The 288,358-nt window shown below is 45.2% G+C and overlaps 1 protein-coding gene across 2 annotated transcripts; it reads left to right on the forward strand.

The window, feature by feature from the left end:
- Positions 1 to 28,471: 28,471 nt before the first annotated feature.
- LOC138511037 (uncharacterized) lies at positions 28,472 to 211,511 on the forward strand. 2 transcript variants are annotated; one of them, XM_069626557.1, is made up of 6 exons: positions 28,472 to 28,708; positions 113,796 to 113,954; positions 139,357 to 139,659; positions 153,993 to 154,125; positions 204,434 to 204,541; positions 211,203 to 211,511. In XM_069626557.1, the coding sequence occupies exons 1-6, from the start codon at positions 28,645 to 28,647 to the stop codon at positions 211,321 to 211,323; spliced, it is 888 nt and encodes a 295-aa protein (XP_069482658.1). In that variant the 5' UTR covers positions 28,472 to 28,644; the 3' UTR covers positions 211,324 to 211,511. The 2 variants fall into 2 exon arrangements, with proteins under 2 accessions (XP_069482658.1, XP_069482657.1); XM_069626556.1 differs by lacking the exon at positions 28,472 to 28,708 and adding an exon at positions 31,055 to 31,160.
- Positions 211,512 to 288,358: the final 76,847 nt, after the last annotated feature.

Below are 288,358 nucleotides of genomic sequence, written 5' to 3' on the forward strand. Positions count from 1 at the left end.
ATTGCCCAGAGTGTCACGCTACCAGGTGCTTTTCCACTGTTTTCCAAACTCTTGTTGTTCGGGTTGAGTCCGAATTTAAGCAATAGTCCCAGAACGAGTCTGATCTAATTGAATCGGAACCATGCACCCTTGTGCCCAGGAGACACATCTGTACAGGCCCAAGGGCACCACATTCTATCATTACATGCCTTGCAGATGGGATTTGCACACCCAACATAACCTCTTTTATTTTGGGATGCCCATTTGTGGACCTTTCATTGTTTGTAATGGGAGTAGATTCATTCTCAGTCTCAGCATAAAATGCAACACTGCAGGGCTAGCACTTAAAGGCTGATAACGCTTAGGTTTCAGGTATCTATGTGTTACCTGTCCAACTGCACTATAATTGCTAAGGTTTGTCAAGCGGTTATAATTTTTTGATCCAATCCCAGTTATTACCCTTTGTAAATAGGGATGTTTTTATACAATCAAAATTATACCAGAACTTTGGACAGGACGTTGAGCTCACATTGTCAAATAAATCCAAATATAGGGATTTGAAATTCTTCCCACTGACTATACCTTCGTTTGTTTGTTTGAATATTTGTAATGCGCACCAGACCCGAAGTTATCAGGGCGCAATAGGCATCAAGATGGTTTTGCAGCTTTGGTTACATTGCTGTGTGGTCACATATGCATGCTATAAATACAGGAAACGTACATAGCTGTGTCACACGTGCATGCAGTATATACATGATATGTACAGTCAATAGGTACAATGTAAGACAAATACAGAAAAGTCGTATAAAGGATATACAATGTATTGAGGAGGTAGGGCTGAGGGGTTAGGTGGGGAGGTGAGAAGCAAGGTGTGTGCTAGCAGGTTAGTGGTCATTTTCCTTGATCCAGTTGATGAGGTTGGATCTGAAGCGAGGGTATGGTAGGTCTTCCCTCAAAGGAGGGGGAAGGGAGTTTGAGTATTGGACGGCTTTGACCAGGAACTACTTACTACGGTTTTAGTGCGTTTGAATCTGGGTACTGTTAGGAGATTAGGCAAACAGGGAAGTAAGTGGGCACCACTTTGTAGGGTGAAATGTTTCATCAAAGGTTGAATATACTTATTAATTCATCCAAAATAAAAGAGGAGCTGGCTGCAACAAGTCTGGAGACACCCCGACTTCAAAACAGAACAACAAGCAGGAGACCGAGTAAAAATACTAGGTCACGCAGCCGCTCTCAAAAAATGCCCAGAGGAGGGCGTAAAGTTATATAGTTCAAAAGGTTTAGTTGTATCCATAGTAATTAAGGTTCTTAATAGAATAAATGCAATGAGTCATCTGTTGGTTTTTCAAAAGTTTTTGGTTTATCCAGAAGATAAATATAGCTGTCACTAATATTTTCTTAGTGAGAGGAGAGTGAACCGCAACACATATGCACAATAGATGTGTACAATAGACTAGGGCCAATGCATTTCGCAAAGGTTTCCTTCTTCAGGGCAAGTCTATGCAATTACAGACAACAAAAGGCATAATACACAAATAATGTCATTGCATATGCATGATGTAGAGTAACAAAATATACACATACCAGTTGGTGGATAATCCAATAGAAGATGCAGAATGTAAAAAAGAAAGGAACAACAGGATGATAAATATGAGAAAATTGAAAATAAAATGCAGAAAAAATGAATAAAGGAAAAAAGGTATGATTACCTTAATTGTGTTGCTTAGGTTCAAAAAAACGTTGGGTGCCCACACGCAAAATGGGTCGCCACGTTTAAGCGTGCATGCAGCAGCAGATTGAAGTGTCAATAATCTCGTAATCTAATAGGGAAACGTGGATAAGGGTAAGTATGGTAGAGGGAGGTAAAAGACCTCAGTACGATGTAAATTGACGCGAGCGCGTCTCTTACCAGGATCCACTCGGAACGAGTGGGTACTGCTGCAGGGAGTATCCGACAGCGAAACGCCGTGTTAGGCGGTCGCCTTGGAAACCCGGGGTTTTATGCGTACGTGACCATCGCCTCGCGCTCGAGTGTCCGATGGTCGTGTAACAAGGTGACAAGCAGAAGTGTGGCTGTGAGTTAAGGGCTAAAAAGTAATTATGGGGCATGTACTCACTAAATCCTATCCAAAAAAGGAATTTAGACACCATTTAAAAAATGACCTAAATGAGGCATGAAAATAGAAGAAATACTCCGTGAGGTAGCCCAGTAAAATAAAAATAAAAAATAAAAAATGAGACAAAGCACAATTGTTATAAGAACCGGAAAAGTGCCAATATACATAGAATATGCTGATAACATAACTCAAAATGGTAAAAGAATGTAACATATTGCTCAGATGAAAGTGTAATGTAAAAACAAACGGTTAACACATGAGAAAATAAATTGCATACAATATAGAAACCACAATGTAATACAAACAAGAGATTTGCTTCAGAATGACCTCGTCGAGGAAGGTGCCGCCCAAATGAGCGTACACCTTGGGTCCCAGACCTCAGTCCGGGATATGCAACGAGGTTACAGTTAAGATAGATTAGGGTCAGAATCGAAAAAGCCTGAATATTGGTAGGTTAGTCACAGGAAACCCCAATGTTAACAGCAATAGAACTAAGTATGCTGATACAGGGCATGCATCTAAATATAACAACAAGCAGGAGACTGAGTAAAAATACTAGGGCACGCAGCCGGTCGGAGAACCACGTGGAAACCAAACAATACAATAGGCGTGCACTTCACAGAACATATTTTTTAGACATAGCAGTGGTAATTAATTTCCTCATTTAATCCATTAGGGACCAGACTGCCCAGTTTGTCGATCCAGAATGTTTCTCTCCGGTTTAATCGTAAACTGAGATCTTCATGAGGATTGTTTCTCGTTAGCACTTCCAACACCAGAAACTTAATCTGTGACAAATTGTGATTGTTCGTGGCCCAATGGCGGGCCACGGCTGAATTTGGATTGGAATTCCGGATACAGGAGCGGTGTTCATTCCACCTGATTTTTGCCGCTCTTGTGGACTGGCCCACGTAGTATTTTCCACAGGGGCATTTAATGCCATATATGATGTTGATACTATCGCAGGTACCATATGTTTTCAGAGTAATCTTTTGACCTGTCTGTGGGTGAAAAACAATGTTGCCTTTGATTACAGAATTACAATTCACACAATGCAAACATGGGAATGTCCCAGTACGTTGTGTGGACAATTTTGTGTTATGTACTTTAGTTTGTACAAGTTCGTCCCTTAGATTCCTACTTCTTTGGAAGGCGAACACAGGTGGTTCTTTAAATAGGTCTTGCACTCTTGTGTCATTTTTGAAAATATTCCAATGTTTTTTAATAGTCTTCATGATTTTATTGCTTTGTGTGGAAAATTTAGACACATAAACGGGTGATTTCAACTCTCTAGCTGGTTTCTTTGGTGCAGAGAGTAGAGTATCACGATCGAGGATATTAATTCTGCTGGCAGCAAGGTCCAATTCTTCTTGGTGGTAACCTCGTTGTAGGAATTTTTCTTTCATCAAAAGTTGTTGTGCTATGCAATCTTCCGGATCGCTGACGATTCTCTTAACCCGTAAGAGTTGACTATATGGCAAGTTCCTGAGTAAGCTAGGCTGGTGGAAGCTCAAGCGGTGAAGCAGATTGTTGCGATCTGTAGGTTTTCGAAATAGGGTTGTTTTATAGCCTGTGTCTTTCATTGTTATCTGTACATCAAGGAAAGTGATCTCATCCTTTGAGAATTCTCTGGTAAATTGTACTCTGGGGTCAATACTGTTGATGTATCCGAAGAAGTCCTCAAATCGTTGTTCTGTACCTATCCACACACCAAAAATATCATCGATATACCTAGTCCACATGTGGATGTCCCTTTTCCATTCGTTCTTGGTCAGTATATGGTCCATCTCAAATTTAAACATAAAACAATTGGCATATGAGGGTGCCATGGTGGCACCCATAGAGGTTCCAGAAGTTTGTAGGTAGAATTGATTGCAATACTGGAAATAGGAGTTCTCAGAGATGAATTGTAACAGGGTCAAGATGAATTCCTTTTGTGCGCGCACCTCAGGTGCTTGCAGTAGCAACCATTCGACAGCTTCAATACCGAGATCATGTTGTATGGAAGTATACAGACTTCTGACGTCTATGGTAAACATCAATTGATTTGGCTGTAGACTGGTGGATTTGAGTTTCTGCAGGAAGTGAGTAGTGTCTCTGGTGTAGGTCATAGTTTGTTGTATGAGTGGTTGAAGGAAAAAATCGATGTAAACACCCAGAGGTTGATTCAGACTATCTATCCCTGCGACTATGGGCTGGGCAGGGGGTTTGTTGAGGTCTTTGTGGATCTTCGGAAGTGTATAGAAATTGGGGATCCTTGGGTGGTTGTTAAGAAGAAATTTGCGAGTGTGCTCATTGATCAATTCAAGTTCTAATGCTTTATAAAGTAGAATAGCCAGGTTGTTTTTGATGGAGATTGTAGGATCTTGATCTAATCTGGCATATGTGGTATCATCCTGTAATTGTCTGAGACATTTTGTGTCATAGTCCACGGTGTTGATAATAACAAGGGCACCACCTTTGTCTGCAGGTCGAATGGTTATTTTCGTGTCACTGTACAGGTCTTTGATCAGTCTTATCTCATGTGGTTTGAAGTTCTTGTGTGGTGGAGTTCTATAATTGATCCGTTCAAGATCTCTAGTGACCAATCGCTGGAAAATCTCTATGGAGGGGACGTTGATCGGTGGAACAAATCCGCTCTTTACCCTGAATTCTTGGAACTCCGGCATTTGTGTGGGTATATCAGTAACTTCAAGTTCTTCAAAGAACACTTTGAGTTTCAGGGAGGAGGAAACCCCAGACCAAGACCGCAGACGCGCCAGCAACTAAAGAGAATTTAGTCATTAACATCTCGGGTAGAATTCTCAACAAAATGGAAGAGAACACATTACAAAAAGGCCTTAGTTTCGTTCCAACCTACAGTACCACCCTATTTAACAGCAAGTTCGAACTGTACAAATTCGTTAAGAAGCTGAAACTCAAAGTGTTCTTTGAAGAACTTGAAGTTACTGATATACCCACACAAATGGCGCAGTTCCAAGAATTCAGGGCAAAGAGCGGATTTGTTCCACCGATCAACGTCCCCTCCATAGAGATTTTCCAGAGATTGGTCACTAGAGATCTTGAACGGATCAATTATAGAACTCCACCACACAAGAACTTCAAACCACATGAGATAAGACTGATCAAAGACCTATACAGTGACACGAAAATAACCATTCGACCTGCAGACAAAGGTGGTGCCCTTGTTATTCTCAACACCGTGGACTATGACACAGAATGTCTCAGTCAATTACAGGATGATACCACATATGCCAGATTAGATCAAGATCCTACGATCTCCATCAAAAACAACCTGGCTATTCTACTTGATAAAGCATTAGAACTTGAATGGATCAATGAGCACACTCGCAAATTTCTTCTTAACGACCACCCAAGGATCCCCAATTTCTATACACTTCCGAAGATCCACAAAGACCTCAACAAACCCCCTGGCCGGCCCATAGTCGCAGGGATGGATAGTCTGAATCATCCTCTGGGTGTTTACATCGATTTTTTCCTTCAACCACTCATACAACAAACTATGACCTACACCAGAGACACTACTCACTTCCTGCAGAAACTCAAATCCACCAGTCTACAGCCAAATCAATTGATGTTTACCATAGAGGTCAGAAGTCTGTATACTTCCATACCACATGATCTCGGTATTGAAGCTGTCGAATGGTTGCTACTGCAAGCACCTGAGGTGCGCGCACAAAAGGAATTCATCTTGACCCTGTTACAATTCATATTTGAGAACTCCTATTTCCAGTATTGCAATCAATTCTACCTACAAACTTCTGGAACCTCTATGGGTGCCACCATAGCACCCTTGTTAGGAAAGATTTCGTAATGGTGGGTAATTTTCCTTCCATGTGGCAACCCCTAAACTTTTTGCTGTTGTTTTTCACCTTGATCTCGACTTTGCCAGAGAAGTGCAGCCTTCTGCCGCACTCCTCTGGGCTTTCGCTCCATTCTTACGGGGAAACTGACATGCCCTTAAGACAGTCAGTACCGGGAAACGCTGTTTTCCGTAGTTTCTTTTATCATGTTGCGGCTTTCGTGCAACATGACACAAGAGGGCACTGTAAGCTAAGTTACTGCTCTCTTGGGTCTCTAGCCTTCTACAGGCCCTCGATACTCTTTTTGGATTGTAACTGATCGGTGCAAGTGCATCACGGACAGGAATGATGGCAGCGATCGTTTCTTGTGTTTTGAGCTCCTTTTGGCGTTTTAAGCGCGTTTTTCGCGCTTAGCCCAAAATGGTGGCCTGGCTCCCAAAATGGCCAGACCACGAGGCTCCTTTGTCCTGTCCGCTGACCGTCTTGCTCCCTTCACCTTCCCCAGGTCGAGCCGACCCGGGGCCTTCCTTATTTGGGCATGTACTTTCCCACGAAACACGGATGCTTTCGCGGGCTTCTACAGGCCTTGTGTGTGCCTCCAGGATGTGGGCTGGGATGTCTGGTCCCAATACACATCCTAGGTGCCAGAGAGTCTAGGGTGGTGTGAATGCCTGGGACCACTGGGGTCCGTGATAGGTCCACGAATGGTGTGAGTGTTGATGAGCGGATCTCCCATTGGGTCCCCTCTGTTTTGGCGCGAAGGGAACCGTGGATAAGAGGGGGCTGGAAACACCACTACCATGTCGATCTCCTGAGTTCTCACGAACGAAGGAATATAGGAGCCAAGTATCCTGCAACCAAGAGGCTGAACCGAGGAATCGCTGGTGACCCGCTGAAGGACTGCTCCTCTGCACTGCTGTCGCCTTGTGAAACCCTTTTTACCTCCGATCGAACCAGAAGGCCTGTACTGGTATTTCGACCCTTGGAATAGCGGGGACAGCTATTCTCGGCATCTTCACCATCTCCTGCACGTAAGCCTTCGGAAGTGTCTCTGGGCCATCCAGCAGACTGACCAGCCTACACAGGAGTCTTGCTCTGTAACCGCTGCCAGGTTGTGTTGTATTTCTAGTCCTTGTCACTCTCACACGATTTGTACACTTGGCGTTCCCAGGTCTGAAGTGAGTAGTGTACATTTGGCTGAGATACACACGGCCGCTCCGTTGCCCTGCTGTGGTAACAAACTGTGCGGGTTCACTTCGTTTGGGACATCTTTGACTCAACTCTGCTGCTGCAGAATCAACACGACGACGAGACGTCCCCTGCTCTCCTGAACCTGCCAGCGACTGAAACTGACGCGGAGAAGCCTGGGTCTGCTTGCATCGGGGACCGGTGAGTAGCATAGCTAGGAACTGGTCGCCCTCCTGCAGGAGCCCATAGCTTTTCCCTGCTGTGTCAAAACAGCATGCCTTTCCGTACTCGCGCTCTGCTTCTGTCCACAGTGGAGGCTGCTCTTGAGTCGCGGAACTCTGTTCTTCTTCATTTGTGCACTAAACTGAACTGCCTGATTCCCTCGAAGAGACTCCCCTTTTTGCCCGTTGGCACCAGCGTGTGCAGGTACTTTTGAGCACAAGGCTCCACTCTTCGTAGGGCTCGAACTTCCTCTTAGTTAGGTGCCTCTGAAGGCGGACTGGGTCTAAGCATTATTTCACACTGCCTGTTTTCCTTCCCTTTTAGGTGGACTACAGATTTCGTGCATCTAACGCTTGAGACTTGTTTGTATTTGTATATATATTGCATTGGTATGGTATGTATTGGTTTACTAGAGTTGTATTGTGATTTCTCGCTACGGTCATTGTTTTAAAGGCCTTGGAATAAATGTGTATATATTTTTAATATAACACCTGTTTTGAGTAGTTTGTAAGTTTCCTTGCTTTGTGTGCTCATTGCGGGCTTTCAGTCACCCTCACCCCTCTTGAGACCTAGTCTTGACCGCCGCGATCGCTACCCTGATTGGTCTGGCTTGTCCAGAGGTTACCCTGTTCCAAGTAATTAGGTTGGCCTTCTGAACTTCTGCGCCACCAGGACAGAGTTCAGAAATCCGTCTTAACAATTTGGTATACAGCGGTGGGATACGACTGAAGGTATCCAGTGTTGCGCACAAACTAAGGCATTTCAAGTTATTCCTACCAGGACACGTAGTGAATTGTTGTAGTATAACTTTAAAAAGGCCATAGTCCTATCTAACAGTATGGAAACAAATACCTTGTTAACTTTAAATGCTTCCAAATCAGAAACATTGAAAAAGATGTGTGCGGAGAGAGGTGTTTCCTCTCAAGGCACGAAATTGGATATGATCCAAAGAATCGTGGTGTGGCAAGAAGCGCAGCTTGACGCTATAACTTCTGAGGACAGTGCGGAAGGAGGTGGGGCTACTCTCACTGGTAGAACCGACGGTTCTGCCGCTGCACTGATCCACCGCGACCACGAAGACAGGAAGGATGAGATGTCTAATGTTTCCTCTGCCAGTGCTGATGGGGAGGCTATGCTTGAATTCAAGAAGCAAGAGCTGCGGTTTAGGCAGAAGGAGCTTGAATTCAGCATAGCCAAACTAAAAATCGAACAAGCAGAAAAACAGAAAGACAGGGATCACCAGTTGGAACTGGCCAAGCCTCATGTTGCAAATGGGTCCAAGGGTCCTGGACATGGGTCTGGGGCCTCCTCTCATCCACGGTTTCCGAAAGATCTGCTCAGTGTATACGAGGAAAGGAATGACATTATTGCCTGGCTGAATGCGTTTGAGTATGCATGCGAAGTTCAACAAGTTGACAATGCTGAGAAGATTGCCTGGTTACTCAGCAGACTCCCCCATTCTGGCTGTAGTGCCATTATGGAAATGTCGAAGGCTGAGCGAGCTGATTTTGCAATGTTAAAGCAAACTCTCATTTTAAAGTTTGGAAAGACTCCGGCCCAATATTTAAAACGATTCAGAGAGTATAAGAAAAAAGAAGGTGGTACTTGGGTATCTTATGTAACTGAATCCTTAAAAAAAACTTAACTGGCTGGGTCGAAGGTTATAAGGTTTCTACCTTCGAAGGCATGATAAATCTTGTCATGCTGGAACACATTTTTGCATCTTCTTCCCCGGAGCTTAAGCAGCATTTGGCCGATTCTAAGGAGATAGATCCTAAGAAGCTGGCCATTGCAGCAGACTTATGGGTGTCACATCGAGTGTCCCATAAGGACAAAACTCATCCTGGTAAGCAGGAGGAAGGGAAAAAGTCCAAAGATAAGGAGGGTGGAGAATCTGATAAATCTTCTTCTCAAAAGGGCCACAAAAAGAAAAATAAGGGTAAGACACAAGAGAACTCACAGGGTAGTGGAGGTCAGCCTCCGAAACAGAACTCTGGTTACAATAAGCCTCCCTATGTAAACAGACCCAATGGATCTTGTTTTGCTTGTGGAGTAACTGACCACGTGAAGGGGGATCCCCGGTGTAAGGTTAGACCTTTGGGGGTCCACTCCGCTAATTTGGCCTTCTCCTCCTACGAGGAAGAAGAGATTACAGGAGCATCCTTCTCCTCAGACTCATTTCCCAGCGCGGGATAGAAGCTGAGGTAGTTTTAGTTTCCCTGGGTTCCTGGGAGCCTAAAGTCGCAGAGGCTTAAGCTAGGATTCCAGATAATACCAAGCACTACTTTAAAGACAGTCTGCTGATCAATGGAGTAGATACTCCAGCTCTTAGGGATAGTGGGTGCAGTCGAACTGTAGTGGATTCTACCTTGGTAGACTCAGAGGAAGTTGCCAGAGCTACTCTGATGCCCACTAAGTTGGCTGACGGCCCACTCTGTATGTTCCCAGTAATACCTGTAAATCTTACTTTAAATGGTACAGCAGTCAGGATTCCAGTGAGCATTCAGAGAAACGTCCCAGGAAAGGTCTTGTTAGGTAATGATCTCAGAGCTTTAGGGCTCGTAGGAGACACTGCCGAAAGACCCTACACACGGTCTCAAGCACGGGCAGCATTGGCCAAGACCAATACGCCGCCCCAGCCGAAGGGGAAACCCAAGGCGAAAGGAGTAAACAAGTCAAGACGAGGGAAAGAGAATATTCCCCTGAGCTCGCCTACCACTGCGGTGGAGGAAGTTGGTCAATCGCCCGGATCTGACGAGGAGGTGGCGATGCCTGAAGTATTTGACCCCAACGACCATCCTGAACTAAAAGACTTGTTAGTAGAAGGTGGTCCTGATAGGGACGAATTCAGTAAAGGCCAACATGAGTGCCCATCTCTGGAAGGCCTAAGGAGACAGGCCTGCTCCCAGCTTGAGGGTGAACCTCCTGGGACGCATCGGATTTATTGGGAAGGTGGACTCCTGTATAGTGAGCCCACAGAGTCTACAGAAGGAGACCATATGAGGTTGGTGGTTCCCCTTGCTGTTAGGCCCTTCCTCCTGCAGTTGGCGCATGAAGTGCCCCTTGCTGGTCACCTTGGTATTAAGAGGACCAAGCAAAGGTTATCCATGCACTTCTACTGGCCCAAGATGGGGGTGCAAGTAGAAAGTCACTGCAGGAGTTGTGCCTCCTGCCAGTTATCTGGGAAGGTTGGCTCGACAATCCAAGCTCCATTGGTACCACTCCCAGTTGTGGGAATACCATTCGAAAGGGTAGGGATCGACATCGTTGGTCCCCTTGACCCGCAAACATCCTCAGGCAATAGGTTTATCCTGGTGCTGGTTGACCATGCAACCAGATATCCTGAGGCCATCCCATTGAAAACTGTAACTGCCAAGTCAGTTGCAAAAGCGTTACTTGGCATATTTACTAGGGTTGGCTTCCCTAAAGAAGTTGTGTCGGATCGTGGCAGCAACTTTATGTCGAAGTATATGCAGGCTATGTGGAAAGAATGTGGGGTCACCTACAAGTTCTCTTCTGCATACCACCCCCAGACCAATGGTCTGGTGGAACGTTTCAACAGAACGTTAAAGAGCATGATTGGGGCTCTGGAAGAACCTCAGAGAAGAAAATGGGATCTTCTTTTACCATGCTTACTGTTTGCCTACCGAGAGGTACCACAGGAGGGTGTTGGCTTCAGCCCCTTCGAACTTCTGTTCGGTCATCCCGTACGGGGACCCTTAGCCATAGTCAAAGAGGGATGGGAGATGCCCACTCCCCCTGTTACTACCAACGTAGTAGATTATGTGCTAGGGCTCAGAAAACGGATGGTACTTCTGATGGGCTTGGCTAGTGATAAATTGAAGGCAGGACAAGCGCTGGTGAAACATTGGTACGACCAGAAAGCTTCCTCATCAACTTTACACCTGGTCAGCAAGTCCTGATCATGAATCCCATAAGGCCTCGAGCTGTACAGGACAAATGGTCAGGCCCTTACACAGTGGTGGAGCCCCTGGGTGAGGTTAACTATTTAGTGGACCTTGGAAGGCCTGGACAGGCTCCAAAAGTGTTTCACGTGAATAGGCTGAAGGCTTTCGTCCCAAGAGTCAAAATCGCAGCACTGCTACTGGCTTCAGATGTTGAGGAAGAGGAGTCTGAACCTCTCCCCTACCTGTTCCAAAGCGGTCCTTCAGATAGCTCCTTTGAGGGTGTCCAAATGGCCCCTCACCTGACTTCTGATCAGCAGGCTGAGGTGAAAAGTTTGCTTAGGCAGCTTTCCCCCTTGTTTTCACAGTCGCCTGGTTTGACACCTTGGTGCAAACATAACATAGACACAGGAGACAGTGTACCTACCAAAAGTAGAGGATACAGGATGTCAGACAAAGTACGGTCTGATATTAAGACCGAGGTCAACAAGATGTTAGACCTTGGGGTGATTGAACCCTCTAGTAGACCTTGGTCCAGCCCTGTGGTTTTGGTTCCAAAGGCAGGCACTTCTGAATTGAGGTTCTGCGTGGATTACAGGGCTCTGAATGCTGTCACCAAGACAGATGCACACCCCTTGCCTCGAACAGATGAGCTGGTGGATACTTTGGGTGCCTCCAAGTACCTCAGCACGTTTGACCTCACTGCTGGCTATTGGCAAATAGCTTTAGCAGAACATGCCAAGGAGAAGACAGCGTTTTCTACTCCAGACGGCCTTTACCAAATCAGGGTAATGCCGTTCGGGTTGAAAAATGCACCTGCCACTTTCCAGAGGCTTGTGAATCATGTTTTGAATGGGTTGGACGAATTCTGTCTTGCATATCTGGACGATATAGCTGTTTTCAGTGCCACCTGGGAAGACCATGTGAAACACCTCGGGATTGTGCTCCAGGCTCTTCAGAAAGCACACTTGACCATAAAGGCTAGTAAATGCCAGATTGGACAAGGCTCAGTGGTTTACCTTGGACATGAAGTAGGTGGAGGGAGGATACAGCCTATTCCCAGTAAAGTACAAGCAGTACAAGACTGGCCTACCCCCACTACACAGACCCAAGTGAGAGCCTTCTTAGGACTCACGGGGTATTACCGAACTTCGTGGCAGACTATGGCACCATAGCTGCCCTTCTGACTGCCCTCACCACTCAGAAGAAACCCAAGAAGGTAACTTGGACCGACGAGTGTGAGAAGGCCTTCAACGGCTTAAAAGACTCCTTGTGCCAGGCCCCTGTCCTCAGGGCCCCTGATTATCAAAGATCTTTTATCGTGCAGACGGACGCCTCTGACACTGGGATAGGAGCTGTACTATCGCAAGTAGATGAGAAGGGTAAGGAACACCCTATTGGTTTTATTAGTCGCCAGCTTAAGGACAGAGAGCTCAGATGGTCCACGGTAGAGAAAGAATGTTTCTCTGTTTTGTGGGCCCTACGGAAGCTGAGGCCCTACCTCTATGGGACCCACTTCACTGTGCAAACTGACCATAAGCCCTTAAAGTGGCTAATGAACATGAAGGGGGAGAATCCAAAGTTGCTTAGGTGGTCCATAAGTCTACAAGGCTTCGACTTCACTATTGAGCATAGGCCAGGTGTCCAACATAGCAATGCTGATGGGTTGTCCAGAATGTTTAACCGACCTGAACAAGAGACTCATCCAGGGGTGGATTAGTTCCCCCTGTCCATAGTCTTGGAGGGGCGAGTGTTAGGAAAGATTTCGTAATGGTGGGTAATTTTCCTTCCATGTGGCAACCCCTAAACTTTTTGCTGTTGTTTTTCACCTTGATCTCGACTTTGCCAGAGAAGTGCAGCCTTCTGCCGCACTCCTCTGGGCTTTCGCTCCATTCTTACGGGGAAACTGACATGCCCTTAAGACAGTCAGTACCGGGAAACGCTGTTTTCCGTAGTTTCTTTTATCATGTTGCGGCTTTCGTGCAACATGACACAAGAGGGCACTGTAAGCTAAGTTACTGCTCTCTTGGGTCTCTAGCCTTCTACAGGCCCTAGATACTCTTTTTGGATTGTAACTGACCGGTGCAAGTGAATCACGGACGGGAATGGTGGCAGCGATCGTTTCTTGTGTTTTGAGCTCCTTTTGGCGTTTTAAGTGCGTTTCTCGCTCTTAGCCCAAAATGGTGGCCTGGCTCCCAAAATGGCCAGACCACGAGGCTCCTTTGTCCTGTCTGCTGACCGTCTTGCTCCCTTCACCTTCCCCAGGTCGAGCCGACCCGGGGCCTTCCTTATTTGGGCATGTACTTTCCCGCGAAACACGGATGCTTTCGCGGGCTTCTACAGGCCTTGTGTGTGCCTCCAGGATCTGGGCTGGGATGTCTGGTCCCAATACACATCCTGGGTGCCAGAGAGTCTAGGGTGGTGTGAATGCCTGGGACCACCGTGGTCCGTGATAGGTCCACGAATGGTGTGAGTGTTGATGAGCGGATCTCCCATTGGGTCCCCTCCGTTTTGGCGTGAAGGGAATCGTGGATAAGAGGGGGCAGGAAACACCACTACCATGTCGATCTCCTGAGTTCTCACGAACGAAGGAATACAGGAGCCAAGTATCCTGCAACCAAGAGGCTGAACCGAAGAATCGCTGGTGACCCGCTGAAGGACTGCTCCTCTGCACTGCTGTCGCCTTGTGAAACCCTTTTACTTCCGATCGAACCAGAAGGCCTGTACTGGTACTTCGACCCTTGGAATAGCGGGGACAGCTATTCTCGGCATCTTCACCATCTCCTGCACGTAAGCCTTTGGAAGTGTCTCTGGGCCATCCAGCAGACTGACCAGCCTACACAGGAGTCTTGCTCTGTAACCGCCGCCAGGTTGTGTTGTATTTCTAGTCCTTGTCACTCTCACACGATTCGTACACTTGGCATTCCCAGGTCTGAAGTGAGTAGTGTACATTTGGCTGAGAAACACACGGCCGCTCCGTTGCCCTGCTGTGGTAACAAACTGTGCGGGTTCACTTCGTTTGGGACATCTTTAACTCAACTCTGCTGCTGCAGAATCAACACGACGACGAGATGTCCCCTGCTCTCCTGTACCTGCCAGCGACTGAAACTGACACGGAGAAGCCTGGGTCTGTTTGCATCGGGGACCGGTGAGTAGCATAGCTAGGAACTGGTCGCCCTCCCGCAGGAGCCCATAGCTTTTCCCCGCTGTGTCAAAACAGCACGCCTTTCCGTACTCGCGCTCTGCTTCTGCCCACAGTGGAGGCTGCGCTTGAGTCGCGGAACTCTGTTTTTCTTCATTTGTGCACTAAACTGAACTGCCTGATTCCCTCGAAGAAACTCCCCTTTTTGCCCTTTGGCACCAGCGTATGCAGGTACTTTTGAGCACAAGGCTCCACTCTTCGTAGGGCTCGGACTTCCTCTTAGTTAGGTGCCTCTGAAGCCGGACTGGGTCTAAGCATTATTTCGCACTGCCTGTTTTCCTTCCCTTTTAGGTGGACTACACATTTTGTGCATCTAACGCTTGAGACTTGTTTGTATTTGTATATGTATTGTATTGGTATGGTATGTATTGGTTTACTAGAGTTGTATTGTGATTTCTCGCTACGGTCATTGTTTTAAAGGCCTTGGAATAAATGTGTATATATTTTTAATATAACACCTGTTTGGAGTAGTTTGTAAGTGTCCTTGCTTTGTGTGCTCATTGCGGGCTCTAAGTCACCCTCACCCCTCTTGAGACCTAGTCTTGACCGCCGCGATCGCTACCCTTATTGGTCTGGCTTGTCCAGAGGTTACCCTGTTCCAAGTAATTAGGTTGGCCTTCTGAACTTCTGCACCACCAGGACAGAGTTCAGAAATCCGTCTTAACAACCCTCATATGCCAATTGTTTTATGTTTAAATTTGAGATGGACCATATATTGACCAAGAACGAATGGAAAAGGGACATCCACATGTGGACTAGGTATATCAATTATATTTTTGGTGTGTGGATAGGTACAGAACAACGATTTGAGGACTTGTTCGGATACATCAACAGTATTGACCCCAGAGTACAATTTACCAGAGAATTCTCAAAGGATGAGATCACTTTCCTTGATGTACAGATAACAATGAAAGACACAGGCTATAAAACAACCCTAATCCGAAAACCTACAGATCGCAACAATCTGCTTCACCGCTTGAGCTTCCACCAGCCTAGCTTACTCAGGAACTTGCCATATAGTCAACTCTTACGGGTTAAGAGAATCGTCAGCGATCCGGAAGATTGCATAGCACAACAACTTTTGATGAAAGAAAAATTCCTACAACAAGGTTACCACCAAGAAGAATTGGACCTTGCTGCCAGCAGAATTAATATCCTCGATCGTGATACTCTACTCTCTGCACCAAAGAAACCAGCTAGAGAGTTGAAATCACCCGTTTATGTGTCTACATTTTCCACACAAAGCAATAAAATCATGAAGACTATTAAAAAACATTGGAATATTTTCAAAAATGACACAAGAGTGCAAGACTTATTTATTTAAAGAACCACCTGTGTTCGCCTTCCAAAGAAGTAGGAATCTAAGCGACGAACTTGTACGAACTAGAGTAGCTAACACAAAATTGTCCACACAACGTACTGGGACATTCCCATGTTTGCATTGTGTGAATTGTAATTCTGTAATCAAAGGCAACATTGTTTTTCACCCACGGACAGGTCAAAAGATTACTCTGAAAACATATGGTACCTGCGATAGTATCAACATCATGTATGGCATTAAATGCCCCTGTGGAAAATACTACGTGGGCCAGACCACAAGAGCGGCAAAGATCAGGTGGAATGAACACCGCTCCTGTATCCGGAATTCCAATCCAAATTCAGCCGTGGCCCGCCATTGGGCCACGAACAATCACAATTTGTCACAGATTAAGTTTCTGGTGTTGGAAGTGCTAACGAGAAACAATCCTCATGAAGATCTCAGTTTACGATTAAACCGGAGAGAAACATTCTGGATCGACAAACTGGGCAGTCTGGTCCCTAACGGATTAAATGAGGAAATTAATGACCACTGCTATGTCTAAAAAATATGTTCTGTGAAGTGCATGCCTATTCTATTGTTTGGTTTCCACGAGGTTCTCCTGCGTGCCCTAGTATTTTTACTCGGTCTCCTGCTTGTTGTTATATTTAGATGCATGCCCTGTATCAGCATACTCAGTTCTATTGCTGTTAACATTGGGGTTTCCTGTGACTAACCTACCAATATTCAGGCTTTTTCTATTCTGACCCTAATCTATCTTAACTGCAACCTCGTTGCATATCCCGGACTGAGGTCTGGGACCCAAGGTGTACGCACATTTGGGTGGCACCTTCCTCGACGAGGTCATTCTGAAGCAAATCTCTTGTTTGTATTACATTGTGGTTTCTATATTGTATGCAATTTATTTTCTCATGTGTTAACCGTTTGTTTTTACATTACACTTTCATCTGAGCAATATGTTACATTCTTTTACCATTTTGAGTTATGTTATCAGCATATTTTATGTATATTGGCACTTTTCCAGTTCTTCTAACAATTGTGCTTTGTCTCATTTTTTTTTTTTTTTTTTTTTACTGGGCTCCCTCACGGAGTATTTCTTCTATTTTTATGCCTCATTTAGGTCATTTTTTAAATGGTGTCTAAATTCCTTTTTTGGATAGGATTTAGTGAGTACATGCCCCATAATTACTTATTAGCCCTTAACTCACAGCCACACTTCTGCTTGTCACCTTGTTACGCGACCATCGGACACTCGAGCGCGAGGCGATGGTCACGTGCGCCTAAAACCCCGGGTTTCCAAGGCGACCGCCTAACACAGCGTTTCGCTGTCGGATACTCCCTGCAGCAGTACCCACTTGTTCCGAGCGGATCCTGGTAAGAGACGCGCTCGCGTCAATTTACATCGTACTGAGGTCTTTTACCTCCCTCTACCATACTTACCCTTATCCACGTTTCCCTATTAGATTACGAGATTACTGACACTTCAATCTGCTGCTGCATGCACGCTTAAACGTGGCGACCCATCTTGCGTGTGGGCACCCAACGTTTTTTTGAACCTTAGCAACACAATTAAGGTAATCATACCTTTTTTCCTTTATTCATGTTTTCTGCGTTTTATTTTCAATTTTCTCATGTTTATCATCCTGTTGTTCCTTTCTTTTTTACATTCTGCATCTTCTATTGGATTATCCACCAACTGGTATGTGTATATTTTGTTACTCTACATCATGCATATGCAATGACATTATTTGTGTATTATTCCTTTTGTTGTCTGTAATTGCATAGACTTGCCCTGAAGAAGGAAACCTTTCCGAAATGCATTGTCCCTAGTCTATTGTACACATCTATTGTACATATGTGTTGCGGTTCACTATCCTCTCACTAAGAAAATATTAGTGACAGCTATATTTATCTTCTGGATAAACCAAAAACTTTTGAAAAACCAACGGATGACTCATTGCATTTATTCTATTGAGAACCTTAATTACTATGGATACAACTAAACCTTTTGAACTATATAACTTTACGCCCTCCTCTGGGCATTCTTTGAGAGCGGCTGCGTGACCTAGTATTTTTACTCGGTCTCCTGCTTGTTGTACTGTTAGGAGATTGTCATTAGCAGTTCTTGTGGGGCTGTTGGAGGACTGTCTTGTGAATCTAGCTGTGAGGTATTGTGGGGTAGTATTATGAAGGCATTTCTGTGTCAGAGAGGCTAATTTTACTGAGATTTTTTCTTTTGTGGTAGGCCAGTTATTATTTCTTCTGATGTTGGAAATGTGGGCCTTTTTAGGGATGCTCAGTGCTGCTGTAAGAGCGTTATTTTGTAGAATCTGGATTTTGTTTGTGATGTATTTGTTACTCCCTAAATATAGGTTGTTGCAATAGTCCAGTTTAAACAAAATGAGGGCTCTTGCAAGGGTAATACAGCTATTGGTGGAGAGGAAGGGTTTAGCTGCTCTGATTATCTTACAGGTGTAGGAAGTGGATGATGCCATGGGGTTAACTTGTTTGTTAAAGGTAAGGGTGGCGTCTAGGTAGAAGCTAAGAGTTTTGACTTCCTTGGCTACTTTGATATTATTACCATCTATTGTGAAATTGGTATAGCTGTGGCCCAGTTTGTTGAAGTTGGCAGGTGTGCCGAGGATTAGGAGTTCTGTCTTGTCATCATTCAGGCATAGACAATGAGAGGCCATCCATGCCTGGATGATGAGGTACACTCTATTCACCAAGGCCAAATCCTTGTTGTAATCTCCCGTCAGCGGGATGAGGATCTCGGTATCATCGGCATAGTTCATGTAGGTGATACCAAGACCGTCAAGATCATCAAAAAGGGGCTTTGTGAATATATTGTACAAGGTTGGGGACATGCAGGATCCCTGGGGCACTCCGCAGGTTATGGGTATGGGGTCAGCAGAGGCTGATGATGAGAACAGGCGCATTGTCCTGTTGTCAAGGAATGATTGGATCCAGCCTATAGCTTCTTGTGAAAAGTGGGCAGCAGAATCCAGGTGGTTGCATAAGATATTGTGGTCCACTAAGTCGAACGCCGCTGAGAGGTCAAGCAAGAGCAGTAGAGCTGCCTTTCCACTGTCTCTAAGTGCCTCAATGTGTGCCTTTAAGTCAATCAGTGCCTTTAAGTCAATCAGTGCTGTTTCAGTCCCGTGTTGGGGTCTGAAACCAGACTGGCGTACTCCGAAACGATGGTTTAGTTCTAGGTATTGTTGAATTTGAAGGTATGCTACATGGTCTAGGATTTTAAGAAGGAAGGGGACTGTGGTAATGGGTCTGTAGTTGGTGGGTATAGAGGGGTCCAGTGTTTGCTTTTTGAGTAGTGTAAGAACCCAAGACTCTTTTAGATTGCTGGGGATGGTACCAGAGGAAAAGGAGGCATTGATGAGTTTAGTGATAAGTGGTGAGAGGTCTCTGGCTGCATCCTTTATGATTTGTGTTGGGCAAGGGTCACCTTTGCAATTTGATGGTTTGAGGGTAAGTATAACTTTTTCGACCTCTAAAATGGTTACTTTGGCGAAGTTGAAACAGGGGGGAGGTTGTTTGGAAGGTGACAGTGTGAGTTTGGGAGGTGGCAGAGTGGGTTTAGTAGCCTTGGGGGCAGAAAGGTGGAGGGTTTCTTTTTTGTTGGCAATCTTAGCTTGGAGGGACGCTACCTTATTGGATAAGGTGTTTCGGATGCTGGTGCACCATGTTTTGTCCTTCACGCAGGTGTCAGGGGCCTGGATGGGAGTTTCCATCTCTTTGAGGATGGTGAACAATTCTTTTATGCTGGAGTTATCTTGGGAAATTCTTAGATTGAAGGAATTTTGTTTGGCAAGTATAATTTCTTTCTTGTAAAAAGAGGCTAATTTACTGAGGTTGTTCTTATTAGTTTCAGAGGGATCTTGTCTCCATATTTGTTCTCTTTTGCGTTTTTCTAGTCTTGAGTGATTTCAAGTGCAGAGAGGACCATGAACTCACATGCTTTTTAGGTTTATTCTTTCTAAGTTTTAGCGGTGCTATAGCGTCTAAGGAAGAGATCATTATTTTATTATATTCATCTACCATAGTGAAGGGATCAATATAGTCAGGAACTGAGTTAAGGGTAGGTAGGATGAGGGGGGTACGTTTTTCCGCTGTAATACTTCTTTTGTTTCTGGTGAGAATGGCAGGTGCTGGGTTATTATTTGGAAGTACGGTGGAGGGGCCTCTAAGGTGAAGATTATCAGGTGGTGATCGGACCACGGTTGTTGTGCTATGCTTTCCACAACTTGTGTCCAATCTATCCAATAATGGGCATAAAGGTGACATTTTAGATTTTACATATAAAGCCCCTCTCCTTTTAAGCAGTTGAGTAGTTAACAATACTATGCCCCATTCGAGCCGTAAAACTCCATCGGGCAGAAAGTTGGTAAATTAAGTGCCCTGTGCTAAAACATTCCCTCCAGATGATCCAGCCATCTAAGATCGCTCATCGTTATAGTCTCCAACCCATATAATATCATAGGTCAATAACATTGCTTATAAAGAGTCAATATACCCTGGATCGAATATCCTGCGGTTTTGTTAACGAATTTCCATAAGAGGAGCGTCAACTGACGTGCTTTCCTTGTTTTAGACTTTGCGATCTCTTTGTAATTATTTTTCTTATTCAATTCAAGTCCCAGATACACGTAACTTCCCACATATTCGATCTCCCCCATAGTTGTTTTATGCCGTTTTTTTTTAGATTAGCATGCATTTAGTCTTGGAGATATTGGGCCTCATTACACGGATGGCGGTAAGGATTTACTGGTACCGGTAAAATACTGGTACCGGTAAATCCTTACCGCCTTACTACGAGGTCCCTTTGCGGGTTGGGGGATTTAACGCCTGCTTTTTGCAGGCATTAAAATCCAACCCGCAAAAGGACCTCAGAGCTAATTACGGCACCGCAAAATTGCGGTGCCGTAATTAGCGCCTTCCCCATTCCCATAGAGCCCTATGGGGCAGAAATGGGAATGGGGAAGGGCAATGGTGGAAGGGGGATTTACCGGCCCCCCAACCTTGGAATGGGGCGGTAAATCCCCTTTCCACCAAGGCGGTGTCGGTATTTTACCGGCATGAGCCATGGCGCTGTTAGCACCATGGCTCACCGCCTACCGTGTAATGAGGCCCATTGACTATGAGAGAATTTTCATGTGTGTATTCATAGAATTAATTCATCATATTTTTCATCTCACTTAGCATGTGGTCAAATAAAACCAAGTCATCAGCGTATAGCGTGCACCCTATTCTTTCTGTCCCTATTTTAGGTGGACAGTTGGAGCTCTTTAGAAGGCAAGCAGGCAGATCAGCAATACACCAATGAAACAATAGGGGAGCCAACACGCATCCTTGATTGACACCCCTATTTAGACCTATTAGGCCAGACATGCTTCCCTCGCTATCCAGGCACACTCTTATGAAGTTATTATCATGAAAATGCCTGATAGCATATATTATAAAGCCTGCTAGAATATGTTGATATTCACAATGCCTCTCATTGCTCTTGATGTCTCTCTCACGTTGTCTTTGTGCATGTATCTCTCTCTCTCTCTCTCTCTCTCTCTCGCCATGCCTCTCTTTGTCTCTGTGTGCCTCTTTTGTGCTCTCCCTGCACTTGCTGGGGTTCTTTCCAGGGACTGGGTTAGTGGGTGGGTCACTTCCTTTTTTAGCATGCCTGGGGACTCTCTTAACAGTCCTTTGCTCTCTTCCTCTTCTGCAACCGTTGTGTGTGGCTGCAAGAGTTGACAATTGGTGATGGGCGTCCATGAAGAACTGACAATGATGCAATTGACAGATCCTCATCTCTGACACCATGCTGGGGGCAGGGAAAGAAAGCTGGAGCATCAGCATTGCATGCCCATTCATCACAAACCACATGTGAGAGGAATCATAGGAGAGCAATGCAAACCATACAGCAAGAATCGCTGGCTCTGTATCACTCCCACCTTAACCCTGTCCTGGGTTTCCACTCCTTGCACTGCAGTGCTGCAGCAATGCATTGGCCCTGCCCAACATCATGCCCAAGTATTGCAGTCCTTTTGTATGTGAAATGATGAGTGGGTAGTGGTTGAGCAAGTAAGTGGATGGGGAATGTGGTGGAAGGATGGGTGACTGAGTGGGTGGGAAATATGGTGGATGGATGAGCGAGTGAGTGTATAGGTCAGTGGATGGATGGATAGGTGAGGAATGCATGGCTGAGTGAATGAATGAGTGGGTGTTTGGGTTAGTTGAATCAGCAAGTACGTGGATGGGTTCATTACTAAATTGATGGATATGTGCGTGGGTGGATAAATGAGTGAATTAATTGGATTGGTGTGTCAGTTATATTGTGTGCATGAATAAGTGGATGCGAGTATATGGCATAGTGACTGCATGTTTGAGTGGAATGATTGGTCGGTATATGGATGGGTAAGTGGTTCATTGGTGGATTCAATGCTATTTTACTGTCATGCCGCTGTCTATGTTAAAAGGCTGCTCAACAAAGGACTGGCTGGCATTGGTTTCAGTTTTCTTGCACGTGGGCAGCTTGAACTGGAGATGGCTGATAGAGATGTCCTCTAGTAAAACGGATGCCAAGCTTAGGGAGGCGGCGGGAAGGAGATCATCTCTGCGTAGGTCTGTGCCAAATGCCTCCCAAGTCGTCGTATTATGGGCCTTCAGCACTTCTAAAGTACGCCATGACTGTTCAAGTAAGGGAGACAGTATCAAAGGCGACCTCGGCATTATGTATATCCGTACACCAGAGCTCCTAATGCCACAGCAGGAGAGTCACCACAGCTGCTGTATTCATGGAAACAACTCACTCTCATCGTGTGCTGTTACTTCTCAGTCGGTGAATTCAAGATAAAGCAGGCATTGGAGCAGTCCCAGCTTTGCTCCAGCAGGTAACTGGAATACAACTCCAGGGCTCCTGGAAACGCCATGAAGACCAGGACAAATACTTCATAGAAGCACGCAAATACAAATACAAATCTCACATAACCTTTAAATCGCGGCCAATTCTCTCTATTGAATTCATGTTCATATTTGGAAGGAGCACAGGGCTATTTATTCAAACAAACAACGTAAGGACCACAAACTCAACACTACTGCATATTATCAGCCTGGCATCACGGCGGAAAAGTGCAAATGCTTTAAGGGAAATGCAAGTGCAAATCACTTTGATAAACATGACATTCTTTAAAGTGCTTCACGTCGGTGTGTGCAAATAGTGAAAATGCACATGAATGCAAACACCTATTTAGAATACATTAAAGAAAAAAAGCCTGGAGTGTCTACTATGGAGGTGCAATCATGGATGGCACAATCCATCTAACCACTGTATGCCTAGAAGTCGTCAAGGCTCCATCAGGTATGCACACAGCAGGATCTTGCCCATTGCTTCGACCCACTCTGTCCTCAGCAGCTGCATCTATGCTGAGGTTGGGGGAGCAATATAAACATGTACCCAACTTCCATGTATACACGGCCTGAAGGATTGCATGGTGTATCACATATTTGCAGGGACCGTGCACAGCTTCAGGCGACAAAGGACTCACACTGCAATATCAAATGACAAAAAAACGACATCAAATATATGTCATATACGTAAAGAAACACTACCAGACTATAATATTTATTTGGACTCTACTAGTCTACTGTACTGCATTGTTGGGCACTACCAGCCTATTATTTACATTTTGAACATTAGTGTACTATATTGCATCATTGAACACTGCTGACCTTTAATTGTTTTGGTCTCTAACGCCAGCGTGCATTATTGTGTTGGTATCGTTAAAGCCCTCGCTTAGCTCTGGCTTCTAACTGTCCTGGGGCATCACCAGGTCCTGTAATGCCCCCCCTGCTCCGGTAATATTGCTTAATTATAGGTTGTGCCTTTCAGACATGCTCTCTGACTTGACCTTCTTCCTAGCACGTCCACATGTACCTCTCCCTTCCTCTGTCTGATGTTCTCCTCTCACTAGTCTTCTTCGTCCACCTCCACCCAACTTCTTCCCTTTTACTCCCTATGTCTTACCCTTCCTCTGTCACTCCAGTGTCTTTCTCTCTCTCCTGCCTCCACCATTCCATATAACAATTCCCTCCGACACACTACTGCTCTCTACTCTACACGACTACTCCCTCCTACACTCTGCTAATCCCTCCCCAAAATACTACAAAATACTACTACCTCCTACACAGTATTACTACTTACTCCACACTAAAATTCACTCCTCCACACAACTATCCTCAACACTACTACTCCCTCATCCTCACTACTACTACCACTCCTCACACCTTCTCCCCAGTCACACGCCTTTCCCTTTTACAATCACTCCCCATTCACTTACTAAAATCCCTCTAACACTCTCACGCCCTGTCGTTGCAACACTCACCATTAGGTACCACTTGCTCTCATCCACCAATACCTCAGCTTGTTCACAAATCACCTCAATATTCCAATCCACCATATTTCCTCCTGCTGGTCTCCTAGTCTTCCAAATCCTGCTCCTCTGACTACACCCAAACAACCCACAACTTACTGATTCCTGTTCCCTCTCTCATCTTCCCCTCTCTCTCTGATTGGATTACTGTCCCTGACCAATCTAGCCCTCTCTTCACTACCTGGGAGGTGTTAGAATAACAGGAAGTTAAAAAAAAAATTAAGCCCCACCCCTTTACTCTGCACAGGGACTTTGTGCCACAACAATGGTGCCTGATGCTTTAAAGTGTCTGAGTTCATCGTAGGAACCGTGGTCCAGTTACCGCCAAGATAAGTGCAGTCCTGCTGAGCAATGGCAGTTCCACATTATGTATCAAGTTCTCTAGGACGGCCATAGTGGTGCTGCTTCCATCTGCGCTGGTGCTGGGAAGCAGTGTGCGGCACCTTGGAAAGCTGTGTAGAATCTCTGCTTCGTCTTTTGTTTGTTCTCTCTCGCTCAGTGTTGAAACTGATTTTCAGGTAGATGTAAGTGGATTGGCAGAAGTGCCGATGGGTTGCTGTTCTGCGGGTGGTTTATCCATATTCTTGTCGATCACAATGTCCTTTGCAACCAACTTAACTCCACAGTGAACTTCTCACAAAATGCAACTGCTTCGATCACATCCTTCTTACAAGGGAGGTCCATGCAAGTTTTCTCCGACCTAGCATCCGCCTGCCCTACCATCATTTCATGCGGTGTACCGCAAGGGTCATGCATTCCACCCACACGCTACAATATTTTTACAAGGCCCCTCTTTTACATCCTTGACTCACTAGGTGTCTCCTACACAAACTATGAGGACGACACACATATACTCCTCACACTGACAGGTGACTATGAGTCAGACGCCAAAACCCTTAACACCATTTACTCGACTATCCAAGCCTGGATGACCCTCAGCAGCTTTTGTCTCAACAGTAACAAAACTGAGCTCCTCATAATTGGGTCATCTGAAACCCTAAAGAACGTCGACTCCCAATTCAGTCATTTCTCCATTGATAATAACATAATCCCAGTCTCTGATTCAGTTAAAACACTAGGAGTATACCCAGGGCTTTAAGTGGGGTAAGAAATCGAGGGGGGGGGACCTCATTTGGGGGCGTGGCTTGTGGGAGGGGCGTGGCCTAGAAGGTACGCAAATCATAAGGTATGCACACAAATATATATATACATGTTATATATGTGTATGCGTACCATACTATGGTTTGTGTACTGTGCAAGCCATCTTTTCTAAACATAGAAATATCTAACATATTTCTATGTTTAGAAAAGATGGCTTGCAAAGTACACAAACCATAGTAAGGTACGCACACAGATATATAACATGTATATCTAATTGTGGGCATACCTTACGGTTTGCCTAGTTTTCAGGCCATCTTTTTAAACATTTCGGGTTTATAAAATATGGCTTTGAAAGTACACAATTCAAGCCATCTTTTATAAAGCTTTGACTACGGCCAAAATTGTCCGTCAGCAAAGCTTTATAAAAGATGGCTTGAATTGTGTTCTTTTCAAGCCGTCTTTTATAAACCTCAAAAAATGTCGAGGAATCCCCAGGTTCACCGAGGGTTAAAGACGCCTCGGCGACCTGGGGAAAAAAATGGACAGTAACTGCCTCTGGTGACCTCTCGCGCGAGGGGTCACCAGAGGCAGTTACTATGACTGACAGAAGTGGCAGCGAGTCACAGCGTCGCTGTGGCTGGCTGGCACTTCTGTCAGCTGGCCTGACTTCATGGCAGGAGCATCTCCGCGACGGGATAATGCATCCCACCAATGTTGCGGTGGGACTGGAGGGGCCCCGGCAGGGCCCCGGCTCAGCCCCACTTTTTGCAGACTGCCGGGGCCCAGCCCGAGCAGGCCCCAGCCCACTTAAAGCACTGAGTATACCTAGACTCAAAGCTATCTATGACTAGGCAAGTCAATGCCATAGCATCGGCCGCCGCATACCATGCTAAACTTCTGAATACAGTCAGACCGTTTTTATCCAGGGAAACAGCCTGATCATCACCAGAGCCATTACAGGGTCAAGACTTGATTACTTCAATGCCCTATTTCTGGGCACGTCAGCTAAAAACATTGAGAACCTGCAGGTTTTTCAAAACAGCGCTCTACATGCAGCACTACGCATCCCCATAAGGGAACACATCACTGCAGCCAGTAAACAGGCAGATTGGTTACCTATTAAAGAGTACATCCTCTTCAAGGCCTTCGCACTGACACACAAATGTGTCTTCCAAACTGCCCCTCTTTAACTGCACCAGAAAATGCACCAACCCACGACCACCAGACCTACCAGAACTGCATATTCCGAAATGCTAACGGTGCCCAGAATCAAGAGAGTCAGAGCAGGTAGAGCCAGCTTCCCTTACCTTGCAGCCCAGCATTGGAACGCCCCCCACCCTGGACCAAGGGAAGAAAACTCACACATTGCCTTCCGCAAAGCAGTTAAAACCCTGCTCTTCACCTAAACTCACCAGCACCCACCGAGTTGCTACATATACTCTTTGACAAAATGTAGTATGTATGTATGCAACTAACCTGTATTGATTCCATCAGCGTCTCTGACGCCCTCTGTAACTAAGCCTTCACATGTAACAGCGCCTCGATGCCCCCGGGGCTGTTTGTGCGCTATATAAATCTAAATAAATGAATAAATCAACAAATATTGTTGCTGCTTAGAGTTTGAGAACAGGGAGAACTTGACCAGCACTTTTGTCAGGAGTTATGGAGAGATGCAAGTTGGTACTGCACATATATAGACATGCACATAAGAAGGGGACAGGAAAGGTGGTCATCACAACTGCCACAGTCCCCCTCTGGGGTAGGACAAGCTCTGGCTTCCACCCAGCTAGACTTTCCACCCTGGGTTGAGAGGGTTTCCTATTCTTTCGTGGTGAGAAGGTTTTGCTTTTGAGAGTTTTACCATGAACAAAACAAGAGGCACCATGTACACATGCAAATGTTAAATGTTAAATGTTATAGGTATTTGTACCGTTCACCGACACCAGCGGAGTTGTTCCCCAGGCGCTCTGGCGGATCTGCAAACGAGAAGGTGGGATTGGTTAGTAAGATGAAGCAGGAGTAGGATAGTGAGAGGAGTGGTGTTCTGTTGGCAGCTTCAACTCGGCATACACCAGGTGCTGAGCTTTGGTGCGAGTATTGGATCGATGTCAGTCCTCGTGTGCTGTTGGTGAGGCTTATGTGTTGTTGTCCCTTTGTAAAATCACAATCACCTATATGTGCAGATTGTTTCCATTTGCTCTTGCTCAGAGTTTATGTGTAGATGGAAACACATTTTGTGACGTTCCACCACTTTTTCAGCTGCCCTAGAGAAAGTGTAATTGCCAGTTGCTGCATATTTTTAATCAACCACTCATATACCCTTAAAAAGGAAATCTCCCTCATTACGAGTGAGCCAGTCCAGAATTGAGGTGCCCGTAACAACGTTAACGCCACCTTTTCCGGACCGGCTCACGCCGTGTCTCCCAATAGGGGCTGTGAACTACCAGCAGGACATGCCTATTCAACAAAACAGAGGCTCAGTGGAGCCTGAGAGCAGATAAGCTGTGAGGATTGGAGTTACCTAGATTTTGGGGTATCACGCTAACACTGAAAAAGCGGCAACAGACATAATAATGTATTGAAACTATTCCTTTTAACCCCTCCCACTAACATTACAAAACAACTTTAATTCGTGAAGCGTCCTAGGTTTCTCTTTGCGTGCCACATTTCTGTTGAGCAGGCTGTGGAAGACGTCTGGGGGTGCAGAATCTGGGGGTGGTGTGCGTGACTGGAGTTGCAGCAAGCCTACTGCAGAGGGGACTCCCCTTTCTTTCCCATAGCACGGGCTATGTTAGTGGTTCACGGTTGTCAAACACATTCGAAAAGGGGTCGGAAAAAACACAGCCAAAAATATGCCTCGGCCCACTAACTGTATAATCTCTGAAAGACCCTGGGTAATTTCTTTTTTCACACCATATTGGATCAATAATGTAAATGGAGGTTGCAAGTTAGCTAACGGAATATTAAACCCACATCGTGGAACCTCCACATTCTCTAAATATTACCACCGAGGTACCAAGCGAACCCTTTATTGCCATGCCATGATTAAGGAGTGATTGCGACATGCCAACGGCCTGGCTGCAGTCGGCAAACTCTGCTTCCCCAGGCATTTGGAGGCAAGCTGTGAATTTTCAGGGTTGCTGGTGGCCAATATGCAGAATGCTGTGGGGTAGTATTTGCAGTGGGGTCGAGTTGCGATGCTCCTTGCGTGCTAAATACTGTGACCAGGTCGCGTTTGTACTCTTTCCCAGTGGCAACCGTGGAGCGTTCGCCAGAGGCAGCTGCCTGCCCGGAAGAGAACTTGCCTTCGACCCGGACGTCAAGCGGATACCTTCTGTAGCATAATGGCAATTACTGTATTAAAGTGGTGCATTGTTGTTGCCGGAGTCATGAGCTGCGAAGCACAAGGTGAGTGCAGGGGATTGTTTTGCATATTTCAGAAATGGAAAAAAAGTGCTATGTGACAAGGGTAGGTGCACGCTGATATGCTGACATCATACTGCCGTGCGGTTTAGAACAACGATTTGATTTGTGTACAGAATCGGCTGACTTGCAGAATTGCAGTTGAATAAATTGTTCAAACACAATAATCCGCGCAATATGTTATCCTCGCCCTCTGAAACACGTGTACGAGCGCGATATAAATAAATTCTGAGAGTCACTGTTAGTTTCGGTTCATGGGCAGAGCATCCACCTGTTGTTCTGCCCTGGGAAGAGGGCTGGGGGAATCCACTGGACTAAGCATTGTATATCCCGTTACTGCTCAGCCCCTACATGCGTCGTCACATCCACGTCCTCCCGTACTCCGCCTGACCACCTTGCTTCTCTGGACTTTCTGGAGTAAAGCTGGCGATTTGGGTGGAGCCACAGGCCCAGGGTGAGTACCCGGGCAGTTGAAGGTGAGGCTGAAGTCCCTAGGTGTGCTGTGAGTACCTCAGCTTTTGGTGATAATACTTGACTGTGATGTAGGTGTCTGGGCATTGTGCTGGTAGGGAGAGAAGGTAACCCTTGTTGTTGTCGGCCACCCCCTCCTCTTGGAATAACCTATATATAAATGAATAGCAAACACACTCAGGAACTGAAGACAGGAAATACAATACTCTCAGGCAAAAAAGAGGACACGCATTGGCTTCGGTTAACCAAGGCTGCAACCTTATTTATTGGTAAGAGGGCCAACTGTTCCGGGCAAAGTCTCTTTGATTGCTCGCCTTTTTTCACCCATCACCAAAGTGGTGACCACCAGTGCTTAATTTGTGCGTGTGTGTGCCAGGGCTCAGCCCGACACTTATTTTTGAGCCCAAGCACTTACTGTCTCAGACTCATATTGATGATGAAGTGATGATAGCCCGAGCAGTAGTTTGAGCGCAAATGTGTCGACACTGTGGGCAACAGCTGTGGGTGGTGGCATCAATGGTGAGGAACTGCCCGACCGCAGCATCTCAGGCATGCTAGAAATTATTTGGGCGCTGGCACTTATTTTATTACAAATTAAGCACTGACCACTTCCAGGAATGCCCAGGAGGCTACATTCTGGGTGCCAGAGATGCCCACCCCCATTCTGCCCAGGCTAACCGAGCCCTGGGCTCTACTGGCTGCTCGTCCTGGAAATACAAGCTGACAAGAACTACATGTCAGCCCCTGCAAAGTTGAACCCTTGCCAGAGTTCCCTGCCTGACTCCCCCATACGACGAGTAGACTACACACCAGAGCTGTAGAAATTGGTGTAACTAGGTAACCCATCTGGTACCGGCCCAATTCTACCTGGCTGTGACACCTAAATTCCTATATACCAGTGAGCACAGCTCTGCTAGGCGCAGCGGGCGGTGGGTGGTGGCTATTCAGATACTCATCTGTTAGGTAAGGGAGCTGAAAGAACACTGAGAGACGGGCAAGCAACTTATAGAACGTCGCGCCATCAGCCCCTGTCATGTAAGCCATGGAGGGAGGCAGCCAACCCCTCCTCCTCGGGTTACCTTCCCCCCACCAACCAAACACTCACATGGACCAGAAGCCCTAGCCATGGGATATTGTGCTGGAAGGGGGGGAAGACAAGCCTTTTGTGTGGTCAGCCACCAATCTCCTCTTGGATTTACCCATGCATACACCTTGTTCTCTGATCTGCTTGACCCTGTGAACAGGGTCTTAATAATAATTTAAAAAAAGAGTATGGCAGTTTGTTTCTCTCTGTGCCTAAGAAATAAAAGAAATGGCATACACCCTGATTGCTGCCCTTGGCATTCTCTTTTACTGCGTTCTGGTCACACAAACACATATCTGCACTGACTCCTCAGCCAACCAGTGTTTGCCTCCTATAAAGGACGACCTGTACCACCACCTGTAATCACAAATGCTGGTAGCATACTTCCCTTTTGTTTCTTTGGAGAGTGACAGCAATTACCTTGTTGTGTAGTCTTGGACACCAATGCTCCAGAGGGTTTGCAGATATGGCAACATCTCTTTTACTGTTCATGGAATTATCTGCGCAGAAAATAGGGTTCTTCAGCGCACAACTGTGCGCAAATCTGCCTTCCTCGATTCATGGAATCTAATGAGTACTTTTCCTGGACTTCTGTGGAGTTCACGCTGGCTCGGCACGCCTGTGCAAGCTGTCGAGGGCCTTGCACGACACTCCATGCAGAGCGTAGGCATGGCTTGTGCGGAGGGCTGGGAAGGTGGCAGAAAACCAAAATTGGGGAAGCACTTGTGAAAAAGAGGGCGTTCCGAGGGACACCCTGCAGGAAGTCCCTCGCATGCCCACAATTGCGCGGCATGAGACTTATTCATGGATTCGATCGTGCCTCTTCTCGACTGGGAACTGGCGACGCAAGTCTTTCATATGATCCGACACCCGAAGGCAGGCGTAAGTACACTTGCACAGAGGATTTGCAGCGTGCAAGTGGGGGTTGCAAGTTGGATTTTGGGGTGCATGTACTTAATCAGAGTTCCGATGTAACTTAGAAGAGCGCGTAAGGAGGGTAGCAGTGTGCAGGAATGTTTTACAGGGTTTCATATGCTGATTTCCCGAGATATTGCAGATTTACGATTTGTTATACGCATGTTGTCGGGGTTCTGGATACTGTTGCAGGGGACTCTGCGCAGGGTCCCTGAGTTGCAGGCCTGCTTTCAGGGGACCCCACGCACTGTTTGAAGGATGCGTGTATTCATGCCCGGAGAAGCGTGCAAAGGTTGCTGTTCTGGCTTTTTATGCTTTGTGTGTCTGCGTGTCAGGGGCGTTCCCGACGTGACTTGTGAATACGGTTACTTTGCACTGTCATTTCCATGAATACGCGGGGCACATTTTTCTTTCTGCGCGCAGACTTCCTTGAATCGTGTCCCTAGTGAGCCAAAAACGAATGGTATGTGTGTAAAACGATGAGCACTGTTAATGGATACATCTATGCAAGTGTGTTCGTTGTCTATGCCCCCATCCTTTCAGATTCATGCTGTGCAGAGATTTGTGTCCCAAGTCACAACAAATCATGGGCACGACTTTACCTGATGCCTTGTCCCATTAAACAGATTTATGCCAAGCTAATGTCATGTTGTTATTTTAAACTTTTTTGTATAGGACTAAGAACACAAGGGCATTACATTGCCGAATCAGTTTTAAAAACACTTGAAAGTGTGCCTTCCAGATTTGTACCCTCTGAATAGACAGATTTATTCCACCAGGCGCCAGATTTAGAGAGGTTAAATCTTGGGATCACTAAATATATCACTGACTAAATTATCAAAAGAGTCTTGTTGAGTGTATAGACTTTGATCCTTCTCAAAGTATATTTGGGAGCTTTTCCTTATATACTGCATTGCATTTAAGTGTCCATCTTGAAATATATTCTGGCCTAAATAAGAAGACAGTAGTAGAGCCTCTGAAATATAGTGGTGACATGGGATGCATAAGGAGTGTTTATCATTATGTTGCCACATTATTCTGCAACATTTGAAATCTGTGACTTAAGTCTTTGTAGCAGCCATGTACATAGATTTGCCATGATCCAATATGACACCCACAATTCCTCTAGAAATGACTCCACAATGATATTCTCCCAAATATGGGGGTGTTCCTTTGCAAACTAAGATCTAGTAGCTAGTATTGCTCACTAAGGAGATGAACTGAGTGAACATATCTAGCTGAGAATTACATATTATGCCAGGGGTTTTGACAATGGGCAGAATGGCAATAGCAGGGACGTCATTTAGGGGTCGACAGGGGTCGCAATTACGACCCCTGTGGTCTCCCTTGCTACCCATGTGGTCTCCTTTGCTAACCCTAAAAAATAAATACAAAAACAACGTTTTTGTTTTTGATTCTTTTTTTTTTTTTTTTACAAAGAGAAGCTCCTGAGCTGTGACTTGCACCACGTAGCTCTTTGTTTCTGGAGTGGCCTCTTTGATTTAGTCTGTTCTTAAACACCTCAAATTCACAATGCTGACAAAACTTCCAAAAAGCATTTGGAGTAGAAAAAGCATCCAATTCAGACTATGTATTTTGCTTCTCACAGGTTGCATTTATAGCCAGTGTTTTTCTGCCGTTGTCTCTGTTACGACCATCTCAAGACATTCCATCTAGGTGTCCTCGGTCACTGGACAAAATCCTTGTGCCTAAAAGCTTGTGTACAGTGTAGAAAGGTTTGACCATAGCAAATAAAGTGGCCTTTGATTCCATTGTGACACAATAAATGCTCTGTTACAATGTGTCTATCTTTCCTATCTCCATGCCATGCTGTTCAGGATGTTTGCATGTATGAGGTAACGAGGGCCCAGAGAATGAGATGCTGTGTGAGTGCGCTGGTTTCCCTGCGCTAATCCACATTCTTTTATACACAGTTATGAACACTCCCAATGGTATGTATTTTGCCACCCTATAAAGCCTGAAAAGTAGACCCACACAAGCTTGACATGTGGCCAAATGTGCACCAGACCTGCAGATGAACTGGCCTGCTGTTCAGTTACCAGTTTAATTGTATCCACTGCAGAGTGTAATTTGCTTTCTGACTTTGAGAACATACAGGCATATAATTGCTAATCTTATTATAACCGGTGAGATAGCTCAGTAAGTTGAGCGTTGAATGCTGCTATGTTTGTGTGATCTGCAGGTTGCAGGTTCGAATCCTAGCAAAGCCAACTCACCCTTTCATCCTTCTGAGGTCGATACATGAGTACCAACACAGGTTGTGTGATATTGTATGTACATTTGTTCTGAGTACTAGGCAGTAGCACATCATTATCATTTGATCTTGGACGTCTGCTTGTATTCTTGGTAATATGGGCCTATAGAAACTGACATTAACAATACATATGGTGATCCTTTCTTGTATGAAATGTATATCACATTACAGTGATATCGTAACCGTATTTTTCGTAGTGTACTTAGGAACAATGCTATGTGATGCCAGTTCCTGTTTTGTCACGGGGTGAAAGGTCGTGTGCATCACATCCCATGATGTCACTTCATCCTGTGATGTCATCGGAGGTCAAGGGTTGTGTGATGTCACTTTTGCTACCGCAGGCATTTTGGTGAAATGATGTCCCTGGGGAATAGCCCGAGGGTCAATCCTTAGAAGGGTTAGATTGGGTGATATGTCTCTGGGCACTTCTTTATGTTTACATTTTCAGCAACACTTATTGTAATGTATATTTTATTATAATTGTGTAACATAACAGAGCAGCAGACACGTGAATATGTATCATAGCAGTGTTGCTGCAGGATGCCCCTCTCCACTCCCCCTTGCATTAAGACCTGTGTCGTACTACTGAGAGATCAAGATTAAAAAGCAATCTGGAGGAAAGGAAACCATATGTCATTGTATAATTTATTTTCCTCTGTCCTCTCAATATAACTCTCTCAATTAAAGATATTCTATGTATTTCCCACAGCCATTCCTTCCTCAATGGTGGTTTTAGAATGTTCCAATTCGTCAGTATCATTTTCTTGGCAACAATAGCTGCTGTAAACAACCAACATTTCTCAGGGAATTACAAGTCATCAATAGCAGGGTCTCCACCCAAAGTGAATGTTTCAAAATCATTCCTCTATGAGTGGGTGGACCTCTCCTCTTTCCTCATGGTCTTGACCACTCAACTCCTCCTTCTTGGAGACTTCAACATCCACCTGGATGCTTCCCGTCCTTCCTCTGGACTCATTCACGACCTCTGCGACTCTCTCTCACTCTCTATTCTCCCCTCTGGCCCGACTCACTCTGCAGTGCACACTCTGGATGTTTTTGATCTCCTCAGACCTTCCCCTTTCTATCCCTTTCACCACTCCTCTCTTCTGGAGTGATCACTTTCTCCTTTCCTCCCAGCTCACCCTCCCTACCCCTCAGGCCAAGCCAACTCCAGCACTGCCACCCACCTTCTCGGTCATCTGACCCATGAAGTGCGTGTCAGTTGAGGATTTTGCCGCCACTTTCTCATCTCCCCCTCCCCCTTTGGCTGACTCACACCCTGTCACAGCCCTTTCCATGCTCCACTCTGCTATATCTGATACTCTCAATGTTCTTGCCCCTGTCATGAGGATCTGCCTGAAGCCCAAAGCCAAGTGCAACTCCTGGTACGACTCAGACCTCGTCACCCTCAAATGCAAGTGCAGGGTGGGTGAAAGGAAATGGTGTGCTTCTGGTACATCCTCTGACAAACTGGTCTGCCGCCTGCTCCAAAGGCAATACCGGCTCTCTATCCTCACCAAGAAGAGAGCTCACATCCAAGCCCGCCTCTCTGCGGCTGAACTTTTTAAAATCTGCAAGGAACTGGCCAATCCTGCTGCAGTCTCTACCTCTCCTTTCCCTTCCGAGGCCCTATGCATGACACTGGCTTCTCATTTCATCTCTAAAACTCAGGACATCCTGTCCTCTCTCTCCTCCTCTCCCCTTTCGCCCTCTACTCCCTGCTCTTCCTCTGGCTCTTCTTCGGCCACCTCTCCTCCCTCCTTCTCTGCCTTTCCCCTTTTCTCTCCAGAAGAGGTTTCCAGACGAGTCTGATCTATGAAAGTCTCGTCAAAACAGGTTCATCCATGTTCCTCCAAAACTATCAAGGACCACATTGACTCTGTGGCTCCTGCTCTGGTCGAGTTCTGCAACCTCTCCTTCACCACTGGAGTCTTCCCTTGCCCCCTGAAGCACTCCCTTGTGCACCCTCTTCTTAGGGTGCACATCTGCTCGGCTATCTCCATCACTCCTTTCCTGGGCAAACTCCTTGAAAAGCTGGCCATCTCTCAGCTCAATCTTCACACTAAGTCTGTTGGTTGTCTCCATGATCATCAGTCTGGCTTCAGAGCAGCCAGAAGCATGGAAAGTGCTCTCCTGAACATCTGTGAAGACCTGCTCTCCAACCATGATTCCAACACCCCCTGTGTCCTCATCTTACTTGATCACTCTTCTGCCTTTGACACAGTCAACCATTCCATCCTGCTCAACCGTCACTGTGATAACCTGGGTATCAACGGTCAGGCCCTGGTGTGGATGACTTCTTTCCTCTATGATCGACCCTCCTAGGTTCAACTTATGTCCTTCCTCTCCTCTATCTCCATCTCCACCTGTGGCGTTCCCCAGGGGTCTAACCTCTCTCCCTGGCTGTTCAACTAATACCTGGCACTTCTTGCCCACCCAATTGCCGCTCTCTGCCCCAACTTCCAGTGCTATGCGGATGACACTCATTTTCAGGCTAACTTCAGCAACCTCTTATCCCTCTCTCATCTCTGACTGTCCGCCATCCAGGAGTGGTGTGCCGCCAATGATCTCTGCCTTAATGCCAGTAAGACTGAGATTCTCCTCATCTGCACTCCTGCTCCCTCCTTTCCTGTCACCCTCTGGTCAGCCTCTTTTGGCCCTCTTCCTGCCCCTACCTGTGAGGCTAAAAACCTCAGGGTCATCTTCGACTCCACAATCTCCTTCTCTCCTCACATCTCAGACGTCTCGAAGAAGTCACACTACCAGCTGCACCTCCTCACAGGTATTCTTCCTTTCCTCTCCTTCCTCCAGAAGCTCACTGTCTCCATAGCTCTGGTTCTCTCTAGGCTGGACTATTGCAACAGCCTCTTTCTAAATCTACCTGCTTCTACTCTCTGCCCTCTGCAACTCATCTAGAACAGGACTACAAGACTTGTACTTGGCTTCAAGCCCAGGGATCGTATCTCTCCAGGACTGAAATCTCTGCACTGGCTCCCAGTGGCTGTGAGGATTAAGTTTAAAACAATCTGCATTGTCCACAAGTCCTTCTGGGGCCTGGGGCCTCAATACCTTCAACTCTCTCTTCCTAAATATCTTCCTTCTCAAACTCTTTGCTCATCTGCCTCAAACTCTCTCAGGGTCAGTTGCTTCTCCATGCAATGAGTTGGTGGTAGATCTCTTTCTTCAGCTGGGGCCTTCCCCTGAAACAGCCTCCCTGTCTCCCTGAAAACTTGAGGAGAACCATCTCCGGTTCCGGTAGCACCTGAAAACCGTTCTCTTTGCTTCTGCTTTCTCTCCTCCTCACCCCTGCTGAATTTCCTGGCTGAAACTGAAACTGCACTGGTTACCTGGCCACCCACAGATCTCGGGCTCAGGGCCCCTCCCCAGCCAGTCGCACACCTGCACTGCCTCTTGGGAATCCCCAAACTTGGGGACTTTTTTTCTGTATCCCTACAGTACCGCTACCAGCACTTGCCCCCAGCTGGCCGCATTTTTTACTTATTGTTTATTTATTCTATTAACCCATGTGATACACTGACCACTCCCCCTTACCACCGGACTTTCCCTCTTCCCCCTTCCCATGCACGTGCGCGATCTGAATTACACCTGACTTAGTAGGATCGTTGTCACTGTCTTCCCTCTGTTCCCCCTCCCTTTGCTTCATCGTGCCTTGAATTATTTGTGTATTGGCGCGTTATTAATGCCATATCATATCATATCATTCCAAATCTGTTCTTAGCATTGTGTATGCTGTTTCTGCAATTTCCTCCCAAAATGTACAGACCCGACTACACCCCCATATTTTGTGTTCCAGTGTCTCTTTCCTGAGTTTACAACCCCAAAAAACATCAAATGCGTGAGATGCTGGAAATACATTGGAGGGACAGGGCCTCCATGTCTTTGTTCGACACTCCCTTATGATGTGTGTCTGTGTTGTTTTCTGCACAGGAGTCCAAGTGGGACTCCAGGCAGTGCAGCTCTTCCTCTTTTTGGTTGTGGTGAACAGAGACACTTGGTATACCCTTATTGCACCCATGGGTGGAGGTACAACCCTGTAAACCTTGTGTATGTTTTGGGCATCTGTGTGTGTCCCACAGAGCAGGGTATGAGCTGGTGGCAGCTCCATGCTGAATTTGACAGGTGCTCTGAGTATCCTCCATTTTGGGATACCCAGGCCCTGCCATAGGAATCAGTGGATTCCTGGTAGAAGGCAAGTTGGCCCCTGTGGCCTCTTTTTTCTATTACCTGTTATCTTGTTTTCCCAAAGTCCTGCGAAGCCCTGACTCTGTCCCTTCCCCTGATTGGCTGATGGGAGGAAGAACCATATATGGTATTGTGGGGAAGCCCAGGCCAGACTGCCTGGAGCCTTGCCAGTGACTGTATGTTGTGGGTACACCCTTGGGGTGGGACCTGTGAGAATGGAGTGTTTGACCAATGTGCATTCCATGATATGGGTGGCTGGTATCTGTGTGTTTGACATAAAGAATGAGACAGTCCTGCCTGAAACTGAGATGAATGCATTGTGGTGTGCTGAAAGGCTGGGTGCTTGCCCCAATCCACATTCCTTGTTATGGGTGTCTGGGTAGAGGTGAACATCCTAAATGCACTGTGAACCTGATTGGCTGCCTGCCTGCATGAATGCCCTTCTGACTGATTGGCTGACTGAGCATGGCTCAGCAGTGTGAATGAGGGACAGATGTGTATATATGGGGACCTCTCACTTACTAATTTGTTCAGAAGCTGAAGCTGAAACATGAAGCTGCTTATCCTTGAAGCCCAGTTGGAAGAAGAAGAATTGCTGCTGCTTTTCTTCCACGAAATCCGAAAGCTGTAGTGTCTTTCGAGGACTGATCCAAGAGAGGACCTGGCTAGGAGGCCTCTCCCTGAGCTATGAGGGAACATCGTGCAGCAGCTGATTTTCGCCAAGGCAGCCTGGTAGCCAGTCCTGAAAGGCTGTCGACTGGAGACTGGGTCCGCCGAGGAATCTCGAAGTAAAGCACCCGGACATCGAGGCCATCAAAGTCCTTTGTCGTTGAGCGGGGTTCAGGTGATTTACCTAGTTGCTGGAAGCCAGTCGAGTCATGTGTTGCCCAAAAGCGGGGACAGCTTGACGCCTTGCTGCTCGACGACTGGAACCTCAACACTCCACCTTTGCCTAAGAACATTGAAAGAAGGGCTCCCTTGCCATGATCATCGGCCGCTTTGTCCTGCCAGAGAAAGTCGAGGTCGTCAACGACCAAGGAGAATCTGCCGGAGGGTTTCCCACCACCCGAAGTCCACATAGATGCCAACAACTGATGTTCCGATGTCCAGACATGGTCGAGTCCTGACCATCGACGCAAACATCTGACGCTGACACTTGACGCTCACTGCCGGGCCTACGTTCTTCATCGAGTCTTCTTTGCGGCACCAAACTCTTTTCTTTGAGGACTCTCAATGCTGAGGTTCACATTTCTTTTAGGATTCTCAATGCCCTGTGGCTCCTGCTTTAAAGGGAGTCCACCCTCGAGGGGTCCGTCGACGAACCATAGAAGAAACTCTGCTAAACTCAGGTACATTGGGGTAGTGGAACATTTTTGACCAGGAAACAAGACTATTTTAACATTAATGGACTGGGCTTGTTAATACACTTTATTACAGGTTGCCCAGGTGGGGGGATCCTCACACAGAACTGTGTCTTGGTAGCTGGACAAAATATTCTGCCATTGTTTAAACTAACTTGTCTTCCTTCCTATGTCTTATGCTGATACACATTACTGTTTGATCTGTATGCCATTAGAACTGTCAGCAGTTGATGCATTTTAAAGGAGTCAATAGCCAAGTGTAGTACCACATGACAGTGTATATATTTGCCATATTAGAATTGACAGAGTACAAAGTGTGTTATTGATTGATGTATATATCCTGAACCTTATTTATAGCACATACAATAGTATGTGGACATACCTTTGTGGGGGTCCTGGCGACTACACTGTACTTAAGAACCAGACTGCATCTCCGCCCGAGAGCATAAGCCTCGATTGCTCATCCATACTACCATATAGAGAATCTTGGCTGGGTGCTCTGTGCTTCTACTCTGCCATATAGAGTGCAGGAGTACAGATACCACCCCCAGTCTTTACAAGGTGCACATACCCCTCCCCGCCATCCTTGCAGGTCACCAATATACCCGATTGTGAAGCTTAATCTGCTTGGCTCTGTCTCCCCAGTTTAGCAACATCAGCTTGATGTTTGCAAAACATTACTCCTACTTTCCCTCAGGGTTTCATGGCCTAACTCTTCAGACTGTTGAGCAAAAAGTGTAGGATTGCCTGATTTCATGCTTTGAAGGAGCGAGTAGACCGCTAAAGCCATATGATGTTGACATCCTAATTGTAATAGGAGGTTGCCTAAATCCTTCGGCAGATTTCAGGGATTTTAAGCAACTGGCTGACCTCATAATTACAATTTTCAATGTGCTACACCGTTCATAAGAACATCCATCCCTATATTCTTCTGTAGTATGCCAAAGGGGACTCATTTTCCCTCCAACATCAAGTCATCAAACCAAAGTATCTGAGACAAATGCAATGCTGGCCAGTAGAGCAGTTTCCTATCCTGAGTGAATTTCAGGTTGAGCCAAATGGATGGCTTTCTATTAATATACGGGTCTTGTCCTTATAACTGAGACAGCTCTTTCCAACATTTCCTCATACATTCCGTCTGACTTTTCTGCTCATGTTTCTTTCCTGTTACTAATGTCAACAAGGCATGTGATTACAATGGTCTCCTCAAATTTTCCTCAGCCCTTGTCCATGTGTCTGGTTCCTCTTTCAAAAACGCCACAACATTTCATGCTGAAAAAGCCAGAAGATATATTGCAATATTGTGACACACTTCAGCCATCCTTGTGGGATGGTTGATGTAACTTTTTAAGAGTCAAGCTTTGCGGTTTCGCCTCCCACAAGAAGATCAGTATAGCCCTATTCAATTCCAGGTACATCCTCATCCTTTTATCAAGAGATAGTGGTACCATTGTAAGCAATTTTTTGTGCATTCACCTTCCCTCAAAGGAAACATTTATGGAAGACCATTTCACCAAATCTGTCTTCAATCATGATATTACAAAGTCTTTGTTTATCCTCATCATTTTATCTCGGGCACCTGTGAGCCAAATACCTAGATATTATATCTTAACAAGGTACCGATTGAAGCCCAAATTATCATCCTCCTGGTAGTGATTTTGATTCTGGCAAGGTAGCAGTCTTCAACCAATGAATATTGTATCCTGACACTTTACCTAATTCAGGGACGTTTTTATGGGAGGGCAAAAGGGGCACTTGCCCAGGCCTCCCACCTTGGAGGGGGCCCCACAAGCCTAGCTGATCTGAAGAAGTAAGATTCCATTGTTCACCAGTCTTAAATAGCACACATCATGATATGCTATGGGGTGCTGCTGAGGCTCTAAACCCTTGCCTTTCTATTTTGGCAAGTGCATTCTGACTTGAGGAATACATCATGTACTGCTTTCTGTGTTCACAGTGGCATACATAGTTTTTGTGTTCCTTATGGCACAACTCTGTAGCATTCTTTCCTTCCTGTGGGAATTATGTTGATCATGTGCAATAGGCAATGGTGATAAATTGAGTGCCACAATGGTTCAGAAGTTAGCTCAGTGTGTGAACCAATTGGAAAGAAATGTGTTCATATGCAAAATTAGAATATCACATTCCAGCAAGGCTGAGCCTTTCCTATGTCTGAAGTTTATAAACCTGCCTGCATATGTACTTAGTTTTGCAGAACAACATCAGCTATTATCAGCAATGTACCTGTACCAGCTAGGGGTTGCTATAAAAACTAGCCTATCATCTTTATGGTGAAGGTCTAGAAATTGGTTTGTTCAGATGGGGTTTTGTAAAACCTAGGCAATCGCTTCCAATGATGGGATAAACTGTTAGTCGAAGAGGTGAATAAGCATCCAAATTCAAACCATGGAACGACAGCGTTCATGTTTGTATCCTGGATTTACCACCAGACAATACAGTGATACTGGTCAAATGATCTAATATATTTTACATTACTGTGCTGCCATCTGTGAGGTTTGCCTTCTTGTGTGCTGCTGGTATCGTTTAGCCCATTACGTGATCTTTCTTCTTATGTAGGCTATTTGGGTGGAAAGGTTGTTAGACAGAAGAGAGTGGACCATATGTTGCAGGCCTCAGGCAAGCATGTTTTAAGGTCTGCTTGTTTGATACAAAAAAACGGTTTGCTTTTTGGTAAAAGTCATTGTTTTGGAAGTATTTAAAGCTTTAAAATACAAAAAACAAACCCAGATGAAATGTGTTAAATCACATCGATTGGAGTGCTATTTCTTATATACTTCCCTTGATGATGGAGAGAACCAAGCTATAGTCATTCCCATTAAGCATAACACCATTCTATAATATTTTGTTTAAAAATAGTCATGTTTGGTCATGTGATTTGTTTACTTTCCAAGTCTGTTTTTTAATAAAATCAGATTGTTTTAGTTCATGGTAAGAAGTGGAAAAGAAAGTGTTCAAATGCAGAAATTGCAGAGTTGGCACAAATCCCAGCTTCACCCTTTCACCCCTTAACCAATGTGTGATCCTGGGCATCTAATTTAATCTTGTATTGCCTAACCTCTCAATATTGCCAGTCCCTAAACCTTTCAAAATTGTCAGCCCTTCCGAGTGATTTCCTTCTCGTGGTATGATCTTCATAAAAGCCTTATTCATGGTTTTGCTGTGTTAATAGTGAGCCTATTTATATTGCACACCACAGGCATTTGTTCCTTTGATATCTAATGGCAACACTATTTGAAAACCATATCCCATTTCTAATCTCAGTCTGTCTGTATAGAGACACCTTCCTGGTAGCTTGTAATCTGCCTCCAATATCCATACTACAGTATGTGTAGCGGTCTCCGTCCTTCCAATTGCTGGTCTCTATCCATGCATGAGCACTTTTACATTTTGTGAGGCAGCTAATGTGAGTTCTGTCTATTATGGGTTACATGTTCCTTTTACATATGGCCCTGCATTAATACTACATCTACCTTCCTGGATGTTATTGATAAAAAGTATCCTGTATCTACTAGAACAAATAACCCCTTTGTAGACTGCTAATGTTGGTCTTCAAATGCTACGTTTTTCTCATTCTGATTAGAGCAAGAATGAAGAGGCAAGGGGACTTAAAGGGAGTAAACATGTTTATTATGCTGCGAGACAGCATATCATCCTATAGGTTGTGAGCGCGACGGGTGGGCTGTGGGGGGCTCAATCAGTATTCTTGATTCCTTAATTCCTTTGGTTTGGTGGAGGGGGCCCCAAAGATGTCTGTGCCCAGGGCCCCAAAAGTGCTTAAGATGGCCCTGACCTAAGTGGTTGATCATCTCCATCAGAACTGGCATTGAAGATTCTAAATTCTGAAGTAATAGTAACAGGTCCTAAAACATAGTTTGTGCTCAATCCTGTCATATGTAAGGCTTTGGATCTGCTCTTCATCTCTAATCCATATTGTCAGCGCTTCTAGTGCCTGCACAAAAAGTATTGGTGAGAGAAAGCATCCTTTCCTTCTTTTCCGGGTCAAGGTAATAATCCGGGAGCATAGGCCGTTCATATCGATCAAGGCAATTGGGCCATTGTATAGCACTTTCATTCGTTTCATGAACTCTTGGCAAAAAACCCTTTCATCTGGTCTCTTGAAGAGGATTCTTCACTGTATTTCGTCAAATGCCTTTTCAGCATTGAGTGATACCACTGGTACTGCCTTATTTCGGGTACTTGATAGCAATTCTTATCCACAACATTATGAAAAAGCAAAAGAAATATGGTTGTGAAGGGTTGGTATTTACAGTCAAACGGAGGATGGCATTGGTCACATTGTCCGAGGGATTTAGAACCTGCAGCCAAAGCAATTCTCGACCTTGACATCTCTACTCGAGGTCTCAGTTGACCCTTGTCTTGAGTGGGGCTATGTTTGGAGAGAGGCCTTGAATGTCCTCACAGTGACTATGTCCTAATTATTGGGGGAGGGAGTTCCAATGGCAAGGCGATAGAAGGTGTGGAAGCTTGAGGCCTCAAATGCGGACAAGAGGACAAATAGACTTAGCAGAGTATGTAAACAAATGGTGCGAGGGTGGGAGAAAACAGAAACTGAGTACGAAGGGGTGGCGGCAGTCCATTAATTGATTCACATAAAAGATTGAGGAATCTGAAAGGAATCAAAGTTGCAAGCATAGCTATTTGCATCAAGGCAGTGGGTACCAATGGTAGGGGGATATGCAAAGTTGTAATAGTATGAGTCAGAAAGTTTAGATTCATTTGTGAGGCAACATAGTGGCTAAGAATGCCTAGAAGAAGGCTAGAACAGTGGTGAATTGTCTGAGAAGAAGAGAGGGAATCATGGTTTTATTAGAGTGGTAGTTGAGGTGGGGATACATTTTGTGCTTGTTTTGTAGATTGATCTGGGCAGTTGTAGAAGTAGTGCCAATCCATTTAAGATGTAGGTCACTCTCAAAGAGAAACACTAGGTTGTGAGTGCTGGTGGGTGGGTTGAGGAGGGTGAGATGAAGGATACTCTTGGGAGCTTTTGGGAGCTTTAGGGAGCTGTGAAAAATTACTTCGGTCTGAGATGAGTTGAGCATTAGGCACCGGACTGCCATCCAGCGATGAATGGCAGTTAGACATTTGGATGGATATTTCAGGAGTAAAGTATGAGAAGGGGAAGAAGGCGTGGGTGTTGTTGGTGACTAGTTGGTAGGAGAAGTGATAAAACGAGATGGGTTTGCTGAGGGGGGGTCGTGCATAGTGTGAAGAGGTTTGGGCTAAAAACAGATTCCACAGGCACACCCACTGCAAGAGGAATTGGGGGGCGGATGCTCTAATGTTGCATGAGATGGACCGATCCAAATAGTTGGGAGGCGTGGATGCTGTGTCAGAGAGGGTGTGTTAGAGGGAGGGGTGACGGGCAGTGTCAAAGTCAACAGAGAGCAAGAAGGCTTTGAATCAAGGAGATTTTGGAGTGTTGAGCAGTTGTGAGAATGATGGAGATGTGAGAGCTGTTCCCATGTAGTGTCCCCACCACAACTCCAGATTGGTGGGGATCACAGAGTCTTCTAGATCTACAGGCTGATGATAATGAAGTAAAAACTGCACATTCTGGGCTAATAGTTGGTAGAATTATTGGGGTAATCAGAGGGTTTTCTTTGAGGAGGGGTTGAATGGTAGCTACATTTTAGCAGGTAGGGAAAATTGCAGAAGCAAGAGAGGGTACCAAGGAGAGCCAGGAGGTACGGGTAAGTTAATAGTGTGAGGGTCTTGGTTTTCTGTGGGGCATATGGGTCCATGCTGAACAAGACAAGTTGGTAGCCTGAGCGACCAAGCCTCCAGGAGCTCCTGCTCTGCTCCTGAAGTTGTTAGCCTGGCGACCAAACTTCCAGGAGCTCCTGCTCTGCTCCTGGCATCCCCATGGCCCTACTTGTTTGCATGCAGCACTCCTCCTCCTGTTCCCATGGCCTCTCAGGCTCTGCCGGATACACTGGTGTGCTTCGCGTTCAGGAGCCGCGGTGTGAATGGCAACATCCTCTTCTGCTGCACTGCCTGCTGGACCTTTCTTATCCATAGTGCGGTTACCATTTTTAAATGTCCCACTCATTGCATGTTTGGAAAAACAACTAGTCTGCATGTTACACTTTGTGAAGAGTGACAGGAACTCAAACTCCCTTGTCCTCTTCTTCATCTCAGTACATGAGTGGTTATGGGAGTTGAAGTCCATAACTTTCTTGGACTTTTAACTCCTAGATGGTTTCCCTCATGGTTTTCACAAAAAGGCACAAAAGGTGTTATGTGTGAGTTGTGAGTGTTTGGGTGAAAGGTGGGACCTGACTAGAATGACGATAGGACGTTAAGCCATTAAAAACTCTGGTATCAGAGGGTCTACCTCATGGGGAGGGGGCAACACTGCGACTCCTCCAATGAAGTCATCACATCTCCCTAGTAGTCGTCTTCTACCTTGTGATCCTCCCTCACGAAACCGCCCCAAGTGTTAGGATCAGGTAGCGGCTGCCATCTGCTGGCCACATTGGAGGAGGTCACCGCCGGGAAATCTGTGATGGTTCCATTGGATTCATCACAACTCTCTCAGCCATTTTTACATGCAGGCCTCGAGATTCATGGTGTCCACTTTCTCAGCCATTCTTACAGACATGACTGGAGAATCCTGGTGTCCACTTTGTCACACATTTTTACAGGCAGAATTTTGTTTTCCTGGTGTCAACTTTCACAGCCATTATTAGAGGCAGGACTATGCGGGTGTCCACTCTCTTAGGCATTATTAAAGGCAATACTGATGATTCCTGGTGTCCACTCTCAGCCATTCTCAGAGGCCAGACTGAGAATTCCTGGTGTCCACTTTCACAGCCATTCTTAGAGGTAGGACTAATAATTCCTGGTGTCCACTTTCTCAGGCATTTTTTCAGGCAGGATTAAGAATGCCTTGTGTCCACTCTCTTGGCCATTCTCAGAAGAAGGACTAAGGATTCCTGGTGTCCAGTCTCTATGTCATTCTTATATGAAGGACTGCAGATTCCTGGTGTCCACTTTCTCAGCCATTCTAAAACACGGGACTGGGGAATCCTGGTGTCCACTTTCTCAGGCATACTTACAGACAGGACTGGATATCCCTGGTGTCAGCTCCCTCAGCCATTCTTAGAAACATGACTGATGACTCCTGGTGTCCACTCTCTGAGGCATTCTTACAGACAGCACTGATGACTCCTGGTGTCACCTCTCAAGCTATTCTTAGAGGCAGGACTGAGGATTTCTGGTGTCCACTCGCACAGCTAATCCTAGAGGCAGGACTGAGGATTCTTGGTGTCCACTTTCTCAGCACTTCTTAGAAGCAGGACTAAGGATTCCTGGTGTCCACTCTCACAGCTATTCTCAGAGGCAGGACTGAAGATTCCTGGTGTCCACTCTCTCAGCCATTCTCAGAGGCTAGACAGAGTATTCCTAGTGTCCACTTTCTCAGCCATTCTCAGAGGCAGGACCAAGGATATCTGGTGTCCACTTTCTCAGCCTTTCTTACAAGCAGGACTAAGAATTCCTGGTGTCCATTATCTTGGCCATTCTCAGAAGCAGGTCTAAGTATTCCTGGGGTACACTTTCTCTACCATTGTCAGGGGTAAGACTGAGGACTTCTGGTGTCCACTTTCAGCTATTTTCAGATACGAGACCGAGGATTTCTGTTGTCCATTCTCTCAACCATTCTCAGAGGTAGGACTGTTCATTTCTGGTTTCTATTTTCTCCGCCATTCTTAGAGAAAGGATTAAGGATTCCTGGTATCCACTTTATCTGGGATTCTTGTATGCAAGACTTGGAATTTCTAGTGTCCATTCTCTTGGCCATTCTTACTGGGGACTCCTGGTTTCCACTCTCAAAGCTATTTTTAGAGGCAGAACTTGTAGTGTCCACTCTCTCAGCCAGACTGAGGATTCTTACAGGCAGGACTGGGGACTCCTGGTGTCCACTCTCAAATCTATTTTTAGAGGCAGGACTGAATATTCCTGGTGTCCACTCTATCGCTGCCATTCTCAGAGGCCAGACTGAGGATACCAGGTGACTACTCTCTCAGCCATTCTTACAGGCAGTATTTAGGATTCCTGATGTCCGATCTCTCTGCCATTCTTACACTCCGGACTGGGGAATCCTGGTGTCCACTTTCTCAGGCATTCTTACAGGCAGGAACGAATGTTTGTGGTGTACACTCTCTAAGCCATTCTTAGAGGCAGGACTGAGGACTCCTGGTGTTTATTTAGGCATTATTACAGGCTGGACTCCGAGATCCTGGTGTTCACTCTGACAGCTATTGTTAAAGGCAGGACTGGGCAGTCCTGGTGCCCACTTTCTCAGCCATTTGCAGAGGTGGGACTGAGGATTCCTAGTGTCCACTCACTCAGCCATTCTCAGAGTAGGGGTGTAACAGTATAACGGTATACTGTTATAGATACCGTGAACAGCTTAATTAAACTATAATGACCGTCACTTTTTTATGCCGGTATACCATTTTAGGCCCTGCAGCTATTAAGTGAGCTTTTCAATCTGATTTGGAAAGGTTGCAGTAAGCAAGTGCTGAACAATCTGGATCTTGCACTGTGGGATGTGGCGTTTGGCAGACAAGAGCATAGGGAAAGTGAGGCCACATTAGTAAATTCAGCTTTGATGCTGTGACTGCTCTTTCTCTGTGATCAGTGGAGTCGGGTTAAAGATCAGCCGATTAGTAGTTTTCCCACCAATTTCAAAGATGGGGAACTACACATCCCAGAATTCAAAGGGGGGAATGAACTGGATGCCCTTCTGATGCATGTCCACAATAAATGTAAGCTCTGTAGACTGTATGAACACTGGTCCTATAAGTGCTTTGTGCGAGTATATAAACTGCACCCCACTGTCCTCCATGTAGATTTACACATTGGCACTAGAGTTGTTGCTTCACTCAATCCTTCACCTGCCTTCTGCATATGGAACTGGACTCAATCAGGCAGGAAAAATTCTATATTCAATATGAAGTATCCAGAACAATGGGGTGAGATATTTCTCAGGTCTATCCTCGATTTGTGATACCAACCATAAAAAGCATTCCTCCGTCTCAACTCAGATGACAGGGGTCCTAATGCGCTCAGACCTGGGGAAAATGGTAAGGATGGAGCTGTGGTGATGTGGTGGTCTAGGCAGTATTTGTGTCGATATGTATTTTAATTTTGTCATTTTCTAAAAGTGTTTGTGCCACTATCTTTAAGAAGGAAAATGAACATGTATTGCAAGAATCAAGAAAGAAATTAGCTGCGCCCACCGAACGCTGTCCTGTTAGGATTACATGGTCAGTGCTGACTCCAACATCAGACCTTTATAAAACACCAGGCAGATGGTAAACGAGCTATAGTGATTTGATCAATATGCAACCTTTCAGTGAGTGTGTGTTGGCTATGACATTTTTACAGAAGAAACATAACGACATGGGCTTTCAGACCTCACATGAGTGACTTTTCTCCCTTTAATGGGATAAAGCGTTATCAAAACAAAATGTTATGACTGATCACAGTGAGGGGTCATGATGCCCATGCCATGTGGTTCCAAAATAATGCAGGTCGAGGCCGATTTACAAAACGATGACATGTGACTGATCAGCAAGGTCATTGCTCAAAATGTGCATTTTAACACTTCCACTGGTCACTCTTTCATTCAAGGCTATCAACGAGTGAGCGCCATGAAAGACCAAATTTGCAGCCGCCTTAGATTGCTGGAGGATCAGCTAAAAATGTGCAGAGACAAGTTTCAAAATGCTGACAATTTATGACCTTTAAGAAAATATTTGTTAAGATTAGTTAACTCCACCTTCTATACCACGATAACCATGATAAACTGTCATTTGGTAAGAAGGTTATCATACCGCCATAAACCAATACCGTGACACCCCTATCTCATAGGCAGGGCTGATGATTCCTGGTGTCAATTCTCTCAGCTATTCTTATAGGCAGGACTGAGGATTCCTAGTTTCCACATCATCAGCCATTCTCAGAGGCAGGACTGATGATTTCTGGCATCCACTATTTCAGCCATTCTCACAGGCAGGACCAAGGATTCTTGGTGTTTACTCACTTGGCCATTTTCAGAGGCACAACTAGATATTCTTGGTGTCCATTGTCACAGCTATTCTTATAGGGAGGATTGAAGACTCCTGGTGTCCACTTTCATCGCCATTCTTAGAGGCAAGACTAAGGATTCTGGTTGTCCACTTTCTGCCATTCTCAGAAGCAGGACAAAGGATTCCTAGTATCCACTCTAACAGCTATTCTTAGAGGCAGGTCTAAGGATTCCTGGTGTCCACTCTCTCACCCATTCTTAGAAGCAGGACTGACGACTCTTGGTGTCCACTCTCTGAGGCATTTTTATAGGCAGGAATGAGTACTCCTGGTGTGCACGCTCACAGCTATTCTTAGAGGCAGGATTGAGGACTGCTGGTATCCACTCTCTCAGCCATCACATAATCAGGGTTGAGGATTCCTGGTGTCCACCTTCTCAGGCATTCCTACAGGCAGGACTGAATATTCCTGGTGTCCACTCTCTCGGCCATTCTTAGAAGCAGGACTGAGGACTCTTGGTGTCCACTCTCTGAGGCATTCTTATATTCAGGACTGAGTACGCCTGGTGTGCACTCTCCCAGCTATTCTTAGATGCAGGATGGGGGACTTCTGGTATCCACTCTCTCAGCCATCACAGAGACAGGACTAAGGATTTTTGGTGTCCACTCTCTTGGCCATTCTCAGATGCAGGACTCAGGATTCCTGGTGTCTACTCTCTCAACTATTCTTACAGGCAGGACCGAAGATTCCTGATGTCCACTCTTTAAGCCATACCTACAGGCAGGACTGAGGATTCCTGGTATCCACACTCTCAGCCTTTCTCAGAGGCCAGACTGAGGATTCCTGCTGTCCACTTTTATTGGGCAATAGGCCCTACTTTATTTACAGGCAGGACTGAGGATTCCTGGTATCCACACTCTCAGCCTTTCTCAGAGGCCAGACTGAGGATTCCTGCTGTCCACTTTTATTGGGCAAAAGGCCCTACTTTACTTTTCCTCCCAGGGCAGCCCCACTGCCCGTAGCACCCCCCTGTGACAAAGGGCCCCAAGTCAAAGGACAGCTCCTACAGAAGCAGCTTCAGATGGTGTCTGACAGTGTCTGCTGGAGATGCAGGAGGCCTGCAGCCATTACCCAGCAGCGACAGACAAATTAAGTGTGGTGTGGACAGGGGTACAGCAACCAGTGTACCCACTAAACTGACCCACCTCTCTCATATCCTATCTTCCCCACCACCCGATAGCTTGCAGCCTGCATGTACCCATTTCCATATAGCAAATGCTCTCCCATATAGACCCACAGAGACAGCACCCCACATCTAGGTGAACTGTGTTGTCTAGCCATGTATCACATCTAGGAGAACTGTTAGTTATCAATATCTCACATCTAGATGAATTGTACTCTGTGTGAGTTAGTCTAGACAGAAATGTGATTATTAGCTTGTGCCACATCTAGACAGAAATGTGAATATTAACTTGCTTCAAACCTAGACAGAAATGTGAATATTAGCTTGTGTCACACCTAGGCGGAAATATGAATCTTAGCTTGTGTCACATCTAGAGAGAAATGTGAATATTCGCCTGTGCCAAATCTAGACAGAAATGTGAATATAAACTTGTAACACACCTAGACAGACATGTGAATATTAGCTTGCATCACACCTAGACAGAAATGTAAAGATCAGCCTGTGTCATATCTGGACAGAAATATGAATATTAGCTTGCATCACACTTAGAATGAAATGTAAATATTAGCCGTGTCACCCCTAGAGAGAAGTGTGAATATTGGCTTGGGTCAGATCTAGACTGAAATATGAATATTAGCTGGTGTCACATCTAGACAGAAGTGTGAATATTAGCTTGTGTCACATCTAGACATAAATGTGAATATTAGCCTGCATCCCAACTACACAGACCTGTCAAGATGAGCCTGCATCATATCCAGACAGAATTGTTAAGATTAGCTTGTGTCACATCTAGACAGACCTGTGAAGATCAGCCTGTATAATATCTAGACATAATTGTGAAGATTAGCTTGCGTCACATCTGGACAGAGTGGTGAATATTAGCATGCATCACATCTAGAGGGAACAGTGCAGATTGGTCAATATCACATCTAGATGAAATTGTGAATATTGGCTTGCGTCACATCTAGATGGAGTCATGGATGTCATTATGCATCCCATCTCGATAATAATGCATGAACCAACCCTATGAATAAGAAGAACTTATCCCTCTGCGTACACCTCTCTGATTCTGTACTGAACACAGCAATATACATGTCCTTTAGCATAACATAACATAATATAAGCCATGCAGCATTTTATATACATTTATGAGGTTTAGCCAATGTGTCACACTAAAATAGATTTGTGAAGATTAGCCATGTGTCACACTTAAATTGTGAAGTTTACTCATGCAACAGATTTTAGATAGAACTGTGAAGAACAGCCATGCAGGACTTTTAGATACATTTGTTGAAGATTAGCCACGAGTCATACTTACATTGTGAAGCTTAGCCATGCAGCACATTTTAGATATAACTGTGAAGAACAGCCATGTAGCACTTTTAGTTACATTTGTTGCAGATTAGCCATGTGTCACACTTAGTTAGATTGTGAAATTAACTATGCATATCACTATATATAAATGTGTAGATTAACCACATAGAAGAACTCAGAGAGTAGCCAATGTGCTAATCACCTGGCTCCTGCTTACCCCAACACACCACCAAACACTGTACCCGGCCATTGGGCTATGCAACCTATACACTAACAAACACCCAACACAAGTAACACACACTTATAACAAACAAATCCGAACACTGGACCTTATCCATACAGATACAAGTCAGTGCACACAAACTAAATACCAGCCAATCTGCACTTAAAACACACAGACACAGTCCAACATAACAGTCACATTGAAACAACCCAGGCATTGGACCATACCTGTACGGATACAAGCCAGTGCACGCAACCAACCATCTGCAAGACAACACATACAGATGCCAGTTTCTCCTGGTTCTGGACCTATCCTATCACTCTACCCTCACTAACCAATCCTGTTCTCTTTCTTGAAGAGCCATATGAGTGTCTGGAGACTGCCCTTGGTATCGGTGCGCGCTATAAATCAACATAATATAACATCACATAACCACCCTGGTAGGTGAGTTACATGCCCAGCAGACCTCCCTCCCATCACGTGGGGCATAATTTACACCCCTAAATTCAAAAGGGGGAGACCTTCATTTAACATCAGCATGCTCGCTGTTGATCCCATTCAAGTAATTACCATAAATACTGTCCCATTAACCCTGCTAGAATGTTTCCTAGGGCTACCATTGAACTATGCTTCATCTATGCACCAATTTAAACTACACTTCCTGTGTCGCCCAACTGCATTCCTGAAGACCAGTACCAAAGTAGGCTTTATCCCATCCTATTTAGGGAATCATGGACCCAATCAGTCGATTCACCTAGTATAAAAGGGTGGCCCTGTTCTGTAGGACTTTAAGGGGTTCCAGGAGGAAATTGCGAAATTATCTGCATGAAAGGACCATGCCCAGGCCCTCAACAATGAACTACTGACTTAGCATCAGAGATCACAGGGCTTGCTAACCTATGTTCTTTTGGTAGAGACCAACTGACCTGAAAACAAACACATGCCACTATTTTATCACAGGCTATGAAACAAGTTCTTAAACCTGTTTTGATTCAGATGATTTACCCTCCAACTGTGTGTGCTGAGTGTGTACCCTTTGTTGTACATCTTGGCATCCACTGTTCAGAAAGAAAGAAAGATAAAGACTTGGTAGAAAAAAGGCCAATTTACCTATGATAAAGCAGGGCAAACAACCACTCTGAGTGATTAATCCTCCTCTGAACCACTGCATATTGGGTTATTGAGTGGACCCCTAACTAAGGAAAGTAGAGGAGCGAAGATGCCAGGAACAATACTCTCTGTACTGCAAAAAACAGCAGACCATTTCCTACATGAATGCACAGTGTGATAGGGTCTTTTGTCACAAAGAAGCACGCTGACTCTTATGAAAACCCCAAAGGCTTTTATTTGAAAGCTTAATTGTCAGAATGGCTGCTTCTGTTCTTGATTCTTTGTGGTCTAAGGGACTGGGTGGGGAGGATTTGAGCTAGGGCTGTCCCTTTCCTCTGGCCTTCAAACCCACCTCTCAGCCCCAGATGAGCCTAGCGGGCTGTTAATCACTACAGATCGGTAACACCTATCTGTTCTTCTAACTACGACTATAGGTGCTTTCCCTAAGACGCTGAATACCTGTCTCCCTAGGGAACGTCTAACTTTCCCTCTCCTATCATTGGTTAATCTCTCGGCGAATAGAGGATGGTGTCTTATTTCACCCAGCGTCACATACACTCATTTCACAATCTCCCACATTTAACCCTTTCCTGTACTGATCCCTTATTCTATTCTCCTCCCACCACGTTACTCTCCCTCCAATCTCCCACTCTTCTTTTACACCTCCACCCTTTGATCTCACTTCCATTCCCACTCCTATTCTTTACTGCCGCATGTACTTCCAGCTATACCTCTATCTTGGTTCCTTTTGTCTCCTTCCTCTCACTCTACTTCCCCACCTCTTGCTATTCCCATCCTTATAATTTGTATCTCACTTAATGCCAATAGCTCCTCCAACTCGCCCACTCACTATCATTATTCCTGCTCTACTACTGTTCCTATTTCCCTACTACCATTACCTCTCTACTACCTTTTCTGCTTCAAGACACTCAGGGATATGGTGCCCTACACACTGCCCGCTCTCACTGTTACAGAACCTGGGTATATGGTGCCCTGCTCACCCCTGTACTACAGACTACCACTCTAACACTTTTATTCTTCCCTCACTACTCCTGCCACCTAGTACCTTTACTCCCAACAACTACTACTGATATCTCTGCTCTCTTACTACTATCCCACTCTGCCACTACTCCTATTCTACCTCTAATACACTCTCCTCTCTCTCACACAGACACTCCACAGACCTCCTCCTTAACAATAGCCTCTGTAGTAGAGTCGCTCTCACCTCCTCTGGTCTCTTGGACGTCCTACTCCATCTCCTGTCCTCACCCAACACACCCACACCTAAACACTCTCACACACATCCTTAAATACCCCACACTGTCCTAGGATTGGCCACTCACCCTGTCCAATCACTTCCTTGGCTCAAGTGGAAGAGGCAGGGGAGTGTTTAGGGAGGCCTCAAAAAGGGCATGCAAGACCCGCCCCCTTTTCTGGAAGCATCTCCGACAAGGAAAGTGGAAGACTTTCGGAGGAACTAGAGTCCCTGTTCCATAAGGCCCTCTAATGGACTTTTACAATCTTAATATCTCTGGTGAGCTGGTGGGAGCCTCATTAATAAGGCCTTTTTTCCTGAATGGTGTGTAGATTTCTGTAGACTTTGCTACACCGCTTTATTGCGTGGCCGATGTTAGGCTGCCAGCTGTGTGCTGCGAGAAGTGCAAACTGCTGCTGCGTGGTGGCTTCCCTTTGCTGCCTCCCGCTGCAGCTTTCCCCGATCAGTGTTCGCCATCATCATAGGTAAGGTGGGGATGGGAGGGGGTCTGTACACACTTGTGTGGGCACTACGGAATGTTTGGGGTGGACTTCCTCCCTCCCTTCCCTGACACGGCCTGTAAGCAGGCCTTGTCACAACAGTCCAAGCAAAAGCAGGCCAGAAACAGCAAGGGGTAGTGTCAATCTCAGGAGAAAATGGTGATCAATGTCAGAACAGGGAAGTTTGCAAGTCGAACAGTAAAGGAGGTTGGCCTGTCAGATGCGATTCCCGCTCAGACCTCACATCTGATCCTTTCAGTGTATCTCGACTTCGGCCAAAAGAGCATGAAAGCAATCACGTGCACACATTGTGGAGCTACATGAAACTACTTAAACAGCTTGTATGGCTCATCCCTACAAATATCAACCCTACCCAAATAGAACCCGTCCAAGTGAGAGGTGTTGATGGAACAAGAGTGACCCCAAGGCCCATGACCACCTGCACACAAGAAATCCATCTTCTCTGCCAAGACAGCCACCACAAGAGGATGCAATTTGAGCTGATTGATGCTCTATAATTCAAGAGGATTTTGGGTATGCCATGACGTCACAAGCATATCCCACACGTAGTCTGTGAGAGTTGGAACCAAACGTTTACTTCCCCTCAGTGGGAGTATAACTGTCACCCAGATCATGCGCAGCCAGTTCTCATGTACATTTTTTGTTGACCTGGAAAGAAAATCCAGACCTCCTTGCGATGGTGGGAAAACTGCCTAAGGAAGTATACAGGAACTTTGAAGAAGATTTTCAGAAAGAGAAGGCCGATGCCTTGCTGTCAGATGACTCCTACATTTGCTAAAATGACGTCATCCCCAATGTTACCATACCCTGCAGTAGAATATACTACTTGACAACCCAGAAAAACAAAACCAACATAGCTGTCCGAATAGGTAACCTTGCAAAAAGCTTCATAAAACTGTCATGATCACTCGTGGCATTGCTGATTTCTTGGTGCCCAAAAAGAAGGAACTCTTTAAACTTTCATTGGCAATCAGGCCCTGAATAATAAAGTGTCAAACAAAAAACTTTATCCGCTGCCTCTCAGCCCACGTCTTCTGGTACACTTAAAGGACGCCAAAATCGATACAAAACTAAACCTATTTAGAGCCTATCACGTGGTACTTGTCAAAGAAGGGGATGAATGGAATACTGTATTCCAAACCAAGTTCAGCAGAACAGTAAAATGTATATGACAGTCTCTCTCATGTTAGCACGATGTAGACATAAGTCTGTCTCATTGACCCCCATCCTTGATTACATTCAACAGGGATTACTTGAGTGGCAGAAACAGTAGCCTTGGCCAATACATTTCGGACGCCTGTCCTTCATCAGAGTGATCACTATAAATAACATAAAAAGCATAAAAGATATTCCTATTTAAGGCCCTTATCTAACTGGAGAATGCAAATGCCATATCTGTCTAATTCAAAACAAAAATCTACCTCTTTGGGAAATTACTAATTCCTGATGCCAACTGGAACTATTCGATGACAGTGCCTATTGGAAAAGAAACATGTACAGGCATTAGAATACTTTAAAGATTATGTATGTCATGAAAATAGATACTATAGGCTTAATAAAAGATTAATAAGTGCCTCAATATAAATTAGCGTAGAAATAATTACCTTCTTTACATGATCAATAGATCCACTTGCATGACACATGCTGCAAAGTAGCTGCACATGCTGCAAAGTAGCTTTTATATATAAACAGTGATTATCAGGGGTAAACACAGAATATACATCTTTAAAGTAAATTGGAACATATCTCATGCTTGCCTTCAAGACAAGCCCAGTGCACTGGTATAGTCAAGACGAGATGGGAAGCCCTCTCAGCCGGGGGAGAGAGGCCTACCATGGAGCCATCTAGAGCTAGTCCTACCCTGGAGGTGGGTGCTGGACAGTGATAGTCCCAATTCATGTCATCCCCTTGTGACAGAATTCTTGCATGCAGACCCTTAGCTCCTACCATGCTCCTGGAAGGAATGACTCGACAGTCTTTCTTTTACTTTCATAGATCATCAGCAATGCGAGAAAGTCAGCCAAATCCATATGACACAACAGAAGTGACAAGACAACAGACAACACCCGTGGAAATCTCGCAGCAATGACAAGTGACCCACACTTTACCAAGAGTCAGTGCAGAGCTGCTATAAGAACAAGATTGAAAGAGAAAGCCACAGGGGGAATCTGCTGACATATGCAGCTATGACAAAGTCGCTCGGCCCCACCACAGACCACTGATGGGAGTCCACCCACCCATAATCAACCGCTAAAGCACCATGGACACTCGAGAAAACTTACAGATGCTGGCAGTATGATCAGCTCCAAGAACACAAACTGCTGCCAAGAACTTGGTACACCACCATTCAGTGGGTGGGACTCAAAGCTTTACCATGCACATACACAGTGGTCCTCAGAAGGCTAACTGTGTGCACATGTGGACATGGAAGGGTGGTTGTACATGTTGTGGATCATAGTGCGAGTGTGTGTGTCAGTAGGGACATGCACTCAATACATGCATGTGCAATCAAGTGACCATCAGTATCCTCATCACATGTGAAAATTGCCCATGTCTACACCCCAGCATGTCAAACCACAACTATACCCTCACACCTGAAAGGTAAACACAACACATGAACAGCCATTGATCAGCAGAATACATCATGTACATAGGATACCACAATTACAATGTCAGGGTGCCCATCACACTGTGGGGCAAGGCAACTGTCCAACAACAAAATACCCCCCTCCCTCACATATCACCATGACCCACTGAACAACTGCGCATGGGGTATGTAGCCTTCATCCTTGAAGTTCACCTGGCCACAGGATCACCCTTCCCCTTTGTCTCCATCTTCCACCTTGCGTGTAAAAAGTGTCCAGCACCCTCAGAGGCCACCTTGACTTGCAAAAACAACAAATCAAAGAGAACCCAAAGCAGGCCAACACATAAGCCAAGCAAAAAGCCTGCAGGCAGCAAAACAAACCAGAAGAGCCTCCAGCAGATGACTTGAAGTAGCAGTACGTCACAAAGCCCAAGTACTAGCACAATGATGGAACAACCAAGGTAGCACAGTAAAACAATGTCACAACAGGATGTGTACCATGTGTGGTACATAATATCGAATGATGCACCACGAACTGATCTGTGCTGTCACAGCTCCTGTGTGCAGGCGCAGGAGTGGCACGAACCAACCACCCCCACCGTGGTCTGGGTGCCTGTAAGGTCAAACTCACACAGGCCTCTGAGACCCTGGTGGGGAAGGAGGGTCAGGGATATGTAGCTGGGACAGGCATTGGTATACTGGATAACCGGAATGAGGGGCAGGAGAGGGAAGTAGGATTGACAAGGGAAAGTAGGGAATGTACAAAAACATAATAATCACATTAACACATACACAATCAGACCAAACGTGTACATCATGCACATAGTACCAAATTACTCAAATTGAAGTCAAAGAGAAACTTATCTCTGGGGTGAGTGCTGGCCTCCTGCCTGCGCACTCTCAGGTCCGGTAACATGACCAGTTCAATGCTGCAAAGAGAGCCAGAGTCACTAATCTGTGCATGCCCATAACACACACACCACCACCATGCATGCCCCAAAGTAACAAGATTCTCTACAAACTATCTGGTGTGGTGCTTCGTACCAATACGTAAGATTCCCCCTGTGATAGTACATACACAGTCAATGCAGTAAGTAAAGCGCCGGTGGGTGCGTGGCAAATGTAAGACCAATGTGTCAAGATTCACACAACATCCAATGCACCCTGGGTAAGCATCCAGATGCATTTAGCAAGGTACGACTTCAGTACAAGTCGTATTCCAGCATAATCTAAATAAAGTAGGTAGTGCATGTGGCAATTCAAACCTGTAAATGAAATGCACTGCACACAAGTCTGTCCCTCACTGTCTGTCCCTGTGAGCTGCTTCTTTCCCTGTCTTGGAACGCTACATGGCTAATACAACTGCCTCAATGGACCATGTTGGACCGGAGGATATGTGCCACTGCCCCTCCATGTGCCCCTGACAACTTTCCCATCAACTACCCATTACTCCACCAATGCATCTTAGCTGTACTGTGCGCTTCAACACCAATATCTGTCCAAGCTCACCATCAGTGGTGCTACTTAGCATGCATGTGCAACTGTCCTGGTGGACGGTTGGCTGCGGTGTGGCACCCTTGTGCTGCTCACCTTTCCTGGAGTTCCTTGAAACACGTCAGCTTCTGAATGATGTATGAGTGCAATCCCTGTGGCTCTGCCTGCGAACAAATGTGCATGTCTGCACCACCGAACGTGGCCAGCTTCCCTACATCCAATGGGCCATGTCTGCTGGGAAAGGTGGTCTGGAGGCTCATCCCCCTGCAGAAAGGGCAGAAAACACATGATTAATGCATGAAATTTCCCTGTGTGTTTCTCCTCAGGCATGTTATGAGTGGACCATGTCAGAGACATACATCTGAAATCACTCCATCAGTGCAACTTTCCCAGCCAAAGTGTGTCAGCCACTGTCTACAACATGAATTGCATGAAGCACATGTACAGCAAATATAAGAAACACACTACACAATGTATAGCAATGAATGCACACATGAATCATGAAACCACCTATCTAGCATAGGAAGAACTGCGGTCAAAATCACCCCTATCATCCCCACTAGGGGTGTCAACACAAGTAGTACAGAAGCAGACCTGCCACAGACATGACAGTCCAAAGCCCTTGCGTAATAGGCTGTTACACCAAACCATCCTTGCAAGCCCATGGATAAGGGAAGCAGGAGTGGCATATGTGAGTCAGGACCCCAAGCTGCAAACACATACACGTGACAAGCTTGAAGGGACCAGCTGGAACAGACAGTGGATGCTTTCAAAAGCCACAAAGCACCACACCATCACATGAAAGCAAACTATATTAACTAATTACACTAACTATCAAAAACCTACATTACCTAATTAAACTCACTATCACATAGAAACTTAACTAACTAAGCCAAAAGAAAAATCATAAATGGCCACATACGACCCGGGTGGGGGGCACACAGGAGGGGGGAGGTACAGGGTGCTGCTCAACACCCACATGAGATGATGTTGAGGAAAAAAAAAACTCCATGGGCTCAACGCCTGCACTGCCCGACCTATGTAGGAGATACCTCGTTGTCTGAGTCTGGCTCTTCCTGGAGAGGAGGACGTGTCACAGGAGCGTGACCACGCCTAGCCGCAACTTGCCCCTCATCGGCAGCAAGTCTGCCGGACGGGTGAGCCTGGTTCTGTGCGGCGATGACACGTAGGTCTGCATGCAGAACCTCACGTGATACGCGTGCTTCCTCTTGCAAGGTAACACGTGTAACACAGAGTTCCTCCTGCAAGGCCTGGCTGGACAACTGATGCACCTCCCGGCAAGCTTGTAGCTCAGCCGAGATGGTACGCTCAAGCTGCGCAAACCTCTCCTCTGACCGCTCCCTCTGGGACATCAGAAGGACACCCAGAGTGGATCTGAGGGAAGCATACTCCTCCCTCAGGGCCTCCGTGTGTGCCTCTGCATGAGCAGCAATTGCTTCACGCAGAGACAACATTTCCGCCTGGCGTGCCCTGTCTGAGGCCTGAGCGAGCGGGCCATGGACCTGCCGCCTGCTGCTGGAGAAGCACCTGCCTAGGAGGGGGGAGCACGGATTGGGCCACACGCTCCATGCTCACAGCGATGTTCTCCATTGCTGCCCCCTGGTGTTCACAAATTGGCAGTCATGTCTTTCTCCCACTCAGTATACAGTGGTTGTGCGCGGCGACCGCATAGCTATGCTTGACACCTGCTGGACCCAAGGACCGGGTGCCCTCGTTGTGTTGGCACCGCCCGTGGCTGCACGACTACATGCCCCCGTCGACGTGATGGCCCAGGCACATCAGTGACTGGTGTGGAGGGTGACCCTGTGTCCCGATCCACCACAGGCGGAGGTTCCAAGACTGTCTGACCCCTCAGTGCAGGTGTCACGGACAGAGGAGTGCCCACATCAGAATCACTCACTCCTGACATATGGACCTGATGCACATCCAACTCGACATGGACGTCAGAGTGGTCATCAGGGCTGGACTCATTGCCAGCCAAAGACAAGATGAACTGTAGCACATGTGGGTTTTTCGTGGCCTACCACCCCACTACCCCCACTTGTGCCGGGTTGCTGTAGTGATAACAACCCTGTGCCTGGCATGACAACACCATCCCCTGGCTCCATTGCGTCATCATCTGAAAAGTAGAGAGAAAAAAGGTCAATACACATGTTAGAAGCACTCAACACACACACACATAGACATCACACAGACACCAAAGACATGAAGCAGACATGTCACAAATAAAAGAGAACCTGCTATGCATGCTGGGTCAACTTGACATTGCTTCTGTGATTAGGCATGTAGAAGGGTGTTATATCGCTCTGAAGTGGGTCGATGCAGTGCAGTACATTTGTACGTTACTCACTATCCACATGTACAAGTACTTCATGATGTGTATCAGAAAATGTGAAGGCAGTTCAAGGTCAACTTCAGCCATCATGTGCAATGTGCATGCAATGGGTAGCATGGCTACAAGCAAACCACCCCTGCCCCCAAGTGCAAATGCAGGGGTGCCTTGCATGGCATCAAAAGTATGACCATAGACCTGTGTATTGACAGACAGTGTTGACTAGCATCAATTGCATCATGTGAGTCAAGTGACAACACAGCAGATGATGATGATGCGACAGTAAGCAGGACACATGATGAAACCTCAGGAGTACACCCACGTGTGAAGAAGACACTACACCAGTTGGACAGAGTCATTGGCCATGAAACAGGCTGAGGCCTGTGACCCACACAGACTGTCACACCCTAAACATGTGTGCGATGCAGGACTGAGCCACAGTGGCCATGGGAACGCTGATGAAATGCCATGCAATGTAGGTCACCCTGGACATGTACTACAATGATCTTCCAGTCAAGGACACATAGGGGAATGCATGGAATCCACATAGAGCATGAATGGGCACTCATATCCCTGCGGGGCATCTGACCTCTGCACAGTCCAAGTGAGACACCCTGCATCAAGTACAAAGGATGCACCCCCACAACATATGTCTGGCAGATTGGCTGGTGGAAATTAGCATGTACACAGGACGCATGAACAGGCAAGTACTCAACGGCAAAATTGAAGCACACCAGTGCAAAGTTGAAATTGGTGTGCAGAGGGGGGGTGGAGCTGCAATGGAGCATGCCTACGTGGAGTACCCGCATGCAGGCAGAGGACACATGCACGTCAGTCATGCTATGACATAGTCCCAGGGCTGAGAGGAAGGTCACCCCAGGCTACATGCAGAAGAGCTGCAACATGGACCGGAGGGGCATCCTGGTGACTAGCATGTGAGTAGGGTGCAATAGTGGTGATGCAGACAGTCCCCGTCCGCTCCACATGTCCACCATCCTGCAGAGCAGCCATGCATCAGTGAAGCATTGCATTACTTGCACATCAGAACCATGTACACATGACATGTAGTGGCAGTCATGCACAACAGATCACACAAGTAAAACACACATGTCCTCAACAAACACGCAGCAACACTCACTGGTCAGGGCATCAAAGTCCGGCATCTCTCCCACTCCTTCGACCGATTCTGGTGGTATGAACTCCGCAACGAGTGACTTGTGCAGAATGAGGTCTTCCTCCTCAGGTGCAGGCCCACTGACAATCACCAGAGTCAAGTTGTAATTTGAGGCACGCTTAGCCTTAGCGCTGGGTTTGAGGTCATTCCAACCCTTTTTACACTCTTGCGCCGTGCGCACTTCATGGCCGAATGCACTCACATGTTCCGCAACTTGCTTCCAGTGGGTATCACGGTGGGCAGCCGTAGTCTGACAATTAGGCCCCACTAGCATGTCACGACTGTGGTCCCGCACGTAGTCCACGAGGAAGTCCAGTTCCTGGTTGCAGAAAGGCTTCTTCCTCGACATGCAGGAGGTCGTGGCTGTGTGTGGGGTCCCAGCCTGTGCTGCAGGTGTAACCTTCCCCCTCTTGGATTGTGGCGCAGACCCTGGCTGGCAAATGCCGCCCTGATCAGTATGGCCAGTGGCACCGGTGGATTGAGCCAAGGGAGTGACAGGTGGAGGGACGACCAAAGGCCTGACTTGCGTCAGTGGCAGCTGGGTGCCCTCTAATGGACCCTGCGCAGCAACATCCGCTGTGGCAGGGTCATTGACCGTGACTGTCCTGGTTGGCAGACTCAAAACCGGGGTGTTGTTGGCTGCATCTGCCCCTGCACTTGCCAACACCTGGCTGGTCGGGGCAGCAGATGACATTACTGCCCCAGGGACATGTGTCTCGGTCAGGGCAGCCCTGCGTGCACCTACGGTTTCCCCCCTGCCCTGTTGGAAATCTTCCAAGGACTCCCCACGTGCCAATGCAGCCTGCGCTGGCAGACTCTGAGCCTGGGTGGTGGTGTCCACAGCTGCACCTGCAGCTACCACTACCCTTGGGCCCGTGGCAGTCGATGAAACGGACTGCCGGGTCACACGGGCGCTGTTGGCATGACTGCACCGACACATGGCACAACATCGTGCACAAGTGGCGCACCCCTGCCTGCCCCTTCCCCCTCTGTGGCCACCCTGGACACCCTGGAGTCCCCCTACTCCCTGGTCACCCCGGCCACGTCCCTGACCACGCCCGCCATGAGGAGGATGCCCAGCTGAGGCGCCCCTCACCTTTGGTGGCCTCTCAACCATGGCACAGATGGAGTAGTGCCGGCACAGATGGAGGAGTGCCAGTGGGAGGTGTACAGCACAATTGTCCTGGGCAATTGGAGTGAAGGGGGTGGGATGCAAGATGTTAACAGCACCCCTGCACCTGCAAGGCTGTATGTGACCCCGGTGATGTAGTGATGGGTCATGCAACGCTCAGGCACCCCAAAACTGCAGCAAAACCGTGCATGCAACCCCTGCAGCCTAAGTGCGTGGAATTAACCTCCCGCAGTATGCGGCGGCACTCAGTAACACGAAAAACATGTACGCGTGGGACACACAGGCTACTATGACCTCGAAAACGGGTACGCGATACACAGGGGCACCCGCAGTGGGAAAAATAGCGTGCGCGACTCACCGTCAAACTAGCGTGATGATGAAAAACACGCGTAGCCAATACCCCTGCCAAAAGAAGAGATACGTCCTTGATCCGCTGTGAAGTTGTGATGGCGCGCGAAACAACACGAAGTAGCAACACACGTTGGTCTCCACGAAAGGCACGTACAGCGAACTGCTGGCCCTGCTCACCTTTAACCCATGCTGAGGGAAACGCCCATGCGCGTCGCATCACTTACGCACGTAGGCCCTTTCCTCAGATTACACGCATTCACACACGGACGTGCAGTTTTTTCACACGCTGAACCACTATGCACACGTCACGAGGGAAACGCCCGCGCACGTAACGTCACAGACGTGCTTACGCGCTAAGGGCCTTTCCTCAGATTTCACGCTGACGTGCACCATTTTCATGTGCCAAATCACTCTGTATCAAGCTGGCCACGCGAAAACACACGGAAGACCACGCTCTGACCCAGAAGGCCATATTCCTGCCCCCCAGAGCCCCGAGCACGCTCCCACCTGCCATCTGCTGCTGCCTGCCTGCCTGCTGCCCACGTGCCCTGCTATTTGGTGCCTGCACGTCAGCCAAGGGTGCAGTTGCTGTGACCACCCCTGCTGGAACTGAAGACTCCCAACTGGGATACCATCGCTCCACAGCCCAGCCCCAGGACCCAGTTGCCCACCCACACCTGCCTCTGGGGTTGCCATGTCGGACACTACACCATCTGGCACCACTGGCAACCCCCAGGCAGAGAGGCAGAGGGCCACCAGCTTCAGTGCTAGTGAAGTTGGTGTCCTGGTGGAGCAAGTCCTGGGGCAGTATGATGCCCTCTTTGGAAGTTTGTGCGCTGACAATGAAGGACGGAAGAGGATCTGGATGGACATCTTTTATGCCATCAATGAGGAGGGGCTGGCAGTCTGCGAGATCAAACATGTTCGGAAGCGCTGGGAGGACTTCAGGTCCAGGACTCTCAACAAGGCCCGGCGCCTCTTGAAGGCAGCGGATGCCAAGGGGTGCCGGGTCCAGCTGACCGACAACTGGATGAGGGTCCTGGAACGCATACGCCCAGCGCTCCACATCCAGGTCCTTGAGGAGCAGACCCGTCTGGAGTCGAGCGGTAAGTGTACATGCATACTGATCGGACGCTGTGTGTGTTGTGGTGTGCCAGGAATGTGCAGGTTGCACATATGTCTTTGTCGGGCCATGTATGGCTGCATATGTACAGGGTCGTGAACCTGCCACATGTGATTCCTATCAAGTGTGAGACACATCGATGGTGTATGCGTTGGTAAGCATGCTCTGCAAATGTATGTGTGGGTGCACAAATGTAATGAATTATGTGTATGTACTGTGGCATGGTTGTGGTGTCACACATGGATGCTGGTTCATGCTGCATGTATCTGCACTATGCACATGTGCATGCGGGTGTACTTGACAAGTGTGCAACTGTGATGCAACATGGATGCATGTGACACTGACATGTAGAAGGCTGAATGCGAGATGTGACATGGCTGACAATCTCATCACCGCGACAGTTGGTGGAGATGTACACATTTATGTAAGTCTGGTGGCGTGTGTGCATGTGTTATGCACTCCCTGTGTTTCATGTGACGTCAGGCTCCCCTTCGGCTGCTTGTGCTGTTGTTTGTGTATGGACGGTGCTGCCTGGTGCAATATTCCTGTTGATTTGCTCATTTGTGTGAGTTGAAATGACATGTGTGTTGGGGAGTGTGATGCCATGTCTGTAGTTTTACACTGCCACTCATGTGCAACTGTCATGTGTGTATCAGTCCATTGTACAGTGCCCTGATGCCTGTGTTCTATCTTTCCCTGTCTGCAGCGCCAACTGATGAAGAGGGCGGAGAGGGTGCTGTGGAGCAAAGTGGCAGGGATCGCACCACCAGCCGGAGACGCAAGGCCCAGCTCCCCTTCCAGGTTGTCATCTCGTCGGGGAGTGAGAAGTCTGGTGCCGTGTCCCAGGCCGCAGCTGCCGAGGGTATGTCCAAGAGGTGGAGGTTGGAGGTGGACTCCTCGGCAGCAGAAGGGGCAGCTGAGACCCCACAGGGTCCGACAGAGGAAGATGGCATGGAGTCATCCAGATTGGTGGGGGGTTTGGTGGAGGAGGAGGCCGTGGAAGGGACACACACGGGGTCTGGAGGTGGGGATTCCACTGGTGCTAATGGTGCAGTGCAGGGGCAGGGACAGTAGGCAGCACAGGCCGCCGCGGAGGTGCCTGTGTGTAATCCTGTCCCTGATCTAGTGACTGCATCATCCTGCACCAGCAGGGATGCCTACGTCCAGACCCGTTTTCAGGGAGGGGATGAGCGCACAACAACTGGCCTTCCTCTCCCTGCGGACGTGGCAATCCGGGACCGGGTTGAGCCTGTCCTGGCTGGGATGGCATTGCGTCAACGGGGCATGTGAGGTGACCTGCAGTGTTTTCGGGAAGACACTGCACGTCATCTCGGATGCCTTGTTGACCGCATTGACCTACTGGGACGGGTCACCAGGGATGGATTCCTCCGTATGCTGGACATTATTCCGACCCCCTCCGCACCTGATACCCCTATGCGCCAGTCATCCTCCATGCCATCTTCCCACCCATGTATCACCTGGGTACCCTGTGGAGCTGCCTCTGACCCAGCGGCCAGGCTGGTGGAGGACACATCCCTGCCACAGTCGGGAGTCGGAGGTCCAGCAGGGGTAGCCACCACGACAACTGCACCCCAGCCGGAGGAGGACGTGCAGGCAGCAAGAGCCAGGGCACAGGCACAGCAGCAGCAGCAACAAGGTGGGAGCGATGATGGCTCGGGGCCATCAACATCGGAGGGGCAGGCATCAGCCACAGGGCAGGAGGACCCAGGATTGGAAGTGTCTTTCGTGTGGCAGCGGTTGGGCCAGGCCATAGATGCAGAGCGGCGGCGGGCGGAAGAGGCACGGCTCACAATGGTCAGGGCGGAGAACTCCATGCGGAGGGCACTGAGGCGGGCCGAGTGCCTCTAGGCAATTCGCAGGGAGTTGGAGGTCAACATGGCATCGTCCCTGCGAACCCTATGGGCCATTGAAGAGGACCGCCTCCAGGACATTGAGCAGGAGTTCGATGAAGCCCTGGCCTGGGAAATCGCAAAGTGAGCCGTCGGACTAGCCCGCCGCCATTGTATATAGTTTTTAGTGTTAGGTTTCATTTTCATTTTCCTTTGATTTGGGGTGTTTGGACTATGCCCCACACATTTGTATATAGTTCTTTTCTTAGGTAGTTTTTTGGATAGGTTTCATTTCTTTTGTTGGGCTCTGTGTACATAGTTGAATAGTGGATCATGTGGGGATTTTATTTTATTTTATCACCATGGATCAATGGATTTTTCAATTTACATTTCCTTTGGATTTCATTTGGTGGACTGTGAGATTGGACACGTTTTTTTTTCATCACTTTGGATTGGTTCTTCATATGTTTTTTTTATTCTGTTTCGGACATACATTTCATTTCATGGTTTGAAATATGTTTTATGCTTTCATTTCATTTCATTCATTTTGTTCATAATACCCCTATAAGCCCATCCTACTCTTCATTCTTTATTAAAAACACCCAGATTCTAACATCAGAAAAAGTGAAGACCCTAGGATTGTATCTCCAAGCCTCACTAGGCGCTGAAGCACACACAGCCTATCTTAAGGAAAACTGTCAGTACCACCAAATTCTCCTAAAAAAAAAATCAGACCATTGTTAGATCAAAAAAATAGCACGATCATCACTAGAGCCACTATACTGTCTAGATTGGACTCTGGTAACTCCCTACTCTTAGGAGCCAGCAGTAAATGTTTGAAAAGATGCCAAACAATCCAAAACAATGCCATCAGAACGATCACAGGAAGAACTTGGAGAGAACACATCACCAGAGAAAGGAAGGCTCTCCATTGGTTGGCTATGAAAGAGAGAATCTCCTTCAAGTCTCTCACCATGGTTCATCGCTGTTTATATGGCAAAGCCCCGGTTTACCTCAAGAAACAATTCAAGTGGTACGAGCCACCTAGGCGCCTTAGATCCTCCAACACAGGTAAACTGCAAACCACCAAAACGAAAAAGCAGCACAGCCTTGGCAAGGCCTTCCCGACCTTAAGTATCGAAAAATAGAATGAACTTCCCACCTCATTGAAGCTCGAACCCAACTACCTCCTGTGCTGAGGGACATGAGTCGGGGCCTGCTGGCAGGTGCCCCTCAATGCTGGGTGGGTGGGGGTGCTGAGGGACATGAGTCGGGGCCTGCTGGCAGGTGCCCCTCAATGCTGGTTGGGTGGGGGTGCTGAGGGACATGAGTAAGGTCCTGCTGGAAGGTGCCCCTCAATGCTGGGTGGGTGGGGGTGCTGAGGGACATGAGTCAGGGCCTGCTGGCAGGTGCCCCTCAATGCTGGGTGGGTGGGGGTGCTGAGAGACATGAGTCAGGACCTGCTGGCAGGTGCCCCTCAATGCTGGGTGGGTGGGGGTGCTGAGGGACATGAGTCGGGCCCTGCTGGCAGGTGCCCCTCAATGCTGGGTGGGTGGGGGTGCTGAGGGACATGAGTCGGGGCCTGCTGGCAGGTGCCCCACAATGCTGGGTGGGTGGGGGTACTGAGGGACATGAGTCGGTGATCACTAGTGCAAGGTGACATGTGGGCTGGCTGGGGGGCATGCCCATGGTGGATGGGCTACCTGCGGGACATGACCAGGGGTGCAGGGTAGTCCCCTGTGGTGTGGGCTGTCTGCACGGGCTGGGGAGGGGGTCGAGGGCACACCTGGGAGGACCCACACTGGCAATTCACATGTGTAACACCCCGCAGACCCCACTGGATACACGTACCCCGCTCTGCAAGCGAATTCACGTGTGAAAGTTCCCGCGCACCCCTCGGAATAAACGTACCCCGCTCAGACAGCGAAATCGCATATGAAAGTTCCCGCGCACCCAAGGAATACACGTACCCCGCTCGCACAGGGCCAATCGGGTGTAAAACTCCCCGCACACCCCAGAAATACATGTACCCCGTTCGCAAACTTCCCGCGCACCCCCGAAATACACGTACCCCGCTCGCAAACTTCCCACGCACCCCCGAAATACACGTACCCCGCTCGCAAACTTCCTGCGCACCCCCAAAATACACGTACCCCGCTCGCAAACTTCCCGCACACCCCAGAAATGCACGTACCCCGCTCGCCCAAGGCCAATCGCATGTAGAACTTCCCGTGCACCCCCGAAATACACATACCCCGCTCGCAAACTTCCCGCACACCCCGGAAATACACGTACCCCGCTCACAAACTTCCCACGCACCCCAGAAATACACGTACCCCCTCGCAAACTTCCCACGCACCCCAGAAATACACATACCCCGCTCACCCAAGGCCAATCGCGTGTAGAACTTCCCGCGCACCCCCGAAATACACGTACCCCGCTCGAACAGGGCCAATCGTGTGTAACACTTCCCACGCAGTGGGGTACGTGTATTCAGAGGGGTGCACAGGGATTTTTACGGACGTTTTTGTGGTTGGGGCTCTGTATGCTGGTCCACTGGCCTGTGCGCCATGTACGGGATTTGTGCGCTGTTCATGGCGCACGGGGAGGGGTTGGGGGTGTAACTGGCACAGCTGCAGGGTCGCTGCGCCACTCTGCACCACGGCTGGTTATGGATGTTAAAATCCATGAATACACTGTGCGCAGAAATGGATTTTGGCGCACATGGCTCACGCAGACTGCCGCACGTGCACACTGTGCACCAGCCGCGTTCGCCACTTGTGCGCTGAATTCTATGAATTACCCCCCAAATGTCATTGGTAAGCAGGACATTAAAACTAAACTGTATGAAATTATTTCTCATCGCCCTATTTTGGAAACGCTTTAGGTATGGTTGCAGCATGCCTAATAATTTTTGTCCTGAGATAATCTGAGCATAGAGACAAGATCTTAAGACAATGGCCCTCATTACGACCCTGGCGGAAAGTGACTGACCGGACCGCCACAGCGTAAATAGCGTTTCCGCCATTGTACGAAGGAGCAAAGTGCGGCCCATTCCGACCCATCGGGCACGAGCACCACGGCATGGCGGAAGTGCAAAGTCCGCGATGGCGGAAAAGACCCCAAAACGGCCCACACCGCCGCCGTACGGCGCCCTAGGTGCAATACCGCCACCCATCACAGCGGACACCGCAGTGTGCGCCTACCGGAAAGTACGGTGACCGGAAATATACGGAAACGGAAGTTAAAACAAGGGCCCGGAACGGGAAACATCCCGCGTACACCTATAAAACCACTAAAACCACACAACCACTAAAAACACTACCCTGAGAAACACCCCAACCCGTCATCCACCCTAGCGAAACCAAGAAAAATGGGAAAAGTAGCGAAGAAAGCGTGCGACCGCAAGCGGCAGGTCCACTTCTCCCGTGAGGAACTCACCGTGCTAACAGAGACCCTCCAGGAGAATGCTGCCGTCGTCTTCTGCACACAAATGACCAGGACGGCACTTGCAAACAAGAAGGCCATATGGGCTCTGGTGGCACAGCGGGTAAGTGCGGTGGGGACCGCACCCCGCACCCCACAGCTATGCCGAAAGCGATGGGACGACCTGCGGATACGCGTCCGCAGCATACTCTCTGCCAACCGCAACATTGCCACAGCCACCGGGGGAGGTCCTGAATCACCCATCAAGTTGACCCCCTGGGAAGAAATCTGTGCCTCCACCATCGGAATGGAGAGCATAGAGGGAGTCGGAGGGATGGAGAAAGGAGTGCAGACATCCGAAGATTCAGGTAGGTGGGCCAGATAAAACAATGCCAAATCCACAAAGTCCAACCATGTGAAGTACCATGTGTCCACATAGTGCAACAGAAACACATGTCCAGGAGAACGTCCACACACATCGGCCTGATAGCGCACGTTAAAACCCACAATAAATACATAAATAATTAAAAACCCCTAAAACACGCACTACACGTGCAGCAGGCACACCCTAACTGCAGGCTGCCAAACAACTGCACCCTCACTCCACACACAAATGAAAGCACCTCCAAGGCCCCGACCCAAATCACCCTCAGGTACCACCCCAATGCATGTGATACAATGCCATTCCAATTCCCACAGACCCATCAATAACCCTCGCCCTCCTTTACTCCACCACAGGGTCCGATCCAAACGACGAGCTTCAGGACACCCCTACCAGCACACCTGCAAAGAGGGCCAAGACCAACGGCCAAAGACCCTCCACCTCAGCTGCACGCATCAAGACACGGCAGCAGCACAAATCAGGTGGCAGCACAGAGGAGGGAACATCAACAGGCACCCCAGCAGCCAGCATGCCCACACCACCACCACCACAGGTCCCCCCAACGGATGCCACAGAAGGCACTGCCTCTGGTGGCAGCAGCACCATAGGTGACACCCCATTGATGGCAGCATGCTCCGACACAGAAGACGGGGATGTCGAAGACAGATCCATCCATGACCTGTCCCAATCCCCCTGTCTGTCCCATCCCGTACAACATGAGGATACCACGCAGGGGCACCCACAAGACGACGACTGGCCATCCCCCACAAGCCCTGTGGCAAGGCAACATGAGGTCAACAGCCCCTCTGTGACACCCCCGCAAATGGCCATGGCCCAGCAGAGGCAACAGTCCCTCGACCAGTTAATCGTGCAACAGCAGCAACTGGCCACGCTCCTCAAGGACCATGCCGATGAATGTGGGGGCACTAAGGCAGACATAGAAACATCAACTGAGACACTTAGGGCAGAAATGGAGAGAGGTACAGAGACACTAAGGGCACAAATGGAGAGTAGCACCGAGAGCCTGGGAGTCCAAATGGAGAGAAGCACCGAGAGCCTGAGGGGGGAACTGCATGCGACGTCCAAGGACGTATGTGCCGAACTTGCCGCAGTGCGCCGTGTGCTCACTGAGCTCTCGCAAACCCTTAGGGACATGCATGGACGTGAGCAGGCAGAGACATCATCCGTTGCAAGTTCCGTCCAGGGCAGCCCCCAACGTAGATCTGGGAGGAACCTGCGCTCCACAGGCAGGGGTGCCCCTGATACCCGCAGAGGGGGCTTGCAATAGCGACTGCCCACTGACAATGAGCATCTTTGGACACTGGTGTTCGGGGGGGAGGTAGGAGGGTGTAGGGGGTGTGTTGGGCTCACTTGGGTGGCGGGTCGATAGGGTGTTCAACATGATATCACATATGCCATAAACAGTGCACGATCAACCAATGAGATGTGTGGACATTGATCTTTGTGTACTAGGCCATCATAGGCGTACAGTCCATATTGTGCATGTCCCAGACACACACAGTGCCACGAGTCCCATGTCCATGTATCAGCCACCAGGCGTGAGTGCTAGAAGCATACATCAATGAGATGCTGACGAATGTCACGGCCCTCCGGTGCCTCGCAGACTCCTTGAGGTGCTGCCACATCCCCGCCCTCATCATGACCATCATCAGGTGCTTGCAGTTCTGCGTCAGGGGGCATGGGCACATTTCTACGTACGCACATGTTGTGGAGCATGACACATGCCATCACCATCTTTGCAACCTTCTCATGGCGGTACAGGAGTGCCCCGCCAGACCTGCTGAGGCAGCGGAAACGACCCTTCAGTAGGCCGAATGCCTGTTCTATGACTACACGGGTACGTGAGTGGGCATGGTTGTAGTCCTCCTCATGCTGGTCCCGTGGGTTCCGGACTGGTGTGAGGAGCCATCTCTTCAGTGGATATCCAGCATCACCTGTATGTGGACGAGAAACGTATGATGTGGAATGCCATTGCTACGTACGCACACCCCCCCCCCCCCTTCCTGCCAGGTCATTGCCGAATCACATACCCCACATTATCATGCATGTAATGAGACTCACCGAGTAGCCAGGATCTGTTCCCTGCGTGTCGCTCCATGTAGCGTGGTATTGTAGAGTTCCTCAAGACCATAGAATCATGGGTTGATCCAGGGAATCGGGCACAACAATGTGTAATGATCCTGTTGGAGTCACACACCATTTGTACATTCAGAGAATGAAATTGTTTTCGGTTGCGGTACTGGGCCTCCATGGCATGTGGGACGACCAATTCCACATGGGTGCAGTCGATGGCACCAATGCAACCCGGTATGCCGGCAAGTGCATGGAATCCCACTTTTGTGTTGGTAATTTCCTGCTCCGAGCGTGGTAGGGAGATGTAGTCGTCTGCGTGCTGCAGGAGGGCATCGAGCACTTGCAATAGTGTTCGTGAGAACAGTGGCTGAGAAATGCCATGCAACTGTCCGACTGTGTGCTGGTAGGTGCCTGTGGCCAAGAAGTGGAGTACAGACACCACCTTCAGTAGGGGTGGGATGGCGGTTGGGCTGTCTATCATGCTGACAAGGTCAGCCTGTGTCATGTCCACAATGGCGGCTATGGTGTCCCGGTCCAGACGGTAGAGGGTGTGGATCTGCTCATCAGTGAGGTTGAACGGATGTGCTCGGAGGCGTGAGATTGCGGGCTGCCTGCGTGGTGGTAGTGGCTGTGCTGGCGGCCCTTGCTGGCCCTGCCTTGCCCTCCTCCTCCTCCTGCGTCTCCTCCGTGCGGCCGGTTGTAGTTGGTGTTCGTCTTCTTCCTGGAGTTGGAGTACTTGCAGTGCTATCAGGTCCCCCAGGGCCAACATCGCGAGTCCTGCCGGTAGCATTTCGGTGTGGTTGTGGGAGGAGACTGGCTGTGCAATTTATGTGTTTTCAGGCTGTATGGCCTCCACCTGTGGTGATTCATTCCACCTGTGCAAACTGCTCTCCCCTTTGGCCGAGCACGTCCCGCACACAACGCTGCAATTCGGGGAATGGCATCTTGCTATTGCAATCATGTATTTGTACCCGATGGCCGTGTAACATTGGTTGATATGTTCATTCTGCTATGGTCCCATTGTTTCACATACTATCTGTGCAGTCGCGAACAGACTTGTGAAGGGTCAGTGGTACGTAGTACTCGAGTAACGGTGGGCCCTCATGCATCACTGTACCGAGTTGCAACGACGGGCGGGGCGTCCCATTTGTGGGTGAAGGCAGTTGCCATTTTCACACACAGCCGCACTAGATGGATTAATTAGTGATTTCAAACGGCCACATATGCTTCTTCGACGTGATGTTGCAAATGAGGAATTCGAAGGGCGGCGCTTTCGGTTTTCAGCTAGCGGCGGGGAAATGCCCACAGGTCTGACTGCAAATATAACGTACTATTGTTCAATGTCCTTGGGACAGGGGCCATGGCGAGGATGCAATGATTGATATGAATGGTTTGGGATGCGCAATAGCGACGTGGGCGATGAGGCCGGACGTTCCCAAATACATGTTACTTCACAACACTGGCATTACGGGCTGGGGCACTGTGGATTTTGCAGGCTGCATAACGCACAGACTCGATGGATATTTCTAATGTTATGTGAGTAAATATTCAGGCGTTTTAATCCCGGGATGAGGGAATGATGAATGGATGCATGGGCAGGTGATTTGATACAGAGTTTGCCATGTGCAGGGCTTCTTGGAATCTATACGCCTCCCCTACGCTATGTGATGCAGGGCTGCCATAGTGGGACCATCGTCTATCTGGCCTTGTTGAGCCCTCCCTGTCTCGACGCGCCCTCAGACACTTGTGTCCATGCACGTTACCAATCCCATCAGATGGATTCTGTTTTGACAGACGCATGCACAGGTACACTCGTTTGTGATGGTGTTTACACCTCGATATAGATAGTTATGAGTCGCAAGTGGTTTTTGGGTGGTGATGAACCTTTGGAGTGGGCTAGCATGCATATGGCTGTGGATTTAGTGTGATCATTGAAGTGAGTTGTTCGAATGTAGTTCTGATGGCCATTCTGTTCTTTTTCTTTTCTTTTGGTTGACAGGTATCTCCTCCCCTTTTGCCACTGCCATCTGTATGCCACTCCTGCAGATGGGTTTTACTCCCGACACCTGCTGCTTCGTGTTAATCAGTGGAGCAGCATTACGATCTTATGGGACGATCGCCAATGGGCCACATGCCCTTACGCAGTACTGGTGGCTCGGAGCAACATTTCGGCCTTTCAGCTGGACTAGTGCCTCCCCATTGGGACGGCCCTGCGGTTCTGTGCGCTTCCATGTTGCCTTTTCGTATGTGAATGTGGCTCTGTGTACCATGATGGAACAGGGCGTCACACAAGTAGTGGCTGGTCATTTCTTGCGGATGCAGCCCACAATGGTGAAATGTGTTTTGGAGTTCATGGCCTGATGGCTGTATGGGCTTGGTGATTTTGTTGTGCATTAAATTTCTATTCTGATTTGGCCCATGTAGCGTTCTTCTTTGCAAGTGATGTGGCTTATTCCTATTTGGGGAGCGATGTATTGTGAGGAGATCTGCATTGGGTTCCAGCTTCGGAGTTTAGTTGCGTGGTACTGTACTGGACGCGTTTGCCTACGAAGCCCGTGAGGTCAGGGATGGGGGCTGCCAATATGACTGTTTGAATGTTGTCATGCTCAGGGGCGGGGGATTGGGTTTTGTGTAACAGATGCCGGTCAGCCAGGTGGACTGGTGGAATGATGTGATTTTCGGAATATTGCTGGTCACAGGTGCCTGTGTTTGCGTGCGTTTCTTGGTGGGGGACTGTGGTCATGTCCATTGGGATGGCTTCTGTATTCGTGCCATCTGTGCCCTGCAGCTCCCATTGGCCCCTCTTGTGTTTCATTTGTTCGTTGGCATGCATGGGTGACTTGTACATTTCAATGGTTGCATTGTGACTTCATTGCACCTACGGGGAGTTGTACTTTGTGGGCAGGGAGCGGTGTACAGGCACTCAGTGGGGCCGTTTACGGTTGATTCGCGATGCCGTACTTCTCACCATGGCGGAATGGTTCATTCCGCCATGCTTGATGGCGTTAGGTACATGTCCGCTAGGGTCGGAATTAGCGTACCCTTGCGCCATGGTGGTGTTTACGGTTTGGCATGGCGCGCGCGCGCGTGCTTGGTGCAGTTAGCGTTGGCGTTCACTACGGTGTCGCTAATGGCTTCGTACTTTGCGGTGACGGGTCATAGTCGCACCGAGCGCTATTCGATGGCGGTATTGCATTTCCGCCATCGTTTTCCGAATTCCGCCAGGGTCGTAATGAGGGCCAATATCATGAGTATGAGCCCAATCGTTTTCTTGAATCAGCTTTTTCACTTTAATGGGGTTATACAGAAAGGTTTCCAGTGCAATTGCCAATTTATCCATTAAACCTATACAGTCAGAGTAAAAGGTATAAACAAAACTGTCCTGCAATCTTCCTTTCCTAACTTATTTACGTTTACTTATTAAGAAATATAAGCTTTTACCGGAACAAACATACAATTTTCTAAAGAATGAGAGCCTCCTCCATTCTACCAAACTTTGGAGTGACTGAAGTCCCAGTTCATAACATAGAGCACCAAAAATAACACATTCAGGGATATAATGTAGTACTGATTGCCAAATCAGGGCTTCATATGTGTTCAATTCTGATATTGCCCAAACTGGAAAACGTTCCAGTCCATAACACAGCAGTGGAATCACTTTGGTTGAATAATATTTTAGGACAGAAAGTAAAGAAAATGTGCCATACTGATTATCATTTTTTTTTCATTTGAGCAACTAACTTGAACGTTTTTTCTTTAAGATAGTTCCTGTAAAAGCACTTCATAGGATGAGTAATTACTGGAAAACCTAGATAGATCCTACCACTTTTCACTTCAAGTTTCGATTTATTAAGATACCATGAAGATTTATTCAAGCTTTTTCATTTGCTCATCCTTAGGATTATAGACTTTTGCGGGTACATTCACAAATTATCTGCCACAGTATATTGATTGAATGCCTCTATTAGTCTTTGAAGTCCTATAGGTGTATGGGTGAACAAAATAAAATCATCTGCACACACGGCCCATGATATTTTCAAATCCCCGATTTTAGGTGGAACAAAAGCAGCTCTTGAAAGAGTGTTCCCCACATCTGAGATGTATAAATTGAATAGGCATGGTGGCAATATACAGCCTTGCCTAAGCCCGTTAAAAGTCAAAATAGGTTTTGACAATGAACCATCTTGGTTTAGTCTGACTTATATCTTGGAACCCTCAGGAAGATTAATCAGTATACTTAATAGTACACTTGGAATGCCCAACTTATCAAGTTTGTACCATAACATGTTCCAGTCCACCAAACCGAAAGCCATAGATAGATCCATTGAGGCCACGTATATGGGTGGAGATTTATCTTTCCTGGCTAATTGCTGCATAGAGCAAAAGACATCCACAGTCAGTGCCCATGCTTTTCCTAAAACCAATTTGATACATATCAAGGATATTATTGCGGACACACCATTGTTCAATATGTTTCAGTACCAAAGCTGCAAACATTTTAGAATCTGCGTCCATCAAGGTAATTGGGCAATAATTCAAAGGTGATAACTTATTTCCCTTTTTATAAATGGGAATTGCATAAGAAGTGTTCCATGTAATGAGGATGGAACAATAGGACCCAATGTCAATGAACAATATCCACAAGACTTTTGACCACAATTCACTGTTCTTTTTGAACATTATATTCGTCAATTGGTTTGGACCAATAGCCCTAGAGGTACTAGCTTTCTGGATTATCCTCTCTTTGTCTTCACCTGAGGTTTTCAAGGTCCACGCAGAAGACTTAAAAGCGGACAAATCACTACAGGGGACTCCCCCTGACCTATACAGATCTGAAAAATGATGACACCAGATAGTTTCCGAATGGGGATTGGTTTTGACCACTATTTGACTTGTCTCCAGTCCATTCATAAAGGTCCAAAATGTTCTAGAGTTACAATCTCTCAATACTGACATCATCGCCTCCCCATCCCTTTGATACATTTGATGGCGATGGAGTTTAATCCTGTTTTTTAAACCTTGTCTCATTTTCTGTATTGCCATGAACTTATATCTCACAGTACTAGATGCTTTAGTTCACTGACGTATCTGTGGTATCCAGTTATTATACCGGGGCAAAAAAAAAATGCTATAACGAAAAATAAATATATAGGGGTAAGAGGTACAAACGTGTGTGGGGTAGTTCTGGGTGCTGTTAAAGGCATGGGGAAATGGGAGGATTGTGGGGGGTGGCCCCAATTTAAATAAAATGATTCAATATTTTTTTTTGTTAGTTATTATTTCATTATTTATTATTATTTGTTTAAGTCACATATAACCGTATCTGTTTGTGAGAACACTTTTTCATAGTTTGTACTTGCAGATCGACCTTGTGTGCATACAGGTGTACCTCTCTTGGCATTGTAATCCTTTTTGCTAAATTTTCAATTACAGATTGCAAGTAAGGATTAATGTTCTGGAGGTGTATTTAATTAATTTAATCTCCAGAGGCGAATTCTTAAAATTCTTCAGCAAAACCATATTAAGTTTTAAAACATTGCCATAATTCCAGCTTATTCGGCTACATTTCTAATTGGTAATCAGAGGAGTAGGATAAACCTGACTGTCATGTACCACCTTAATCCCGTCCAATAGCAGTGTTAGCATACTATGATCACTGAAACTGCTGGGCAGAATTGTGAACTTAGTAACAAGGTCAAACAGTGTTTTGGATACAAAAATAAAGTCTATAGTCGAGGAGACACCCCTTCTGAACCAAGTTGGCATATTCACAGTTCAGCCTTCATTAATGTCATTCAACAGGTATAGATGATTATAAAGAAATGTCCCCCACGGCTCCTTGAAGCTTTAAATATATTCATAAACACATCTTTGAAGGAAAATAGCGTCCCTGATGAGATTAAATCTACCATGGTCACTCCTATTCTCAAAAAACCGGGCCTGCCAACGGACAATCCGCTTAATTTTCGACCTATATCTAATAATCCTTTCCTACTGAAAATCTTAGCTAGAGTGGCATATGGCCAACTGGCAGAACACTTGGAGAAATACCCCATTCTTCATCCTAAGCAGTCAGGTTTTTGGAAAAAATTTGGCACGGAAACAGCACTCTTAGAGCTTAAAACTAAACTCTTGGGAGATATGGATAAAAAGGGTTTATCATTAATAATCTCCTTAGATCAGTCAGCAGCTTTTGATCTGATTGAACATTCCATTCTGATTCAAAGATTGCAAGACGTGGCTAATCTCTCGGCCTCGGCAGCACAGTGGGTTCAGTCTTTCCTGGAGCATAGAAGCAGTAGAGTCTGCTCTGCTTCGGCAGAAGCTATTCCTATATCGGTGCTATATGGAGTCCCCCAAGGGGCAAGCATGTCACCTTGTTTATATAACCTCTTTATGGCACCTTTCTTCTTTATGTTAGAAGAGGAGGGGGTCATTTTTTCAAACTATGCTGATGACACTCAATGTTTCATCTCATTAACAGGACACCACGAGAGGGATGAATTAGAGGTAAATAGAATTTTTTCCTTAATCGAACGGTGGATGTTGGAAAATTTCCTTGCTCTTAACCGTAGCAAGAAAGAGGTACTGATTGTCGGTAGCCCAAGGGCTCTAACAAATCTTGATATAGCTTATAGCTCTTTCAAGTTAGGAGATGATATCATCTCTCCACTACCGAAAACTAAAATCTTAGGAGTCACCTTGGATTCTACGTTAAGTAGGAAGGCTCATGTGACCACGGTAGTGACGGGAGTAACTTATTATGTTAAACTTCTTTCCCAACTAAGGCCTATGATTTCACAGGAGTGTGTGGAGACTATTGCCAGAGCAATAATCGGGGCAAAGTTGGATTACTGATGTAGTCTTCTTTTAGGCATTAGTCAACTAGAATTACGCAGAATACAGGTTGCTCAGAATTGGGCAGTCAGAGTAGTTCTTAGACTCCCCGAGTACAGTCACATAACTGAGGCTAGAAGATCTCTTCACTGGCTTCGATAGAAGCCCGGATAGAGTTCAGAGTCCTGGTCATCACCTTTAAGTGTAGGCAACAAGCTGTGCCCACCTATTTAGAGAATCACATAATAGAGAAATCTAACCTGCGCTCCCTTAGATCAGGAACACAAAATTTGATTATCCAGCCCAGATGCAGGACTGCTAAGGCAGAAAACGGGGCTTTCAATGTTAGGGCTCCTTCCCTCTGGAATAAACTTCGGGACCGATTAAGGCACCAGAAGTCTTTGCAAGTTTTTAAGAAAGAACTCAAAACACATCTCTTTGCCTAATCTAATATAAGAAATCTACTCGCTATGACCGAATGTGGATAGCTGGTTTACCAAGTGGCATATGTCAGTCTGCCCCCCTTTTTTTCTTGTGAGGATGAATTGTCTGGTGTCCTATTTGTTGTAAAATACTTGTTGTTTGATCTGCGCCTTTATGCCTGAGGGTCAATAGCGCGCACTATAAATGTAATGTAATGTAATGTAATGTAATAGACCCCAACCCTCTAAATTCTTACGCCATGATTGACCCTGTATTCCTTTCCTCCTCAAGTCACAGACCCTCCCTTTCAAGGCTTGGGTATCTAATGAAGAATCTGTTGGATTATCAAGACTGACAAGCTGGACGTGGTCAAAGTCTGATGGACTAGCCGCATTACATTCTGAGTTAAAGTCCCATGTATTAATGACCTGTTCCCCTGGAGTCGTGATAAACCACTCTTCCAATATCACATTAAGTTCTTTCATGGTTTGGCCCAGGTTATATAGTTTATGAGTACAATATGCCTAATATTATTCAGTTCCTCTGAGTCAATCACCATAGTTAAGATGCCTTATTTCACTCTACAATATTCAATTTCACTTAAACCCCAACCGCTCCGGATTCCAATAAGCAACCCTCCTGCCGGGCGACTCCTTAATCCCTGAATAGAGGGTTTCACCCTTATTTCCTACCCATCAAACATATGAGGGGCTACTAACTAAGTCTCTTGTAAGAATATGATTGAGAAAGATCGTAGATGCCAACAGAGGTCATGATCCTTACTCAACTGAGAAGAGCCTCTTACATTCAATGACACGAAGGTTAAATCAGTGTCAGTGCTAAATTTGACCTTTGAGCTCTTTCAATTGCATTATGGATTCTCACATTGACAACGCAAGCCCACCACAATTAATAACTTCCTTTTCCATTGCATAACCATCTGATCTGGATTCAACTTCCAAACTTGAATCAGGTTTTATTTTGTGTGGCACCTTATCTTGGATATCTTGGAACAATTTATTCTGGACCTTCCCTTTATCAAAGGGAAATAGATAATAGTCTAGTTTGTGGAAGTTTTACAGTTCATTGAGGAGCGCCTCATATACTATTCTGGATGGGATTACTAGCCGCAAATAGTCATATCTTAATTGATGAATAATGTCGACTAGCTTTTAGTCTTTCGATGTTATTAATCTAATGGCTGGAATCTCATTAAACAAGGCCAACACTCGTAGTCTATTTAATGAGTCACAAAGACCATGGCCGAACATATAGTGTAGCATTAAGCTGGAAACGTGGGAACACCGGATCTCACAGTCGTGCTTCCCTCATCCCTGCATGATGAGCCATAGATGATTGATTTCCCAAGGGGGAAGCATTGGAGCTACATTAATACAGGGGGAGATATGCACAACCATTTATTGTGAGATGTACCGAGTTGTGTTACTAGAGCTGTCGTTTATTTCAGATATATCTTTTAGCCTCTCTGACAAATAATCACAGACCTCCATGATGAAGGCCAAATGAGATGGTCCATCCGAAGCTCCAAATCCATCCAGTGATTTCGGATTTTCCGGCTGGCATAGTGCTACTTTCAGGATAGTGGACAAAATGTTTGTTGCAGCACCACTCCCAATGTTGGTATTTCCCAGATGGACTTCCTGTTCTTCGTTAATTGCCATGTGGACAGTCCTTTCTTGGGAATTCTTCACTAAATTAAGACCCCATTCAGCACAATGCAGGAGGCCTTGTAGTGGAGCCTTCCTCAGTGTAAATCCTCTCAATTGATTTTGCATTTGTATGTTCTTTACTGTTTCTCTTATATCTATCCCCTTCAGAGAGAACAGGGGTAGTTATCTCTTCCTCCAAACATATCGCGGTCAACAGCTTTGTAGGTATTTCACTGGCAAGTCCTACATGATTGATGCTGGGGACAGTAAGTTTGGACTTCTCGCCACCTTGATAGGGTCCATCTGTTTCTGATTGATCCACCACCTTATGCGTCTCCCCACCACCCACAGAACTTTGAGAATTAACAGGTGTTTCTTCACCCTTCTGGGCAGATTACTTGTTATGTATTGTTATCTTTTTTGGAGCAAGGTCTTCAGATGTTCAAATATGTCAAAAACAGCCCCTTCCACCTGTGGACTGTTTTGGTTTCTCCCTCCTTATTCTGGCCTTTATGCTTCATAGCATCTATTAGTCTCACATCCAGCGCCCCCTGAAATTCCACTTGAGCCAACTCCACTGCTTCCTCCACAGCCCCCAATTCAATCTCCATGTTTATCAACAATACTGAAAAACTGTTTCCTATAGATTTAAGCCCATCATATAATTCGCCATCCTCCTCTTCCATGGTGCTGTCGGGGAGTACCCAATCCTGACACCCATTTACTTCTACCTGGAGAAAAGGGCGTAGGAATTTGCAGGAATTTTTATTTGAAAATCCTAAAATGTTTAAGTGGTTATTATTTTTGATTTCTTATCTTCTTCCTTTGCTTTGATATTTTGTAAAACTTGTCCTCCCACCTGGTCAGCAGGCTATCCCCCTCATCTCTAGAATCCAAACCCCTATTCCACTCCGATCCACCAGGAGCCAGTTCTTAACTTTTGAGCAATATAGACTCAATAGTAGATAATATGGTATTACTTTCATGTTGGACTGCCGTTTCAGAGGAACATTCCTTAAACTTATCCAAAGCCGGGTTAGTTATGATATGATATGATATAACATGGCGTTTATAACTTGGCTGTACATAAGTGTTTCTAGGCGTGACACGACAAGGAGGGGGAAACATAGGGAGGGGGAAACAATGATTTTACTACGCCCTGTATCATTAAGATCGCGCAAGAGCAGGGAAGTGGAATGGGAGAAGTGCTGGGCGGACGGTGGGTCAAGGGAGAAGGGCAGGTAACACAAAAAGTGCAGCCAACGTGTGGCTAATAATTACAGGGGGGACTGTAGGATTGCAGATACAGACCACAAGTGCTAGGGGAGCCGGGAGGCAGTGCAAAGTGCAACTGGACAAGCAGGAGCCTGGGCCCAAGTTCAGAGGGTAACCAGGTGACCAGTGCATGGACTGTTGGTACATGAGCAGGGTAGAGGAAGAGAGAAAGTGGAAGCAAAGAGGAAGGCCTTGAGTTGCTTCCGGAAGCGGAGGTGGTTCTATTCAAGTTTGAGAGAGGCACAGAGGCAGGCTCCAGCCAAAGATAGAGATCTGCCCTCCACTCGACTGACCCTCAGAGAGTTGGAAGTGGATGAGCAGAGAGCTCGAGAGGGGAGAATTTAGGAAGAGAGAGTTGGAGGTAATGCGGTCCCAGGCTCCAGAAAGACTTGTGGAAGATGCAGTGGGTCTTGAACTTGATCCATAACACCACTTGGAGCCAATGAAGCGATTTCAAAGTTTGAGAGATATGATCCCTGGGCTTGAGGCCAGGGAAAAGTCTCACCGTCCTGTTCTGGATAAGATGTAGAGGTCAGAGAGTAGAGGCAGGAAGATTTAGAAAGAGGCTGTTGCAGTAGTCCACCCTAGAGAGCACCTGAGCTCTGGAAATGTGAGCTTCTGGGGGAAGTGAGAAAAGTAAGAATACCTCTGAGGAGGTGCAGCTGATAGTTTGACTTCTTAGAGACGTCAGAGATGTGAGGAGAGAAGGAGACGGTGGAGCCGAAAGTGACCCCAAGGTTCTTAGCCGTACAGGTAGGAGCAGGAAGAGGAACCAGAGTGGGCGGGCAGAGAGAGAGAGAGGAAAGGAGAGAGCTGGTGTTCTGATGAGGAGAATCTCAGTCTTACTGGTATTAAGGCAGAGATCATTAGCGGCACACCATTCCTGAATTGCGGTCAGATAGTCTGGAATGAGAGAAGGAGAAGAGGTGACTGAGGAAATCCTGAAGGAAATCTGGGTGTCATCTGCATAACACTGAATGTTGGAGCAGAAGGAAGCAATGTGGTGAGCAAGAGGTGCCAGGTATTGGTAGAAAAGCCAGGAAGACAAGTTAGACCCCTGGGGAGCACCACAAGGGGAGAGAGAGATAGAAGAGAGGAAATACCCCAGTTAGCTCTGGAAGGGTTGGTCAGTGAGAAAGGAGGTCAGCCAGGCCAGTGTCTGATCAGTGATACCCAGGTTATCACAGGGGTGATTGAGCAGGATGGCATGGTTGACCATATCAAAGACAGAAGAAAGATCGAGGAGAATGAGGACAGAGGGAGGATTAGAATCAAGGTTAGAAAGCAGAACTTCACATGTGTTCAGAAGAGCAATTTTTGTGTTTCTGCCAGCTCTGAAGCCAGACTGGTGGTCGAGGAGACAACCAACAGATTCAGTGTGCTGATTAAGCTGGGAGATGGCTAGCTTTTCTAAGAGTTTGCCCACAAAGGGGGTGATAGAGATCAGGCGATAGTTAGCCAGAGAGGACGGGACAGCAGAGGGTGCACAAGGGAGTGCTTAAGGGAGGAAGGGAAGTTTCCAGTGGTGGCAAAGGAGCGATTGCAGAAATCGGCCAAGGTTGGAGCAAGGGTGTGAATGTAATCCTTGATGGTTCTGGATGAACAGGTGAGAGCCTTCGGATTTTTCTAGCAACCTCGTCATGGGTGAACAAGGGAAAGGAAGAGAAGGGAGGAGCAGAGACTGCCACAGGCGGGACAGGCGTGGAGAAGGAAGAGGAGGAGAGGGTGGACAGGATGTCCTGAGTTCTAGTGATGAAATGAGAAACCGAGGCCACACAGAGGGCCTGGGAGGGAATGGGCGAGGTAGAGACTGCAGCAGGCTTGGACAGCTCTTTGCAGATTTTCAAGAGTTCAGCCAAGTTGTTAGATGCCACAGAGACATGGGCTTGGGTGTGGGCTCTCTTTTTGGTGAGGATAGAGAGTCTGTATTGCCTTTGAAAGCAGGCAGCAAGCCAGTTTGTCAGAGGGTCCACCTGATGCCCTCCACTTCCTCTCAGCCACCCTGCCTTTGCGGTTAAGAGTGATGAGATCGGAGTCGTACCAAGAGTTGCACTTGGAGTCGGGCTTCAAGCGGATCCTCATGACAGAGGCATGTACATCAAGGGTGTTAGAGATAGAAAGATGCAGGTCAGAAAGGGCTGTGTCAGGGTGTGAGTCAGCCAAATGTGCAGATGGAGGAGAGAAGGCAGCAGCGAAAGCCTCAACTGACTCACACTTCATGGGTCGGATGGCCGAGAAGGTGGGTGTCAGTGCTGGAGTCGGATTGGCCTGAGCAGTATAGAGAGAGAGGTGGGAGGAAAAGAGAAAGTGAACACTCCAGGACAGAGGAGTGGTGAGAGAGTTGGAGAGGAGGAGGTATGAGGAGATCAGAACATCCAGGGTGTAACCTGCACAGTGAATCAGAAAGATAGAGAGAGAGAGTCGCAGATGTTGCGAAAGAGTCCTGAAGAAGGACAGGTAGCATCCAAGTGGATGTTAAGGTCTCTGAGGAGAAGTTGAGAGGTAGAGGTGAGGAGAGAGGAGGAGAGGTCCACACACTCAGAGAGGAAGGGGGTGACCTGGCCAGGTGGCGTGTAGATAGTGGCCACAGTGACAGAAAGGCAAGGAGAGATAGAGAACCTGCAGACCAGGCATTCAAAAGAGGAGTAGTCCTGCATAGGAATGACCGAAGCAGGGATCCACTCTGGGAAGATCAAGGCTACACCCCCACTGGGACTGTTGAGTCTGGGTTCGGAAAGGATCTTGTAGCCATCAGGAAGGAGAGTGTCAAAGCTCGTGACAGAGCTGGCCATGAGCCAAGTCTCGGTCAGACCAAGTAGATCCAAATCAAATTCTTCCAGGAGATGGCAGATGTGAGAGGCGTGTTTGACAGCTGAGCAAGAGTTGAGAGTAGCAATGTGGAGCAGGTTTCCCCCTTTGAATGAAGTCCATGGAGGGGTACAGTTCAGAGTTATGCCCTGTGGAAGTGTTGCAAGTGCTTGAGGATGGGCAGATGAGGAAGAAGGAGAAGGCAAGGTAGCCAGGGAGGAGGAAGTGGATGCCAGAGGGGTGGCGGAGGAAGAAGGCAAAAGGGTGGCTGGATAGGAAGCATAGGCAGCCGTAGAGGTGGAAGAGGATGGAGGCAGCAGAGGAGCAAGAGAGGGGAAAGAAGGAACAGCAGGAGAATAAAGGAAGTTGAAAAGGCGCGGGAAGCGTCTATCAAAAAGGAGGAGGTTGGCCTGTGGACCTTGGACTAAGACGGTGCTATTTAGGTAAATATTAATGATGATCTTGGAGGACTGGAAGGGGGCCAGGAGGGCCTTCCTCCGGGTGCCATAATTAATAGGCGAAGAAGAAAAAGGAGTGAGAACAGAGACCATATGGGGGGAACATAGGCCTGGAGAGTGAACGACAAAGAGCATGTCGATAAAGGTCTGTCTGAAGGAAGCACTGGTATCAGCGATAGGGAGGCCTGGGTTGGAGACCAGGATGTCCCTTTTGAGTTTCTTCCTGACAGACTTAGTGAGAGGGATAGGATAGTCGATAGAAAAGCAGTTAGAGAAGGTAGGTGAGACAGAGCGAACCATAGTGGGTGCAAAGAGGAAGAGGGGGGAGAAGTGAAGAGGAGGGGGAGCCAAAGCAGGGAGGTGGGGATAGCATGGGGAAATGTGAGGAGGGGCACAGAAGGAGGGTGGCATATAGAGGACAGAACACAGACGGAAAATCAGATGCAATTCAAAGACAAAGTCAGTCACCAAAGGAACCTAGAAGTAAGGAATGAACACAACAGGAATGTAGGCAAAACAATTTAAGCAAACAACCCTGGAGAAGCAAAAATGACAAGGAACAGAGCAATCAACAAAGGAACATAGAAGTAAAGGATGAACACAGCAGGAATGCCGGCAGTACAATGTAAGCAAACAACCCTGGAGAAACAGAAAATGACAAGGAACAGAACAATCAACAAATGAACCTAGAAGTAAAGGAAGAACACAGCAGGAATACAGCCAATGCAATGCAAGCCAACAACCGTGGAGGACAAAATCGTTAAGAACAGTACACAAAATATATGGGGAAGGGGCTAGGAAGAGGGGAGGCAAAGGCTTGCGGGGAAGGCAGGGAGCACAGCGGCAGAGCGAAGGAGGGGCGTGCATGCAGCCAAGTAAGGGGGAGTGCATGCGGTTTAGCGCTGATAGGGGGTGCACACTGCCTAAGTTCTGAGGGAGTGAATGTAACCTACGTTGTGAGGGAGTGAACGCAACGTAAAGTAAGAGGGGGCGCACGTGACCTACAGTTGCGCGGGAGCACATGCAGCCTAAGTTGCGGGCGAGTGAGCGCAACCTAAATTGAGAGATGGCGCAAGCGGCCTAGGTTTTCGCAGGCGTGCATGCAGCCTAAGTTGTGAGGGACTGGACGCAACCTAAAGTACGAGGGGGCGCACGCTGCCTAGGGTGCTGCGGGTGCGCACACGGCATAAAATGTGAGAGAGCGCAATTAAACGGGGCAGGGGTGGTGCGAGGACAGAACTTGGGGAGAAAAACTATGCATGTGCAAGAGTGAGAAGGGGCACCAGGTCAGGGGGGATGCATGGAGTGTAGCAAGCTTACTCTCCCTGCATCTTCTTACCTGGTGGCCACAAACAGGAGGGTGAGGTCATCCACACTCACTGTCTATTCCGCTACCCCATCGCTGCAAAACACCTACATCACTCAACACTGCAACCTTGTCCTGCAAGGGCTTTGCAGCAGAGGGTCCGTACCTCGGTTCATACAGGCATGGAAGCATGGACGTAGCATAACGCGCTATGTATGGTCGGGCAGCATCTCCTGCGCACATGTGTCACTGAACAGTGCAGCCTTATCATGCGAGGGCTTTGCCACAGAGGCTCCATACCTCAGTTCTTATAGGCACGGAAGCGTGGACGTAGTGAAGTGTGCTACATATAGTCAGGCAGCGTCTCCTGCACACCTGTGTAGCTCATCACTGCAGTCTGACATAAGTAATTACCAGGTGATGGATTTGATTATGGGAGGGGACTTTAACTCACCATGTATGGATGATCCTATAAATGTGAAGAGAGTGTTGTTCACAACATTGAAGGATGATAAACGCCCCAAAAAAGTGGTTTCGGCTCCCCTGTGGAAATCTTTTTTTTTATTTGGTGTTGCAAATGTTTAAAGGAACAATGGAAGGCGAGTACCAGCAGCTAAAACTTGGCACAATGGTGTCTCAGAATCAGCCATTGACTATTTCTTTGGAAGCTTAGCCCTCTACAATAAGGCAGAGGAATTATCATTGAACCTTACAAATTATAGTGACCATGAGCTAAGGATTCTTAAGCTAAAGGTACCCCCAATCAAGTTACCAGAAAGAGAAAACACAGGGGAGGTGGCTTTGAATAACACTTTCAATAAAGTAGGCTGGTCTGATAGAAGCATTGTGGCTGTTCCGAGTTACATGAGAGCTTTGGATGTAGTTTATACAAATGTTGCAGACCCTAACCAAATAATAGAGTGGGTAAAATCAATTCCTGATTGTTTTCTATATAGAGGGGGCAAAGCACTTTCTCTGGACAAGTAGGTGTCCATATTCATCGTTATGATGAATTCATTACTGCTAACAAATGATTGCTGCGACACGAAATTACATATGTAAAAATAAACTTGATGTTGAAGAGGATATTAGATATGTAAAAATCAGGAAGCTTAAAACCTCCTATCGCTCTTGGTTAAAGCACCATTGCCTCTCACGTAGAACCTCTCAGTGGAGAGATCTTTGGGAAGTCATTAGTAAACATGATACGAAAAGCATGTGGCAGCTATTAAGGAATAATGGACCACCGACTCAAGTGGCTCTAGCTAATCCTATAGCTCATACCATCTGGGAAATATTTTTGAGGGACAATTACCCTGCTTAACCCGCGTACATTAAACCTATGTTTTGATAGGGATACCTTGGTAAGATTGGTAAGAAGGCTAACAAAAATCTACCAGGACCCATTGGCGTGTGTAATATTATCATGCAAGCCAACTCGGAACTTTGGGCTGGCATACTTTTAAGTCTTTTTAAGCAGATTGTGGAGGCTGGCCAGATTCCAAAATCTTGGACATAATCTCATTTTATCTTAATATTTAAAACGGGTAAACTGGATGATTGTGCTCATTATAGAAAAATGTCACTCTTAGATGGCCCTAGCAAAATCTTTGCCAAGTAAATACTTTCAAAGATCAAAATATGGATTGGTGAAAACTCCATTCTCAGTACCTTTCAGATGGGATGTAGTACATAACTTGCCTCTGGTTTTCCAATTAACAGGTGCTCCACGAACCTGTTCCGTACATAATCTGAGTCTGTGATTATGACCAGTTCGTGGAGTTGATGTTGGACAGCAGTGAGGATGGCTTGATAAACAGCCATCAATTCTGCCACCTGACTACTTCGGGGACCAATTTTCTATCCAGCGGAGGGTTCTGAGGACTCATTCCCCCATGCATTCCCTACGCCGGCCACAAGTTCTTTTTCCCCCGTTGTTGTCAACATGGTAAGAACATCCATCCACATACACAGTGGGCATTCCCTCACACTTGTCTTCTTCAAAGACTTTGTTTGGGGAATTAAGGTATGCCTCCATGTTGTCCTTGATTTTTAGACTTTCGTCCTCGAGACAGTTTTCTCTGGCACAATCATGCAAGTCAGCCAGACCTTGCGCGAGGGGACTCTTCTTGTTTTGGCCATATCTGACCTCCACAGGAAAGCCTTGCATTGACAGAATCCAGGAAGTAATTCGGGAATTACTCACATTTCCGGCCCAGATTCTGTCACTTTGGAGATATTGCAGAGGCTGGTGTGGAGTCTCCACTATGATGTGTTCTCCCTGGATGAACGGGTGGCAATTCTTCAATGCCCACACCGTTGCCAGGAGTGCCTTCTCACAATCGTTGAATTTTTCCTCCACAGAGGATAAAGTTTTGCTCGCATAGGAGATTACTTTATTGACCTTGTCATGCTTTTGGTATAATACTGCCGTCAAGCACGTATTAGAGAACCCTGTCTCCAGGAAAAACTCCTTGTTTCTGACAGGGTAAGCTAGGCAGGGCGCTTGTGAGGGGTTTCTTTTGAGCTGTCTTACTGCCTCGGATTGTTCTGGACCCCATTCCCACTTGACCCCCCCCTTCAAGAGATGAATCAGGGGGCTGGTGATCTTTGCGTAGCCTTCAATGAACTTTCTGCTGTAATTAGTCAGTCCAAGGAGGCTCCTTAGTTCCCGCAGAGTTGTGGAGTCTTTCAGTTTCTGAAGTGCTTCCACTTTCTTTTCTTGGGGACAGAGACCCTGGGGAGTAATCCCATGCCCCAAGAAATTAACACGGGTTCTACACCACTGTGCTTTCTGAAAGGAAAGTTTTGCTCCGGCAGCCCTCAACTGTGTCTCCGCTATGTTTTCTTCCACAGATGAACTTTTGATGAGGAATCATCTACATAAGCCAGGTTACCCCTCGCACCCAGGTCGGGCATGGCCTTTGTAGGAAAATGTTGAATTCATTGCCGGAGTTGAGGTATCCGAAGGGAGTTCGGGTCCATGTGTACTGCTGGCCCCCAAAGGTAAAAGCCAGTTTGTATTGGTCCTCCCTACTGACAGGCATGGTCCAGTATCCATTGGTCAGGTCTATTGCAGTGAATACCTGTGACCCCTGAATCTGGGCCAGCCCTTGGTCAATGTAGGGCAGAGGCCATCAGGAAGTATGGACCCGTTTGTTGAGCTCCATAAGGTTGGCGCAGAGTCTCCACTGGCCGTTTGGCTTCAATATTCTCAGCACCGGATTATTGAAGGTGCTGTGGACTGGACGGATTATTCCCCGGGACTCAAGGTTCTTAATTATTTCAGTAAGGGACTCCATGGATGCGAGAGGCAAGCGATATTGCTTCACAAACACTGGAGTCATGCCAGTGTCCGTGGGAATTGTTATTTTGTGGATGTTGGTGCGACCACAGTCATATGAGTCTACCGCAAAGAGATCTTGGAAATCCAAGAAAACTTGTTTCAACTTTTGCTTCTGTTCCAGAGTCACACAGGCATCAGATAGGTTGACTCTCTCTTCCACCATCTGCCTGAAGCCTGGGAAGACTTCTGGTTTTGCTATCTCAGCGTCTCCTCCAGCTGGGTGGAGAAGTCTCTGGTCAGAGAGCTGATTTGGACTGGAGGCTTCAGGTGGGAAAGGCAGCCCTCATGGACCTAGAAAATCACCTCATCCCTCCTGAAGTCACAAGTCACATCTTCCTTACCATAAGGGCAGGAAGTGTACACCAGGAAGTTCCCCCCATGCCGGGTAAAGATCCTGTCTGGTGTCGTATTGTCATCACTGTCACTGTCAAAACAGTCCTTGGGGATTGGTCCTAACAGTTCATTTCCGAAATCAATGGAGAAATGTCGGTCATCAACCGCCATTCCAATAATGGTGCCTGCGGCTAGAGTGATACTCTTTAAGTCGCTGTTATCCACCTCTATTGGAATGGTGTCATGTTCTATGTTGACTAATGGTGTTGTGTTTACCCCCAACCCTTGCTGTTGGAGAGAAGCATTTAGATGAATATAAGCATCAGGCTTTTTCAATTTTTGTCCTCTTTTAACTTTCACTTCCAGGGAAAATTGTTGGGTCCTTTCTGAGATGGTGACTTCCTCTTTAATCTGAATTTCAACTGCATAAGGTAGCAATTGAGCTGACCTAAATGCTTTTTCTGGATCATCAAAGCCCATGGGATTATCCGCTAATCGGGACCAAGCTTTGAAGCTTATTAGGTCCAAACTAATGGCAAAGCGATTGAGAATGTCACTGCCTAAGTAAAAGGCGGCAGTGACATCTCGCACGACCCAACAATTATGGACTATGCTCTTGTTGCCAATGGAGATTTTGAGGATAAACCTTCTTGGCAGGAGACGTTTCGAATTGGGTGTTTCCAGATCCATTTCCCATTTGTCTATCAGTTTGAATTTGGGAATGGCAGGATCTTTTGGGAGTTGGCGGAACATGGCTTCGCTGATGAAGCTCTTACCGTTGTTCACACACACTCGGGCGAGAACAGAGTCCTTCCCATCATTTAACTGAACAGGGATGAACAACTGCTCTCCAATTTGCTGAACATCAGCCAGGCTCTGAGCTGATTTCACATCTTTCTGGACTATAGGAGTGGGAGTTTCTGATTGTGGATTAGTAAAGAATGTCAGAGTAGTTCCTTCCAGTGTGGAATACCACCTTAAACTGGAGTGAAGGTTGATTTTCAGAAATAGAGAGGACCCCCCATCACCAGTCTGTTGTCCTACTGCTGTTACTGTCACATCTGGAATTTGGTTGTTCTGGAAATGAAATTCTCTTGGTCAGATTTTTGTTCAACCATGTGGCAGGTGCCGTTTAAAGTAACATGGTTGACGCTCTGTTTTAGTTTTCGGCTAGTCTGGGTCCAGAGGACCTTGTTATTAGGGGTGACAACCTTCTCAGGAGGTCATTCCCTAGTAAACAAGGGGTGCCCTCTGGAGTCACTACTATGACCGGGTGTTTCACCTTGTGTTGCCCAATTTTGATGTCCAAATCCGCAGTCCCCTCGGGAATCTGAAAGAAAAAGTTGGCAACTGGATATGGTTTTGGGTTCCCCTGGTTCCGGTTCTGGGCCGCCCCCCCCTTTTTGGAGGCAGTCACCAGGATGGATTTGGACCAGGGGTTTTTGGTATTGTTGGTTCTGGGATAGGATGATGGGCGGCGACAGCTCGATCCCCACATCTACCCAGTCTATTGATTCGGTTTTAGGTTCCCCTGGTTCCGGTTCTGGGCCGCCCCCCCCTTTTGGAGGCAGTCACCAGGATGGGTTTGAACCAGGGGTTTTCGGTATTGTTGGTTCTGGGATAGAATGATGGGCAGCGACAGCTCAATCCCCACATCTACCCAGTCTATGGATGCGGTTTTGGGTTCCCCTGGTTCCGGTTCTGGGCCGCCCCCCCCCCCCTTTTTGGAGGCAGTCACCGGGATGTGTTTGAACCAGGGGTTTTCAGTATTGTTGGTTCTGGGATAAAATGATGGGCGGTGACAGCTCAATCCCCACCTCTACCCAGTCTGGGTTGGAATCCCTTGGGACCCATTTTTCCTTGGGAGGAGTTCCCCCATCTCTGAAGGAGAAGATCCTTTTCCCAGGATCCTCCGAGGATCCCTCTCCCTCAAATTGGAAGACCTGTACCTCCTCCACAAAATGGGTCTGTTTGGGTCCTTTGTTTCTCCTAGCTCCTCTCTGCTCCTTGGGTGGCAGACTTTCAGGGGTAGGAGATTTTGTTTCCGGTTCCTGGGTTAACAGGGACTGTTTACAAGTGGGGAAGGAAGCTTCCTCCAAGGCTTTATACCCCCCTTCCCCTTGTGCCTCCTCCCTGGGAACCGGTGGGTTATCGGGGTGCTGCCCCCGTCATTGTTCTGGAGCACCAGGCCTTGGGTTTGGTGCATTCTGTGCCGGCATGCCCATCTGAGGCTTATGCTGAGCCCTTAGCACGCGACCCAGCTCCTGTGCCATATTTTGGACCTGGCGCTCAAGTTGGGAAACCCGCTTAGGCTGATACGGGTTCTATTTTCTCCCCTTGGCTGATCCCGGGAAGGGTAGCTATCCCTTCTCTGGTAGTACCCCGGGTTGGGAAGATTTGGGTACCCCTCCACCCTTGGCCTCCCCTCTCCTGGATTAGGTTGTCTGGGCTCAGGGAATTGGGGAAAGAAGGATGGATGATTTTGGGGCTGGAAATTGGGTGGATACCTGGGAAAAAAGTTCTGCCCAGGGTTTGGTGAAATTCTGCCTTCCTGTGGGAAGTTAGGAGGGAGGTTCCCTGGGTTGGGTGCCTGGTTGGATCCCCCCCTTGGGCTGGAGGAGTCCACACATACCCCAGGATGGGTGTGTTTCCCTTGTAGCGGGGACTTACATAGTCAGGGGAACGAGGGACCCCATTTGTGGGACTACCTCCTTGACTCCCTGTCTGTGACTGGCCAGAGGGTCGTCTGGGCTGAGAATTATTCGGTGCTGGCAGGATTTTAGGCCCCCCATCTCCAAATCTAAAATGGGGGCAACCTTTACCCCTGCCACCTTGGCAGCAGCAGGGGTGCTGGTCGATTTGGGGCTTTTCTGAGCGTTCTTTTTATTTTCTATGGGCTTCTGCACCTCATAGATCCGGGTAGCCTGTTCAATGACCCAGTCTAGTGACCTTTTCTCATGAAAATCTCTCACTAGCTGGGTCATGATATATTTGGGCAAGGCATGGAAAAACGTATTTACAAACTCTTTACTTTCCATGCGCACCCTTCTGGTAGTCTGCGCAAAGGAACGCTTCAATTCCTGCACAAATTCTTGTGGGGCCTGATCCTCCCCACATTGCAAATTATAGGCTGCCTTGATAGCCTCTTGGGGATTTCTGTGAACAGAAAAATGTTTCAAGATGGCCGCCCTATATGTGGACCATCTTGAATGGTTTTGGTCCTCCAGCCCAGCAAAGAAACTGGAGTATTCTGGGGAGAATGTCCACTTTACATATTGAATGCAGCTACTGCTGTCTTTCAAATGGAAAGTCTCCATTGTTTGCTCATAAAGCTCCAAGTGTTCCCAAACAGAATACTTGGCGTTCTTGTGATAAGGCGTGATGACACTCCTTATTGCCTTAATCTGTTTTAAGGGGTCCTTAAGCAAAGCCCTTTTTGCCTTATTGGCCTTTTTGGTTCGGGTAACCCTGGTCCATTCCTCCTCTGACTCAGAAGCACTGCTCCCAGAGGTGCCCTTCTGATCTTCCAGGTTTTCCCAGATTCTGCGAGCCTGGGAATCACTGGCAGAATGTGGGGACCTGGTCTCCTGTGTCCTGTGACGTTCAGAGGAGTCTTCAGATTCCTCCTTGCTGCCAGGATTTGATGGGTACCCCCCCACTGACTTAACTGGGCAGAGGTTTTCAGGATGCCCTTAGTGGGCATACTCTCCTGGGGTTCCCCACTAAATTGCACTGTACTTGGGAGCCCATACCCGGATGCCTGCCCATCCATTCCTGGGTGGTACTGGCCTATGAGCCCCATACTTTTAGCTGGATAGTAATCTGCCATCCCTGTGGCCCTGTGCTCATGTGCGCCAGGGGACATGGATGTGGCAGGGTCCAAGGACTGGGAGAGATGAAGGCCTCTGGTACTAGGGCTCCTGAGGTTATGCTCAGGTGTTTCCCTTTCCCAGCGAACTTCATCTCTGTCAGCCCCTGCTCCCTGTTGCAATGCAAGAGCCTGCGCTTTCAGTTCCTCAGTTAAGGCCTTACTAGACTTGATCAGTCTCTCCTGCATGGCTACCTGTTGCTGGAGCCTATCATTGTGCTGACAGAGAGCCTCATTTTCTCTCTGCGCTTCCTGGTTGGTCCTGGAGTACTGGGCTAGTCTTTGCTGCAGGAGGGTTACCTCCTGAGTCCCATCCCTACTGGCCTGCTCCTTTCTTGCCAGAGCATCTTCGACCCTCCTTGTGTGCTCTAACAAGTTCTGATGCTCTTTTTGGAGGTCACACAGTCCCTGGAGGGCCAAGTGATTTTCTTCAATTTTTCCTTTTAATTGGCAGACTTCCTGGCCTAAGGTGTCCCTTTCCTGACTAAGAGCCTGCATCTGTGCCGCCAGGTCGTCCCTCTGCCTTTGAAGGGCACCAGCTTTCTGTCGCTCTTCCTCAAACTCTGCCTGGGTGTCCAGGTCTTTCAGAAATAATGTGCTGCTCTCTGCCTTCTCCCTATCTAGGTGGCTTTGCAGGGTGACTACCTGCTCAGCACATACCCTATTGAAGTCCAGTTGTTGCTCCAGCTTTTTCTGGCTCTGCAGTAGGGAGTCCAAGCCTTCTTGGTACTCCTTCTGCAAGGCCAGAAATCTGGTATCCTGGTCAGACTTTTCCTGTTGCAGGATACCCATATCCTCTTTTATTTTAATGATATGCTGCCTATTATCATTTTCTGACTCCTGGCTCCTCTGCAACCTCTGCTCAGAAGAGACCAGGTCAGATTGGGCCTTCTCTAATGCCATCAGTTGCCTATTTGCCAGATCTTGGCCTTCAGCACATTTGTCCTGTATGGCTCCCATATATAAATATAAATATGCCGCTATCCTAACAATCTTGTCCTGCTCATCATTGGCTTTAGGGGTCATATATAGTTCACTCAGGTCCACATGTAATGGACCCTGATCTCTTCATATGTCTGACCCTGTTTCAGTGATCTGGGTTGTGATTGCCTGCAACCAGACCGCCTGGTCCTGATGAGCCCACTCACCTCTCACAAATAGCTTATGTAAGAGGTGTTCTCTGGCTATTTTGATATCTACCAAGGTCGTCATTCTGGAAATTGATTTCCTTCCTGACTTACAGAAGTTTGTATTTTATTTTGCAAAACAGACCGTTTCCTTAGAGCGTTCCTTTGAGGGGTGTTTTTACAGTGTAACACGGCATGGTGATCCAACAGGATTATGTATCCTGTCAGTTAGCACACCATATTAATCTGCACAAGTGATCGATCTAATCCAGAAACCCCGGCTCGAGCCCCCAATCTGTTAAGTGACTTCAATTCAGCAATCCCACTAAGTCAGTGCCTCGTCTGGGACGCCCAAGGGAAGCCCTTATTTATATATGTTTATGAAAAGTTATACTCTGGATGATAAACCCTTATATAACATCCCTCTCTTTGAATCCCCCTGACCTCACTGAGCCAAGAAGTAGGTTTGTTTTGCAATTTTAAAAGGTTTATTGAGAAAGTAAACAATATATATATATCACACTTTTATGAATCAGGGGGCTGGTGATCTTTGCGTAGCCTTCAATGAACTTTCTGCTGTAATTAGTCAGTCCAAGGAGGCTCCTTAGTTCCCGCAGAGTTGTGGAGTCTTTCAGTTTCTGAAGTGCTTCCACTTTCTTTTCTTGGGGACAGAGACCCTGGGGAGTAATCCCATGCCCCAAGAAATTAACACGGGTTCTACACCACTGTGCTTTCTGAAAGGAAAGTTTTGCTCCGGCAGCCCTCAACTGTGTCTCCGCTATGTTTTCTTCCACAGATGAACTTTTGATGAGGAATCATCTACATAAGCCAGGTTACCCCTCGCACCCAGGTCGGGCATGGCCTTATGTAGGAAAATGTTGAATTCATTGCCGGAGTTGAGGTATCCGAAGGGAGTTCGGGTCCATGTGTACTGCTGGCCCCCAAAGGTAAAAGCCAGTTTGTATTGGTCCTCCCTACTGACAGGCATGGTCCAGTATCCATTGGTCAGGTCTATTGCAGTGAATACCTGTGACCCCTGAATCTGGGCCAGCCCTTGGTCAATGTAGGGCAGAGGCCATCAGGAAGTATGGACCCGTTTGTTGAGCTCCATAAGGTTGGCGCAGAGTCTCCACTGGCCGTTTGGCTTCAATATTCTCAGCACCGGATTATTGAAGGTGCTGTGGACTGGACGGATTATTCCCCGGGACTCAAGGTTCTTAATTATTTCAGTAAGGGACTCCATGGATGCGAGAGGCAAGCGATATTGCTTCACAAACACTGGAGTCATGCCAGTGTCCGTGGGAATTGTTATTTTGTGGATGTTGGTGCGACCACAGTCATATGAGTCTACCGCAAAGAGATCTTGGAAATCCAAGAAAACTTGTTTCAACTTTTGCTTCTGTTCCAGAGTCACACAGGCATCAGATAGGTTGACTCTCTCTTCCACCATCTGCCTGAAGCCTGGGAAGACTTCTGGTTTTGCTATCTCAGCGTCTCCTCCAGCTGGGTGGAGAAGTCTCTGGTCAGAGAGCTGATTTGGACTGGAGGCTTCAGGTGGGAAAGGCAGCCCTCATGGACCTAGAAAATCACCTCATCCCTCCTGAAGTCACAAGTCACATCTTCCTTACCATAAGGGCAGGAAGTGTACACCAGGAAGTTCCCCCCATGCCGGGTAAAGATCCTGTCTGGTGTCGTATTGTCATCACTGTCACTGTCAAAACAGTCCTTGGGGATTGGTCCTAACAGTTCATTTCCGAAATCAATGGAGAAATGTCGGTCATCAACCGCCATTCCAATAATGGTGCCTGCGGCTAGAGTGATACTCTTTAAGTCGCTGTTATCCACCTCTATTGGAATGGTGTCATGTTCTATGTTGACTAATGGTGTTGTGTTTACCCCCAACCCTTGCTGTTGGAGAGAAGCATTTAGATGAATATAAGCATCAGGCTTTTTCAATTTTTGTCCTCTTTTAACTTTCACTTCCAGGGAAAATTGTTGGGTCCTTTCTGAGATGGTGACTTCCTCTTTAATCTGAATTTCAACTGCATAAGGTAGCAATTGAGCTGACCTAAATGCTTTTTCTGGATCATCAAAGCCCATGGGATTATCCGCTAATCGGGACCAAGCTTTGAAGCTTATTAGGTCCAAACTAATGGCAAAGCGATTGAGAATGTCACTGCCTAAGTAAAAGGCGGCAGTGACATCTCGCACGACCCAACAATTATGGACTATGCTCTTGTTGCCAATGGAGATTTTGAGGATAAACCTTCTTGGCAGGAGACGTTTCGAATTGGGTGTTTCCAGATCCATTTCCCATTTGTCTATCAGTTTGAATTTGGGAATGGCAGGATCTTTTGGGAGTTGGCGGAACATGGCTTCGCTGATGAAGCTCTTACCGTTGTTCACACACACTCGGGCGAGAACAGAGTCCTTCCCATCATTTAACTGAACAGGGATGAACAACTGCTCTCCAATTTGCTGAACATCAGCCAGGCTCTGAGCTGATTTCACATCTTTCTGGACTATAGGAGTGGGAGTTTCTGATTGTGGATTAGTAAAGAATGTCAGAGTAGTTCCTTCCAGTGTGGAATACCACCTTAAACTGGAGTGAAGGTTGATTTTCAGAAATAGAGAGGACCCCCCATCACCAGTCTGTTGTCCTACTGCTGTTACTGTCACATCTGGAATTTGGTTGTTCTGGAAATGAAATTCTCTTGGTCAGATTTTTGTTCAACCATGTGGCAGGTGCCGTTTAAAGTAACATGGTTGACGCTCTGTTTTAGTTTTCGGCTAGTCTGGGTCCAGAGGACCTTGTTATTAGGGGTGACAACCTTCTCAGGAGGTCATTCCCTAGTAAACAAGGGGTGCCCTCTGGAGTCACTACTATGACCGGGTGTTTCACCTTGTGTTGCCCAATTTTGATGTCCAAATCCGCAGTCCCCTCGGGAATCTGAAAGAAAAAGTTGGCAACTGGATATGGTTTTGGGTTCCCCTGGTTCCGGTTCTGGGCCGCCCCCCCCTTTTTGGAGGCAGTCACCAGGATGGATTTGGACCAGGGGTTTTTGGTATTGTTGGTTCTGGGATAGGATGATGGGCGGCGACAGCTCGATCCCCACATCTACCCAGTCTATTGATTCGGTTTTAGGTTCCCCTGGTTCCGGTTCTGGGCCGCCCCCCCCTTTTGGAGGCAGTCACCAGGATGGGTTTGAACCAGGGGTTTTCGGTATTGTTGGTTCTGGGATAGAATGATGGGCAGCGACAGCTCAATCCCCACATCTACCCAGTCTATGGATGCGGTTTTGGGTTCCCCTGGTTCCGGTTCTGGGCCGCCCCCCCCCCCCTTTTTGGAGGCAGTCACCGGGATGTGTTTGAACCAGGGGTTTTCAGTATTGTTGGTTCTGGGATAAAATGATGGGCGGTGACAGCTCAATCCCCACCTCTACCCAGTCTGGGTTGGAATCCCTTGGGACCCATTTTTCCTTGGGAGGAGTTCCCCCATCTCTGAAGGAGAAGATCCTTTTCCCAGGATCCTCCGAGGATCCCTCTCCCTCAAATTGGAAGACCTGTACCTCCTCCACAAAATGGGTCTGTTTGGGTCCTTTGTTTCTCCTAGCTCCTCTCTGCTCCTTGGGTGGCAGACTTTCAGGGGTAGGAGATTTTGTTTCCGGTTCCTGGGTTAACAGGGACTGTTTACAAGTGGGGAAGGAAGCTTCCTCCAAGGCTTTATACCCCCCTTCCCCTTGTGCCTCCTCCCTGGGAACCGGTGGGTTATCGGGGTGCTGCCCCCGTCATTGTTCTGGAGCACCAGGCCTTGGGTTTGGTGCATTCTGTGCCGGCATGCCCATCTGAGGCTTATGCTGAGCCCTTAGCACGCGACCCAGCTCCTGTGCCATATTTTGGACCTGGCGCTCAAGTTGGGAAACCCGCTTAGGCTGATACGGGTTCTATTTTCTCCCCTTGGCTGATCCCGGGAAGGGTAGCTATCCCTTCTCTGGTAGTACCCCGGGTTGGGAAGATTTGGGTACCCCTCCACCCTTGGCCTCCCCTCTCCTGGATTAGGTTGTCTGGGCTCAGGGAATTGGGGAAAGAAGGATGGATGATTTTGGGGCTGGAAATTGGGTGGATACCTGGGAAAAAAGTTCTGCCCAGGGTTTGGTGAAATTCTGCCTTCCTGTGGGAAGTTAGGAGGGAGGTTCCCTGGGTTGGGTGCCTGGTTGGATCCCCCCCTTGGGCTGGAGGAGTCCACACATACCCCAGGATGGGTGTGTTTCCCTTGTAGCGGGGACTTACATAGTCAGGGGAACGAGGGACCCCATTTGTGGGACTACCTCCTTGACTCCCTGTCTGTGACTGGCCAGAGGGTCGTCTGGGCTGAGAATTATTCGGTGCTGGCAGGATTTTAGGCCCCCCATCTCCAAATCTAAAATGGGGGCAACCTTTACCCCTGCCACCTTGGCAGCAGCAGGGGTGCTGGTCGATTTGGGGCTTTTCTGAGCGTTCTTTTTATTTTCTATGGGCTTCTGCACCTCATAGATCCGGGTAGCCTGTTCAATGACCCAGTCTAGTGACCTTTTCTCATGAAAATCTCTCACTAGCTGGGTCATGATATATTTGGGCAAGGCATGGAAAAACGTATTTACAAACTCTTTACTTTCCATGCGCACCCTTCTGGTAGTCTGCGCAAAGGAACGCTTCAATTCCTGCACAAATTCTTGTGGGGCCTGATCCTCCCCACATTGCAAATTATAGGCTGCCTTGATAGCCTCTTGGGGATTTCTGTGAACAGAAAAATGTTTCAAGATGGCCGCCCTATATGTGGACCATCTTGAATGGTTTTGGTCCTCCAGCCCAGCAAAGAAACTGGAGTATTCTGGGGAGAATGTCCACTTTACATATTGAATGCAGCTACTGCTGTCTTTCAAATGGAAAGTCTCCATTGTTTGCTCATAAAGCTCCAAGTGTTCCCAAACAGAATACTTGGCGTTCTTGTGATAAGGCGTGATGACACTCCTTATTGCCTTAATCTGTTTTAAGGGGTCCTTAAGCAAAGCCCTTTTTGCCTTATTGGCCTTTTTGGTTCGGGTAACCCTGGTCCATTCCTCCTCTGACTCAGAAGCACTGCTCCCAGAGGTGCCCTTCTGATCTTCCAGGTTTTCCCAGATTCTGCGAGCCTGGGAATCACTGGCAGAATGTGGGGACCTGGTCTCCTGTGTCCTGTGACGTTCAGAGGAGTCTTCAGATTCCTCCTTGCTGCCAGGATTTGATGGGTACCCCCCCACTGACTTAACTGGGCAGAGGTTTTCAGGATGCCCTTAGTGGGCATACTCTCCTGGGGTTCCCCACTAAATTGCACTGTACTTGGGAGCCCATACCCGGATGCCTGCCCATCCATTCCTGGGTGGTACTGGCCTATGAGCCCCATACTTTTAGCTGGATAGTAATCTGCCATCCCTGTGGCCCTGTGCTCATGTGCGCCAGGGGACATGGATGTGGCAGGGTCCAAGGACTGGGAGAGATGAAGGCCTCTGGTACTAGGGCTCCTGAGGTTATGCTCAGGTGTTTCCCTTTCCCAGCGAACTTCATCTCTGTCAGCCCCTGCTCCCTGTTGCAATGCAAGAGCCTGCGCTTTCAGTTCCTCAGTTAAGGCCTTACTAGACTTGATCAGTCTCTCCTGCATGGCTACCTGTTGCTGGAGCCTATCATTGTGCTGACAGAGAGCCTCATTTTCTCTCTGCGCTTCCTGGTTGGTCCTGGAGTACTGGGCTAGTCTTTGCTGCAGGAGGGTTACCTCCTGAGTCCCATCCCTACTGGCCTGCTCCTTTCTTGCCAGAGCATCTTCGACCCTCCTTGTGTGCTCTAACAAGTTCTGATGCTCTTTTTGGAGGTCACACAGTCCCTGGAGGGCCAAGTGATTTTCTTCAATTTTTCCTTTTAATTGGCAGACTTCCTGGCCTAAGGTGTCCCTTTCCTGACTAAGAGCCTGCATCTGTGCCGCCAGGTCGTCCCTCTGCCTTTGAAGGGCACCAGCTTTCTGTCGCTCTTCCTCAAACTCTGCCTGGGTGTCCAGGTCTTTCAGAAATAATGTGCTGCTCTCTGCCTTCTCCCTATCTAGGTGGCTTTGCAAGGTGACTACCTGCTCAGCACATACCCTATTGAAGTCCAGTTGTTGCTCCAGCTTTTTCTGGCTCTGCAGTAGGGAGTCCAAGCCTTCTTGGTACTCCTTCTGCAAGGCCAGAAATCTGGTATCCTGGTCAGACTTTTCCTGTTGCAGGATACCCATATCCTCTTTTATTTTAATGATATGCTGCCTATTATCATTTTCTGACTCCTGGCTCCTCTGCAACCTCTGCTCAGAAGAGACCAGGTCAGATTGGGCCTTCTCTAATGCCATCAGTTGCCTATTTGCCAGATCTTGGCCTTCAGCACATTTGTCCTGTATGGCTCCCATATATAAATATAAATATGCCGCTATCCTAACAATCTTGTCCTGCTCATCATTGGCTTTAGGGGTCATATATAGTTCACTCAGGTCCACATGTAATGGACCCTGATCTCTTCATATGTCTGACCCTGTTTCAGTGATCTGGGTTGTGATTGCCTGCAACCAGACCGCCTGGTCCTGATGAGCCCACTCACCTCTCACAAATAGCTTATGTAAGAGGTGTTCTCTGGCTATTTTGATATCTACCAAGGTCGTCATTCTGGAAATTGATTTCCTTCCTGACTTACAGAAGTTTGTATTTTATTTTGCAAAACAGACCGTTTCCTTAGAGCGTTCCTTTGAGGGGTGTTTTTACAGTGTAACACGGCATGGTGATCCAACAGGATTATGTATCCTGTCAGTTAGCACACCATATTAATCTGCACAAGTGATCGATCTAATCCAGAAACCCCGGCTCGAGCCCCCAATCTGTTAAGTGACTTCAATTCAGCAATCCCACTAAGTCAGTGCCTCGTCTGGGACGCCCAAGGGAAGCCCTTATTTATATATGTTTATGAAAAGTTATACTCTGGATGATAAACCCTTATATAACATCCCTCTCTTTGAATCCCCCTGACCTCACTGAGCCAAGAAGTAGGTTTGTTTTGCAATTTTAAAAGGTTTATTGAGAAAGTAAACAATATATATATATCACACTTTTATGAATACATTAATATTTGATAGCACACTTAGGCATATGACAGTGATCAACAATGGATGATGTTACACTAGCACACTGATTTAATTACTTAAGAGTTAGTATAGGGAGGATAAGGTAGCTGAGAATACTTTTATGATTTCAAGGAAATGCAATGATGAATAAAATGCAGTACAGAAATAACTGATAGGGTTTCACGAGATATAATATGTTCACTTTTCCCCTTGTGGCAATTCACTCCCCCCTTATGCAATATAAGGAGATGGAAGTAAAGCACACAGTTTTCAGGAATACAATCACAATACCATACGAATTTCAGTTCCCCCCTAGCAAGCTTAGAGAAACAGGGATGGTTTAAACACAGGCAAAAGTACTTTTAAATGTGGCATGCAAAGAAGGGAAAAATATGCTAAAAATTATTTTAATTCCCTGTAGGAGGTTCAGGGTAGGTGATAGCTATTTAAGATTAGTTCAAATCACACTTGCGATGCTCAATGAGGGATTAGCAGGTTGAAAACGAATTTTAGCAGTTCAAGCAAAAGCGGCTATTTTGACAGGAGCTAATTGAACCAAATTGCAAATCGCTGCACTTTTTCCGAGTGCATCGAGCGCGATAACGGAACAACTTTAATGAATAGAGAGTCGGTCTTAGGCTTGTTGGGAAGCTTAGAACGTTAGCTTTAAAAAGAAAGTTAAATCTCGTTCCTAGCACACGCGGTTCCAGAGATACGGACGATTTTGTGGAGATTGTTTCTCGAAATGAAAGTAAACTTCAGAATGACAAAATTACACTTTTACAGCTTTGAAATTACAGAATGAACACACAATTCCTATGATGCTGTTCTGGACAGGTTCAAATGTTTTGAATCAGATTATTTTAGACTAAGAGATTGGTTCTGGCACAGTTCTAGCTGAGTACTCACACTATAAATTTGAAATAGGCTATCAAGGTCTGGTCAGGTTTGGACTGGACTCCGGGCGGTTTCTGGTACTGGTTCTGCTCACAGCGATCTGGTCTGGGTCTGCTAGCGGCACTTCACAGTGGTCTGGTCTCTCTGGTTCTGGTCTATCTGGATACAGCACTGCTTTCTGGGTCTGCTACTGGTTCTGGCAAAAGTTGTTGGCAAAGAATCCAACAGCTCGCCCGGCTGTTGAATAGTTTGGTTGCAAAAGATTTGGAGGCCTGCTGAAGAGGATTCAGCTTGTGGATTGGCCCCTGCTTTAAGTTCTGGCTTGTTTCTGGATCTATCTGGAGTTGAGTTCTGGATTTTGAAGTCGTCCGGCAAAATGCTTCGCAAGAAAGTGGAAAGTGAGTGTCTTGCCTGTCCAAAGCAGTCTCTTTTTATGTGTTTTGAAAATGGGTGTGTGCGTGGGCATAACTAAGCCTGCTCCTCAAAACTTATCATTGGCCAAGTCCTCCTCTCTCCCTTGTTTGGGGGAAGGAATCGAGTGTTATCGTGATGAGGCATGTTTTATGAGTCAGAGGATCCTCCCCTTTGCATTTACTTAGAAAAATCAATTTTACCCAAAACACATATTTATTGCTTCGGGTAGGTCTCTGTTCCAACTCTGATGTTTCTAAGAGCTTGGGTTAAGAAATGACAACATTTTGCACTTTTTGGTTGGTTTTCCAATATTGGACTTTTACCGAAATTTACACAGAGGTACACCCCACTTCTGGGCAGATTACAGTAATTTACTATGTCTCTAGCATAAACCCTGTGTCTGCAATAATAATAAATAGCGGGGTTCGGTCCCAGAACACCGTACAAAGTGGAGTTTGGTCTCAAATCGTGAGGGCATTTTCCATATTAAAGGGTCCCAAATTGTACATTTCTGTGAGCTGAATACAATATTTCAGAAGCATTTAACTTAAATATATATTTGCTGCAATATGAATCTGCAAACCAGTCTGGTCCCCCCCCCGGAACTTGGTGAGTCAGAGATCACAGGCCTCTCCTTCCTGGCAGGGCAGCTGTTGACAGTTACAACCTAATCTGCATTTCTAGTCAATTGAAAGGGTCTATTGTGTTGTGTCCTGCAGGCTGCAGGGGAAACTCCTCCCTCTCAATCAACAGGGCCATGTGATATCCTGGGCTGTTGTGTGGTTCTCTGGGGTGTTAAGGGTTCTCAGGAAAAGCAAGTCTTTTGAACTTTTAATTACATAAGACCACCTTCTGTTCACTGCACAGTTCTGCAAGAGAGCTCTCCTGTCAGGATTTATAGAGCACCAGCGCCGGTCAGTGGCTTGCAATGGTACTGCACCCATTTTTGGGGGCTGTCTTGAATTAATACATTTCAAAAAGGGGATTTTACTTGATAGCATATGATCCGTGTATGAACAGTGTATTAAGGTACATTCTGCAGTAGAGTTTTGAAATATGCATTTTGAGCTTGTATTCAGAGAAACAAAGGTGATTTCAAAGCGCTTTTGGAGCTAACAGGCACTGCTGTTTTTCCTTGGCACCACGTTTCACTCATGGCGCTTCTGTTCCATCAAGCTCGCACTGGTGGGTGGCAGGTCAGGCGACCATTTTGGTGTGCGCAAAAACTGCGCGGTTTTCCTGGATTCTGGCGCAATGTGGGCTTTTTCGGCCATCTTGGATTTTCTGAGCCCATAGCCCCAAATGTTGCAGCATAACAACTCGAACATGGGTCAAAACCCCTGACAAGACAAGTTAGACCCCCGGGGAGCACCACAAGTGGAGAGAGAGATGGAAGAGAGGAAATACCCCAGTTAGCCCTGGAAGGGTTGGTCAGTGAGAAAGGAGGTCAGCCAGGCCAGGGTCTGATCAGTGATACCCAGGTTATCACAGGGCTGATTGAGCAGGATGGCATGGTTGACCATATCAAAGGCAGAAGAAAGATCGAGGAGAATGAGGACAGAGGGAGGATTAGAATCAAGGTTAGAAAGCAGATCTTCACAGGTGTTCAGGAGAGCAGATTTTGTATTTCTGCCAGCTCTGAAGCCAGACTGTTGGTCGAGGAGACAACCAACAGATTCAGTGTGTTTGCCCACAAAGGGGGTGATGGAGATCAGGCGATAGTTAGCCAGAGAGGCCGGGACAGCAGAGGGCTTCTTTAGCAGAGGGTGCACAAGGGAGTGCTTAAGGGAGGAAGGGAAGTTTCCAGCGGTGGCAAAGGAGCGATTGCAGAAATCGGCCAAGGTTGGAGCAAGGGTGTCAATGTAGTCCTTGATGGTTCTGGATGAACAGGTGAGAGCCTTCAGATTTTTTTAGCAACCTCATCATTGGTGAACAAGGGAAAGGAAGAGAAGGGAGGAGCAGAGACTGCCACAGGCGGGCCAGGCGTGGAGAAGGAAGAGGAGGCGAGGGTGGACAGGATGTCCTGATTTCTAGTGATGAAATGAGAAACCAAGGCCACACAGAGGGCCTGGGAGGGAATAGGCGAGGTAGAGACTGCGGTATTACCCAAATTGACTGAATACAATTGACCGAATGACCTAATTGGTCAAATTTTAATGGTCCTAATTGACCTTTTGCACAATTGACCTTTTATTTTTTTATATATTTAATGGGTTGGTTTAGTATTATAAATAATACAAGGGGTTTGGGTGGGGGGTTGCAGGGGTTTTGGATTGGGTGGGGGTTTGCAGGGGGTTTCCCCCCGCATATATGTACTAATTGACCTTTAAAATTTGGTCAATTGTGCAAAAGGTCAATTGTCATTCGGACAATTGTAACTCGGTAAATTCCTATACAACCGAGACTGCAGCAGGCTTGGACAGCTCTTTGCAGATTTTCAAGAGTTCAGCCGAGTTGTTAGATGCCACAGACACATGGGCTTGGGTGTCGGCTCTCTTTTTGGTGAGGATAGAGAGTCTGTATTGCCTATGAAGCAGGCGGCAAGCCAGTTTGTCAGAGGGTCCACCTGATGCCCTCCCCTTCCTCTCAGCCACCCTGCCTTTGCGGTTAAGAGTGATGAGATCGGAGTCATACCAAGAGTCGCACTTGGAGTTGGGCTTCAAGCAGATCCTCATGACAGGGGCATGTACATCAAGGGTGTTAGAGATAGAAAGATGCAGGTCAGAAAGGGCTGTGTCAGGGTGTGAGTCAGCCAAATGTGCAGATGGAGGAGAAAAGGTAGCAGCAAAAGCCTCAACTGACTCACACTTCATGGGTCGGATGGCCGAGAAGGTGGGTGTCAGTGCTGGAGTCGGATTGGCCTGAGGAGTATAGAGAGAGAGGTGGGAGGAAAAGAGAAAGTGAACACTCCAGGACAGATGAGAGGTGAGAGAGTTGGAGAGGAGGAGGTATGAAGAGATCAGAACATCCAGGGTGTAACCTGCACAGTGAATCAGAGAGAGAGAGAGAGAGTCGCAGATGTTGCGAAAGAGTCCTGAAGAAGGACAGGTAGCATCGAAGTGGATGTTAAGGTCTCTGAGGAGAAGTTGAGAGGTAGAGGTGAGGAGAGAGGAGGAGAGGTCCACACACTCAGAGAGGAAGGGGGTGACCTGGCCAGGTGGCCTGTAGATAGTGGCCACAGTGACAGAAAGGCAAGGAGAGATAGAGAACCTGCAGACCAGGCATTCAAAAGAGGAGTAGTCCTGCATAGGAATGACAGAAGCAGGGATCCACTCCGGGAAGATCAAGGCTACACCCCCACTGGGACTGTTGAGTCTGGGTTCGGAAAGGATCTTGTAGCCATCAGGAAGGAGAGTGTCAAAGCTCGTGACAGAGCTGGCCATGAACCAAGTCTCGGTCAGACCAAGTAGATCCAAATCAAATTCTTCCAGGAGATGGCAGATGTGAGAGGCGTGTTTGACAGCTGAGCAAGAGTTGAGAGTAGCAATGTGGAGCAGGTTTCCCCCTTTGAATGACGTCCATGGAGGGGTACAGTTCAGAGTTATGCCCTGTGGAAGTGTTGCAAGTGCCTGAGGATGGGCAGATGAGTAAGAAGGAGAAGGCAAGGTACCCAGGGAGGAGGAGGTGGGTGCCAGAGGGGTGGCGGAGAAAGAAGGCAAAAGAGTGGCTGGATAGGAAGCATAGGCAGCCGTAGAGGTGGAAGAGGATGGAGGCAGCAGAGGAGCCCGAGAGGGGAAAAAAGGAACAGCAGGAGAAGAAAGGAAGTTGATAAGGCGCGGGAAGCGTCTATCAAAAAGGAGGAGGTTGGCCTGTGGGCCTTGGACCAAGACGGTGCTATTTAGGTAAATATTAATGATGATCTTGGAGGACTGGAAGGGGGCCAGGAGGGCCTTCCTCCGGGTGCCACAATTAATAGGCAAAGAAGAAAAAGGAGTGAGAACAGAGACCATATGGGGGGTCCATAGGCTTGGAGAGAGAACGACAAAGAGCATGTCGATAAAGGTCTGTCTGGAGGAAGCACTGGTATCAGCGATAGGGAGGCCTGGGTTGGAGACTAGGATGTCCCTTTTGAGTTTCTTCCTGACAGACTTAGTGAGAGGGATACGATAGTCGATAGAAAAGCAGTTAGAGAAGGTAGGTGAGACAGAGCGAACCATAGTGGGGGCAGAGAGGAAGAGGGGGAGAAGTGAAGAGGAGGGGGAGCCAAAGCAGGGAGGGGGGATAGCATGGGGAAATATGAGGGGGGGCACAGAAGGAGGGTGGCACATAGAGGACAGAACACGGACAGAAAATCAGATGCAATGCAAAGACAAAGTCAGTCACCAAAGGAACCTAGAAGTAAGGAATAAACACATAGGAATGCAGGCAGTACAATGTAGGCAAACCACCCTGGGGAAACAAAAATGCCAAGGAACATGCCAATCACCAAAGGAACTTAGAAGTAAGGAATGAACACAACAGGAATGCAGGCAGAACAATTTAAGCAAACAACTCGGTAGAAGCAAAAATGACAAGGAACAGAACAATCAACAAAGGAACATAGAAGTAAAGGAAGAACACAGCAGGAATGCAGCCAATGCAATGCAAGCCAACAACCGTGGAGGACAAAATCGTTAAAAACAGTACACAAATATATGGGGAAGGGGCTAGGAAGAGGGGAGGCAAAGGCCTGCGGGGAAGGCAGGGAGCACAGCGGCAGAGGGAAGGAGGGGCGTGCATACAGCCAAGTAAGAAGGAGTGCATGCGGTTTAGTGCTGAGAGTGGGTGCACACTGCCTAAGTTCTGAGGGAGTGAATGTAACCTAAGTTGTGAGGGAGTGAATGCAACATAAAGTAAGAGGGGTGCACATGACTTACAGTTGCGCGGGAGCACATGCAGCCTAAGTTGCGGGCGAGTGAGCGCAACCTAAATTGCGAGAGGGCGCAAGCGGCCTAGATTTTCGCAGGAGTGCATGCAGCCTAAGTTGCGAGGGATTGGACACAACCTAAAGTACGAGGGGGCGCACACTGCCTAGGGTTGTGCGGGTGCGCACACGGCATAAAATGTGTGAGAGAGCAATTAAACGGGGTAGGGGTGGTGCGAGGACAGATCTTGGGGAGAAAAACTATGCATGTGCAAGAGTGATAAGGGGCACCAGGTCAGGGGGGATGAATGGAGTGTAGCAAGCTTACTCTCCCTGCATCTTCTTACCTTGTGGCCACAAACAGGAGGGTGAGGTCATCCACACTCACTGTCTATTCCGCTACCCCATCACTGTGAAACACCTGCATCACTCAACACTGCGACCTTGTCCTGCAAGGGCTTTGCAGCAGAGAGTCCGTACCTCGGTTCATACAGGCATGGAAGCATGGACGTAGCATAACGTTCTATGTATGGTCGGGCAGCGTCTCCTGCGCACATGTGTTTCTGAACAGTGCAGCCTTGTCATGCGAGGGCTTTGCCACAGAGGCTCCATACCTCTGTTCTTATAGGCACGGAAGCGTGGACGTAGTGAAGTGTGCTACATATAGTCAGGCAGCGTCTCCTGCGCACCTGTGTAGCTCAACACTGCAGTCTGACATAAGTAATTACCAGGTGATGGATTTGATTATGGGAGGGGACTTTAACTCACCATGTATAGATGATCCCATAAATGTGAAGAGAGTGTTGTTGACAACATTGAAGGATGATAAACGCCCCAAAAAAGTGGTTTGGCTCCCCTGTGGAAATCCTTTTTTTTTATTTGGTGTTGCAAATGTTTAAAGGAACAATGGAAGGCGAGTACCAGCAGCTAAGACTTGGCACAATGGTGTCTCAGAATCAACCATTGACTATTTCTTTGGAAGCTTAGCCCTCTACAATAAGGCAGAGGAATTATCATTGAACCTTACAAATTATAGTGACCATGAGCTAAGGATTCTTAAGCTAAAGGTACCCCCAATCAAGTTACCAGAAAGAGAAAACACAGGGGAGGTGGCTCTGAATAACACTTTCAATAAAGTAGGCTGGTCTGATAGAAGCATTGAGGCTGTTCCGAGTTACATGAGAGCTTTGGATGTAGTTTACACAAATGTTGCAGACCCTAACCAAATAATAGAGTGGGTAAAATCAATTCCTGATTGTTTTCTATATAGAGGGGGCAAAGCACTTTCTCTGGACAAGTAGGTGTCCATATTCATCGTTATGATGAATTCATTACTGCTAACAAATGATTGCTGAGACACGAAATTACAAATGTAAAAATAAACTTGATGTTGAAGAGGATATTAGATATGTAAAAATCAGGAAGCTTAAAACCTCCTATCGCTCTTGGTTAAAGCACCATTGCCTCTCACGTAGAACCTCTCAGTGGAGAGATCTTTGGGAAGTCATTAGTAAACATGATACGAAAAGCATGTGGCAGCTATTAAGGAATAATGGACCACCGACTCAAGTGGCTCTAGCTAATCCTATAGCTCATACCATCTGGGAAATATTTTTGAGGGACAATTACCCTGCTTAACCTGAGTACATTAAACCTATGTTTTGATAGGGATACTTTGGTAAGAATGGTAAGAAGGCTAACAAAAATCTACCAGGACCCAATGGCGTGTGTAATATTATCATGCAAGCCAACTCGGAACTTTGGGCTGGCATACTTTTTAGTCTTTTTAAGCAGATTGTGGAGGCTGGCCAGATTCCAAAATCTTGGACATAATCTCATTTTATCCCAATGTTTAAAATGGGTAAACTTGATGATTGTGCTCATTATAGAAAAATGTCACTCTTAGATGGCCCTAGCAAAATCTTTGCCAAGTAAATACTTTCAAAGATCAAAATATGGATTGGTGAAACTCCATTCTCAGTACCTTTCAGATGGGATGTAGTACGGGTCTTTAAGCGAATTATAACGTATTCACACTGAACTCCTTGATTATTCGAGCCCATGGTGAGGGGTCAGCTCTGCTTTACGAATTATTCATAGACTTTGCCTCTGCGTTTGATATGATCGTTCAGCCTCTTCTATGGGATAACGTAAAGAAGATGATACCAGAAGAACAATTAGCTGTATGTCAATTACTCCACGAAAACAATTTAGCAAGAGTGATGTTCAACAGTAGAGGAGAGGGGAGTAAAGCAGGGGTGCATATTAGCCCCTGTTTTGTTTAACTTGTTTATGTCAAATATAGGGGATGCATTAAATCATACTCATAATTTTCCTCTGAAACTGGGTAATCTAAAGGTGCTTTACCTGGCCTATGCTGATGACCTGGCAATTTGTGATACAACATATGTGGATACAACATATGTGGTGATATCCAGAAGAGAACATGTGGTAATTGAATATGCTAAACTTAATAAACTGGTGGTCAACTCAGATAACTCAACATATATGCGTCTTGGTAAGGTTAATAAAGACAATCATCACATCGGGACATCAGCGGGGAGTTTGCAGTGAGTGTTTCATCATCCTTACCTAGGAAACAGAGTTGAATCGCATCCAAACAAATTACTTGCCCTAAAGAAACGATATACCAAAGCAACAGCAACATTGCTAATGATAAAGAAATGTGTCATCTCTAGTGCTGGGTTAAGCTTGACTGGAATAGTAACACTCTATCACCAAAAAACTATTAACAAGTATTTCCTATGCCTTGGAATGCTTGTATAATAATCACGAGCAATGGGCTAATCATTTGGAGAGCCATATTTATTGCTGTATCCAAGGGCCCTCTAGAGCCGCTCCTATACAGGCCAGAAGAATCGAGTTAAGACTGAGTACATTTTTAAAAACAAACAGAGGGAACATGTTATAAAAATAATGTGTGGTGAATCATCATCTCTGTTGGGTCTGCTTAGGTTAGAATTGCTTACAGGTTCTAGCAGTGCCCTATTGAAGTTTAGGGGCATGAATAAAGAATTCTTTGCACAACCTGCGTGGTGCCCAGATTGGATGGATGGTGTGGGCGCACTGTTGGTGAAAAGGAAAGCCCTAAAATGGGACTGGGTGTGTTTGCATGATCATATAGGAAGGCTACCCTCTCTTGGTACATATTCCAAATAATTTTTTTCCGTATTAAAAGGCCAACAAATACATATATCATTTTCCCAGCCCATAAGCAAGGTGGATCTTTATGCAGATGAGGTTTAATACACTTCCTGTGATGGAGATCAAGGGTGCATGGCTGAATCTGCCAATGGAAAAACGGGGCTGTAGGCTTTGCAAAAGATAGGAATGTATTGAATCTCTTTGGAATATATTGACATCATGTGGCACTATGGCTATGCATTATGTTAAATACTGTATGCACTTTGCTAAAGGATTGCAGGATCTACAAGGAGAGCTGTTTTGGTTAAGCAGTCTCTATGCTTGTAATCTGACTAGCTCACTAGCCTTGGTCAATGTTTGGTGGGAATTCCAGTCTGAACTGAATGGTCTGGGGTGGAGTGTTCATAATAAGAACTATAGAAGTATTCAGGCCTTCTGATATTATTGGTTAGGATGAGTTCTATGAGGCTGACAGCTCAGTGCAATTTTATCTAATATTCCGCAATTGATATCCTGTTGGGGGTGAGGGGTGCTCCTATTCCTTCTATTGAGTGATATTGGAGGTTTTATGTGTGTCAAGATATGCCCTTAAGAAATAATTGAAGGTGTTTGTTTGTTGTTTTTTTCTTTTGAACTTTCATGAAATTTGAAAGTAAGGAACTGTTCTTATGTATTTTGCTTTAATATTTTTATTGTGTACTCTTTTATGTATTTTGTGAGGAAAAAAAGTTCATAATGATTTATAACAAAATAAACAAATACAAATTGAAATATTAACACTTTTGAATGTTTTGGAATAAAAGTGTTGCTATGGGCGTACAACCTGTCGCTGACTTTATCAACATCGGCCTTAGGCTGGTTTGTCTCTCATAAGCATAGCATGCTCACTTAGGCCAGACATAACAATTCACCAAATTGTAGACTTTTTCTAAACACAGACCATTTCAGCAGTTTGGTAGTAGTCTTGATCCTAATTGTAATTTTGGAAAGAAAAACAAAAGGGACTTGGAAAAGAATATGTTAAGCAAGAAGTAATGTGATAAATGTCAACATTCATAAACCAAACATTATACATGGGGCCCATGACTAACCCAAATGTTCAGTTATGACTATAACTCATTATCAATACGCAAATATAGTCTGAAAATTAGAATAAATGCAATATTAATGCAACATTTTGTTAATTAACAGGAAACATTTCATTATCAGAAATGATACCAACAGAAGCAACAACAACAATTTCTGTTTTGGCAACTAAAAACACTACTGTATCCATTCCGATCGTAAGTAATGAGAATGTAACTGCAGCAGAACCAACAATTCCACAGCCAACAAATCAATCTACATCAGGTACAGTGTATGAGATGTTGGCATGTGTATCATATATCTCAAATTAAATATTGGCATTTTGTATTAATGTTTTGTGATTTTTACAACAGCAAACATGCAATGGATCACTTCAAGGCGACGGGTAATGGAACGTGGCAGGGTAGGGGATCATTAAATGGAGAGGAGGCTAGTAAAGAAAACAGATGACCCTTTTGCAGCCATGTAGCAGGTCTCAGTGTAATTGGTAGGGCCTTTTACCAGAAGCTGTGTTTGAGGAGTTCACATTTCAGTGCCTTTTTGAATCTTCAAAAGCATTGTTGTCTCAATTTGATTGATAGCTTTTTCCAGAGCGGTGAGTCTTGTGTAGACTGTGGCCTTGCATCCATTTTTTATTTTATTCAGTTTTAGCTTTGCATCAGAAGATGATCTGAATGTTTCTGTACACTGTTATTGCAAAATTAATTTAGTAAGATAATTGTGACCATTGTTCCGTCCGGAATATCTGTGCTGCATATTATGCACAGGTTTTTCAAATGCATCTTTATTCCAATTGATATAATTCCAAGGGTTTTTAAGCTTGGAGTGCTTGGGTCTCTTCTGTTCAATCCAAATATAAGGCCAATTATGTACACTTGCTATGCTTTTAGTGCTTTAGTTTGTTAATCTGAAGGACAGACCGCGGAAGTAGTCTAGTTTGCTGAGTGCTATGGATTAGATCTGGTTTATTCCACAGGTGAAATTAGTGCATGCAGGAATTCATCCCAAACCTGCAGGGATACTTATCAACTGCAAGTACAGGGACTAAAACTACCATACCACCACTTGCAATTTTCCATACATTTGGTGGACTGAGTGGTTGTATCTCTGATGGACTTTTGCAGTTATTCTAACATCATTCCCACCAAACTTGTCTCTTTAAAGGACTTTTTACGACACCGAGAGACCTGGTTTGATTTGGTGAATTTGTACTTCGCGGAACCAAGCAGATTTAACTGCATTTCAATGCAGATGCTTATTAAGCAGAATGATCAAAGGGACTAGAACAAATTTAAAGAAATGCATCTTTGGAGCATTGTGGAAGGAAAATAAAGGATTGAGCCTTCCAAGATTAAAGGGCAAGGAGTTCCATAAGCGAGGACCCAGGACTGAGGAATTCCTTATCTCCTCTAATCTAACATCAAGTTTAGGAATATTCACCAAAAGGTTATTTTGTGAATGAAGACTTCTGGCAGGTTCATGGAACTATTTTCCCTTATAGGTAATTAGGGGCAGTCTGTGGATACACTTGAAAACCAGGCACAGCAATTTAAAATTAATTTACTGGCTTATAGGGAACCAATTGATGGATTGTCTAAAAGTGGAGACAGAAAGAAGTTTGGGGAGTCCATGTATCCTTCAGACTGCAGCATTTTGAACAGCTTGCAGGCGGCTTTGTTTCCAATAAGAAATGCCTGCACATAGTGGATTCACATAGACAAGTTTTTATTTGATCAATACTCTGAAAAACACTGCTTATTCAGTTCTCAGAAGATAGAGGTTGATCCAACTAAGTTAGCATTATCTAAATTAAGGGGACTTGAACCCTCTCCCACTTGATATATGAACATATTATTCAGACAGGCCAAAAACATTCCCATACTAAGCTTTCTCAGAATAGATGGTTCACTTTCGGAATATTTCAGGGGCGAGGGGATTGCTGGTGGAGTCCTTCAGCATCAGATGTTTGGATCCAAAATGTACAACTTAAGTCTTAAAGGGTTTTCATTTTAGACCATGGTAAAGCTTCCACACATGTTCCTCCTTTAAATTATAATAAAGACAGTGTAAATCTTCACTAGGCCCAGAAACATTAAAATACACCTCTGACTCAATAACATAAGAATGAAATATGTATCTGAATTTATCAATAAGGGGCATCCAAGGCTGAATGTAGATGTTAAATTGCAGGGTAGAAGAGTGGCGAACAAAGGCTATTACTCAGTGTTCATAAATTGACTTGGAAAGAAACAGGCACAGTTTTACAATTTGAGATCTTGTAGATAGAAAAATCAATTATGCATGTGCTGATTCAAATACTACATGCATAAGACAAAGAGGAGTAAGCATAATGTGTTGATCTTTTTTGTTATCACAATCCTGTTTGCTAAGTTTCAATGCTTTTTAACATTCTTTCTGACATCAGGCCTGTAAAGAAATATTATATTTACTGTGTTGCTCAATTGGAATTAAAAATTGTTCTCCAATGCCCATTTGTCTTATAATCTTCACATGAACTGTGTGCCTATGTCTTGACTTTTTAGACTTGTAGATTGTGGCGTGTCAGAAGAAGAACAGAGACGCTTATAAGACATTTTGAACATATGTTTATTAAAGGAAATGATAATGCCTATCTCTCCCTATTTCTATGAGGTGTTCCCTACCTAAAATAATTAGCAACCTTACTCGTCAGCCGTCCCTGAATGTCTTAAAAGAATCTGTTCACAATCCGAACTAACCCTAACTGAACCTACCACTACTTTTAACAACTAAAGACAGGAGAATGACTCCCTTCTTCTGGATTTTGCTTCGCACAAACCTCTGTTCAATAGGAGATTTTCAAATAGTCTCTTTATTGATGAGTTCATACCGTTCTTTCAGTGCTGTTATATGCTTTGGCTTCTTCTCAAAATGAGGTTACTTTGTCCTTCAACTGATTTCTTCTCTCTTGTTGAGGGTTTCCATTTGTTTGTTCCTCACCCCATCACTTTTGCTACAAAGAGTATTCTTCTCTTGTCCCAGGGCAAGGTTATCCAACCTGTATGACTCTCTCTCTTGAGATTCTCGTCCTTTCTACATAATTCACAAAGTTTGTTCTCTTTGTTGTTTCTTTTTTGGACATACATATCAGTTCATCCCTCTGTTGACAGGCAGATGAATACGGCATTCATAGCTACTGTTCCTTACCTACCCCAATAACGCATAGGTGAAAAAACGTTGCTCACTAAGTCGACCATACCAGCGATATCGCAGGCAGAGATAGCCGGAAATGGACCTAATGCACTAAACCAGAAATGTCGTCAGGCCTATTACGGTAGTCGCCTGTCTGTTTCCATTTCCTTCCCACTCTCCCCCTCCCTTCCTTATCTTTGTCTTAGCTCTTGCACTATCTGAAATGTCGTCAGGACGAGTACGATAGTTAATTTCATATCCTTACTGTTCATGGCCTGTAAGAATGTCATTGTATTTTCCCTTGTTCCCTCCCTTGCCTTGAAGCGCTTTGAAGCACATTGTGTGCAGGTGCTTTATAAATAAACTTTCATATCATATCATATAATCTCCCTGTTGTATCTTTTTTCAGTGTGTAACAAGGGGTATCTTTCATTTTTCAGTCTGAGTGCCCTGAAATGTTTGTACATTTGTGTCATAAATTGGTGTTTCATGCTGCCAATGTACAATATAGTACAGATACAGACAATTGCATGACATAAATACTTTTTAGAAATTATTATTTATTTATTTGTGCATAGTTTGAAAACGTTTACAAATTAGAAACGTCAAAACTTAAATATAAAAGCATAAAATCAATTAATACAAGTTATTAACATCGCATTTTACACGTTACGAACAGGACGTTATATGGTCCTTCCAAGTCAAAGAATCCACCCATTCGCACTTATAGACACACGACTAACCAGATATCACCAGGTTGTATAACAGTGGTTAGACGTTCAGATGTGCTGGTCATCCCAGGCAAAATTGTCATATTGAGTGTTGAGTGAGATTAAAATCTTTAAGATTATAAATACTAAAATGTACTGGTCATCAATAACAGTGAAATTAAAATAGAGTAAAAATGACTACAATACAAGGAATCTATGACATCAATAGCATTCATTATGAAAACACACTGTGGCTAATCTCTTAATTATCCTTGGGTATTAATTTCTTAATAATACACCACAGTCTATTTAAGGCCAACTGTACCATTTCACTCTCAGTGTTAAGGCAAAAGTTCCAGAATGCATCCAGGTTTATAGACTCATAATTGTGCACAAAACCACCCATTGTGGTCATAATAGCTGGCCCCAAGTTGTACACTGTGTGAATGGATGTTCAGCAGTTTCAAGAAAATCCCGGCTATTACAGATGTGAGAAGTCCTATACTGCAACTGGATATTAAGGTAAACCCCACAAGTTACCAAAAGTGGGAGTTGGTTTATCCTTACTCTTAATATAAAACACTGAACAGCAGGACTAGGGCACTGTCTCAAATATCTTTGAGCCGTTAAATACAAGAGTGTGACATTTGAAAATTGTGCATATGAGCTCAATGTGGAGAGGTGCGTATAGTTGTTAGCCCAGTCCCATTGATTCTGTTTACTTTTGAGTAGATGTTGCAAGGTAAAGAGGCTGGTGCCTCGTTTGAAGTCGGGTGACCAACCAATGTTCTCATAGAGCTTAGCTATTAAACTTAAACTAATTTCCCGTGGACTTCGTACACAAACCCAGTGTAGTCCCCAACAAAGAAAGCAGTTGGCATTTAGGCCTGGCATTGATTTTTACGTGCAACATCCCCTGCTTAATCATTGCCTGGCCTTTCAAAGATACAAGTCCCAATTCCAGTCTAAGGAACTTAGCAGGGGTATAGGAACATAGTTTTCCAAAAATAACCCTCAATTTTGTCAAGCCAAAGTATATTGGACATGGCAAGGGCATCAAGGCCACAAAGTACCGTAGGGCAGAGGCACTGGCTTTATGGGGTTACTATACCCTTGAGTGAATAGCCTGTGCTTTGGTTAGCAAATCTTCCAATCAAGTGGGTCAAGCGTATTGTCTTTGTACCTTTGGCTTCTTTTATATGGGAATACAATCTGGAGGTGCTCATTTCCAGTCCTAAATAAGGATACTTTCCCACACTTTCAAGTAAATACTTTTACAAACAAACATTGCTGAATTTTAATTATATTACCATATGCAGATTTGTACTAATCTGTGTTAACCGGTGCATTTTGGAGATATTACACATCTCTCACTTGTGAGAAAAGTGCTTTGGTGCCCCTAACCATGTATGCTCCTTCCCTTCAAGTAGGGACAAGTTAGTAGCTGACTGAATATTCTATATGCTCCATGTTTTTCAATAGCCTAGCCTTGGTTTTTCTGCTATTATACTGTGTAGTACTTTGTCAAACAATAATATTTTCCAATGCTTATTCAACAATGTATATACTATAAAACTTTGTGAGATATGCCTTGTAATGACACATACCTATTATTTGACTTTATCTTTACTATTCTAATCTGCTTTGACGAGATCTGTTAATGTTCTTTTCTCTGCCTTATTTATTTATCCAGTTCTTGCATGAGTCTTGATGTGCTTAACTTCAGACCTGCCTCTAATCTCACGAGCAATTGCAAATGTTCTAAATCTGTTAAGGAATGTTCAGAAATCTTTCCTCTTGTATGTCTTTGCTGAAAAAGTACTTTTTATATTTTAAATTCCTACACTATGTATTGCGAACAGTGTATGTCTCCTCTACATTCAAGAATGTATTTGGAGCAAAGGAAAACCCCTTCCCTAGTACCTGTATTTCTGCTTGCATTAATTGTACTAAGGATAGGTTGATGAAGGATGTGTCATCCCCTGTCAGTGCTTTCTCAGCTTGTGCTGTGACGTTATTTTCTCCCCTATTTATTATTGTTCTTTTTGCTCTTCTCTCCTTCTGTATACAACCTTATTCATTGTGTCCTGTGTCCTGGAGCCTACTGATGTTCCTTTCTGGAAAACAACCTTTTTTGTTGCTCTTGGTACTCTGTCCACCTCATGTACATTTGATCTCTACTAAAATCACTTTTCAGTGGAATTTCCTTACTTGCTTTTATTGCTGCTACTAACTCACCTTGCGCTTGACTGTCTAGTTCCTGTTAGATATATTTTGGGGTTATATCTATTATTTTGTGTTTTTTTTTGGTATGGTGGTATATGGTGGTATTTTTATAGTCCTTGGCAATATATTGTGATAAACTTGTTGGGGTATTTTTTATAGTTTTGTGACTGATTTCAGAATACTGCCTCATAATTATTTTGACCAGGGTCACTAACAACAAACAAATGATGGACTTAATACACTCTGAATCGATGGCTCACACCCTCCTGCGGTATACTATGTACAATACGACAGTATGCCCTTTTGGCTGAGTTTCAACAAATGCAAAGAATGCAATTGAAATACAACACATTCATTCAGCCTCTCTAAATAAAACAATTCACTGCGGCTACTTTGCTTTGAAATATTTCTTACTGTACGTCTGCATCTTTCTATGCATGTCAAATCAAAGGGACTGAATGCAGATAAATATAATGAGACTAAATTACTTTTTGAATTTGTTCTTTATAGTAAAATAGAATTATGCAAGTTACACAGAGTGACACTTATGCCCACATTGTACTTCACAGTGCAAGTACGTTTTCTCTTGCAATGGCTTTCAGCGCTGTGCAAAGCTCTGCCAAATGACCTTGGCTTCGTAAAACTTGGCAGGAAAATTCCCTTTAAAAACAGCAAGACTTTGAGAAATATGAACACAGAATGACAAGTACATTTAAATTCAAATCTCTAATGCAGCACCTAACACGAACTGAACTATTAAACGTGTGCTACATAGTATCATTCACATAACCAGCACCTCAATTAACCTCATATTTACCTAAAACTGTTGGTGATATACCCGTCTCAATTTGGCAGTGAAATCTTCCCCCAGCCTTTCTGCTTGCTCGCACAGGGTCAACCCAGATAAGGATCTCGAGATTGCAGTTTTTCTAAGGATCGTCAACCCAGGCGAGACAGCCTCAGCTTTAGTCAGCTTGCAAGGACTGAACTCTGTCTGCCCAGCAACCAGCACTTCTGCCTCCTTCGTCTGTCAGTGTCAGAAGAGGAATTCCTCTCTACTCTGCCTCAAAACCCTTTTTTATGACATGACACCCCTTGTCATTCACAAGCCCCTCCCTTGTCCAGACCTACCCATATCATGCCATTTTTCACATTGTGCTTCCTGCATTGCTGAAGAGACATTTGTTTTTATTTTTCTCTTGCGCTTCCTGCTCCAACACAAAGCCATGTTTTTAGCAGAACAGATCTTCACATGTTTCAGCTACTTCACAGCGCACATCCAGCCTACACGTTTAGAGTTCATTTTTATTTCCCATTTCCAAAGCATTATGACTTTTCATCTGTCTGCACCCAGCTTATTTCATGAGCTAATTTGCACTAAATGTTATTATGGGAATATGTTACATGTTAAATGGGATTGGGTTAATTAGTATGTTAGATTTAGGTTAGCATTATATTTAGTGCAGTTCAGTTCATTGAAATAGCATCCTGAAGCAAAGAGAAATTTCAAGCATGTGCTCTGTGCATTGGCATCTATTTAATTATGCCTGAGACTCACACTCTTGAGTCCAGCAATGAGTTTCACACCCTTGGCCCTAGCTAAAGTTCAAACCTTCGCTAACATGTGAATGCTGAAATGCTGAGTCTAAATGTTGAAATGCAGAGTCCATAATCCTACAGTCCAGGCTCACTGATGTACCTCCTGGTCCTTGGAGCACCCTTTCTGTGCCACTCTTTCCTATTTGGGCTGATAAGTACATACACAATCCTCCCTGTAGTCCCTTTCATCATGAAAAAAGCCTTTTTTAACTTGATTGGATTTTGAACATGTTTTAGAATATGCACCACTGTGTTATAATGATTATTTATGGAATCTGGACAGTTGAAGGTTTCTTTCCCTCCTTTTAAATCTATTTCTTCCTCTGTTATTTTGGGCCTTAGCTGCTAGATGTCCAAGTAATAATGTAATCATATAAAGCAAAGACTGTGTAAGATTTTCTCACAGAGCCCTCTTAATTCATCATCGTTATCTCAAACCTCTAGGTCTCTTTTATTCTTCAAGATACTACTTTAATGTGGCAATCGCCAAGAATTGTGTGATGTCTTTATTGAACCATTTAACAAGTTGGGCTGTTGTCAGATCGGACGGACTCTGGTAAACCATGTTGTGAACACATTTCTGTGAGGTGTAAAATAATTACAGGCTACTAGTTGAATTCATGCATGGTAGAAGCCAAGTGACTCAGCACTTTGGGGATCTTGTGTTAGACGTCAGACACCTCACAAGAATGTTGATCAAATTAATGATTTCTTTTTTTCATTCGATCAGTATGTGCCAGCCCATATTCAAAGAACCACTCCTCTCATTTCTTATGGATTAAAAAGCCAAAGCATCTCTGCCAGATAGCTACTCCTCATTTTTGTTCAGGGAAGAAAGCATCAGCTTTGCGTCCAATTGGCCACTCTTCTTCTTTAATCTGTCAAGAAGGCACCAGCATCTTGCAACTGGAAGAGGATCCCAGATGGAAAGTATTGCAAATGGAACTCTGAAAGTCAGTTTCACAGAAGCACTAGGTCAATCGATTTTTGTATGGGAAATAGCTTTCTGTGAGCTTATATCAAGGTCAACTAGTTTCATAAATTATTAAAATAACCATGAGATGAAATGAGGGACTTGGAAAATGCATTCAGCAAAATTGAATATGTACCATGTTTAATGTGACCAGTTCCGAAGGACCTATGTGTATCACAGGGCTGTAGATTTGGGGCCCTTTTGTGTGGGTACCCTGGTTTCTGCTCTGTTTATCCTCTCCCCCATGCACCCTGCTATATTCCTACCATCTCTCCTCATTCCCCACATCTCTTTGCAGTAAATACTTTGTTATGAAGCTTTCAGTATGTTATTCTTACCTCTTAACAAATGTTATACGTCATGTTGTTTGCTATGTATAACTATGGTTTAATTCCTATGTAAGGACAACTGTGCTTTAATAATGTATTTATTTTATTTATTTATTCGTTATTTGTAATGCGCACTATGCAGAAAATGTGTTTCAAGGTGCATAAAGACGGGGTAATATGGATGAGTACAGGGTAAAAACAATAACAAAAACGTTCTTAAAATGTCTAAACATTCGGAACGGGCAATTGCTATAGCAAGAGCACATGGGTGAGGGGGAGGAGGTAAGTAGAGGAAGGTGAGGAGGGGTTGATAAACAACAAAAAGGAAAAAGTGTTCGTACAAGACAGTAACACTATTCAGATTGTGCAAGTGCTAACAAGGAAAAAGGGGAGGAAGGCGACGAAGGGAAGTGTAAGAGGGGAAAGGAGATGAAGGACAGACAAAACAATTTCCTTACTAGACTTTGATCTGATTCAGGTTGTGCAAGTGCTATAAAGTGAGGAGGCGAGGAGGTGGATGAAGGGAGGAGCAAAGAGGGGGTGGAGGGTAAGGCATATTAGGTGCAGAGACAGAAACAACAAAGGCCGACTTGAGGCATGGCATGGCTTCAGAGTACAAATAAAGGGTAGCAGTAGGAAAATAGAAGTAGGTAAGTAAGAAGAATGGACTGCCTCAGCTTCAGGTGCATGGCCCAACAGTAAAGGGTATAAAGCAAGGTGTAACAATTATGGAATAAGCAGGTCAAGAGGGCATGCAAGGGAGACAAGGGAGAGGGAAGGTTAGAAGCTGGCTCATGATGCAAGGTGCTGGTAAGCAAGAGACAATAGTAGATAGCAAAGAATAAGTATATGCCCAGGCATAGTGATAAATTAATCATGCTTAAAGGGAATTACACAGGAGCTCAGCGCTCGAGCGAGGGAAGGTCATGAGATCCCTGATGGTATGGCAAAGCAAGGCCAGAAAAACAAGCGACAAAACAGGCTAGAGAGGGTACAAGATAAAGCAAAACTGCTGGAACTGCAGGCAGCAAGGGGATGCAGGGTAGATTAGCAGGCAGTATGAGGAGACGAAAGTGAAACAGATGCATTAAGAAAGTCAAATGCACACGGTGTGAATGTCAAGAACCAAAGTTCCAGGAAAATGGCTGCAGGTCAGTGCGGCAGGAGTTAAAGGCAGGGTCCAAGTGTCGGAAGAGGCGGCAAAGTCAAAGAACTAAAATAGTAGATAGGGAAGCAGATATGGAGGGCGTGGAAAGAGAAAAACTTAACTCCAACTGGGCTGTGAACAACAAACAGAGATGCAGCAATCCAAGGCAAGATTCAGGGCTGTGTCCAGAAAAACAGAACAGCAAACGGATATGCATAGGGAGAATCAAGGAGGAAGTGGGGGAAGCAGGATTGGCCAGACAGGAGCAAGGCCTTGGTGTTGGCCTTAGTGGGTGGCCGGCTTCTGCCGGATTGGCCGATAAGATGTTGCAGGTGGCTAATCTGCCTTAGGAAAGGCTGGCACGAAGGTGCATCAGAGGAAGATCAGCCTGATATTTGAAATGGCAGCAGCCATTTCTAAGAGGGAACAGAGCCACTGTTTCAATTGCTTCAGCCGGACGGGCTCTCCACGGGTTCTTTCAAGTTCATCTGCAGTGATTCCAAAGTACTCGTCCAGGCAACTTCCGAATATTGAAACATCCTCCGCTTCAGTCGTACTGCCACATTTGTGGCAATTAAACCTTTGTGACACCTGAGTGAACCTGGAAAAGCAGTTTTGACAAACAGGATACAGAAAAGAGGGATTGTGGATGGCAATTATAGAAGCATAGAGAAACCATCTCCTTCCATTCATAGGGTCAGGAAAGCTCCGGAAAAGTTCTCCTCTGATGTGCCAAGGATAGCAAAATGCCAAACTCTTGTTTTGGCCAGTCCTCAGCAGCTGCTGGCTCTTGCTTTCAATTCAACGTTGAATATTCTTCAAAGTTAAATATCCTCCCACCCATCCCAGCATTAATTAAACCTATTTTGTCCACATATATTTCTCTGAGGACCCTGGAAACCCCTCCACAGGGGCACGCATGTTTATATGGTGCAATATAGTGCTATGCAGATAAACATTTCTAAGGACATACTGTTGTTCCCGGTCCAGCTCTAGATATAGTGTGTATTAAAAACAAGCAAAAACAAGCAACATAAATCAGACCATACACCTTATGGCGATTTTGCGATTTGCAAAAAAATCGCAAAATTTGCCATTTCCCGCAATTGCCGCTATAAATCATTAAATGAGCGCGAAAAAGACACGTTAGCTTAGTGTGTCTTTTTTCGCACTCATTTAATGATTTAGAGCGAACACAGCTGACTGCTGATTGCAGCAGCTTGAGGGTTAACACCTCCGGCTCTGCGTTGCAGGCCCAGGATTGGGGGAGGGTCACGCAGGCCTGGGAGCTGCACAGCATTTGGCTGTGACCCCAGGCACCTCCAAGGCTCTTTGAGTGCCCGCCCTGCCGAGCTGACAGAGTTGGTGAAGCGTAGCCAGGTAAGCACTGGCCTGTTCGCTCATCTGCCCCCAACTCAGAGCACCCAATTATTGTAAAGCAGTTTGAAACGAATACAGCTACGAGAGTCTTCAATTGGTATCATGGGCTGCATGATGCCAATTGTAAAGCAATTTGAAAACAAATACAGCTATGAGCGTTTGTATCATGCAGCCCAGCCTTGAATCAAGGCTGGGCTGCATGATTCCAATTGAAGACTCTCGTAGCTGTATTCATTTCAAATTGCTTTACAATAATTGTAAAGCAATTTGAAACGAATACAGCTACAAGCGTTTGTATCATGCAGCCCAGCCTTCAATCAAGGCTGGGCTGTATGACACCAATTACGCACAAAATTGGGTGTTTAAATTTATGAAAGGCAAATGCCATTCGTCCTGTGCAATTTTGGTGGTTATGCAAAGCCAATTTAATGATATATGCTTATTTCACCTTGATATGCTAGTTTCTGATGACATCACATGCCATTGCATTTGTTGATGAGTCCCCCCGCTTTAATTTGTAGGACTTGACCCCTGGTAGTGTTGTGATGTCATTTCTGTTTGTGGGTGTGTTAAGTCACCATGTGTGGGTGGCATAACCAAGGAATGATGACCACCCAAGAGAGTTCATTGTTTGGCTAGGTATTATGGGCTTGCAGTTACTGCCACTGCATTGCCCCTGTGTCTTGGGCCTCACGGATTCCTTCCATGGAGAAGTGTAGAGTTGTTCCCCCTCTCTCCTGGGGTCATAGGACGAGCGAAAAGCAAACCTATGGGCTTCAACCAGGGTTACACTTTTGAATTCAAGCCTATCTGTTTATTTGCTTTCCACTTGTCTGCTGGAAGTAGTGGCGCAGCACCATTTCCATGGAGCTGATCAGGCAATATCCCCCCTCCCCCACCACAATCCAAAATGTTAGGCTGTGTTGACTCGACCTGGCTGTCCTACAGAGCGTGGCCAGACAGAACACAACATTTTGTTCCTCACTAACAAAAGCCTTGCAATTACTTGGTTTTAGGCTAAAAAAGATGTTAAATGATATATTTTTCAACATTAGAAAATGCCGCAAAAAACGCAGTTGTGTGCCGCAATTTTTTTATTTTTTGTGTCGCAAAATTTTCCATTTTATGCTGCAATTTTCTGGAGGGTCTGATAAATGAGAGGGCATTGTTGAGCATCCAGTAACTGGAAGGTTGACACAATCCTTAGCAAGGTACACATGATCTAGGTGATTAGTCCACGCTGATGGAAAATGAAAGCATTGACATTTTTAACTTAAAAGCTCATGCAAAGAGGCTGAGTGAAGGGCACTGTGAAAGGTCAGAAATGTGAGGTGGACAACTTTGTAAATAGTTTTCAACATTATCCATTTTAATTAAATTAAAAGGTTGGATGAGCACCTCACTGTCCTTACACTGATGAAGATGTCCCTGCCTAAAATAAACAAAAGGAACCCCGTTAACAAAAGAATATCTGTCCATCTCACTTGTACGTTCACTAAAGTAACAAGGAAATGCATGGCAGTTCAATTCAACAAATATATATATAGCATACAATTGAATTCCCATAACCTGGGTGAATTCCCCTTCCTCAGGTCTGAGCAAGGTTCTGATTCACAGTTCAAAACAAATAAGGAAATCCTGGTTTGCCACGAAGTTGCTTCAGTTCTTGAGGATGTAAACTTGATAAAATGTTCTGTTGTCTCAATAATGTACCAAAAGAAATAGAATATGCCCACTCCCCGTGGAGCAAGAACACGTTTCACCTTTGTTTTCTTCAAGTAAACAACAACAATTTTCTTTGTCAGCATTATTTGCCACAAACTTCAATTTCTGAGATTCTGCTGGCTCAATAATGCACCAAAAGAAATAGTATGTTCCAGCTCTTACTGGAGCAAGAACATATTACACATTTATCTTCTTCAAGTAAACAACAACATTTGTCTTTGTCAGGATGATTTGACTTCCGGCCTATGCAGTTGCAGGCAGCATGAACCTAGCTCAACTGCCAAAGCATAGCTGGTGTTATATGATCAAAAGAGGCGGCCCCTCCTTGCCTAGGAATAGGAACCTGGAAACCCTGTGCCTGAGGCACAGAAGCAACTATGCTTGGCTAAACTCTGTGGAAAATCATGCAATAACCCAAGACGCACCCAGCAAGCCAACATAAAACTGCTTGAGGGACCCGGCAAATGGGCCCTACGAGTCTCTCCACAGAACGCCTGAAAAGCACTGGCCGACCGAGATAACACAATATATCTATACAGGCCAGTTTAACTCTCTCAGGAATCTAATACCACAGACCACCAGGGAAGACACGGCCAGCGCACTGAGCTCTGAAAGAATCTCAAGTAAGGGGCTTCCCACCGATAACCACAGACACTCATTCCTACCAATATGCTCACTCTCCACTTTACATCAACAAGCAATAGAATGCAGCTACACCCCTCAACAAATTTGGCCAGCTGCACGCATACCTACATTGCTCATAGAACACCTGAACAGCTTGGTTGAACGTAGCTGTACCCCATGAAGAAAATGGGCATAGCGACACACATAATCTCTTACACATGCCCCATGGCAGCCAGAATGCAGACTCAGAGACCACCCTCCTTGCTGCTCATATTATACTAATCTCTTACATCCTCTGCACTTAGCTTTAGTATGCAGTGAAGCCGCAAAAACCACTCTGGCTGCTTACATACCAAGTGCACCCAAGCACTATATGTACACTACTCTCTCAACTGATATGGACCACGGTCCCAAAGGGTGTTCAATGCACATTGCTTTGAGATCATAACAATGGTACAAATGGGGATATACACATTTACTATAACATAACAAATGTTGGTTTCTGCTAAATTGTAAATCCTCCTCAGCAGGTTTACACAATTCCTCTTTTAATGTTAAAATTAACATGAGTTGTCTGTGTTAGAAACACAGCTCGGCACTTTTATCAACTACTACCTCGTTTATTCCCATACCAGGCCATCTATGGCAACAATTGGCTATACGGGTATACTCTCCTGCCCACTCAATACTTCCCCAAAAGAACAGAGTGTGCTTCAGTTATAACTTCCACCTTAGAACAACAACTTCACTAGGGTCTTTTGGCATCAAACTTTAAACCGATTTTGGGGAAACAAGGAATCACATAAGTGCTCTTTAGGACTCCTTGGCAATTATGCTCCTCTCCCTCTGGATAAACCTGTTTGCCACCTTTCTTTCTCCTCTACACCAACAACCAAATAGTGATCAGGATATGGTCTTATTCTTCTTCTATTTTGGCTTTGGCAATGTTTGTTTAGATCTCCTAATGATCTGTATTTCACAACACATGAGCAGCAAGTCTTACAACTGTTGGGTTTCCCAATATTCCCCTCTCGCCTTGAGCAATGTTGGTTATATTGATACTGCTGAGTTTTTAAATACTCTTTGCTTGGGTATTGCGTGGGGTTTTTGGGCGTCTCACAAACTCACACACTTGCTTGCATAGTCATTTTGACTCAAAAAGTATAACTTTCGAATAGTTTGGTGTTCATAATTACTATTACTGCTTTTTTCACTCACACACGAGTGAAATTGCCTGCTGTGAACACGTGAACAGCTTCCGAGCGCTCCGGAATCACTTGCAAGCTGTGAACTCACTAGGTTAGTCGCTCGCTCACGCTCTGCTTGGTGTTTGCATATCTTCTGTTGTTGTGGCTCCTCACGATCGGGCAAACAGCCTCCTCTGGTCCACCTCTGCTCCTGCCACTGGAAAATGGAGCTCCTGCTGCCCAGCCACTTGAAACCTCTAAAGAGGGCACACATACCTTGCTACTGCTACTTCCCACTGCGTAAACTCTGCACAATGAGCTTTCACTGAGCAAGCGTCCTTTTCTCAAGCTTTCAACTCTGTGCCCTGTGCAACAGGGAGAACTTGAGGCAAAGACCCTCTCAGGACCTGCCACCACTTTTGCGTTATAGTTGTCCCTGCGCCTCCTCTCGCCTCCAGTTTCACTTTCAGCTGCATACGCGGCTCGAGCTGCTTTCTCCTCTCCTGCTGCTCTTCTCCTACTGGCTGCACCTGAGGGGGATTTATAAGCCTTTCAGTATCCCTCAGGTGTAGGTGTAGGTGTTCTACACTAATTAGCTGACCGCTCCTACAGCAGTGTTCCTCTGCATCCCTCTTCCTCATCTCAGTACTGAGGGAATTATGGAACTTCAGGTCCCTGCCAACAAAGTTAGTTTTTCTAAGCTTTTCCACTATGAAATAAGTCATTAAGGTACTAAGGATTTGGGGGAAATAAAAAACGGGGGTTACCCCTTCCTCCTGACTTGCCCCCCGCCCATGTGATCCTCGCGCAGAACACCACTGCCAAGTTCGAGATCAGGAAGCGTCTGCCTTCCCCTGGCCACATGAGGAAGGTCCCAGGCCATGGTTTGGATGGGAATCGCTACTGATTCATCACAGCACGCAATGGAGAAGCAACAAACTGGATCCAATAATAGACCACAGCATGAATGAAGTCTTCCACATATTGGTGGCCTCAATTCCATTGTTTGCTGCCATCCTTTCAATATAGAATCATTTAGCAATGGCCACATTATGTGCAGACTCCATCTAAATCTTCTACCACATTTTAACATGTTATTCATAATCCATACTTTTAGTTAGGCAGGGCAGACACAAAAGATAAAAGACAAAGGGAGAATGTGTACTTTGGTTGGGACTATATAGAACTAATACTGCGTCACACAAACGCATACCTAATTAAAAGAGGGCTGATAATAAAGATCATTAAATTAACAGGAGGCTGGCTGTTCTGGTGCACTGATGTGTACCTATTGATAGATTTTTGAGTGCCCGATTCATGGTATAATCCGGTTCTAAATCGTGCCACTTTAGGTCAAGACTTAGTTTCAAAAGTCCCAAACATCAAGTTCAGCATGAGCTTTAGTCATACTAGAATCTGTTTCCTAAATGTGATAATACAATGCCAAAATGCTAACCTTTAGAGCAACCCAACAAATCACAAATCCCACCTTAACCACCAGTGGAGCCTTCTCTCTCCACACAACTATTACATACAACCTGACGAGGGAGACTAAGATACACGATGCGTCGGAGGCGGCTGACGCTCTAGGTACCACCGCGGCCTAACGCGCTTCACTTCTCCCATTGTTTGGGTTCTTTCCTCTAATCCTTGGTGAGCACAGTGGCAATGGGTGTGGCTGCTGGGCTGTGTGGTAGGAGGCGGCGGTGTGCGCCTCACCCTAGGTGTCGAGTCCGGGGGGCCTCATGGATCAGGCAGAAATTAGTGATGGGTGCAGAGAGGGATCCTGCATCAAACGGCGTGCCGACATTCTGCCACTTGTTCTCCCGCCTGACTCCCGTTGACAGTCCTTTTTTAAGTAACGGAGCACTTCCATCAAAGCATTTCCTTTCCCTTCAATATAACATACATGGGTGGAAGAAAAATGGAAAAAGGGCATTGCCAAAAAGCCAGCACCCCCCCTGATTAATGGTATACACACTATGACCCCCCCCCCCCAGGCAAGTCTTGGTAAACCCACCTCCAACCACTACTCCCATTATCCTCTCTACTCCCGCAATTGCGAACGGGGTTCAGGCTATGGAGACTATAGCGGCCACTACCAGGACCTCTTCCATGATTCTGAAAGGGGATAGCCTATCCGAGGTTCGGCACTAAGCCTATGCAGGAGGCAAAGGCTGTGCTCTCAGAGGGTGGATTTTCCCTGAATGCCAGGGTTACTAATGCCTCTAATAATGATAAAAATGAGCCGTCCTGTGGCATGGTTAACCGGACAACAGACGAGGTCGCCAACTTTGTTAATTCATCAACTAATACAGGGGAGACACTTGTGCCTCCCCTGTCCATAATAGCCATCTCAGACACAGAGGGGTTCTAGATCAACCCATAGCTTCAAATTACCTCTGCAGTTGTAGCAGTGGCCATCCCGGATGATAATTCCCAAAAGCAGACCACCCCTGAGCAATGGGTACTGGTAAAGGACAACATAATTAAACTATTAAACTTGTGTCCATTTGTTTTGTAATTGGTTGGATTCCTTGGACAACTTTGTGGGGAACTATCACACTTTGAAAGTGGATAAACTATGGCAAACATATTTCTTAATCCCCCAGTTGATGCAACATCATCCGGCCAATTTGAACATTCCTGTCTGGTCTGCCTCCCCATCAATGGATGGGGACCCGACTCCACTAATTACACAGCCAACGCCCAATGATCTGGATCCTATCAATGGTTCTGACCCTGTAGCTGGGCCTTTCGCTCCTCCCCCTGGAGTAGATGAGAGGTTGAGAGGTCTACACCCCCCTACTATTGTTGGATCCTAGGAAGTCCATGTCAGGACCCGTTGGTGCAGGTTGTCATGTGAAAGGCAGCAATTGTTCACCCATCTCTAAAAAACCTTTGAGTGAGGAAGTCTTCAATGCCAGGGCTTAGGGACAAGAATGTATGAGACTTTGTCATGGATGATAGGAACTTCATCATCACCAACATTGAGAAGCCAGTTTGGAAAGCACCCAGAGATGCATTAAAGAACAACGTTTTGGCCTGGCTCTGTCAACAAACTGGGCCAGAGGTGGTTAGATGCATAGACCTGAACATTTTACATAGGCTGGAAATTGATGAGTGGTGTACCCAGAAAAACAGGGAATGTGTCTTGGTTGGATGTGGGGCTAGTAACTTATCAAGGTACCTTAGTAACTGCAAATATTTGCCCAGAGGCTCATCAAACTTGAGACTCATAGTGGGCTTGCCTGAGGGCTTTAAACCTCCAGTTGAGAAGAGCTACATTAAGATGATTTTAGTATGTTATACCAATTGTGTTGAGGTGTGTTGGTTCCTTTTTTGTATTTCATGTTGTAAGTTGTGTTATTGTCATGGTACTCTGAGGCCTGCTGGCATTCAACGCCTTATAAACAAACAAATAAATAAATAAAGATAGAAGTCAGTGCTAGGAAATATTTTAATTTTGCTGCGATCCTCCAATAGAATTCTATGGGACACCCATTCTTTATGCTTGTTTTGAACCTGATTTTGCAGAGGTAAGTAAAGCCTTTGTTACTTCTCTTGCCCTTTTGCTCATTCATATGGAGAAACTGATCAGTCCCTAAGAATATTGGTACTCAGACTTTGTGAATTTGTGAATTTCTTGTATTTTTACAATTGCACACATCACCTTACAGTGACATACATTTAGGATACTTTGTATCCTTATATTTCTTTATATAATGGCTTTTTGGTTACTTTTACAATATGCCTAAGACAAGCTGGTGGTAACAGTGATGGTTTTACAATATTTGAAGCATTTTACTCATGCACTTTTGCATTTACTGCAAATGACTACTAAAGGTGGCAGTCACCCTAAAATGGCTGTGCCACAATCTTTTAGCTGGTTCTTTGGCCATATTGTTCTTTTGTCTTTTGCCTGCCTTCTCAGATCAGGAAGTAACTTACATGGAATTACCTTTCCTGGTAAATCTGTGGTTTGTGTGTGTATGGGCAGAGGAAGTGGATGGAACTGTCTAGTCCCAATCCTCATTCCCAGTGCCCGAATGTCTGTTGTTGGGCAGATGTTGTGGCTAGTAGCTATCCACGATTGGATCGCCACTGCCTATTTGAATGGTTCAGATCATTATTTTGTGGGCTTGTGCATGCTCCCAAACCCAAATCCTCGAATGAAAGATGGGCTCCAACAGCTATTTGACAGATCATCGTTGGAGCCAAGACTTCTATGAAGAGGGGCAGTCTGCTGATGACCCAAGGATGACCCCTGAAGCTGACCAACATCGCCTCCAGTGCTGTCCCAATGAATCCTAACCCCTCTGTCCTGATCCCAAGAAGACCATCACAGGTGGTTTGGGCCCTTAACTAGTAGAAAGAAGCAGTCTTGACCATTGCTCGAGGATTCATGCCTTCTGAGCCTTCGGAAGTGTCCCTGGACCACAGGTTGACTGACCAGCACTCTCCTGGGCTACCTCGCTGCAGCCATCACCGTTCTGAGTACATCCATGGAACGTGGAGGATGTTCAACTTGTGTACCAAGATCATTGCTCCTACAATTTCAGCCTGCTTGCATGAATGGAAGCTATGCTAGGCCTGTTCCTTTGTTTGTCAATTGAGGATCACCTCGCTGGAGGTTTCCTGAGGTGGATGAAGACTTCAGCCCTGCAGAAATCTTCATCTTTCCTCATTTGGTTCTTCTACTGGAAGCTGTTCTCGAACTGACTCCCAAGCACCGAGACCACCAGAAACCAAATCCTTTGTCTGAAAGTGACCTCTGCACCCGTGACCTTTGGGCCTTCCTTGACAGGACCAAGCACAGAAGATTGTGTTTCCCAACAGATTCCGGCAAACCAGCAGTAATCTCTGGAGTAATCAGAGTCAGGGGGTAAGTTAGCCAACCTGTTTCTGCCCCCCTATTCTCCATAGTGTTACATGGGCATAAAAGCTTATAAATCTATTCCGACTTTGGTCAGTGGAGGCCTGGTTAAGGATCCCTTCCTCGTAATATCCGAATGACTGGGATTGAGTGAGTGTACATTCCTGAACTGTGTCTAACTTTTTGACTCTATTGATCATAACCACTGGCATCGCCAATCCCTTCATAGTCCTGCTCATGATGTTGGGGGCTATATATATATATTTTTTATTACTTGTTTGAATTGCAATTAAAAACAATTTTTACAAGGCTTATCCTAAAAGATTAATTATTTCGCTAATTAATTGGGTCAAGTTCCTAACCGACTTGTCTTCAGCTTTTAGTGTTGCGTTGGATTTCCCATTGTTTCTAAATTAGCTGCTGCCTCGTCTGTTGCTGAACTTGTCTGCCTGTTAAATAGTTCAAGGCTTTCAAAGAATCCAACTACCGCTATCAGCCAGGTAGTTTTTTTTCCGCGCTCATCAGTCTACTCCACCATTCTTCTTCATCATAATGTTGTAAGTTTCTGAGTAGGTGACGCAGGTGAAGTGAACGTGTTGCGATCACCCGCCGACAAATTAGCAGGAGGTATTTGATGGTTTCTTTCATTTCTGGTTGTAAACAATAGCGGCATGAGGTTGTGTCACTCTGTTTCCTTCTTGCCAGAGTTTTTTTAGTGTGCAAGATGTTTAAACGAATTCTCATGAAGTTTTCGCGTAGTTTCCTGTCCAGGCATTTTGCCAGGTAAGCTCTTATTACGTTTACTTTCATTATTTTTGCAGGAAGGTCTAAAGTCAACTTAGAGTAACTTGCTTCTTCTACGGTTTGTATCCAATCTCTTTCAAGCATATGTTTTTTTTTACTTTTTCTGGGTTGTTAATCAACTCTTCTTCGGAGTTACCTACCCAGTCTAGAAGAGATTTGTTCTTGGACGCCCAGGTTTGTAACATTGTGCATGATCCTGCTCGTATTTCTTTGTTGATAGCCCTTAGAATATACGGAGGTGAAGTCAGCAGTATTTTTCTGTAAAGCATTACTTCGTTCCGAGCCATGTTGGAACTTAGTGATTGGAGAGTTAGTTCTCTCCTTATCAAGGATATTGGCAGTGATTGTGGGAGATTTAAGACATTCCTCTAGTATATCCCTTCAATCTTGGGCCAGAGCTTCGTTGGTAGATAGGGCATAGATTCTGTGCTGTAGGTAAGACTAGGGATAACTAAGTTTTGTAAAATGTCAAAGTGGCAGACAGTGTGAAGAACCCATATTTTTTTGCGATGGCTCTGGTCTGAGTAAACCAAAGGCGTGCTTTTGTCACTAGGCACTCTTGCATTGCGACTTCTTTGCTGTTTTTGTTCAGTATAATTCCCAGGTACCTGAAATTATTCACGAATTCAAGCGGCTGACTGTCAATTGTCCAGATGAAGATCTCAGCTTTCCTCATGTTTTTGCAAGCGCCATTATTTTCGTTTTCTCCCGTTTCATTTGGAGGTTGTTATCTTTCATGTATGCAGCAAGGTTGGTGATTTGTCCCTGCAAACCTATCTTGTTTGGTCCATTAGAATTATATCGTCTGTGAAAAGCAGTCTTGATATTTTTGCCTCACCAGGGCTGGTGGAAAGGATCGGACTCTGTTCTCATAATCCATGAAATCGGCTATGTAGGCATTATACAGAGCCGGAGCCAGAGGGCATCCTTGTTTCACTCCCCGTCCTGTTTTAATTCATGAGGATAGCAGGCCTGTTTGGTTGAGGTGGACACACATCGAGGTTCCTGAATATAGAGGCTTTAAGGGGTTCAAGATCTCGGGTGGACATGCACGATGTTCTAGTTTTTCCCTTAACAGGGCTCTGTTAACCTATTGAAAGCCTGTACCAGGTTGATGAATTTTAGGTCGGCCGTCAAAGACTTTGGCTTTCAGTGAGCTCAGCGCCAGTATATTCGCTGTCCTCCCCAGGTTTTTCACAAAACCCACTTGGAGGGGATCCGCAGTTTTCGAGGTTAGTGTACATTCCTGCAGGTTATCCAAAATCAGTGAACCAAAGAGTTTCTATATTGAATCAAGGAGGGCTATTGGCCGGTAGTGGTTAGGGTTGTCCCTTGCGCCCTTCTTAAAAATCAGGACCACTATCGCCCTTTTCCATGAGGGCAGAATTGATGCAGACCTTACACAGTTTTTAAACACTTCCATGAAGAAAATTGACCAGGGTTCTGCATGCTTTTTAAATCAGAATTGGTGATACCATCGGGGCCGGCGGCCCAGGATCCGTTAAGTTTTTTTTATTTTCATTAGGATTGTGTCCTGGTCTGTTGGTATATGCCATTTGTCACTGGTATAGGTGGTGTTCAGGTTCATCATTCTCATGGGCTGGCTATAAAGCTCCTTTTACCCACTTTTGGTCGCCCACTGAGTTCTGCAGGGACGAGTTTTCTCCTTTAGCATTTCCCCTGATTAACGACCAGAAATCCCTGTCTTCTTTCTGCATATTGCACGGAGCATTGACTCAGCGTCTTCCTGGTATCATTGATGTTTGCTGTTCCTCAACCAGGCTCGATAGCTTTTCAGGGCATTCTTGGCCACCTCCATTTTTAATTTGGATGGGGATTTGTTCGCTGCGCGTCTCAACTTTCTAATTAGCTTTCTTCTCTCCACAAGTTGTTCACTGAATATGTGTAAAGTAGATTTTGAATGTTTGGGAATCATTGGGCCTCATTACAACCCAGGCGGTAAGTTCCCTACTTTACCACCATGGTGTAAACTTTGTTTACACCATGGTGGATGGCGGATTTACCGCCCCATTCCAAGATGAGTGGGGCGGTAAATCCCCATTCCCCATTTACCCTTCCCCATTCCCATTTTTGCCCCATAGGGCATAATGGGAGTGGGGAAGGCGCTAATTACGGCACCGTGAATTACGGTGCCGTAATTAGCACCAAGGCGGGTTAGCGCCTTGCATTTTAACAGCTGCTAAAAGCAGGTGTTAAAATGGTAATCAGGCATTAAGGGTCAACGGCGCTGACGGCGCCGTTAAACCCTTAACGCCTGGGTTGTAATGAGGCCCATTGTCTTTTTTGGTTTGAAGACTGAAAGGACTGAACAATAGTCAGCTGTGTTTGTTTTATTTACGTTGTCAGCTGCCTTTTGGTAAAGGTAGTTCTTTGTAAATTGGTCGATAGCCCTTTCCGTTAGTCTTAGCCTGGTGCCGCTTGTATTGGCTTCTAGATTTGCGTTCATAAAGCGTTCTTTAGGTTTTTGGCTGTACCAGGCTGAGATCAAGATATTATGATCACTATGTTTTGTCTTGATCACTTTAAATGATTCTGTTATAATCAGGAGGCTTTGTGAGATGTGGATATAATCAATTGTTGATGCTTGTCCATTTCTTTCCCATATCAGGATCTTAGGGATGTTAGTCTAATGCCTGGTGATGGTTGTGTAGATCTCTGGTTTCCATGACTTTGGTCCATAAGTGGGCTCTCTCTTTTAGGTTATCCAGGCAGATGGACAAGTATACATTCAAGTCACCAGCTATGATGATATGAGTGGCCTTCTGGTTAATCAGGGTCGTATCAATTAAGGATTCCATTTGTTCTAGGAAGTTCTCATTGGTCCCTCGTTTTGGATTCCAGTAGGTGTTAATCAATAGGATCTCCTCCTGCATTTTGCGATCACTGTGGTTTGATAGCCCAGACCATTCAATAATGGTGGCCAGGAGGAATTCCGTTGCCTTTATGATTTTTTTCAGATGTAATCCGCTGCCCATTCTAATTGCAGTTATATGGCCGGATCTAGGTCTTCCCTTAGGGCCCCTTTGTGCTGGTGAATGGGCTAATTCAAATCCATCTAGTGAAGGTTTTGTGATAAACCAGGTTTCCTGCAGGCAGAGTGCGTCAAATTTTGCCAGATTTACATCGGACTTCATGGTCAAGTGAGTGAAGCCCCTGGTGTTTCAAGAGCCAATTTTAAGCTTGGGGGGCTATATGGATGTGTTACCGTCCATTCCACCCACCGCCTTGGTTCAATCCTGATTCAATTAATTGTGCTATGCCCATGTTTCAATTAGGCTATAAGGGCATCCTTCCTCTCACCCGAAAAAATCCTGTTAGGATGCCACAGTCAAGCATCCAACTGCTTCAACATGCACCATGTTTTCAAAAATCATACTGGATCAGCAGGTCCTTTGTGCTCAAGCCCTCAGCCTCCTGAATAGTCTCCCTCTAGAGCTCCAGAAGATATAGGCACTTGCACGAGAAACTGAAAACCCTGCCTTCTTCCTCTTAATATTCCCCAACCACCTTCTGCTGTATAACCTCAGCTCCAGGGGGCCTTCTCAGGGGTGAATGTTCATCTAAACAAATACAATGAATACATTTGGCAAATCATTTTTCACCACGGTCCCTTTTATTCCCAACCCTGTAGCTACAGTGTTTACTGAGGTATATATCAGTTTGAGTTGCAGAATAGGCCAGTAGCTTGGATAGACGGCATGCACCGTAAAGTCCAGGCATAGGTTTCATCAGTCACTAGAAAAATTACCTCCTCATAGTATATAGAAAACTAAATGCGTATGCAGGGGTCAAGTCCTAAAAAAATAAAGTGGGGGGACTCATCAACAAACGCAGCGTGGTGTGACGTCGCCAGAAATTAGCATGTCAGCATATCCACCCAAATTGAACAGGACGAATGGCATTTGCCTTTCATAAAATCAACACACACACACAAAACCAAGACAAGATATTTTCTTCTAATAGTGTTTTTGAAAAACATTAAAAGGTGTGCATGTTTTAAACTCCAAAAACCAATATGGATGTTTTCCCTCGGTCTTGCAGTACCGAAATGGGGCATTTCAACTTTAGTTGTTTGTTATTTTTCATCAGTTTATATAGTGCAGTGGTGAAGTGTCCGGTCCACAAACCTGACGACTGTGGTTTGATCTCTGAGGTCGGCTTCAATTCAAAAATTCGAAGAAGACATCCAATGTTTCTCTGTTAGTTGGGGGCACCGAGTCCACCCTCTGAATAAAGTGGGTGGACTCCGTTCCCCGCGGGTACCCTCGACTTGAGCCCTGCGAATTAGATAATTTCCAATTCAGGAGTCCCCACATGGTCAGTATTCGACAGAACAATGTTTAAACTGGCAAATAATAATGACCACTCGGTACAAAAAGAAAACTTATTTAAATAAATATAAAGCAATGTGTACCCAGTAATGCACTAACAATTAATGTTAATTTCGGTTATTACAAAATTGGTACGAGTCCGGCTACTTTACTGGAACAGCTGTACATCCAAACGGAAACACACAGTATGCACACAATCTTGCTGAACTATCATCGATGCAGTGCAGTATACGCACACACACATCTTTCAGCATCGCCGCACATCGCTTGTATTGCATGCATATTCCCTGTGATTTGGGAGGCACAGGGGTATCTATCACGTTGCCTCACACTTTGAAGCTTTTCTCACAGTGTTAAGCGTTTGAAAATGAAGCTTTCTGGAAAAACCCCGCCTCGCCCCTTTAAATAACTGAGTGTAAACATTGTCTGCTGAGGTGGGAGAGCAGAAGGGGCAGAGAGCAGGGAAGGGCGCGTTCATGAGTTTTGATGTAGAACCTATAGATTCTTGTATAAGCGTGCGAGATTGAAGTTGCAATTTACACCTCTGTGCCACTTGCTTTCAGGTCTCCTCCAGGACCAAGCAGATTCCCATTTCTCACCTCGGTCGCATCAGTCTGAAACCTCGCACCTGCCTTCGGAGAGCAACATGGCGGCTGAAGGCGCAAACAAAGAGAGCAATGACTTGAATGACATATTTACTGGAGAAGATGAACTTTTGAACCTCAAGGAGGGAACAGAGACCCCGGCACAAGTGCACGCTGACTTTGGGGCAACTCTCTTGCTGGGTCATAGCCAGTCCCACGACACGCACCTTGATGGGATAGAAAATAACATGTTCACTGACGCCAGCGAAGCAGAAATAACAGGTATTCTCCAAAAGACAATCACATATTTCTTGCTCCTTTTCTCCTTCCTGCCCCTCCACGGGGCTCTCTTTGCCAGGCTGGAGAGTTTAGTAGTAGTGTGTGCCGAGTAGATGTTTTAGCCACTACCCATCCCTGTACTCCTGCTGCAAAGTAGTCGTTTTTTCGTCACCCCCAAGACCAAAAATTGTAAAAGATTCATAGTAGATGAAATATAACTGACAACAGCGTGAAATAAATTACATGGATACTAAATTATTTTAAATCATTCAGAAATGTTTATGGCTCGCATTATGTACACTCAACAGCCTAGGACACACTATGGATTTACAATTTGCTGACCAAAGTTTACTTCACATTCTCAAACCATAAATTAACCTATTCAGACTTTAAACTTCTCTTCTGACATGTTGATGTACACAATGAAACGGAATGGAGATCAGGGAGCTACTCCATCTCACTTGCAACAGCGTATGTATTGCCTCCTGAAGACAGGACGTGTCATGTCGCGTGCATGCACAGCACACAAAGCGGTGACAGTTCTTTGCCAGCTTTAGTATTGCATTATTCGTTTTCGAAGTACTTACTAGAGCCAAGACCAAAGTGACTTTGGCAGCACTCTACACTATCCACTAAAATTACCAAATATACATATCGCTCAACATCTCTCCACTAACAATAGGAAATGTACACATCGCTGCAAAATGTTCATGCAAACAGAATGTGTGACATCACATTCGTTGCAAAAGGTAAAACGAATATCAAAAAGATGCCCAAAAGTGCATTGTGGGGAGAAAATTGAAACATTTCAAGGGAACAGCTTGTAACAGAAATGTTTTAGTTCCCAATCAAATGCTATTAATGTATGTTTTTTCGTGTGTTCATTTGGTGCTTTGTGACGTGCCGCATGATGTCAAATGTTTCTGAGCAACGAGGATGAAGGTGGGTCTGGAAGCGGTCGGTGAGGGATAGGGGAATGGCAATGATTGGCCACTATCTCACAGAGAGGGCGGAACTTAAGAATTCTTAGCTAATTTTTCTTCTCTCATAAAACATCACTACCATGCTTCCACCTTTTCCCCTACTCGCAAACCTCCTCATCCATGGCTTGCACCCCAGTCTGACTCTTTGTGGCGTACTCTCTGCCGTGCTGAGCGTCGATGGCATAAGTCCTATTTAGACTCCTCTATTCTTTCTGCCCTTCATTCCTCGTTCAACACTGTTCCTTTCTGCTAAACAATCGTATTATTCTGACCTTCTTAATTCCTATTCGTCCCATCCTCCCCGTCTCCTTCAGACTTTAACTCATATTATTTTCCTGCCCCCCCTCTGACCGTACACTTGTCTTGTCTCTTTCAACCACTAACCTGGCCTCCTACCGTTCCTCCAAGATCACCCTCCTGCCTTCTGCTATCACTCCTCCATCTTGTACTTCAGTCTCTGCTCCTTCTTCTCCCTCTGCTTCTATGTCCTCATTCCATACTATCGCTGATGCTGACGCTGCGTTTCCTCTCTCTAGAGCCCATTCTACCTCTGAACCGTCTGGCCTTTTACTTTCCTTTCTCATCACTCAAATCTACCATTTTCTATTGCCTTATCCTGCTGCATTGTTTAATGCCTCACTGATAACCTCATCCCTTCCTCATTTAAGCATGCCACCATTCTCTGTATCCTCAAAAAATCTGCTCTGTCTTGGGACTCCTCCTTTCTCCCTCTATACCTTTCCTCCTGCCTCTATTATTTCTATTTCTTCCTTTGGTTTGTCTCACCATCTTTATGGCAATGACACTCAGCTTTTTCTATCCTTTTCTGCATTCTCCCCCTCTATCCATGCTTCTCTGAGTTCTTGCCTTCTGGCCATCCAATCTTGGATGTCAGACCGCTACCTCATTCTTAACTCCTCTAAAACGGAGGTTCTTTTCTTTCCTGCCTCAACAGTCCCTCCTCCACAGTCTCCTGCCACCATTTCTTTTCCTCCCTCCTTGCTTCCCATCTCTCTTTCAGCCTGCAATCTATGTGTCTACTGTGATTCTTCTCTTTCCTTCTCCTCCCATATCTCATCTCTGTCTCTCGCTCCTGCAGGTTTCATGTGTTTAACATGTGTAAGGCCCAGCCTTTTCTCACCTTTCATGCCTCTATGCTCTTAACTTTGTCCCTTAGCTTTTGTTGTCTTTTCTATTGCTCCTGTCTTCTCTTCTGACTTCCTATCTCTCGCCTAAGCCCTCTTAAATCTCTTTATAACTCCTCTATTCATCTTCTCTTTTCCCTTTCCCCTCGTGACTCGCTCTCTCAAACACGTTCTTCCCGTCATTGGCTACCTTCTCATTCTCGCCTCAAGTTCAACTCCCTCTATCTTGTCTTTAAGTCTCTCCATAATCTTGCCCTCCCTCACCTCTTTTCCTTGCTGTCATATTCCCCCGCACGAGCTCTGTGTTGCCAGTCTCAATTCCTTCTATCAGTTCCCATCCACCTTGTGCTCAATCCCGCTTTAGTTCCTCCTCTCTCTTAGCCCCTTTATCCCTGCGCTCTCTTTCCTCCTATTCTCTCTTTCATTCTGGCCTTAAGGGCCATTTACTTTCTCTGTAATTTGGGGGGTTTTCTGATAATTTCACCATTTAAATTGTACTGCTCTGTGATTTTGTTGCTAGGCGCTTTGGCGCTCTATACATCTAAATAACACACAAATAAATAAATAAATAAATAGCGAGCTTCATCAATTGGCACGAGTTCTATTCCACTCCAAACACTCTCTCCAATCCTCCCTTTGGGCTCTGCCATCCCTCGTAACCAGCCTAACCTTTCTTTGTCGTGCTTTGAATTAGTTTCAAGGCACTATTACTTGCATCCTATGCAACCTAACTATCCCCATTCAGAAACCCCAAGTGTATGTTGGCACAAGTCAAGAGGTGCGCTATAGCATCTTTGCACTTACTTCAAAAGGAGTTTGGGGAATTGGCCCCATACATGTCATATGGCCCTAAGAAAAAAAGACACTTTTCTCCATTCTAACGTTTCAGCAAAAATCTCATTGCAGGCTGTGACATGCACTTTCACTGTTTTCATGGAAGTATGTTCTGGCAAGCCCCAGCACAGGAAGTGTTGCTAGCTAAATGCTGTGTTAATTATGGAATGCCCTTCCAGTGGCAATGCAGTTTGAGCAAGAGACACAAACACAAATGCAGAGTGCTTCACAAGTCTAGCTCGCAATATGGTCTGCAACAAGCTAGAATAGCGGCCAGCTGGTCGCATCTGGAACAACAAATCCCAAACGGCTCGTCAGTCATAGGCAGATTGTTTTTAAGCGGTGTTTGCAAAAATAACAAATACAAGGATATTCTTTTGAGCGCTGCCTAAAATCGCCCTACCAAAGTTCGCCCGTATAATATTTAATGCACAGCGTGCAACAATGTTTTCAAAGTCCAAAAAGCCCCACCTAAAATGAAAGCAAAATGCTATAAGTCTCAAGCAACAAAAGGGACCTAAAGCATCCGTTTTGTTTTAAACGTTCCTTCTTTCCGCATCTGTATGTGAAATGTGCAACTTAATAATCCCTTCCTATAAAGCAACGTGAAATGCAGTTTTGTTATTCAAGAACGGCATGGTGAGATGAGAAGGGGTCAGGCACCAAAAGCCAGCCACAACACGGGGAGGAACGGGTGGAGGCTGATGTTACGGCTTAACTGCTTAAAAGGTTATTTGCAGGTCACACTTTTTGAATTCCACTCCGTTCTGTGCTCAGCCAGTCATGTAAGGCAGCTAGAATAATATAACTCCAGTACTCGCAGGGTTTTCACTTTTCCGGGTGAGCTGAAAGGGAGTCAAGCACTAGAATGTAGCAACGACAATAAGGGCTTGCCACTGCTCCATTGCCCACCGAGCAGTTCTAGAGTTAACCTTCAAGCTAAAAGAAGATAATTACAATACAGAGGTGCCCACAATTGAGAAGGAACGTTCATTGCAGTGTAATGGATTGTTTATAACGCGCTTAATACCCAGACATTTCCAAGCGCGGACACGAGGATCGAACCTTCGTTGTTCCGCCTCATTTTACGAGCACGTTGCCCCTGACCTATCCGCTCGAGACTATTTGTGTGTCTGAGTTTTCTGAGCTTTCTGAATTTACAACATGAGAGTCAATTAAGTTAGACTTGATGACCTACCCGCTGCAATTCTATGCACCATCTTGTGGACCAAGCAGCACATCTTCAATACAGTTCTGGATTTGAGGGGCAGCCAATGAAGTGAGACCAAGGTCCTGTCCTGTGTTCAAATTGCCTGGCACAACATGCCAGCCATGGAATGAAAGGCACACTTTAATGAATGAAGGGCAGTCTTGGGATATCTCCAATCACCAGAGCATTGTCCCTGTCAATTTTAGACATGACTAAAGCCTGGACCATTGATCAAAAGAGTCCAAGCAGAGAAATAATATTTTTTCAAATAATCAATAGGGCAGCTTTAAAATATGCTACCACAAAGAGAACCTGATATCTGATACTGTATTGTGGATTTTTTAATTGTATGTGTAAAAAGCCATATTTATGGCTAAATTATAAATAAATGTGTTTTAAAAACTGATATCTAAAAGTTATTGAGCAGACCCAGTGGCGCACATTTAACCATTTATAACTATGGCTCCAAGTGTTTTTCACTTTTAATGTCTGTCATAGTTTAAATATTCCTGTATTTTCCCTACATGCCTAGTAATATCTAATATCAGTTTTAACATGGACAGTCACAGACAATGCTAGTCTTCACATGCCCAGTAACATCATTGCCTGTCTCAACATGCATAACAAGATGTATGGTCAGTCCCCACATATATATAACAAGCATAACTAGTTCATGTATCCGACTCCAGCGACGAAGGAAGGAAGGGCTGGAGCCCTATCCTCTCTGAGGGACAGCCTGTACCTGGCTGTGATCACCAACTCCACTCCTATGCAGGAGTACGGTGAGAAATGCGAATTCTGCTCTGATATTTACGAGGCTTCACTTTAAAAAGCCTGCAATCGCCTGATCAGCTTCCTACAAGAAGCAAATCCTTATATTTCATTTGATTTCACCGAAGCCGACTTCGAAATTGCCAATCCAAAATGGCCGCCGTTTTCTCACACCTATGCTAGGTGCAACTTGGCCTTCTGTTTGTGTCCTGATTGGCCACTCCCCCTACTACAGCCAATCGTGGTGGCCAGTAGGCGGAAGCCGGCACAATCTCACAAAGGCACCATCCACTAAGGCACTGCACTGTCTGTGCCTGCCTTCATCCGACTCCAGCGACGAAGGAAGGAAGGGCTGGAGCCCTATCCTCTCTGAGGGGCAGCCTGTACCTGGCTGTGATCACCAACTCCACTCCTATGCAGGAGTACGGTGAGAAATGCGAATTCTGCGCTGATATTTACGATGCTTCACTTCAAAAAGCCGGCAATAGCCTGATCAGCTTCCTACAAGAAGCAAATCCTTATATTTCATCTGATTTCACCGAAGCCGACTTCGAAATCGCCATTCCAAAATGGCCACCGTTTTCTCATACCTATGCTAGGTGCAACTTGGCCTTCTGTTCGTGCCCTGATTGGCCAGCTCCCCCTACTACAGCCAATCGTGGTGGCCGGTAGGCGGAAGCCGGCACAATCTCACAAAGGCACTGCACTGTCTGTGCCTGTCCGTGCCGCTGATGCCCCGGGCCCAGTTACGCTGCTCATCGCCATCATTGCTGCCGTTATCACCACAGCATAGTCATCAATGCTGACCTGTGGCCATCTACATCATGCAAGTAAGACACTGTTTCTCGCACGCAATGCTGAAATGTACTCGCCAAGTTTCAGCAAGTTGCTGATTATCTGTCCTTCCAGATACATCCCGCTATCGGCTGTCAGCCCAAATAACTTTTGACTTTAGTAACCAACTCCAAAACACAAACTTCTATTCTTTCATGCTATTGCCAGTTCACCGTTACTTACTGTAACTATTGCTTGCCAGATATTGCTCCCATCTCGATCCCACGCTCCCGATTACTACCTGAGACTGCCTCAACGCCTTGACAGTCCTAGTGCATTCCGTTCAGCGCTAACACACTATTGTTCCTTGCAACACTTACATCGCTCAGTTAAAATCAATGCGCTGCCCGAACACGCCCACCCCACTACTGCACTAAAACCTATCACTGTGCTCCCCCTATAACGATCATAACCTACTGCTGCATTCATTCGCCATGCCTAACAATGCAAAGGACTAATATTTACATTGTGCTGCATCTATAGCTGCCTACTTATTTGATCTTTCGATTTTGAAACACTTCACAATTAGCGAGTCAGCTGGACATCGCTTTAGAACGCCATCGTATTTCACTCTTTGACCATATTTCTGAGCCATCTCAGACAGACGTTTGCATTTTTTATTAGTCAGACAGACTAAATCTGTCTATTAGACAGACGTCTCAGACAGATGTTAGTATTTTGTATTAGTGTACAATGCACCGTATCCACCACCACCACACCTAGCTTGCTATATACCCACTCTATAGACACTACACCTATCCTGCTACTCACCATTTCGACCGATAGAGACTAAACTACTACTCTTACTCTGCGGCCTGCCTACCACCATCGCTCGCATCATAAAGCAGCCTGACAAGAGAATGACATTTCTTGCCTTGTGTTTTTTTTACCGCTTTCTGTGCTATACCCCTCGACCACACAACCCCCAGCACGCTTTATACCCGCAACCTACACAGTGGAAGTCATCACATCACCATTCTCATCACCATGCCCAACCTCTTACTCTCCGACAACATAGCCCCAACTCGATTTTTACCAGCAAACATCCTTCCTAACCTAGGTCACTGGATCATTACAAGTATTACATTGCCAAACCCCATACTCCCCGACAACATAGCCCCAACCTGGTTTCTACAACCCTGCCTTCAAATCAGCATAACCTGGCCCATGAACACCCATCCCGACAACTACTCACACCACCCAAGCCACATGCGATCAGTCTGCCCACCACCCTATCTAGCACAACCATGAACAGAAACTGTAGACTAGACTCTAGGACGGACCAAATTCACACTCTAACAATGCACAGCGGGAACCTAACCCCGCCACTCCCTCCACACACACCGCATTATCTCCAGACAACAAGCATAACCCCACCCCACCACCACACACAAGCAAACCACAGCCCATCACCCAAACCAGCAAAGGTGCTCTCATTAATGCAAGATCCTGTAAGTGACTTCAATGCAGCACTCCAACTAAGTCAATGCCTAGTCTGGGATGCCCAATGGAAGCCCTTATTTATATGTTTTTATGCCAAAGTTCTTAAATCTGGATGATGAACCCTTATATAACACCCCTCTCTATGGATCTCCCCGACCTCACTGAGCCAAGAAGTAGGTTTGTTTTGCAAATTAAAAGGTTTATTTGAAGAATTAAACAATATATATATGTCACACATTTATGAATAAAATAATATTTGAATAGCACACTTATGAATATAACAGGGATCAACAATGGGTAATATTACAACAGCACAATGGGCCTCATTCCGACTCAGGCGTTAAGGGGTTTACGGCGCCGTAAACGGTGCCGACCCTTAACGCCTGATTACAAGGTTCCCTTTGCGGGATGGCTTTAACGCCTGCTTTTTGCAGGCGTTAAAAGCCATGCCGCAAAGGGACCTTGGCGATAATTACGGCACCGTAATTTACGGTGCCGTAATTATCGCCTTTCCCCATTCCCATTATGCCCTATGGGGCAAAAATGGGAATGGGGAAGGGGCCATTGGTGAATGGGGAATTACCGCCCCACTCACCTTGGAATGGGGCGGTAATTCCACCATCCACCATGGCGGAATTGCAACCTTAGCGGCATGGACCATGGTGCTAATAGCACCATGGTCCTCCGCCAAGGTTGTAATGAGGCCCAATCTCTTTAATCTGAAAGGAGTAGGCAGAGGAAGGATTAGGTAGCAGAGAATACTTTTATGGTTCAAGGAAATGCAAGATGGGAAAGAATGCAGTACAGAAATAAACTTGATATGAATTCAATCAGAAGATAATATAGTCACTTTTTCCCCTGTGACTACTCACTCCCCCCACTATGCAGTATGAAGAGATGGAAAGGAGGGTATACAGGTTTCAAGAATACAATCAATAATGCAGTTCAATTCCAGTTCCCCCCAGCAAGCTTACAGAAAACCGGTATGATTTTAAAACACAGGTCAAATTGCTTTTGAATGTGATTGCAAGGAATGTAAAAATATGCTAAAATGATTTTAATTCACTAAAGGATATTCAGAATAAGTGATAGTTACTTTAGATTGGTTCAGGTCAACACTAGCAATGATTCATGAATGATTATCAGATTGAAAATGAAATTCAGCAGTGGAAAGCAAGAAGCAGCTATTTTTAACATGTGGTGAAATTGAGCTAAATTGCAATTTGCGGCACTTTTTCCGCGTGCGTAAATCGCAATTACGGAAAAACTATAAGGAATCGGAATGTTGGTGTGTTGGCAAGCTTAGTATTTTAGCTTTAAAATGACAGTTACATTTCGCTTCTAGGACGTACGGTTCAAAAGATACGGATGTTTTTGTGAAGGTAGATTTTCAGAAATAAAGTCCAGATTTCAAAATGACAGGTGGGCTTTACAGATTTGCCAACAACAGGATGGACACAACATTCTAAATGCAGTTCTGGACAGGTTGAAATGGATGGGATAAGATTACTTTAGACTAAGAGATGACTATGTGCAGTTCTAGACTAGATACTCACTCCTAGTTTTTGGAAGGGAATGCGCCTCGTCAAAGATCTGGTCAAGGGTTTAACTTTGCTCGCCACCGGACAGGTCTCAGGCACTGAGTCTGCGTTCAGCACTGCACGGCGGTCTGGTCTGGCCTCTTGGACTGGGTCTGATGGGTTCTGGATCAGCTCTGCTTTCTGGGTCTGGACCTTGGTTCTAGCCCAGGGTTCCTGCCTAGAATAGAACAGCTCAGCCCAGCTGTTGAATTTCAGGTTGCAAAAGATTCTGAGGCCTGCTGAAGAGAATTCAGCTTGTGGATTAGGCCTCTCTACTTCAGGTTCTAGAGCTTGGTTCTATAGTCTGGTCTCTGGATCTATCTGGAGTCTCTGTCTGGATATTATCTGGATCTGGAGTCTCTGTCTGGATATGATCTGGATCTGGAGTCTTCTGGCAAGGTGCTGCGCGGGAATCGTTGAAGTGGAAAAGTGAGTGTCCTCTAGCCTGTCCTAAACAGTCTCTTTTTATGTGTTTTCAAAGTGGGTGTGGAGGCTGACTCTACATGCCCAACCCCCTAAGGATTTGATAGGTTAGAGATTCTCCTGTCGCCTGACAGGAGAATGGAGTAGTGTGTCCAAATGAGTCAAAGTGATGCTGTGTTTATGGTTTAGCTGTAATCCCTCCCTTCTGCTTTCTCATAGAAAATCAATTTTTGATAACAAACATGTTTCCCAGATACACAAGTTGTTCATAATACATATACACCTCACAGATTACTTAAGGTGCATTCTGTTCCAACTCTGATTTTCCTAAGAGCTTTAGTTCAGAAATGACAACTTATTCGCGATTTTGGTGGGTTTGCCAAGATTGGTTCTGAACCAAATTTCACACAGACATGCACACCCTCTCTGAGCATATTACTGTAAGTTTTTATGTTGCTAGCATAAACACTGCAGCTACAATATTAATAATTACAGGGTTTGACCTCAGAACATCAAACGCCGTCCAGCTTAGTCTTGAACTGTGAGTACATTTTCCATTTTAAGAGTCTCCAAGTTGTACATTTTTGTTAGCTTGGAACACTTTGTAAATTGCAATTTTATAAAACATATATTTGCTCTCAATTGAATTCACATCTCAGTCTGGTCCGCCCCCCCAGAGCTGGGTGAGTCAGATGTCACATGGCCTGTCTCTCCCAGAGCAGTTGTTTGACCAGTCACACCCAAATCAGCATATTCCATTCAGTTGAAAGACTCTATTGTCTCTTTCCTCCTGGCTGCAGGGAAAATCACCTCCCTCCGATTAACATGTCCATGCGATCTCCTGTCCTGTTGGCAGGGAGGCCCCAGGTGTGAAGGGTTCTCATGGAAGCAAGCCTTTTGGAGTTATATTTAAATCAGATTGCCTCTAGTCAATTTCAACAGAGTTCCTTGTGAAAAAATGTATCTTATAACTTAAATAAGCAATATATCTTTAAATCAAGTCTTCTGACTCAGAATATAGCTTTAAATTGTATCCACCTCTTAGCAAGTCTTTCTTTGGCATAGTTTGAGTTCAATTGTTCACTTTACAAAGAAACTGGTGGTTTTAAAACGCCGGCTTTCTGGTAGAGGTGAGTAACGGTACTGCACCCATTTTTGACAGCTGTCTTTACATCAATATCTTTAAAAAGGGGATTTTACTTTGATAGCATAGGATTCTTGCTGATATTGTGTTGATGTGGATTCTTGCTGTAGAATTATGTGAAACACCCAACAAGAAGGTTGGATCTTTTTGGTGATCTGTGAGCCATGATTTTAGCACATTTTTGACAATCAAGAAAATGAATTCCCAAACAGCTCTAGGTTGCTTTTGGCAATCAGTATTGCTATTTCCAAGTGGTTTCAGGCTACTGTGTGTGTAGCCCAATGGTGGTTTTAGGCAGTGACCTCCTGTGCTCACTAATATAGGCAAAAGTGGGAGGCAACCTATTTTTCTGGATTTTACTGCACATTTTTGGATGGTTTTGAGTGAGCAGCATGCTTTCCAGTGGCCATTCTGATGTTTCTGCTGCCAGCAATGCACAGTACTGTTGTAGGGCTTGGATGCGTGGGGTAAAACATCCCACAATCCTTAACCGCACATGCACTCGACATAGCTGACATGATCACATCCAATGACCTTGACTTCATAGCTATCACAGAGGAATTCATAGCTATCACAGAGACATGGCTCCACGCGGCATCACGACCAGCCCTTGCTTTAGCCATCCCTAAGGAATACTCCATATTCCGCCAGGACAGACAAACAACTAAAGGCGGAGGCACACATAGTCAACCAAACATTCCCTTCTGCTGAACTGATAACCATCGAACTAGCCCCAACCAACACAAACACCACCACCATCCATCTCCTCTACACACCACCTGGTCCCATCTCCACCTTCAACGATGACATCGCCTTGCTGCTCTCCAACAATACCAAACCCAATTCACATTTACTCATACTAGGCAACTTCATTCTTGGCTATAACACCAAAGACAACAAAGCCAACCTGATCGCCAACACCATCTCAGAGCTAGGATTCTCCCATCACATCCTACAACCCACGCACAACAAAGGGAGAACCCTTGACTGGTTAGCAGACCTTAACTGTGACACCACCATCCTATTCAACACACCCTGTGCCTGGACTGACCACCATCTAATCACATTTACTATCAACAAAAACAAACATGCATCACCACCCACACCTAATGCCCCACCTGCATTTACTAGAAACAGTAAACATATCACAGCTGAGAAACTTATCCCACTACTACAACCTATCATTGACGTCACACCAACCATTGCCAATGCCACAGATCTAGTTGATCTTTACAACTCAACTATTCTCAAAGCCATCAACACCATTGCGCCACTCAAACTAGGCAAAGCCAAACCACGCGCTCACCTCAACTCTTGGTTCACCCCTGAATTAAAAACGCTTCGAAAAATCAAGAGACATGCCAAATCAGTATGGAGACATTCCCCCTCAATCCACAACAAGTTGTCATATACCTCAGCCTCCAACAACTATAAGCAAGCCATCATCAAAACTAAAAATAATATGTACAACGAAAGAATCAGTAAGGCCAAATCCAACACAAAAGAGCTCTTCAATATCCTAAGAGAACTTGAATCCCCATCTCCCATGCCTGACACATGCACCAAAGATACCTTGTGGTGTACAAATATACAAGAAGCCCTCCTTGGCAAAATTGCCATGCTCCAAGCTAAAATTGAAGTTAAGAAAGCGAGCCTCATGACTGCTAACAACATCACACCTTCCCCTCCCATCAAACAAACAGACCACAGCATCCCTTTCGAATTCCCTACCATCACCACAAAGAGGTCGAAGACATCATATCCACCCTGAAACCATCCAAATGCCAAGGCGACACCTGCCCAGCCCCAGTAATCAAAGACACGGCCAAACAGTTAGCCCCATTCATTACCTCACTCATAAACTCCTCATTCACTTCAAGCATAGCACCTGACAACCTTAAAGACTCTTGGGACTTACCACTGATCAAGAAACCTACATTGGACCCCAGCATTCCCACCAACTACAGACCCATCACAACAGTGCCTTTTCTTCTAAAAATCCTAGACAGGGCAGCCTACTTGCAGATCCAACGCCACCTACAAAACAATAAACTAAACTAAACTAAACTAAACTATATATGGCCAGTAATAGATATGGCCAATTTTCAAATGTCAACTAAAAGGTATTGCCAGTCACAAGACACCCAGTATTGTGTATAGCCAGTCCCCATGTTGCCCCGTAACAGTATGGCCAGAGACCAACTCTCTGGTGGCAGACATGGTCATGTGCCCAGTAACAAGTATGGTCAATCAACACTAGCTCAGTCACAGTATTGCCAGTCTCATCCTTCTTTATAAAAGTCCAGGCCAGTCTGCACATTCCCAGTAAGAAATAAGGCCAGGCTCCACATGCCCATTAGCAAGTGTTATTAGGTCATACATGCACAGTCAGAGATATGATGCCTAATGACACATATGATCACTCGCCAAATGCCAAGTAACAGATATTTCTTGTCCCGCTTTCCACAGTAACATGTATAGCCAACCTCCACGTTGCCCAGTAAGAGTTACGTCCACCCTTGACATGCAATGTCAGAAATGTTCACATGCCCAGTAACAGGTATGACCAGTTGCCACATGTTAAATGAGGTGAATGACCAGAAAGCCCAAGTAACAGAGAAGGCCAGTACCAACATAAGCAGTAACATATATGATCGTTAACCACACTGCTAAGCAACAGATCTGGCCAGTTCCCACATGAACATGAATAAATATGTGGAGCCCTCTGATGGAAAGTAACAGGTATGTCCCTCTCACACAGCCCCTCCCATTGACTAACTATTTAGGCGGTAGGCTAGCCAAGCCTGATGCTGTTACGGTCAAGGATTGATATAATATGATTGGTTATTCATAACGCGCTTAATACCCAGAGGTTTCGAAGCACGGACCTGGGGATCGAACCTGTGTTGCTCCGTGTCGTCTTGCTTTCAAGGCGAGCACGTTGCCCCTGAGCTATCCTCAGCCACATGCTTAAGGCAGATATGTCAGGTTCCGCAGAAGACTGAAGGAGCAGTCAGCACCCCTTGAACTAAAGGAAGCACAAAAACAGCAATTCATGTCTACCACTTTCCTAAGGTGGCATGCACAGGGACCCTGCTACCACCGGCCAACTTCAGAGCAGCTGAGTCAAGAAGACTGGGAGAGCACTCCAGTGAGGGTTGTTCTTGTTGGGTGGCTCATTCACCGGGCCAACGCAACCCATGCAGTCCATCACTTACTGTTATCTTGACCACCTTGCCTGCTTTGTAACCCCACCCTCTACGGTGAGATGTCCTTGCCTACAGATGTTCAATGTCTTCCTATATTTTACTTAAAATACAAGAAGGAACCTAATGCTTAATATGGAAAGCAGAGATCCCTATGGATACGCAAAATGTATTCCAAAACAAGCCTAAAATATGTTGCCTAATTAATTACTTTCCAGTTTCAAGCACAGCCGAAACCACTCCCTTTACCGAAGAAGCAATGTTGGTGACTGCTTTTAGAAATAATGAATAAACGAATACAATCAGCGTAGTGAAACACATGAGCACTTTGATACACTTGCATGTGTATAGGCGCTATATAAATAAACATTACCATACCATACCATTATAGTTGGGACGTATAGATAAAAAGCGGATAAAGGTTAAAAAATAATTTGAAGATTCATAATATGGGCACAAAAAAGCATAATTATAATAGGTTATTTATAACGTGCTTAATATACAGAGGTTTCTAAGCACGGAACCGTGGAAACCTGTGTTGCTCTGCGGCCTGTTGCTTCCAAAGGCGAGCACGTTGACCCTGATCTATCCTCTCGGGACATGACATCACAACCACCCTTTACCTGTTGCTGTGCACTTGAGTTACTAATGATAGGCACCAGCAAGAATGTAACTCTGAAAATGGACGCAGAGATATTGCAAGTGTCCTCCATGCCAAACCTTTGAGGCAGCCAGTCATTGTCTTTCCTATTTATATTTACAGGTTCCAATACGGAAAGTCCAGTGCTTGGTCTAGAATCATGGAAAATAGGTGTCATTTCTGCAGCAGTGTTTCTGGTTCTGGAGGCCATTGTGCTGGTAATCTACTGCAGAGTTTGCCGCCATCGAAAGAAAAGGTAGGATATATGATTTGCCTATAAGTGTGTAGATTGCCATTGGTATAGTCTCATAACGCTATGGGCTTGTCTAGGAAGAGGCATGGGAGTTGTGGGGGTGCATTACACCACGATTCTGGATCCCCAGTGGCCATAGACTGAGATCATCAGTGAAAGGGTGTGTGGGTGGAGTATGATGCATGCATAAGTGGAAATGTCGGTTGTGCGTGACTTGCAGAGATGTACTTCGATCGTAGAGCACTCTTCTTTTCTCAGGGCCGAATGAGCATGTGTGTAGTAATAGAGATCCCAGCATAGTGCAAGTGATACTTAAAGTCAAGCAGGATACTTCTGGCAAGTAGATGCACGGGTGGAAGGGTGTGTGTGTGTGGTCCCTGGGTGAATGCCATCAGGTGTCATTCATGCATGTGAGAGACAAGAGGGATGTGCTCTGACCACTGTGCTGCGAGAAGTGAAGTACCTCTGAAGAGAAGAGCACTGGGAATCCTCCAACCTGTTTGGACTCGGGTTTCCATTTAAGGTTATAAGTGGAAGCTCTAGCCCTATTTCCATGGGACTAAACCTCAGATTTACACAGATTGATGCACGCCCTTTCCCTGACAGTCAGCCCAGCGTTTCTATGTACACAGTTTGCAAATCCAGCCATGATTCTACAACTTGTTGTGTCCAAGTTAAGTGAATTTCTTACCGTTCTTAATCAGAGGAACTGATGCAACATTCACAAAACTGTATTGTAGGTAAGATGGAAATTGCAGTGAAGCATGCCTTCCTTATGTACTCTGATAGCTACTGATAGTTTAATGGAGATCAATGTTACTACGGTGGTGAGGAATATGGTTACGTACACATATTTAGATCCCCTATGTTTATTGTGTTCTTGTTTTTTCAGATGTTATTTATATTAAAATCAAACTTCAGTTCATATTTTGCTTTTGATATGCCTGCCTACAATAACAATATTTTCCATTGATGAGAAGTATCTCCACATTTTAATGGTCTTTTTAATTGCCCTCAGGAAATACAAAATAAGACAAGTTAACATAGACAGTACATATAATATGCAGACAATGGTCCTGTAAATGTTCCCCTCTGAAAACATGAATAACTGCGCAAATTTACTTGAAATTGGCACCACGACAATATTGAGCAATAGGAGAGGTTCATAGGTGGATATTTTTAGGATACAGGAAACACCACTAGGCTTAATTATCTTGTGGCCTTCAAGCCAATACCCACTTGTAAGGTTCAAAAGTTTAAAAAGGGCACTGATCTTCTGGTTCCATTCCTGTGCTGATTCAGACCAGCTAAGGGGCCATCTGTGGCTATTCCATTGACGGAGCATCTCTGCAGACCGTCTAGCAGGCAAACATGGTATGCTGGCCTTTGCATTTTATATCAATCCGTGGAACTTAGACTCAACATTCATGACAGTCTGATCAGCTTTCTGGAGGAATCTGGGCTCTGAGGCATAGCTCTGACATGGATGTCCTCCTTTCTGCTGAATAGTTCCCTGTGCATTGTCATTTTGCATCTCACCTCCCAAATGTTTGTGTTGTGTTGTCCCTCAAGGTACATTAATCCTTTCATGTTTCAAGATGTATGCCAATCTTTTGTGAAACATGTATATTTCCTTCATCTTCAGTATTTCACTTAAGTGGATGCTACGCAGTGGTATTTGAGACTCGAGGGCTATCCCAGGCGTCTAAATCTATTTAATTATTTTGCAGCTGTACATAATTCGATTCAGTCAAATTTCCTCAAATTGAATAGCAAAACAACCAAGATTATGATCTGTGAAGAAGATGGTGATCTGTTGTACTAAGAATTTTGTTCAGATATTCTGGGCCCATGCCCTCCGCAGTCCCCTTACCTACGAGGTTTGGAATCCGATAAATGGCAATTATTCCTAAACCTTCAGGCAGTGTAGAGGCATTTTCAAATGTATGCTATTTTCAACTTTGTTGTTTATGTCACCCGTCCTCTATCTCTGACTCAAAATCTGGATAAAATATGTGATAGCTCCTTAAATTCCCTGAAGACTTAATGACTGCAAAGGTCTGTACCTTCAACATTCACAATATTCATTCAATTGGTTGCTCCTTCCCCAAAAGGTGTTTCTGATTGAAGGAGCACTTTACTGCCCATCCATCTCATCAGTACTAGCTGATTGTCTTCTGTACAAAGAATTGCATCCAAAGCCTTGTGTATAGATTACAGGGTCTCACTTGACACACATTGTATTTATTTTATTTGAATTTTTGTTCAGTGCCGGCCCTACCCAGAGGGTTACAGAGCACCGTCCAAGGTTCAAAGGTTGAAAAGATTGGAAGTGAAAGAGAAGTTACACAATATTTTCAGGAGAAGATTAGAATAGACAAGTGATAGCAAAAGTCTGAGGGTCAGGGATATATGTGGGGAAATGGGTATGTCTTGATGCTCTTTCTGAAGGTGGTGGTGGAGGGTGTGGTGCCGATGTGAAGAGACAGAGTGTTCCAGGATCTGGGCTCCCACTGGGTATGTGTTTGGTTTTGTGTGCATGTTCGTTGGAAGAGTGAAATGTGTAGGAGATGCTAGCTTGATTTTCTTGATTTTCTGGTGTTTGTTGTGGTGATGGTATTCAGTTTGTAGTGAAGGTAAGATGGGGGCTAGTGGTGGAGGACTTTGAAAACAATTAAACGTCCTTTGGGGTACGGTGAGCCAGTGGAGCTGTGTGAGATATGAGGTAAATGTGTGAAAGTTTGGGTAGGTGGAGGATGAGTCTGACTGCTGTTTCTTTTTTGTGGCTTGCAGTGGGGCAAGGGTGCTGTTGAGAAGTCCAGTGAGGAGCATTGCTGTATTCCAGTTTGGAGAGAACCAGTGCTTACACTGCAGTGCAGAACTCATCAGGCAGGACGTGTCTGATGTTCGGTAGGAGGTGCAGTTGTAGGTTGCATGTTTTAGCGACAGCAGCTATATGGTATGTGAATGAAAGGTGTGTGTTGATGTTGAAGCCAAGGGGTTTGTCAGGTTTGCAGAGGGATATGTGTGGCTTGCCGATGGTGTTACTTGATTCAGCGTTTGTGTTTAAGGGGGCAGTTGAGTTGGTATTATGTTTTGGAAAGTTTGAGCTTGAGGAAGTGGTTGGCCACCCAGGTGGTGATGGTGGAGAGACAGCTTTTAAGGCAGCGAGTTTGTGAGGGGAATGAGATATGGAAATACATTTCTGTGTCATCTATGTATTGGTGGAAATGGGCGATGTGTTTATTAAGGGTCTGTCCATGTGATTCAACATATAGGTTGAAGAGGAGTGGAGATAGGGAGGAGCTTTGCAGGATGCCGTACTTGACCGGGGTAGGGATGGATAGAAAAGGGGCATGCAGACAAATTGTATCCTGTCAATAAGGAAGGAGATCAACCAGTCAAGGACTTGCATGACAGTTTCATCCTATGGGCTAGGATGTGGAATTATAATTGTGTGGTTGGCGGTGTTGAAGGCTGCAGAGAGATTGGGGAGTAAGAGTAGCACTGTGTGCCCTTTGTCAGTGATGTTGTGGAGGTCATCAAGCATCTGAAGTGTAGCAGTCACTGTGCTGTGTCCTGGTTGAAAGTCATATTGGAAGGGTATAAGTAGGTTGTTTGCGGTGATGTGCTGTTGCAGTTGGGCAGTAACAAAGCAATCCATGTTTCTGGCAATGTATGGCAGTATAGGGATTTTTTTTGTTTTTGTTTCAGGGATCATGGGTTGGGAGATTTGTTTTTAGGCGAGGTGAGATTTGTCCTGTTTTGAGTGCAGAGGGGATAGCGCCAGGAGTTTATGATGTTGAGCCATTGGGGAGCGAGAGTGGTGATGCAATTGGATGTGGCTCGAGGTGGGCATTCATCATCTAGGAAGTGTACAGGTTTTCTTTTGGCAGTTGCGGTAATCAGGGTGTCTATAGTGATGGGTTCTGTTGGGAGAGCAGTGGGGGGCTTGCCTGGTGTTGTATATTTTGGAGTTGAAGTAGTCCATGAGGAAGTTGCATCCGCAGTGGATGGGGGTGTGGAAGGTGTTGATGGTTGTTTGGAGAGGGATTTGACAATGTTGAAAAGTTTCTGTGTACAATATGTGGTGAATTGGGCCCTCATTACGACTCAGGCGGTAAGTGATTGAAATTACCGCCATGGCGTAATGAGAGTTAACGCCATGGTCCGATGGCGATAAGAGCGCCACATTACGACCCATCGCGCACGAGCATTACGCCATGGCGGTAACGTAAACTACGCCATGCCGTAAACAGCCCTTACCGCCCTCGTTAACAGCGCAGGGTGACCTACCGCCACCCATCATTGCGCCGACCGTAGTCAGCGGTCACCGTAATTAGCGGTGACCGCAATTAGGCGGAACCGGAAATAGCGTAATCGCAGCGGAACGGGAAACAGCACAGCGGCCATCTTAAAAAACACAATCCATTGCCATCCTACCAAACCACACCACAACCAACCCTCAAACCCTGACATTCCCATAACCCACCCATTTCCACAGCCAACCATGCCTAAAGTTGTCAAGAAGGCATGTGACAGGCAGCGGCAGGAGCGCTTCAGTCGAGAGGAACTGCAAATGCTTGCAGACACGCTCCAGGAGAAGGCTGATGTTGTCTTCTCCAATGAGATGACCCGAACAGCCATAGGCCGCAAAAAGGAGGTGTGGGAACTTGTGGCACAACGTGTCAGTGCTGTTGGAACCACCCCACGCACCTCCAAACAGTGCCGCAAGAGATGGGACGACCTGCGGATCAGGGTCCGGGGCATTATGTCTGCCAACCGTAACCTGGCCCTGGGAACTGGCGGGGGAGCAGACTCCCCACTGAAGATGCAGCCATGGGAGGAGACATGTGCCTCTCTGATTGGCATTGAGTGCATCGAAGGTGTCGGCGAGATGGAGAGAGGGGCCCCGAGATCTGGAGACACAGGTAGGTGCCTCATATCCAGCCTTGCAAGACACCCTGATACACTTGCACGTGACAATCACAATGTGGCAGACGCAACACATCAGCAGATGAGCCACACCCTGCGCACATGCAGCATGTACACTGTACAGTAGGCAGACACACACCTGCATGCAAAACCGAACCTAAAGGGAGGCAACCTGTATGTCACGGGCTACTAACTCCACCATCTATCCATTTCACTCTTCACAATGCCTGCTCAATGTCGGCTGAACCATCAATAACAGTCACCCTCCTCTGCTCCACCACAGGCTCGCAATCGGACACTGGCAGGGACGACAGCACCAGCACCCCAGCCAAGAAGGCCAGGAAAGTGGGAGAGGGGAACCATGCATCCACCTCTGCTGGACCCAGGCAGAATCCACGCCAGGCTGAAGAGCCCAGGGCAGCAAAGTCCCCCGAGGAAGGGGTCGTGACAGCACCTGCAGCCCAACCACACCCACTGTTGCCCACTGAGGGCAATGCGTCAGCAGGGAGCAGTACTGTTGGGGAGACTGCAGCCATCGCTGCCTGCTCCGACAGTGATGTGGAGGATGACACCGGACTTCACCACAACACACAACTGCACTCACCACACCTATCCCCAATCAGCCATCATGGAGATGACACCCTGGGCCCATCGCCAGCTAATTCATGGCCAGCAACTCCAAGCCCAGTGGGAGTTGTGGAAGATGGGAGTAGTCCCATTGGTCCCCCATTGGCACCCCCCATTGGGCCAGAATTCCAGCTGTCGCTGGAGCAGATTGCCAACAGGCAGGAAGCACTGGGCACACTCCTCACGCAGCATGTAGCAGAATGTGTAAGTACCAGTGCAGCCATGGAGAGGAGTGCTGATGGCATCAGGGCTGCCATCCAAACTGCCAGCAGGGACATTTGCACCGAACTTGCTGCAGGGCGGCAGATGATGAGCCAGCTCATCCAGACAATTCTGGACACATGCCGTACTGAGCAGCCCGGTACATCCTCGGCTGCAAGTTCAGCACAAGCCTCTCCCGTCCGCAGGTCATCCAGGACCCTGAGGAGCACAGGCAGGGGGGCCCCAGGTTCCGGGAGAGGGGGCAGTCAATAGTGTGCTGAACTATACTCACTTCACTACGGGCACTGTCACATGTTTGCAGGGTGTTCAGGGGGGAGGGGGAGGGGGGTATTGGGTGTGTTGGAGTGTTCAGGGGGGAGGGGGAGGGGGGTATTGGGTGTGTTGGAGTGTTCAGGGGGGAGGGGGAGGGGGGTATTGGGTGTGTTGGAGTGTTCAGGGGGGAGGGGGAGGGGGGTATTGGGTGTGTTGGAGTATGCAGGGGGGAGGGGGAGGGGGGTATTGGGTGTGTTGGAGTGTTCAGGGGGGAGGGGGAGGGGGGTATTGGGTGTGTTGGAGTGTGCAGGGGGGAGGGGGAGGGGGGTATTGGGTGTGTTGGAGTGTTCGAGGGGGAGGGGGGTATTGGGTGTGTTGGAGTGTGCAGGGGGGAGGGGGAGGGGTACTGTTATACCTATTCAGTAGTACAATACACTTTTCCTTTTCTCACAAACTAAAAGTGTGGACATTGCTCATTGCGTATGTGTGCTTTATTGTTACAGTCCACAGTGTTGACATACCAGACACACACAGTGCCCCAAGTGCCATCCATATGTCACACACTCGCTGTGTGTGCTAGAAGTATCGGTCAATGACATTCTGACGCATAATATGGCCCTCCTGTGCATCGCTGCCTCCCTGAGGTGCTGCCCCATCCCCATCATCATCATCCCCATCATCAGGTGGTTGTGGTTCTGCGTCAGGGGGCAGAGGCACGTTTCGTCTGATGCACATATTGTGTAGCATGACACATGCCATGACGATCTTTGCAACCTTCTCATGGCGGTACAGGAGTGCCCCGCCAGACCTGCTGAGGCAGCGGAAACGTGCCTTCAGTAGGCCAAAAGCATGCTCTATCACCACACGGGTACGTGCATGGTTATGGTTGTAGTCCTCCTCATGCTGGTTCGATGGGTTCCGGACTGGTGTGAGGAGCCACCTCTTCAGGGGATAGCCCGCATCACCTGTAAAATGTGAGAAAAGAATGTGTCAGGAACGAGATTGATATGTGAACATGACGCACAACCATGCCTTGATTCTGACTGTTACTGTGCACCAATTGGAGTTGTGGTTATGGATTTACACTGTGCAACCAGTATGTGTTCATGGCTCTCATGTACTGTTTTGCGTGCTAAAACACAATGCAGGGGGGACGATTGCCTTGTGAGTGGCCATCCACTGTGTCCGTTCAGGCCGTCATTCATGTGACCTTGCACGTGTCCTGTGAGCTTGAAGCTCACATGATAGCAACATCGATGTCTGGCTCATTATGACCCCAGTGAGCATTACTGGTGTCAATGGGGACAGTTTGTGGGTCTTGTAGTGGTGCATTGATGTCCCTGTCTGTCATGTGCTTCCTTTGTGCGCAGTTGTGGGGGACAGGCCTTTCAGTAGTTGGTGCATGGTGACGTGCATGTTGGTGTTATTCTTTAGGGTCAATGCGGCCACAATTTGCACAATGCACTTGCAAATGGTTGTGTCGTTTTTGGGATGCACTTTCATTCACATGTTGGGATGATTAGGTCAGGCATGATGTGTACACTTCTCTGTTGACGTCAGTGCTGCCACAGGGAATGATCTGGCTACTGCTAGTTGCACCCACCCCCCTGTATCTGCCAGATGTAATGTGCATTGGTACGTCATTCAACACCCACTTTGCATTTCTATGCTCATGTCATTAGACTCACCGAGTAGGTAGGATCTTGGGCCTGCATGTCGCTCCATGTAGCGTGGTATTGTTGAGTTCCGAAGGATCATAGAATCATGGGTTGATCCGGGGAATCTGGCACAACAATGTGTGATGATCCTGTTGGAGTCACAGACCATTTGCACGTTGATTGAGTGGAAATGTTTACGGTTGCGGTACGGTACCTCCATGGCATGTGGGACCACCAATTCAACATGGGTGCAGTCAATGGCACCAATGCAACCAGGTATGCCGGCCAGTGCATGGAAACCCACTTTGGTGTTGGCAATCTCCTGGGCAGACCGTGGTAATGAGATGTGGTCATCTGTGTGCTTGAGGAGGGCATCGAGCACTTGCATCAGTGTACGCGAGAATAATGGTTGTGATATGCCATGCAAGTGCCCCACTGTGTGCTGGTAGGTGCCTGTGGCCAGGAAGTGGAGCACGGACACTACCTTCAGTAGGGGGGGGGTGGCAGTGGGTGTATCAATCATGCTGACGATGTCGTTGTGTATCATGTCCACAATGGTGGTGATGGTGTCCCGGTCCAGTCGGTACAGGGTGTGGATCTGCTCAGCGGTGAGGTTGAATGGGCTGGGTCTGATGCGTGGGATTGGGGGCTGCCTGCGTGGTGGCACTGGCTGTGCTGGTGGGGCTTGCTGGGCCTGCCTTGCCCTCCTTCTCCTCCTGCGTCTCCTCTGTGCAGCCTGTTGTTGTTGTTGTTGTTGTTGTTGTAGTTGTGGTTGTTGTAGTTGCTGTTGTAGCACTCGCATTGCTATCAGGTCCTCCAGCCCCAACATTGCTAGTCCTATTGGTATCATTGTGGAGTGTGACTGGGTGTGGGAAGGCGTGGGGTGTGCTCTTTTTGTACTTCCTGTGTCTGTATTGCCTTCACCTGTGCTGTTTCTGTGCACCTGTGGCAGCTGCATTCACTTTACATGGCCCTTTACGGTTGGTTCGCGATGGCGTAATTTGCACCATGGCGGTAAGGTACTTAACGGCCTGGGTGATGGCGTTAGGGGCATGTCCGCTTGGGTCGGCATTCCCGCACCTTTCCGCCATGGCGCTAAGTACGGTGTGGATGTTCGCGTGCGCGCGCCCTTGGCGCAGTCAGCGGCAGCGTTAGCTACGATGCCGCTAGTGACATCGTAGTTTACGGTCACGGGTCGTAATCGGCCCGAGCGGAAGACGATGGCGGTAATCGTTTACCGCCATCGTTTTTCGCTTTGCGCCAGGGTCGTAATGAGGGCCTTGGTGTTGTTGGAGGTAATGGGTGTCTTGGGCATTGCATGTGACTGTCTGAATTTGTTGAAGCAGTGTTTGAGTGGTGGTCTCTTAGCGGAGTATGGGTTATTTTGCCTGACTCTATCTAGGCATCTGGTTCCTGCTTGGTAGAGAGGATGGACCTGTTGAATCGTGGTGGATGGTGGTGGCTGAACGGTTCTAACCAGGAGTTAGAGAAATTAAGGTGGAACATCATAAGGCAGGAGTGTAGACTAGAGTAACAATAGTTGAAAAGTTTTCACACTTGCATGAGAGGTAAAGGAAACCACAAAAAAGAGGGGCATCAGTGGAGATGGGGTATAATGCTGAAGAAGTAGGCAATGAAAGAGATTCAGAGTTCCACTAAAGAGGAAACAGGGGGGGGATCTAGCCAAGGAGACAATCAAAGATAACATTGAAAAGATAAGGAAAAAGAAGAGGGCAACAGGGAATAAGGAAGATGAAGGAAGAGAGAAAGTAGGTTAAGACACAGGCCCTGATATACTTATCTAAAAGGCTGTGAATGAAGGGGTATATGATTGAGAATTGGTAGAGGATTGAAAAGGCACAGGCCAAGTTAGTGAAAGGAAGCCATACGGAAGAACCAGTATTGAGAGCCTTAAGGTACAATCGTGTGGTGAAGTTTTGAATTGGTAGGTAAGGAAACTTAGGTGGAGACTAGAATTAGGAACCTTAGACAGAATGGAAAATTAGATGCTGGAAACCAGCCTTCAAGCCTAGACAGGTGGTCTACCACCTAGTGGCAGCTCTATGGGTGAACCTGGAGATATAAGACCATGCCTGCCATTTGCAGCGGCCTAGGCTTAACAAGCATGATGCTTGTGGGGCTCTGAGACAAGAAGATGAGGTGCTCTCTAGACCAATGGGAGCAAGAGAGGGAGTGGAGCCATTGATTCTGAAATCCAACAAGTCAAGAAGGAAGGCTTGGGAAGCCTTGGGCACTGCAGGTCTGTCAGTGGCTGTATCTTGCGAACTATCTCTGAGGAAACCTTGTTATAAGGGTGGTGTAACCCAGAGACTTGATTTGAACCCAATGCAACTTGTTCAATATTTGTTTTGTCTCTATTTTGGTAACCACGAACTGGAATCACCCGTGTCAGGGGTTGCCTCGAAACTCACCCAAAAATTACTAAAGTAGTCAAAATGGAGTGTACCCCGGTGCAAGAAGTAACACAGTTTTATTTAGGGCTGAGATGTAGCTGGGACATCTATATTCAAACAGATCGCGGAACAGAACTGCATGAAAAGGCCCTGTCAAAGAAATGCCCCTAAATCTAGAACTTTTATACAATGCAATGCAAAGTAATTAGCATTCACAATTGCGCAACATGAAAAAATCTCCCCACACAAAGCTGTTTGGTGTTTGTACTTTGAACCTTTATAGAAAATACAATATGTGATGTCCCAGTCCACCCCCAATAACCACAGCACAAAGTTAGTTCATTTAAACATTTGAGACGACCAGCGGAACTTTAATCATCTGCCCTGGTCACCTCATCTCCATTCACATGAGAAGCACTTACCACCATGTCACCATCAGAGCCTTCAACCACAGACGTACTGCTACACAAGTGTTGCATATCGAGGCTCTCTAACCCTTTTTCCAGAGCAAATGTACTACGGGGCAATTTGAAACTGCCGTGGTTCTTTTTGGTTCCATTAGAAAATCATATTTTACAAGTGATTTTTGAATTATAAAATGGTCATGCATTCATTACTTGTTTGCAGAACCTGCAAGCTCTGATCTATGACCTTGAAAAATAACACCCATTGTATACTTCTTCCAGTAATGGCCTGGGATAGTCACCAGCCACAGCGGCTTTTTCCGCACACGAAAGGCTAACACATGTTTTCTGCAAAAGCAAGCTTTTAAGGCCTATTTACCACGTTTCGTCCTACCAGTGAGTTTAATTATACTTACCTGTGCACCTGTATTTCTGAATTTGTTTTATTATGGATTTTATTTCACAATATCAGGAGCCCCCACCCATTTTACAGTGCTACTCTCGCAGCTGATAAATGCATTCCTTTATGCCTCATTGAACTTGCATCTTTATTACCCACCCATGCAGCAGTGTTCGATGTAGATCGCTTTTCCTATCCTGACATATTTTGGGAAGTTACCAGAGTGCGATAGCATTCAGGGGAATTGGGGAAATGTTTTGTTTTCTGCTATACCCACTTCCTCACTTGTCTGAATAAAAGAACAGATTAAAATAACCTAGCGTGTCTTACTAGTGGTTTTATTTGACTCACCTTCATGACAATAGATTGATATGGAACTCAGTTGAGAATATCTCAAGTAGATTCACTGTCTGCAGAGCATGGCTAAAGGCTAACCCTGGTCGGAGTGCCAATTATGAATGGTCGTAAATTGGGCACAATGTACAGTGGGCATAGCAAGGCACCATAATCACTGGACACTGTAGGTGTGTTGACAGTACCAGGCCATAGTGGAAAACAGTTTTCAAAAGGCATGGCCACCTGTCCCACCAAGCACTATGGGTATATTTACAGTACCAGGCTTCTTGATGAATGCCATGCCCTGTGCATAATGGGTGCATTGACATTTCTCAGGTCAGTGATGCAGGCCATGCACTGCGTGCATTGTTACTGTGTTCACTGTGCTCTGGGCATGTCTAAAGGCTTTATCCCTGGCACACTATCCTCTGGGTATGGCCAAAGGACATTCCAAGTCAACACACGGGGGCACGTCAAGGTGCCTCGGGCTTGGCTATAAACATTGCCCTGGTCACAGTGGGCATACACTGTTAGCATGTTGGGTCTCTTTGAGGTGACTCGAGCATAAAGATCACTGTGTATGGCACGAGACCTTTGGCACTTTGGTATTGTTTGCTGTGCATGACAGATGACTGAGGCACATTGCACATTGAGACATGCCCACAGCACAGTATCATCAGGGCATATTGGTGTGTATTATTAACAGAAAGTACTCTTATGGTTACCCTTCTGTAATGAAAACCTCAAGAACCCACTGAAAAACCTTTAGTGTAGGGATGTTAGGTTTGCAGCTCAAAACATAAAGAACACAGAAATATGCCACTTATGATTCTGGAAGCAGCCATAACTCAAGACGCAACTCATAAATGAACAGATTGCATGCGCATTCGCTCATTCCCCATAGGAAATGTGGAATAAAAACACGAGTACCACCAGACAGCTTAGGTTGAGTTTTACTTTTGATTTGAGGTCCAATGCAAAACAAAACCTAAATGGACCATTAAGATCATTTTAAGAGACTATTTTCCATGTGACATCATGAGCAGTGCTTTGCAGTGGCCGAGTTATCTTTACTCTGGAAGCCATAACTGGTGAATTTCTGTAGGTTTTATGTTTTGCACTACATCCATAGCGCACCTTTAATTGAAGCTTTTTTCAGTGATTTTCTAAGGTTTTGTTACAAAAACCTTTTAAAAAAAGTTTCCTAGAGTTAATATAAAAACACATCATTTGCACTATTATCACTGATTCAGACTCAAAATGTGCACTCTGTGAGTGTCTGCACAAGTTCCTTTGTTGCGCACTGCAGCCAACAATTATAGCCTTAAGTCCATAAGGTGAAAGTCAGGTCCTGCAACAAACTGTGAATAGAACATTGGAGATCTATTTTGACTCTGATCAAGGTGATGCCCCCCTGGCCTGCATGGCTGGTAGCTGAGGAATAATGGGCTTCCACAAAATATTTGAAGAGTTAGCAGCATCCACCTTTGGAGGAGGTTTTTCGTGAGATTTGACATGTACGCTACATGAAAATTGACCTCATTTCCAGGTGATTGAAAGTGTCCAGGTTCAGTAGTCTAGGCACACACCAATATAACACACGGCAAGGCAAACTAAATACAGGAGGGAGCCAAAAGAGCATTATTGTAAACACATTCTGCAACCCGAAATACTTGTAGCCAAGGCCTGAACGTTTTAGTTAACAAACAATTGGTACATGGTTCAATTGACTTGTAAAAGCAAGAGGAAATATCGAGGCTGAGTACCACAAAAGGAAATACACCAAACACGGGCTTATAAAGATTCACAGATCTTTAATACTGCACAGTTTACAAAGAACAAATCAGATAGCTATCTGGCCCTCAGTACATCACAGCGAATACCAGCCCTTCAGTGTGAGAAGTGAGAGGTACTGGACATCTGGACATTCGTACATTTATACAATTTCAGTAATAATGTCCAGCACCTCTGCAAGTTAATAATCAGTGGTCTAGAGTTCGTGCCGAGTTCACTTATGGCTTATACAGCAATATGCACACAGATGATCTTTGGTTTACATTCAAACAAGTTACAATGGCAACAGTGTATTCCAGGATTTAGCAGTAAGCCTTGGCACATATCCCTTCACAATGCAGTACAGCCAGTGTCCATGTTCGATATTTGTATTACATTGTTTTCGATGTATGTTCGTGGATGAGGCTTATTGGTGCAGACAATCCTAAAACCACAAGTCAGGCATGGGACAAGGTCTCTTTACCCAGTCTAAACATCTGGCCCGCAGACAGTCTAAACATTAACTAGGCGCAAGGGTCGGGAAGGCTCGGTTACAAGTTGGAAACACAGTCCACCATTTTAGAACACAGAATTACATTTGATCAGAAATCAAAATGGCAGATGATCCTAAAATGGCTGCGAAGTCGATCCAAAATCGGAACTTTTAAAACACGGTTTTCTTCGCAGAGCGACTGGGTTTATGCCAATATGTATAAGAAAGGAGGCACAATATGATTTCCCGTTTAACAGACTGGTTTAGTCTCTCCATTTGGTCCACTGTTTATGGATGGAAACTTTTTCAAAAGTTGCAAGTAATTCCTGGCATCTTGAAGAAGCCATTCAAAATCCTGGAGCTAAACTGAGAAACTCTATTGGATATCATGGAAGTGGCCATCCGTGTAGCCATGCAACGTGTTGGAGTAGTTTGGCTACACATCCAACACTCGAGATTCAAAACCAACGCATGACGTCGGCTAACTTGGTGAATTAATCAACCACTTCTAAAATGGTGCTAGATCCTTGATTCCATGCAGAGGTCAGTAATAAATCCATGGATAGCTGTGACCAGGGTTTTGTAGGTTTTAGGAGAGGCTGTCAAATCCCTGCTGGCTTTTGATATTCTGATTTATTTTGTGAATTGGTCTCGCAAGCCGGAATGTATTTATACACCTGTTGTACCATTACTGGCCACCAACAACTGTGTGATAGTAATTTGCATGTTCTGCATTCTTCTGGATGACTGGGTAACAAGGCATTATGGCACCACAACAACACTTTCCTTTGCAGGGTCTGGGTCTGAAGCTAGGAGCAGGTTACCCGATAGAGAAGACCCTGATGTAAAGATCATGTTGGATACTAGTTCATCTATATTTCTAACCTTTTGGTAGTAGGCTAAGCCAAACCTGTTCCAGAAAGTGTGAGGTACTCGCTCATAGTACCCATTCTGGTGGAAATATTGTTATTTAGTTCTGTTGCTTGATGTTTATGACCTGGTACCTGGAGATTGCATTGCCCTACCTGTTTCTTTGTCCAGGATGGTAGGTGATAACAAAGTCATATTCACTGAAGTATTGTGACCCCCAAGATCGCCTTGAGATCAGGGGTTTAGCAGTTTTTAGATATTGTAGATTAATATGGTCTTTGATAACATTTATGGTGTGCCTAGTCCCCATAGGTTAGTGTCACAATTCATAAAATGCAACCTTAATTGTGAATCCTCCTTTGCCTGCAATTGAATAATTCTGCTCATAGTCTGTGTGTTTTTGGAATACAATAGTCTGCCAGAGGTCTCGGAGAGACCCGAATCTGTAATGCTGAGAAGCAAAAGTCTGTGAGAAACCTGACCAAGTGAATTCCAAATAATGCCATTGTCTATGGGAGACCTGAAAAAAATAATGCTGGGAAACCCTGAGATCATTGAGAAACCTGAACAAGTGAATGCTGAGAAACCCTGAGAACTATGCTAGACCTGAACACAGGAGAGTTGAGAAATCTGAGATCTATGGGAGAGCTGAGCAAGTTAATTCTGAGAAACCAGAGGTCTGGGAGAGAATGCCTTCAATGGTAAATGTTATGAGGTCCGTAAAAGACCTACCTGGTATTGTGGAGCACCAGAAACTGGGTAGAGACCAAACAGTACACCAAGTGCAATGCGGAGTGCTGAAGGAAGCCCAGTACAAGCTGGAAGGCAGGCAGCTAAGGAGAAGCCTGAACATGAAGCCTGTGAACCCTAAGAGTTGGGAGAGGTCTAAGAGGCATTGTGAAAGCAAGGAGGCCAAAGGAGGGTCCAGACTGTGGCTAACACCTGTAAGAGCCTTCGCTGGAGGCACTTTTCTTCATTTTGTATTTAGACACAGGAGGAACTTTAAGAATAGGATTTGTGAACTCTTCGTTCACAAAGCCTTAGAACGGTTCACATTTTATCCTAGGGATAGCCAGGAAGTAAAGGACTTGCTAATAATAGTTTTTGGATTGTTCTTTGGATATTGATTTGCATAATACGATGTCCCTGAAGGTATATGGACTTTTTAATTAAGAACTTTAAAATAATTACTTAAGCAATCCTTATGTTGGCCCTTGCGATTCATCTCCCAGAGTATCTGGGGATACTTGCTTAGGTTCTTCTCAAGGTTCTACCAAAGAGGCAGTCATCCTAAGAACTGATAGACGGAAAGAGTGGTAAGCACCACTCGGCAAGAGAGTTCTAAATGGTAGGATGCCCGCTAGGAACAGAAGGCCGGAGGTGCTTAAAATTCTTGTGTGGAACATCGTAGGGCAGCTGACAGTCTCATTAGATACCTTCAGGTATTGATGATTCAGGAAACCTGGACTATGAAGCAAATCCAGATACAGGGGTTTAGACTGTATTTTATTCCAGCTGTCAGTCATTCGGTAAGAGGGAGACATTCGGTGGCCTTGCCAGCTACATATCAATCATTCGCAACTTCTCTGACTCCAGGTTATTAAAACAGACCCTCATCTTTTTTCAATCTACCTAAAGTGGAAAGTGAGTCAAGTGAGTCAAGAACTCAGGCTGATAAATATTTACAATAATAAAGTAGGTAAAGTAATTAATGTAGTCTTTCAGCTACATAAGGAGGCCATGGTGTTCGAGCAAGGTAAGGGGCATGGTGCACCCGTAATTGTGGGAAGCGATTTTAATATTAAACTTGGAATGGGGGGAGATTTGCTAACAAGAAATGAAGAAGAACAGGTCCTGTGTCTTTGGGGACCAATTTACTGATGTATCGTGATTGGGGCCAAATTGATTGGTTAGTGCACATTAAGTCCCTACTTACTAGGCTGGGGTTGGAAGCACTTTTCAAGGACCATCTACATCCACTGGATATTGCTAAAATAATTTTTAAATTCAGAATGGAACAGCTTCTAGAAGATAACTGGGTGGCATGTTAACCAGAACACAGGTTCTGAACTATTTACTGTTAAGCCTCTCTCAGGGCCTGCCCAGCTACATGACCTTTGTGAGTTATCAGCCTCACAGGGCCATATTAGCTAGAGCTAGTATGGATGTCTTGCCCCTAGCAGTTTTAACTTGTAGATGGAAGGGAGGAGGTAGTAGTATGTCCCTATGTGGGGCGACAGAGGATTGGGTTCATTTTATTCTGTGTGGCCCCATCTGTGCGGCTCTCAAGAAGACCTCGCTGAGAAGTATACTTAGGGACAGCGGTCTTAGACACCATAGACCTGCTATTATATTTGTAATGATGTGCATTTAGGTGAAGGTAGCATTTTCCCTGTATTCTTATATTAACCGGGCCTGGTCAGGCAGAACATGGGTAATCAAAGTGGTGGAGAACTGGCCATCTATTCTGATATTAGATGTAAGAACACCCGCTTTGTTTCTGCTACTATTTTGTTCTTCATCATGCCTGCTGCTGTTTTGAGTGTTTCCTCTGAGATTTAATTGTTCGTAGTGGACATCTGAGGTTCTTATGATTTTAATTTAAGTTTTTCTATGCTGCTGGTATTTGCCAATTTGTACACGCTGCTGCTTTTTATTCTGTTTCACCATGTGGACGGTGATTGTTCTAATGTTTTATGGATGTAAAAATCAAAATTAAACGTGTTGATTTATTAATACTTAAGCAGTCCTTTGTTATGATTCTAATGTGGTTCCACAGTCAGCTGCTCAGAGTATCTTGATTTTGAACTTCCCATTATCCTTCCCAGGTCTAAACATCCTGTACAAAAGCAAATCCATGTGACACTTTGAGCATTCCATCAGAAAACACGCTGTCCTCTAAACTGTGGTGAGATTTGCCCAACCTAACCCACCCATAGGAAACTTGATTGTCACTGTCAACTGCAAGTACTCTAGACACTAGCTAGTATCTAGGCCTTATTCAACTGACAACCTTGATAGATGAATTCAATATGTATTGATTACATAAAAAATCCCTCTGTTCCGCCATCTGGAGCAAGCCACTTCTCTTCGTCCTATCTTAATAAGCTTTTTTGTACCAATGGAAGGCCTGACTTGAATCCCATGTATGGCCACCTGTAATTGAACACAACTTGTTAAGAGCATCTACTGTAAATATGATGATGGGACGGTCAGGTGGGATAGATTTCAGAGGAACATATATCATCATGTGCAGGGAAAAAAGATGGGCCAGTGCATTATGGAAGTCCTGCGGAGCTCCTTCAGATGCCCACCAGCGTGTTGCCTTGTGGAATCCAAAATAGTATTGGTATTTATTTTTTGACCCCCAGAAATCTCACTACCACTAGCTTTAATATTTTTACAGCGAGATCAGTTTAATTTGTGATTTCTACCCTGCAAAGAATGACATCATGGTTTTGTATAGTGAGGCAAGGAACTTGGGGAGAAGGACACTGGAATACTGGAGGGAATATTGTAGAGGAGCAGCTGTGTACATCTGCAGGCGATCCTGCACCCCTACCTCCCCTGTACTGGAGACATGAGATCGTGCCGTGCCTGAAACCAGCCATAATACCAATACCGCAGCGAGTGTTTGAAAGAAGATACCCGTTGAGACAACCCTACCGAATGTACTCTCAACGTGATGATAACCTACAGGAGGAAAACCCAGAAAGAGTATAAAAAGAAGCCAAACAGGTGAATTGATGACATCATAAAGAAGTGTGCACAATGTCTCAAAATAAAGAAGTATGACAAAGTATGAGCCCTAACTGGCAAACAGCGATGCAAGAGGTCGAATAAACTATCGATGTAGACAAGAAGAAGACCCAGACTAAATAAGATGTTGCAGAAAACAGAAGTTGAACACTTGTACAGATGCTGAAACGCAAGTTAGATTAAGTCATCATAAGAGGCCAGCTATGAGTAGTAAATAGAATGCAGGCGAAGCCGCCATTGTACAGAACTAGACAATGTTATCTTGAAATAAGTAAGCCAGATAACCATGAAGTGAGATGGAAAATGGTGTCATAGCAGAATAGCAGGCTCGTGGAGCTGGGTGGCAAGGTTATCTGGCCCAAAGTCAAGACAGAAGAAACCAAGGTCAGCTATCTATTCTGAAAAGCTGCTTCTCTTTTACAGTTTTGTAGACATTGTGAGCAGTGTGTAACTGGCACAGTTGAAGGTTAGCGCAGTCTGGTTTGGATCCTGTCCAGGTTACATTCAGGGTGTTTGACGAATCCAGAGAATCTGTCCTTTCACCCCAAGTGGGAGCCACCTTCTTTGGGATGTGACCCTGCTCTGCTTAAAGACCCTTAGGGGGCAAGGTAAGCAGGATCCACTGGGGGTCACTCCTCCTTAGAAGACAAGGAATGCTGAAGCAGGGTTTTTAAACATATTCACTCACATACAGAAACCCACTTGTTTGTTGGCTATATGGACATTGAGCAGGGCAATAATGTACAAAGACATTAAAAGATGGCGTGTGTGGTTTCTGACTATTGTTTCCATCCTCATTGCTGAGAGCTCCATAAAGATCCTGTGAAACCGACACAAAGGGGAAGCAACAGAGAAAGAGAAAGAGAAAGAGAAAGAGAGAGAGACACACACACAGACCTGTGGAGTAATGCAGGGGAGTGGAGCAACCCCCTTTCGAGGTGGAACCAGCAATGAACACCACACAGCCGGCGTGGAGAGCGGACAAGTGAGAAAGCCTGCACTTTTGCCTTTACCAAGACAAGGAGCCAGAGGGGAGCATCTCGCCACCCACATAAGAGACGTGACCAGCTGAGAAGTGGTCAGTCAGCACTCACCAGAGCACCGACAGGAGGGACTGACACAAGTGAACCGACGAGAAGGACCAGAGTGAAACCAGAGTCGTGGCTCTGCAGCGGGAAGGAGGATTGACTTTCCTGACAAATGCTGCCAAAGAGCACAAGGTATGAAACAGAAATAGGGTGCAGGGAGAAGGGCGGCAGAAGCTGGCAATAGCCCAGGAAGGATGAAATACAAGGGAGCCCAAGAAGGAGTGAGAATCCCGAAAGCCCAACGCGGGGCAAGGTACAAGCCAATCCAAAAACAGATGAGAAGCCTGATAGACAAAGACAGGGTGAGTTGCATGCCAATCCAAGAAGGGGTAACAAACCTGACATTCCAAGAAAGGGCGAGATATCAGATACCCTAAGAAGGGGTGATAAACCAGCCAATTCAGGGAAGGGTGAGAATCCGGAGAAGGGGCTGGTTACAAGGTACCCAAGACAGAGTGAAAGGCAAGAGAACCCAAGTCAAGGGGAAAGAGAGGAAACCCTAAAGCGGGCTAGAAATAGGACACCCCAAGCCAGTGTGTGAGAGGTTGAACACTGAGACAACGTGCAAGAAGCAAGACCCCAAAGCAAGGTGTGGACAAACAGTCCTTGCAAGCAGGGAGAAGGAAGATAAACCACATGACAGGGAGAGAAACACCATAGTTCAGGACTGGGTAATTACAGGTTGACCAAAGGAATACAGAATCTTCCCCAAGATAGAAAAAAAGGATACAGAGACACTGGATAAATCTGAAGCTTGGATTTTACTACCAGGCAGGTGGCCTGGGAGAAAGTAGAGAGACATTTGGGTGGGAGCTAGGATTAAGCACATCAGGAAAAGAGGAAAATTAAAGAGACACTCTGAGTTGTGTAATCAGGTATGTGGCCTAAGAGAAGCTTATGAGACATTTGGGTGGGAATCAGAAACCAGCCAGCATTCATAAGGCCTTTCTAGTTGAGTTTATGTTAATTAATTGTGTGTGCTACTGGTAAGGACAGACATTAGGTAAGATTAGGTTTTGGACGGAGGACTGGATATCATTTATACTACATCCTGACAAGCACCCATTATTATTTTTCTTAGGTTGGACAAAGAACCACCTTAGAAGTAGGCACAGGCTAGGCCTTGATTTCTTTGGAACAATAAACCCCATTTTGGAAAACATGATCTCTTGTTCGTCTCCTGAGTCTGACTTAGCAGAAGGGCTATACCTTTATAGTAAGTGACCTAGATAGACGTGGAAATGTGTACAGAAGTGTTCCCTATTCTGTGCTGATGTATTCACGAAAAGGAGTGGTGGACCATTTTGGAGTGGGGCCCGTGAATAATGGCGAACTAGGTTTGGGGTATTTTCATGGTTCTTGGTGGGGCATCTTCTATTTTATGTGCAAAGTAGTTTTAATTTCGGTCAATGAACATGAGGTTTTGAATTGGGTACATAAATAGAGGTTCTGGGTGGATACAAAAATGTCCCTGCAGTTAAGGTTAAAATCTGGTGGCACTTTATTTTCCTCCAAAATATAGTGCATTACTAGGTCTTGTTGTTTTAATACATAATTGTGCTTACACGTGCTCCCTTACAAAATGGTTCTGTCCAGCGGATTGTTTTTGAATGACAGTGCCTCAAGCAATCACATTTGTAATTCCAGCTCTGCTTAGAGTCTACTTTTAGAGCCTGGTTTATGACTCTATTTCGCTTTTATCATGGAGACCAAATTACCATTTAGTTGATTTAGCTTCCTCTCTGGAGAACAGGTACAATGTTGATGTACATATATGGTTCAGTTTATTTTTAGAACGGTTCAATTTCATGCTCCTGGACCATTCACGTCAAGTTGAATGAGAAAGTGCTTTATATGACACTTCAGATTCGAACTTTGTAATTCCAACAAAAGAGTTTCCAACTCTTAATTTTCCAGAAAACAAGGTAAATTCCCTTTCTGATTTTTCATGGAAGTTATGTCTGTAACATGCTCCATACAATGCACAGTGGCATCGGTAAGAGTTGGTGGGCACCCCCTTTTCTAACCCTTATCGACCTCTTGTTGGAATGAGGTACACTTGCCCTGACACTCAGGATCCCCTTTCCATGCCCCTTTCTCTCGCTCTTTTCTTAATGGTTATGGGCATGCATTGGCACAAGTTGCCACTGTTTAAAGATGATTGGGTAATGAATGATATGTATGTTTTGCCTTTGATTAAATGTTCGATGTACTTTGTTATCTCATAACAATGTATAGATAATATATGATATATGATAATGCCAGAAAGTACTGCATCCGCTGGCAATTAGTTGATGATTGCCCACTGCTGAACTAACAAAAGAGTACCCGTGTATTATCTGTTCTCTGTTTTATCAAACTTCAAAACATGTTTAAAGGTAAAGAAGGACAGTGCAAATGTCAAAACGCTCTACTGGTATAATGAAATTGTTAATGTGATAAGAAATCCTCTTTCTAAATCTACGTTCTCTGTCTACGTGATAATGTTCATTAAGTATTATTTAGATATTATTTATATGCTTGGAGAAAACGCTCTCAGACTGTATGGTCATGTATTTTGATTGTGTTTTCACAAAATTCCTGTTGAGAATATGAGCATTAACAACTGATATAGATATTAGTTTCGGCTTTAGAGAACTGCAATTGTTGGATATCCCGCAGCAATAAGGGGATAGCGTCCCTGAGATATTTTCTTTAGAGCTGCATCTCTCTATAAAAAGATGCATGGTGTGGATGTCCAGTATGAGTGCCCTGTATTGTGTTGTGTTTCCCAGGCCAGTGGTGGTTGTAAAAATGAAAAGGATGTGTTGTGATGTGTTCATTGGTGCAGTGTGGGAAAGGAAGGAGGTGTGTTGTGAAGTGCTTGTTGGTGAATGTCGTGTGGTTGTGCGTCATTGGAAAGGAAGGAGATGTGTTGTGAAGTGCTTGCTTGTGAATGAGAGACACTGTGATGTCATGTGGAATGTTGATGTGTGAATGCTGTATGAGTGTTCTACCTGAGGTCAGTTAAGCCTGGGGGATGGGACCCAGTGGTTATCCTTACATGTAGCTTAATGTAACTATGTAATAAAGTATATGTAAGAAGCCCAAAAAAAATACACATGTGAAAGGCCTTCCAACAATGCATTGAGGCTCTGCCTGTTGTTATATTTTTATATTCCTCGATAATTACATCAATGCAGTAAAAACAAATTCTGAAAGTATTATAAAATCTGTGTAATCCTTAACATGTAATCCGTTGTGAAAGCTAGAACCAATATTGTTTTGAATTTGCTTACTTCAAAAATAGGCCAGCATAAACAATAAATTGGAATTTTCAACACAATGGGCCTCATTCCGAGATTGGAGGTAGCTATGGCTCTATTTGCGCCATGGCTGCCTCCAATACCGGGTTCGGCACTGGTCTGGTTGAATGGGGACTTACCGGGTCATTCCGACCCTGGAGGACCCGGTAAGTTCCCATTCACCAAACCATTCCACATTCCCATTTGAGCCCCATAGGGCTCAATGGGAATGGGGAAGGCGCTAATAATGGGCCCGCGAATAGCAGGCACGTTATTAGCGCCCTGGTCACTTAGCGGGACCCGTAAAGGAAATGTGGTCAAACCACACGTCCTTTACGGTTCCCGCTAAGGGACCTCGGAATTGGGCAGTAAGGGATTACATGCACCAGTCTCCATACCGGTGGCCAGTATCCCTTAATGCCCACCTCGGAATGAGGCCCAATCTGTTGTTAAAACAATGTGTTGAAATATTTTGTTTGACTTTCAGATATAAAATATGGCTAGCAGTAATTGAATGCATTAACGTTTATTAAATAGTTAAAAGGCAAACATTTAAACAGTCAAAGTAGGTGTTTAATGTATGTTAGCACAGTTCATATGGTAATCAGATTACTGTGCACCATAATTGATACATAGTAGAGGACCAATAATCTCTTCAATGCACAATGTTCCTCATCACTATCGAAAAGGGTAATCATTAGTCAGGTACATCAGATCTGCCCTAGGGCATACATGAATAGGAAAGATGACATTCATCTAGAGTTATTCCCTATTCTCTTTCCCACTAAATCTCAGATATTCATTTCTTGGAGCTCTCAGAGAAAAGAGGCTTGTGTAAGTGTGAGGCCTTCGTCCTCACCCTGTCCCACTCAGGGAGGAGAAATGCAATGTTTTGGAAGGAAGACAAAACCAAAATGGCCCAGCTTCATCACTGCTTGCAAACCTTTGTGCAACTGTAGATCATTTCAAAACATCCCATCGACTAGCCCAAAGTCTTTTAGCGGATTTAGGATTGAAGTGAGAATCGCTATAGACAGTCTTCCATGAGGGAGAAGGGCGGGCATGATCTATTGGAACACACCTAATAGTTTAGCAATGCAAAGGGCCTCATCACGACCCAGGCGGTAAGTTACCGCCTGGGCCGTGACTTTACCACCATGGCGTAAACTACGTTTACGCCATGGTGGTTGGCGGACTTACCGCCCCATTCGGACCTTGGCGGGGCGGTAAGTCCCCAATCCCCATTTACCCTTCCCCATTCCCATTTTTGCCCCATAGGGCATAATGGGAGTGGGGAAGGCGTTAATTACGCCACCGTAAATTACGGTGGCGTAATTAACTCCATGGTCCCTTAGCGCCATGGATTTTAACACCTGCTAAAAGCAGGTGTTAAAATCGCCATGGCGCTAAGGGACCTCGTACTCAGGCGGTAAGGGTCGGCGCTGTTTACGGCGCCGTAAACCCCTTACCGCCTGGGTCGTGATGAGGCCCAAAGGTTCCCTTCGTAACTCAACTGTGGTAGTTCACACTGCTTTCACCTTTGATCTTCTGAAGGATGTTTAGAGAAATATGTCCCTTCTTTCTAGATCAATGAAGGTGTAAGGTGATTCTCGATTTTCCTGAAAAATTCAAGTGAGAAATTGAGATATTTGCCAAGATATGTATCATTTTCGGTGTTTGTATTGCCTACCAAAAATGCACGGACAGACATATATCTTCTTATTACAAGTACACTGAAGGGCAAACCTTGGACGCAGGTAAACAATGCAATGATTCACACATACACACGCAGTTAGAAGATAAGTTAGTTCTTGAATGGCTATTTATTTATAAAGAGCATACATAAGTGAATAAACTGCAACAGAAATAAATCACAAAAAAGATATAAATCTAAAGAGAATGCATCACTGTTGGTGCAACGTCATTCCTCATCTTGCCAGAAGTGGCTGGAAAGTCCCGGAACACAGCCAAGCACAGAGCACAGCAACCAATAGGCTTGGAGCGAAGCGCCCGTCCTCAGAGTGAGGACTTTTCTTCCTGCCTGACCTTTCCAGAGTTCCGCATTATAAGCACTCCGCAAAGGAGGGGTGACATTTTCTTGAACGTTTAAGCCTGAACATCTGCACATTGGGGGTTGGCCGCTTGTCCCCGGCCAGAGTGATCTATGGTAACCCTAAGGAGCAGAGCTCTTCCCTTTCTCAAACCAGCCAGGAAAACAACTCTGTAACTCATCCTCAATTTTGACAGTGATATGATATGAAATGATAGGTTATTTATAACGTGCTCAATACCCAGAGGTTTCTAAGAGCGGACCCAGGGATCGAACCTGTGTTGCTCCGTGTCATCTTGCTTGCAAGGCAAGCACGTTGCCCCTGAGCTATCCTCCTGAGACAGTGCCCATGGCAACCTTATCAACCTTATCAGGTACCAGCCTGCACCTGCAGATCACCGTCTTCTCGCGCCTGTTTCCGTGGATGAGCGATGCAAACCAACATAAGCAACCAAGCTCATGAGAAAGCATTGCGCCCCAGCGCAATATTTTAGCTCAATCATTACAATCCACCCTTAGATATTTAACTTCCATAGTCCAGTGGCATTGGAGTCGGTTTCTGAAACCACCAAAGAATCATAACTAAGTTGGGAATGCATTGAATACAACAGCCACAAACAATCATAGTAACTATTATCACACAAATGCACACAAAGGCATAACGCAGGTAACACGCACTATCAGGAATCCATGAAACTAGCCAGTCCCACCAATTCCCAGTATGATCTTGAGACACTTCGGATATCAAGTCTTTCAAACCTTGACAATGGCTTTCAATGGATTGTGAATGATTGCTCCAATTGAAACAACACATACCTTTAACTGCGTTACAACCCAGGTTATGTTTCAGCAAAAAATAATCAGTGACAGCTTGGTTATGCAAGGCTGCCTTTCTTATAATTTTGCTATCAAGAAGCAACTCCTCTAATGCCTGAGAAGTCTGATTGAGTCCTTTCACTACTAAACATGCTAGTTTGATTAAAGAATTATAGCTCCCAGCAGCTAAACCTCAAACTCCACTAATGAATAGGCCGGTGCTAATACCTCGGACTCTGATAACAAATGCACATTTGAATCAAAATTTGGGGATAGCCCTACAGATTCGAAAGTTGATCTCTTGCTTCCATATACTGCTTGGTGTAAAGGAAACATCATTATTCCTAATCAGGTTAAGGCACATGGACCTCCAGAAATGTTAGCTGGAATGTTCGTGCATGTGATGTTGAAACATAAAAAAAGCCATCCTGTTGGAAGTTTCACATGATTTAAATGACTGGCAGCTACCACTGTGTAATTACAGGTCATGGGGTTATTTACATTGGTACATGTGCTTGGAACTCGTGCACACAATTTCTTCTCAAACGTAGTTTGATTTTTCTGTTTAGTTAGGTTCAGCTGTTGGCATTTGCCAATTTCTTTTGGTTCACAGGTCATATGATGGTAAACATCGCCTTGCGTAACATTGTGGTTATAATTTGTGTCAGGTTTCTCCATTTGCGATTTGTTTCTTGGTGGCATTTGCAATACTCGTAGACAGAAAAGGACAGCCGTACATCAGAATCCTGTACTGCAGAATCATTGTGCAGGACCCCAAATATTTGCCTCAGGATCGGAGCAGGCCTTGGCACTGCTACTGAACAGGTAGCCAGCAAAGCTTCTGCATGATGCAAGTCAGTCAGGCAGAAATGTGAAATGCTTAACCCTTGCTGTGCTAGATATGTCCACATGTTCTCCATTTGGGCAATCATCAGTGAATATCGTCGCCACCCTAAGGACATCTCTTGCAGAGCTGACATTAATGTTGTTTGTGCTCGCACCTGACGCATATTTCGCATTCCACGAATCCCGTTCTTCAGTCTGGCTGGTTTTTTGGCATCGACATTGGGCTGCTTTTGGACATCATTTCTCCTCATCATGAAACTCCCATGGATCACTGGCACAGATGTGATATTTCGCATTGGTTGCAGCATTTCGTTTGACTCTCCTGAACGGAGTCCATTTAGTCCCACAATTACACCAGCCAGACACAGAATCTACAAACAAAACCCAGAAAAGAGATATCATTGTTGATAATCACTCTCTTAAGTAACATTTGTGTGCGAGCACATAACGCCATTTTTCCTTACCAGGTTCCATCACTAAGACTACTTGGTCCTTGCCTGACGCAATAACATCTGCGGGTACCGGCGGTTCACTTGGTCTTTCAACCCACACTTTTAAACCTGGCACTATACTGTCTGAAGAGCCAAAACCACGGTCCCCACAAGTAGTTAACACTGTCGGGGGTCTCCCCTTTTTTGATCTTGGATCACTTAACTGGGACAACAATCAATTGGGCTACTCGATCTCCCTCATGAATCGGTAACACTTGGTCTCCACTGTTCATTAAAATGACTTTGATTTCTCCTTGTTAATCTGCATCTATGACACTTCCTAGCACTTGAATGCTTTTCAATGCTAATCCAGATCTAGGGGCAATCCATCGTATATGTTTTGGTTGAATTTGTACTCCAATCCCTGTTTCAATCACAATTATTCCTCTTATTTCTGACCTCATCTCTTCACGAGAATGTAGGTTTACCCCTGCTGATTCTGGAGTTGCTTGGTAGGGAGCTAAATAACCCGGTGTAATTTCCCAGTACATTAAAGTCTCTGGCTGAATTGGGCTGAATCTGTAAAGCAAGAGTCATTAATCACAGCAATGGGGTCTCATGGTTATTCACTGGTCTTTTATTCAACACCTGCACCACATCAACCACGCAATCATGCCAGCCTGCTAAACTGCCTTTGGCAGATATGCGCATCTGTTCTTTCAACAACCCATGCATCCTCTCAATCAAACCTGATGCCTCTGGGTGGTAAGTGACGTGGTACACCCACTCAATGCTTTTTCCAGACAATATTCGTGAAGCAATTTGCCTTTAAAGTTTGACCTGTTGTTACTCTGAATTTGCAAGTGAACACTGTAATACAGCGTAATCTGATCTAACAACTTAATGGTGTTCAGTGGTGTAGCATGTTTACACAGCAATATCATTAAATAACCGCAATATGTATCCATAATGGTGCATGCATATTGACAGCCTTTGGTAATTGGCAAATCAATCTGCTAGATTTGAACTGGTAATTTTCCTCTTCGCAAGGTACCCTGGACAATCTGAGGGATGGGTGTATGCTTTTGCTGTTGACAAACCGGATATTGCAAAATTATTCGTTTTCTCTACCTCTAAAGGGATACTGATCCCTCAAGCTTGTGCCCACCTTATAGTAGCTTTTTCTCCAAGGTGCCCACATTTCTGGTGAGCCCACTTGGTCAGACCCTCCAAATCGTCCTCCTGAGACTCTGCGTCCACAGATGAAATCTTGTTGTGTTCATCTGCAACAAAATGAATCCAACATCCTAATGAATTTATAGCACAATGTGCATCTACATGATGCACAGTGACTTCACATTGTGATAACATTTCCACAATATCTTGCCACAGGTCCTTTCCCGACAACTCTTTTGAATTAATTTTCCATTCATTATGTTTCCATGTTGGCAGTCACACCGCCAACCCATTCACCACCGACCATGAATCTGTGTACAAATGACATTGACCAGGGGTCTCTTCTGCAAACTGAGTGCTCTTTCACTGATGTTGTCAAAATCTTTTTTCTCTTGGGATTGTATGACACCATTTTCCAGTATCACGCGGTTCCCACATAGCGAGCCGAGCCATCCGTAAGCCAGGCATACTCTGTCTGCTCTACTGTCAGATTGCCATAAGGCACTCCCCATTTCAGGGGAGACTCACGTAGTTCAGTCACTTCCTAGGGTATGTAATCTGTGGGTGGTATATTGGCCACCCGCTCATGTAATTTGGCAACTCCACCCGTTCCTGATTTAGCGCTGTCTTGAATATACCATTTCCACCTGATCATACTGGCTTCCTGATCGTGTCCTATTCTCTATGTCTTAGGAGAGCTCAACACTTGTTAGACAGAATCCTGTGCAGGTCCCTTGGGGAACACTGCAAGAAGATTAAGACTACAGGAGTAAGCAGTAAGCCCAATTGGTAGCAGTCTGCACCACCCAGATGTACCTGGTAGCTGTGGCTGAACAGTCAGACTTCTCTCAAGATGAGTAGGGCAGTATGCAGAGGATACACAATAGGGCCAAAAACACAGTAGAGCAAGCAAACACTGACCAGAGCTTGGTATAAAAAGTGTATAATTATTTATTTAAAACACACTTCAGGAAATACACTAAGCATTATAATTCAAAGCAAGTTCAAACACAATCAGAAAAGTATACACACCTCCCTTAATAATTATTAGACAAGTCTAGGTCAAAACACCACTATTTGTGAAAACAGATGTGAGCGCGTAACTTAGATGGCACTCCAATAATTAAGTAAAAGGGAGAGAAAAAGGCAGGGCATGAAAATAAAACAGTTCCCAACACTTTCATAAGACCACAGCAAGTTAGTGAAGGCAGAATCTACTGTAGAGCCAAAGTTCATAAGCCAGGCCCATTTTAAATGGAGCAAGGCGGAATGTGCCCAAGATCACACAGTTTAAACTGCACTAAAGTCTTTGCAAAAATGTTCAAAAGAGGTTGATTTGATGCGAAAGGTAAAGTTAGAAGGTCTGGGGGCCAACCAATATGGAAAGCCAAGGATTTAAGGGTCACCTTTAGCAATCCGCAGAAAGGGAGGACAGGCGAAACACAGTACCTTAAAGAGTGAGGAAGCTCCAGCGGTGGCAGTTGTTCCTGGCAGCAGGTGCAGTTCATTGTTTTCAAACAGGGGAAGAGAAGATCTCGTTTAGGAGGAAACCTGGAGTCGTTGCACTCCCCAGGGAAGAGACCAGCCGTGGAGTTCGTACGGTTTTAAAGGTGTGTTCCTTTTATTCGCGGTCACAGGGATGAAGCTTGGCTATCTGGCCGCTGGGGTGCTTGGCACTGGCGATTCGACCAAGGGACGTCCTGGAAGGTGAATGGCGAACTGGTTGTCCCCACCAGCTCAAAGGGAGAAGACTCTTACAGCAGAAGATCTTCTCTTGTCATCGGGAAAGTGGTGAGGTCGTTGCAGCAGGGCTCCACCGGTGGTGTCGTTGTTGCAGATGGCTCAGCTTCTCCCCTCTTCGGATTTCTTAGGTCCTGTGGCGACTTCTGAAGTTCCAGTCCCCAAAGCCCTGCTTTTATGCAGAAAAACACCCATTCAACAGCCTAGCTGTCACTCATACATGCTAAGTGGTGGGCCGGGCGGCTCACCACTGGGCGAATCAGAACAGAGTGCGACTTGGGTTTCTAAGGCAACACAGTCCAGGGTGCCAATTCCCCCACCCACACATCCTGTGGAACCCAGACAGAGTGGCACCAGTTGGAGGGCTTCTGTGGAGAAGCCCACCAAAAAGTGGAACAAAGGGCCCGACCTTGGTTGGAGTTACAGAGACGGACACAAATGCCATTTTGGAAAAGAGTTCTGGCGAAAAGACCCAAAAAGTGATTTTATATTAAATAAATAAACCGGCGGTATCTTTAACATTGCACCAAAAAGTGGTGCATTTAAAACCAATGGGAAAATCCCATTGGAAATATTCCGGTGGAATATTTCGCGTGGTAACCGCTGCCACCAGCCAGAAACTCGACAAGGGGGGACTGGACAGTGCCCCCTTGGAAACAGACCCGGGGCAATCTAATTAACCCCTTCCAGTACTTCCACAATATGATGGTTTGTACTGGTTCTTTTCACAATGTTGGACTAGTAAAGCCAATGGTGACTTTACACGCCCTGGGAGACAGTAGTCAGCCCCGGGTATGGAGTCTATGTTTGGGGGTCACTATGACACCCCTGTGTTACTGCACTGAGGGTGCTGTGTAACACATACACTAAAACAGATACCCTATGGAGTAAAAGACCCCATAGCCCATAAGCACACAATAAGTCGAAGACATACCTCAAATCATGCCTAAGAGTGGGAGAAAAAGAGTCTCACTCTTAGAAGGAGAAAAAAACAAACCCCAAAAATCCTGCAAAGCTGCTGGGGGACTCACTAGGTTTGGAAAATTAGCCTTATAAGAGAATTCTCCCTAACAACACTCATTGCATAAAATACATCATGCCCCACTGTCATTTTCTCAGCATCGACAAGAGCCCAACAGCATGCCAGAAAATGCTTCTCAAACAGAGTGTATGTGTTACCAGCCTCTGGCAATTTACGTCTCCAGAATCCGAATGGAACACATTTTCTGTCCTGTTTCTGCCACACACTCCAGTTAGCATAATTGTCTTGTACAGACACATTTAACTCCACTTCACCTTCCTTCAATGACCACAAATCAAGCACCTGCTGCACGGTGTATTTTGTCATATGAAATGCTCTTTGCTGCTCCTCCCCCCACTGAAGCTCATATTTCTTTTGTATCACTTTATAGAGGGGGGCCAGTATCTGCCCTAGATGGGGTACGCGCTGTCTTCAAAACCCAAACAGCCCTATGAACTGCTGAGCTTGTTTTTTGTTAATCGCAGTGGTGAACTCAAGTATTTTCTGTTGGGCCTTCGGCACCATCTCTCGATGCCCATTATGCCACTGAATTCCTAAGAATACCACTGTCTCAGCTGGCCCTTGACATTTGTTAAGGTTAATCTCCCACTCTTCCTTCTTCAACCCTTTCATGATGACATCTAATTGAGTTTGCACACTTTGCTCATCTTTCCCAAGTATCAAAATATCATCAGTGTAGTGACAGATTTGTATGTCAGGTTTCCATGGTATCTTGTCTAAGTGTTCTTCCACCAGCCAGCGACAGGTGGTTGGGCTATTTATGTTCCGCATAGGTAATCTCGTGAAGGTGAACTGACGCCCGTTCCAAGAAAATGTAAACTGCTCTTTGCACTCCTCAGCAATTGGCACAGAGAAAAATACATTGGCTAAGTCTACCACTGCATACCAGGTTCCCTCAAACATGTGTACATTCTCAATCAAAGTAATGGTGTCTGGGACTGCAGGTACTAAAGGAGGAGTGTGTTTATTCAACTTGTGATAATCCACAGTCATCCTCCAGCTTCCATCCCCCTTTTTTCAGAGGCCAAAGCGGATTATTCCACGCTGTAGTAACAGGGCATAACACTCCTTCCTCTACATACCCTTTGATAGTGTCTGAAATGTCCTTATGCCCCCGGGAATGCGTTATTGCTTCATTTCTGCCTGCCTGGTTGCCGAAGTCACATGCACTGAGGGCATTTTCAATTTGTCTATGGTAACTGATGTACAAGTCAATACACTCACTCCAAACTGATAGGTTTTACCTTTAAGTCTCAAAGTCAACCAATCCAAACTGTCAAACCCAATCATGTACTCAGGTATAGGGACAATCAACACTTGGTATTTCTGCCTTGTCAAATTGCTGATTTTCATCTCCACTCCTGTTTGTACTGCAGGGATTTCCTTTCCCCCCTAGCCCTGTAATGGTAAAGTGTCCACTTTTAAATCATGTCGGATTTCCATGAAGCCTCTGCCCAAGTATCTATCAATGCTTGCACCTCTTTATTCCCCAGCCCCCAATCAATCTAAACATTAACATGAGGTCTCCTATCAACTTTTATGCACGCAGACGCTGCCAGAGCATGGCCGTAATTCTAGTCAAATTCCAAATGAGTGCATCCTGACTCTGACGCTAACATGGCACTCACTACCTTCCTCAAATCAGCATATGCTGTATGTTGGCTGGTATTGCGAAGGGATCCCGATAGATACTTCTTCCTGTTCCTCCTTAGATGGAGCTGAAGGTGAGGTGTCCCTTTGTGGTTTAGTCACCACCTGTCTCTTAACCTGTTTATTGCGCTCTTTCGCTGCAAGACCTCTCCTTTTTTATAACTCATACATTGCCCTTGTTTCAATGACACCAATTTCTTCTCGTGGCACACCATCTTTCAACAAGGCCAAAAACATATCCTTTCTGGACACTCAGGAGTATTTACTATCTTGCCTCCTACCTTCGGTTCTTCCCTCACTACGCCCCTCTCTCTCTCGTGGCTTTTCTTCACTTTGTTCCCATTCCTCCAAGTCTGCCAGTTGCTGGATGGCATCCACTACTTCATCAGTGGGTTTTCGAGTCATACCTACAAGCAATGTCATGATGGTACTTTTGTGTGCGGGCGGGGCAGTTCTTATCACCATATCCCTGGTGGAAACCGAAAGCGGTACTTCATGGCATGCTCTCTGATCTTTTGAATCGCTTTTTTCAAAATATACCACCTCTTTTCCTCACTAAGCCAGTCTGTAGTAATGGGATACATGTGGTTACACCCTCGGGCGGCTAGGGGCAACAAAGACACCTGCGAAGCTTGACCATTAGCTTCAAGGGCAGCCTTGCCCTTAATACCTCCTGTACATTGGTGTCATTTGACAAAGGCAGGAAGCGCAGGGAATCCATTGCATCTACCAATAATCTCACTGCCCCTCTGTCAAACAGCCTCACCATCCGTGCCGGCAAAGGTTCCCCTGACTTTTGCTTCAGACGAGTAATGATTTCCCCAACCTCCTGTGTAGTGTAATCTTCCAGCGTGGTTAAATCTGCAACTCCTCGCCCAGGATTATGCGGATGAGGTCCGGCTCATCGTCTCGTAACGGGCTTAGATGTCACTGTCTTTTGATTGGGTTCTGACTTAGATTCTGCCTAACCCTCTGAGGTGCCCTCAGAGCCAGTTGAGTTGAACATGTCTCCATTCCATGTGCTGGGGGCTCGAAGGAATTTGGGATTTTTGGTGGTACACTCTGAAGGTACTTGATCCTAGTCCGACAACATGGGGAGCATGGAAAATAAGAGTAATTAGTTCCCTGTACACCCTTCTATAACATTATCATTCAGTCTGTGGTGCATAACTGTCTGGGAGCACTGTGAAATGACTGCCAACTGGCTTGTATTTGCATACAATGATGGTGCACGCCATGAGTATCACCATTTTAGGCAAATATCTTCTGGGTCAAATAATATAATAATAGGCACCTTTTGCACCCCTTCATAATTCAAATAATGAGGGGCCACACACACATCTACTAGCATTATTAGGAGATTGAAGTGCAGATTTGATCCAACAGCTTCCCGGCAACAGCTTCATAAAGTCCATCAGGTTAGTTGGTTAAATCTTCAGGAGTGAACATGGTATCAAAATGAGCCCCATTATTTCAGTAGCGAGGAACTGCTGATTGGGTGTTCAGAAGTTGCCTTTTTGATAGTTGTGGCTTGGTATTAAGATGCAAGACTCAATCAGATTGTGGAAGAAGGAGACCATATTGGAGTATGCCCCTGGCAATCTCTGTTACAATTGTTTTAACCAATTAGGAATTACAGTTGATGCTATAAAGAACTATTTTATCTGTTAGATTGATTGAATTTATATTTTTTTTATCATGTCTGCTACTATGGACCATGGGTGTGGCAAGGGATCATCAAATGGACCCACCCTAACAGACCTAGTACCCAGGTCAGGGAGCTAAAAAGCCCTACACATGGACATATAATCATTAAGGATAATGCCTGCAGGCCACCCATGGTCTCATGGGACCATGTCCTTTCCTCCGGCAAGACCAGGGATGTCTGTGTGACTGTCTTCTTGTGCTGACAAATCCCTAAAGTCTGTGGATGTGTCCAGGTCCACACCCCATCCGTGGAGTCTGCAGAAGTGTCCTGGTCTTTGGAAAATTCTGCAAATGTGCAAAACTGTGAACAACATGAGAACATCATATGTGGTCCAACAATACATGTAGGAAAACCCTAGAAAACCTCCAACTGTACCTATCTGCCTAATAACCTAGCCAAGGCTCACTACTTACACATACACCTCTCCCTGGCCCTCCTGACAGATATATGAAATCTTAAATGACTGCCAGGGCTTAAGATTGTTTAATCTGGCCCCCACCAGCCCCATGCGACCCGCAAGGATATCAACCAATCCTAGGGCAACTCCTATATAAGAATCCAGGTGCATTCTCTGAGCCAAATTTCATAGATGGGCCTCATCACGACTTGGGCGGTAATGGTAATGCAATTAGCGCGGGCGGTATTAGCCCTACTGCTGAACTCCCCGGCGCTGATAGCGCTGGATCACGAGTTTGGCAGTAATGTAAGTCCCCATTCCCACTGAGCCCATTCGGGAATGCCCCATTCCCCATTGGGCTCAATGGGGAATCTTCGCGCTAATACCACCGGTGGATTTCCCGCCGGCGGTAATAGTGCGAATTTTCGGCGGATTTCCCCCCAGCTCAGAGCTGGGGTGAAATCCGCCGAAGCCCTGATTCGGCGGACCCTTAAATCTGGCGGTAATAGCGCTACCGCCGGATTTAAGGGTTACCGCCGAAGTCGTGATGAGGCCCATACACTATTACTCTGGCTTTCAGTCAATCAGTGTGAGTCATTGAAGCAGACATCTGGAGAGAGGGGGAAATGTAAATGAAAGGAGATATTGTGAGACAAGAGAGAGAGATGGAGTCAGAAGTAGAGATATAGATAGACCAACCAAGGAGACAGAGGCTGAAGAAGAGCCCATGGGTCGAGAAGTGTAGAAGGTGGTTGATAGATAGCATTTGAAGCAAGATGCTGAAACAGGGGTGGTGGAGAAGATAGAGACTGGAAAGGGGGAAGTTGGTGGTAGCGGAGTGCACCAAGAGGAGGCAGTTGTGATTAGAAAGCAGACCAGAGATGAAGCTTATTAAGAGGCAAAGGATGTTGGATACTGAGAGATGTTTAATGTAGGAGAACATGAAGAGGAGGAAGTTGGAAATAGAGAATAGATCAGAGGAACTGTATTTCCTGAGGAGGAGATTGGAAGTATAGTGCAGGCTGGAGGTAAATTTGGCAAGTGGGGGAGGTTGGGAATAGATATGACACCAGTAGCAGACAGGGTTGCAAGATTGGTGTGGGCAGATTGGCAGTGGAATACCTCAAAGCGAGAACATTTAGAAAGCTGAAAAAGTGGCAGAGAACAGTAGTAGGAGGAAATTAGGAATAACAAGAAGAGTAGTAGAAAAGAATATCAAGAGTTGGAAAGGTAGAATACCAATAACCACTTCTCTCTTTGATTACGTACCTGTTTCTCATCTTCGGTCCATCGTGTTGTTCTATGGGACTGTTCCAGAAGTGAGCGGGTGATACGGGAAGTTGGGACAGCAGCCTCAAGAGTATGGGTACCTGGCGATACCAGGCCGCACCATGTGCATCCTTCCCCTGATTAATATGGTGCGGGAACAATGTGAATACTGACAGGGGAAGCAGAATTCTCTTGCCAGTTGACGAAGGCAGGGACTCTAATGGATGGTAGCAGGAGCACAACCAATGTGGCAACAGACAGGCAACAATGATGGCAAGGGTAGGAGCTGGTACCGACAGGAAGCTGGAAGGAATTCAGCGAAGAGGAGGGCAAGGACTAGAACTAAAGAGGGAGACTGAAGTAGAACAAAAAGGGGGACACCAGGTAGGAACAGGATAAGGCTTGTTCCAGGTAAACAGAAAAGGAATTAGGGGTGGGTCAGAGATAGTAAGGAGAAGTCAGGACTCTGCAAGCAGTGAACCGGCAGAGTGCATTAAGACACAATCAGTCGAGGGAGGGTGGGCTTTAAATACCTCACCCCCTTTGACAATGAGTCCAGCAACATGGCGTGATTATTGCCATGGAGATCCTTGAAGCCTGTAAACACAATGCATGCACGGAACCCAGGAGCTGGGCAGCCACGCATGCGTGGTGAAGTCAACATGGTGGCTCCCTGGAAGCGTCTGTGTCCATGGACGATCAATCCACTGGGCCTCACTGGATGGAGGCCCCAGTGAGGATAAAAACACTGTGGCGGGTGCCACAAGTAAGCTTTTTTGAAAGTATGTATGCATGCGTGACTGCGGGTGACAGCTGTACTGAAAGTGGATGCACACGAGTAAGTGTAACTGCAGGGGAAAGCGGAGCTGAAAGTGGATCTGCGCATTTTAGTGTGACTGCGGGTATGTGTGGCTCTGACTAGAGATGTCTGGGAATGCGTGACACTATAACCCCTCCCTGGAGGTTGGGTGCACCCCGCGTGTTCGGATGAGTATGGTAATACTCTTTGATCAAGTGGGGTGCATGCACAAATTAGGCCGGCTCTCAGAACCAGTCACAAGCAGCGTGTCCTTTCCAGTCCACAAGATAGTATGAACGTTCGCGTCTGACCCATACGTTGCATATTTCATGCACTTTCTACTCGGGTTAGCTGAGCGCAAAACTGGAGGTGAAAAGGGAGGGAGACGGCCATGGGTGTCAGGGACAAAAGGTTTTAGAAGTGCCACATGAAAGGCTGGGTGGATACGCCTTGTAGCAGGTAGCTGTAGCCGAAAAGCCATGGGAGTCAATTGCTCCTCCTACCCCCACCTGCGAGGCCAAGAACCTCAGGGTCATCTTTGACTCCACCCTTTCCTTCTCCGCCCACATCTCTGAGGTCTCTAAAAAGTAAAATTTCCGACTGCACCTCCTCAGAGGTACTCTGCCTTTCCTCTCCTTCCCCCAGAAGCTCATGGTATCTCAAGCTCTGGTTCTCTCTAGCTTGGATTATTGTAACAGTCTCTTTCTAAATCTAACTGCCTCTACTCTCCGCCCTCTGCAACTAATCCAGAACAGGACTGCAAGACTTGTCCTTGGCCTTAAGCCCTGGGATCGTATTTCTCCAGCTCTGAAATCTCTCCACTGGCTCCCAGTGGATGCAAGGATTAAATTCAAAACCCTCTGCATTGTCCACAAGGCTTTCTGGGGCCTGGGTTCAAAATACCTTCAGCTATCCCTCTGCAAATACCTCCCCACTCAAGCTCTTTGCTCCTCTACCTCCAACTCACTCAGGGTCAGTCGTTTTTCTAATAAACGAGCTAGGGGTAGATCTCTGTCTTCGGCTGGGGCCTCCCTCTGGAACAGCCTCCCTGCCACTCAAAAACTTGAGGAGAACCATCTCCAGTTCCTGAAGCACCTCAAGACCTTCCTCTTTTCTTCTGCCTTCGCTCTCCCTCTCCCCTGCTGATCTGTTCTCTCTTGGCACCGTGCACCTGGCCACCTTCTGTCTTTTGGGCCCAGGTACCTGCTCATCCTACCACCCTCCCGCACTGCCTCCGGGCCACCCCTTGCACTGGGGTCTGTATCTGTACCCATACGGCCCCCCCTTTTTCTTCCTGCACTTATCAGACCTACCCTGTCTGCTGCCTTAAACCTAGCACTTGCAAATTGCTGGCTGCATTACCACTATTTGTTGCCTTTATTATTTATTTATTGTTATTTATCTGTTTCTCCTCTGCTTCGCACTTTCCACCTCTCCCCCTCCCATGCACTTTTCCCCTCCCCCTCTCCCATGCACTTGCGCGTTCTCAATGTCACTTGGCCTAGTAAGATCGCTGTTTTGTTCTCCCCTGTTCCCCTCCCTTGCCTTGTCGCGCTCTGAAACACTTGTGTACGAGCGCGATAGAAATAAATATCAATCAATCAATCAATTTGAAAGGGACCCAGGAAACAAGGTACCAGTTTAGTGGGTAGATTGCGCAAAGGTATGTTTTTTGAAGAAAGCCATACCTTATCAAACACATGTAGGTCTGGTTCGGGGGTAGGTCACTAGTCTGCATACTGCTTGGTTGACTCTATGGAGTTCTCATTCCACCAGGCGATGTTGACCTTGTATACGAGTCACCATGTCATCAGCGGTGGTTACATTGTTGGAGGGTTGCGTAACCATGGTAACCAGCTTGGGATTCTGGCCGTAAGTACAATAATAGGCACTTCGCCCTATGGTGGAATGGCAAGAACTGTTGTGGGCAATCTCAGCAGCGTCAAAATATTTGGCCCAGTTGTCTGGTGTTGCGTTGATATAAGCGTGCATGTACTGTTCAAGCATTTGGTTAGTACACTCTGTTTGGCCGTTACTCTCGGAATAGTAACCAGAGCTTGATGTATTTTTAAGTTGTTGGCATAGAGCCACACAAAATCAGTATACGTATTGAGTTCCCCTATTGGAGATTATATTTTCAGGAAGGCAGTATAAGGGATAAATCTCATGGAGAAAGGAACATGGCATTTGTGCTGCTGTGGGTAATTTTGGCATAGGTACAAAATGCACCATCTTACTGAAACAATTTACTACCGCAAGTAAAACCAATGGATTCAGTACGTTCTACAATAAAATCAGTGGTGATTGTATGGCATGGATATGGTGGTTTTTCCAATGGTTGGAGCAGCCCCACTGGTCTTTGCCTAGGTGTTGTGGCATGAGCACACAAAGGGCAAGCTGCAATGTATTAGTGTACCTAAAGGGCTAGTCCAAGCCAGCAGAATTGTTGGGAAATCCGTTCTTTGGTAGCCTCTGTACCCTGATGCCCACTGATACATGAATCATGGAAACAATGCTGCATAGCACTTCGTAGTCCCGACGGGGGCACGTACACCCTTCCTTGGTGAAACAGGAGACTCTCAGCTGGGATAGGATTTTGTGTTCATTGTAGGGTCAGCACAGTTGAACCATGGTGCATCTCTACTTGAAGACTAAGAAGAAAGGGACAAATCATCCCTGAAAAATGCGTAGCAGGGTCCAGGATCCAAGATTCAGGGTTTGCATAGATGTATCTTCCAAAGATCGAGTTAAGGCATCAGCTCTTTTTTTCTTAGTACCAGGAATGTAAGTGATCTGAAAGTTGTTTTGTTAGAAAAAGAATGCCCAATGAGCTTGTCGGCTATTTTTACATTTTAAGGATCACAGGTATTGTAAGTTTTGATGATCCATTCAGACTTCCACAGGGAATGCACTGCCCTGAAGATTATATCTCCATTTGCGGAACGCATCTTTGATAATTAGTAATTGCTTTTTGATTGCAGAATAATTCAGTTCACTTTTGTTCAGCTTTCTAGAGTAAAAGTCAACAGGATATTCGCACCTGGTGTCCAGACTGTGTTGCAGAAGGATGTCATGATGCCTACCCCCAGGCATCCGGACCAAGCCCATCAGCCCCGGGAGCAGGCATCTAGACATTTAGTAAAACCTCAGCAGCCCCGGCTAGGGGCTATCTGGGTTCAGTCCTGGTGCCTTAGGTGCCAGGCTCATAGTAGGAATCAGTCCTGGCGCCTAAGGCGCCAGCCTCATAGTCATTACTTACCTCAGGCAGACCATGCTGCAAATGACTCCAATCCAACATGAAGCCTGAAAGGGACTATTTTTCTACATGGACTATTTTTTACTCGGGTGTGGTTCTAGGGACTTCTTACCAGGGACTACTTTTGAGGCTATTTAAACCACACCCGACCAGCAACACACGCTTCGTGTTATTCTGCATCCAGCAGCATAACACTCACCGTGCCTGCAGCCTGCATCCAGTCTTCTGCCACGCCCGCCTCAAATCCGGAGCTCCTAAAACAAAGAGGAAAGAAAGGGACAAGGTTAGAAAACAAACTTATTTCTATTCCACACCTGATTCTGGATCCCTATTGTCTCCGGACCTGTAAAGAACATCATTTCTGCACGCGCCGCACCTTCAGCTGCAGCGCCGCGCCATACTCACCAGTCTTCACAGCATCCTTCGGGTCGGCGCTGCCTCCATCATTTCTTCGCCGAACTTCGGCACCTAGGAGACAAAAGAAAACCACAAGATGAGCCGAGGGAACCAACAAATATAATTCTTACCACCATAGACTTACCTGATTTACCACCGGAGGCATCCTTTTGTGACTCTCCACGTGCCGCATCTGTAAAGAGAGACAAAACAACACGTTTTCCTCGTGCAACATTTAACGGACAGCGCCGGGTAATACAGACTCTTACCTGAGCGCCACCAGCTGCCACAAGAGCATCTTTTCACAAGCCAGCTGCAAGACAAGAAAGGAAGGGGGGAAACAAGAGTGAACATCAGACATATTGAACTCTATGAACTTAATACTTACTGGTCCTCACCAGGAACCTCAGGGTCAATACTCTCCGGAACTCTCCCGAGCCTTGAAGCCAGTGAAGTAACTGGAATCGACGCGCCCCTGCAAATCCACGCAGGATGGAGAGCTCATCTTTCAAGAATATAAGGTGAGATTGCTGTGAGGGCATTTCGGAGGTGATTAGTTGGGGAGGACTGTGGGTCCACAAGTGGCTAAATCCATCTCTCCACTTGCAGGAGAATATTTCTACGGGTTAAGCAGACAAGATTAGGAGGGCAGATCCAGTCAGTCATCGCTGCACTACGCATCATGTGGGTGGAGACCGCAGCTGTCTGGGTCCGACTGACGCCCCTGTGGGAGCCAGGTGAACGTAACAAAGGACCGCACCTATGGCTCCATGTGAAGAGTCTGTCTCAACAATTAAGGGACTAGTGTCGTCAGGATGATGGTTGTATGGGATTAGTCATAAAGGCTTGGTTCAGCTTCCAGAAAGACTGCTCTGCTTCTGGATTCCATGAAAAAGAGTGTTTGGTATTCAGGAGATTAGTCAGATTGTTGGATATTTGAGCAAAACCAGGTATGAATCATCTGTAGAAGTTGGCAAAACCCAAGAACCGTTGAACAGCCTTCACACCATGTGGACTTTTCCAGTTGAAAATGGCTTCAACTTTCTTTGGGTCCATACAAATGCCTTCAGATGTGATCACGTAACCGAGAAAATTAATGGTGGTCTGATGGAATAGACATTTCTCCACTTTGGCGAGCCCGCAATGTTTGGCGTACAATGCAAATGTCTTGAATATGTTGTTCCATGGAAGAATAGAACCTTAGTATATCATCCAGATATACTCATGCCGAAAGACCCAGAAGATCAGTAAAGATGTGGTCCATGAAATGTTGGAAGACGGCTGGATCATTGCATAAACTAAAGGGCATGACAAGATATTCAAACTGCCCCAATGGTATTTTAAAGGCTGCCTTCTATTCGTCTCCCGCTCTTATTGTAATAAAATGGCATGCCCCATGCAGGTCTAGTTTGGTGAAGATACTGGCTGTCTGCAGGTTTTCAAGAATGTCCTGGATTAAAGGCAAAGTGTACCTCTCTTTGACAGAGATATCGTTGAACTCACAGTAATCTATGCTGTGTCTCAGGATACCCTCCTTCTTGGGCACAAAAAAGAGGGGAGCCCCGGCGGGTGTTTGGAGAGGGTGATGTAACCCCTTTTCCAGACTTTCAGTGATATAAGTGTATAGCTCTTCTTTCTCCACAGGTAATAAGGAATACATCTGGCCATGAGGTATCAGGGCATCCAGGATAAGATCAATACCACAGTCGTAAGAGCAGCAAGATGGTAGTGGTATATTTGCGGTTCTTAAAATACAAATTCAAGATCATGGTTTGTTTCAGACACTCCTTCTAAAGGCGAGCTGTGCATTGTCAGGTTCTGAGTATGATTCACGATAGGCTGAGGGAGTCCTGGAAGTTCCACCGATTGGTCACAGCAAGCACGAGTAAATAATGCAGAACCAAAGATCATTGTTTTTGTTTCCTAATTAATAAAATGGTTGTGTCATTTCAACCATGACAACCCCAGCACAATGGGATAGAACGGAGTTTGTATCAAGTCAAAAGAAACAATTTTACAGTGTCCATCAATATGCAGCATTAATAGAGCAGTATGTTGTAGAACAGATCTGGATGCCAATGTTGTGCCATCTAGCACCTCTACCATTGTAGCTCTGTGTTTGTCCACACAGGGGATGGTTGCAGTATTGGCCAAGCTGGGATCTATATAATTTCCTGAGGCACCTGAAACCACTAGAGCTGTGGTCGACAGAGAATTATTAAGCCAGGTAATACAGATCCTAAGAATGAACAGTGCTGCAGCTGGCATGGGGTCCTCAAAGAGAGAGACCGTGGAAGTGTCTGGGCCTGTTGTTGCTCTCTCAGTTGAGAACAAGCTGGCTAATTTCCAATTGGCTTTGTAGGTCTCAGTGGGCAATTCCCCCAAAAGTGGCCAGTACCGCAACAGTATAGACATAAGTTGTTCTTCCTTCAACGTTCCATTCCAGCTTCAGATAATGGACCCCTCAACGTCCTGAGTTGCATTGGTTCAGACGAATTCTCAGTGATGGATAAAGGGGGAACAGAAAATGTCAGAGGCATGCAGGCCCTCTGTCAGATATTTTATGTTCTCCACAGCGTTCTGCCAGTCAATGCTCAATCCTAAGAACTTTGTCAATTAGGGGTTGGAGGTTGTCAGCTTCCAGTACATGGACTAATTTGTCTTTGATTTCTTCTTTCAAACCACAGTGGAACAATCTTTTCTGAGTGACCTCAAGCCATTGTGAGTTGTCTGCTAAGTGCCGGAAATGGCTGACATAGAGGATAATATCCATAGATCCTTGACGGACATCCAAAAGCTAATGTTTTGCTGCTGTCGTAAGATTGGGTGAGCCAAACACGACCAAAAAGGCCTTGTCAAAGTCATTAAAGTTATCTAAGATTGGGCCGTTGGCTGAGAGAATGGTGGCAGCCCATCCCAATGCGTTTACAGTCAGATGACTTTGGATGTACCTGATCTTTGCTCAAACTTATTTAAAATACGATGGTCGGAACAGAAAATAGATTTTTCAGTGATTGTAAAACTCCATCAAGTAGCAGGGTACCCATCATATTTGATGGAAGGGCCTTGGGCTACTGTGCCTTCCATTGATGAGGACACAGAACCTTGGACTACAAGTTGTCACAGCGTGGCATTTTCATTATGTAACGTTGTTACTTCGGCCTTAGCTGCTGTAGTTCATCTCACAGCTCTTGTAATGCTGTCATATGAGGATGGGGTGATAGGCGTCTTAATTTGTCAATAACCATGTCTCTCTTTGACTGCATACCTGTATCACGTCCTTGGTCTGTCGTGTTGCTCTTAGGGACTGTTCCAGAAGTGAGCGAGTAATACGGGAAGGAGGGATAGCAGGCCCAAGAGTATGGGTACCTGATGATACCGGACCAATTCCCCGCACCACGTGGATGCTTCTCCTGCAGGGACAGTATGAACACTTACAGGTGAAGCAGAATGTTCTTGCAAGATGATGAAGCCTGAGACTCCAATGGATGGTAGCAGGAGCACAACCGAAGCGACAACAGGCAGGCAACACCGAAGGCAATGGTAGGAGCTGGTACCAACAGGAAGCTGGAAGAAATCCAGGGCAGAGGAGGGCAAAGACCAGAACTAAAGAGGGAGGATGAAGAAGAAAGAAAAGGAGAAAACCAGATAGGAACAGGATAATCTCTTATTATTTCCTCTCTTTCCACCATGGGTATCTCAGGGTCTCCTCTCAAATGGTTCCGTTCTTACCTTTTGCAACTGACCTACTCTGTTACCTCACTGGTCATTCTTCTCCCTCAATACTTTTTCTTTATGGTGTCCCTCAAGGCTCGGTATTCAGACCTCTTCTTTTCTCCCTTTACACTGCTCCCATTTCTGCCCTTATCTCTTCTTTCCAACTCCATTTTCATTTGTACGCTGATGACACCCAGATCTTTCTCTCCTTTTCCTCCTTTGATTCTGCTCTTCACTCTACTGTTTCAAACTGTCTCTCTGCTGCTCAGAACTGGATGTCCTTTCATGTCCTATATCTTAATCCCTCAAAAACGGAGGTTATGTTCTTCCCTGCCTCTACTATTTCTCCCAACCAACCCCTCCCTTTCTCATTTCTTCCATTCTTTCTCCCCTTTTCATTTTCTGCACGCAACCTGGGCATTGTCTTTCATCCTTCTCTTTCTTTTTCTCTTCATATTTTTTCTACTCTTGCATGCTCTTGTCGCTATGCTCTTTTTAAAATTGGTCGTGCTCACACCTAGCTTTCTTTTCATGCTACGAAATACCTTCTCTTCTCTCTTGTCTTTTCCCGCATTGACTATTATTCATCTTTATTGCTTGGTCTCCTTGCCTCCTGCCCTCTTCCTCTCCGTTTCATTTATAATTCTGTTATTCGTCTCCGTTTCTCTTTACCCATTTGCTCCTCCATCACACCCTCCATACTCTCACTTTCATTACTAACTTTTGAATATTGTCTTTTTTAACACTTTCTCTCAATTGTTTTCAAATGGACTCATGGTCTGGCCCCCTTCTATCTTTCCACCTTACTTTCTCTCTATGTCCTCTTGCACTGCTTACGATCACAGAATTGATTTCTTTTAAATCTTCCCAATCCTCCATGTGCTTTGTCTCATTTCCGCTCTTTTACTCTTCTAACTCCTAAACACTAGAATGCTCTTCCCCTGTCACTGTGTTTTGGCCTCATCTCTTCATATTTTTCAAACAAATCTCAAAACTTATCTTTCATCTTCTCTTGTCTCTTAAATTCTCTGCCTTCTCTCCCTTCTGATGCAACGTGTGCCTATGCACAATTTTTATCATAACAAATTATACTTTTTTTGGATACTTTTTTATTGTTCAGCCCCTTTGGATAAAAGGTGCTTTATAAATTCAATAAAATAAAATGAAATGCAATGAAACCAGAAGGAAGGCTTGTTCCAGGCAAAAAGAAAAGGATTTAAGGGGCAGGCCGGAGATACTAAGGAGAAGGCAGGACTCTGCAAGCAGTGAACTGGGTGAGCGCATTAAGACGTGCTTAGCCGATGGAGAGAGGGCTTTAAATACCCCTCCCCCTTTGACAATGAGGTCGGCCCCATGGCATGGTCATTGCCATGGAAATCCTTGAAGCTCTGAATCGAGATTTGTGGAAATATGTGACATAAAGAGACAGTTGGTCATTAGGAACATCAGGAGGAGGAAGTAAAACAAAGTAAAGAGATTTATGGAAAACGATGTTTGAGGGAGGAAGAGAAGTGTCAGCAAGAGGTTGGACTAAGAGAAAGGTTGGGCAGGGTGAGATATCATATGGAAAAGAACAAAGTGAGAGGGAAGCCTGGCAAAGTCAGAGATCTGAGCAAAGAGGTGGGAAAAAAGGGGTGACCATCATACATTAGGCTTCATACAGTGGAGCTGAAGCAAAGATAGAAGGATGGAGTGGAGCAACATTGCATGGAGTAGGCTATCAAGATCGAGAAGGTAGGTTCCCGGTGCTTAATTGTCCAAAAGTAGGTGTTCAAGGCGGGAGGAGGAATGAGTGGGGGAAAGGAGCTCTGAAGATGCTCACAGGAGGAGCAGGGAGAAAGAAAAGACAGCTCAGGTCCATATAGATGAAGTATTCCATGTGTTAATATCCCTGCAAAAATATTGCCATACAAAAATATCGCCATATTTTTGTGGCAATATTAAGGCATAGAAACTGCCGGGGAAACCCTCGCAACCCCTGCATTATTTTTAAAGGAGCAACCCCCGCTCCCAAAAACCACTAAAATTATCCCCCACAAAAATATCGCCTATGGCCGTTCCAGACGACCATATGTACGCTGATATTTATGGTGGGGATAATATGTAGTGATACCAGATGAAGGGACCCTCCATGGCTCTACCAATCACCAGGAGCTCAGCTCAGCTACACGCCCATGATATCAGAGCTGGAGTTGGATTTTGGTCTCCTGGAGAAGTTCCAACTATACTTCCTCCTCTTAGAAGAGGTACAGGAGACACTGCAGGTCAGGGACCGATCTGGCTTGAAAGAGTGAACAGTCCATGAAACACTCAAACACGGGAGCAAACCCTTTTTTTTAATTTATGGACATTCTTTTGGTTCTCTGTCTTGACTGGGTTTGAGGAGTCCTAGAGAAATCTACAGCTTGTAAGAAACTGTGACTCCTTCTCAAGAGAGGAGAAATTGAACAGAGATACTAGTTCTTTATCAGTTGGCTCACCTTATTTTAAGTCCTCAAATAAAGGCTTGCATGTTAACGTTTGAAATCCAGGTCTTGGTTTATTCAGTAACTGGAGATTTATCACATGCTTTTTTTCAATGAACATTTTCATGGCTATTCATTTTTTGCAATGTACACGGTTGTCATACCAGACTCTCAGTACAATACATGATGAATTGTCTCTTGTAATATTTAACTCAAACTCAATCTAATACTGTATGACCCAAGAATATCTTGGTGCAATAGTTGGGACCCAAAGAAGCAGGGCTCCACAGAGATATATATTGTGGCTTCACACAAAGAAGAATAATCTGCTGCAGACATACAATCATAAATATTATGTTATGATAATATGATTTTATAGTGCACCACATCGCCACACAAGTAGTTTTCGAGCACTGACTCTTACACATAGTGACGTTCTGTACCCGTGCCCGGAGTATCCAGTCCCTAATCTGCTGGACGAAAGAAAATGGTACGAGGGGAAGATAAGAGAATGTTAAAGCTGCAAATAGATGCAACAAACACAGAGAGGGAGGGATGTAGTGGTAAAGTATATTGTGAGGCAGCATTTGTGCATGTCAATCCTGCTAGTTGCACCATAGTTCTGAAAAATGAACTAGTCCAATAAGTGTTGTGGTAATTGTGTCTACTCTCCAAGGCAGGTTTGGAGAATTGTAAGTTTGTATGCAATATAACGTTGAATGTATGAGGGGGTTGCTAGTGTGTTCGAGTAATACTGAAAGCTTGGTGGCTTATTTGCCTGAGCATTGCTGTACGTTGTATCCCAAGGTCAAAATACAGAATGTTAATTCTGGCACTGGCAAGACTGAGAGTGGCATAGTCAAGAAAGGATGTGAATGGATGTGAATGTTGCTGGTAACAGGAGGTAAGGGAAGGGAGTAGCCAAAAGATAACAGTAAAATTGAAAAAGTCAGGCATGTCAGAAAGGATATTATTAAAGTGTTTGATCCATTTCATGGAATGCTAGACTTTATTTTAGTTCATGGTCAGACAGGGTGGTGCTTTACGTGGGAATAGGCTATAATTGTATAGTAAGTCATAGCCATCTAAAAATGACAACATTGACACTGATCGCTTTGCAGGCTGTATTTACTTAACGGTGTGAAAGGCAAAGATGGAAGTGCATCAAAGAAGATATGCAGGGCAAGAAGTGCCATATGTCTGTCCTTATGTATTGTGACAAATCTTTGGATGACGTCCCATCTCCTCTAGGCTGAGCCCTTCTCATGAGGTCAGGGAGCTAAGGTCACTACCCGATAAGTCTCCCTGGGAGCGGTACTCAGCGGGAGGATCCCATGGGAGGGGAGCCCCTCTGTGGGAGAAGTGAAGACTATCAGGGAAGAATGCAGTATGTTAGCCGCCATGCTTCAAGACACTGCTCACCCAATAATATGGATAGGGCCCAAGCACCCAGACCATCTATGTCTCCTCTTTCTTCTGCTAGTTAGCTCATACATATCAGCCTTATCGATCAGGTAGACAATACTGGCATGAAGAAGAGTGAGGGAAGAGTGAATATGAATGAATCCAAAAGTACTGACACAAGGAAGAGGAGGGTAATGAAAATCCCTACGTGGAACATAAGCAAACATTCTACCTATCCGATGCTTGAGAGTCAATTTCCCATAAACATTGATAAAGGACTTTCCACATTGTCAGTCCTGTCCCAGAGGAGCATCAAGCTGAAGAGCGAAGCCATGCACGGATGACGCACTGTGGACCCAAATGCCTGGGGAAGGAAGGCAGGGATAGAGAAGGCAGAGGAAATCAAAGACTTACCCAAAGGTTTGCGAACCCAAAGTCCGGTGGCAGGAAGGCAGCCATCTGAGTGGTCGAGGCAAGACCCGACGTGCGGAGTGAAACCAGCATGGTGGAGCCACCGAAAGCTGAGAGCAGACAGCGAGAGCCCATGGGAAGCCAAAGAAGCTTACTGGTGTTGCTGAGGACTGGAACGCTTGTGAACCAAGTTAGAAGGTACATGGAGGGGGACCGGGAAGGCATGTGGAGACCCCAGAGGTTGTGTTTGAGTGAAAGTGCAGAAGCGTCTTCCTCGTCCTATGTGGACCAAGCAGAAAGATCGAATAAGGACATATTAGGTGAAACAACACCCCAGAGAGACCCGAAGATAGAGGCCTGGCAGGATAGTGTACCAGGCTTAACTAAGAGAGAAAGTCTGCTACCTGAATATTGAGAAGCAAAAAGAGTTGTGCAAGATAACACCACCTGGCAGAAGAATGAACCAGGCTTACTAGGAGAAAGGGGTACATGTGAGATAACGCCTGTCAGGATAGTAAACCAGGCTTAACTAATACACATTACAAACCTGAGAAAGGGGCCTGGGACACTAATACTAATAATCTGAGGGGGTTGTACATGCAGGATAATGCCCAGCAGGATACTGAACCGGGCTTGTGTAAGATACATTATAAAGTTGAGACAGCGGCCTGGCAGTCACATACCGGGAAGAGAAGACCAAGAGGTGAGAAAGGTATCATTTGGCTAAGGACAGAAGAAGAAGAGCAAATGAAGAGAGAGAGATACTCTAACCAAATCCAAGAGAAGACTAGGGGAAGAGAAATAGGTCTTTTGTCACAAGTTATGAGAAAACCTGAGGAAGGAAAATATATCCTTTGGTAGAAATTCTGACAATAAGGATGCTATTAAAAGAGAGCCTAAGAAAGGCTTGGGGAAGGGATACGCCTTTCCAAACTTGTTTTTAGACCTACAAGGAAATCACCTGAGAAAGTCTGGGGATAAGAGACATCCTCCACATATGTGTGGAACAATACAGAACACTCTAGTAAAAACCAGGGGAAGAAGGATATTCCCCCATCACTCACAAACTGCTTAAACATCCTCCTGAAGAGGGAGCCACCCTTTGGAGTTGACTTGTAGCCTACTTTATAGTTTTCTTTTAAAGTGTAAGGGACAGAAATAGGTTTGGAACATAGGACAGTGGACTATTTGTTTTTGACGGATATTCTGACTGCCATCTTTAGTTTTTTTGAGGAAGGCAAACCTTCTTAGCTGTAGGGACAGGTACGGGTCTCCCTTATTTTCTGTTAAATAAAGGTGTGTGCCAACAAGCATGCCACCTTTGTGGCCCACATCTACTTCTGCACCCTTACAGTATGCATTGGTATGCAGTGAAAGTCTGACACCCTTCTGTTATGCAATGCTACTATGTTTTGACTGTTAATAGAAGACTATGTCAAATCACCCAATAGTAGTCTCGCAGCACATAGACTTGCCTTCTATGCAAAATGTTTAGGGGCAGTCATCACAGTCTTTGGCTCAACATTTGTCAGGCTTTTAAGTCTTCCACAGAGCCAGGGTCTCATTGTAGCCTGGGTAGGTTAAACCATGCCAAAGAAAAGCAGGAGGGCAGTTCCTTCTACTTTATCCCCTGAAGGCCATAATGGATAGGTGGTGAAGACAGGAAAGCTTGAGGGACGTTTTGAACTGTGGCTCCTCTGGGAGAAAATCCACAGACCAGGCTTCCTGGAAGTTCTTGAGGCCTCCTAGGAACTGTACAGGGATGGCTAGAGTGGTGTGTGAGGCAGCTCTCCTCGTGGGCTGAGGCTTGACATTTCTGCAAGCTAATCTACATAATCGAGCATTATATATGTTAGGTCATGATATCTATCCTTCTGGACCTGGAATTAAGTTACCTTGTCCTATTAATGGACGGCAGAATGTGGATTTTAGGCCAAAACAAGGATTATGAGTTTGCTTACCAGATTACTAATGCATTACTACTGTTTTGTGATAGCACGGGTGGATGCCAGTCCTGTTTGGTGGACTGTAGTTCTGCAAAAGGCAGAGGCTGACATGTTGTATAGTGTTGTGATAAATGGGTTGTGTTTCCAAAGCAGATTTGGAGAATGTTAACTTAGTATGCAATTTAATGTTGGATTCATGAGGGGCTTGGGAGTGTTTCAGGCAATCCTGGAATGTGTAAATTGTGTACCTCTAAAATATTTGTATGTCTACTTATAGGACAGTAGTGGTCAACAAGAACTGCGAACAAGACAGTGAAGCTGCCGAAACAATCAATGCTGAATCCAATGAAAACACACTCCATGAAGAAGATGGAACACTAAATCTGTAGGTTTGCCTAAAATTGTCATAAATGTGAGGTGTTCGCTAAGTAATTGCAGAAAGGAGCAGTGTGTGTCTGTCAGTTTATATGTATATTTTACAGGGCCCCCTATCCATGGTTAAGTTGGAGTCGGAGTTGGAAGAACTTTTTGAGATGCTTATAACTTTGCCACTGATCAACAAATCTTCAAGAAACATTAAAAAAAACATTTGTGAGGATCCCTCAAACCAAACTTTACTGGACTTCCAAATGTGGGCTTCCATGATCATTCCCATAGGGTATGCCCAGTGACAATTTTGGATTAGTGACTATGTCCACAGGGTTAGCAAATGCCTGCAGACCCAGCAAGGGTGCTTGGAACATGGCAGAAGGCCACGCCCCAGGATGTGAGGCCATTGGGAATGACCATGGGCTATGCTCAATAACCACAGAGTGACTGGTAAGGGATTGTGGGCATTGTGGATGGCCACGCCCTGGGCAGTGTGGCCAGGAGCCTTCTACACCATTATCCATAACATTTTGCCTGTACAAGAAAGTATGCAAAAACCCATCAGCAAAAAGTCATAACTGCATAATTTGAATTGGAACACTATAGCACTAAGCGTGGAGAAATCCATGGCAGCATGCTGCAACACCTCCTTTGAAAATATGCAGAACTGTGTTCATTAAGTTGATTTAAAGGTTTAGTGTCAATAAGCCTGTGAAACTACTATCGGGGCAATGTGGCCAATCTGCCGCCCCAAAAGACCAGTCCCCCTGGCCAATTTCGGGACATGGCTGAAGGTAATTATCAGAACATAGTCGGCACTGGCAACTTCGGGACACGGCCGAAGGTAATTATCAGGACAAAGTCGCCACTGGCAACGTCATGTGGCTTGGGGGGTGGTCTCAGGACAGGGCCAAAGGCAGAGTGACCACTGGGCACGTCAGCAAACCATGCTCAGTGGCCATCAGGTAGGTTTTATGTTCCTGTGCCATGGCATGCTTGGGCATGTTTGTTCACACACACACACACACAAACACAAAACTGAACATCATTTGGGAACACAAATACAATCTCAGTAACAGATGCATTCACACACCCTCCCCGCCTCACACACACACACACACACACACGGCCAGTGACGGTATTGGGAACCACATAAGCAATTGCAATTATCATTTAGTTTTTTTTTTTTTATTTTGTCACTTATATAGCATGCAAAATTCAGAGGCATCTAGGCGCTGTGAACTTAAGCGTACGGTTACAGACAGTGTTTGTAAAAAAAATAGGTTACAGGCGTTACCTGCCATGCATTCAAAGGGCATGGTCAGTGCAGTCAATGCATGTTAGGAAAGCCTCGCATCTTGCTATGGGGGGGCTGCATCAGGCATGCATACAAGACATAATAGGTACAGTAAATACCTGTTAGGAAAGCCTACCTCTTGTTACAGGGGCTACACCAGGCATGGATGCATGGGACATAATAGGTACAGTCAATACATGCTGGTAAAGCCTACCTCTTGTTATGGGGGCTACACCAGGCATGGATGAATGGGACATAATAGATACAGTCAATACATGCTAGGAAAGCCTACCTCTTGTTATGGGGGCTACAACAGGCATGGATGCATGGGACATAATAGGTACAGTCAATACATGCTGGGAAAACCTACCTCTTGTTAGAGGGCTACACCAGGCATGGATGCATGGGGCATAATAAGTACAGTCAATACATGCTGGGATCGTCGTATAGGGTGAAGAAATGCTGGCAAATAGAAAGTCAGAAGGGGGAGTACGCTCCACCCCTGGTCATTGTTGAATCTGCTGAGTGTGAAGCTGCATTAGTAGCAAGGTCAAGGTAGTGGGCACCATCCCTCATGCCGGCAGGATAACATTTTGTGAACACAGTGCTCTTTATAAGGCACAGACAGGGGCCTTCTCTGTGGGCCTTGCCTGTAGGGGCTGGCTTATGCCTTCCGGCGACCGGATAGGCTGTAAGACAGAACTGCGTTGCTGGTTGCTAGGCAACCAAGTAAACATCCACCGCGCTCATGGAGATTGGTTGTACCACAAACAGTGCAGCCATTTTGGTGAATGCAGATTGGCAATTCCTGTTGCAGGCTGCTCATGCAAGCCGTTTCGTGTGCCTGGAGAATGCAGAGATTAATGTACCTCATTTTGAAGTGGTTAGAATAAAAATAAATGGGCACTGCCCTATTTACCCCTAGATATAAGGAACATGGGGGTAGGTAAACCCAAGGAGTCAGAATAAGCCATGTTTAGAATGAAAGTAATACACAATGTTCTGGCTGCCATCCAAACATTAGGAAAGTAGGTGGGAGAGATGCTTCAGCAGTCCAAAAAAAGCCTTGGTTAGAAACATCATAGAGTCTGATCTTGAATGTTATCCTGTGTACACCAGTTCCCCAGGCTCCAATACAGATTGATCTTCAGAGAAGTCTGGTAACTGAGATTGTGGCCCTCCACTTCTAGTCCACTGCACAGGGAGCAGAGTAAATTACACCTATGCTGACCTCGAAACTGTGATCTTGCAACAGATTTGAATTTTGCTGCCACTCTGGACACCTTGCCAAAGCATGTTCATCTACTATCTTCACCAGACATCTAAAGCTGGGTACAAGCGAAAGGGAATGTCACTGTACAGTAGCTGAAATGGCGGGAAAGGCTGAATGTGGTGGATGGTACCATGGCTGAAAAAACTTACTGAATGGTAGCATTTGGGCTGGATACATGCACATTGCAGTACTGTTCCTGAAAAGAAAATCAAACTCTGTGACAGACCGTGTCACCCTGACAACAGTTAGGCAGGAGAAAGAACACATCTAGGAAAAATCGGTGAAAAAAACAACATTTTGGTCTAACAAAAACCAATTTCGAAATTCCTGAAGAGGGGTGGATGGGATATATGGGAACCCCCACTGTCTACAGTATAAAGTACAATATCCCACAGCAGCCCCACCTCCTGTTTTATACAGTACTGTGCATCACTTACAAATCCTCATGCTTGATTACCCTCTTCTGTTGGTGCTATTTTCTACTTGTGTGGTAGTAGAAAGATTAGCTAATTTCCTACTGAGCAGTAACATGAATGGATGGCATAGAATCCTTGCATAAACTTTTTTTCCATGCATTCACCTCACAGCCCATTTTCTTACATTTGCATGGCAGAGACCAGGGGCATAATACAACTTGCATTTCAGCCACCTCCATTCCTCTCTGCCATGCAAAGGCCCCAGCCTTTGCGCTGGCATTTATTTCCATTCCGGCACAAATGCTGGGGATCCCTATGTGGTCCAACAGATTTATGTGCCAGCAAAAAGCAGGCAGGCCTTAGTGCGATTCATTGTAAACTCTGTCTGTGTACATGGCAGGCAGCGTTTACTTAATTTGCGTGTCGGAGTGCAAAAGTGCAGGGAAAAAGGCGATATGCATGCTTTTATGCCGCCTTTTACATTGCACTTATGCACTTGACCAACATTTGGCATCTACAGGCAATGGCTCCCTGCTGCTGAATTATACGGCTCAATAAAATGAGCCCCAGAGTATGGACCTTCTGGAAGGGATGAACCATTGCTGGATTTCAGTAATGGAATACCCAGCTAATGGAACACCCAGCAATAAAAAGCTCTGTCTGATTGATGCTGATCTCTGGGCTGATGCATGAAGGCATTGCAGGAACAACAAGTACAGTAGGTACAACAGTTGAAGTATCTCACTTGTTGAAGTTGAAGTATACACAAAGAAGAACTGTAGGCCATCTTAAAAATGTGGTCCTTAAAAGGGAGTAGGGAACAGCACAAGGGGGTGGCAGAAGGTGCATAAAAGTCTGCAGTTTGTTTAATCGAATATCAATTTAAGTATAGCTCTCAACACATGGTGCCTAAATCAGGCCTATTTTCACCACCAGCCGACAAAATCTCAGCCTCATTCATACATAAGCTTTGACCACATACTGCAGGAGTCGTGCTCTCTAACTGTGTCTCTTTCAGTATTGGTGATGTTTTTTTGTTTATTTTTATTGTTTGCAGACATTAAAAAAAAAAAAACATTTAACAAATGGACAATTCCAAAATTCATTGTGGGTGTTGGGACCAGAACCCAACTCTGATTGCTTCCCACCATCAGATGTGGACACTCTTAACACTTCACAACGAAAGCTATGACCATGAAGCCTTAAGATGAGCATTAACGTAACACCATAGAAAATGATGTCCTCTGCCAAGTGACACTCGCATTCACAGTACTATGCAAGTGTCATTGTTGCTAAGAGCATGTCGGATTCTGCTTTTGTTTATTCAATGTGCTAATTAGGCTTAGTCCCTTGTGGCGAGTCAGAAGAAGGAAACTGACTCATTATGGGCATTGTAGTTAGGCTTTTATTAAACAAAACAAATAAAGCCTATCTATCGCTATTGCTATGGGTGGTCCCCGCCTACTTTAATAACTAAGGTGCTCGTCGGTCAGTCGTGATTGTCCAAGCAAAGGAAGTCCACTGTCCAGAATGACCTTCACCGAACCTAACACTAAGTGAACTAACTTAAATCAGGAGAATGATTCCCTTCTCCTCAGGTACTCCCAGTACCGGACTTTTCAATAGATGAATTATGAATAACCTCTTGTGATTATTCTCATTAAAGTATTTAATTCTTTGATTGGATTACTTGTTTTTCTTTCCTTATGTCTCATCCCTGTAGGGATTCTCTTATCACTCCTTGTTTCTCCTTTGTGACTCTTTGAGTGGTGATTTACTTGCCAATTTTCTCTAGGCTTCAGTTCATTTCTTGTGCCTTATTAAACTTATTGTGACTGTGTACAGGATGGTGAGTTAACTGTCCTCTTTCCCAGTGCAGCTTCATCGCTTATATTCCTCCTTTGGCATTTAACCATTCAACAGTTTGTTGCATACAATTATTACTCTTGGGTTCTCTTTTCTTCCAATGTAACTCTTTATCAGATTTGGTACTGGGACGAGTTAACTGATTGCTATAATCATTTGGGGTTTCCCCAGGCCTCCCGTTCTACCAATTATCTTCCAAATGACAGGAGAACCTCAGTGGGAGCCTTTGTCATTACAAATCCCTCTTTGTTGTTGAGACCAACGGTCTCCTTTCTCGTGGTTTCCCGTTCCTTCATGGTGTTGCGGGCGTCCTGCGTTTGACCATATCAACTGGGGCTTCAGTAGTATCAGCGAAGTTGCCTGGACACCGGGTCCACCAAGGATTCCTATCCTTGGTCTGTTCACCACCTTTGGATGGCCTCTGGCCCTTTTGGCTTCTCTGGCTTATCACTTTCCCAAGCTTTGGCGTATTACTTGATACGCGTATGCGGGTTTGAAACTCATGGGCTCTGGAGTATGTCTCTATCTCTCTCAGCCGGATGTCACACAGCTTGGGACCTTTCCCAGCTGATGCAAGGATTTATCTCTCTCTGTCTCTTTCATCTTAGTTTACCGATGGAGTCTTGTTTATCAACACCTTTGGGGAAGCTTGGTTTTTAAAGAGATATTGACTCTTTCTCTTTGATGATAATGTTCTATTTGGATCCCCCTCATCCTGGTAAGCACAAATTATAGTCTCTGGTATCATGGTTTCCTCGGCCCAGTATGAACAATTTACAGTTCTTGGTATTGTTGTTTCCTCATCCCAGTCTTGGTGCTTGATGGAATCTGGTATTATGAAGCATCCTGTATAGGCCATAGTGTGTGCTTCTGGAGAACTGGAGTCATTGTCCCCAAAGGGGGAGTCTCTCCCAGTGAGGTCCCAATTGCCTCTACCCCTAGGGAGGGTATTGCAGTGCGGGTTCACCTCACTAGCCTCACCGGAAGGGGATCACAATCACAAAGGTAAGCAATCTTCTCCTTCATCTTTCGGCAACCAACACCCCAACCATGACACTATTAGAAGTGAAGTTGATTATGAACACATTCACGTATGTCAACATTCATTAAACTGAGTCACAAATCTTTCACAGGGTCTGTTCTGTTTCCATCTGGTGGCTCATCACGGATTGAATGGAGGGGTGCAATTAGTTTCTCTGTGGGCATATTGACAATGGAAAAAAATAACTGAATCAAAAGTAAGTCAACAAGGGAACAGGACTCGTTCATAGAATAGGGTGCATCACCAGAGCCAGGTTTTACAAATGTTAATCAGCTCTAACAAAATCTTAAGTGGTCTTTATAGGGTTTGCCTGTATTCTATGCACAGCCAGCGCATAAATACATTTGGATGTCATTGTTTTTTCTCTGGTGCTACCAAGTCCATCACATTGCATTTAATTTTTCCTTGATGAATGCCAGTGTCAGTATTGTGGAGACGATTATGGTTATCACGAATTAATGCAATTCAATAGATCAGCTATGAATACAGGATCTAAATGCACTTGATAGTAATGTTTCTGTGTAATGTCGGTCATTGCTTCATCAGCGATGCTTCGCACATTGCCACATCCTAAGGAGGATGTAGCTCTGATTCAGAGAATGGGAACTAGTTACCTAACTACGTCACATCCAACACCATTTCACTGCATGCACAACATGGAACCTTTAAATGGAATGTTTTTGCCCTAGAATGTGAAATTGTGTCAAGTTAACTGTAAGAGGCTATTGAAATGAAATTGATAATCCTTCTTCAGTCACTGCAAATATTTCTTCGTCCTTTTAGGGTTTCAATAAAGGATGCTTTAGAATTTCCTGAAACTACAGAGGAGGACCAACGAATACAATGTCTCCTGAGCCTGCACCATGACCACCCACAGTATGAGGTCACGAATGTTGAGCTTTAGAAGTTATTACTGTTTTTTCAATCTTTCTCCAGCAGTGCTCATTAAATATTTTAAGACATTATTTGAAAGCTGTATAGATGATCATGCAAATTATGTAATGTGTTACTGGTTCAAGAATGATATCCAAATCAATGGAAAATATTGAAAGTTACAACGCCTAGTAAAATTTCAGGACACTCTAAACTTTGTACACGTGTTGCTCTCTGATTTTCCTTTGGCAAGCTTCCTGTTATGGTGACTGCTGCATTTTGAAGCTACGGAAATCCATTTAAACAGTGTTTGATTTCATGACTGCATCAATATGTCTGCCTCAGAATGTGCTGAATCAGAAAGCAGCAAATTGCTTTCTTTCATCAAGCACTGACATTATTGTATATTTTCTTTTTGTCTTTTTCAAAGCAATGTAAGTGGAATATAATACAGAAAAAAAGTGATCGATAGTTACTGGTTAGGGAATTTTCTAGTACACCTGAAAGAAAATAGATGGAATGTATGATTCTAAGCAATCAGCTGTGCACCAAATAGATCAATAACCCATAATCACCTCACCAGTAAATGATGTGTTAATAGCTGGGTATACGTGATGTGCTAAGCCTGATTGGTAAACTTAGGTTTTGGTCATCAAATTCAGAGACGTTGGTTCATGGCTTTCTCTCTGTAGATGAACCACCTTGCTGATCCCCAGTTTGTTTGGTGTGTGGGTATTGATAACTCGGGATGTATTAGTGTGTTTTCTATCTAGGGTCAGAAAGAGATAGCCTGTTTGCAGGACTCCATAACCTCTATATAACGTGGGTGAGTGGGTAAACCTAGCCCCTCGAAAGTTGTCTGATGAAGTGTGGACGCATGCACAGTAGAACCAAAAATGCAAATAAAACATGCACAGTCAAGCATTCATAAAGTGTAGCAAGGCATTTAACAACAGTTAACTACACTTTACAGATAAGGGAAAATATGCATGCAAATATGAAACAAACACCATTTAAATAATAGTTACCTTTATCAATATATGACGTTCACAGGTGTTTCCTCATGATAGGGCCTTACAATAATCTGAATATCGGAGCACATGATGTTTGTCCATGGAGAGACAGACAGCGGGCAATGATACGAAGGCACGGGAGGAGTCAGTTACTTTAGTATTGACACAATAATGCAACCATCTGAAGGGTGTTCCTTCGAGGTTTTCTTTGAGTCAAAGCTTGCGTATTCCATGTTGGACAGTGGACATGGCTGCAGTAGGGATTTCTGTTGAGCAACTCCACAGCTCTACAATGTCAAAAGCAGAATATCACAAAATGCAAGTAAACTAGAAATACAAGGAAGATCTTAGATAGCGCTCTATTGAAGAAAGAAAATGGTCTGTGTTTCTGTTGAAATGAAGTCAAGTGGTTTCTTAGTATTTCATGAGTAGCAGCATGACCATCAGAAGCTATAGAACTGGTGATGTCTTCATTTGGAATCAGGCACAGTCCATTCCAAGCCAGAGGGCCTTGGGGCTAAGTTACAGGATGTTCAGAAACCAATACACAAAGGTTTCAAAAGTGAGGTGAGTTATTACTCTTGGTGGACTCTTTTGTCAGCACACACTGGAAGGAGTGCTCTACAGAAATCAGACAGTGTCATGTTCTCGTTGTGTAACACTGTTGGGGATGGAGCATAATTCCCATCAATTGCAAAACTTGTGGTACCAGGTCGTCTAAACTTCCCTCTTGTGCACAAACTGCAGCAAATGAATTCCAGCACTGATTTTGCTGCTTCGATAATACCGAATGAAACGATCAGGTTGTGCCCCAGTCCATATGATCTTAAAATGTCTGCACTAGCAGGGCATGGACAAGATGGAAGTGTGAGCGGGTGCACCCTTGCACCGCTCCTGTTGCCCGACTCCCCAGAGACACTCACAAAGCCCATGTGGTTTCAAACCTTGTCCCTTGATATACGAAGTTGGTTGCACTGAACATCCTTGATTACCTGGGAATCACGTACCCCATAAGGTCCATTTCCTTCCTTATCTGATAAGGACAGCATATAAAACATTCATCTGCTTTCCTACCCTCATACATAGCAATACAACCAACAGAGGTTGGTCACGGAAGCCACATGTCTTAGGTAGGCTTCTAACTAAACAGACTAGTGTAAACAATAAGATTGTATTGAATGTGACAAGTATATCCGTCTATCAAGACCTACTGTAGAATTGTTTTAGTAACGGATACATAATGATTGTACTGCAGAGTTTGTAGGTCCAACAGATAATTAATGTACACAATCTGTGCGAATTTCCAAAGAAAAGAGCATCAATTTATTATCCAGATTTTTTGGTCATCCTTTTCATCGAATACTGTCCATTAAGTGCCCAGTTCAATTGGCTTGAGGATATTGAGTTTTTTTCTTTTTATTAAAAGTGTTATTTGAAAACACATTTACACTTACACTATGAAAATAGAAAATTGAAATATGCACAGTATAAATTAAAAAGCGTGTTATGATCACTTTCAAACTAAATAGTCAAAGCAAGTTGAAAACGATCCATGCAACATGCCCAAACATTTTCAGCGTTTAACATTATAGCGTAATGGGCACATTTTACCAAAAACCTTACATTATATTTACTTTATTTGGCAATAAACCATCCAAGTTCAAGCAACACGATACAATCTTCAATTCAAGTATGCATTCATATCATACAACCATAAAAATGTCCAACAAATAATAAACAAGCTCTAAAACATGAATCAACGATTATGCAATGCACTGCAACCAAGTATCAAATATTTTAGTGTTTCAATTGAGTTAACTTTCTTGCAAATACGGCACTCTAGAATTTGTCATCCTACTGCTTCTGGGTATCGTCCCTTCAGGTGTGTCCATCAAATTAATTGTAAAGTGCATAAATAGGTGTTTAAGCCTTTTATCTGGAAATTGCAGCTCATACGTTTGAGGAGCCCTATGCATGAGAAATGTTTTATGTATTCGTTTACTAAGGATTTTCCCGGCAAACAGATCTCATTATTCAAACAATCCCATAACGTAGCCTTTTTCTTAAAGTGCATTATTAATATTTTGGACTCCAGAGAACAATCAATTTTCGATTGTATGTCGTAAATACACTTTAATTATAATTATTTTGATTTCTAAGTAGTTATTTTTTTCAGTTATTCGTATATAAAACCTAACTGTGTACAGAAGGGAGCAAGCATGAATTTTAAATAAAACACATCCATTCTAATTTGAGCTCAGATTGCAAGGAACAAAACGCCCAGTTTGACTCTTAGTTTGGCTATGGGTCCAAGGAGGTAAGGTCGCCAAAGAAGGCTTGCTAATTAATGGGAAAACTCAAAACAGTAATTCAGCTTAGTCTCCCTGACATGTAAGAATGTAGGGCTTACTTTCTGTTTACAGGATAATAAAAGTGCAGATAAACAGTAACCCCATAAGCATTTCAAAGCCCCCCTAAAACAGCCATTATGGGCTTCGCCTTGCTAGCCATCCTTCCATTCAAGCTCCCAGGATCTTTACAACAGACAAACAATAACCCCAAATAGATAACTTCTGTAGCAATTTTCAAGCTTTTCTCATCCAGTTTCCAACTAAATCTCTTGCCTTTTCTCAAGGAGTTATTTATTTATTTATTTATATTTATATAGCGCACAAGCAGCCCACGGGCATTGAGGCGCTGTTACTTGCAAGAACTTAGTTACACAGGTACAGGCCTAGTGGCGGTTGTTGATACATTATGAATACTACAGAATATCATGCTGGTGTTGAGACATTACAGTTGGTCATTGTGCTACAACTTAAGCATTGGTTCATGTGTTGAGTATTCATGATAATGTGCGGGGCCTTATGTGAAGAGGATATTTTTCATAGCTTTGCGGAAGGTGGTGAGGGAGGCTTTGCCTCGGATCGTGGGGGTAGAGCATTCCAGTGAATGGGTGCGAGATAGGGGAAGCTGGCTCCGCACGCTCTGGCTTTTTTTACTTGTGGCACAGAGAGCATGTTGGTATACAGTGATCTAGTTGGCCTGGTAGAGGAGACAGGGTGGATTCTTTTTGAGAGGTAGGCAGGAGCAGTGAGGTGAATGCATTTGTGGGTAAGTGTCAGAGCTTTAAAGACGATTGTTTCCTTGACTGGGAGCCAGTGGGCTGTTTTCCTGGCCTCAGAAATGTGTTCTCTTTTGGCAATGCCTTGGGATTCCCGGAGAGCATTGTTTTGTATGACTTGTAGTCTCTCTAGGTTTTTATTGGAGGTTCCTAGGAAGAGTACATTGCAATAGTCAAGCCTAGAGACGGTGATGGCTCTGGCTATGTTGGTGCTGTTCTTTTTGGAGAGAAAGGGTCTGACTGCATTGATAAGTTTAGCATGATATGCAGCTGCGGAGGCTATTGCATTGACTTGTCTGTCCATGGATAGGCTAGAATCCAGGTAGACTCCAAGGGGTTTGACAAAATCTGAGACAGGAATATTAATGGTGTCAATGATGAAGTGGCTAAATTGTGAGTCTAGGTTTTTGAGCAGGTCGGGGGAACCTACCAGGAGGAGTTCAGTCTTGTCAGAGTTCAGGCATAGTCCGTTGTCTGCCATCCAGGCTTGGATGGTGTTATAGAGGTTGTTGAGGGTCAGGGAGTCGGTGTCATAGTTGCCAGTGAGGGTGAGGAGGATCTGTGTGTCGTCGGCCATGTGAAGATGTTGTAGAGGGTGGGGGAGAGGCAAGAGCCTTGGGGCACACCGCAGAGTATGATGGTTGGTGAGGCGGAGGCTAGGTCGGAGAATACTTGCATGGTTCTGTCTTGTAAGAAGGAGGTGATCCATGCTGTGGCCTCTGGGGAAAATTTGGCAGTGGAGGAAAGGTGGTGGCATAGGACATCATGATCTACGAGGTCGAAGGCCGCGGATAAGTCAAGGAGTAGGAGAAGTGCTGGTTTACCCGTGTCTCTAGCATCGTTCATCTGGTTTTTCAGGTCAAGAAGGGCGGTTTCAGTCCCGTGTCTGGGGCGGAAACCAGATTAGCGGAGTCCAAGGAGTTTGTTTTCTTCAATGAAGGATAAGCACATTACCTTAGATTTAGTGTGATTCAAATCTACAAGGCTCATTTTGATAGGCTATTCCACTGCCTTTAGCATCCTAGTTAAGCCCGTTGGAGTATGATCCATCGGTTCAACCCATTTTTTCTGCTCAATTATTTGTGTGCCCTTTATATTGCATTATTGCAAATATTTTAATGTCTATCATCATATCAATAAATCCATTGAATACTTAAGTTTAATATTATCAATTGTGTCTGAAATAACCACTGATTGATATTAGTAATACCATTTCATTTTTAAAGTAATATTTTTTACAGAATAACTTATTGTAGACAATGCTGGCCGTATTTTTAGCCATCATTCAGTCCGCTTGAAACTTAATTAATTTATACAGGCCCATGTTAACCAAAAATCGTACCAGTAAGACTGGTTAATATATTTTCCTGGTTGGACCATAGCTTTTTCACCTGGTGCCCCGCTTTATAATTATGAGTGGAAAAAGTGACACGTATCTCAGTGGATTATTTTCAGCTGCTGCTATGGTGGACCTCTGGGCATAAATGAGTGTGCTTGGCAGAGGTGAGGATTGTTAAATGTAATCTACATCTGTGAAGTAGAGCTCCAGGATCCCATTCTCGAGGATTGGCTGTCATGCGGAAGCGTGATTTATCAATTAATATTCAGTTCCCACTAACCTGGATCAAGTGCAGCAGTCGACTGTGAGGAATCCCCCCGAAACCTCTACTCCTCGACTAATTGTAATAAGTGCTCGAAAAGCAGAGACCTCAGGGAAACCCTCTGGGGTAGAAAACCCTGATAGCTGGAGTCGGGTGCGTTGCCTTTTGGTAGTCAGGATGAGAGCGGACAGGGACTGAAGGTGAGTCGGAGTACCGGTGGCTCTCAGCTGTGGTCTTCTCTGGCGAAGGCTGGAGAGGAAGTAAGAAGAAGTTATCGGAGTGAAGAGTAGGAGGTAAGGTGAAATGTAAAGAAGGTAGAGGTGTAACCTGGGAGTCTGTCCGATGCCGTCTTACACTCTGAGGGGAACCCCAGACTGGATGAGAGGACTTGAAGGAAAACCCGAGCTGGGCGCATCGTAGTAACTGTTATGGGTTCTACCGCAGGAGAGGGAAGAAAGGTAAACACCAGAGAGGTCCGAGTGAGTGCGTTTAGAGCTAATTTTGAACTTCGGAGCATCAGTGAAAGGAGTAGCGGCGCGAAGTGGTTCAGACTCCGGCTGTTGATAAAGCCGGCTCGAGGAGTGCTGAGCAATGTATTCCATTCATTAGGTTATATAGGCAACACATCAAACCACCCAATTTCAATGGTTGGGAACTGTGACGCCATCTAAATTTACCATACCACCTTTTACGGAATTTGAGCCAGCAAATTTCCAGGCCAAGGACAAAAATAAGAAAAATATTGGTTTGAAAACTAGCTTTACTGCGTATGCCTCTTTGAGTTCGGTGCTAAAGACTTGTTTTACTATCAAGGTCAGCACACAATATTAGCCTGGTAACAAACATGGAAAATAATTTTTAAAAGTCTTTTTTCATTAGACATAATTTGCAGCGACTCGAGACATGACCCCACCTATCATTAGAGCGCAATTATTTAACATAACATTCAAATAAGTTTCAAATGTTAGACAATGCGATCTTGTACAGTACAAATATATATATGTTTCTTATATTAAGAATTGTATACTGAAATCGTATCACTGGATACGTTATTTAGACACAACATAAAATACCAGTTTGTACTGTAATACTTTAAGAAAATGTATTTGAACATGTCTATGTGCTGTGACTTGTTCTCGACTTTCAGGTTGTTTCTGTCCCCGACTGGACCCCAATGTTGCAATTAATAAAAATGTTTGTTTTTTTAAAATTGCGAGTAAACTGAGAAACTATGGAAAAAGTAGGTACTACATCTTAATACGTTCTTAAATACACGAAAACAATGTATGCTACCAACATTAAATAAGGGTTTGCCAACAGTAATATTGAGTATGACTTTCTTGATGAAATTGAAACCACACTAATTCTGGTCTGGGTGCCTGCAGCCCATCTAGTGGCTCACACGTGCACTGTGAATAGTAGAAATACTAATCGGATTTGCTGTTGCACACAGCAGATCTCCGATCTTTGCAGGACAGTTTTTGCAATGTGCCCATTAAGGGCCAGGTGACAGGATACATTAAGGGCTCCAGTGCTGTGCACTTTGGCACCAGTTCTACCAGGGCAAATATTCCATTTACAGACACTGACAATTGTACACATGCATTTGGCAGATGGATGTCGGCGCAACAATATGCAAAATCATCCTGGAGGTGGAGCAATGTATAGTATCACCCTTGGAGGAACGTGAAATTCCTGTGGGCCAATCAGAAACAAACGCTTCTGCCCATTAATCAGTGGTATACTGATCGTTGTGTTAGCCTGCGGGAATCCATTTCAAGCTTAGCCTCTCTTCCCAGCCTTGGCTTCCTCCAACCTGCCTCTGCCAACACTTTCTTCACCACTACTTTCATGCTTTCCCATCTTCTAGCAGCTCTGCTGACACTCCAATGTTAGCAAAGCATGACCACAGCTCCCAAGGACATCATTTCAACAAAATGCCAGGGGTAGAGGAAGTGACATCACATGACCCTTGACGACCTCCCTGATGACATCACAGGAAGTGATGTCATTTGATGCCACCCCCAAGTAATACCACAGTAAGTGGTGTAATGTTACTTGACCCAAACCACAAAATGACATCACATGAATTGATGGCACATGACCCTTCAATACTTGACATCACAGGAAGTGGCATCACGTAACATTACACTAAGAAACATATGGTTACAATGTCACTGCAATGTGATATACATTTAATACAAGAATGGATCATCATGTGTAGTATTATTATCAGTGTGGCAAGGCCCATATTTCCACAGGAAGTGTATGAAGTGAAATCCCATCTTCATATGGATCCGCCCTGCTATTTACACATGACTAGAGAGTGAAATCACATTCTGGGGGGACAGGGCAGATAGGAGGTTATAAGGATTGGGAAAGGCTATGATAGAAGGAGAGAGGGAGAATATGTCACCATAGAACATATGTTCTTATGGTCGATGGTACACAAAATAGAGTCATCAAAGATTTGTGGAGTTACCTTTTGCATTCTTCACTGTTTCAACAAGTTACCTTCAGAGTAAGGATTGTGTTGTGATGTACTGTTAGCAGTTGTTTCATGGGCTACATTATTTCTGCAAAAAACAGTCAGACATCTCCAATATTTATTTGCTTCAGAACCTAGAGCTATGTTTAAAATGGGTTTGATTAGTGCCTTGGCAAATACTAATAGCTGATCATATTCCTGTATCTCTTCTAAGTGCGTACATAACTCCAGAGGAAGAAAACATTTCAAGCTCTTATTTCTACACATTACTAGTAAGACTCTCTCACAGATTTAATCAAGTATGATTTTTCAATTTCCATGTACACATCTTAGCATACATGGTCTGTAAAGGTTTGGTGTGTTGGTGTTTTACAAAACCGGATTACCAAAATTGAAAACCTGTAATTTCACTTAAAACTGGCGGCCTTCTGCATTGTCTTTTTAGTGCTGCATCTTTAAACAAACTCCGAAAAGGAGAGTACTTGCAGTGCTCTGCATGTAAGCCTGAATTGCCAAGCACACATGGGAGGGATGGGGAGGTGAACAACAGAAAATGTAAGATGATACTATAAGAAAACATGTCACAGCTGGATCTGCCAATATATGCCAGTAACCTGAAATAACAACATGCTCCCGTTGGCTGTGCCATTAAAAATACAATGCCACAAAGAGAAAACATGTCCAAACTGGCCAGTCTAGACAAATTAGAACACTTATGCTTGCTTTATCATAGATGTACAGTAAAACATTTCGTGCCACAGTAAGAAATAGCTAGACTAGCTGCACCAAAATGCCAATATAGCCACTTAATAACACACATCGAGTTGACTTGACATGAAAATGGTATTTAAACCAGCAAGGCTACAGTAAGGAACCCTTTCCTTGTTTGGATGCACGTATACCTCCACCCAGCAGTCAAGAACAATCATCATGTTGACTTTGCCTTTAACATCAGTAGAACATGCAATATCACCGTAATAACACATATCATAATTTTATTGCCTATTATGTGAGTAAAAAATGCAATGCTAAAGAAAGAAAATGTCCAGTTTGTCCACGCCATTGTGCTATAAACCTCTGTTCCAAACCGTCCTCCGTGTAATAACATTCATCAACTTGGCTCTGCCCAAAAATGCCAGTATAAGAAAATGCCCATGCTCCTCCTTGCCTGGGCCCCAACCTTGCAAGCACACATTCATAGAAAAACAAAACCATACGTCACCGTACAGTAACCCCCAGGATGCACTCTAAAGACAGATTTGTATCAAAGTTTGTACATAGATATTCAGAGAACTTAGTTCAAACAGGAGTTTTAATAGAACAAAAAATTCAAAAAAGTAGACTTCAAATAAATAATATATGCAACGAAATTTTGTTCATTCACAAAAAACAGTTTCTGTTCATTCTAACCCAAGAAGAAAGTATCCTTCACAATGTGCCCGTATTCCCTCATAGGGCTTGTATTTTTAACAAAAAGGGTAGTAACCAGTATTATTGTGTTTTAGTTGCTACACAATTTTACAGTTGATATAATAGAGATAGCTTCTTGCTCCGTTTCCAAATGCGACTATTGCAATGTTTAAACCAACAGCATGACTGCTCCAAATGACTTCTTTGCAACACATATATCCAACTAGGCTCCAATAGGTGTTCTTATATGGCCAACGCGTTTCGGATTAGAAAACAATACATCTTCAGGGCATGGAAAGCCTAAATGTTCCTCAAGTCAAATCCACTCAGGAAGGAGCACCTGCGAGAGTACAGACAAGTACCCATTAGGGCACTAATAACGTGAACAAAAAACCTAGTTCAAACATCCACTGCTATCCACTAAAGTGTAAGGCACAGTGAAAAAGCGTCTACCAACACAGTCCCAATACGACAAATTAATAATGATCAAAGTAACTCAAGTGGTACTATTAACGTTATCACTTAGAAGAAAAGCATCAACTGTAGATTATTGTAACCCATGCTCAATTCACCTCAACGTGTAAATAATAATCCTATAGGCCCTGTGGGTGAAAAGAATGCCAGCACCAACAGGGGACCACAATACCCAAAAACCACCACAGTGTTCACTAGTCCCATGCTCTCATTCTCCCATAACAAGAGTCACAGGACCCCCACCAAAGAAGGTAGTGAAACCAAATAAGGTGAAAAAAGTAGAAACCTCATGACCGATGGAACCGGACCTCTGCTCTCAAGTCATACCACAGCAGTGGTCAGTACTCGCCTGTATCAACAAGACACAAGTAGTATTTAACATTAGGACCCCATCCGTAAATCAGCCGTACAAAATCAATACAGTGCGTGTCCCAACCAAGTGCCGTGTCCACTTACCAGTAGCGAACTTCAAAACCCAATAATTCCATTGCTCATAAATGTTGACTGTTCATCACAAAGAGAAAGCTGTAAGTCTCCTGAACTTGTAGTGTAGCCTTAGTCCCTAGGCTGTTAGTAGAAACAAAGGGGAAAGAGGAAGGATCGTCGAGATAAGTGATCCTGAATCTAATTGACTAAGAATTAGAACTAATTAAGGGTGCTAACTTACCATCTTATGTCTTGGTTTTTACTGAAGATGGTAAGTTGAGTGAGATTCACTTCATTTAACAGAGCCTTTCATACACTACAAGTTCAGAGGACGTACAGCTTTCTCTTTGTGATGAACAGTCAACATTTATGAGCAATGGAATTATTTTCATAGGTAATTTATTTTCAATACAAAAATGTCATTATGTCATTATGTTAATCATTGATGAACACGTAGAGATTCCAAAACTTGTTTTGACTTATGTCTACCAATGAGGGTATAGATGTTTGTTGAAAATATATATATGGAGTCTCCATGAGGTATTCAGTTGCTATTGAAAATGATATTTTCTTTGTACCATTGGGATTAATATGCATCTACTTTAATATTATGTTTTCCAGATTACTTAAATCTGGAGGATATAGAGTTTTTGTTGAAAAGATATATATGGATTCTACATGAGGTATTCAATTGCTATTGAAAATTTATATTTTCTTTTTACTATTGGGACTAATATGCATCTACTTTAATATTATGTTTTCCAGATTACTTTAAGAAAAATTATACAAATTGCCCCTGAAGAAGTGAATTGTTTCACGAAACGCGTTGGGCTACTAATAAATCAATGGGCCACATTACGACCCAGGCGCTGGACCATGGTGCTATTAGCTATTAGCACCATGGTCCATGCCGGTCTCCGGCATGGTGGATGGCGGAATTACCGCCCCCATCACAAGGTTGGCGGGGGCGGTAATTTCCCATTCACCATTTGCCCTTCCCCATTCCCATTTTGCCCCATAGGGCATAATGGGGATGGGGAAGGCGCTAATTACGGCACCGTAAATTACGGTTGCCGTAATTAGCTCCAAGGTCCCTTAGCGGGTTGGATTTTAACGCCTGCAAAAAGCAGGGTTAAAGCCTACAACCCGCTAAGGGACCTTGTAATCAGGCGCTAATGGTTTAACGGCGCCGACGCTCTTTACGGCGCCGTTAAACCATTAGCTCCAGGGTCGTAATGAGGCAGAATGTATTTGTACTAAAAAATACTTAACTGTGTCAATGTGTATTGATGTATGTATTGATCTATGTTACTAAGCAAATTACCTACATCATTGTGTACATTTATTTATCTAATCACTACCCAACTAATTAATCAAATATACAAGGACTCCTCACAGAGCCACCCATAGAGTGCAGAGGACGGGAGTTCCCACAATTAAATCCATTCTCCACCCATAAAACAGCATGTATAATGCATGTATAATGTATAGTAACAAACAGGTACATTTCGGAGAAGCAGTATTGCCTGCAGTTGCAAAATGCACTGTGGTAGCCTTTCGCCTTGGAGATTTGAGCCAGCAATGCCATCAGCTGTGTACTTCTCAGGAGGGGCTCATGAACTGGCCTGAGCTTGAGGCATCAAGCATTTCACAACTCTGCTCTGTGACCTCGCTTGGCATGAGCTTTCAGCTGTAGGACAGTTTGTAGGCCAGTCTCATTGCATCCAATGTGCCTCAAAGAAACCAAAAGAAAATGCAGTGTCTGTGTTGGTAACGCGTCTCACTCCTACCCTCGCCCCAACCCCAAAATCATCTCCTCAGCCCAGCATTTAACACAAGCACATACCCTTTCACACAACATTCACACATGCACCCTACACTCACAGACACACACACTGAGCCACCCATACATCATACAATCACATTACATAATGTGCACTATCCCACACGTCCCCTCTCCCTCCTCAACCCCCAAACCAGCTCCTCAGCCCAGCTTTAAACACAAGCACATGCACATTCACACATGCACTAATTCACCATACACTCACAGACATGTACACCCAGCCACTCATGCATCATACACTCAGATTACATAATATACATATACACCCCCACATATACCCTCTCCTTCCCACACTGTCCCAACCCCAAAAAGAGCTCCTCAGCCCAGCATTAAACACAAGCACACACACACATTCACACACCAGTCACACGTGCACCTCTTCAGCATACACTCAGACATTCACACCCAGCCTCCCATACATCATATACTCACATGATATAATATACACCCTATGTCTCCTCTCCCTCAACACCCTCCCAACCCCATAATACATCTCCTCAACCCAGCGTTAAACACAAGCACACACACACATTCACACACCAGTCACACATGCACCTCTTCACCATATGCTCAGACACTCACACACAGCCACCCATACATCATACAATCACATTACATAATATACATGTACAACCGCACATGTCCCTTCTCCCTCCCACACCTTTCCCCAACCCCAAAATCAGCTCTTCAGACCAGCATTAAGCACAAGCAGACACCCATTCACAAATGCACCAGACACTCAGACACGCACATCCAGTCACCAATACACAATACTCTCACTCATCCACACAGATTACATAATATACATATACACCCCCACACATCCCCTCTCTTTCTTCAAGCCCCCAAAACAGCTACTCAACCAGTCAGTATACTCAAGCACACACACATTCACACATGCACCAATTCACCATACACTCACAGATATGCTCACACAGCCACCCATACATCATACACACACATTACATACTATACATTTACACCCCCACATGTACTCTCGCCCTCCCACACTCTCCCCCAAACCAGCTGCTCAGCCCAGCATTAAACACAAGCACACACCCACATTCACAGACCAGTCACACACACACCTATCCACTCACAGACATGTACACCCAGCTGCCGATACATCATACACTCACGCATAAACATTGCATAATATACATATAAAGACACCCTTGCATGCAGGCACACACAGACATTTTCAAAAAATAAAATGTTCTTACTTTTTTTCGGGGAATTTGTCACTCCAAGGCACTCATTCTCTGCAGGCAGATGTCAGGCCTTCGACTCCGTGCTCTATGCAAGACAGGAACAGTTCCTGTAATGCATAGGGCAGAGTAGCCGGGGACTTCCATCCATGTCCTGAATAAGAGGGTGGACTCTGACTTCCAAAAGAAATAATTTCTTTTTGAAGTCAGTCAGACTTCAAAAAGAAATTATTTCTGTTACGGAAAAATGGGTAATAGAAGGGCACCTGGCTCGGCCCTGATTTACCTAGGTGGGTATATATTCATAAACTTGCAAACTAATCAGGGTGAGAGATTACATACACTTTCATATTTTAAGCCCTACACAATGTAAAAGAATTTCTAGATATGTGCAACGGTCAAAAACCAGGTTTATTTTAACCAAGTGATATTTCCTAAACATTTGTTTGTTATAGTGGGAAAAAAAACGTAGAGGACATAGAACATGTTTTCTCTTATCGACAGAATTCATTTAACAAATAACATGTGAGCATAGATACATGGTTGCAGTGAACAAATAACAGTGTTAGTGGTAAACACTGAAGACAACAGAAAGGGGTTTGTCGACACAGTTGTGTTTCGGCCTAAGAAGTAGAGCTATCAGATGGATCTCGCGAATGGTAGGCCTTCATCAGATGGTGGTGTTGGTGAGACAAAGAAGGGTCCGGTGGGCCTCTGTCAAAAAAAATAATGACAGGAGAGGTGTGGTTCAGAAAGTGTGTCATCTCATTTCATAATTACTTAGTAACATTGGGCTATTAATGCTGGATTAAAAGTAGATAGCGATCGTGTGTGGTGACACATCACTTGGCTTACTGTATGTAAACGTTTACTATGGTGAGAAGCTAGTGCGCTGTTCCCCTATATTGATTGTAGGAGATGTTTTTACAATTTATACAGGGAGGAAGCCCGGTATACAATTGACTAAGAAAGGTAGCAATGTATACTTTGTCTATGTCCAGGAGGACAAAATTCCATATATATAAAGGGAGACAAAGCTATAGTGTAGATGCCAGAAATACAGAACAACAAAACTAAAGTGCTTCGAAAAGGGGACCAGTCGCAGTTTAAAAGATAAGTATCAGGTTTTAATAGTAAATCATAGAGGTTAAAACAACCAATTTAAATGAAGCAGTCCACAGTACAAAACTTAAGATATCCAATAGTTACCAGAGATTTAAATTGATGACACATTGATCCTAACGGAAGTAGGGTACTACATTATATGTTTTATATGTACCAATTTGTGTTCTTTTGATACATTGTTTTTAACTAGCTATCCAAGCTTGTCACGTAACATATATCTCTGTATAGTTACCAGAGATTTAAATTGATGACACATTGATCCTAACTGAAGTAGGGTACTACATTATATGTTTTATATGTACCGATTTGTGTTCTTTTGATACATTGTTTTTAACTAGCTATCCAAACTTGTCACGTAACTCCTGTCCTTGTTTGTCTTCCATTGGATATCTTAAGTTTTGTACTGTGGACCGCTTCATTTAAATTGGTTGTTTTAACCTCTATGATTTACTATTAAAACCTGATACTTATCTTTTAAACTGCGACTGGTCCCCTTTTCGAAGCACTTTAGTTTTGTTGTTCTGTATTTCTGGCATCTACACTATAGCTTTGTCTCCCTTTATATATATGGATATGTTTTTACACCAGAATCTTGGTGGAATCACATCGCCCCAGAGTGCCATAGGCAACAAAGACAATGGTGGAGGGACCATTAGGGTGCTGAGAGCATAAAGGTAGGTATCTGGTGTGATCAAGATCCAAGTCAGCCTGGTGGATCTTACCTTATTGGGAAACAGAAGCAATGAGGGAGCAGATTGTTTATAACACACATTAGGATATCCCAGAAACTCACCACAAACACGGGAAATCAATATTCTAAAAATATTTGTGTTGTGGATGAGATCATTTCAACAACCATTTGCTAATTTCAATTAAATATTTAACTTATGCATTGAACCCCAAAAATGGAAAATAATATCTATACTACAATCATTCTTAATCTATTCCAAAAAAACAATTAATTCATTCAAAAATACACATACATGAACAGGATTATCTTTACAAATACTGTAACATAACATTTCAAACTCTACTGCAAAAATGAAGTACACATAAAAAGACATTTACAAAAAGGGCTTTGCAGAACTTGATTCAATTTACATTTACCTTAACATACTTCAATTCATCTTGTAGGCAGTTGCACTATTTCTCCTTGTATTGAACTTGCAGCAACTAACAATCTCTCATTTTCTTCTCAACCCCACGCCAACTAGCATACAATTGCAGACTTCTTTTAAAGAATTTATTTTTTGATAAACAGTCAGTATTCTTAAATGGCTTGTCTTTATCAGGGCATTCTCTTTGCTTCATAAAAGGAATGATGCGCTCAAAAATGTTATTGTCCCGATTGTTCGGGCAAGTCGTTATAAGCATACTGTGATAGATTGTAAAAATAATTCTGTTGAGGGTTATAATGGTGCTTATGCACAATCTTTGTGGAACAGTTTGGCCGCGCAATCCAAGTAACGACTAAGTATACTCTAGATGTGGTGTAGTTTTTACAACCTAGACCATTTGAAATTCAAGTTGTTCTCCTTTCTCTGCATTGTGATCCATCTCTCTGTAGAAATGAAGCTCTGCCTTCCCCAGTGCCTCCCACAGCAAGCCCACACACATCATCCTCTCCCCTAGTCAGCTCAGTGCGAGCACTGTTCTTATAAAAGTCCTGCTATGCCGTTGTTACAATTCTATAGTATCATTACAGAAAGAATGTGCTCTGCGGAGAGTGTGAGACTGTGACAAGCCATATCCCTAGTGTACATTCATCTCCATTAAACTGCCTGTGCTCTCTCTCAACTCCAACCCTTCTAATCCAGTGTCCCACCAGCCCCAACCCCCAGTTGCTTGTGTGCTGATACTCATCTGACCCCCTTGCACTGACCATTCCAGAACACCCACAACAGCCCTAATGCCATGCATCAGTATATTCTCCTCTCAAAAGCAACACACGTCCACCTATATCACTAGGATCCAAGAAAGGCAGATGGTAAAGCAAACTTCTGTGGTGTGTTATAATTATTTCATTTAGCATATAGTGGGGACTTGTGCTGTAAGGGTTCCCGCCTTCATTTTTCTAAGGGCAACTATGCCATTGAATTTCGGATGCACTTTTTGAAGTTGCCTGCTACACTTATCAGGTTCATTCAATTAAAATATGTATGTTTCTCTTTCTCAGATGGTACAGGCTGGCGGCCTATTATTAGTTTACATGGTGGCTTTATGGGAGGCTTGGATACCGCGATCAACGAGTAATAACTGCCTGTGTCGTTCAAGCCATTTGCAACAAATTCCCCAGTGACAGCGGACAGTACAGGGGATTTTCTCATTCTGTACTTTAAACTCATGTATACAATTTATAGTTTGTTGGTGCTATCAACATCACCCCATTAAATAAAATACAACTGAGTAAATAAGAATAATTTTTGAGTCAAGAACACACGCAATCGTCTATGTGTGTCATGCTAGAATGGTTGTTGCCCAGGTGGACTGTGAATGAATGGAGGCACTGGAAATAATTTGCAAAGTGTTCCCATATTACGCATTTTGATCTTGCTGTTCCCGTTTCCTATGATATAATGTGAAAATAAAATACAAAATAGGCACAGAGTGCAGAGGCACACGGGAAAATCTCCACAGTACCCAGTAGCCTAGTCCAGCCCTGGCTGGTGCACTTTTGCGCTCACCTTGTCCCCATCCATCCGCTTTCCAGTATCAATGGCATTTCGCACTTATGAACGTGTGCTCCCAAGAGGGCGGGGTGGGTGTGACCGCTCAAGTTGTCAAACACCATGTACACTTCAAAGGCATCTGCTGCATGTTCACCATTGTCCACATGGCCTCCCCAGACCCAGTGTCTCCAGACGCCCCTCTTCAAAGCCCAGCCACGGCAATCAACAAACGTTTGTGACTCTTCAGCATTGTTCCAGCCTATTTGGGTTTGCCGCATGCACATCCACCCAACCTTCCAGTATCAATGGAATTTTGTGCCTATGACCGTGCGCTCTCCAGGGGGCCGGGTGGGTGTGACCATTCAAATTGTCAAACATTGATGACAACCAGGTTTGCATTTGTGTTACAAGCCTGGCCCTATGTGCTGTACGAGTAGCCCTATGCCTGTGTGCTGGAAAGGGGGCAGGGTGGGTTCATATGGCATATGGGAACCATTGGGATGGAGGCAGAGTTGGTGTCTTTGAACATGTCATCCATTCACATACACACCCACTTGTGTAAGCCTTTTTAAACACCTTGAGATTTACCTTGAGAACATCTCTGAGATCTACTAGGAATATCGTCATCAGACTACCTGTTCACCAGATACTTGCTCCTCTGCTTGCTGAATCTGCTCATCTGTTCACCAAAGTAAGGGTAAGTCAACTAATTGCTTCCCTATGTTCACCGAACGTTACTATGAATGTTTATGTCGATTTCCACCAAATGTGCCCAGGATTCTAATGTTCATGTATCTCAAAGACTTATGCATTAGCGATTAGTTCAGGTATTTTCTTCTCGATAACTACCACAATTCACCACTGTGTGTTGTAGTAGAATGTGCAGTATAACAATTGTATGATAAAGTTATTGCAGAGTTCACTGGCCTAGGTCACACAGTTTTTCAATTCATCACTGTGTGTTGTAGTAGAATGTGCAGTATAACAATTGTATGATAAAGTTATTGCAGAGTTCACTGGCCTAGGTCACACAGTTTTTCTGTCTTTATTATAATTAAACTTTAAAGACAAATCTCTGGTGCAAATTGCTTTATTCACATTCATCCAGTATTATTCGTGCTAATAGTTCATATTTCTTTATGCAGATCTCACGCACTTTTCAAGAATGCCATCATGTGTGGCTGTCGGTTGCACTTTTGCAAGCCACGTCAAAGATCTGGGTACTATCCTTCATATATTCCCAAAAGATATTGATTTAATGGTTTTGGATAAAATGACCAAATCTAAATGACCTTCATCACTAAAAGTTCTAAAATAGATACTACTAAATGCCCTACTGAATAAATGTTCATAGGACATTTTGTAGTATCTATTTGGTGGTGTAGGTCAAAAAAAAAGAAAAAGGATTGCCGTTTCCTGAGCACAAAAGTGAAAGGGAACCAGCATCGCAGGGACAGTGCGTTGGAATGAAAGGTAAGTAGGAGTGTGGGGGTGTGTTGGGGTATCGCATAGGGTGGGGGTATTGGGGGGTTAGGTTTTCTATAGATATGGGGTTGTTTTACGGTGGATGTCCGAACAGGAAATGTACAAACAATTTTGTATAACGTACATTTCTCATGTGGTCATTTCCGCCGCAAACATTTCAGCCGCAGTAAAACAACCCCAAATCAATTTAATAAGAATATGGCTTAGAAATTGCTGTTGTAAAGTGGACAAATGAAGGCCAAAGAAATCTTGGCCGATGTGAGGGCCAATCGATTTCGCGTCTGCAGCCTGCACTTCACCCAAGATATGTATGACCACTCAAGGTACACAAATAAACATTGTCTGTGAGTTCTTCCTAAATTGCTTCCAAATGCCATGCCAACTCGATTTCCGCATGCAGCTGGTGAGGTGAGTAGGACGTTGGTCTGCATTAGTAAGTATTATCTGTTTATCTACATCACTGTTCTATTACTCTATTTTCCATAGTCTTCGGATTCAACACAAGTGTCAAATATTTCATCTTAATATACTTCATCTTTCCCCGCTTGCTGGAGCCTCTAACCAGTAAATGTGATACTTGATGAAAACTTCCACAGTGCCTCTTAGAAATTATGTTTGGAAAATGTGTTGGTTGACATATCCTTCTTCAATTAGAGCACATTGATGGAAGAACAGACCCTCGTAAGTGTTGAAACCACCAACACGCCTTCTATCCCAATGGTGAGCCCTACCGACCTGCACAAAATGAAATGTTATCCTGTTGCATAAATCCACTTTTCAAGTACTAATTTTCCTTTTCCATTGTACTCTTTTCGGACATTGGGCTGAAAATAAAGGGGCAAGATTCTGCATCAATTTCTTTTCCGGTGTCAACATCAACCTCATACACATACCAAGTAATTAAATTACACTACTCTTTGTATGCGACTGAACTACTTGCATGTGGTATGCTTTCAATCTAAACATATCAAAATGTATTATGTGCAGTGCTGGTTGTTTGTACAAAGTGGAAGGTATGGGTTTGTGCATTGTCTGCATTTCAGTTCAGTCTGTACCTTCTTCTGCATTGCATTTTTTCTGTTTCATTTCGCATTTTAATCCGTATTAGAACAAGTGCTGTATTATAGGTGGATGGTGGAATTCAACTACTATCTCGTCCTCCTTTGGAGCAGGTCCACAGCTTGAGGTATTTCTATTCACATTTCACTTTCACGAATGTATTTGACCGTGCACTGTTTAAAACCTTCCTGATTTTGGTAGTAACGTTGCACTTCCCCCTAATGCAGAAGAGTAACCAAGGACACATTACAAAGCAAAATACTTTGCAGGGCAACACTGTAATCACTATGTTTTACAGGATGACCTCAAATCAAGCCCATGTTTTAACTCGGATGGATATTAGGTGAAATATGAACTGAATGTTATGATCAAGTCATGAGTAGAGCTCCATACTTATGTTCTATTTGTGTTGCGACAGCAACCCTAACAGCATATGGTTCAAAGTCTGTGTAAAATACTTATCTTGGCGGTGCTCTGTCAAATGCAAACTTTTATAGTGCACTTGGGCTGACATTGAAATTTTTTATATTTTACTCTAGTTCAAGGAATGGACTCCAGATGTGGACTTAGAGGAGGTGCATGCAACCGAGGTATACATTTATGAAGTCTAATCAGGCATCACAAAGCATTCTGAATACATTTTCATTATGTTGCTATCTTTTCCAGTCTGTCTAGTTGTTTTCAATTTGTAGATATTTACTTATGTTTTTTTGCTTTGAAATTAAATGTGCTGTATTAAAACCATAAAAAATGTTTTTTTGCAGCTTGATGTCGCCGTCTGCAAAAATGAAAAGCAAACAGGCTGTTGATCATTTATACAGTTAAAATCAAACTACTCAAAAGTCAACGGATGGCTGCATTGAAGCAAATCAAGAAAACAAGGGTAATGAACATACCATTTTGTTTTGCACAAGCTTTTGAGCAGATGTTTTAGTCTTTCTAGATTTTTTGTTGCAACATTGTATGTTCTGTATGTGTGCAATACATTCAGCATCTTCTTCTATTTATTCTTTTAGAAGCCCAGAAGTAAGAGGAGTATAAAGTCGCAGACATCGCTTGAAACCAAAGATGTTGTTTTCCAGATAGATTTCACATTGGAGCAACTAATATCCAATGCGCAGTGTGGCACAGTCAACAAGCAGACTAGAGATGCATTTGTCCAGCGAACATAAAATGAATGGAATGTCACATGCGACCCTTACAAAGTGAGCCTGGGCCATTGCTAGATTGTGCAAGGTCGAACACATGAAAATGAAGAAGGTAATGATCCATTGCAACTGCTTGCCGGCCCCTGCACGTAACCTGCTAAAAATGTTCTACCAAAAAACATTCAAAGTTAGCAGTTTCTCCAAATCATGTTCAATTATCACATCATGAACTGACAGAGGTTGAAGCTTCAACAGAATTGTCCGATGATCTTGCACAAGATCTCGACTTCAGTTTTCAAAGTCTTGAGGATTTGTCCACCATCGTTGACTCACAAAAATCAGTACTGCAGGATGATTGGCTACTAAAGGAGCAAAAGCACATTGTGTTTGATAGCTGCCTGATAGAGATTGTATGCATGCTCAAATGTGAACATGCAATCGTGGCCAAGATATGCGGGGAGCCATTGGTGAATGTGTCTCGCGTATTACAAGGCACCAACCTGAAAATCCAAGCCACCTCTGTCAACCTCCATAATACATTTACATGGTCTGCTCAACCGATGCTCGGTAAAGTGCCAGCTGGGAATCTACTTTGTTCAGCAGCTTTACTGTTCAGCAGATCGACTTTCAGCAAGATTTCCAGTTTGTAGGTCTTGAGTTCCTTGCTAAAACTCAATACTACAAATACCAAAGGGACTTCTTATTCCCTGCATCAAGTCATGTTTGGAATGTTGAACAGTTGTCAATGGACAGTACATTCTCTGGCAACCATTTCTGGCTAGCTGGCGACGGACAGTGTGACAGTCCAGGATTTTCCACAAAGTACTGCACATACCACTTTCAAGACATGGAAAGTAAAAGAATTGTGAGTTCTGTCGTGGTGCAGAGGTCTGAATGTTCATTGTCTGTTGCCATGGAGAAACATGGTTTCATCAGATCCATTCAACTTCTGCAATTCAGGGCAATGGAAATAGAAGTGAAAGCCGCCGACAGGCATGTTTTGATAACGAAGGCCAGGCGAAAGCAGTTTCCACACATTTAGCATCAATTTGATGTATGGCACGTTGCTAAATCAATCAATAAATAAATTAGAGCTGCTGGGAAAAAGAAGGGTTCGGAAAACCTTATAAAATGATGTCAGCCAATCAACAACCATCTTTGGTGGACCTCCAAAACTTGTGATGGATCTGTGGAAATTCTACTTGCAAAATGGCAGTCATTGATGCACCATTGTACCAATGTACACGCATGGAAAGAAAACCAACATTTCCACAAATGTGCACATGGACCGTTGTCGAGGGAGGAGGAACGGAAGAAGAAGTGGTTGGTGCCATGTTCACCTCCACAGAAAGCACTTGAAAAGATTGTGTACGATAAAACGCTTTTGAGAGACTTGAAGGGACTCATCGATTTCTGTCACACTGGAGATTTGGAGGTGTTCCATAATATGTGCCTAAAGTACAGGCCCAAACGGTTGCACTTCGGCATAGACGGTATGGAAGCAAGAACGAGACTAGCTGTACTTGTCCATAACAATAACATAGTTAGGGATCAAGCGAGAACTTCAGGAAAATTGGGGGTGCCACGTTACTAAAAGGCCTTTATAAAATGAAGCAAACAGTGGGTAGCCAAGCCAATATACGATGAAATAGATTTTGAATTTGTCAAAGATCTGACATTGACTGTGTTGGCCATGCATAGTCATGGACTGAAAGTTCATTTTGTTCCCAGGACCCATGCAATGCCACAAAACAAACATTGCAAACAAGCCTTGTCTGTCCTCCAAAATCCGACCTTGTTGTAATGCATAGTTCTAGATTCAAATGATTTGTAGCTCTCTGTAAAATGCATTCACATACATATCTGGAGGTGTTATAAATGCCAAATCATAAATGGCAAAAAAATAAAATTTGAATTCAAAAGAAACTGTTATTGAATATTACACCCCTTGGTCAAACTCCCCTATATTAAATGTGATATACTGCATCAGAGTTATTGGTTTATACTGTGCCTAGTATCCGAGTTTCACTAGATCATATAAATATATTGTCCAGTTCATTCTAGAATCTGATTTCTTACAGAAAAAAAAATAAAATCATGAACGTTCTCGGAGTACAGAGTGAATGTTGGTGCCTTTGGAAAGGCCTAGACAGAACCAGTGCTCTCGACACAGTGAGCATCTACTAGCTACTGCCATTTTAAAAACACGTTGACAGACTGCACAGGGATGTGCTATGTCACCTGTCTTGCATGATGGTGACAGAGTGGGCTGACCCGGGTGCCTTTTGGAAGGCCACAGCGCCAATAATGACATCACACACGGTGTATGAACATGCATCATTCATTGGTAAGACAGTGTACATAAAGGTATTACATAAGGGGCAGAAAGCTACAATTGGGTTTTTGCTCAACTGTCTATAGATTGCAGTGTGTGTAAGCTGGGATCATCTCTCCATGTAGCTAATGCTAAGGTCTGTCTAACTCACACAAATTACATTGCGAAAGACACGATAATCTGCTAGAGCCAGCTACTCCATAAACAGGTAATCCGCTTGGTTGAATGAAACAGTTCTGGAGGAGGGTGAGGTTAGCTTTATTTGGAATTTCCTTTGAGGGCTGATAAACACTTGTGCGTTGCATCAACACACACAAATCGTCAATGTTGACATGTTAACGTTGCATAACCTATCTTTACATGGATGTTTCAAGCTGTCTTTCAAGTTCTGAAACACTGTACCGCATCAATGCCTTTGAATTTTTTCCCCCCGCATTTGTTGCCGAAATTGAAAGCCAAACATCTCTGCCTTTGAATAGGACAAGTGCCTTACAGGTAAAGCATTATACTAACTCACATTGATTTAAAATAAAAAGTGTAAGTGGAACACACTGTGTTAATTCGATTAATTATTGACACAGGGAAGGAACTTGAACTGACGATGGAACACATTCTTAAACTCTGAATATGACCCCATGTCAAGTATACATCAGTGAGTTTTCTTGATAGTGTGACCATTATTTCACAGCTAGTGCATGAAATACGGATAATCAGAGTGTTAATACTTACCTTTTAAGCCACCCACTTCCAAGACTCCACAATGGATTTTCGTATTGAAATCTGCAACAGGCTTCTCCTTCAGATTGATGAATATATGAATGCACAGGAACAGTTCTGCACTCATTAGAGTTAGAAACAACTATCAATTGCTCTATTATATCATTAAAACATACACCACATTATCCACAGATTACTATCAACGAACTGGGGACAACAAGAATAGATGACGTTTCCATGATCTCACAACGGAATATGTGTTACGATAAATTTCCGGGGACACATTTGTCAAAAAGGATAAGTTGATTTTTCTTTGCTATGAAGAATTGTTGAAAACATTGATTACTGTATTTAGCTAGAAATAAGTTGTTGCTCCGGAAGAAGAGAGGCTAATCCCTCGAAACGCTTTGAGCTCATTAATAATCACATTATTTTTGTCCTACGAAATTGTTATGACTAATTGTTAAGTTGTAATTGTGTTATTGAGTGAATGGAAATGAAAAGAATAACATTATTTTGAAACACTGAGAATTACTATCAGTAAAATATTTTGAACTTCCAATTTGAACATTTTTGATTGCAATTCTGCATTTAGTGTGTGTGTACTCTGACTACTGTCAAAAAAATGTTTGATATATTGAGATAACAAACATTTTTAATTTTTGAAAATATTGAGATTTGTTTGGAAAGTTACCTTTCCACTATTTGAATGGTGGGCAGGGGACGGGGGTTCCTATTACCTATAGGAACTTCGTTTTTCTCATAATTTTGTTAACTTATTGATACCAGAGTCAGTCTTTTTCTCCCCGGCACCCAGAAAAAACTGATCAGTGCAAGGGCCAGTGGATCAGAAATACAAGAAATATATCAACTATGTTGTAGAGAACATATATAAGAAAGGGTGTGCTTTCCTTCCTTTTTTTCTTTTTTTCTTCCTTATTGTAATTTGGCCTTGAACGCTAGGCAGCAATTGCTTGAGGGACATAAATTGTGGAGAATAGAAAAAAAAAGATAAGTTTCAATATATTGAGAGTGGGCATGTACTGCCAAGTTAGTGTGAAAGTGTGTGATACATGGTACAGAGCAGTTGCTCATCAACAGAAACTACCATGGAATTTCCAGAAATTATGTAAATTCAAGTTTACATAAAATTGTTATTGGGATTAAAAACGAGTAGGGTGCTGTATGCATAATAACTAATAGACGGTGGGGTAAACATTGTCTGTGTGCCCTGTGATCCCTTTTCAAGCAGTAATCTTGCAAGCTTTGTTATAATGACATCTGTTTGGGGTTCAAGCTGAATGGTTGTTATGCTTGTTCTTCGTTTTCTTCATGTGGTTGCCCATCCCATTGGGAGCTGTACCTCTTCACAGCGCTCAAATTGTAAACAACTCGTGGTCTCAAGTAGTACACCTTGTTTTTATTTGTTTGTTAAATATTGGTTGTGTTGCGCTTATGATTAGATTTCAGTCATGAGTTATACGGTAACTTGTTATATTTAAATATTATATATTTAAATAAATAACGGCTACTGAAATGCATTTTTATTGTGTTTTGTTTGCAGATACCTTGTACCATACTGCCTGTGCCATAGCTTCTAGTTGCCCACCGATAGCTTCTTCAATCAACACTGGAGGATTACCATAAGCAGTGTTATTTCAATCAGCGTTATGTGGGACGATCGATATGGCCATATATGTCCACTGGCGTTTCTGACAATAAGAAGCAACATGTCAGCATTCATGATGTAGCATGGACCTGGAGGACAGAAAGGCACCCGTGAGCACAGCATGTCGGATGCACCGGCACGCTATGGGGCCGAATGGGAATGGGGAGCATCTTTTTTTCTGGCACCTGCAAATGGGCAATTACAGGGTCCGACAGGGCCATAATGACCTGGTAATTGCCCATTTGCGAGCGCTGGCTACTGCCAAACTTGTAATGAGGCCCATTTTGTCTATTGCTTTCCCAATTTATGTCATGGCCATCACATACACACAGTGACATACCCTGCAGCCTCCAGATTACAGGCTTATAATACAAATAAAAAACCTCTCAACATGGCAACTGAGTACAGGTCCTGCCTCCCTCAAAAGATTACCCAAACAGACAGACGATTCCAGCAGCAAAGCAGGCTGACCATCACAGACAGATGCCACAACGCAACTCCAGTTGAGCAAACCACTGCCACAAGAACAGCATCCTCCACCCTTGCAGTCCAATGTTCAGCAACCTACCTAAAAACACCTGCTAACAACAATGCAGCCACATTAACACTTGTGATTGTCCCAATCCCCAGCATCACTCCCACTGCCACAGCAGTGTTGGAATATCCCACCACCGCCACTGTCCGTCATGCTGCTGCCACTACAGCCAAAGAACCTGATAGTCATTTACAGTCAGGCTGCTGCACCTATGGCCAAGGGACTGCCACAGTCACTACCGCACGTACAACTGCTGAGAAGCATGACACCACCACTTCAAGTCAGCCTGCACCAGTCACCAGTGCCATTATCCACACACTTGTGGGTGCATTCTCAGTGGAAACCTTGCCTGCAGCTTCCACTGTGCAGACCTGGTGCACCTGCATCCACTTCTCTCCACTTCTCTGTTGCTTATGGGCCGCTATGACAGCCGCATGTGGACACTGATATTGTCACTGGTTATGATGATTCTTCTAGTGGAGAGGACGTTCAACATTCAATTGGTTTCCTAGATAACCCTCACCCCACCCGTTCCATCTATCTGATGACCTGTCACAAGATGCCCCTATAGCCATTTGGGAAGGACTCACAAGGATGGAGCAGTATCATAAAAGAATGGAGCACCTCTCAGACCTCCATCTTCTGCATGTTGTAGTGCAGGGCACTTCTCATAGGGTGGCAAGGGATCTTGGCCACGAAGGCAGGGACGTCACAAAAGCCACACGTTTAAATGCCATGGATGGGCAGGGGGTGTAAGAGCTGACAGCAGCTATAGCTGGCGGTCAGCAAATCATGCAACATGCTCGCCACCTGGTGCACATACGTGGCCTTGATTCCATAGGCTCTGCATTGGCTATGCCAACAAAGGGACCCCTGTTGGTAGTCCATTATCGAGATCTCAACGTTCTACCATGAGTTCACTAAATGTTTCATCAGGAGAATTGAAACACACCAAGAAGTAACTTCACAGTCTATTGACATTGACTTGGGGTTGAGGGTGGTGGGAGGGCGCTGGTGTTGGAAGTTGGAGTTGGTGGAAGGGCACTAGCATGTTATTTCAATAATATACATTAGTATCAAGACAAAATATTTCAGTCCTCATTTATCCAATGAAACGTGCTCAGAGGGTGTTCTCAATAAATCCTGACATTTGAAGCCTCCTTCCCTTCTACTCACATATCCTCCCCATGGTTGCAGGCTGTCCCCACCATCATGCTCCCCCTCACTGTCTATGGCCCTCATTACGACCCTGGCGGAAAGGGGTTTACGCCGGCGTAAACCATGGCGCCCCTTTCCGCCTGAGTACGAGTTCCCTTAGCGCCATGGTGATTTTAACGCCTGCTTTTAGCAGGCGTTAAAATCCATGGCGCTAAGGGACCTTGTTGTTAATTACGCCACCGTAATTTACGGTGGCGTAATTAACGCCTTCCCCACTCCCATTATACCCTATGGGGCAAAAATGGGAATGGGGAAGGGTAAATGGAGATTGGGGACTTACCGCCCCGCCAAGGTCGGAATGGGGCGGTAAGTCCGCCAACCACCATGGCGGAGTTGGCAGCTTAGCGCCATGAACCATGGTGCAAATTGCACCATGGTTCTCCGCCAAGGTCGTAATGAGGGCCTATGTCTGCAATGTCCTCATCTGAAAGCATGGGGGGGTGTCTCCTTTCGCACATGTTGTTCAGCATTGCACACACATCGATCTTGCCCACTTTGTCTGGCCTGTATATGATGCCCTGTTTGGTGGAGACACGTGAACCATTGTCTATAGTAGTCCAATAGCACGCAAGTATGATCTATGCACACCTTTGTCCTGCTGTGTGCAGCCTTGTAGGGAACCCCTGTAAGTTGCCGGAGGTCTTAGTCCACCTCTAGTAAGGGACGAATTCTGCTGGACCGTGTGTTTGAGGTAGCTGTGTGCCCTAAATACCCCTTATGAACCAATTGACAGCTCATTTGCATTATTGTCCTGCCCCTGGATGCGTTTACCTCCACCTATTCGGTTTCCCTGATTCTGGGTGCCTTTCAGGTAGACGATATAGTAGATTCCCTCCTGCCCCAGACTCACTCGCCCTCCCAACTATATTGGGGTTCATGTTGGATGGCATTATGATCTGACCTTCCTGGACACTAAAGGCATGGAAATGCATTACCAAAGACTTTGGCCAACCAGCCCTTCCAAAGTCTCTAGACATGGAATGTGAGCAGAGTGATTCTCTCCCACAGCTACGCGTGGCCCTGTTCCTGGCCCTGTTTCTCTTCAAGTTGTTCTCTCCCAGAAACCACCTTTGTCTACCAGGGAGCATGAACAGGCATGTCTCCATTCGCCACACTTCTCTCATCCCCTGGTCATACCCAACCCCTTTTATCCTCCAAAGGCTGGATGGAGCTTTGCCACCAATTCCATTTCTTATCAGGTATGCCTCATTCCAATTTGAAATCTCATGTCCGATTTACTTTTCCCGAACTAGTTCTTTAGATCCCTGATTAAGAAATTAAGGGGCCCAGACTTATGGGAATCCCGAGGCCAATGTTCAACCTCCCATGTGCTCCCCCCACCCTAACCCAGACTTTCCTGCTTCCCATGTGTCTTCCCTGCTTCCCAGTTGGAGAGCTGGCACTAGCGCCACAAAACAACTACTGTCTAATACCAGACTGAGAAAACAGTGATGGTCAACAGAAGGGGGCTGGTGTTTGATTATTGCCACCAGGGCACTGACTCAAACAAGCACATAGAGATTAATACAAAATGGATGCCTGCAAGATTTCCCAAGCAGTAGTGTACCGAGCGGGAGGTCAGACCGGGACATTTGTCATTTGCCACTCCCGTTCGGCACCTCAAAGAGGGTGCCCAACGGAAAAGATGTCCCACTGGTAGGACAATGTGTGCCAAGCAATTCCTGCTCAGCACGCTTATGTCGTGGCAACAGGACACCTTACCCTTTCCAAACGGTACACATTTCCCACTGCTAGGACAATGTTCCAAGAGCTCTGGTAAGTAGACAGTCCTCACGTTGCTCCATGTCAACAGAGCATTACACTGTGAGCCATTTGGCACTGATGGGAGGGAGGGAGTGACTATTAGCAGGGACTTTTGTCTCTTAAGAAATGTGAATGGGAGGGAGTTATCAGAAGTGAGAAGGGTGCATAATTTTGCATGTTTTATGAAATAATGACCATAGCTTTAAAACCCAAGGGGGATTTGTAAGGCTCACGTTAATCTGCATGATGCTATTGTGACTTTGCTTTCAGGATCTCGGGAATAAAACTAAAGCCATACTTTCATTCCTCAACATATTTCTATGACAATGTATCATATTAATATTTGTAAAATTATAAATCATATTCTTTTTGAATATATTGTTCATAGAAAGAACATCCCCTGAAGAAGAGAAATTGAATCTCGAAACGCGTTGGGCAATAAAAAGATTCTAACTGAAGAAAAATGACTTGGAAATGATTTTTTGAAAACGAATTACAAAACACTGGACAACCATAAAATTATCTAAATCGCCTATGAAGAATTTTGAACTAGAAAACTAACCTTTTCATGAAAGCTGGGCTTCATTATTGAGCCAATGATAGTGTGCAGGGGACGCAAGTTCCCAAATTAGGGAATTATTCTTTTGTAATGTATAAAGTGTACAGTTAGTTTAAATGAAAGGCTAGCTTATTATGTAATGTGGCTTGCTTCCTATGCCAGAAATAACTATTTAAGCATATGACATGTAAAGCAAAACCTTAATAAACATCCTTATCAGCTAAACCTGAGAAGATGTGCACAGTTGCTTAAATCAATTTCACCATTTAACCAAAAGTGTGTGATCCTGGGCAAGTCATCTAATCATATGGTGTCTTATCTGAAGCTCTGTACGCAATTCTGATTTACTTCAAAGCTTATGTTAAATATCATACTATTATAATAAAAAGGCCTAATGACTGCATATATTACAATAGTGCGATATTGTGCACCACAAAGTTATTTGCCACTTGGCAACCTCTCCTAAAGTCACTTCCATGGTGCATCCACGTTTCAAAGACTAATGATCCTTCTTGCAATGTCCTTTTCTGTGAAGTCACTATTGTTGATGCAATCCAAATGCAAATTAGGAGGTTTCCATGTATTTTGCCCCAGAGCACCTGGACAGAGCTCTAATAGATGACTTTCCTGCATCTGCAATTATCCCGCAGTTTTATGTGTAAAAATGCCATCTGCCACTAATGTTGCCAAAAAATTGGATTGGGGAGGGGTTGGCCGGTTTGGGGGTGGGAATGAAACTATTACACGCATTGCATTTCGTGGCTCATCCCACCCCTCACTCTTGCAATGCTGGATTCTCCCCTGACACCAAATGTGATTCTCCAAATGAGCCCCTCACTAGGGACAGCACGCAGCCCAGCCCTCCAACAAAAATACACGCAGCTGAGCTCAGCTTGGCATCATGTAATGAGACAGAGCATGCCTCAAAAGTTGGTGGGACTTGTCCCCCTATCACCCTCTATAATTAAGCCCATTGGATCAAGTTCATGACCCTGTCACAGCTGGATCAACCAGCGCACAGCACTGGTGAGCCTTTTACCTTTGCTCTACTTGCAGGTAATCTCTGTTACTAAACTTCTTGAGCACTGCTTCTTCTTTGGGTTTGCAGGTTCTGCTTCTTTATGGTATCTCTGAGTATGTGTCTGTTATTCACCTTGGGAGTATTGGATGCATTGTATCCTGGAAATTCTAGTCCAATGCTTCATCCCTCCACTAAGAAACTCTCGAAAAGGGAATACTGAAACTTCCAAGCAAAAGCAGGGCAACGAGAAAACACCTCACAGGGTGGCCCATTGGGTAGCTGCCAGACCAACCCATACCTAGTAGCCCAATACCCCCACAGGGAATTCACAACGAACCAAAGGTTGCAATAATCTTGAATCAAGAAGTCCACTAAATGGTAACTGGATTGGAGGTCTGTGCAAAAGAAGGCTTTTAGAATAATTTATTCATTATTACCAACCCATAGGATTTGATGCCGACCTGGACGAGATTGAACCATTGTTTGGAAACGTTTTATTCTTTAAGATATTAAGTTGTGCTTAAGAAAGATCCCTGTGGCTGCTTTAACTTCTCACAGGAAAGGTGGTTCTATGGATTGCTTCCTTTTTTGCCCTACATCTGTAGAGAACACAGTTAATTTCCTGTTCCATTGCCCACTTTATGTGTCAGCAAAACATTTCTGGCTGAGACGTACCATAGAAACCTAAGGCATGAGAAGTCAAGGGTGACTTGTGTCTTTTGTAGGCCTACCCAACATAGAAACATTCGCCCTCATTATAAAGCGGGGAGTACATTCAGTGGTAATTCCGAAGGCCTTAATTACCTTTACCACTGTGGTGCCCAGCAGAATTGCTGTCACATTATAAGTAGATGAGTCTGCTGTATGGGTGTGAAAGGAAGAGACCGACACAGAGGTGTTATGGTTTTGGGCAAAGACTTTTTGTCTTTAAAAAAAGTAAAGAGAAACCCCTATCTTTCCCCAACTCTAAGAGGGGTTTCCCTACCTCAACTAAATACTAAGGATGACCGTCTAAAGCAAAGAGCCCACCATCCTATGTTGAAACCTATTTCCATCCCTTACACTTGAAAACAAACTAAAGTGGGTTATAGTCATCTTGGTCTAGAAAAATCACTCCCTTCCTCTGGACTCGTACAGTTCTATATAATTGGCAGTTCAACAAAGTAGGGGCAATGTCTCCTTTCCCCTGGTCTTTCTCTGGCTTATTTTCACAGTTCCACAAAGTGAGGGGTATGTCTCCATTTCCTTGGCGGTTCTCAGGCTTATTTTCACAGTTCCATAAAGTAGGGGGAATGTCTCCCTTCCCCTGGCCTTTCTCAGACCTCTCTTGGCAGGTTAACACAGTTGGGGGAATGCCTCGCTTCCCTTTGCCTTAGACCCTTATCCTCAGTTAATACAGATAATAACATTTTAGCCAAAATCTTAGCTGATCATCTCCTCCCATTATTGCCCATGCTAGTACTTCCAGACCAGGCAGGCTTCATCCCTGGTAGGTCCACACAGAACAACTTGAGGCAGTTATTCACTCTCATTCATTACGTGAACCCCAAAATCCCAATAGTGGTTGCCGCTCTTGATGCTGAAAAAGCTTTCGATTCAGTGGAATGGCCCTTCCTATTTGAAGTCCTCAGATGCTCTGGGCTGGGCCTTTTATACCTCCTGTGGGTGCTCTTAGAATAACTATTTCACTGTTTTAACAAAACTGGAACACAGAGTGGAAACACGGATCCTCCTCCCCATTTCAAGAGCCACCCAAATGTATTTAGCTAACATGGTAATCCTACCGAAATTTGTATACATCGTTAACGATGCCCCAATCTGTCCTTCACCCACTTTTTTGGTGTAGTGTACGTAAATTAATGATACGTTTGATATGGGCAGAGACACAGGCTAGAATTTCATATAATGTGTTAACAGCCTCCTATGAACAGACTGGGCTGGAATACCCAGATGTATACTAATACTTCTTGGCTGCACAACTTCAGTACTTATTGTGGTGGTGGTCCCCCTCAGTTGATCTCCCACATGTTTACTTGGAAAAAGTGGTTATGTTTCCGGAGGATCTGAGGGGACTGCTGTGTCAGGCTCCAGCCGCTGGAAATCGGCTGGAGATACAGCCAATAAAGGTAACATGTAGGGCGTGGAAAAAACTGGTGGGTATCTTTGGTGAGGATAACCTTTATTCTCCATCATTTGCTATATTTAGGGTCTGGGTAATCCCACTCACACACAAAAATATTTTTTGTCTACACTTTGAGAATCTGGGGATACAATTTCTGGGGGATCTTATGTTGGATGGGTGCTTGATCACTTGGGAGGCCCTGACAACTAAAGGGTAATGGAATATGGTGACAATGTTTCTGTTCTTTTGATTACGGGAGGTACTCAAGACCATTTGGTCTAATTACCCACGGGCTCCTACAACCTCCTCACTGCTGCAGTAAATTACTACATCCCCCCTGCCAGGTCACTGGTCTCCATAATATACAAGGACATTGGACTACGGAAATCCCTGTTGATAAATAAATCTAGAACCAGATGGGAATTGGCATTGGGGAAGGTATTAACAGATGCCCAGTGGATAGGGATTTGCTGACAAACAAAATCTGTATCCTTGAATAATCGTCTGCGTTTGATTAATTACACGTTTTTAAACCAGGTGTACTATTCTCCTGCAAGGTTGCACAGATTTTACCCCGAAAGACTATCAAAGTGTAACAGATGTTATCAAGATATGGCAGATTTGTTGCACAACGCCTGGACTTGCCCTCACTTGCATCAATTCTGGACAGAAGTTGAGGCAGCAATGTCTACCATGCTGTGTGATTCCTGGCAATACGCTCCACAATTGTGGATGCTGGCAGCTATCAACTCGAGCTCTAGGTCCAAAAAACGGCTATCAAGCATGGCATCTGTTGTCGCTAGGTCTAATGTTGCCAAATCATGGGGAAAATTCACTGCCCCGATGTTCCGAGAATGGTTATTCTTCATGACTATGTGTGAAAACAGAGAGACAAAGTATGTGACTACCCTCCCAGTCATTAGTAGACAGATGGATTCATGGGTGCCATTTCAGAGATATATGACCAAGGAAGATGCTGGACAGAATGTTCTGCCACAAGAAGTCGAAAACCGGGATACTGGGACATTGACTAGACATCAGGAAAAAGAATAATGTAATACTAGTCTTTGTTGTACACTACTGTGGAAATCTTCAATCTTCTATTTGATGCACTGTATTGCCATGAACAGTTGGGTGGGGGTGGGTGGATTACGGTGGGGGTTGGGCTTGTTGCATGTATGTTTTGTGTATTGAAACCTTATAATAAAAAGGTAGAAAAAAAGTGAGAAGGAGAAGTTACAGTCTAGACAGGAACAGAAAGGGGGACATTGGTGCAATAGGAAGATGGAGAACATACAAGCTCAAGGATGGCATGGACATAATGGAAGAGGTGATGGCAGCTACATATAGGATACATCCCCTGTGATTACTTGATTTTGAGGATAGCAAGGAAGGAGACTGTAAAGATACAATGTTTGAAGATGGAGAAGACAGGAAGAGCAAGGAGGAGGTAGCACAAGCCCCATCCACATGTACCCAGATAGTGAGAGAGGTAGCAAGGACAGATATAGAGGAACCAGCGATAAGGGCAGAACCTCTGAAATATCCAAGATGCCCAAAGGAGCACTCAAAAGTTTAGAAGAGAAAATGCTGTATAATAATAATAATAATAATTTGGCATTTATATAGCGCTACGAACGCTCAGGTATCTGAGCGCTGCTTATTATTACCCACAGTGTGTGGTGCTCATTTATCGACCTCGGAAGGATGAAAGGCTGAGTTTGGCTCCGCCGGGATTCGAACCTGCATTAGCAGGATCTGCACGAATGTCAAAGCGAGCACTCTACTCGCTGTGCCACTTGACCTTGACTGTATGTGTATAGGCTGAGAAATCTACCAGGTCGGAAGAGAGTTAGCATGACGGATGCGGTGACAAAGACAAAGGGTGCTGCCATGGTTGGATGGGGCACAAGGATACAACAATTCTCTTTATTAGAGAAAGGGGGAGGACTAGCACAATATATACTATTGCCACAGAGAGATAAAAATAACTAGATGTATAAATTGCCATAATTCACAGCAGGGCCGGGGAAGTGGATCTATGAGTTGGAAAGAATGACAGTTGGGATGACGCTAGCTGTGGGTGACATAAACATTTTGTTGGTTGCCATACTGTGCAAACAATCAGAAGACACTTGGAAGCAGGAAGGGTATCCCGGAGTGACAGCTCAAAACACAAGTCATGATGTGCACCGTTAAATACTTGCAGATCAGACAATTGGAAGGCACTGAGAATACAATACCCAGACACATCAGATATGGGTACAATCATGCCAGGGAAAATGGGGCCTGATGAAGACCCTGCTGCTTATATACTGGCTATTCAAGAAAAATGGAGACTAGAGAATAGGGACCGGCGTGACAAAAATATGACAATTTGTTATCACATTTTGAGTCAGGGCCTACCTGAAGAGGTGCAGAGGCAATTCAAGAACATTGTGGGAATAGAAGCAAAACCCTGGCCCGAAATACAATTGACTATTTTTCACGATTGTTGACTAAAACAAGAGAAGCACAGAAAGAAAGTTGAGGATACAAAGACAGAGGAAGCAAAGTTAGTGAAAAAGAAGCTATCAAAATTGAAGATGGCAGGGGCTATGTTAAAAAATGTAGGAGAACACAAACCTGTGCAGGAGGTACAGCAAGTGCAACCAGGGCCAAATGTTAACTTTGCAGGATGAGGGTATGAGGGTTTGCACCCAGAGGATTTGGATTCCAAGATCAGCAAGGAGGAGAGTTTAATAGAGGGCCACCACAATTTGGAGGGCAACCGTTGTGTTGGACTTTTGGGAAATGGGGCATATTTCATGTGTGTGCAGAAGTAATGGAGGATACAAAACAACTGACAACCAGTAGACACAAGATGGGGCCAGCATAGCCCCCACCATATAGTGCACAACTGCCAACAGATTATGCCCAAAATCATATGCAGTATCAGGCACAAGCACCACAAAAACAGCAGACAGAACCAGGGATGCCACCTCAAGCACAGCAAGCACCAATGCAAACTCAACAACCCCTATTGCAAACACAGCAAGCACCAATGCAAACACAGCAAGCCCCAGTGTAAACACAGCAAGCACAAATGCAGACACAGGCACCCGCACAATAGAATGCAGTGACAAAATGGAATGTGACATATTGCTGCATGCACCTACACCTAGAATAGGGGGTGTGACAGCAGTGGGAGGGAATCCTTTTACCAGTACTGGCCTAAATATGTACCCACAATAGGACCGCCCACAGAAAGACTTATGTGACCCATCCTGTCGATTACACCAGATCCACAAGAGGAAACAAGGGTCGGAGTGACTATAGGTGACAAAACATTGTCCTTTTTTGTGGATACAGGAGCTACCCGATCCTTTGTTAGAGAGGGAAAATTCCCAATCTCAGGAATATCCGTGGATGCACAAGGGTTTTCTGGGGCAACAGCAAAGGTTCATTTTACAGACAACGTACATATAACCATAGGAGAACACGACAGATTTGATAAGTAAACTAAACATGACAATATCATTTACTGATGGGGGATTGTGAGAAACCTAAAGATGTCTCCCTAACTAGTCCCCAGGGATCTGTCAACCAGGTGGCCAGGACACAGCCATCGCTATTGGGTTCCTGGGTGTGAACCAGTGAGGGTGGATCACCTGGATGGGGGGTCCTTGGGGAGTAGGACACCAAGTGGTGAGATGCGGTATCCCCCTTCTTTCAACATCTTTTCCCCATCCTACGATGTAGGATATTCCAAAACACTGCCCCCTCTTTTCTGACACAAATACTTTTCCACAACACGAAAGACAACGGACTAACACCAGAGCCGTTTACCTAACATGTCCCAATACAAGGGTCAGGCAAAGTCAGGCAATTGACCAGAATCACTCCCACCTGACAGCCCTTTCCCTTGCCCACAGGGATAAAAGGTCGAGCACGAGAGCAGAGGATGACCAAAGCAGACCACTCAATGTGAAAGCTAACTCAGCACAGTAGTTCAAGAGGAGGCGAAAGACGGTGAATACTGCAAGGGTGACAAGGCAAAGAAGTGACCTTAGCCTTTCCTATCAAGGCCTGTGAAACCTCTTCAGACGGAAACCTAAGACCGCGAACAAAGGCCAGCGTGTGTTGCAGCAGATGTTGATGGTACAGAAGATCCTACACCACTGATAACCAAGCCAGGGAGAGACGCTGGTCTCTGTTGTACCAACCTTGACTCGAAGGAGAAGAAAGACAAGTGGTTCATCACAATTGGTTAATCGAGCGGAGTGTCAAAAAGAAACCAGGCTGTGTTGAACGAAAAGTAGTAAACAGCTAATTTGAACTTTGAATGCATAAAGGGAGGCTGCTGGCCATTTAGCATTCCTGGGCAGCGTCCATGGGGCCAAATGGTTGTTTTGGCCAGGAAATTGCACATTGATTCTGGTTGCCTTGTGGTAACTCTGAGATGGCTGCCTAGGAGAAGGCACTATTGAGGAAGGCTCAGAGACTTCCTCCATTCCTCCATCGGCCTGCCAATTGGCGTGTTTTCCATCCTTATGGGCCTATCGGGTACCAGCATGCTTTAGCCAGCCACTGCTCCAAAGGCCCACAAGGAAGGCCCCTGTCTGCTCCTTGTCCGCTACCAGGCCGGGTCTGTGGGACATCTCTCACTCCCCTGGCTGTCATGGAGGCCGCTAACCCAAGGTCAGTACCCTCGCTGGACTCCTTCTTCCTCCTCCCCTACTCCGTGACTCTCACAAAATTCATATTTAGCCGTCCCCCCTTTGCTGTGTGAATGTGCCTGTGTGCCTGAAATTCATAGTTAGGCATCCCCCCTTTGACGTGTGAATGTGCCTGAATGCCTGAAATTTGTATTTAGCTGTCCCCCCCTTTGCTGTGTGAATGTGCCTGCATGCCTGAAATTCGTATTTAGCTGTCCCCCCTTTGCTGTGTGAATGTGTCTTCATGCCTTAAATTCATATTTAGCTGTCCTCCCCTTTGCTGAGTGAAAGTGCCTGCTGCCTACAATAACCTTAACTAGCTGTCCCTTTGGCCAGCAGGTATGGTACGCTGTACACCTCCTATCTTTGTCCCCCTGCCTGACCTCTCCCTCCTCCCTCTTCACTGCCGAACCTTTCCTCCTTCCACCCTCCCACCCTTTTGGCTCTGTCCATCCTGGCACCTTGGCAACACTGCCATCAGGCAATGCTTTTCCCTTCCATGTCATTCCACAGTTGCATTGCCTCCTCTGCTTCATCAAACCCGCCCGGTCCAAAGACTGAGTCTGATGGCCACATTATGGAGGTGCCATCACTGCTATGTTGCTAATGTGTGAATTGACTTTTTGTATCACACTGGTTCACCCACCTGAATCTCGACGTTCTCATGCTGGACTTTTCAATTATTCGTAATTATGGTGGCCCTGAATCATCTTTGAATGAATGACTCTGAATCATGGTATACACATGCTGGACTCTTGCATCATAATGTGTTCATTATTGACATTTGTATCTTGGTGGTGTTCACTCCATCTCTTAGTTTGCTCCTTAACACTAATTTCATTGGCTGTGCTCTTCTCACCTTACCCACTGTTTCTCAGTCTTTTCTTCCACAACCTGCGTGCACCTTTTCTCCTCTGCCCCCACTTCTCACCATAACTAATGCACTTGCACTATCAGAAATGTTGTCTGGTCTAGAATGATAGTCACTGTTCGTTCCTCTCCTTCCCACTCCCTTCCCTCACCTATTGTCTATGCCCTTGCACTATTAGAAATGTCGTCAGGCCTAGAACGATAGTCACTGTTTGCTCCTCTCCCTCCCTTCCCTCACCTATTGTCTATGCTCTTGCACTATCAGAAATGTTGTCAGGCCTAGTACAATAGTCACGGTTTGCTTCCCCCCTCTCTTCCCTCATTTTTTGTCAATGCTCTTGCACTATCTGAAATGTCGTCAGGTCTAGTACAATTGTAAATTACCCATTCATGTTGTCTCAAGCCCTTGTAACAATGTTATTGTATTTTTTTCCCTTACTCCCTCCCCTGCCTTGAAGCACTTTGAAAAACATGTGTATAACAGCTATACAAATAAACTCTAATATCATATCATATCAGAGGCGTCCGGCACCATGTGGGTGCTCACGCAGAAAACTCTTGGTGATTACCCGAAAGTAGAGACTACCATAACCAGAAGGCCTTGGAAGAGGCGAAGAGGGGTCAAAGTGGTCATATAGGGACCTTGTAAAATCCTTGGTACCGTCGAAAGTCTTTGACCGACAGATAAGCGCGAAGAAGGGAAATTAATCCTGCATGGTGAAATCAGTAATGAACTGTGTTTGGTTAAGTTGGCAAGAGAGACCCCAGCGGAGGGAAGCCGACAACCGAGGGCAAAGCCAGATGAACTGTTTAAAAAGACAGTGAATATTCGTGAATGGAAGACAAGGGGAAGTGAAGTGTCCCCCTTGTCACTGACTTGAAACACTTGTGTATAGGCGTGTTATAAAAGTCATATCATATCATTAGCCTGCGTCACATCTAGATGGAATTGTGAATATTGGCATGTCCACCATTAGATAGAATTGTGAACATTAGCCTGCGTCACATCTAGATGGAATTGTGAATATTAGCATGTCCACACTTAGATAGAATTGTGAACATTAGCCTGCGTTGCATCTAGATGGAATTGTGAACATTAGCCTGCGTCGCATCTAGATGGAATTGTGAATGTTGGCATGTCCACACTTAGATAGAATTGTAAATGTAAGCATGTCCACACTTAGATAGAATTGTGAACATTAAGCCTGCGTCGCATCTAGATGGTATTGTGAATATTGGCTTGTACACACTTAGATAGAATTGTGAACATTAGCCTGCGTCGCATCTAGATAGAATTTTGATTGAAGGATAGCATGCCCGCGCCTAGATGAAACTTGAATGTTAGCATGTGCCACACTTAGAACTGTGAACACCAGCCTGCGCCGCATCTAGATAAGATTGTGAATGTTAGCATGCCCACACCTAGATAGAATTCTGAACATTGGCCTGCACCGCTTCCAGATACGATTGTGAAGGCCAACAAGTGCCACACTTAGACAAACCTCTGAATGTCAGCATGCTAAAGGTCAGGTAACCCACTAACCAATATTACCTCAAACTCTGCATACTTATCTCACTCAAAAACTCACACAACCATCTCTCGCACCCCAAGCCGCACACACTTCACAACACTGCAACAACACATAAGCCGGAGCAACAGCACACGCGGACTGACACCGATCCAATACCCGCACCAAAGCTCAGCACCCGGTGTATACCGAGTTGAAGCTGCCAACAGAACACCACTCCTCTCACTATCCTACTCCCTCTTCACCTTACTAACCCATCCCACCTTATCGTTTACAGATCCGCCAGAGCGTCTGAGGACCAATTCCGTTGGTGACGGTGCGCGGTACAAATACCTTTAACATTTAACATTTAACATATCATATCATTTGGGGTCCGAGCCCAGCCAAGGGAGATCTAGGGGTGGAAAGTAATTACCCAAGGTTTGATGAGAAAGGAACTGTTTGGTTAATTTGTTGAATACGACTTCTGAGGGGTCTGTGCCCAGAAGAGGGGACCAAGGGGTGGAAGACTTCTCCCAAAGTACTTGTGGAATAGACCTTTATGTTTGTTTGTTTAGCACATCAGGCCTCGAAGGCAAGAGACTATGATAGAAAAGAGACTTAACCGTTGAAGAACCTGAAAGCTAATACAGAACTATTGGCTCATGCTGAGAAAGCTTGAGTGTGTGCTGTGCTCAGGAGAATCACCTTGTCCCGTGCTGAAAACGTGTGGAAGGGAGACCCCTGGCCATCACATCCTGACTTATTATTTATGAACACTTCTTTCTTTATTGAAACCCATATCCCACACTCTTTCTGTAATTAGTTGTAAGGAATTGGCAATAGGTTTACTTAGTATAGGCCTTTTTTATTTTGACACAACGCTGCAAAGACCTCCTTATTTTCATTTCATGGTTGACTTTTGCGCCCATCTTAGATTTAGGTTTATGTTAGGCATTTTTCCACCCTGCATTTACAGTTTAATAAACACCCTTGAACTGTTATCTCTTGTGTCTGTCTTTACTGTTGCCACCATCAGTTCCTTTTATCAGACACAATTGAGAAAGGTCATGAAAACCTAGAGAAAAAGTCTTGACCGTCAATAAACACAAAATTAGTTAAGATGACTGCTACTTTGATTCTTATTTAATATATAAGCAGCAAGTTTTATATACACAATAGGTAAACATGGGACACATAAATAACAAGACCCAAGTACACATTTTTGGGTTCAGAATTTCCAGCAATTACATACTCTATATTCCCTATTAGGGGATGACATGAGCAATGACAGTGTAATCGCAGTACAAGGTAAACAAGTGTGTAAAAATTGTGTAGTGGTGAACATTTTTAACACAAGAGATATAGGTCAACACAACTGTGTTTCGGCCTTGGAGCTATCCTTGGGTAGTTGTTGTTAGGTCAGCCTTCATCAGGACAGAGAAATTAATACACGTGAGGAATCCTATGTTATCTGCCGGGAGAGATGGACAGAACAGGTAATCAGGAGTGTTTCGGGTTTGGGCTAGATTTAAACAATTTAAGAGGCAGTGAATGCGTGATTTGAAGGTCTCTCTCTTGAGAGACTATAAGATCACGGGTCTTACCGTAATCAGTAGCACAGTGGCAAGCAATCTGAGAATCCACGTCGTCAGATAGAACCACAAACAAGTTCCAAAACAAGTCAGGTCTGTGATTAATGACCAAAACATGAGTGTATGAGATACTGGGTAAATCTGTACTAAATACTCTTTAGTTCAAGGAAGAGGGGGCTGGGTAGAGTATTCATGCGAGCCTGTGGCCTGTAAACCAGATGAGTCGGGAGAACTAGGCCATGGATGGTGGTTCACCAGGAGGTAGACTGTATGCAACAATCCAAACAGGACTGTGGAAAGGAAAAAGGTTAGAAGATTAGTCTGCTGGCCGCTATCCTTAATAAGCAAGTGAGTACAGCAGAGGTTTTGCAGAGAACATGTGAATCAAGCCCTATGCGGGACTTGACAGATGCATACCCTGGCCTGTCCCTTGAGGGAAACGCTTAGTGGGGCTGGTGAATTGCTACCTGATCCATCTGTGCAAAACCCCTGTGACAAAGGATTAAATCCTACAAGGTTGCGTATACTGAATGGGTAGATAGTCTCTAACCATCCCATGTGGTACGTTATTAAGAGTGCCCTCACCACTGGGTGTCTAGTGCTACTCGGTAACTTGAACGTCTGGTTACACACAAATGAAAGGATGGTGTGTGCGTCTATCACCACCCGGAATTCCGAGGGCTGTTAAATAACAGTGCATATTGGTCGTGTGATCGGATCGGTGTCAGGAGACATTACGATCATCAGTGTTTTACGATAATGCTAGCACGCCCACCGATTGTGCAGACACAGATCGAGCACGGTCAAAGCTAATGGATGACGGATTACCTTGCGCGGTTCATCAATGTAATCCAGCGGCCCGAGGGAGATCTCGATCAGCCTCTCCTCCTCCGTGTGGCTGAGCAGCGTATGGCTGCTATGGGAACGGGGGATTATATGGCGGTGGCCATTTTGAGTTGTCTACGTGGCAGCCGATTACTGTACAATATTAGGAAAGTAAAGAAGTCATGGTTCTTAGTACTTTCATGCCTCCTGAAGAAATTTGGAAGCTTCATTGCGTAATGGTGATAATTGTAGTATGAAAAAAATTGATTGTTAGAATGGTTGTCATGGCAACCCAAGACATGTAAATATCCATAACGGAACCCTTGAGATTGGGAATGAATTGACCAGCTGTATGCACATCAGATTGACAGTGGCATGTGCTAGTAAATTTCAGAAATGCTTGTTGTTGTAAAAAAAGGGTGTGTTGTTGCATAAAGGTTATACCTGAATTCGTATTTTCTCCATGACATGAATTTTGCATAAGGAGACAGTGTTATCATAGTCACAGACGGTTAACATAGATTTGTGCTGTTGACATGACAATTATTTGTATTCGAAGACAGTTTTCATATACAGGTTCATTCTAGTAACAGAGGCATGCGGTAGTAAGAGCCTTGACAAGTATATTGAAGCTTTCACAAGATATCACATGGGTGTCTGGTGATTGATCATACCATATGGGAAAAGCTAAATGTCAAGGTTGTATGCAGTGAAGAATCACAACTCATTGTGCAGTGCGTTTTGTCAATAAGCAACATAACATATTAGTATACAGAGGGGAACATGTTACCAACTGAATGCTTTCACTAGGAATGCATACGCTCAGAGGTGTTGTGATAAAATAAGTTGGTCACAGAAAATGTTTCCACTCGACGGTGATGTTGAGTCCTTCTGTCACAGTGTTTAGCCTGTGGGCCCATTTGTGTTCCAGTTGTGTCAGGGTCCTGTCTGTGTCTCCTCCCCTTCTGGTGGGGGCCAGTTTTTGTAGGACGAACCACTTCAGATCCATGTTGGTGTGTTTCGTTTAAATATAATGCTCAGCGAGGGGTTTCTCAGGTATTTTATTCTTAATGCATGATTGATGCTCAGGGATTCTGGTCTTTATTGCCTTCATTTCTTTTCCAACATATAGTAAGCCGCATGGGTATTCAATGATGTAGATGACCATGTTATGTTTTTGTGTTCAAAACCCTTCTTGGTTTCTGTGAATTGACATGCTAGGCATTGTCCACATCGGTAGTGACCTTGTACAGGTGGGAGGTTCCACAGCGTGGTTTGAGGATTCATGGTTTCGATGAAGGTGTGGACAAGGGATTCCTTGAGATTGAGGTTCTTCTTGAATGCAAACAGTGGTGTTTTATTCACGGTCCCAGTATTCTTTATGAACTGCCAATGTTTCTTGATCGTGTTTCTCACAAGATTGCTTAGTGGACTCTAGGTAGTCATGCATACAAGTCTATCTAGGTCTTTCTTGGCTTTCTTGGTTAGACATATAGTCCAGTCTGTGTTTGCTGCACGTTTTTGTGCATTTTTAACCGCTTTCTTAGGGTACCCTCTATGTAGTATACATTTTTGTAGATCAAGGGTGCGTTTGTTGTAGGTGTTTGCGTCAGTACAGTTCCTCCTGACCTGTAGAAATTGGCCGTACAGTGGCTTGTATTTCAGGTCTTCTGGTTGGTAACTTCCGAAGTGCAGAAGTGTGTTGCGATCTGTAGGCATACGGTATGATTCAGTTTTCAGGGAATTGCCTCACCTGAAGATATGTAAGTCAAAGAAATCAATGCAATGAAAATCCCACTGCATTGTAAAGCGTATATGTTGGTTGCACTGGTTCAGCCATTGTTGTAATGTGGCAAGATCTTGTTGGTTACCATGCCATATAAGAAAAATGTCATCTATATATCGCTTCCATATAAGGATATTCTCTCTGTAAGGATTAAGTTGAGCCGTAATGTAATCGGTTTCATATTGTGTCATATAGAGATTGGCTATGTCAGGGACGAAGGTGGCCCCCATGCTGACCCCTTTTAGCTGCTTGTATAGTTGATCACAAAATAGGAAAAAGTTCTCGGACATAGACAGCCCGACACATTCAAGTATAAAGATGGTGGGAGTAGAGATGGTCTCCACTCTTTTCTCAAGAAATGTCTTGAGGGCTTCTAAACCCTCTCGTTGATGTATAGAAGTGTATAAGGCCTCAACGTCCATTGTTACCAAGATATAATTGTGGTAAATCTTGTTCCATGATGACGTTATTCAGCATGAGGATGGTGTCAGTGCTGTATTTGAGAAAAGAGGCCATCTGATTAACAATGGTTTCAAGAAGAAATCTGTGTAGAGGGACAATGGTTCAAAAATGGAATCACAGGCCGACACGATGGGTCGACCTGGAGGTCTCTCAGCATTTTTGTGGGTTTTCATGACCTTGCTCAATTGTGTCCGATAAACCTTTACCTACCTGGGTAGAGCAAGGCATTAACTAGGTGCCCATCTTTATAAAATAATTCACAGTGAGTTCCTTACAGGTATAACATTTTCTACCCCAGGGACCCACTATGTGAATGCACAAGAATTCATAACAGCATTTTATAGGCAGAAAGCACCAGGAGGAGTGCCATTAAACCCGGACGTATTCCTTTATGGGGTACACATATTGTTAGCATGGCTCCCAAGAATACAAGATAAAATATTGAGGTTACCAACAGAATTTTTGTTTCGACCAGAAGTACCCATGGACGTGGAAGAAGGGCAGAAAATCACATTTGAGCTAGAAGCAGAAATAGTAAGGGAAGATAGAATCATTTTGCATGGAATAGACAATGGCCCTCATTACGACCCTGGCGGAATTCGGAAAACGATGGCGGAAATGCAATACCGCCATCGAATAGCGCTCGGTGCGACTATGACCCGTCACCGCAAAGTGCGATGCCATTAGCGACACCGTAGTGAACGCCAACGCTAACTGCACCAAGCACGCGCGCGCGCGCCATGCCAAACCGTAAACACCACCATGGCGCAAGGGTACGCCAATTCCGACCCTAGCGGACATGTACCTAACGCCACCAAGCATGGCGGAATGCACCATTCCGCCATGGTGAGAAGTACGGCATCGCGAATCAACCGTAAACGGCCCCACTGAGTGCCCGTACACCGCTCCCTGCCCACAAAGTACAACTCCCCGTAGGTGCAATGAAGTCACAATGCAACCATTGAAATGTACAAGTCACCCATGCATGCCAACGAACAAAAGAAACACAACAGGGGCCAATGGGAGCTGCAGGGCACAGATGGCACGAATACAGAAGCCATCCCAATGGACATGACCACAGTCCCCCACCAAGAAACGCACGCAAACACAGGCACCTGTGACCAGCAATATTCCGAAAATCACATCATTCCACCAGTCCACCTGGCTGACCGGCATCTGTTACACAAAACCCAATCCCCCGCCCCTGAGCATGACATCACTCAAACAGTCATATTGGCAGCCCCCATCCCTGACCGCACGGGCTTCGTAGGCAAACGCGCCCAGCACAGTACCACGCAACTAAACTCCGAAGCTGGAACCCAGTGTAGATCTCCTCACAATACATCGCCCCCCAAATAGGCATATGCCACATCACTTGCAAAGAAGAACGCTACACGGGCCAAATCAGAATAGAAATTTAATGCACATCAAAATCACCAAGCCCATACAGCCATCAGGCCATGAACTCCAAAACACATTTCACCATTGTGGGCTGCATCCGCAAGAAATGACCAGCCACTACTTGTGTGACGCCCTGTTCCCTCATGGTACACAGAGCCACATTCACGTACGAAAAGGCAACATGGAAGCGCACAGAACCGCAGGGCCGTCCCAATGGGGAGGCACTAGTCCAGCTGAAAGGCCGAAATGTTGCTCCGAGCCACCAGTACTGCGTAAGGGCATGTGGCCCATTGGCGATCGTCCCATAAGATCGTAATGCTGCTCCACTGATTAACACGAAGCAGCAGGTGTCGGGAGTAAAACCCATCTGCAGGAGTGGCATACAGATGGCAGTGGCAAAAGGGGAGGAGATACCTGTCAACCAAAAGAAAAGAAAAAGAACAGAATGGCCATCAGTACTACATTCCAACAACTCACTGCAATGATCACACTAAATCCACAGCCACATGCATGCTAGCCCACTCCAAAGGTCCATCACCACCCAAAAACCACTTGCGACTCATAACTATCCATATCGAGGTGTAAACACCATCACAAACGAGTGTACCTGTGCATGCGCCTGTGAAAACAGAATCCATCTGATGGGATTGGTAACGTGCATGGACACAAGTGTCTGAGGGCGCGTCGAGACAGGGAGGGCTCAACAAGGCCAGATAGACGATGGTCCCACTATGGCAGCCCTTCATCTCATAGCGTAGGGGAGGCGGATAGATCCCAAGAAGGCCTGTACATGGCAAACTCTGTATCAAATCACCTGCCCATGCATCCATACATCATTCCCTCATCCCGGGATTAAAACGCCTGAATATTTACTCACATAACATTAGAAATATCCATTGAGTCTGTGCGTAATGCAGCCTGCAAAATCCACAGTGCCCCAGCCCGTAATTCCAGTGTAGTGAAGTAACATGTATTTGGGAACGTCCGGCCTCATCGCCCACGTCGCTATTGCGCATCCCAAACCATTCATATCAATCATTGCATTCTCGCCATGGCCCCTGTCCCAAGGACATTAAACAATAGAACGTTATATTTGCAGTCAGACCTGTGGGCATCTCCTCGCCGCTAGCTGGAAACCGAAAGCGCCACCCTTCGAATTCCTCATTTGCAACATCACATCGAAGAGGCATCTGTGGCCGTTTGAATACACTAATTAATCCATCGAGTGCGGCTGTGTGTGAAAATGGCAACTGCCTTCACCCACGAATGGGACGCCCCGCCCGTCGTTGCAACTCGGTACAGTGATGAATGAGGGCCCACCGTTACTCGAGTACTACGTTCCACTGACCCTTCACAACTCTGTTAGCGACTGCACAGATAGTATGTGAACCAATGGGACCACAGCAGAATGAACATATCAACCAATGTTACACGGCCATCGGGTACAAATACATGATTGCAATAGCAAGATGCCATTACTCGAATTGCAGCGTTGTGCGCGGGACGTGCTCGGCCAAAGGGGAGAGCAGTTTGCACAGGTGGAATGAATCACCACAGGTGGAGGCCATTCAGCCTGAAAACACATAAATTGCACAGCATGTCTCCTCCCACAACCACACCGAAATGCTACCGGCAGGACTCGCGATGTTGGCCCTGGGGGACCTGATAGCACTGCAAGTACTCCAACTCCAAGAAGAAGACGAACACCAACTACTACCGGCCGCACGGAGGAGACGCAGGAGGAGGAGGAGGCCAAGGCAGGGCCAGCAAGGGCCGCCAGCACAGCCACTACCACCACGCAGGCAGCCCGCAATCCCACGCCTCCGAGCACATCCGTTCAACCTCACTGATGAGCAGATCCACACCCTCTACCGTCTGGACCGGGACACCATAGCCGCCATTGTGGACATGACACAGGCTGACCTTGTCAGCATGATAGATAGCCCAACCGCCATCCCACCCCTACTGAAGGTGGTGTCTGTACTCCACTTCCTGGCCACAGGCACCTACCAGCACACAGTCGGACAGTTGCATGGCATTTCTCAGCCACTGTTCTCACGGACACTATTGCAAGTGCTCGATGCCCTCCTGCAGCACGCAGACGACTACATCTCCCTACCACGCTCGGAGCAGGAAATTACCAACACAAAAGTGGGATTCCATGCACTTGCCGGCATACCGGGTTGCATTGGTGCCATCGACTGCACCCATGTGGAATTGGTCGTCCCACATGCCATGGAGGCCCAGTACCGCAACCGAAAACAATTTCATTCTCTGAATGTACAAATGGTGTGTGACTCCAACAGGATCATTACACATTGTTGTGCCCGATTTCCTGGATCAACCCATGATTCTATGGTCTTGAGGAACTCTACAATACCACGCTACATGGAGCGACACGCAGGGAACAGATCCTGGCTACTCGGTGAGTCTCATTTCATGCAAGATGATGTGGGGTATGTGATGCGGCAATGACCTGGCAGGAAGGGGGGGGGTGTGCGTACGTAGCAATGGCATTCCACATCATACGTTTCTCGTCCACATACAGGTGATGCTGGATATCCACTGAAGAGATGGCTCCTCACACCAGTCCGGAACCCACGGGACCAGCATGAGGAGGACTACAACCATGCCCACTCACGTACCCGTGTAGTCATTGAACAGGCATTCGGCCTACTGAAGGGTCGTTTCCGCTGCCTCAGCAGGTCTGGCGGGGCACTCCTGTACCGCCATGAGAAGGTTGCAAAGATGGTGATGGCATGTGTCATGCTCCACAACATGTGCGTACGTAGAAATGTGCCCATGCCCCCTGACGCAGAACTGCAAGCACCTGATGATGGTCATGATGAGGGTGGGGATGTGGCAGCACCTCAAGGAGTCTGCGAGGCACCGGAGGGCCGTGACATTCGTCAGCATCTCATTGATGTATGCTTCTAGCACTCACGCCTGGTGGCTGATACATGGACACGGGACTCGTGGCACTGTGTGTGTCTGGGACATGCACAATATGGACTGTACGCCTATGATGGCCTAGTACACAAAGATCAATGTCCACACATCTCATTGGTTGATCGTGCACTATTTATGGCATATGTGATATCATGTTGTACACCCTATCGACCCGCCACCCAAGTGAGCCCAACACACCCCCTCCACCCTCCTACCTCCCCCCCGAACACCAGTGTCCAAGGATGCTCATTGTCAGTGGGCAGTCGCTATTGCAAGCCCCCTCTGCGGGTATCAGGGGCACCCCTGCCTGTGGAGCGCAGGTTCCTCCCAGATCTACGTTGGGGGCTGCCCTGGACGGAACTTGCAACGGATGATGTCTCTGCCTGCTCACGTCCATGCATGTCCCTAAGGGTTTGCGAGAGCTCAGTGAGCACACGGCGCACTGCGGCAAGTTCGGCACATACGTCCTTGGACGTCGCATGCAGTTCCCCCCTCAGGCTCTCGGTGCTTCTCTCCATTTGTGCCCTTAGTGTCTCTGTACCTCTCTCCATTTCTGCCCTAAGTGTCTCAGTTGATGTTTCTATGTCTGCCTTGGTGCCCCCACATTCATCGGCATGGTCCTTGAGGAGCGTGGCCAGTTGCTGCTGTTGCACGATTAACTGGTCGAGGGACTGTTGCCTCTGCTGGGCCATGGCCATTTGCGGGGGTGTCACAGAGGGGCTGTTGTCCTCATGTTGCCTTGCCACAGGGCTTGTGGGGGATGGCCAGTCGTCGTCTTGTGGGTGCCCCTGCGTGGTATCCTCATGTTGTACGGGATGGGACAGACAGGGGGATTGGGACAGGTCATGGATGGATCTGACTTCGACATCCCCGTCTTCTGTGTCGGAGCATGCTGCCATCAATGGGGTGTCACCTATGGTGCTGCTGCCACCGGAGGCAGTGCCTTCTGTGGCATCCGTTGGGGGGACCTGTGGTGGTGGTGTTGTGGGCATGCTGGCTGCTGGGGTGCCTGTTGATGTTCCCTCCTCTGTGCTGCCACCTGATTTGTGCTGCTGCCGTGTCTTGATGCGTGCAGCTGAGGTGGAGGGTCTTTGGCCGTCGGTCTTGGCCCTCTTTGCAGGTGTGCTGGTAGGGGTGTCCTGGAGCTCGTCGTTTGGATCGGACCCTGTGGTGGAGTAAAGGAGGGCGAGGGTTATTGATGGGTCTGTGGGAATTGGAATGGCATTGTATCACATGCATTGGGGTGGTACCTGAGGGTGATTTGGGTCGGGGCCTTGGAGGTGCTCTCATTTGTGTGTGGAGTGAGGGTGCAGTTGTTTGGCAGCCTGCAGTTAGGGTGTGCCTGCTGCACGTGTAGTGGGTGTTTTAGGGGTTTTTAATTATTTATGTATTTATTGTGAGTTTTAAAGTGCGCTTGTTTGGCAGCCTGCAGTTAGGGTGTGCCTGCTGCACGTGTAGTGGGTGTTTTAGGGGTTTTTAATTATTTATGTATTTATTGTGGGTTTTAACGTGCGCTATCAGAGTTTCTGTTGCACTATGTGGACGCATGGTACTTCACATGGATGGACTTTGTGGATTTGGCATTGTTTTATTTGGGCCACCTACCTGAATCTTCGGATGTCTGCACTCCTTTCTCCATCCCTCCGACTCCCTCTATGCTCTCCATTCCGATGGTGGAGGCACAGATTTCTTCCCAGGGGGTCAACTTGATGGGTGATTCAGGACCTCCCCCGGTGGCTGTGGCAATGTTGCGGTTGGCAGAGAGTATGCTGCGGACGCGTATCCGCAGGTCGTCCCATCGCTTACGGCATTGCTGTGGGGTGCGGGGTGCGGTCCCCACCGCACTTACCCGCTGTGCCACCAGAGCCCATATGGCCTTCTTGTTTGCAAGTGCCGTCCTGGTCATTTGCGTGCAGAAGACGACGGCAGCATTCTCCTGGAGGGTCTCTGTTAGCACGGTGAGTTCCTCACGGGAGAAGTGGACCTGCCGCTTGCGGTCGCACGCTTTCTTCGCTACTTTTCCCATTTTTCTTGGTTTCGCTAGGGTGGATGACGGGTTGGGATGTGTCTCAGGGTAGTGATTTTAGTGGTTGTGTGGTTTTAGTGGTTTTATAGGTGTACGGCAGGATGTTTCCCGTTCCGGGCCCATGTTTTAACTTCCGTTTCCGTATATTTCCGGTCACCGTACTTTCCGGTAGGCGCACACTGCGGTGTCCGCTGTGATGGGTGGCGGTATTGCACCTAGGGCGCCGTACGGCGGCGGTGTGGCCCGTTTTGGGGTCATTTCCGCCATCGCGGACTTTGCACTTCCGCCATGGCGTGGTGCTCGCGCCCGATGGGTCGGAATGGGCCGCACTTTGCTCCATCGTGCATTGGCGGAAACGCTATTTACGCTGTGGCGGTCCGGTCAGTCGCTTTCCGCCAGGGTCGTAATGAGGGCCAATGATGGGGTAAATTGGCACACAGTGATATTGTTTGATGAGGCAGAAAGATTGACTGACTGACAGATGAAAATTGTTTACAGATGAATACTCAGATGAAAAAGTAATGTTTAGCATCATTCTCACATATCAGTTACAACTCAAGAACAGGGAAATCCCTCAGAGAATGTCATTAGTGAGGAAAGTCCCATCCTTTCTTCAAAAAGATTTTTCACATGTGCCGAGAACACTGTGGATCCACAGCCCGTATGAGTTTGGTCTACGAAAAGGAGTAGGGGCATTTAAAATTAAACTGAAGGAAGGAGCCATATTACCATGGGAAAAGCAGTATCCCATTTCAAAGGTAGCTGATGAGGGTATCTATGAAACCATCCCATCACTGCTTTGGTGCAACAGGGGATATTAGTACCTTCAGAATCAATGTGCAACACAGCTGTGTATCCGATCAAAAAGGCAACATATGGTTGTGGAGATTTATACAGTATGTATGCCCTTTGAAAAATATTGTTGAGGCAGAAATTCCATTAGTGCTACAATACTATGTAACATCCTGTTTAAAGCTAAATATTTTACAATTACAGTGATTAATTTAAAGAATGCCTTCTTTTCAATTCCCTTGCATCCATATTCTCAGTATTTGACAGAGTTCACTTATCGTGGGATTTAATTGCAACATTCCTGTTTACCCCATGAGTACTTGGTCTTCAACAGGGTGCTTCAGATGGACTTAGGGAATGTACAACTTAACAGCGCGGTCATCCAATATGTGGACACCATATTGATGTATAGCACCACAGAGGAAGAGTGCAGGAGAGACTCAGTGAAACTGATGACAGTACTGGAAGCAAAGGTTTATAAAATGGACAAAGAGAAACTACACTGTTGTCAGGAAGGGGTCCTGTACATAGGCCAGTTAATATCACAGGAAGGGAGGAAACAGACACATGAAAGAGTAGAGGCAATCATGAAAACGTGCAGTCCAGAAACATTGAAAGAATTACAGCAATTCCTAGGCCTTTGCAATTACTGTAGGGCATGGGTCTTTGACTACAGCACGTATGTCAGGCCACTTTTGAAAGGACTAAAAGAAGCACAGAAGGACAAATGTGACATAGCCTGGACGGGTGAAATAATAGAAGACTTTGAAGAATTGAAGCTAGCAATAAGTACTTCCCAAGTATTAGGGATCCCTCATTACAATGCAGACTTCTTTCTGTTTTGTTCATTCAAATTGAGAGGTGATGATGGCTTTCCTCGAACAGAAATCCACCATGGGACACACACCATTAGTATTTTACAGTGGAATCCTAGATCCAGAAAAGAATGGCCATTATCCCTGTGAGCAAGCATTGGCTGCAGCAGCTTTTGCAATTGAGAAATCTGCCAGTATATCTATGGGTTGTGCTGTTACGTTATATGCCCAAAAGTACATTGACCACACACAGAGCATCAGGTTACAAAGAAATCATATCAAGTCCATTGGTCAAAATGTTCAGATGTCTAGTGGTAAACCCAGCCAGATTCATAGCAGAACCAGAGAAAGAGGGAGATTATGTGCACAATTAAACCAACTACACTGAGTATCATGATGAGGTACACCATGTCATGGAAAAATGCCCGAGCAGGGGGGATCATTCTCTTCATTGACGGGTCGTCTTCAATAGATCAGAGGGTGGGCAAGTGCTATAGTGGAACAGCAGTGGTGAAGACAAGAGAGAATCACAGCTTTGAAATAGTGACAAGCGCGAGATTGCCAGCGCATTTTTCAGCACAAGCAGCAGAGTAAATAGCATTGATATTAGCACTTGAAGCGCATGGAGATGAGGCGGTAACAGTGCATTTCGACTCCACCTAAGTGACATCAACAGTACCTTGGGAAAGGAGGGGCTTTCTGCATGCAGACAGCACACCAGTCCAGCATGTGCAATTACTAGACAGGCTCATAGATGCACTTCAACTTCAATCGGCTATCGCAGTGGTGAAGTGCACAGCACACACCAGAGGTGCAGACTTGATTTCTCGTGGCAATGAGGCCGCTGAACTAGAAGCGAAAACAGCAGCATACGTTCCAGACGTATCTGACATTGCGAATGCACCAAACAAATATATACGTGCATTCAACATGGAGATGAAGGAGGGCTTTAATACACTACCAATATTACAAATTATTGAGTTATTCGGGGTGCACCACCAGAAGAGCAGGAGTTGAGGAAAATAATGGGTTGCTCATTGTCCCCCACAGACACAATGTGGCAGAAGGACATAACCAGGAAAACAAGTATATACCCCTAGGGCTGCTTACAGTAGTGCAAGAGCAGTTGCACTAACCAGCACACATAACAAGGGAATGTCTTGCAGTACTAATTTCGGAGGAATGGTTTATCCCTAACTTGAGTGAGCATTTCTTAAATTTTGTTTTTAATTATTTGATCTGTCAGAAATTCACTCATTGCCACACCCTGAGAACAGTGAGAGGCGCAATATCTCATTCCACAGGACTATTTCAGCATTTGCATATCAACTGTGTGGTTATGATCAACATTTGTAAGGACTACAGGTATATGCTAGTAGTCGTAAGTCCTTTTTCACGATGGATCGAAGCTGGTCCATGCACTGTGAAGGCATCACGAAGCAAGACACAGACAACAGATTCAAAATGTTTCAAAAATGGTTTATTAACATAAATATCAGGATGGTTGAAGGCCTAACTTGCCCTATGTTATGATGGGATTTTCCTACCTAAAGAAGGCAATGATAGTCTAATTGAGGAAGTTCAACTTAAAAGTCTGTCTGTGTCCAAAACCTATACTTGCCCTTAAAACTAAAGCTAAACAATGTGTGTAGGGTTGTCATCAATAAAAGAAATAGAGTTCCAAATAAAGTTCCAAACTTCTTCTAGAGTTGGGCTTACTTTTCAGCTAACCTTCTCCAAGTTCAAGACAGTTCCACAAAGTCTCAAAAGGAATCTTGCGGTTTCCTTCCCAAAGAAGACAACACAGTTCCACAAGGAGATCTCGGGGTTGCTTTCCCCAAGAAACAACACAGTTCAAAGTTAGTCTCAGGATTCTCCTTCCCCAAGATACCGGCCTGCTCAGTTTGACAACTTGTATTTTAAGGTCAGTTTCTCAATATTCAAAAACCAGTTCCAGGACAACTTTATACTCCTTCTAGTTATTGATAGTTCATACAGATTGCTTCCTTCTGCTTCACTTCAGCAATCTCTTTCAGGCACTTGTAATTACTTTCTATATATTTCTTTGGCTTTCCCAAATACACAGATAGGGTATACCCAGTCTAGGCGCAGTTGTCGGACCACACAGATCACATGGCACACCCATAACAGGTCACGCAACTGGTCACCCTAAGCTTGCTTGCGCACACAGGTTCTTCTATAGCTGCACCTATGTTCTGGTTCACAGTTACTTGGCTCTCTCTTTGCCAGCTTTTTGGCTTTGCCACAACATGTTTCACTCTTTGCCAGTCTCTGGACTTTTCCACCATAGGTATAGTTATACAGTTCACTTTGTGGTGCTCCTTTCCCTTCACCACCTTGCTTTCACACTCCTTAGCATGTTCCATTCTTGCTTCACATTGCTTTTCATCAGATTTGCTCTTAATTATTCGCTTTTCATACCAACTTGTTGTTTGCAAATTGGTTTCTTAAAAGCTTTCATATGTTCACCAAAAACTCTCATTCAATTGGGTTTTCAATAGTTCCAGTTCTTGTTTGCTCACACTGCAGTAATCATCAAAAACCATTTACTTTGGTTCACTGTATCTTGCACATTTATTCTCGTTCATTTTGCCACCAAACAACCCTAGGAGTGCCCCAATTTTTTAGTGCTCCCTTTTCCTCACTCACCGGTCTCCAGCGTCTCCTCTGGGCAGCTGTTACCTCTTGCTCTGCTCCGCATACACTTACCCCGCTCGCAGTTCGCTTCTCTCTCTCTCTCTATATGGATTGCCGGCAGCTCAGCTTGCATTTTGCGGACACTACTGGTGACTTACAGACTGGACCTCTTCTCTGGCACACAGCTCCTGATGCAGGCATCGAAAAGTGCAGCTCCCAATACTGCAGCCCTTGCAATGCCATTCCTGGCCCTGGCGCCACAGTTTCTTCTAGTTCTCGCTGGCATCGTGGTTTCCCGACAGAACCACCCTTGGCTGCCTTGTACTCCCCAGGATTTCTCCTTCTACAGGCCTCCCTGCTAGTCTCTCTCTGTTCTCTCTGACTCCATCTTTTATACACCTGCAAACATTTAACAAGTTAAACTGCTCAAGGCCCTTCCAGTGTTGCACTCTGAAGCAGTAGGGTTGAAGGTCTAAGAACCACTGCATAACCCTAGGATTGTATTCCTTCCTTTGACTAATCCACACCAAAGGGATGTTATCTGTTATCAGTCAAAACCCAAGAGATAGTATTTAAGATGTAACACTGCCCATTTGATTAGCTAATGCCTCTAACTCGATGACTGAGTATTTGTTCTCTCAAAGGAACAACTTCCGACTGATGTATAATATCAGGTGTTCTAATCCGTTGTGATCTTGAGATAAGACGGCTCCCAGGAAGCATCAGTCTGGAGGATGAATTCTTTAGTAGAGTCTGCTACTTTGAAAATGGGGGTCAGGCATAGGGTCTGTTTTAAGGTTGTATAACAGATTTCGTCTTCCTCTTCCCATTCGATCTTTTTGGGGGTCAGCATTTTTCAACTTGTCGGTTAATCGTGAGGTTTACTGGAGAAATTTAGAATGAAACAGCGGTAGTAACCGATCATCCCCAAAATGGCCCTCAGCTCTTTCTTAGTTTTTGGTGGGGGGGGGTATCGAGAACTGCTCTAACTTTCTCCTGTTGTGGATGGACAGTGCCATTACCCACAAAGAACCCCAAGTACTTTGCTGCAGATAAGCCTAGTTTACAATTTCTGGGATTAGCGGTCAGACCAGCTTTCCTTAATACTCTCACAACTGTGTCAAGATGGTACAGGTGATCTTCTCAGGTCTAGCTATGTATCACTATGTCATCCTTATAGGCTCTGCAAAATTCCGAGAATGGTTGTAAGATTTTATCCATCATTCTCTGGAATGTTGCAGGAGCACCATATAGACCAAATGGAAGAAATGTGAACTGAAATGGTTCCATGGGAGTAGCAAAGGCCATTTTCTCATTGTCAGGTTCATGCACCAGAACCTGCCAGTATCCTTTAGTGCAATCTATTGTGGAAGGAACGGTAGACAGCATTACCCAGCCAGTCAATAAGATTGTCGATATGTGACATTGGGTAAGCGTCAAAGGCAGGGATGGCATTCACCTTTCTAAAGTCTATACAAAATCTCCAACTGCCACCAGGTTTTGCCACCAACACGATAGGGGAGGACCAGGGGCTATTAGAAGGCTTGTTGATGTTGACCTCAAGCATGGTATTGACCTCCAGGGTGATGGATTCTTTTTAGACTCAGGTAATCGGCAAGGTTTCAAATGTACCACTTTGCCTTTGGGAGTACGGATACGATGATAAATAACCTTCACTCTTCTGGGCTGCTCTCTAAACACGTCAGTAAACTGTCTTATACAGTCATATAGATGCTGTTTTTGGTTGTTACTAAGATCAGGTGAAAATAGAGCAGTATTATCCATATCCTGTGGTAATAGACAGGATAATATGATGGCATTGGACTCCAAAGGATTTTCTTTCCATTCCTTTAGAAAATGTATATGGCAGACTTGGGTTTTAAGATGACAGTCTGGTTGTGAGATTGAACAATTACACATATCCATTTGTTCCAGAACCTCATATGGTCCATGTCATTTATATATAAGTTTATTTTCAGAAGTGGGCAAGAGTACCAGCACCTTTTGACCTATGGAAAAGGGGTTTAAAGAGACATTTACATCAAAGGAGGTCTTCTATTGTTCCTGTGCTTTAACCATGTGAGCCTGTATTAAAGATCTAACAGCCATCATGTGTTCTTTAAGCCTATCTGGAGTTTGGGAGAGGGGAATTGGGGCTTCTTCTCTCTCTTCCCAAGTTTCTCTTAACATATCCAGGTCATCCCAGGGTTCCCATCCATACAGTAGTTCAAAGGGGAAAAGCCAATGGAAGCCTAAGGGGTTTTCCTAACTGCAAACAGGGCCCATGGATCATTTTATCCCAGTTCTTACTATCCTGTTCCACCAATTTCAGTATGATATTTAGGGTTTTATTAAATCTTTCCATTAGGCCATCTGTCTGGTGATTGCACACTTGTGTTTGTAGTGTAGTGATGTATAGCAGTTGTTTAACCTGTCCCTAAGTTTGCTAATGTATGTAGAGCCCTGAACAGTTAATATTTCCTTCAGAAACCCTACCCAGGAAAAGAAAGGGAGCAGGTGCTTCATAATTTGCTGTGCTCGCTCTCAGGGGAAAGACCTCTGGATATCATGTAGCATAGTTCATGATGACTAGAATGTATTTATTTCCCAATTTGGAAGTTTCTAAGGGCCTTACAATCTCCATACCAATTTTCGAGAATGGAATCCCAATTATTAGCAATAGATTTAAGGGAACAGGTGGTGGTATACGAGTTCTGGTCTTCTTGCAGATCTCACAAGCTTGAATAAATTGTTTTATGCCAGCATGGATTCCTGCCCAGTAACATTTATTTGCTTTTTGGGGCTGGGTTTTGGCATTTCCCAGATGACCTCAAGGCAAATGTTAATGATCTATTTCTAAGACCACCTGCTTATGACACTTAGGTACAACCAATTGTGCTTTTACCAAACCCTCAGAAGTGGTGTCCCCTCTATATAAGAGTACATGCTTCAAAAGGACAAAAAGTTTGCGCCTTTCTCAGAACCTTTTGGCTCAGATGGGACCTGAAAACATGCTTCAGCAAGTAAGCCAGTAACTGGTTCTTCCTTTGGGCGAAGGCTAGGTCTGGAAGTGTCTCAGGTTCTTCTTCTGTATTTTGTCTGGGTTTGGGGTTGGGAGGGGCCTCAGGTGTCTCATCTGCCTCTCAAAAACATTGTGTACCGCTATCGGTTCCCTCTTTCCCCGGTTCCTCCTTAACCAGAGGGAACTTTGCTTTCTGGAGTACCCCTTGAGCACTTGTACCCCCTTGATGGATTAGGAATGGATCCTTCCCATGATTTTGTAAGAACACCTTAACGTCACCTCTGTAGTCTGAATCTATAACTCTGGCTAATACATCAATTCTAGACCTCCATGCCAGCCCAGATTTAGGTGCTAGTATAATATATTTATCGGGGGAGGATTAGGATCAGATCAGTGGGTGTCATTCTTCTTTCACCTGTGGGAATAATCTCCTCCCTACTACTGAAAATATCAACCCCAATGGAACACTTGGTGGCTACTGATGGGTCTGATGCTTTGGCGTTTAGCTTCTCAAATTTGAAGTCCCCCAACTTGTATCAGTTGAGCCACATCCAACTCCTGACACCATTTGTGACGGCATTATGAAGCAAGACACTGACAACAGCTTCAAAGTTCAAATAAAAATGGTTTATTAACTTAAATGTCAGGATGGTTGAAGGCCTAACTTCGCCTATTCTGAGGTGGGATTTCCCAACTGAAAGAAACTAAGGATAGTCTGAGTCAGGAAGTAAAATATAAAAGTTTGTCTGTATCACAACTAAAGCTAAAAATTGTGCCTCTTTCCGGACTGGCACAATATGAGTCTGCCTGCCGGGGCCACTGCGCCTGATAGGTTTGACCCTGGCGGGTGCAGCGGCCCTGGTAGGCAGAGTCATCACGGAAGCACCAGCACTGTCAGCAATGGTGCCGGTGCTTCCGTCCACCCACTCCCAGAGGGGACTTTGCAAAATCCAGCGCCTGACTTCCCCCGCCGCGGCACCAGGAACTCAGGCTCCGGATTCGGTGTTATGGGGTTGGCAGCAACCCACCATTGGCAATGGCGGGTTAAAGCAATCTCGTAATGAGGCCCAATGTGTAGCATGAGAAACCAAAAGGTATCTCAACCACTAGTTCTCAGGGACTTGTCATCCAGGTGGCCAGTGTTAGGCAGGAACCTGTGCAGTTCCCTCTGGGACCACTGCAAAAGATTTAAGTCTACAGGAGTTAGCAGTAAACCCAATTGGTAGCAGTCTGTACCACCCAGATTTACCTGGTAGCTGTGGCTGAGCAGCCAGACTTCTCTCAAGATGAGTTAGGCAGTATTTAGAATATACAAAATAGGGCAATTTACACAGTAGAACAAGCAGACACTGATCAGAGCTTGGGTGTAAAGATATATAATTATTTATTCAAAAACACATCTATGGAAAACACACTGGCACTAATACGGCAAACAACTTCAATCACAATTACTATAAGTAGATATCAATCCCCTAACAATATTTCGACAAGTCTAGGTTCCACGGCACCACTTATTTGCAGACAGAGGTGAATGCTTTAACCTAGATGGCACTCTAATATTCGTTAGAACGGGAGAGAAAAGGCAGGGTATGAAACCAACTCGGTACCAACACTTTTACGAAGCAAATGCAAGACAAGTAAGGCAGGGTCTACTGTAGATCACAAAGTGCAGAGGCCAGGCCCGCTCGGAGAGAGGCAAGGCGGTATGTCCCAAAAGTATCACAGTGGAAATGCACTTCAAGTCTTTGTAGCAAAATGTCACAGAAAGGTTGGGCCAGTGTTAGAACAAGAAATTAAGAAGGTCTGGAGGCGACCCAGTGGAAAGGTAAGGATTTAAGACACCTCACGCTAACCATCACAAGGGAGGCCAGGCAGACACAGTACCTTGTAAGTGAAGAGACAGCTCCGGCGGGGGCAGTTGTTCCTGGTGGTGGATGCAAGTCAGGACTTTGCCAGAAGAAGAGATTCTCTCCTCGTTGAGGAAAGCGAAGATCATTGCACCACCAGGGAAGAGACCAGCCACGGAGTGCTCCGTCACAAGGCACCACTTTTTGGTCGCGGTACAGTGGTTAGTGGCTATCTGGTTGCCGGGGTGCTCAGCACGGGCAATTCGACCACTACGTCCTGGGAGCGAAGAAAAAGCAAGGGACTGGTTGTTCCCACCAGTCAGGGGAAGAAGACTCTCCGGCAGGGAGATCTCCTCTGTCGTCGGGAAGTGGTGAGTCGGTTCAGCAGGGCTCCACCGGAGGTGTCGTCATTGCAGGTCGGCTCAGCTTTACCCTCGTCGGATTCTTAGGTCCTGTGGCGACTTCTGAAGATCCAGTCCCAAAAGCCCTGCTTTTATGCAGAAAACCCCCATTCATTCAGCCTAGCTGTCAATAAAAACACGCTGAGTGGTGAGCGGGGTGGCTCACCACTTGGGCCAATCACACCAGAGTGCGACTTGAGTTGGCAAGGCAACTCAGTCCAGGGTGCCTAAAACCCCTCCCACACCCCCTGTGGTACCCAGACCGAATGGTACCACTCTGAAGGGCTTCTGTGCAGAAGCCCGCCAAAAGTGGAACAAAGGGCTGAACCTTTGGTTCGGAGTTACAGAGGCGAACACATACGCCATTTTAAAAACCGAGTTCTGGCAGAAATTACCAACCAGTGGATTCATTTAAGACAAATAAACCGGCAGTATGTTAGAGACTAAGGTGAAAAAGGGTTGCCAGTCATTTGGTCGAAAAAAATTGGTCGACCAGACAAATGGTCGAACCAATTTGATCGAAAACCAAATGGTCGAATTTTTTTTTTTTTTTATTTTAACCCTTTTTTTTTTTTTTTGGGGGGGGTCCCCCCCCAACCCCCTTTTTTTCTCTAAAAACCCCTTTTTTAACTAAACGAAAACCCAAAAAATAAATATATAAATAAAAAAAAAATTCGACCATTTGGTTTTCGACCAAATTGCGTCGACCAAATTGCAGTCGACCAGTTTTTTTTCGACGAGTTGACTGGACACCGTGAAAAAGTATTAGCCTCTAACAATGGGAAGAATCCCATAGGAATATATTCTCAGTCAAATATAAAAAGTAGTATCCACTGCCACCACCCAAAACTCGACGAGGGGGGACGGGACAGTGCCCCCTCGAACAACAGACCTAGGGGTAATCGGATTACCCCTAACAGTACGTCCACAATAGGATGGTCTGTACTGGTTCTGTTAGTAAATTTAGGTCTAGTAAAGCCAATGGTGACTTTAAATGCCCTGGGAGACAGTAGTCAGTCCCAGGGTATGGAGTCTATGGTGGGGGTCACCTAGGACACCCCAGTGTTACGGCACGGAGGGTGCGGTGTAACACACATAGTAAAATACATGAGACCCTATGGTGTAAAAGACCCCATAGCCCATAGAACACATTGACATTCAAAGGAATCAACCATAAATCATGTCCAAGAGTGGGAGAAAAGAGTCTCACTCTTGGCAGGATGGAAAAAACAAACTCCAGAAATCCAGCAAAGCTGCTGGGGGACTCACTAGGTTAGGAAATTCAGCCTAAACAGAGAATTATCCCTAACACTCCCCCCCCCCCCAGACTAAGGGACAGGAGGATTTAATCCACTCCTGGATGAATCTCATACCTCTAGTCGATGACACACATCCTAGAGAGACCATCAGCATTTTGGTGGTGACACCCTGACCTGTGCTCAATGGTGAAATCAAACCCTTGCAGGCAGATTGACCATCTCAGTAGTTTTGGGTTTTCCCCTTTCATTTGCATTAACCATCTCAAGGGTTGGTGGTCACTCTGAATGACAAAAGTAGACCCATACAAGTATGGCCTAAACTTCTTCAGAGCCCACACGATAGCAAAGCATTCTCTTTCGATTGTTGCCCAGCTTGTTTCAGGATCCTTCAGCTTGCGGCTGATGAAGCAAACGGGGTGCTCCCTACTTTTCCCATCCAGTTGACTGCGTACTGCACCTATCCCTACATTTGAAGCATCTGTCTGCACAATGAAAGTTTGGTGGTAATCAGGAGCTCTGAGTACTGGGGCTTGGCAAAGAGCCTTTTTCAGGTTTTCAAAGGCCTGATTGCACTCCTCGTTCCATCTAACCTTTTTAGGGAATTTTGGAGAGGAGATGACATTCAGAGGAGAAGCTATGGTCCCATAGTTCTCAATGAAATTCCTGTAATACCCGGTGAGACCTAAGAAGGCCCACACCTGGGTCTGAGTAGTAGGTGTTGTCCAATTTTGCACAGCTTCAATCTTACTGAGCAAAGGCCTTATTTCTCCACCTCCTACCCCAGGTCCAAGATAGACTACCTTACTCTGTCCAATTTGGCATTTACTCGCCTTTATGGTCAGATTGGCTCGTCCAAGAGCCTGCAAAACATCTCTTAGGTGGGTTACATGTTCTTCCCAGGAATTGCTGAACACTGCTATGTCATCCAAGTATGCCATGCAGAAGTCCTCCATCCCATTCAGAACCTGATTTACCATCCGTTGAAATGTAGCAGGTGCATTTTTCAATCCAAAAGGCATTATCTTAAACTGGTATAAGCCAACTGGGGTAGAAAATGCAGTTTTCTCCTTGGCATGGCCTGTCAGGGCTATTTGCCAATAGCCTGACGTCAAGTCAAATGTGCTGAGGAACTTGGCTGAACCAAGTTTATCCACCAACTCATCTGTTCTTGGCAAAGGGTGGGCTTCAGTCTTGGTGACTGCGTTAAGAGCTCTATAGTCCACACAGAATCTAAGCTCTTTAGATCCTGCCTTTGGCACTAACACAACTGGGCTAGACCATGGACTAGTAGAGGGCTCTATTACCCCGAGATCAAGCATCTTGCTGACCTCACCTTTGATGTGGGTTTGTACGTTTTCTGACATTCTGTATCCTATGCTTTTGACTGGCAGACAGTCACCAGTGAGTATGTCATGCTGGCCCCAAGGGGTCAAGCCTGGTGAAAGTGAGAACAGAGAGGCAAACTGATTCAACATAGACTTGCACTCTTCTTGTTGCTCAGGTGTGAGATTTGAAGAGAGATTTACTCCTTCAATCTTTTCGTCTAAAGGTAAGCCTCTGAGGAGATCCGGAAGAGCTTCACTCTCTTCTTCTTCCTCTGATGATGCTAGAAGCAACGCTCCTACATCAGGTCTTGAGACATACGCTTTGAGTTGGTTGGTGTGGAAGACTGTCGGAGCCTCCTTGGGATTGCCCAAGTCCACCAGATAGTTGACCTCTCCGAGTTTACCCACAACTCTGAAGGGTCCCATCCATTTGTCTTGCAAGGCCCTCTGCCTGTTGGGATCAAAACGAGAACTAGCTGGTCTTGAGTGAACTCAACCATGTTAGCCTTTTGATCATGCCAGTGCTTGACCAAAGCTTGTCCAGCTTTCAAGTTATCGCTCGCTTTTGCCATCATGTGTGACATTCTCCTCCGGAGACCTATCACGTAGTCAGTCACTCTGACTGGCTTGGGGGAAGGAGCACTCTCCAACCCCTCCTTAATCAGGGCCAATGGACCTCTGACGGGATGACCATAGAGAAGCTCAAAGGGAGAATAACCTACTCCCTCCTGAGGGACTTCTCTATAAGCAAATAGAAGGCATGGCAGTAGAAGATCCCACTTTCGTTTAAGGGGGTCCTCTAAAGCACCTATCATGCTCTTCATGGTTCGGTTGAACCTTTCTACCAACTCATTGGTTTGTGGGTGGTAAGCTGTTGAGAACTTGTAAGTAACTCCACAGGTTTTCCACATGGCTTTCATGTAGTGGGACATAAAGTTTGACCCCCTGTCAGAGATTACTTCCTTAGGAAACCCGACCCTGGTAACAATACCAAGGTGGGCCTTAGCCACAGCCGGAGCTGTAACAGTCCTCATAGGAATTGCCTCAGGATACCTATTAGCATGGTCTACTACAACAAATATAATCCTTTTGCCTGAGGAGGTTGGAGGATCAAGGGGACCAACAATGTAAATCCCTACTCTCTCAAATTGGACTCCCACAACTAGGAGAGGCACTTAAGGTGCCACATTCTTGGCGCCAACCTTACCAGAGGTCTGGCAGGTGTGGCAGCTCCTGCAGTGTTTTTCTACTTCGGCCCCCATCTTTGGCTAATAAAAGTAGAGAGAGAGCCTTTCCTTAGTCTTCTTGAAACTCAAGTGACCAGCCAAAGGAATCTCGTGGGCTAACTGCAAGAACTGTGGTCTGTTCTCTTGGGGTACTACAAGTCGTTTGTAGTATCCAGGTTCAGACTCGGTCGGTTCACTGTAGAAGAGGCCATCTTCCCAGTGTAACCTGTATTTCCCAGGCTCTTGCCCTTCATCCTGAGCTTCTGCCTGGTGGCGAAGACCTTCCAGAGTCGGACATTCTCTCTGTACCTTACTGAAGTCCGCCCTGTTGGGTCCACCTTCTGCCAGTAAAGACTGCAGCTTAGGATGGTCAACAGGATCCAGATCTCCAATGAGTTCCTGGCCTTCCATTAGCTCTTCCTCAGAGTCTAATTCTACCACACAGGGTTGTACCACCCTCTCAGCCTCAGCTGGAGGGGGAGTTACGGGTGTAACTTTGGACAACCGAGGGGAAGTCCTTGTTGGCTGCACTGAAGTGCTGGCTGCTAGTTTCGGTATCGAAGTTTTAGGTTTCCCTTTCGCTTCTGATTTCTTTGAGACAGCAGCTGACAAATCCAGTGGAGCAGGTGTGATATCCTTCTTCATCATCTCCTCGGGAGTACCTCCCATGGTTCTCTCCCTTGCAGGTCTGGTTAGCTCCTGTAACCGTTTACTAGGAGGTCTGGGGATATGAGATACAACTCCGAGAGTTTTTAAATTGTTACCCAACAGAACTCATCCTGGTACCTCACTCTGTAAGCTGACAGGTATCTTCACAGTCATGTCATTACACTGGATGAGAACTGGTAATTGGGGAAGCATCTGCACAGGCCCTCCAGCTAACTTGGTGAGGCGTTTGAGTGCCTTAGCAACATCCTCAGCCTGAAAAAAAGATTTATCCACCACAGTTATGCTGGCCCCAGTGTCCCTAATGGCAGGAGTCTCCTGACCATTCACCTGGACACTGTCCTTATAATACTCTTTAGTATTGTCTGGGATAGAATTATAGACATCTAAATTCTGTTGTTCCCACAAACTCAGAGACACTAAAGAAACACTGGCTGAGACTCCAATGGGTTCATCAGCCAGCAGTAGAAAGTTTCCACTTGCCATTTGGACTTCCTCCTCTGGAGCGAAGGCTAAGGAGACAAGCTGGACCCCTGAAGGTTTACCCTTGCATCTGGGATCTCCTTTCACTTGGTCAGTAGAGCCACAAACAAAGCATTTGCCGAATGCTTTCTGGAATGGTGGCTTGTTCTGGCCTCCCTCTGGTTTGGCACCAGACGGTACAGTATTCTACTGCGGTTTTCCTTGTGGCTTACCCTTATGGTTTTGTTTGGGGCCCTCTTTGGAATTTGAGTTATTAGAATTCTCTTTTGAGTCTTTTTTAGGCTGTTTTCCCTCATCCTTTTTCTGAGTTGCCCCAGAATCCTTATGGTTAGCCCTGTTGGCAACCCACAAGTCAGCAGCCTTAGTTAGCTTCCTGAAATCCAATTCCTTCGAATCAGCCATGTGCTGTCTGACCTCAGGAGAACAGGCATCATAAATAGACTCCAACATAAAAAGATTCTTCATACCCTCATAAGTGTTCACCTTGTAACCCTTAATCCATCCCTCTACGTTTTTCAACCCTTCACTCACGCAGGTAGCCCAAGGGGTAACATCATGCTTTTTGAGGGTTCTAAACCTCTTAAGATACTGGGAAGGGGTCTTCCCGAATCTAGCTATCAAAGCTTGTTTCACACTTTCATAATCCTTCTTATCCACCTCCCCAACTCCATTACCACATCAGTTGCAAAAGGGGGGAGCCTAGAGAACAACCAGGGAAGTAACTCATTCCCTGTGATGTCCTGGAGCCCATGATTATACTCAAACATTTTCAACCAATCCAACACATCCAATCTAGGTTCATACATACCCACTAATTCCTTAGGCATCCGGGGTCTTTTGGGACTGGAACTTCTAGAGGAACCAGAGGAGAGAGAAACATTTTCCACAGACAACTTTTTCATTTCCAACGCATGATTAAGTTCTATTTCTCTGAGTCTTAACTCAGCTTGTTTCTGCTCAGCCTGGGCATTCATTCTTCTGAACTCTAGCTCCTGGTTTCTTTCAGATTGAGCTAAAAAACGCTTGTACTCTAATTCGAGCTTCATTTTTTCAAGTTCAAAATAAGCAGGGTTACATGTGGGACCTGGTATGGGCCCCGTAGGTACAGTAGGTAAGGCAGACAGAGGCTCAGAGTGGCTAACTTCATTAGGTTAATTTTCCTCTTCTGACTCATTATCAATACTTTGATTCAGATCAATATCATCACTGTTTTCTACATTTGCTGGGGACGTTGGTTCCTCGAGACCATTACCCAGACTTTGGTTTTCCAGCAATCTCGCTATCATTTCTACTTTCTTGCCTCTTACAGAAAGATTCTCTTGTCTACAGAGAGCTCTCAAACTCTCAGTATTTTCACCTAACAAGGACTCTTGACTGTAAACTTCCATAGTAGACATGTTTTTTTAAAGTTGCTTTTTAGTGCTAAGCTTTGTGGTTAGTTATCCTAAAGTGTTGAAAAGCACTCTAAACTGTATACTCGATACAAATCCCACCGCTGTACACCAGTGTTAGGCAGAAACCTGTGCAGTTCCCTCTGGGACCACTGCAAAAGATTTAAGTCTACAGGAGTTTGCAGTAAACCCAATTGGTAGCAGTCTGTACCACCCAGATTTACCTGGTAGCTGTGGCTGAGCAGCCAGACTTCTCTCAAGATGAGTTAGGCAGTATTTAGAGTATACAAAATATGGCAATTTACACAGTAGAACAAGCAGACACTGATCAGAGCTTGGGTGTAAAGATATATAATTATTTATTCAAAAACACATCTATGGAAAACACACTGGCACTAATACGGCAAACAACTTCAATCACAATTACTATAAGTAGATATCAATCCCCTAACAATATTTTGACAAGTCTAGGTTCCACGGCACCACTTATTTGCAGACAGAGGTGAATGCTTTAACCTAGATGGCACTCTAATATTCGTTAGAACGGGAGAGAAAAGGCAGGGTATGAAACCAACTCGGGACCAACACTTTTACGAAGCAAATGCAAGACAAGTAAGGCAGGATCTACTGTAGATCACAAAGTTCAGAGGCCAGGCCCGCTCGGAGAGAGGCAAGGCTGTATGTCCCAAAAGCATCACAGTGGAAATGCACTTCAAGTCTTTGTAGCAAAATGTCACAGAAAGGTTGGGCCAGTGTTAGAACAAGAAATTAAGAAGGTCTGGAGGCGACCCAGTGGAAAGGTAAGGATTTAAGACACCTCACGCTAACCGTCACAAGGGAGGCCAGGCGGACACAGTACGTTGTAAGTGAAGAGACAGCTCCGGCGGGGGCAGTTGTTCCTGGTGGTGGATGCAAGTCGGGACTTTGCCAGAAGAAGAGATGCTCTCGTCGTTGAGGAAAGCGAAGATCATTGCACCACCAGGGAAGAGACCAGCCGCGGAGTGCTCCGTCACAAGGCACCACCTTTTGGTAGTGGTACAGTGGTTAGTGGCTATCTGGTTGCCGGGGTGCTCAGCACGGGCAATTCGACCACTACGTCCTGGGAGCGAAGAAAAAGCAAGGGACTGGTTGTTCCCACCAGTCAGGGGAAGAAGACTCTCCGGCAGGGAGATCGCCTCTGTCGTCGGGAAGTGGTGAGTCGGTTCAGCAGGGCTCCACCGGAGGTGTCGTCGTTGGAGGTTGGCTCAGCTTTACCCTCGTCGGATTCTTAGGTCCTGTGGCGACTTCTGAAGATCCAGTCCCAAAAGCCCTGCTTTTATGCAGAAAACCCCCATTCATTCAGCCTAGCTGTCAATCAAAACACGCTAAGTGGAGAGCGGGGTGGCTCAGCACTTGAGCCAATCACACCAGAGTACGACTTGAGTTGGCAAGGCAACTTAGTCCAGGGTGCCTAAACCCCCTCCCACACCCCTTGTGGTACCCAGACAGAATGGCACCACTCTGGAGGGCTTCTGTGCAGAAGCCCGCCAAAAGTGGAACGAAGGGCTCAACCTTTGGTTCGGAGTTACAGAGGTGAACACATACGCCATTTTGAAAACCGAGTTCTGGCAGAAAATACCAACCGGTGGATTCATTTAAGACAAATAAACCGGCGGTATGTTAGAGACTATGGTGAAAAAGTATTGGCCTCCAACAATGGGAAGAATCCCATAGGAATATATTCACGGTCAAATATAAAAAGTAGTATCCACTGCCAACAGCCAAAACTCGACGAGGGGGGACGGGACAGTGCCCCCTCGAACAACAGACCTCGGGGTAATTGGATTACCCCTAACAGTATGTCCACAATAGGATGGTTTGTACTGGTTCTGTTAGTAAATTTAGGTCTAGTAAAGCCAATGGTGACTTTACATGCCCTGGGAGACAGTAGTCAGTCCCAGGGTATGGAGTCTATGGTGGGGGTCACCTAGGACACCCCAGTGTTACGGCACGGAGGGTGCGGTGTAACACACATAGAAAAACATATGAGACCCTATGGAGTAAAAGACCCCATAGCCCATCGAACACATTGACATTTCAAAGGAATTACACACATACATGTCCAAGAGTGGGAGAAAAGAGTCTCACTCTTGGCAGGATGGAAAAAACAAACTCCAGAAATCCAGCAAAGCTGCTGGGGGACTCACTAGGTTAGGAAACTCAGCCTAAACAGATAATTCTCCCTAACAGCCAGGACACAGCCATCTCTTTTGGATCCAGTTCCTTGGGGTGGACCAGTGCGGGAGGATCACCTATTTGAGGGGTCTTCATGGAGTGGGGGTAAAGAAACCGATGGTGAGGCACAGCATTCCCCATTTTCCCATACCCATTCCCCATCCTACCAGGTAGGATATCTTGAGACTTCAAACCCCCCCTGCCCTACACATCATGAACAGTGCGCTATGGGGAAAGGCAGACTCACACCCAAGCATTACATTGGACATATCCCACTAATCAGGCCAGGCAAAGTCAGGCACTTGACTTTAATCACATATATCTGGATTCATGGATAAAAGGAGGAACATAGAGACACAATCTGAGCAAGGGGGAACACGAGAAGGATCAGATCTTCCAGGGTGAAGGCAAACCTACTGGAGCAGAGCGACCGATCAAAGGGACTAGAGCAAATGGTAAAGAAAACCTGAAGTTCCCTGCAGGAGGTCATTGCCTCTGGGAAGCCATGAAGGAGATGCAGAGAAAGCCAAATCGCGGACAAGATGAAACATGCATCGAGTTTCATGGACACCAGCGACCCTCCAGTTGAACGACACAGTTGGGGGGGTGGGGCCAAGCCTGTGGTAATAACCTTGACTTGTGAATTAAAGTTGAAAAGACAAGAAAGAAATGTGCACAACCGGTGAGTTAGTGAAAGACATGAAAGGCCGGTTTGTGTCAAAGAAAGATTGAAGCCGCAACATGTATCTCACAAGTAAAGATTGTGCACATGCTGATGACACGTGAAAGAAAGTTAACCAGTGAAGAACTTTTAAGTGGCTGATAACTGTGAAGCCAGTGATACAGAGTAGTGAAGTAGTCTGGCGAAAGGAAGTAGCCCACTCGAAAGTCTCTGTGAAATATTAAATGTTTTGTTATAGATCTGCAAAGTGAACGTACTCTGAAATACATAATGGACAAGATTAACCTCAGCAAAAGGGGAAGTGAAAAGGTGAATGCTTGAAGAGAAATATTTCTTTGAACTTTTTGCTTAAGGTACATAACTACCAAGACCAAGGGACACTGGGGAAAACAACACAAAAAGGAGAGTGGAAGTGAAAGTTGAAGTGGTCCTTTGGAGGTCCATAGTAAAAGCCTCACACATTCGATAGTCTTTGACATCAGTGAAAGGTCTGAGCCTGACTGAGGGAGAACTGGAATGTGAAATAGGGTAGAGGCAGGGAACCCCTAACGAATGAGAATAAAGCATGGAGAATGGAACCCCTGCAAGTGCTGTGATTGCGAGGTCCAAGCCCGGCGGAGGGAGATCTACGTTTAAACAGGTACTTTTTGCTTTGAGAGGTCCGACCCCGACAGAGGGAGACCTACGTGAACTTTTTGCTGAACTATGATTTATTGAGAGGTCCGAGCACGACAGTGGGAGAACTATGTGAACTTTTCGCTTTGAGAGGTTCAAGCCCGACCATAGGTAGACCTACATGAATTTTTGTTGAACTGAGAAAATCTTTTGAAAGCTGGAATTAGTTATTTTAACATGGAAGGCCAGGCAGGCCTCGATCCATGTTTTGAACTGCCTTTGTTTTGAGAACCTGAGCCAGAGTGTGTCAAGCTGTCTAAGGGAGCCATTTTACTTCCTGCTGTCCAACGTGGGCAGGAGAGCTAACTCAGCCATCTTGATCCTTTATGTTATTACACTGATTTTCCTTTGCATACATATTCCTCTTTACACACTTTTTGTATAAGAGGTGGGGCAGGCATTAGGTTTTGTTAGTATAGGCCATTTTGATGTGACAGAGACTGACTAGGACTGTATTCTCGTTATTATTTGATGGTAGAGACTACTCCCATCATAGCTCTAGGGCAAAGCAGGCTTTTTCCCAAACCCCAAAAATTGAATACATGTTTTGAACTTGTACCTCTTTTGTCAGTGGCATACTTGTGATACCATGCCTCTCTTACAGTAGGGATGTCCGCAACAATAGAAATAGTGTTACAAATACATTTCTGAGATTCTTCCAGCTTTGGGCTTACTTTCCAGCTCCCCTTCCATAAGTTAAAGACAGTTCAACAAAGCCTCAAAAGGAATTTTGGGGTTCCCTTCCCCAAGAAGACAAGACAGTTCCAAAACAAGAGTTCGAGGTTCCTTTCCCCAAGAAACAACACAGTTCAAAATGAGTGTCATGTTGCGCCCGTGGAAGTGTTGGCAGCAGTGGAAGTACATGTAAGATGTTGTCTTTGGTTACCATTCTGACGGTCTGGTGTTCTGCCAAGATGGCCGCCGCCACTATATTGGTGGGCGGGGACCTAACTTCCCTGGGTTGATTCTGTCTTCTGGGAATTACGCTGCCAAACCCCTGTCCTCAGTAGATCTAGCGTTTTGTAGTTTACTAGTTTAGCTTTCCTTTTCCGGTTCTCTGCCGGTTCATTCCTCTGTGTCTTTCACACGTTGGTGTTCTACCCTGTATCTGCTTATGGTGTTCTGTTAGGTTCCATATCACAGCTTAGCTCCTTCCTTTCCGCTCCCTTGCGGTTCTGTCTTTTTTTCTCTTGAGTTTTCTTGTAACGTGCACTTACGGTATTCTGTTCTGCTTTTCTGCTGTCTGTCTCACCGCTCCCTCGTGGGTTTCTTTTTGGCTTCTCGCAGCCTGTCTCACCGCTCCCTCGCAGGTTTCCTTTCGGCTGCTCACAGCCTGTCTCACCACTCCCTCGCTGGTTTCTTTTCTACTGCTCGCTGAATGCTTACATGCTCCTTTGTGGGATTGCCTTCAGTGGCGGCAGCTTGTGTACCTGCTCATTCACTGGTTTACTTTCTGTTACTCGTAGCCTGTATTCCTACTCCTAGGCAGATTTTCCTTTCCGCCTTGTGCTGATTCGCATTTCTATCTTTCCTAATCCCATACATCTGGTTGTCCGGCTTCTGAATATTCTTGCTATTGATCTCTGTTTCTGTTCATATTCAGTAATCTCCTTACTCCTACTCCTGTTTGGTTTCACTCTTATGTGGTTTCCATACCTTGGTCCTCTTTTTGGTGATACTACTGACCGGACTGTGAAGATACCTCGGAGCTTGAAGACAGGAAGACTTCCAGCTGCTTTTGTTGAAGAATTACACTTGGTATTACACATGACTTCATTTCTTTCTGGACATTTATCTTCAACTACGAGAGAAGACTGTTATTCCCTCACAAACTCTACACTGGAGATTCAGGTAATTTCCATACTCAGGGTTCTTTGTGCCAGGAAGCTTTTTCCCTGATTTTGGGTGCTTGCTCCTCGGAGTCCCCCTAGTCTTGGGTGACTTGTCAGGCAAAGGTGGCCTCCGAGGGAGCTCGCCCCTACCTTCATCAGAAGAAGGAAAAGGACACTAAGGAACCTCAGAAATCACGCTGAAAGGAGGAATCTGAAGCCCAGGAGAGCTCCATTGAAGACACAGGTGAGGAGGAGGAGGAGGAAGATCGGGAGGGACCCCCAGGGCTTGACAATGAGTCTAAGGGCTCTCCTTCCCCAAGAAACCAGCTTGCTCAGCTGCTTTACGGGCCACTAAAGCTTGTGTTTTAAGGCCAGTGTCTCAATATTCAAAAACCAGCTCCAGGTCAACTTTATACTCTTTCTAGTTATTGATAGTTCACACAGATTGTTTTCTTCTGCTTCACTTCATCAATCTCTTTCAGGCACTTGTAATTACTTTCTCTATATTTCGTTGGCTTTCACAGATAGGGTATACCCGGTCTAGGCACAGTTGTTTGACCACACGGTCCACCCATTACAGGTCATGAAACCGGTCACCCTAGGCTTGCTTGCCAACTGTCATGTACTTACAATGCAGAGGGCAAGGATTTCATACAGACCTGTGTAGCGTGACAAGAATTCCGATCTGATATCTACGTGAACCATCAATCTGAGGGTTGCCTCAAGCGAGGGTGATCGTTCCTATGAAACACTTCCCTGTCTGTTTCTATTGGACAGACAATGCTGAGGTTCACATGAAAGAGCAAATACCACCAGGTATACGCCAGGCTGTGGGCAAAAAGGAAAGAAGGGATGAGCATGTATTCTTAATTAAGGTATACGGAATAAGATACTTGGAGGACTAACCTTTAAATTCCTGGATGAAGATCGGGATATGATGTGGAAAAGCTTGGTATCTATGTCGGGAGGATAAGAAAAGTAGACGTGAAGGACAGAAACAAGGAGTGCCAGAATCTAAGATGATGTTATTGGAATAGGACCTACCCTGGCTGACACAATGAGGGGACCAGAAGCTTGGGTGTGGAAGGGAAAACCTAGAAGCGAGCTATACAGGATGGTAGAGTGAGTTAGTATGGACCTGCCCCCATGCAAAACGAGGATGCACTCACGACAATCGGAGAACACCTTTTCCATGATTACTGCATAGCGTTCATGAAAGTTCACTGTAAAACGAAGCTCCACACAGGGTCAGGATACATATGCCATGGTCTTTACTTGGCCACCTGAGAAGAGGATCCAAGGGGAGTAGGTGTGAGGATTTCCTCAGGTTTCTCACAGCACACAACCAAATGCCACATTTGAAGCAAAGTTCCTCATACCTGAGGCATTTCCACGGTGGGGAGGTTGCGATGTGTTACATTCTGACAATGGACTGCATTTTGTAAATTAAATATTTGAGCACATCTATATAATCTTGGGAATAAGGCAAAAACACTAATCCACCTATCACCCACAAGCAAACATAATCAACCAGGCTCTGACCATCACCTGACTCCAAAAGAGCAGGGGCCGGGACGCGAAATGCATACTCCCATTGCTCCTCCCACACGGGCTCACACTGATGCTGAAAGTGCTGTTGTTGTGTTAGGGAAGGAAATGCACAATTATTTCACAGCTATGATGGAATCTTTTAAATGTATGTCTCGAAAGGTGCAGAAACGGCAGGGAGGTTCCAAAAACACAGACAAAACCATGAAGAAACTGGCCCAGACAAGTTGTTAAAATCTCTTTTAGTGTACCCTAGTGACAAAGTGATGTGCTGAAATGTTATTAGGAAGTGGCACACGCCACGATTCCAAGCACCTTAACATTGTGGAAGCTGTTGCTCCATCAGCAACCAAGGTTGAGGGACAACACGCATGGATCCACCTCAGTGAAGTCAAGCTTTATCTTGGAGAGACACGCCTGTCTGCAAATACTGAGCCTGAAGGTGAAGAAATAGTTTGGCGAACTCAGTCAAGATCAATGACAAGAACCAATCCTCAACAAGAAGAATAAAAAACGCATTGAGTTATTACATACAAGAGCAGTTGGTCCAACAGCCTTTAATGACACTCATCTAAAATTAAAGTGTGGCCCGTTCGAAGTAAAAAAGAAACAACAAATGTTCCCCATAGCCATCCTGTTCTTCTTGGTTTTATGGTTTTGCGTAAAAACATATCATCTTCTAGGAGTCTGGGGCATTTGCCTCACAGTATTGTTATTTAATCTGAAAACATACATTATTGTAGACAGACATTTTGTTTCACTTTTAACAAGGTTTTCTCTGTAAACATTTACCTTTTCAAAGAAACAAGAGAGAGATTTCCACAGATGGGAAAAATGCAGTTGTTGAATGAAATACGATATTCTCTCAACATGTTGGGGAAATAATGTCCCAAGATATCTGCAAAAGTTAAGACACCTTAGCTATTATGATCATATCAACATTTTGTTTACATTGTGCAGCCTCAATTTTATTATTTTCATTGCAGTAAGAGAACTGGTCACTTATGAGTGTAAACTACTGTGACAATGACAAATGAAATGACACTAGAACAATCCCCTGTGGTGAGCACACAGATTACAAGATTTAAAAGAAGTGTGCTTGATGACTAAAGGCACTTGAACAAACATATTGATTATTCTGCCCATGTCACCAATAACCTGTGGTATAAACACATGACCAAATTGGGGATAGAGATGTCTGATGAGAGATGCTTTGTATATTCCCTCATCCCCTACGCAATGAGTGCCTCCGGAAAATTCATACCCACAGAAATACCTGCACATAGAGCACACTGTCTGACACATTTAGCATTCTGCACTACAAGATGACAGTTTTAGGGGAGGTGGGCCACCGTGTGAAACGTTCCTTTATGAAGATAGTTACATAAAACCACAGTTGATTATGGATGACATTAGAACAAGAAATAAGGTGACACAATATACACTGGAAGGCCCAAATATAGGAGAGGTTAAAATTACAGAACACAAGTTGTTACAATGCATTACTGCCTCAGGGAAAGAAATACCTGCTTGCTTGCAAAGACCCCAACTACTTATATATGCAGAGGTATTCACCTCAGAAGGCTGTGGTGAAGGGATGATGGGCTGTAAGGCACAAGCACTTCTATCAGAGCCAGTCGAGGTTGTGCAGAATTCAAGCAATATATGCCGAAGGAATGGACTGAATTTTCCAAATTGTTCCCGTGGGTAGAGGGTGAAGAGGGCTCCCTACTCATAGTACCCATGAAAAATGCCACATATGTTTCAGAAATATGGGCACAGTAAAATAGGGGGAAAAAAGAGTGCAACCAGATGTTTGATGTTGCCCAACATGAAAATATGCACAGCTTTATTCATGGACCACTATTGGGCCGGTGGTTCAAAAGCTTGCATGCAGCTCCCTCCAAATTGGGGAGGCCTTTGCTCCCTGATAGAGCTAAGTGCACCATCTTTACTAGTGCCATAAAGTAAGGTGCAGATTTCCCAAATTTCTCACGTTGGTAGAGGATAAAGCAGGCCACCTATCCATAGTACGCATGAAAAATGCCACGTATGTTTCAGAAATATGGGCACAGTAAAATAGGGGGAAAAAAGAGTCCAGCTAGATGTTTGATGTTGCCCAACATGAAAATGGGCACAGCTGTATTCATGGACCACTATTGGGCCGGTGGTTCAAAAGCTTGCATGCACCTCCCTCCAAATTGGGGAGGCCTTTGCTCCCTGATAGAGCTAAGTGCACCATCTTTACTAGTGCCATAAAGTAAGGTGCAGATTTCCCAGATTTCTCACTTTGGTAGAGGATAAAGCAGGCAACCTATCCTTAGTAACCATGAAAAATGCCATGTATGTTTCAGAAATATGGACACAGTAAAATAGGGGGGAAAAAGAGTGCAACCATATTTTTGATTTGTCTGACATGAAAATATGCACAGATGTATTTATGGACCACTATTGGGCCTGTGTTTCCAAAAATTTCATGCAGCTCCCTCTGAATTGGGAGGCCTTTGCTCCCTGGTAGTGATTAGTGCATCATCTTTAGTAGTGCCCCAAGGTGAGTTGTAGATTGGTGATTTCCCCAGGATGAATGCACACATAAGGTATAGGAGGTCACTCACCGTTAAATGCACAAAAAGGGATAACTATCACTCTGTAAAGATGGCAGAGGTGTATGACGACATACCAGATGAGCATACATTGTTCAGTAGGAGAGAGATGTTCTTTAAAAGGCTTTGACGCCATGACGGAAGAGCTGAGATCAATAACGCTCATGATCATCCAGAACAGATACGTCCTTGATCTGATAAAACCCCCCCTGCCCTACACAACATGAACAGTGCGCTATGGGGAAAGGCAGACTCACACCCAAGCATTACATTGGACATATCCCACTAATCAGGCCAGGCAAAGTCAGGCACTTGACTTTAATCACATATATCTGGATTCATGGATAAAAGGAGGAACATAGAGACACAATCTGAGCAAGGGGGAACACGAGAAGGATCAGATCTTCCAGGGTGAAGGCAAACCTACTGGAGCAGAGCGACCGATCAAAGGGACTAGAGCAAATGGTAAAGATACCTGAAGTTCCCTGCAGGAGG

The sequence above is a fragment of the Ambystoma mexicanum genome, chromosome 6p (genome assembly GCF_040938575.1).
Source record: "Ambystoma mexicanum isolate Mex_15411 chromosome 6p, UKY_AmexF1_1, whole genome shotgun sequence".
NCBI classification, from domain to species: domain Eukaryota; kingdom Metazoa; phylum Chordata; class Amphibia; order Caudata; family Ambystomatidae; genus Ambystoma; species Ambystoma mexicanum.

Excerpts from the sequence above, each read along its gene's own strand:
- LOC138511037 (XM_069626556.1), top strand. The coding sequence starts at position 31,070 with ATGAGACTTATTCATGGATTCGATCGTGCCTCTTCTCGACTGGGAACT. Across the intron at positions 113,955-139,356 it reads AACAAATCAATCTACATCAG|GTCTCCTCCAGGACCAAGCA; the intron begins GTACAGTGTATG and ends ACTTGCTTTCAG. Across the intron at positions 154,126-204,433 it reads TGCCGCCATCGAAAGAAAAG|GACAGTAGTGGTCAACAAGA; the intron begins GTAGGATATATG and ends GTCTACTTATAG.